Raw genomic sequence first — 286720 nt, 5'->3', positions numbered from 1 at the left:
TTTGCAGAACCTTAATGAGAAACAATCAGCTTGCTATTTTGACAGCTCAGTTTAGAGAGTAAAACACTGACTACCGTGTAGCTCAGTAATGTAGACAGCAAAAGCAATATGATGAGATCCTGCTTTTGGTGATTCAGCACAAGAGACTGAGGAAAGTGCACAGCTTGCAGAACAGCAGGGAAACCACACCCCTGTTCAGCTTTCCAAAAGTCACAGAAGCCACACATAGTAGATCCTGCTTCTCATTTCCTTCAAATGAAAAGTGGTCAAAAAAGTCAGATTATGTATACAAAAGATCACACAATGGATATTCTGCAGGGAAGGCCATTGATCTTTCATAGCAGAGAGTAAATATTTATCGTTAGACAGAAGAAAGCAATGAACTCTCAGAACTAAAATCAAATACAATCAATCGTCATTAATAACAAACAAGAAAATTCAAAGATATCAGACATTAGATTTAGATTAGATATAAGATATTAGACTTGCCTAATATTAGACAAAAGCACTGAAAAATTCTGTTACATTTGCCAGCAGGAATCTAAGTAAAAGTAGAAAAGACTGGATTTTTCAAGAAAAGGACAAGAATATTTGTCAAAAAATATTATGCAGCAAGAAAAACTGAACAGTATTTTCTACTTGGATTTCTTGTTCCTTTACCAAGAGAGCATAAAACAGAGTCACCCAAAGGACAACAGATTCTTGTTTCTTTTTAGATACTGTCAATTTAAACAACTGAATTCCAACTTCCCACTGATTTGTCTTCTGAGAAGCTTCCCACTTTTCAGGTTTGGAACGAAGACTCTCTCAATACAACAGTGCAGTGCATTGAATATCCACACCAAGTCAAATCAAACCAACTGACCTCATATCATTTTCGCAAGCATTTGTGATGTTTTCATTACACTAACCTCGATAAGATTTTTTACTGCAATATTCATAACAACTGACTGAAATCTTTGGCAGTGGAGCAGTGACTGCATGGCAATTATTCTACAGATATTATCCATAAATGCTTTATATTACAGGAAGCACTTCATGTACGCTGTGGTCGAGAAACTCAGGCAATATCAAATAATTTTCACCGCTGACAGCTATATATGCTGCTTAGTAGAAAACAGCTTTCAGTACAGAAGGAAGGAGCACTTGACTAAACTGCGGTAGAGGCAGTTCTGATCAGTATAAATCAAGCAGACCTTTGTTTTTTCTTCCAAAGCTTTTCCTCAAAGGACCTGTGGGCAAAGTGAATTATTGAGGAAGTCAGTCCAGGGATTATAACAGCAACATCATCGCTTGAATTTCTGGGATCTATGTTCAGGTGTATACTGAGTGATACAAAGGTTAGCATAATATATGAATGTTTGTAAAACCATTTGACAAGTTATACTCATCTAAGAAGTAGTGTTGCTACAGTCCCTTTTGGAGAACTGAATTCAAACCACAATGTAGATCAGCAAAAAGAATATAATCACGTTTGGTTTAGTCTGATTTAATACAGCGAGTGCTTCAGTGTGCGTAGCCAAGATCTTCAGAAGTGAGTAGTAACTTTGGAGCCTTGTTTATTTTATGTCCAGTGTCACACTCTCTTGAGACCCCATTGTCAAAGGCTGGCAGATAAAATTCACTTGCTTTTTTAAAAAAATCTCAATCTGAGTGTGAATCCTTCACATGTTTACACACACATTCTCTCTCTCTCTCTCTCTAAAATTGGCTGGCCACTTTGAAAGCCTCTGATGAAACTCTTCAGGGTAGTTATCTTGTGAAATAAATTGTAAACAGGTTTTGTACCTCTAAAACAATGACTAAAGAACTGCCTCGCTTTTATAAGCATCACAGGCTAGACCTTCAAAAGAGCCCTATTAGAAACTCTGGTAGGGACAGGATTTTCAAAGTACTGAACAGCCAATGAGCACAGAATTTTGTTTTCTTTTTCCCTTAAATTCGCATACATTTTGTAATAATTTTGTCTGGCTCTCTGTAGGCAAACTGATATATTGCTCATACAGGCTACAATCATGCATGCATAACCCGCCAGCAGAGACCCAGAGGGCTTGGCTGGCATACTGTGCAGGGGTCACAAACCTGACAAACCCTGCTGCCATCCCCGAGGCACTGCAAGCTTATTCAGACCTTTTTTTCCCCTACACTGCAGTGTAAACTTAAATTGGAGCTTTAAGAACTAGTTTTACCAGTACAAAATCCTTACCATATCAAGTATTCCTAAGAGCTCATCGTAAACTAATGCTTTTAAAGACAGTTCCTACCTCAGTTTTACTTTTACTCGCAGAGACGGATCTGAATCTTACAAAGTGAATTTGGACAAACATGAGGCACTTCCAGAGACTTCTCTGCAAAGGTTGGGAGTTTGAGATGTGTCAAACAAACCTTAGTTTGCCAGTAACCCAGCACAGATCTTACTGAGTTAATTCAATACAAAGCACAAGCACGCTCAGGTATCTACTGCAGTACCCAAAGCATTTCCCATCGATGGAAATGGCCTTCTCATCACATCCTCTGAGCCTTAAAATGCCCTGTTAACATTTTGCTTGTGTTTTTTGTTTTACTTTTTAAAGATCACAGGTGTAAGTCACACAAGCCTTCCATGTGCCTTAGATATTTGTTTGCATTAGGAAAGCTGTCAAAAGTCATAGTTTAAAAATTACGGTAATTCTATGCAAGTTGTATTAATAAAGAAACTGATCTGTTTGCCTCTTGAATCATCTTGGAAAACTGGCTGTTTTAGTGCTGCTCATTTTATTACTGCTGATGTCATCGGTGAAGAAGATTTAAGGAGCTAAATACGCACCTGTGGCTGTGCAGCACAGTACAGCAAGTTTGCGTATTAGTGTCAGCATGGCTCAGTAGCAGCCCTTCCAAAACTAACTTCATTTAATTTGAAAGAACAAAGCCGCATATGGCATTCGTTTTATGATACCAGTCTTCCTTCCCACTTGCAAAGAGTCTCCTCTGCTTACCGTCACCTTATTAGATTTTAAAAAGAGAGTCATGCAAAGAATTTTGTGATTATGTTTGGGGAGGAGGGGAACTAAACTTGCATCTTCAAATTTTAACTGTTTCTAAAATGCAAAAGAGTCACTATCTGCAACAGGAAGCCAAAGAACTCAGGAAAGCACTAAATATATGCCTGAAGTGTAATCCCTTTCAGTACTGCAATTAAGCTGTTTAAGTGATTTGTTCAATGGGGGTGGACATCCAATTAGAATACAAAAACCTGTGGAGCTGTGATTTTCAGTTAAAAACAAAACCAACAACAAGGGATTTTTCCTTCTGTACTTCACATAAAAATACAAATTTATTAGGTCTCGTTTAAAGTTATTGAAGACTATCAAAAGAACATTATTCCAGCATTGATTCAAAACCATGGGGTGCACTATCAGCATAATTAAAATGAAAGTATCTTGAGCTATTTTCCTATCTTGCTTCCATATTATTGTCTAATTGTTCAGAATGTCTGTTTGTTACAGAGGCAAAGTAATTAAGCACAGCACGTTGCAGCAATGGGGATCATAAAGCCAGAGCTGGCTACATTACCAAGGCAGATACTGCACAGGAAAGCATTAAAGAAAGGATCGTAATTGTAATTGAAAATAATTGGATGATCCAGTTGGTTTGGCTGACATCAGAGCCATTCGCACACTTCAGCGCTCTTTAGCCCTGGATGCTCCCTGTTCTCCTGTGCTTTTAAAATGGATGCTTTCAAGGGACACTCTGGAACAATGTTAAAGATCTTTTTGCATTACCTATGGCAGAAGCCCTTAGCATTAACTTCAGCGTGAATATTAAGTCCACCAATATTTAAGTTACTACCTACAAAAAAGAACAGGTCAAAGTATATTAAAAAGCTTCCTGTAAGGCCCAATCCAGCATCCTTGAAATCAATGCAGGGATTTCCTTTCCTGTTAGCAGACGTGGAGTGAGAACATTCCCTAGGAGGGTTCAGAAAGCTCATCACCTATTCTGAAGTAAGAACCTATTGTTTCATTTTTTTTTTAATGTAGTAATTATGCTGAGGCCTGTTTGGGAAGCAATTTTGAGAGCTTCAGTAGGAAGTTTATCCCTTTCTCTCAGAAACCAAAGCACCTCAGCTATCTCCAGCTCTCAGCAAGTTGCGACTTCATAACTTGGCAATTTTGTAAGTCATGACTCAGCAAAATCAAACCTCCCCACTCAGGAAAATCCACTGTTGCAAGTCAGCAATATGGAAATGGCCAAGTCATGACTTCCAGAATCGCTGAGTTGTACAGTCGCTTCAGCCTGCTAAAGAGCCTATCATTTGCTAATCTTCATTTCACAAAATCTACATCTCTACACACAGAGGGTTTTACTTGTTTACTTTAAACTCTTTGCAAGTTTGGAAAATGGGACTCTTACCACTCTCAAACTATCACCACCAGCCAGAAGCTCTGGAAACATGCAAATATAATGCAAAATTAAGTACAAGAATTGTGCATATAGGAGATTTAAAGGGCCATGCAAGCCTCTTCTGCAAGGCAACTGTTTTCATAACTGACATTTTTATTCAAAACATAACAAAAGGCCATTGAGACATGTGCAGGTGTGAAATAGCTACTCTGGGACTACATCAGAATGATATCATCAAATAAGGGTGTATGAAGAGAAAAGGTAAAAGAGGAGGGAAAAAAGGAAAGGTAAAAATTTCAGATCAAGTATTCTTTACAACGTGGACTTGTGCTTCATAGGGCCTGCACAAGAGCTGTTAGGGGGCTTTTTTTTTCTAAGATTAAAGTGACAACTTGAGGTTCACAGCTCTTATGGGCTGCTGAGTGACCGAGTTTGAAACACCCAGCCTCACGCAACTAGTTTCAACAGCAGTGGCGTGTCTGCTTCTGAAAGACACTCCTACTGCTGCTCACAGGCCCTGCTCTCTTAATGGCACTACCTGCTAGACTGCGTCTTGCCGAATGGGGTGCACATGAGAGGTCACTAGTGCGGGCCCTTGACTAATTACATCAGGGCTGCTGACCTTTCCAAAGTCAGTTTATCAATCTGCAGCACTCTTAAAATTGCAAGTACTGTTTATTGCTAAATAACTTAAATACTTTCCTAACAAATTGTCTTCACAGTTTATAAAATGAATCCCCCGCCCCTGGGATCGCTTCAAAGCAATAACCTTCTACAGTCAGGTAAAGGTTAAAAAAAGGTTAAGTCAGAACATTTACATTCAGTGAGATACTAGGCTATAGCAAATGTCCTTGCCTGAAATTATGCATTGGCCTTAGAGAGCAGCAGCTTTGTCGAAATGGTATAGACGCAGACCAGGCCTGGTGAACTCCTGACTTTAAATCTGAGCTCCATCAAACCTCTCTCAGGCCTTGCTTGCCTTGAAAGGAGCTAGCGATGTTCCTTCTAGTGCGGTAGTATGAAACTCCTTCTACTCCAGGCAGGAGAAACCTTTCCTAGTCTATCTGAATGGTCCTGAAGCCAGGACTGAACCACTGGGATGAACAGCTTCTCAGACTTGCCATCAGCTGACACAGAGAGGAATTGTAACGCTCTTAGTCAGGGATTTTAAATGTCTTCTATAAATTTTATTAGGAGACAATGAGGGCTATAGAGGGTAGAGCAGGGAGGAACTGGGGGACGCAGAAGCACAGGGGAGTTGGAGCAGGGCAGGAGAGAGGAGCCAAAGGGAGAGAGAGGCTGATGAGGCAGCTCTAGGTCACAACAGAGAGGAAGGCAGGCAGGCAGGAAGGAAAACTGCCATCCATCAGTGTTTTGAGTGCCACCGGCAGCTACCCGAGCCCAGCCATAGCAATGAGTAATATTCCAGTCCTCCATAAAGCACTGAACGGCACCTCGCCAGGACCATGCTGCAGTCACAGCAGCATGTCTGGAAGTAACACCAGTCCTGCAATAACCCCAGGGGGAAGAATCACAACTCATTGCAATAGCTTGAGTCCAGCTACTAGGTGAGCCATTTCCTTTTTGCCACTCTCCAGGCATTAAGAGATATTTGCTATTAACCTTCAGGTTCAGCAAACTCCCAGACACTCAATCAGAGTCAAAGCACAAAGAGCAGGATACAAGGTCAGGGTTTATATCCTGTCCAGGCTGTAAACTTGGTGCGACCTTGGACAAGTCGCTTGATTCTCTAATATGTCACAAGCCATACTGCCGTACAAGTTCTGTTTCAGAATGGGAGGGTGGAAAAACAAAAACTGAAGGTTGAATTTAGCAACTTCCTGAGATATAACTTATTCAGATATCCTTAAGGCTGACAGGCTGCTACACTTTGCTATTCTTTATTTCCTCAGTAGAAGTATTTTAGCTACCACAGACAATATGCATTTCTACTCCCAACTGTATACCTCTAAAGCCATGAGCTCAGGCCAGCTGTGAGAGCAAGTCATCTGCTTTGAATGAGATTAAGCTAAACACCACCTCCACATAGATAACTTGCTCAAAAACCCATGGAAGCATGAGGCATTTCTTTAGTCTATTGGCAAACTGAACATTTGCTTTACTCAAGCACCTGAGTGTTTGTCCTTAAGTTTAAGGGATGTGACATGCACTTCTGTAATTTTGTAGTTTCTCTCTAATTTATTTTTGAAGAAGTTTCATGCTTTTTGAATTTTTTAAATTTGGTGGGGAACATAGTTACTGCTTAGCACTTTTTGTCACTGTTGTTGCTACTTTATAAATGTAAATTCTATTGAGCTTTAGACAGATGATACATCCCCAGGCTCCGGCTGTATTATCCATCAGACACGATGCAGTTTGTTTTTCAATTATTTGTTATAGCTTATTCATTTTTTTTCCAGCCCTAAGAGGAAAACAGGTACTCCTTCATTTTAACTTTTTTGTTTTAATTTGAGACAGAGTTTAAAAAATATTTTAAAGCAAAATACGTGTTCTTTTTGTGTTATAAGAATATTAAGCTTACTGAAATCCTCATTTTTCCTTTCACTTAAGCCAAGACGGTCACTACAGATGGCACAGTCAAACCTTTTAACATCATATGAATACATGAAAATGCCTCTGCATGTGCTCTGCATATCTGGAGTCACTGCATGGGATTTTGAGATGAGCAGGAACCACCTAGGTCTCCCTGTTCATCTTCCTGCTACCATAGGATTGTTTCTTACTGTACTTTTTTCAGTATCTTGTCTGGTCTAGCTTTAAATGTGCCAGACGCTGAACTACTGGTATGTGCCTAGGGAGATCATTTCATGGCACAATACATCTCACTGTCAGAATTTTGGCTGATATTTAAACCAAGCTTTTCTTTAGTTTCATGACATTACTCTCCCTTATACTTTCTACCTGTAAATAATTCCTTCTCCCTGAAGCTCATATCTAATAGGTACTTGGAAGATTTTCTGCACTGACCCCTACTGCTTAATCATTGTATCACACTGCAGGTACTACATTGCAAGACTTTAGCCTTTCTGCATAAGTATTTCTATTTGGGCTCATAACTATTTTATCACTCTCCTCTAAGCTCTTTTCTAGGAATACGTTAACCAGCATGGATGGAGATGGCTGAAATTAGCCATGTTCTCCACCTAACAGTGCTTCATGGGGTGAGTACAGTAAAACGCAAGAAGTAGTGAGAATTCAAAATAAAGAAAGTTCTAAGGAATTTATTTACAATAAAAAAAGAGTTGTGGGTTTTTTTTGTTGTTGTTGTTAGAAGACTTTGATTCTAAATTTCTTGGAGATGTATCAGTTTAGACAAGCCTTTAAGTAAGAAAGTCTTACCATGTCTAGTATTGACTCTCTGGTCAAATCTGACAGATTCAACCACCCCAGAATGTCAAAGACCAAAAGCTTGCTTTCCACATTTAACGCACTGTTTCAGATCAGCACTCTGCACAAATCTGGCATGAGATTAACATTCCCTCACTGCAAATATCTCTATCTTCCAACAAGATCTGATTTTTGGCTTGGTGTAAATAAATATTCCTTGTTCCAGTGAAAGGAAGGTAATCAATCTACTCAGGCAACTGGAAATTCAGTTCTCTGTCCTGAATCAAGTAGACTCAGGACTTTTACTCAGATGTCAAACAAGCACCAAAACTATCTGCACTCCTAGCTATTCTGGAGTGAGCCTGGGTACACAGCAAGGAAGTGCAAGTTAACATAAGGAGGGCAACCAGACTGAGCATAAAACTCTAGCATCAGTACCTAAAGGACAGAGACTCTGCTGTCCATGGCTGGCTGCACTTGAAATTGTGCTAATACTAGCATGGAGAGAGACTACTTCTAAAACAAAAGTTAATATATTGCTACTCTGAAGAGCCAGTTATTTCCCCAAGAGCTGCTGGAATTAATACAAAATTCTTGCTGACAGCCTTCCTGAGGGCCTTTTTCTGATACATTCAAACACCACAGGTCATGAATGTTTCTTTAAGAGGAAGCTTGCAATTAGCAGAAATATCTCCAAATCCTATATTCGTTTATTGTTCATTTTCAGCTGGCCAAGGTACAGAAACGCTAACATATGCCATCAGTGACTAATTGCCAGAAACAGCAAGCAGAATGAATACTTAAGAACAACCTGTAAGCTGAACTCCATTTGCAGAAACCACTGGCAAATACTTTTAAATAATAATTCTTGACTATCCAGAAATTGTTTGTGATTAAGTTTTCCCCACCTGCCTGCCTCCTATACAAAATGCTAAAAAAATAGCTAATAAAACACCTACTTTGAATCCTAAGTCTTGCATACCCTTGCAAAATGAGTGCTTTTTCCCAAGAATAGGATACTTTTTGCTTTCTTTAGTCTTTTTCACCCTCGACTTCAATTCAGGTAACAGCTCATGCGATCACAGCTACTTCAGCTACATTATCTCACTCATGTTATGTCACCTCCTGTTAACACCAGGCAGTGAAAAAGCCATGACATTATGTAATACTACATGGTTTTGCTGAATGTAATGCAAGTTGTCAGAGAATTGTAGTGCTAGGCTTTAAAGGGAACCAGCTACATTTGTGAATGTAGCTAGTGAGGATCATGCCTTAAGATGCATGAGTTTATCCTTCAATAGTCCCCAGGAAACCAGATTCTTCGTTGTCTGTATGAAACTTTTATGGCTTTCACTCTTCCCATCTTCCGTATTTCTCTTTTATTCTGACCAAATCAAACACTTCTTTTCCTGTTCTCACCCAACTCCATCAGCTTCTCACAATTCCAGTCCCTATTATCGAGGTTCAGAGTATGAAAGTCTCCAGTACAAACTTCCCTGGATCATCGGGCATTTGTTTCCTCAACAACTACTCTTCACATGGAAGGTCTGAAAGACACAGCCTCCGTCAGTGGCTGCTGTTCACTTGGCAATGCCTACTACATCCTGCAGCAAGCTGCAGATCAAGAATGAAAGCAAGTTGAAGAGCAGCTCCTCTCTCTCTCTTCACAGGATTCTTTTCACTCCAGTGAGACTACATTAGGAATAAGGTACTGCTCCAAAAGGCACATGTTCAAGTCTCACTGCTTCCTTAATTTGAGGCCATATGTTGTGCAGATAACTTATAGAAAGGGTTGTTTAACCCATGGTAAGTAAATGAGGCATGGTCAAGCCACAGAAGAGAGAGGGGCAGTGGAAGAGAGAGAGGGAGAGAGGTATTTTAAAAAGCTGGAGACCACTCTAACCAACACCTGGAAAGTACGATCTGCGATGGTAATTTAAGACCACAGGCTGGGACAATAGTTCCATTGAACATTGAGCAGATGGTAATATACTGTTACTTAATTGGTAATATACTGTTACTTTTCACATCATCATCACTCTCTCTCAAAGGTAGTGAAAACACCTCACTTACTTGCCTTCATAAGACTTGGGAATCATAATAGTGAAAGAATTTGAGGTTCAAATAACATTTGGGTAACTGGCTAAGTAGATGAGGAAAGAAAAAAATCAGATCTTTGAATGGTAAGCTTAACTGTGTATTTGTAGATCTTGTTAAAATCTGATGCCAAATACATCAGCTACTATTGTAAACTTTCATATGTCACTTTTAAAAGAATGTGAGCTATCACTTAGTAGGCCTAATGTGCTCTGCTCCCCACGTGTAAACCCAGTGAAGTCTTCTGGCCATGAACAGAAACTGGTAATGGTCAGAAGCAATTAAAACACATATCTTTTTACTTTACTAGAGAGTATTGTATCCTTCAGTCTGAGCTAGTTCCAAGTTCACAGCCTACACTCAGCCTCCTGGTTTTGACATCAATCCTCTGCCCCATCTGACAAGTTGTTCACACCTTGTGTTGATCTCCAAATCTGTAAAGCAGAAATGGAAGGGAGATCAAACTGTTCAGTTCTGAAATCAGACTGAGCTGGAAGAGCATTATGGAGAACGATAAATGATTACTTTCTGTACTCTTCTCCTTTCCAAACTGTAGGAAGGGGTAAAAGGCAAATCTGTTTTTGTACTGTTGCCCCAAAAGTTTTTTCATTGCTAAAAGGAATTATATACAGGTAAGAGCTTCAGGACTTATCTTCTATTCAATAGCTTTTTAACCAGTTGAGTACTTTTGTACTGTAATCATCAATCCATAATGATGCCACCTATCTTGTATAGACAAAGCTGTAACTGAGATTAAGATAACAATCACAGGTGGAGATAATGTAACTTTATAAGACCAGCTCATAGAGTTGGAAGTAGCACACACATTCTTAGGGACAGATGCCCTTAAGTAGGAGTGGAAAAAAAACCCCAAACTTCAAAGCAAACACAGGTCAAAAGCAATTTGTCTCTCTAAAGATATTGATCAGACCAAAAGAGAAAATGAGGCTGGGTAGCAGAGGAATAGGGGCACAATGTTACTATGGGATGTCTCCCAAGGAAAGGGAACAACAGGTAATTTATCATCCATGGAACATGAAGAGATTAGCAGAGTGAAGGAGAGGAGCAGTTGTGACTGATAGATTGCCGGCTCCCTCACTTTTAACTGTTTTGGCTTCTATGTAAATGTCCCATCCTGTCACTTCACCATGTTCATTGTTCAACCCTTAGTGACAACAACTAAAAGGGTCATTCATATAAAGAAAAAAAAAGGAACAGAAAATAGAAGTAGCTGTACACTAACACTCCAGTTAATGACACCAGACTGGCTGGTATCTATTCCCAAAACATACAACTATGATTTTAAATTAAATAGCTCTCATATCAGCAATGAAGGTGATATGAACTGAAATGCTACATACTCTCATTCCATAGCCCAGTAGCTGAGATCAGACAAGATCTGGTGATAGTATCAGCTTTGGCAGAATTATGCTAAAGGTTAAGCTTTCTAATATCTCACTCCATCACCACTTTTGTTCCAAATAGAGAGTTGTTAGTGACCAGATGATAAACTGGGGATCCTTGTCCTACCTTTGCTTCCACTTCTGTGCATCTCCTATTCACTTTCAAGTATTAGTTCAGCTCACTGGCAGCCACATCAGCATCTGAGCCAGCTGCTGTCTCATGATTGTGTGAAGCAGGTGCTTGCTAGTCTTCTATACATTGAAGACTAGTCGAGGAAGCCCTCAGATTACAATAAGTTTCCTCACATAATAACAGCAATTTGAAATAATAAACATCATCTTTAATGAAAGAGTCCAAATTAAACTATCTAGTTGCACACAACCTAGTACAAATACAAAAGTATCCATCATTGTCTCATAAGGTTCATCCATAAATGACACAACATAATACACTTTCAAAGAGACCAAGAGTCATCTTATAACCTGTTTTTTTAATCACAGATTAAAATATTCTTTTTGTTTGTCTGTATCTCAGCAGTGATGTTAAGAGTGGCTAGGATTTTTGAAGCCACTGGATGCTCAATAGGAGTCCCTGAAGGAGGCAAAGGATTTTCATGTGGTGCAATTCCCTACTCTCTGCAAGTTGAGTCTGTTAAGAAAGGCACCTCGGGTCACTAATCACCTTTCAAAATCCTAGCTGTTCATTACCACAGTCTGCATTTCCATAACAGGAAAAAAAAACTATAGCATCAAAAATATGCAAATAGTGTCAATAAATTTGGTCTAGGATTTGTTTTTTGAAGTCAGAAAACTATTACTGCCAGCCTCTTTGCAGGGGCTGTAAGAGATGATAATTTTCCCTTGTAATGGTCCTGACATAAAGTGTGTATCAAAAACTGCACACTCTTCATATCCATCCAGCTGTGTTGAGCAATAAACACGATAATTATGCAGATAAGGCTTAAATAAATTCCTACACCTAAGGGCAGCTGAATGCTTTTTTAAGCAAAACAGTAATTAACCCTCCATAGGGCTGAATGAGCACAGACCTTTGCTCCTTCCCAAGGTGGGACATTCATATTGGCACCTCCCAGGCATCTATCTGTCACCGATAAAAACAGGTCAGCGTACTTCAGAGGAAATAACTTTGGGGCTCTTCCTTGTGAGATTCCAAAAAAGGTCAAGAACAACAAGATCTACTAGTTTCTATATCTTGACACTGGGATTTGAGGTTTGTTTCAAACAAATGTCAAAGGAATTAAAGGTAAAGGAAGAGAAGGGCATAAACCACCCATGGAATTGCTAGCTGAAAAGATAAAGAGAAGGTACAGGCTTGACAGTAAATGAAGAGCCTTGCAGTAAACTAAGCTGCCCAAGGGCTCAGAAGTATGATGAAGCTACTGCAGTTTAATGAGTTACCACACATTGGTTGATCTGCAGTAACTGCTCATATATGCATGCTCTTAGCTCACAACAAGATGAAGAAAATGTGTTCATCTTAACCTCCTTCATTAGGTTGAGGCTGTTGTGTTTTACTTTGGATAGGTGACGAGCCAAGCATACATATGAACTGCTACTGCTTGAAGACGCTGCTGAACCATCCTGACAGCAGCTCTGCTCTGGTAGGATAAGCAGGACCAGCTTCCACTGTTCTTATGTGGCCAGTAACCCTACTGCAATACCTTTGTGGCTCTCACCATCATTTCTGACTACTTCAGTTATAAAATCTCTTGCTACAGAATACATGTCCATACAATAGGAAAGTTTTCTCTGTTATTTTACAAATGGAACATAGAATTAAATAGTTTGCCCAAGGTCAGCTTGTCCCATAGCAGATACAGGAATAAATCCTACATGCGTTTACTGATGCTTTTTCCTCATTCTTAACTATTCTTTGGGCTGAGAGTGAACATCAAAACGAATACAAGATCATCTATATCCATATAGTTTCTGCTTTATCGACAACATAAAAAGCCCAGGAATCATCATACTAGTTTATATGGACCTTAGGTGCAACTCAGTACCTGTCAGTCATCAGATAAAAATGCGCAGGGAAAAGATTTCAAGTTTAAAGTGATCATTTCCTTGCTAGAAGCTAGGAAGAGTGCCCTTAGAAATTTCTGCATTGCCATGCTTACTAGTGAGTACATTTTCATTCCATAATGTTTCCCAAAGGCTTTCAGAAGTCACTCAAAACTTTTTATTCCCCCCCCCCCATCATGTGGCAACAAACTCCATAGGTTAGTTACGCATTGTGCAGAAAAAGTGCTTCAGTAGCATCTGATGTTCCCCAATTCCCTTACTGTGAAAATCAGTGAGTAATCACCCTTCCACCCTACCACTCATAGCATTACAGGTCTCTGCTGGAGCCATTTTGCTGTGCTGCCTCACCTCAACTTTGCCCGGACAACAGAGAGGGCAGAGTATGCCAACAACAAGTAACAGATGGTAGGAGCTCTAAGCTGGAACTGCCCTTAAATCATAAGGAACATGGAGCCATGGCTCATACTCACTGAACCTCCATCATTAGTCCTGTGGCAGGTGCAAGAATTAATCTTAGCTCTGCACAAAAAAAAAAAAAAAAAAAAAAAAAAGAGCCTGGCACAGCTACTGCAGTGAGAGTCTACAGTTTCAGCCAGGCAGCAAGAGAGCAAGCATCATGACAGAATTAACATACTCTGTATGGACAGATTTGCCCACTGCAATGCTACGTCCAAGCCAGGATTTAAGTGCAGGCTGTATTCCTTCCACTCGGTCTCCCTGTGGTACAATCATGGGCAGTGCTACTGTTATCTGCTGCCCTCATTTCAGTTTGTAATGCCACCAACAGTGCCGAGCAGAGGACAGAGAATTGAACAGAACCTCTCTCTGGAGTTGGAGGCTTACCTATAAAGTTTGAACATAGATGTAATCCTCTAAGATTCCAGAGGGACAAGTTTAAAACTGTATAGAAAACTTCCTGCTGTTCTAAGAAGGGACATTTCTGAAGCTATGCAACAGCATAAGGAACCTAAATCCCAGGAGGAGCTGGAAACCCAGCTTAGATTCCTTTGAGAAGCCAAGGCACAATCATTATGATTTCTGCAGTAGACTGGCAGTCCTGAAGAGCACCATGCTGGTGAGGACCTGACAGTTCTGTCTCAGCCTGCAGGGGTGACTCAGACATCCCAGCAGGCTCCCGGAGGCATGAAGGGAAAAGTATCTCAGGTAGTCCACGTGCAACTAGGCAGTCTATACTTTTAACCATCTGCAAAATAACCATTTAGTACTAGTGTCATCTTTATGGCTATTCTGTTTTTTCCCTTAGAAGGGTGTCCTGAGGCTTGCTACTTCTCCCTAGCCAGGTCTCTGAGATTTCACAGACTTTCTATTTTGCATATAAGCATCAAGAAGAGAACTGATAATAATAATAATAATAATAATAATAATGTTAAAAAATAATATTGGTAGTCTTTTGTCAGCTTCCCAGCGAGCACAGAAGAGTGCCTCCCCTGCATAGATTAGCATACGCCCCCTGCCCCCTGTATCTTTAACAATGATAGGATGCCTGTGGACTTCACTGGAAGTAAAGCTGAGACAACTCTATGACCTTCTTCCAGAACATGTTTTTATAGAAATAGAGAATGGGTGAAAGAATAACTTTTGATAGAAGAATTGAGACCTAGAAAATGTACTAACATTCTCTGACAAGAAAGAAGTACGTTTACTGACAAAAACCAGGTGCTCAGCTAAATGTCATAAATTCCCATTTTTCTTCTGCAGACTCACTTGTCTCCTACACCTCTCTTAGGGTATCAATCCCCCTGCTACAGATTGTACTAGCCATCCCTTCCCCTCTTGCTGCTCCATAAAATTTCTTCCCCAGCTCATCACGGCATTCAGACAACTTGCTGCCAAAGCCCTTTGCCTATCAGCAGTCCTCTGCATTGAGCTACCCTGTGCTCATCTCTCTGGATTGAGGCCATCCTTTAATGTCTCCCAGCAGCTTTGAGTCATACGCTTCCACCATCTGACCACCCCCTGGACTCATCTCCTTCACTAGAGAGGCAGGCTAAGCCTGGAGCCAAATGGAGTTGAACTTCAGCCTTTCCAATAGGCTTGACTGCCCAGCAACAGATGGTATAATGCAACTTCAGACCAGCAGGAAAATGATGTTTTCCTCTCACCAGCTAAAATATCAATAAAAATCTGCACATATTTTCCATTTCCACAATGAAAGCTGATTCCATTTTTCATTTCGGAGATCAGGCTTTGTAATGCTACTGGACCAACTGAACCCTAAATGATACCACCCAGTTTCCTTTCTGATGCCACAAAAGAAGGAATAAGTGAAGGTCAAGCTAGATCAATGCAGTTAGTTCAAGTTCCTGCTTAAGGAAGTGAGTGTTACTATTTTGTTATCTCCATCTCTTAATAATGAAACCACTGTCACAATCTGAGGAATAAAGATTTTTGATGAGTGATATGAAGGACTTTCAGTTTTCACGAAGGAAATATATTCTGTTCTGTGAGCATTTTCTTTAGGGAGTTTGATTTGGAAAGTCTTACTTTCCTACATTCCTACGTTCTCAGAGAAACAACTTCACATGGCCAATACTCTCCGAATCTTAGATGGGTACCACCCAATTTAGCTGTTACCAGTTGCTGCTTCCTATTTTTACGGCATTTTACAAAAATCAAGTAATGGGCACATATTTATAACTGTGTTGCAGTTGGTTTTCTACTAGACCAGTGTTTTGTACTGTCTGCCTCCAGAATGTATTCACAATCCCCCTGTATTACAGCCACTTGCAGAACAGCTTTGGGAGTCCCTGGAAATGAGTTCATTACACATTTAAAAATAACATCTACTCCCCAAAGTAGAAGCCAGTATCTACTGTAACTTAGCAACACAACAAAAAGCTGATAGTGGCAAAAGAAACCCCTAAGACCCACCTACTCCCTTGTTGCTCTTATTTATTTACAAGAATGTTATTTACTGATAATCACGGCAAACAGTGCATTACCATGACAGATTTCACATTTACTCACCAATTTATTTGTTGACAAAGAAGTTCATAAACAAATAAGAAATTAATAAAGCCCTGTATATACAGGTGAAAGTTAGTAAGATCAGTAGTATTATCTGTCAACTGAGTTAATATAACCAACTTCCTAATTACATGAAAAATATTGAGAAATAAAAGCAAGACATTTGCTTTAAAAAAAATTAATTCCCTATAATCAAATCTGAGTATGGCTATAGCAAGTCTAAACATTTTCTTTTATATGACCTGTTTGATCTGCAAAAACTTTAATTCAAAGATTGCTTGTTCAGTTGCATATGAGGTCTGAAGAAAGAGGGAATCAGTGACAAAAACTGAGAAGTCACAGACTTTCTTGCACACCAGTTTTCTTTTGGTCATTAATCAATCATTACGCTGCTTTAAAAAAAAAAAAAAAAAGAGAGAGAGAGAGAGAGAGAGAACTATTTCTCCTGCTATCTCTTGCACTTTAGGCTATGGGAAACCTTTTACATTCTTTTTAAAAAGAGTTGAAAAAAAGACTTCCAAAATGAGATTTCACTTTTCACTTGATTTCTAACAGAAAACTGTTACAAGTTTAGGTTAAAAAAATTAAAACAGCAGACACAAGTACAGATTTGAGTGCTGAATATCTGGATCATCCCCCCTCTTTTGGTAAACCCTTACCTTTAAAAACAACACTCTTGTACACAATTCCACCAACCAACCAAGAGACTATGCAAGGCTGAAAAAGCAATCTATGCTTTGGTAAGTGATATACTGTCTTTTATAGGAGTAATTGGGTGGGAGATAGCACTGACTTAATTCACAAAAGACCACATTAAATGACCAACGAATGCCAGAGGCTTCTAAAAAGAGTCTTCCTCAAGTTGGAAGAGCCTTCCACTTCCTGTGCTCTCTAACAAATCTACTTGGAACATGCCATAATTACACACAATGATGGTTAAAGTCCTGGCACCCACTCTTCAAAGCCTCACATTTAAAGGCTCGTGTTTCTGAGTTCTGGGCTGCCCCATTTGGATCGTATCAGCACAACAGGTCTGAAAGGCAGAGCTAACCGGACAGTTAGAGATGCCACCAGCTGACTCTAACCTAGTGCTTTTGGCTGACAGCCTGCGGCTCTTGCTTTCAATATCCCAAGGCAGGAGAGAGAAACTTACTAGAGCAGCCCTGAAACTACCCAGATTAGCGCACAGCCTAGATAGCAGACACTGTCCCTTTCCCATTTGGGTCTTGTGCTTAATAATATTAAAGGATCTGTCTTATGTTTGGAAATCAAATCAATCTTGTGCACACGTAAAGATTATGCCTTTCAGAAATACTTTATTTAACTATATAACGCACAGTAAACCTACGTGAGCTTATGCTGACATGACATGATTTTGATCAAGTTTTTCACCACGTTCAGCCTCCTCTTGGAGCAAAACATAATAGATTGTTGCATCTAACTGCTATCTGTCACAGCCCAAGATCAGAAATCTTTTAAGACTAGGTCCTACATAAACACAGTGAGGTATTGTGGGTTGCTTTATTTCCAACCTAACAACCATCTTGGTATGAGCTGTGCAGACAATGGTCTCAGGCAGACAGCAGGAAAATCTCACCATTATCCATCATTCACTCATTCTGTTTTGATGTAAGGCAAGTCCAGCTGTTTCTTAAGGACAGAAGGAAGAAGAAAATGGCAGCATCCATCAATCAGCCTTCTCAAAGGCAACCAGGAGGCCCTTTGGTGCCTTCAATTAGTTTATTCTTTCCATTTGATCTCAACCAAGTCATTCAGACTTCCTTGTTCTTGAGCTAACAACCTGTTCTACAAACAAGAAAATTGTGCGGAGATGAGCTGGAATTCTAAGACAAGCTTTGCATTTACAGCACTTTCTCGTCTTCCCTTCACCACTCTGTTTTCTGACATTCTCCAACAGTAACAAATCTTACTGATCTCTAAGCAGCAACTTCCATACTCTAACTTTCAGAGAGAAGGGCTACAGGGAGGGAATGCTACAGCAGCTAAGAAAAACATTTTGCAGCAAAACTTCTTTCCTGAGACCCACATATCACCTTATCTTCTTCCAGTCTTGAAGATACTCCTCCTGAGAAGCAAATTATATAGAGCTCATATAACCAGACTAATGGAGATTCAGAAAATATTCCTGCCTCTTAGTGTCATTGCTTACCTACTGCCTCAAAACATACCTGTTGTGCGCCATAGGAACTCTATTTTATGTTAGCTAAGAGAGAAGTTAAATGACTAGCCTGTAAATACACAGCAAATATGAGTGGCAGAGATCCATCTTGTGGATCCATCTGCCAGTTCTACTTATCTCGCATTTCCGCAGCTCTCCCACCTCCCATTATGCACGCCACCTCACTGAGCAAATCTAGACTTCTGGCTGTGCTCTGGTTGACCTGACTTCATCCACAGATTAAGTTCTTTGATCTCAAATCGATTGCCTCTATGTCAGGGGAGTGTGCACGCATGCGTGTTTCCCTGTGCAGTACTCATTTGTACTTGACATAAAAATATTATAAAATTGTCCTCTTTTCATTGAGTTTAAAACCAATACAAGTTTTAGAACCAATTTCAGCCCTGACATCAGGGAATGTCAGGTGCACAGTAGGAGCAATACCTTCTAATATCCAGAATCTCACTGACACAGAAAACTGATTTTTAATAATTAAAACTTGCAAGTATGGTTCATATATCAACTGGTACTCACTAGTAAACAGTATCAATCCACATTTCAATCATTCATTAGTTAAAATAACCCATCTTGTCCTACAAATGCAAAAATACACAGCCTGATACACAAACTATGGTGCAGTTCTTTTCTTACTCTGCTTTTTCTTCCACCCCGTATAGGATACCCAAATGCTATGCAGTAAAAAGTATCTTAAACCTTCAGCAGAGAAGATACCTCTATCTTGCCTTAATTATTTACTTCTTGTATCAGAAAGGTATTTCTAAGATTTAGACTAGGAGATATAAATGTAATCTCTCTGGAGTAGATACCTCTGGGCCTGATGTTCTTATAGTTTGCTTGAGGAAGACAAATGTTTCATCCTTATCTATGTATTTCTTCACTAATTAAAATTCATGCACTACTTTAAACAGTATTTACCCAAGAGGGCTTCAGCAGTGCTCCTTCAGCATTAAAAAAGACAAAAAAGCAGTAGAAGGTTTTAAAGATGTCACATGCAGAAGCCATTCATTAATATTCCTGAAGAGTAATATCATCAAAGCAGAACATTAACACTACAGGTCTATCTACACAAAACAACTGCCAATCTAAACACATGGCAACACGTGAAATCAGAAGGGGAGACAGATACAGAAAGCATACTTAGATCTTGTTGGTTGTTGTAGATAGCTAAGTAATTCTATGTCACAATTTGCATTTTTCCCTGGGTATTCCCAATGGCATGCAAAAACCCTTGTAGCAGTGAGACAAAATTATCCAAAGCAAACTGGGAAGGTTGCAGTGCTGCTAGTGATGATTGTGTTATATTCTAAATTCCATTAGAAAGGCAGACAGCTAAAAAAGCAGCATTTACTGATTAGGCAAATCTTTCCCAAGCTGAAGGATAAAATAGTATTTCTGAAGCCTGTTCATGCAAGAAATTTTACAAAGCCTGGCTACAACAAACTAAAGTACAACAAATTATCTTAAAATGCTTTGCTTATGAGGGCCTCAGGTTAGCCCAGAAACATTAATTGTGAGTGTGAAACAGCCATTGCAAACAGTTGGGTTAGATCTTTCTGATTTCCCATTTATCAGCCAACTTGTCTTCATAGAGTTTTAAGATAATGCATCCTAGTTTGTTATTTGCAAAACACTAAAGCTATGCATGGGGTCAGTTAATTCCGTATCGCTAACAAGTATAAAATTAGTAAGTGCAGTTAACTCATGTGCTTAGATTTTCTGTCCCAGCAAATCCGCGAAATGGTGAGTGCAAGAAAAATCAGCTTTTGCCACAGTTTGCCCTACATTATTCTTACTTTTAATATTATACTCGTTTTACTGATAGGCAGACTGAGACAACGACAGGTGATTGAATCAAGGCTACACAGTGTGGCAGCAGAGAGGTGGAGACTAGAAAGTTGCAATCCTGCCATCTGCTCCTGGACTTCTCTCTGTGAACACAAGCACTCCTACTTATTTTAGCAAATTGCATTTTAGCAGACTTGTTTTGCAATCAACCAGTTAGGAATTCTCCCATCTTAGCAGCTTTCAGAAATGGATATGCTTGAAAGCAAGACAATGACTAATTCTGAAAGGGTCAGCATTTAAGTTAGAAGAACAGAGTATGGTTCCTTCTGAAATAATTTCTGAAGATGAAGCTCCTCTAGGATAGACACTTACTCCACCAAAATGAGTGGTAAGATAGCATCCTTATATTCAAGCATCCTGAGAAAGTGCCCTTTCTCTCAGACACTGAACAAACACATTTCAAAGAGCCAAACCCTGTCTCCAGAGTTTGCAGTCCAAGAATATTCAACAGAGGGACTACATCTCTGTCTAAATGCCCCACTTCTATCTTGTGGCATGCTCTCCTGCTGAAAGGAAAGCAACCTTGAATAACCTTGGGATCCTGCAAATTAAAGCAAAGCAACCAGCAACTGAAAACTTCTGCCTGGACAGGGAGAATGTAAAGATACTAGAATTGAAAGTATGTTACATGCAAGTAACAGAAGACCTGACATCTGATAGGGTCTGACTTTCTAAAAAACAGAACCCATTTCTGCAGTCAGAATTAACTGACAGCGTACATGTAACCACTTCAGTTGTTTATCAAGTGACTAGTGCATACAAATCAATGCTGTACAATGTCTACATGCTAATGTCTTCATAGAGTATGCAAGCACAAATTTGCACCTACAAGAACTGGAAGACACTTGCTTTAAACTTTAACAAATGTGGCTGGGTAAAAGGAAAGAGAGGCAACATGAATATTTCAGGGTGTGTATCTTGAAAGCTTCAGTGCAGCTGCACAGCTCCAATTAAATTTAACAGGAGCCTCACATCTAAAACCCTGAGCAATGCTTTGAAAAGTCTACAGTTCTGATGTCAGAGTATGACTTCAGAGTCAATTGCTTTTATTTGGCAAAAGCTAACTTGGGAGAACCCAGCACAATTTTTCTCTAACAGAAACATAAGACTGAAGAGAGAGGTAAGGAAGGGGAAAAAGCTCAGTGTCTACATTTACATAAAAATCTGTCCAGCTGAGCTTCTAAGGGGCCCATATTGACATTATTTGTAATGGAAAGTCCATTTTCTCTGAAACACTGAAGCCAAAAATGATGGAGAGAACTCCTAGATAAGAGGATGGTACACTGACCCAGTTCTAATTCACATGGCGATAAATCTCTCATGCTAGATAGGATTTATCTGAATGTCTGATTAATTTTACTCATCTTTTGGGAGTGCTCAGATATCCCAGATGCCTTTGGGCATATCTGTATTAGGGCTTAAATGTGGATGAAGAGTGTGCTTTTGAAGACACTCTCCTGGTTGTCTTCACTTGCTGGGCTTTGGTTCCCATCATAGAATGCACTTGGAGCTCCTGACCTTGATTTGGGATAAAATTAGACGGGAAGATGCACTCCAGGAGCTTATTTAATGCCCTTCAACTGGGCAAGTAGATCATAGCAACAAATCACAGCTATCTGAAGTAAAATCCTCAGAAATGTGTGTAGCATAGGGGCTGGACCTTCAGCACCATTTCACTCTACAAGTATGTTCATGTGGAGATGTATGACTTGCTAATATAGACATAGCCCTCGTGGCCTCTTGAACTTGGTGGTGCACATAACCAAGTTCGTTTTGAAGGGTGCTATAGACACTAGGAAGGCATCTTTCCTTTGTATATGACACATTAGAGTCTACTGATGATTGCATTGATTAAAAAAGTCCAATTATAAAACACCAGTTACAGTAAATTGTTTCTAGCAGAAATCACAAACCGACATACTCCTCCCAACCTTAAATTTTTACATGACAACTTTTTGTCTCTGTATTTTTGCTCTGAAGATGTTCGCTTTTTCAATCATTTGCAATAAATCATGTTATTTCATGACATGCCTGTGGCACTGTCTACATATCATTATTTCAAGTTGTCATGTCACATTCCACAAGACTACTACTGCCATGTCAAACCATCACATAGCAGAGCAAAAAAGTCTCTCTTTTCTTTATCATTAAGGGCAGCTGTTACTCTGTACAAATTGAAACATCAATATACTTCAAAGGGGTTCCAGGCTACTGAAAACAGTTGCTTCTGAAATTAGTACACCAAATGCTTATCTTTCTTTCGTGTTTCAAGTTTTAACCTGTACCATTTCAACATAAACAAGAGACATTTTGTTCAAACAAAGTGAAAGGTTTTTAAATATCCAGAGTCTGCATTGTCTAAATAGTCAAAAATAGTAGGAGGAAAAGATCACATTTTTAGACACCTTTTATATGGGGAGGTTACAGAGCTACTAATTGTTGTCAGAGAGGAAGCCTTTGATATAGTTGTGAATTCAAACTTGCATCATCTGCATCTACTTCAGTGCTTAAATCAAAAGCCACCCATCCTGGCCCAACAATGAACTAGATTAAGAACAGAGAAAACAGGAAAAGAAAGAAGTTGGTAAGATTCCAACATGCCAGAGAGGTTGTTTATATATTTCCAGCTTTTTCCTTTCCAAATGCTCAAGTGTGGTTGAAGAAAGAACAATTAAGAAAATATATTTCTTCCTAGGTATCGTCAAAAGGGTCATCAGTTCACAATTCCCTTAGAAATCTTAGTCTTCAGCCTTAATTCAGAAGGAAAGATAGCCAAGACTGATGCCCAGGGAAACAGAATGGAGATTATGTGCTGAAAAGAGATGCGGTGACACATATGCAGGTAGTTTCCATATTCTTTTGAAAGTTAGAGGTGGCCAGATAAGAAGTCTTGTACTCCCTGATATGATTATGTTGTCTGTCAGAGTCTACGACCATTTGCAGGCACTGAACATTATAGACTACCCCTCTATTCCATAACACAGATATGCAAAGAATATGGGATGGGGAAAATCAAGTTTGTGATCCAGAGTCTCCTCCCAACAGCTTCTCAAAAGGATTCAAATTTAGCTTTATGTGAAGTGTATTGCAGTACTTTGATGGTAAGTTCATAAGGACATGGAAATAGTTTGCCTTAAAAAAAACAAACAGCAAAGCAAAAGAAAAGTCAAGAGAACTTTCAAAAGAAAGCAGCATGACAAATATCACAAATATCTTGACCTCTCCCTTTTTTCTTTTTCCCCCCTTCATCCATGTTCAAAAATGTGAGCCAAACACTCACTGGAGTAATAGAGGCTAAAACTTTATGATTGCAGACTTCCTGGAGGAAAAAAATGGACTCATACCTTCCTTCTCCAAAGACCTATTCAAACCCAGAACTCCAGAGCATCGTCCTCCATTATGGATGTTTGGGTATCAGCTCTCTTTTGCCCCGTGGATGGGACATCTTATCAGCACCCTGAGTAAGAGCTGGCATTCTCAAATGGGGACACTTGCCTTCCAGTCATTTTAGGACTCGAACAGGTTGGAATTTTAGAAACATCAGCAACGCTAATGGGAAATTCTCAAGAAATTCTGTTCTGGGAAAAAAAAAATCAAGAGTTACACTGGCTGAGTAGCAGGTTTTTTTTTTGATTGAATTGGAAAAATACTGATTAAAAGTCAGCCTTACACATCAGCTTAAAGTAACCTGCTTTTGCACTTTCTTTCTCAGCAGACAGCAACTCTACCTTTGAAGATAGCCATTCATGCATAAAATTACTAATAGAGATCATCTATCTGACGAATGTCTATTCCTTAATAATTTATATCACTTGATCTATTTTCAAAGGTTAGCCTTACATTAAAATTACAGTTCTGAATAGGTCAGCCTGTTACTTAAAGATAAATTACTCCACCTCTTCATGTTATAGTGCTGTGTTTTGATAACAACATGCTTTTTATTCCCATGCCCTCCTCTCCCTTCTCACAGGCAGCATAGCAAAGTATTATCAAAACCTACATTGCTCATATCTTCCTGTAGTCCTATTTTGATTCTTTTTTATTTGGGCAGTGTAAACATCTCCAACTTAGAATCTTTTACCTGCTTTTAGCAGACTTAGGAAAGACTCAGCACTCCAAGATGAGAAGAGGAATCAATGATGCATGATAAGACAATGCTAAACCCTAAGCTTTGTCGTGCTGCATGTGAACTAAAATGCAGTACAACCTATGCTATTAAATTCATTGTAATTAAAAGATAATTTCTGCTCTTCTCTGGATAGATAAAGCAATAAAATGACAATATTTAAAGAGGAAATGCCAGAGTAACACTCATGCATTTAACTACTACCTAGGAGACACACATTGTAAGTGTGTGTATAATGGAGAAGTTCCTAATATTTTATGTATGGAAGCATTCTGTGGTGGTAATTTCATATCATTGAAGTAGTCTGAGTAGTTACTGGACCACATTTTTTTGTTTGTTTGTTTGTTTTAACATCTGGTATAGGTATTTTCTTATGATTATGAAGAATTGTCAGATATCTCACATGTCCTTTTAGAAAAGGCATCTCTGAATTACTGCAGGTGAAAAGTTCTTCTCAGGCAACACAGACATCTGTGCAACAAATTAGTGCACCAGTCCATTAGCTCTACAGTGGCAGGATGAAAGCAAAAAATGACATTAGGAGTCTGTGGCTCTTCTTTATTAGTTGCATGAGTACAGGTCTTCAGAAGCGGTGTCCAGCACTGGAGGGAAAACCAAGAAAGCAATGACATTCCTCCCAGGACAAAGATGTTCTCAGGTAAGATACTGTCTGATAAAAGGAGAGTCCCATTCTGCACTGAGACCACCGTGACAGGGAAACTGAGACAAAAGCAAAATCTCTCACTTTTTGGAAACTGTAGAGTGTTATGTAGAATGTGGCAATTCTGAGGGATTTTCCAGAATTTGCGTTCCCGACACAACAGCTCAAGTGGAATAACTAGCCTTTACTTTTCAGATAAAAATGAAAATAAAAATCTTCATGATGCATTGGAAACACAGGGTCCATTGTTACTCTCACAAAACCAGGGCAGTTCATGAAACCATCTCTATTGTTCCTGACCTAGGTACTATGTTCTCCCCTGAGTTAAATCAGAACAAGTTTGGATCTGAACCCCAGTCACAGCCACTAGCTTTATTTAAATGATTACAGCCACAATAGCTCTGAAAAGGCAGCTTTAGTTATAAGTACTTACACATTTTAGAAAATTATGAACAGCTCATTTGTTGAGGAACTAAGCCAAGAGTGTTAAATACGTTCACCAGGTTGTTCTGAAAATGCCACTAACATAATGTTCATGACAATCAAACTAATATTTGCATGTGTTTAAATGAGTTTAATTAATTATTGGACTGTATTCAGGTGTTTATGAGTATACTACCATCCACAGGCACTATAAATAAATAATACATATCCTTCAAATGCAACTACCTCAGAACCTTTCTGATGTAAATGTATGCATAGAATATATGTATGAATAGTAAGAATCCAGCAACTGCAACACAGATAGTACACATACAAGCATCCCCACTATCAGGCCCCAGACTCAATTATCAGCATGTACCAAAAGACAAATTATTCACAATAATCTCTGGTAAATAAATCAGTTATAAAGAGATCAATTCCAGCTACAAAAGTTCAAAATTTCTTTCACAGATCCTAACTAGTAGAAGAAAACCCAAACCACATAAACAAGCATCTTTCAGGGTCTCAGGACAGAAGAGTTTTTGTTAGCATAGCCTATTTCACATGGCTAACAAGACATCAGATTCTTAGAAAATTTTGGCACTGTGCAGTGCAGTAACAACAGGGTGTAGGGTATGTTTTTGCAGCATTTGGCTCCTATGCAAGTGTTCATGTGCAGATCCGCATGAGACAGGACAGAAAAAGCACGTGGCAGGAACTCTGGATCTGCTCCCAATGCAGCTGTCACTAACATTGCATTACTCTGACAGCAGGTATTCCAGGAACAAGGTGCTTCACAATTCACACACATCCTACTTCACCCCAATCAGAGGTAAACAAGGATAATGGCATAACTAAAGCTGAATTATTTCTAACCCTGAGCAACAGATGATTCACAAAGAAGGTCAGCAAGTTTCAGATATCCCCAAAGGAGACTGCTGAAGGTAGACCAAGAGAAAAAACAGGGGGGGGAAAGCACACATTCCATTTTCTACCAACTCAAGGAGTTCAGAAGAATCAAGAATAGTATAGGGCATTGCAGCCCAGAGAGCAGGACTGCGGTGGTACAAGATATTCTTTTACTCCATCAGTAAATTAAATCAGTAAATAAATGTCACATTTACTCTACTCATTTCCACATAGATGGTTGTAACATCTACTGATCATGATCAAGGGTTTGCAAAGTATAGAAAACCCTGCACTGTATCATGTCTTCTCTTTTGGTCCAGCCTGGCTTGTGGTGAAGTTTTAAATTAATTGATGTGGACTACCCCACATCACCTTCCCAACAGTCAAAAAACTCAAGACTTCCTTAAGTTCAGCTGTCTTGTCAAACTATGACTTATACCTCACCCTTCCTCACTCCAACATTTAGGACCTTTGCTGCCATGGAGAGCTGAAGCAGCTACATTAGAAAACAAAACAGAACAAAAAAACCCTCATAAAACAAAACTAAAAACACCCCAAACATCTCCAGCACATGTTACAGGTCCTCCTTGCTAATATATTCTGGTAAAAAGCCAGACAAGACAAAGTCTGATGTCTTAAATACTCCCTGGTCAGGTAGAATCCCAATCCTGAGTCAGCAATCCTGCTTCCTGGAACTGGAGTTTATTCTCATTCTCTCTGCTTGGGGCCTCTTTGGCTTTCCCTTCACTATGCCTCTTGCTGTGTGATTATATGAATTTGTTCACTTGTTCTGTGATCATCCAGAGGCCACACAGTGGGATCAACGTTGCTTTAATATGCACCAAATCAAATCAGGTCTAGTGCTCTAATCAGCAGGGCAGGCTCTCATTTCTTTGTCACCTCTCTAAGTGCCAAGGCACTACGATGCCAGTATTGTCTGTCTGCACCCAGAGCCAATTACATTATCTTTCTGCCAAACTGGGTTTGCTCTCAGCTGTTAATTCTTACATTGCCACAAAACACAAAGTTCTGAGTTTCTTGTTCAATTTATTATAATTAGGCTTTCTGTGATGTCTACTTTCTTTACAAGTCTGGGGTTCTAGGAACTGCTCTGTGCAGTCCTTTGCTTCTTCAGTTGCCTTATTTTGATGCAGATGCAAATATAAACCATCCCATCCCCTCCTGAAAGGATAACACGGACTAACTGAAGCAATCACTGCAGTGATCAGTAGTTGGATAGTTTGGCATGAAAGATGAGATAAACTGGAAAGTTGACCATGCAGCTAAATTAGCTTCTTCACTTTGCAATAGCTTTCATTCGATTGAGTCACCATTACTTGGTTTGACCATCCATTTTCAGTTCATCTCAAGTATCTAAGTAGCTTAAAGCTACACTGTTCTGTTTTGCAGAACAGTTAGGGAAGGCAACCATACAACATTCCCCGCTAGAGCCTGCCAAATCACTGCCTGACTACTCTTGCATGGATAATCCTTTCTGAAACATGGACCCAGTCTGGAAGATGGCCAGCAGTTGCCACCAGACAAAGTAACTTACTGAACACTTCTATCCAGGTCTATTAGACTATAGAACTACTTCCTATGAAAAGTCATGGGAACAGTGTTAGAGAAGGTACTCAGTCCCTTTGGGAGACCTTTGGAAAGGATGAATTTACAGAGAGTTTGAAGAAGGAAGGAAAAAGGTCTCAGGAGGCTTGGTGTGAGGCTTCGTTTAGCATAGGCTGCCTCAGGACTGCAGTTTAAGGATTTGTGAGGACAAAGCTCCTTTACCTCAGAAGGCGAGCAATCCCCTTTTCTTTCTCTGCAGAAAAACAAATACAGATAACCTCTGAGGTGAACTTCAGCAGAACCTCCCTGGTAGAAAGCAAGGCCAACACAGGCCTACTGCCCCCAAAGACAATTTGGTGAAATCTACTTCCCCTGAAGTTTCACCAGAAGGATGATGTTCTACACCATACAATATCCTGCTGCTGAACGAGTTTTTACCAAGGACAGGATTCATTGCCTCTGGTACAAACATATTATTGTTCAAATGATTTAAGTTAAGATATATAGAGTACCAAAAATGCTCTGAGGAATTGCTAGGCATTAAGTTTTAATTAAACATAAGTCACAGATATGCACAATTATAGTATTTTGGCTGTACTTACTTCTCTGTCTGATCATTTTTTCAACCTCCAAATAAACCTCACAGTTACCATTTAACTCAAAAAGTTAATCAGTGAGTTCATCAATCATAACAGTTATTTCAGCTGCTGCACTTGGACTTACGGGTCTAATTCTATTAAATCTGTAGTTATCCCAAGCAGTTTTACAGAGACCCTTATGGCCCTGACAGGCAAGTGATCCTCAAAGCCCTCAGACAAGCATCAGTGTGCATCATGCCACATTACTTTTATTTGCCTGCATGCTTCATTTGATTGCTGTACATCATATACAAGATGTTGGGGAAAAGGGCCACGTTCACATTCAGAATCTGTTTGTTTCTCCAAGGCATTTTGATGCAATTGTCTCAGCCATTTCACCTTCAACTGGCCCCCTTTCCACAGATGACTGGTCATCTGAAACACTAGAGAGATTTTCAGCCTTCTTGATCTAAAGAAGGTGGATGAGAAAAGACACGATGCAGGCAAATGTCACATTTGTGTCACTGGCTGAAACACTGCTGCTAGGATACATTTTTCAGCATCTAACAGATCTACTGATATAACCCTGAGCTGAACTCTCTTCAAAAGATCAGCCATCTGTGTCTTTCCCATAGAAATTTACTCCTGCAGTCCAGGATAGGAAAAAGGAGTGGCTACTCCACATGCCCACACAACCTATGGAAATGTTATACTACAAATAACATAATGTATCTGCTTACTGCTTCAAGGAGAATTTTCCATAAGAAAAAACTAGAACAACCCTCTGCAGTGATCTAACAGTGTAAGGAAGAGAGCTCTGACTCTAAGTATTTAAACAAAGTCAGCCCATTGTATCTGAAAATCTTTGCTCTGTGCAGCCAGCAGAAAACAATAGACAAAGGGATGTCTTCTCCTACTAACACATTATCAGTAATAAAATACTTGATACTAACACAGGAGATAGCAGAAGTAACACCACCAGCTCACACCTTCAATTCTGGCATTACTATGTGTCATCAGCTGGAGCTGAAGAGAACACTGGGGCAGTTGCTGCCATGATTAGCCATCCCCTGTGCTCTGAATCTGGAAGTATACTTGCACCAGGATGCAGATGTCTCTTACTACACACAGGCTCACCTCCCATCAGATCAAGAAAAAAAGCCACTAGCAGGTTCTGCACTCCTTATTCCTCTTAACTGGCTTTGTGTTAGAATCCATTTTGAGGGTAATGGGAAGGAAAATTGAGTTAGACTTTTTAAAAATGTTTTACTAATCAATTTGTTCATGAAAGACTTCAAGGCCTGAGTTTTCCATCAAATATCAGCACAGACTTTGTTAACCAATACTCACCTGCAATCTCTACATGAGCCAAGATGCTACTTTCTTGTTACTTCAGCATCTTTTATACATGTTAGCCTCATGCTGCCTCTAAAGAGCATCAGTGGGGAACAGAGAAAGAAAGTGTCCTTTGTTTTAAGAGATGCCAGCAAAGTCCTCTCCTTTCAACATCCCCTCCCCCCCGCAAAACCCTTAAGAGTCCCAGTACTACAGGTGCGCTGAATCCATATATACTGCCTATATAGAAGCGAAGAAGAGCGCAAGGAGTATCTGCAGCAAGAAAGAGCACTTAAAGGAGAGTCCCACAAAACCTCTTCACTGCCTAATGCTAGCTTCTGAGATTTGGAAATTTAGTCTCCTGTCACCTGGAGAAGATTCAGGGAACACAGGGTGCTCTGGCAGCTGTAAATACCAGGGAAACATGAGATGCCAAATAAAATGGAAATGAGATTTTTCCTTGCATCAACCTAAAGGTTATAGAAGCAGCAGGAAGTTATGTCTGCAATTGTGATCGGCAGAGCTGTCTGTCTATTAAAACACAGGGCTAGACAACAGACCAAAGTTACCTTTCTTACTGTCCTACTTATGCACTGTCTGATTAGATCATATGACACTCGCAGATGACTAATGATAGCAGTAATTAAAAAGGTGTCCGATTTTCACATGTACAGTCCTTGCCACTCTCCTGTGGTCCTCAGCATCTCTTGCAGTCAAATAACACCTTATGATCCCTGTAGCAGTGATTTATCTTTCTTTCAGCAAACGCATTGGATGTCTCACTTCTCCTTGCTGCCTAGGGAGTGCAGCCCTTCATTCCAATCAAGGACTTACAGGGCATAGCATGCTTGGATTCAGTGCCTGAATCTCTAACTTGTCAGAAGAAAGTGTTGGGGCAGAGGGTAGGAACTTCAGGACAGGTTGAACCAAGGTGAAATTTTTCAAGCTTTTTGTTTATTTAAAAGGGATGAAGAAACTATGTTAAGTATTTAAGGTTTTTACCAATTCAAACCATCACCTTTAATCACAGTAAGTGCTTATTTGGGGGTTAACACTTTTTGCGTAACCCTTTAAATGAAAAGATGATGTTTCAAAAATACCCCAAATTTACACTAAACATGTTAGAAATAAAGCAATTTCAAAATGTTTCTGAAAACAATAGGGAAGTAATATAATGGTCCAGATATTGCAAGGGGAACTAAGGCAAGTGGCTGGAAATAGCAGGAGGCCTGTAGTTTAGTAAGTGGGATAGCACTTGCAGTCCAGGAGTCTTCCAAACTAATACCGTTCAACTGCCCCAAACTCTTCCCAGGGACTCATCCATATGATTCCCAATAGCAGAGAGGATGAACCAACCTGGGACAAGGAGCCAAGCAATGAGCTAATGACTCAAAGTTGTCCAAGCCTGAGAAAAGGCTGGATGGGATACAAGATCTCATAGCACGTAGGACACAGTCATGAAGACCTCATGTGAAAGATGCAAAAAGACAAAACTGAAAGCTTTAACAATCTCTCCTCCATCAGGCAGACAAACTGGTACTGGCACCTACATCTGCTCAGGCATATTCATAGTGAATAACGGATGCATTTCTATGCATTTTTATTCAAAAGTGACTTTGAAGTTCCAATCTCCAATATTTCCTGATATTCTTAAAGATTAGAAGTTGATAATGGTGACTTTTAATCAACAAAGAGTTCACAGTAACAGAGACTTGGAGAAAGAAAAGGAGAATGACCAGGAGAGAAAGAGAAAGAAAGAAAAACACACGCAACTCGAATAATCATTGCAGGAATTAGACAGACATTTTCCTCACACGGAGCTGTCAGCAAGTAAAAACATACTGTGGCAGGCTGTAGTTTACCTATGCTTGCATGCAGGCATTGGAGGCTCAGTGGGACTAATTATGAAAATATGATTATAATGGATTAGTAGTTCTGTCAATCAGAGACAGGCATCTGATAACAAAAAAGCAATGGGTAAAAATGCCACAGGACCAGAGAACTCAATGCTGTGGGTTAGTACCAAATGCCTGTCTTGCGGGAGAAAAGAGTGATTTGAAGTATGGTGGGGGAAGATTGCTAGGACTGTGTATTAGTAAGAAAACATGCTTTCTTGATCTGTGGCTCAGGAAAGCATTAAAAGAGAGCTGTAAACTCATTTCTACCTCTTCCCTCAACAGGAAGCTTTGACTCGCTTAGAAAGGCTAAGATTTCAAGCCATGCTAAAAGTCTGCAGGCAGTTGGCAAACATCAGCATTAGACAGGCTTGTTCAGTCAAAGGAAAAGGTGACATCTCTGGGAATTTCCAAGGAAATTTAATTTGTCTTTGAAATCATGTTCTAGAATCCAAGAATAAGAAAATCTGAGAAAGACACTGAGATTTTGGGCAAGTAACATTGTTTAAAAAAAAAAGTATTTTTGAATGCATTTCCTCGCTTAGACTCTTTCACTCTCCTCACTCATGTCTGTTTTGCTACTTCAGGCCTCTATAGGAGTGCTGGACTATGGTCAGCATGTCTCAGGAGGAAGAGTTTAGGATTTGTTTCCCCATTTGCATTCTCAGTATAAATACAACATAAAATCGTTTATTTTGCAAAACAATGTGAAGCTTGTAAATAACTGCAAGCATTTTGAACTTCATTCTCTGCTTTATGCTCTGCCAATTTGTGCCCTAATAACTTGGCCAACTCTTTGCATATTAATATATTTTATTACAATTTTTATTCCTCATTTGCTTGGAAGGTTGAGGCAGTGCATGCATTTATGGGAAGTTTGGAAGGTACACATTCCTCCAGAGGAAGGAACAATCTTATGGCTCAGCCTCTCTAAGCCGAGGGAGCAAAATGCAGCAGGGATCAGATCATTCTGCAATTTACTGGGTGGCTTGGGAGCACCATTACCTGGAAAATTAGGATGTTATAGCCTCGCTCTCTCTCTCCTTTGTAGCGAGGAGTGGGCATTGTGGGGCGACTAAGGGGGGCTAGCATGCCAGTCCAAAACACCAGGTTACTGCTGGCCTGTCAATAAAAATATCTCTTACAGTTGACGTAAAATCAACCAGTTAAAGTTTTCCTAATCCTAGATGGCTGCCCCACATACTCGCACCAAAGCACAAAGAATTTGTACAGAAAATGGACTAAAAACATTGACCATGGAGCAGAGCTGTAACAAGACATTGAAAACAGATCAAATGAAGACAAAAATATCTGCATATCCTTAGCCTTTCCTTTGACCTGTCATTGTTTCCTCCTCTTTTCAGACAGCTAAGGTTAAGTCTGGAGGCATTCCACTCCTAACCGATGGGACAGAAAAAGGAAATGCCAGCCATAAACTGAAACACAGAAACAAATTCAGAATGATTTTCTGCCCTCAGAGGGAAGTGGAAAGAGCAAATATTCAGACTTTCTCCTACTGTCATGTTGTTCTTCCTCAAGTACAAGTGCTTTTTGTTCATTGAAATCTCTCTGAATTTATTCTGGTGTAAGATCAGAATCAGGCCTTGAGTATGAGCCTGCCAGCAGCACCTCTGCTAGGGTAGAATAGGAAAGAGAGGAGAAAAAAAAAAGAATACAAGGCAAATTAATGTGAAGATTCATTGGCTAAACACAGAATAAAAAGTGCATATTCAAAGGGAAGACCAGCTTAATTTTGAGCAACATCTCTGTCCTACCACCTAGGAGATAGGGAAGCGGACCTTATACTGCAGTAGAGGCACAGTATTAAGACAGCAGAATCAAAAGTACATCCAAGTCAGAGAGAGATGTGCTCTTGCAGTTGGTCTCGGATTTCTTCCCTTCTTTAGCTAAAGGAAGGGGAACAACTTTGTCCTATTCTTTCTACATAGAGAAGCCAGTAAAATGAAGCAGAGGATTCCTTCCAACAAACTTGCTGAAAAGCTATTTGGAAAAAAAAAATGCTCTGAAGATCACAAAAAAAAGGAGAGACAGGCACAGTGGGACTGGGACAAACCCTGAGCTTATTACTCCTCTTGTCTTTGCCATGGATAAACTCTTTCACCATTTTGTGCTACAAAATCTAGTCACTTCAGCAGCAGATTCAGAGCATCAGCTCAACAGCTTACTTGTGAATTCCTTCTCAAGCAGCAATGGATTTTCAAAAGCAAACTAAACATCTACAATTTTGAGCAGGTTTTCAGGAAATTAGTTCACATTTGAGCTTGTCTTTATGTAAAAGCGAGCAGAAAAGACAACAGTGCTGTAGCTAGACTAACTTCCTTCCATAAAAAAAAATCCTTCCTGCTTAGCACTTTTGAAACAAGCTACATACTTTTTCTCCTTAAATTAGCAGCAGAGATCTCCTGCCTGACCTTTAATGTGATTACAAGGACCTTCTCCAAGCTTTGGCTTCAGATTAATTAACTCACATACCAGGATTTTTCTGCAGAAAGGGGAATGGCTTCCTATGCCTCCTAAGGAGGAAAAAAAATAATAATAATTCAGCGTCTTTTGAGTCACCACTATTTTACAGAGGAACAGCCAACAAATGGACCAGTCAAGCATAATCCAGCATAAGGTATGGCAAAACTTACTAGATGTGATTGTTTGGCAGTGTAAATTGCTATTATGCTGACAGGGGCGTTGTGGACAATCCTGCCAGCAGAACCCAGTTGGTGCATGGTGCCCTTCATCCACTGCAATTTATGTCAGACACAAACTTTCAAGAATCCTCCTTAGCTTTTTGAAGTGATGCCAAAATGTTTGCCACAGCCATGCTGTCCTACTAGCAGTTACTTGTGCATGCATTTACATTGCCACTGAGTCAGAACCTGTCAATAGCCAAGCTTTGCTCTGATTATTAGGATCACGTTTCACCACAAGCGACTCAAATAGACCTAATAGAGCCATTTTGAATTAAACAGAACATGTTGTAAGAGAATGTACCTGCAATAGCTGCTGATGAGTTATTATAATCATTGAACAAGTCATTCTTAAAGACTACAACTTTGCAGCTGATTTTGTTGAGCTGTATAGTTGGATGTCTTGGCATTTTTACATGTCACACAAACATGCCCTGGAGTTCCACTTAATACAAGCACAGAAGTGATTCAGTCCAGATAGAGGCTAACAAGGTAGGCTGAGGGAGGAACAGGATAAGGATAAGGAACTCTGTTGAATAGACCTGCCTGCTTAGACTGGTAGCAAAGAAACAGGCAGAACTTGAGAGCCTCTTTCCACAATTTTGGAATTCCTACAAGCTTTGCAGGTCAACATCCTGCACAGTCATCATGGTACCTCACTAGATAGTAAGCAGGCATGGGAGTAAGTTGCAGGGACCTCCTCAGTGAGTAACTACAGGATAAACTGTGACATTACAATCACTTCAATCAGGACGCACTGCTGCGGACTTAAGAGTCTAATTCAAGGCAGTAAAGTTTAAAACGATCAGTTTTCATGACTCATTCAGAAAAGAGGATTCTTGACACCCTTCAGCTTTCTCTCTCCATTGACAATATGCCTATGTACAATTTGCATGGGATTATTTCGTCAAATTCAGCACTCTAGAAATGATGGAACTGTAGAATGGGAATGGCACTGATCAAGTGTATCACATATTTCACTGTCCTACTGAAGAAAAATTCAGTGCATTTCCTGCACAGGCTCTCTCAGGTGTCTAACAAAACCATTTTCATGTACTAGGTGGCAGGCACAAGTGAGCTGTGATGGAAGAAGCTAATTTTGGGAAGGGCATGGGAGATTAATCAGCAGGTATCCTCAACCCATTGACATGTTCTCTGCTCAAAGGCACAAACCTACTCAGAAAGAGACCTTCAGCACCATAAAATTCCTGCAGCTACCATTCAGAAATACAATCCAGAAGGAAGTTGATTAGAAAAGTACTACAGTAGAATTGATTTGGGGTTTACATCTTACCTTTCAAGCTGCCACTATCTAGAACAATGCTTTAAAGAGAAACAAGCTAGATAACAGAAAATAGATATATGAGACAACAATTATGTAGCAGTGGACATTAGTACTGTGCAGGGCTGGGGTTGCCCTCTGCCAGCTCCTACATGGGAACTCACCAGGTGTGCTCAGAAAAATTGCAGAGTAAACACCTCAGCCATGGACCACGATCTCCATCAAATCATCATTCAAGCCTGGGAACACAACACTGCATCACTGAGATTTGACCTGGTAATACTAACACTTGCCATCCCTGCAGCATTCTCCCCTTTAAAGTCAATGAGAAATTCACTGACTTTAAAAGATTCTGAATGAGGCTCATAGCTATCATTCTCAATTTGTTGTGTCTGTTTCTGTGGTAGAAAGGGAGCTTAGCAGCATTCACCTCGAGTCAGATTTTACCAGGCACAATGAGAAAATACACCTAAGGGCAACAGAACTGATGGCCAAAGCTAAACTTCCAAGGGGCTCAGCGGCATCAGGAATACTGTTGCTCACAACTACACTAATAGTCTAACTACTTGCATGTTTTTAGGAAAAGATAATCTTAAGAACCTTTTATCGTTGAATTTCTTAAAGGAAAATGACAATATCATAAAAAGAAATATTCTAATACAGAGATGATGTAGAAAATATCACAAAGGTAAATTACTGAAAATGAAGAATGAAATCCTAACCTGTCTCCATGCTTTATTTTTATTATTTTTGCTATGTATCATATTTCTCTACTTCAGCAAACCAGAGCTTTATTGATATTTCATTACTCCTGTGAACACAGTTACTGCTATATAAACAACAATAATACTGTTTCTCAAGAACAAATAAATATATTTTGATCATATCTGAAAAGGAAGAGGGTAAAAAAGAATCACTCTTTGGCTCAGATAAAGCAAAGAACATCTCAGCCTAAAAGAAAGATGCATAAGCAGTTACTACACAGGCAAGTAAGAAAGGTGTTATTACAGAAATGGCTTTCCACTTCCATAGAAAAGTGCATGTACCCAAATCAGGTCTGTTTCTCCAGCACAACACAGTCTATTCAAACATATTCCTTTCTCTATAATCTCTTCTAGCATCCACCATACTCAGACACATTGCTAATATTTATCTCTCTACCGCATTGTTTTCAGACTGCAGCATTCCCTGTTAAAAGATAATGTTCCCAGTTGCTCATTCCTAAGATCTATTTTCATTAGATAGTATCTTTCATTTCCTGTCTCTGTCTATTTCCCATGTAACTCATTCCTCCAAAGCTTATGGAGACTATTAGGTTCAAATACTGACTCTTCCAAGCTCAGAGATCTTGTATACTCAGCAGTGCTGACACTGATTCATTTTCATCCCCTCCCATGAGAAATGAGACAGGAAAAGCTATTTTATCTTTTTTTTAAACAAATCCATTCAGCTATGCCTCTGATACCACCTTGCAAATGATGGAAACTGGTAATTGAAAATAGGGGAAGAGGTCAACAGCCTTGTTATTTACAGGACTACAGCTTCTGCTACATCCCGTCATACCATAACCATGGCAGACTTGGCCTGCAGTTTATCCAGGCAAGGGAAACAAAAGATTTTATGGGTATCATTTTATTTCCAGTTAAGTTCCATAAAATCAATCTCTAGGAAGTTCCAGTAGATGATGTCTGCATTTACAGCCTAATGCAATGAGTGGGCATAGCTTGAAATAGATAGCTGTAAAAAGAGATAGGAGCAATGCAAATTGAACTGAATAAGAAAATTATACTCTGAATCATGTGACTGTAAAAACAGCAAAGGCACAGCAAGTAAAACTGAGGGGCATCTGCTTAAAATGTGGTTTAAATCTTAAGAAACCAGGTAGACTGACAATGCATCACAAGAAAAGCAGAAGCCTTCATTCTAGGAAGTTGTTACATGCTTTTATAACTTAATTTGTATCCAGAGACAACATAAGCCCCAAGCTATACAAAAACGCATATGTATGCAAAGCTTAATAATCGCATATAAAAATTTTAAGTTTCTAATTTTTATGTAAGCCTGGTTTTTGAAGTATTGGAAAAATCAGGTCTTTTTAAGTCTCCGGGTACAATTTATTACATATTCCACAAATTCATTCATTCAGTTCAAATTGAATCTAAATTCTTTTGCTTTCTTTGCAAATGCGGCTGAGGTTCCAAACCTACTGCAAGTTTCAATGCACCATCCCTGCTGAGCAGGCATCAGTACAAAGCGTGGATAACGCAGCCTTTCCTTTTAAACACGAAACAGAGTTTTGAGTTGGGACCTGTGGGCTTTTCAATAGTTTAGATCCCATTTTAGCTACTGCCTGAAGCGTAATGCCTACAGCATAAACAAGAGGGCAAAAAACTAAGTCAGAGGAACTCTGCTAACTCTAATTATATTTGTATTTCAAGTGACTCAATTCAAAACCCAGGGAATCTGAAAATAAAAGCTGTGATTCCCGGGACGCTCCGTGACCACGAAGGAGACGTCCCCGCAAGACGGCGCCTGCAGCCTCCGCGGCCCCGGGCAGGCGCTCGGTGAGGTTGCCCGTGAGACCAGCACGTACCCGAGCCTTGAAAAATCCCCTCTCCTTGTGAAAGCTAAAAGCTGCCTTATTACTGATTAAAAGCATTTGTCCAAACAGTAACTACTGATTCCAGGGGCAGCGCCGGGAAACAGGGTGCTAACCGGGAGCTGGGGCATGCGGAGGGGCGGTGCGGCGGGCACAGAGGGCAGAGCCAGGGGCTGCCGGGGGGGCGGCCAGACCCGCCCGCGGCCGGTCGCGACCGGCTCCGGCCGGCTCCGTCAGGGCAGGGAGCAGCCGCCTCATCCCATCCAACGCTCGGTGGAGGAGCGCAGAGTGCTGCAGCTCCCATTGGGGTAAAAACAGGCAGTGGCATGTTTGAGGGCTTATTGTTTCACGATACCCACCTCAGTAATTAAAAGTTTTTGCTCACTGGCAACAAATTAAGTGAAATTCCCTGAGTTGAGACCGTTTTGCCCACAATAGGAAGGGAAAAAGGAAAAAAAAAAAACCCACACCCCCACAGAACCAGCTATTCCTGTGCTTTTTCCCCACTCCTCAAGTCCTCTCTATCCAAGAAAGCTGGGCAGTTCTGTCCCCAGCTCTACAGGTGCTTTGAGCTACGGCTCCCTCCCAGCCGCAGCCGCCATCCTGGCCCTGGCAGGATTCATTTCTGCCCAGGATTTATGTTCCTCTCCAATTCTCATCACCCTTTGCTTGCAGGCTATTGCCCACCAGGGTAGGTTTGCCAAATTTCTGTGTAAAATCCTCAGCAGTAAGGGGCAGGAGATACTGAACCTAGTCTTCACTCAGGCAAAGCTTTTAATGACCACTAGGAGACCTGGGCCATAAGGAGCTGAGAAAGCGCATCGGGAGTGGACTGTAAGCGTGCTCCAAAACGCAGCGACTTGGCTGCTTGCACGTGCTACGTTTTGCATCCTGGGAAGAAAAGAAGATCTTTGCCTCTGTTTAGCTATGCCACCTCCCAGTAGCGAGAGGGGTGAATTGTGATCACGTAATACCTAATTCATAAGAATTCCCGGTCCAGAACACTCATCTTTCCTGACCACAGTGCAAGTTTTAGGTAACAAAAAGGCAGGTACCATTCTCAGCCAAACTGAGATACCGCCTTTGAGACCTTGCATCCCTTGCCCAGATATATATATATCTCTAGGGCTCGCTTAAGTTTTTGCTTTATAGCCCCTTATCCTGTCAAGTAGTTTGAGTGACATCTTAGTTCTTCATTCATTTAAGTCACGTCCTCATTACAATGCCTCTGCTCTTAGCAGAAATAATTTAATTTTCAAACTTTTTCAAACAACTCCATTTTTTAGGCTCCTCCCATTTGTATCGATCTCCATTAGTTTTATTTATTTCTCTAATAGCTCTCCAGTACTGTAGCATGCAGCATTACAAACTTTACTTTAGCTCTTTCCATAGTACCATATCAATCTCTTTCAATACTGTTGCACCTTCCAACTTAATAATTTTAAAATGTCAGTTAAAAAATGATTTTCATTTTTTTTTAATACAGGAAACACCGTTTTATTTTCCTATACACACACACACACACATATATATAAATATATATAAATATATACACATACACAAAGGTTTTTAAAAGCATCTGACAGAGGAGGGCATAACAGCAAATGCTTCTGGCACTTCTGTACACAAAACACAGGAAGCGTTGATAATACCATCAGTTTTGTGTATACAGCTGTACTGCTAGCAGCCACAGAATATGAGATGCAGCCACAGACTATAATGAGATAAATCCTATTTGCTGCATTTGTATATGGTAATTGATAAATGTATTTTTGTCAAGACAAAAAGGTTCTCTACCTTTGATGATGCACCTGGTACAAGTCATCTAGGTGGGCTTAAAGACATGCTAGGAGATAACTGAGGTTGAATGTAAGTACTTCCCACTGTGCTGGCACAGCTGCTCTGCCATTCAAGCTAAAAAGGGAAAAGCAACCTTCTGGCTGAGTGTGCAAAAGCTGGGTCAAGATTTTTCTCAAGTTTCTAGAAAAAGCTGCTATTGCACAACAAACCATTTCTTTCAAAACCCTTCCACAAAATCCTAGATCCTTCTCCAAGTTCTGTTGCCCTTAACATGATAACTTCAAGTATTTCTATTGCTTAATTGTCCATGACAGCTTAGATTTTAAAGAAGAGATGGAAAAATATATCTCAGCTCCTCTGGTAGGCATTTTTTGTAAAGCAGGAAAAAGTTGAGTCCCTAGAGCTACTGAGAAGCTCGGAGTTTATCAGTTTATTTTCTCTTGCAACATTTAGCAGGATAAATTTTTCAACAACAGAAAACTGTCCTTACAAAATGAATCTATCCCTAATGACTCACAACTTGCAGAGGTGAGCAATCTTATACTACTAAAATTTTAACATTCCTTCAGGGGATTCACAACAAATTGTTTTCCAGGTCAATTCGGGCCCCCAATCTGTCTCATTCATGGAGTCCCATCTCATAACAGATGACTGCATTAAAATTACTTTGCTAATCAGGTCAGAGGAGGCAAGATAATCCGTTTAGAAGTGGCCACCACCAAAAGCCACAATACAAATCTGCCTGAAGGTTTCAAACAAATTCCAGGAAGAAAATGAGCAGTATCAGAGAATAAAAATATTATAAGCAATCTTGGAGTATTATAGAATAAAGACACACTTTCTTCCTCCTCATAGGCAAGAACTTGCCATAGTGTAAACTGATAATTGGATCTGCCTTATATACATAAACACAAAAGAAAGGACAGGTAATTGACCACTGGATCGCTCTAGAAGTTTGTATTAAGTAGATAGTAGCTTCCAGCAGTTTCCCTTAGGGAGCAAGGTGATGGAGAAGCAAGAATGGGTATGTCAGTTTACCTAACACATGTTCCTAACAGACATAATGCAGAACAACTTGCATCTTCACTGCTGCAGTAGCACAGCTGCAACAGGTTTGTGGGAATTTAAGAGAAACAAGCTGAGCAGCGTTCAATCATCACAAACAGGACAAAGCACGCAGCGTACAGTCTGCTTACGTCTTGTTAAAGCAAATACACATCTTGCAATAGAGCACCAAATATACATGTGTGTGTATACACATACATAGATAAAAATGTGTGTGTGTGTGTACATATGTATCTATGTATATGTATCTATATACACACACACTCTTCTCCTTAAGGTGACCTATTTACTCTTTCATACGATTCCAAAAAAAATTGCATCTGATCTCTGGACTACATCTGGGCATATAATCCACAAACAGACTAGGCTTACACAAGCAACGTGTCAAATAAATAGTTGCACACAAAAGCAGCAGCATTCTGAGGTTTTTACGTGACCGATAGCCCAAAGCTGTAAACACTGTTGAAAAATAATTAAGGCAGTTCATTTGGGTCCCAGGATCTTTTCTTAAGTCTGCAATAAAATGAAGTAGCCTCACCTTAGACTACTTCTAGCTTTCTAGCACTCTGAGAAAACAAGTTTTATTTGTTAATATTTATATTCCTGCATTGTATAGAGGCTGCATTATGGAGCTGTGTTCCATTGGGCCGGCTAGCTTCCATGCAGATACATACGAAAGAAATAGCCCATGTTTAAAGTCCTGGTAATTTTGGTTTATTAACAGTTATTTTCTCTGGCAAGGAGGGGAAACAGTCTGAGCTGGTAGCACAGTCAGCAAGAAGCAGCTCTTAGTCATATTAAGATGTTTCTACTCCTTCAGTGACATGTTACAAGAGCACAGTTAAAAGGATGCTGTGAAAGTTTCCACGATTGCTTGTAGAGCAAGAGTTGCTAAGGGTAACACCAAACTCTCAGGAAAGAGAGGCCTTGAGCTCTGCAGCTCAAGCAGACTGCTTCCAGGGGCTCGTCCTCACACAGCATGGGGTGCTGCAGAGTCCAGGATTAGTCAGGTAAGTGCTGACAGACCCTGGTCACAGCATGACTGCACACTGGATGCATCTGTATTTGTCTGCTAGTTAAGCCAAATGAACAGCCAGCTGGGAAATGCTTTTCTCCAGACTAATCAGAACATAGCCATGCAAGTTACTGTTAGATACCGCTCAATTAACAGCCTTTATTTCAGTCACTCTATGTCACAATGTATTTTTGTTCCATTAAACTCAGTGTACTCTACCCACCCCTAGGAAGTGTAGCATGAGATAATGTTTAGTAGAGGAGCAATTAATCCTCATTTCTGGAATTGCTCTGGAGAGCTGAACAGCAAAGATCATTGTCATACATACACAGTGGTTTCCTAAAGCCTACAGCACAGCCAGCTGCAATAGTTTTTGTGGGTTTTGGCTAGGTTAACTCTTATTTGCTGTGCTTACTACTCAGTTTCCTGGCTTCTAAAACTGCAGTTGCAAGCAGCAGAGGCCAAATGATAACTAGCCTTCATCTGCTACCTTCTCTCTGCAAAAGCAGTATACAGTAAAGCCTCATGCATGGGAATATAGCACTGCTAAATCAGAGACACTCCTTTGCTAGCTGTAAGCAAGGATTACCAAATCTCAGCTGAAAATATCAAACTTTACTTCTTAGCCTACCTGTCAGCAACGGACAGATGTATGAACAAATGAAGCGAACCAAGGCAGATGATGTTAGGTAGGTGACTCATCCAACCAACAGCCTTTTAGCAAGACAGAAGACCTCTCTGTAAAATGAATTCCCTTCTGGATTATTGCCTCCCAAAGCAATAACGTAAATCCACCTAACATGTAAGTAAAAGGATATTGGATTTGGCAGATCAACAGCAATCATGTTTGACTACAGAGTTATAAGGTCACAACTGAAGACCCAGCTGAGAAAAGCAGGTGTGTATGGAAAGGGGCCAGATATCACAGGGTAGCTACAGGAGATTAACCTTTGAAAAAAACAGAAGATATTAAGAAATCATCAAGGCAGAAAGTAGTCCCATAGCAACTAGCAGTTAGTTCACTTTCATTGCTAATTAGAGTTCCAGTAAAAGCCTGCATTCTTCTGCATTTTTTTAAACAAAGATCAGCTTATAGATCATGCAGTCCAAACACCATGAAGCAAACAATACAGAACAGACCTTCCTTTGAAGCAGAACTCAAGTAAATGGTCCAGCTTCAGAGACCGCCAAACCCCATTCTCCAAACCCACCAGTTACCCTGTACTTCCAGATCCACAACATTCCCATTGCAACTTCCTGGGGCACTACTAATGTCTGTCTGGAGACATGTTAGTGAAACAGACCCCAGAGAGTTAAATTTTCAGAAAAATGAATAATGATGATTCTGATCACCTTCCCTCATTAACTAATTGGACAGCTGTCAGGGCTGATCCAAGCAACTGATCTAAACTACAATAGAATTCAATTCTAAATATCAGCTGTAATGGGATATCATCTGCCCTTGGATGATATTTTGCATTGCCATGTTCATGTAATTAGAAATGCAGAATAACATAGTTCATGGTGTTTAGTGTGCTCCCATCACAAGATATTTCCTTGTTGCTTTTAATGGAAGTAAAGGAAGTTTCTTGTCTCAGAAAACAGAAAGCAGAAACTAACCTGCTAAATTATATTTTATTCAACTTACTTTCTGTTTGTACAAGTCTTCATGGGTCAAGATTAAGATACCATACATGCTGTATAAGCATTTACTGATACCACAGAATTAAAGCTAATACCCTACAGCTCTGTTATTCCCTGCTGCACAGAATACCTAACCACTTCAAGCAAAGAGCAGCTCACATTCACAGCTCACCTTTGAGAAAGTGCCAAAACAAGTCTTCCCTAACAAGGGAAGACCATCAACAGACTTCTCCTATCTCACTCAGGTCTCACTCCACACCCACTTGCTTTCCACCTTTCCCAGCTGGTGGAGTAACCAGCCAACCTGTAGAATCTCACATCCAGCTGTAAGGGAGTTTGTATGCAGATGCCTTTGCACTGAAGAGCATCTCTCAAAAAAATTTGGTTTTGCAGCACAGAAAAAGCTTTCTCCACAGAGTCAGTGGGAACCATGCTAGTTTTCGCTGGAAGATTCTATGCTACACTGCAACGTGACCTGCTAGGTATGTGTACCCTGGGCTGAGACCGGTCAGAGAAGTTGTTGGACTGGACAGCCCGCCCTTCTGGCTCTCCTAGCTCTGTTTGTTCTATGGTAAGCTGCAGGGCAGCTGGCTTAACTAAGGATGTTGCTTGGACCCTGCCCTGGGAGTCCCCCAGACAGATAAACCAGCACTGGATACAGTGTCAGGCAGAAATGATGGGCTGTAGAGTGACACTTCTGACAGAATTTACAATTTACCTCCTCTGACACCAAAACAACTTATCAGCCCATGAGACCCTTCAAAAGAGGTTTAAGCCCTCTGGATTTCAAAAATCTCCAGAAACTCTGATACACAAAACAAACGAGTTTACCTAGAATGTTTATTTTTACAGTTTTTTTACATTTACATTTAAAGTACTGATCTTATAAATAATCTATATGGATGCTCTTAACTAGTATATTTGTACAGAGTCCATTATACCACATATTGAAGATCTGCCATAAATAAAATCCTGGCTCTAGAAGATATTCAACAGCCACCAGATAGTTTATTGCTAAGTAACTGTAATATGGAGGTGCACCTGTAACAGAGTATTGCTTTTTACTTTTAAAAACACAGTAACTTGCTGAACCAAAGTTGTTAGCTTTATACTATAGCAATGTATGACACTTTATGAACAGCATCTTACAGTAATACCCACTTGAAGTCTCTTCTAAGCAGAGACAGAAATAGCACAATGCTTCTGATAAGCACCAATACTTCCAGCTCATCTGAAGCTCACCCCAAGGCTAGACCCTCCCAAGGATTGGCTCTTGCACAAGATCACCAGTGCTTTGTGTTTCCACGTAGGTGGAAAATGCCATAAGCACAGCCTTTGTCATTGAATAATTTGTCTTCTTACCTAAAACCAAATGGCACATCAGGACTGGACATGTGATTCAAAGCAGACAGGCACAGCACAGCACATTGGTATATATATATATGTATATATATGTATATATGTATACACACACATACAATTCACAGTCTGGTTTCTCATCTCACTCGCTCTATAAAACCACAAGGCAGGCCGTCCTAAGCCAGATCTATCTGGTTCATTATGCCACCTCAAAGAGAGCGTTAAGGTCCGGGCAGCTGTGGCCACCACTGCTGTGCCCTCTGGGTTTACATCAATCCTGACAGCTGGTCTTTGGAGTGTTAATGGCGCATGGCACACCAACAGTGCTGAAACAAAGGAAGGACACTGGTGGAGCAACCATGTGCAGGAGTCACCTCCAAAAGGCAATTTTGTGGTCTTATCCAGAGCAGATCATCCACTGAGCTGCAGCTCCTGTCACAGTGTGGAAATTACTGCGATCACCATGCAGCAGTAGCCTGTAGCTCTGGCACTCATGGGCTAATGCAAAACTAATATAGCCAGAATCACTCAACACTTTACAAGCCTTATGCAAACATTGCTTCACCTTCTCAGAGGCAAGTAACCTCAGGACCTCCAACTGACTCAGAAAAATTAATTATCTAGCACTGAGCAGAGCCAGGAGTAAAGCTCAGAAATTCCTGCATCACCAACTGCTGCTCAGATTCCTCTTCCTCCAGCATGGAAGGACTGAATTAAGAGTTGCAACAGCTACCAGATCTCTCCCTAAAAATGCTCTAGAAAACAACTGGGAGAAAATAAAGCAGACAAACAAGGATTAGTTACACTTATTCAGGAAGATGTTCTCAGTCTTGAGAAGAGTAAGCAGAGAAGCAGACAAAGAGACAAAAAGCAATTCTGATACATAAGTAGGAGCACCTCTTACCTACGAACAGCCTAGCCCAACACGATTTCATTAAACTGTTTTCTACCCAAATCCTGCTTTTCTCCTCTCTCTTCAGTCATGCGCCTTTTACATTGTATAGGCTGCCTTCATTTTTTATTTATTATACTTCACCCCATTATGATTTTTCTCAGTTCTTAGTCGATTGCAGCAATCTCATCTCTCTCCTGACCTGCTGCTAAGAATTGATGGACAGTGCTGCTCATTATTTTACAGTTGCCCTCCATTTGGAGAAGCTACATCATTTATAGAGAGAACATGGTGGTGGCAAAGGAATTTTTCTGTCCAAGACAGAATCCGTTACTAAACTCTTCAGTATTTAATCCACACATCCCATGTAAAATGATCAGGAATGATCTTGTATACATGCCTAGACCCATGCAAAAATATTAGGTCATGGTATCTGCTTGTATAAGTGGACACAGTTCCATCATGCCCATGATTTCTGCTCCAGAATAATCTCTGAATGTACTGGACAGATACTTTAATTGGGTTACAGCAGCAGTGAATTTAAGTCCACAGTTTTATACCTGGGATGCATCTAGCCCGTGTGGCAGCCTTTCAAAAGAGGTTTTGAGCCAGTTTCTAAAGCTCTGAGCTTTATTTCTTCATCTGTATGTTTTTGCTTATACCACCGTATTTCATGCTTTCACTCCTGCAAAACCCTGCACTTCAGAGCGCAAACTGCATCCTGTATACAAAATGGGGAGCATGACCACCAGCCTGGCTGGGCAGAAACGTCAGCATGAATTGTAACAAAGAGGACCACAGAGAAATGCGGCATTGGGATAACATTGTTCCCACAGTGCTGTAGGATTTCAGAACCAAATTTGGTGCATTTCAAAGCTGGAAGCACATTACCAATAAAAAAAAAAAAAAAAAAAAAAAGTGTCAGAAACCTGGCACTCAGTGCAGAGGACCAAAGCAAAGATACAGAAAGAAATGGAGGCAGATCCTCAGGACTTGCATGAGTGTAGGAAATGAGATACTAACTTTGGAGCCTGAAAGCTGTATGATGCAGTAGTTTGCTAAATGAGCAAACAGCAGGTAAAACATGATGTAGTATCTTATTCACATTTAGTGGGGGCTTTCAGGAAAAGTCTGCACACAAATAGTGACAAGTGAAAGGAGCACTGGGAGATAATTTTAGAACAAAAAGAATAAAGAGGAGTTCAGCTACACTGTACAAAGGAGCACAGTGAGATACCCGTTAAAGGCATAACTGTCCCCTAGACAGGAGCAAAACGTGTCATGCACCAATATTTCAGAACTAATTCTTATTAAATACATTAAATATACATTTCTGTGTCAGAGTAGAAAAGCACACAAATAAGAGCATAGTAATCCTTCAGCGTGCTGTCCCAAGCTTAAAAGTCACTTACAGTAGAATGAAACCTATTCAGTATTTATTTTCCATAGGTGTAAGTGAACAGTCCTGAGCAGATGGCTGCCTTTAGCATAAAATGAGCACCTGAGGAGGGAAGAGAAAGCAAGCAACTCCAACAGGCCATCTGTTTCTTAATTTTAAAGCAAAGGGCACAAAGAACTTTGAGGCACTACCAACTATATCCATGCTGTGCTGTATACTCACAATTACTCAATTGTCAGCATCAGTTAATTCCCCTATTGTTGTAGTATGGTACTTTCCCACACAATGCCTGGGAGCCATAAATGATTATGCCACATGCCCTTGCTAACTTCTCCAGAGAAAATGTTCCCTCAAGCCAAAATGCTTCATTTGCAAATCACACCTGAGCAGAAGTTGATATGAAAAACCGGCTCCATCAATAGCTACAATGTCCCGTTGAAGTCAAAGAGACACAAATACTTGGCCCTGGGAGCAACTTGTTTTACACTTCTTTCAAACAAATATATACATTAATTTTGCTTCAAGTGGTAAATGTTTATATATTACCAGTTATTTATGAAAGTTTGTTTTGCATCATTTAATACAGACAAAACTAAGTTGTCTTTTTACAAGCCAGAGATTTACTCTTTCTTCCAAAATATGAATGCCTTTGTTGGTAGAGAAACACACATGAAACATGGGTGCTCTATCCTCAAGTGCGCACAGCCTGTGCTGTTTGAGGACAGGAAAACAACAATTCCACAGAATTCCTGCATTAGCCCTTATATCTTGAGATATATGAAAAAACACAGCAATGCTAGTCTTCCACCCAATCTCTGCATTCCCTCTGCACATAAGCTGACTTATTTTGCTGTACGTAACAGCTATCTAATTGCAGCCAGAGGGGACTTTTGGCTACTTTAGACACACCGGCATCAAGACAGCTGCTGTTTAGACAGGATGGTAAGGGGAGAACGCTGTGGAATGGAGCACACTAGCACTGTGTGGCACCCATCCTGGAGCACTCTTCCGTGCACCCTGGGATATTAGTGATGGTGCTGCGATGGGAGATGCTAGGAGCACTCAGGCCAGGAACAGAGTTGCACTGCATTTCCGACTGGAATTTAGGTAACTACCTTTCCATTGAACATACAAACTTTCTCTCTGGAACAAACAGCAGTATACCATCGAGTTCTGCCTGCCTGAGCTGTGGCATATCAGTCCAAGCTAGGTCAGAAGGAGTTCACAGGATCATTTTCAGTATTTACTGTGGTCTGATCATTCTGTGTTGGTACCCACGCTGTTTCTCTAATTAGTGAGAAAAGCTGAGCAGTCTGCAACTCACCTCAACCTCAAGGCAAAGAGTATCATATTGACAGCCATCTAGGTACGTTTAAACTGCCTATAACCTGCCCAGAAACCTACATGTTATGCTTAACTGTTAAAATGCAGTTGTGCTAGGGCATAATTTATCCCACCAGCACAGGTTTACAAACAAAACAAAGCAACTTACACCATGAGAAAACGTAGTTTCGCTTATATAATTGCAGCTATTCCAAATATGCTAGCTTAAAAGGAGATGTTTTCACACCTCTGAGACACCTCTGCAACTTCTGCAGCTGAAGTTATATAGGGTAGCCTGGCCTTAATAGTGCCTGAAGGTTTACCTACAAAAAAAGGTTGTTCTGCTTTAACTCTTGCAGTAGAATTGCATCTGCTCTCTGATATAATTACACCAGCTCAGCAACCTAAATGTAAATGTAGTTTTACTAGCATAAAGGTGTTTTATAGTGGCATAAATATTCCTGTATAGGAATAGAAATGAATAAGACTATCAGAAAGTTCCTTCTTGCCCATGTAATTGCCTCCATACTAGAGACAGTTTCAGTATAGCTTGTTGGGTTTAGAAAACCTATTTATAAATATTGAGCCTAAAGACAGATATAGGATAAAAATATCCATTCCAGACAGTTCTACAGGGCTTTAACAGAAGCAAGAGCACTGTAAGTATATTAAAATAAGATAGGCAATCTGTTCAGTAGATGTTGGAAAAGTCAGTGAAACTCAGTAGAAAAGAAGTTAAAGCACTGTCTGAGACTAATGAAATAAGGAAAAGGAATTTTTTCAAATTCCTTGTTAAGTAAAAGACTGAGAATAAAAAAACCTTATACAAATAAAAAAGTAAAATCAAAGTAATGCAACTTCCAATTATTTAAGAGGGAGGTTATCATAGGTATCCTGAAAAATACCAGGCACTAATTTATAACAAGTGGAGACACATGTAGTGCGTGTGAAATTCATGAAAATCTGACAACAAGTATCCAACATACAACAATTTGAATGACAGAGATTCCCTTGTTCAGCTCTCCATAGTCCTGTTATCATCACCTATCTGATAAGGAGATAAGAAAGGAAGACAACAGTAACCTAAATGGGCCTTTTTTCACCTCCTGTCAAGGTACACGTGCCTCAGAGAATCTGCCAAAACATGAAATTTATCTTTAATTTCCTGGAGAGAGGGGAAAAAAAAAGATTGGCAAGAAGTAAAATAAACAAAAGTTAAAATTCAGCTAAGTCATTTCTCCTCTTCTCCGGCAAAAGACCTCCTTGCCCATGGATTATTTAAGTTAACTGAGGGATAGTTTTATCAAAGCCTTGTCTACAGGAAAAGAAAAGAATAATGCAACTTTAAATGCTGCTAACTGCAAGAAGGTCATAAAGATTTACGGTTTACCCTCTTGTAAATACCATTCTTTATAACTGATCCCCAGGAGATTTACTGAACGCTCAATAACCTTTCTCTGGTGGATGCAAGCAAAATCATCATCATCATCTCGAAACCCAGTTTATCGAGCAAGCCAAGAGCACTGTGCCTGCAGTTGACCTCAACAATATCTTTTGTTCTCTCTCATCTGCAAGTTGATGGTAATGAAGATGTTGTTGTGATGGAGAATCCTTCCAGTTGAGACTGAACTTTAAATGCACTTGGAAAGAGTTCTCTGAGCCAAATGTCACTGAACTGGCCTTGTGGGCTCAGCAAGGAAGATGAAGTGTGTACACTGGGCTCTGCGGGATTCCTGCTACGGAGACTCTTTCACCTTCAGGTAAAAAAAAAAATGAAATGTTTGCACTGAACTAGGCAATGACTTGGGAAATGGAAATGGGAGCCACATCCGCTATTAAATGTTTAGTGGTTTTCTCAACTGAAATGTTACCAAGGATCCCATTACTAGAAAGAGTCAGGGTAGGTTAAGTGAACAAGAAAATGTTTGAGGTCTGACAAGTTTCTAGATATATTACCAGAAGACTGTTTGCATAAGCCTGAAATGCTTTTCACAAATACTGCACAATGAATGCAAGAAAAATTGGGACAATATACAAAGCAAGTGGTTTTTCTCATTGATGACTATATCTTTGCATCTGTAAGTGCTCAAAGACACTACCAAAATTGCCTAGTCCCAGATCCTCTGTAATGATAAAATCTCTGTTTCAAAAGCAGCATCCTGGGATCTTTCTGAATCTACTTTAAGGACTACAAAAGGAATACTGTGCCAGAATTCCTTTAGAAAGCTCCAGTTAAAAGTACAAAACTGATTCATTAGCTGCAGGTGGCCTTTTTTAAAATTTATTAAACATAATTTTTAAAATTAAGTTAATAAATTTAAATATTTTTTTTTTAAAAAAAATGCCTAGATTGTCTGGATGGCATACAGCTTTTTATGATCTGTTACTGCAGTTCTCCATATGCGAGGTAATATTCTCAGCTGTATCCTAAGGTGCAGCTAATCTCCAGAAAATCAAGCCATGTTTTGCCATGATAGCACAACAAAAGTATTATTTGGCGTGACACCAGATGGTTCTCCAGCTCAGTGGTGTTTGAATTGCAAGAACTGATGAGCACTGTGGCTGATGCACACACTTGTGTATGCATCCAGATCACCTGAAGAGCTACTAACTGCACAACGGTCCAAATTCTGGACACTGCTGCAAGCTTTTTTGTTCTTACTTAGAAATATGCTTGGGGGAGAATGGTCTCATTAGCTGTCTGCAGTTGAAACTTTAAGGCTAACGGGCTTATTGCTGAGTACTGTTCTACCTCTCATTTAACATTTATTTATGCAAGAAAACATGGGAAAACTGCTTGTCTTTTTGTGCCATTCCACCTTTCCCAGTGAGTTAATCTCACCCTGCAGCAGCCATCCATGTACGGAGAGCACATGCCTCCTGGCAGTGGGCCACAACTTCTCTTCCCCACTCTCTCTTTTTCTTGCAAGAAAAGGAAAAACACTAGCATGGCTGACATGCATAACAAGGATATCATGCAAACCTCTAGTTCTTACAGGCACTTACAGCCAACACTGAGTCTTATCTCTTTCTGTGTAATAAGATCGACTTCCACGCAGTGCCAGGAGGAGCACGATAGTCTGCAAGCGAGCTTTAAATCTCTCACCTATCTGATCTGTACTGTGTTTTTTGGGCACCCTCCTGTTCTCCAAGGTTATTGTTTTCAGTGAGTTCCTGGAATAGGCAGAAATCATAGCTGTGTTCTACTATTCAAATAATTCAACACTTTCATGGCAGCTTTAAACAAAGTTGGAAGTAGTCCACCAGGCATAGACCTAAACTGCCTCAAGCTGTAAAGTGACTCTGATCCAGGGTTACAGCTTTTACCTGTTTAATGCAAGTCTTATGTTTCACGAAGACAGGTTTAAATAGACCGAAAGCTTTAGGGGGCTAAAATCTGGTGTACTTGTTTCTAACCCATAGATAACTTAGAGCAAAATTGAATCCTACCTGTAAGCATCCATCTGTTATTTCCAGTCATCCAGCACCAAATAGAATATTTAAGAAGTGATTTATGATTCCATTTATTTTACATGCCTCGAAATGAAGCATGCAAACAGCTAAATATTTTAAACTAACCAGCAAACAGTTCCCATGTGTAGTAAGACATCTGCATCTCCCTCACACGCACACAAGAGACTTCAAGTTTTTTAGTAAGAAAATTAGGTTTTAAATAATTCTATTTTCAGAGAAATTATGTCTTGAAGGAGATAACTTGGCCTTTGCAAAAGCCCAGCTCCCCAAGTGACTCTTGGAAAGGCTGGCAGAACAGTTCCTCTCCTTCCCATAACACACATGCACACACACACGAAAAAAAGAAAGTTGTTTGAAGTTTAGTCAAGCATAAATACCATCTATAATAAGGAGAATCCCTTTGGAGTGGGGATACCACTGACCTTTCACCACATGAGTGAATAAACAACACTCTTAAAAACTAGGGAAGACATTACAACAGTCTCTGAGCATAAGAAAAATGTGCATGTGCTAATCAGCCTGCCAATTTGCTCACACTTGTTTATTATTTTCACTGATCTCTCAACCACTGGATGAGGGGAAATCCCTTGTGTTGCTAATGATCTACTTCATGCACTGAATAAGTCAATCTAGATCAGAGTAGCAATGATTAATGGAGTCTTTGCTGTAAGAGTTTTGCCTCTGTTCATAGGAGATATTGGAAATATCCTCAGCAGTAGCTTCATGCAAAAAAATTACTCCTATCAGCCTGAACTGTGCTGACAAAAAGAAAATCATTGCCTATTTGATTCACACCCCTGACAAAGGGAGCAAGAAGCCTAGAAAACTACTTTCTTTGCCAATTATGAAAACTTACTGTGGATTTTTTTTTTTTTGAATAAGAATGTTTTCTTCTTTTGAGGCTCCTTGGGTGTTTTTTTTTTCCCCCCTTATTTCTATCTTTCCAAGGAAGAGTACACTAGAAGGTCAGTGGAGAACCAGAGGGTCTGTATTCTTTCAGCTGGCAGAAAAGGTCAGAGCAGTACATAAATGCCTACCCTGATGGACTCCAGACAGTAATAAGGAAGGCCATAAGAAGGCCTATAAATAAGAAGCCTATTTGCCCTTGCTTGGCATACTTCCTGGAATAAAGCATTGAAAAAACTCTCAAAGACTTGATGGGAAAGAATACATCAAAGCAGCAAGCAGGGCTTCTCGCTTCCCATGTCATCGCACACAGAAGAACCCTCCTGCCACCAGACTCCAGCAGTCAACATCTTCAGGCTGTGACCATGGAGAGACACTCTCTGGGTCCTCTACCTCCAGCTGACCCTGGGCTTCAGCAGGCTCCTTGGCATAACTTCATCACCCTACATCAACAGCCCGAGGATCCCTGTCTCCTTATGGCATTGGCCACACTTTACATCCTCAGAACAATTGCTGCACTGGCTGGGTCCTGAGAGTGTTATGAAACACAGCACCATGAATGAAGGCTTGTAAGGGCAACAATATTGAGCATCAGACTTTCCTGCCTCTGTCAACTGTAGTTTTGGCTGTGAGCAACGTCAGAGTAGCCTGTTATTGGAAAGGTTGTTAGGACCACTGCTTCAAAGGCTTGATTTCATCAGGAAAGTACCAAGCTGAGTCTCCCATAATCCAGCAGTACTACTTTTAAATGCTACGAATCACACATACTCAGCCCCATGCATTGTAACACAGTAGGTAAGCAACAAATTTCTTAATGCAGAGCTTATTGGGGCACTCCAGCCTTCACTCTTTTCCCCACAGCTATTGAAAGATGCTTCACACACTGCACTGGCTGAAGGAGCTTCATGTGCCAAACTCTTTCTGATTTGGGCAAGTGAAGGTCTGCTGCCCTCTGCAATATGCAGCATTGTCAGCTCCACTGAGGGAGACAGACAGCACCAGCACTGCCCAGGGTTTAAAGTCACACTCATGACGCAAAAAGCCAAAGGCCTCCAGGGCGTACAACATCACTACACGAGGAAGGAGCAGGTTGGGTTAGCAAAAAGAAAAGGAGAAAAAAAAAAGTAGCAAGAAACAAGGTCATATATAACTTGTAAATAAAAAAAGAGCAAATTAACTCTATATAAGCCTGAACAATTGCCCTGAACCAAACTCACTTAAATCTGCATGACATCTTGGCGCCACAGCACAGATATCCCCTTGCATAAGATTTGCATTATTCCGTGAGATTACTTGACCTTAAGTCAAGAACACCAATGCCAAAATGCAGTGATCTGATGTGCTTCATTATACCTAGCATTGCACTGGTAGAGGATGTGCGTTGAGAAAAGGATGCTCAGCATACCTCTGCTATGTGTCCTGAGATGATCAACAGAACTTTGGGGGTGGGGGCCACTGATTCTATGTTAAGGGTGAAAAAAGAAAAGTTACACATATTTTGCTAGGAAGCAGGCAGGGTTAGAGAAGCAAACATAAGGTGAAAGGACAGCTTGCTTTCTTCTTTCACTTCAGTTTTCCAGAGTTTGAAAGAAGTGAGAGGAGTCACTTTGCATTCTTAGAATCATAGAATCAGTAAGGTTGGAAGGGACCTCTGGAGATCATCTAGTCCAATCTCCCTGCTCAGCAGGGTCACCTAGAGCATGGTAGGCAGGGTTGTAGCCAGGCAGGCCTTGAAGATCTCCAGAGAAGGAGACTCCACAACCTCTCTGGGCAACCTTGTCCAGTGCTCCATCACTCTCACAGTGAAGAAATTCCCCTTCATGTTCAGGCAGAACTTCCTGTGCTTCAATTTCTGCCCATTGCCTCTTGTCCTGTCACATGGGACAACTGAAAAGAGTTTGTCCCTGTCCCCCTGACACCCTCCCTTCAGGTACTTACACACATTGATAAGATCCCCCCCTCAGTCTCCTCTTCCCCAGGCTAAACAGGCCCAGCTCTCGCAGCTGTTCTTCACAGGGCAGGTGCTCCAGCCCTCTGATCATCTTTGTAGCCCTGCGCTGGACTCTCTCCAGTAGCTCCATGTCTCTCTTGTACTGGGGAGCCCAGAACTGGATGCAGTACTCGAGATGAGGCCTCCCCAGGGCTAAGTAGAGGGGCAGGATCAGATCACCTCCCTCGACCTGCTGGCAAACACTCTTCCTAATGCACCACAGGAGACCACTGGCTTTCTTGGCCACTAGGGCACATTGCTGGCTCATGGCCAACTTGTCATCCACCAGCACTCCCAGGTCCATCTCTGCAGAGCAGCTCTCCAGAAGGTCAGCCCCCAGCTTGGACTGGTGCCTAGGGTTATTTTTCACTAGGTGCAGGACCCTGCACTTACCCTTGCTGAACCTCAGGAGGTTCCTCTCCACCCAGCTCTCCAGCCTGTCCAGGTCTCTCTGAATGGCAGCACAGCCTTTGAGTGTATCAGCCACTCCTCCCAGCTTGGTATCATCAGCAAACTTGCTGAGGGGGCACTCTGCCCCCTCATCCAGGTCACTGATGAAGAAATTGAACAGGATGGGACCCAGTACTGAGCCCTGGGGGACACCACTAGCTACAGGCCTCCAACTAGACTCCACGCCACTGATGACAACCCTCTGAGTTCTGCCTTTCAGCCAGTTCTCAATCCACCTCACTGTCCACTCATCTAACCCACACTTCCTGAGCTTATCTAGGAGGATGTTATGGGAGACTGTCAAAAGCCTTGCTGAAGTCAAGGTACACAACGTCCACTGCTCTCCCCTTGTCTATCCAGATGACCATTCCATCATAGAAGGCTATCAGATTGGTTAAGCAGGACTTCCCCTTGGTGAATCCATGCTGGCTGCTCCTGATCACCTTCTTTTCCTTCATATGTCTGGAGATGACATCCAGAATGAGCTGTTCCATTACCTTTCCAGGGATGGAGGTGAGACTGACCAGCCTATAGTTGCCTGGGTCCTCTTTCTTGCCGTTCTTGAAGACTGGAGTGACATTGGCTTTCTTCCAGTCCTCAGGCACCTCTCCAGTTCTCCAGGACCTTTCAAAGACGATGAAGAGTGGCCTGGCTACAACATCCGCCAGCTCCCTCAGTGCCCGTGGGTGCATCCCATCTGGGCCCATGGATTTGTGGATGTCTAGCCTGCCCAGGTCTTTAATCCTATCCTCCCCAACCAAAGGAAAGTCTTCCCTTCTCTGGACTTTCGCCCTCATGTCCAGGCTCTGGGATTCATGGGGGCTGCCCTTAGAATTACTGAATGCCTGAAGCATTCAGTAATTCTGCCTTCTCTGTATCCCTTGTTACCAGGGCCCCTGCCCCATTCAGTAGCAGGCCCACATTTTCCCTAGTCCTCTGGCTGCTGATGTATTTGAAGAAGCCCTTCCTGTTGTCCTTGACCTCCCTTGCCAGACTCAATTCCAGCTGGGCTTTAGCCTTCCTCGCCGCATCTCTACATACTCTGACTGCATTCCTGTAATTCTCCCAAGTAGCCTGTCCCCTCTTCCACATTCTGTGTATTTTCTTATTCTGTCTGAATTTGGCCAAGGGCTCCTTGCTCACCCATGCAGGTCTCCTGTCCCTTATGCTGCACTTCTTACTCATAGGGATGCACCACTCTTCAGCTTGCAGGAAGTGATGTTTGAATACTAGCCAGCTCTCCTGAACCCCCCTTCCTTCTAGGGCCTTAACCCATGAGATTCCACCAATTAGGTCTCTGAAGAGCCCAAAGTCCACTCTCCTGAAGTCCAGGGTTGCGATCCTGCTTGTTGCCTTACTTCTTTCCTGCAGGATCCTGAACTCCACCATCTCATGGTCACTGCATTCCACCATGATCAAGCCTTCACAGAGCTAAATTATATCACTCATCTACACTGGACGTTACTAAAGAAATATGATAAACAAATAATGTCCAGTGGAAGTTCAGAAATACGGAGGACAAGGCTATTTTTCATAGGGATGGAACAGAAAGCATGAAAAAGACAACAGGTAGAGAAGATATTCTGTAGAAGACTAGTGAATATTTAAAAAATAGCATTCATATTTATCAAACAGTGGCTCTTAGTGCCACATGCCAGGTTCCAGATGCTCAGTTCTGACCTTCATGAAATACAGCAGATTATAGCTATTTGTATGGATCAGGACATACTCTAAGACGAGAGGCTAATGCCCTAATTTTTAATATTATCAGTGAGACAGCAATAGACAGCTTTCTATGGACTATGCTTGGCTACAGAACACACTATGGATGCTACCAGTTAGAAAGGAGGAAAGTACAACAGAAGACTGTGTTTCAGTTTGAATCAAGCCTGTTAGTGTTAAATAGGAAATCTGGGTCTGGGGTGGATTTTCAGGATAACCATATGGAGCACACATCTGGAACAAAGTTAACCAGTGGCTGCATGCCACCATAATCATTCCTCTCTCAAGTACAGCAAATGGAGCATCAAAGCAGAAAGCAGGTGGTTCTTCCAGGTGGTAAGTGAACCACAGAGAAGGGTCAGAAAGTGTGACATACATTCGATGATGGGTTTTTTTGTGCACATAAAAATTGTCAGAACAAATTACCCATTGGATGTTATACCAGGTTATTACATGCCCAGCATCTCCACGTTTTGCTTTGCAGACAGTGGAAGTTCAGTGAAAAGATTCCTCAAATAGGCATTAGCTTAATAGCATATGAGCCAGCATTTCAAAGCCTCAGCAGAGAACAGTTTTCATCTGAGTGCAGAAGATCTACCCTACTGCTATACTGATAAACTTCATCTCATGTCATGGGCATTACCGCTAATTTGGGGAGAAGAAATTTAGGGGCTTGAGCAATCTCTCAAGGATTTCAGAAGTTTTCCCATTTTGCATCAAGGTCATCCTAGAATCTGTCATAATCTGTCATAAAAAAAGGAGGATACAAACAATGCAAGATAAGTCCCTGCTCTGGCTCTCTTCCACATACATAAGCACCAGGTTGTTGCCTGTTTTGGGGTAGACTCGTACATCTGCCCATGGCAGTGGCTTCACAATGAATAAACACTGTAATGCAGAGCAGGAACCCCAACTGCACTGTCACCAAGCAAGAGTCCTGAGAAGGAAGCAAACTGCTGCTGGTGACTAGATCTGATCAAAGCCTGCGTCAGAGAGATAAATTAGAATTGAGAAATGTTTTCCCAGGAAAACTGGAAATCTCGTCAAAGCTGAAGTTGTTTCTCTGAAAAGCTTTTGCTCTACCCCCACAGCATGCTAATTACAAAAAAAAAAATGACATACTTTCTCAAGAAATTGCGGATAGAGCTTCAGTATTTGCAGGGCACCATTCATTCATGGATCTCAAAACATTTTAACCTCACCTGTATCTGAAAGAAAACAATATCACACTTACTCATGTAGTGAAGCTGGAACAGAGGTGCAAATCCAGAGAGAGATTCCCAAAGCCTTGCCTGTGGAGCCCACAGCTCTCCCCACAAGACCAGCTATGTATGTACAAACAATGCAATGCTAGCATGGATATTTCTTTCGCCAAAGCTTCCTAGACCCCTATGGTTTAGTGTCTTGCACTTGTCCCAGGAATTCTTGGAGAAGGTGGCAACCCTGCTTAGGCAAGTATGCTAAAGGAAAAGGCTCCTTTTCTCATGTTCTGCCCCAGAAGTTGAGTCTGTAAGAGCCTCTCTCAAATCTCCATCTTAATATTAGGCCTAGATCCAAGGGAAAGGAAGATAGACCCATATTACTATTTAGGAATATGAAAAGATCAGATCAATCTAGAGTTCATCCTGCTGTGAGCAAAGGCTTGAAAAAACAGTGCCCTGAAGACTTCCATAGAATCACAGAATGGTTGAGGTTGGAAGGGACTTCTAGAGATCATCTAGTCCAACACACCTGCTCAGGCAGGGTCGTGTAATGCATATTGTCCAGGATTGTGTCCAGATAGCTGTGAATATCTCCAATAAAAGAGACTCCACAACCTTTGTGGGTAACCTGTGTCAGTGCTCGGTCACCCTCACAGCAAAGAAGTTCTTCCTCATGGTCAGTCAGAACTTTCTGTGTTTCAGTTTGTGCCCATCACCTCTTGTTCTATCGCTGAGAAGAGGTCTGGCCCTCTGGCCCCACCTTTCTACATCCTCCCTTCAGATACTTACACATATTGATAAAATCCCCCCTCAGCCTTCTCTTCTCTAGGCTGAAGAGTCCCAGCCTTTCCTCAACTGAGAGATGCTCCAGTCCCTTCATCATCTTAATAGTTCTATGCTGCACTTGCTCCAGTAGCTCCATGTCTCTCTTGTACTGGGGAGCCCAGAACAAGTACTCCAGAACACAGTACTTCAGAGGTGGCCTCAAAGAACAGGGCAGTAGTACCTGCAGGGGTCACCCAGGAGGAGAGAACAGGAACATCATTCTGGCACTCAGGATAAACCACAAGAATTTCTGGTCTAAACAAGGGTTCAGTAAATGTGGAGGTTGTAGCAAACTCTAATCTAGATACAAAACTGAGTACATCAGATTCAGATAGCTTTGACAAGTTGGTGATCTTTTAGCTTACACTGTAAGTGATTTCAGCGTGAGGATTTTGCTCCTCAGAACTACTGTCCACATTTTGTATTGAAATAAAGTGCAGCCTTAACTACTCCACTGGCCAAGGCTAGACTGAGTGCTCTAAGCAATTCAGTTGATTGGCAGTTTGGTCATTTCTGCGCCATACTACGTATCTATCGTTTGAGTGGTAGCGGTGGAAGTTGCAAAGACTACTTGTTCTTTAAAGAAATCAGAGGTTCTGGACTGCAGTCTGGCTCATTTATAAGTTTTAGCCTAGTACAAATATCTACGTATTTTTAGAGGTTCTTTCACATAGCCTGCTGTACAAAAAAAACCCCATTTTTCTTAAAGGAATACTTACTATCCAGTAAGTAAAATTAACACTAGAAGAGAAACAAGAGGAGAGGATGACATTTTAGTACTCTCTCTCACTAGCCTCAGCGCTGCTATAGACAGCCCTTTAGGTCAATCTAGGTCTCATGCCGAGTCTTTCAAATTAGCCTGGGCGTAACCCTAGCAACTTGCTTTTCAGGCCTTTAGATTTGGGTTTTCTTTTCTTCCTCTCCCACCCCATTTCTAAAAAAACTAAAAACTAAAAACTAAAATAAAATAAAGTGAAAGTTCCCTCCTTCCTGATCAAGATTATGAAACTGTTTTAAGAACTGAAATGTTAAAGGGGTGCAGAGAGACAAGACTGCTGCCTGCACCACAATTCACAGAGCCCAAGCACAAAATACTAAGCAAGGCAGGTATCGCCAAGCAGGCTAGCTGCAGTGAGGGCCTTGCCATACATTTGCAAAAACTGGTAGAAATAGGAATCAGAGTTACAGTGTCTCCGTTGTTTTGAAATGAAACTTCTTTTCATGTCTCATTTTCATGCCCCTGCCCCCTCCTCTACTCTTCCCCACTCAACAGATGAGGGCAGAGAGCCCTGCACAGTCACTGGATATAGGGCACTCAGCCTCTAAACTGCCTGCCTGCCCAGGCAGTAAGGCCACCCAGTGCTTCCAGGACCTGAGCGTATGGCTGCAACCTTCACACACCAAACAGCTTCTTCGTCTTTTTATTGCATAGCGCTCGTGAGTATTACATAGCAGCAGGGCCTTGGAGGCAAGATCAAGGCCCTGTTATGCCTGGTGCCATTCACTCACAAACCAAATGGTTTGGCTTAAATCAAAATGAGTGGTCATGAGAAATTGTTATCCTTATTTTATGAACAGAAACTGAAGCACAGCAAGATTAACTACGGTCACCTAAAGCTCACCTAAAGCTATCATGTATATGGATCTCAACAAATATGTCCATTTCTTCTACTTGAAAGTCTTTTAGCTTTGATAATACTGAAAAATTCCAATTATGCCACTGTGCAATCAATCCTGCAGTGCATACATAATAGAGTCAACATATCTTGGTCACATCAGACTAATTACATGTGTTTCATCTGCCATCTGCTCTCATATCTTCACATTTTTTTAATTCTTCCTTAACCAGACACAAGATCACTAAATTAATCTCATTTGGGTTACCTGAACTGTTTTGGAAGTTAGCTGCTTCCTGAAGTTGGATGAAAAGGAGATGAGTTTCGTAGAAACTCTGCTCTTGCAATATTCATGTGAGGTCATACAGAGAACCAAATTTAGTTCTCAGTTCTGAGCACTAAACTCAGAGTCCTTTCCTTCTAACTGCTGAACAAACCTTTCTTTTCCTGAAAATTTTCTCTTTATAAAGCCATTCCCTAAGGCATCTGCTATAACACATAAAACATTACAACAAACACCATCAATTTAATTCATATTAATGGTAATGAAAGTTAAATAATAGATGTTACCCACAGTACTTGCACATCTGTAAATTCTGTCACATTGCTAGGCAAAAAATTATGTTCCTTGTGCAGAAGAGATAGACAACAAAAAAAAAAAAAAAAAAAAAAAAAGTCCCTCTTCATTAGCTGGAGACTGAGTCATTTGTTGACAATTATCTAGCACAATTCTCTAGAGCAGAATACTGAACATCGCAGAATACAGGCTGCTCGTGCCCAGACAGGTATCTGCAAGAGCCCAGCAGAATCACAATGTGATGGTCGATATCGCAGGCGGATCTGCCAACAGCTCACAGGGGATGGACCCATGGAAAGCAGCATCCCTTCCCATACCAAGCAACACAACCAAACTTCATCGCACCTCTGTGTTTTATGACACCTCCTGCTGTGCACCATACTGACAGGGAAAAGAAAAGTGGTACAAAAATGTTCCCTGCCCTGTGCCTAGCAGATGGATGGACCAGCAGTTACGCACCCAGGCCTGGCCAGCGCTGCATCATACATCATACTGGGCATCCATGGTGCTGAGGTGCTCCATGGAAGACCAAAAGCAGAGCAACAGCACTAATGCAGACACCAAGGTGCACCAGGGACCATGGAATCCATTAACATGGCTTCGAAAACAAGTCATTGGCTGGGAGGTGGCTGCTGCCACGGCAGCAAGAAAGTTTGTCTCCTCATACAAACAGAGGTCAAGCAGTTACTTGCAGAGGGAAGAAAGAAAAATCCTAACAGGAAGAGACTTCCAGTGCTGCCGTCCTTTTCTTGGCTCCTAAGTTTCCAGCTTTTGCAGGTGACTACCTAGACAGAAACAGCCTTAGGACTGCAGAGCTGCACATTGCATTTTCTGCTTTCCAGAGAGCACCCACTGAGTGAAGCACCAAGACCAATTCATCACTAGAGTTGTTCAAATCCTCTCTTTCCACTGCCAGCTGGAGCTGAGCGTTCTGGTTAAAATGCCAGCAGTCAAAAGGTTAACAGCAATGGGACTGCAATTCAAGCTTTTCCAGATAAATGAAGGTAGAGTGCAAGGCAAAGAGGAGGAGAGGATCCTTGCTGTGATTTCATGACAGTCTTTTGCTTCCATCATCATCACCTGAAAAGCATGCTTATCAAATTTGCTCTGCAGCAGGCCCATCATATTGAGAGCAGAAGACAAAATGTCCCTGAAACTCACCCAGCATGGTAAAAAGTGGCTATATAACATCAGCAGCCCAGATACATCCTTCACTGAGCCTTGCAGCACGGAATTGGCTTCACCGGGAAACGTAACTCATTGCGTGCTAGAGTCCACACACATCGTCTCTGCTCCAGATGCTGGAAAACATGCCACTACATCCTTGATTCAGATTTAACCAGGCTTGCTCGCAGCAACGCGGAGGCATGACTCCAGAGCAGCAAGGACTTGATGTCAGGAGTCTCAAAATCCTGAAACTAGCCCTGGTGCTTCCCATACCTAACAAGAGCGCAAGTTCCTCTGAGGAATCTCAAAGTTGTAAACTAGTAAGGAAATGTTGCAAGACTTGTTTGTAACAGCTAAATAGAATATTCTAATACAAACTTGAAGAGCAGTTTAAAATCTGCAAAAAAAACCAAACTCACTCTAGTTGCTGCTGTTTAAAGGAACTATTTTTCACTTCTGTTTTCATTTAATCATTTCACAGCTGATGTTCACACTTATCTAAAACAAAATATTTTTTATTTTGATAAACTCCCATGACTGAGCTAAGCAATCAAAACTGGCAATGAAAAAGAAGAGAAATGGGAGGAAAAAAATGTAATGCCAAAAAGAATGAGGGTGATTTTTAATGTAATACTTGCAAAATTCAGAAAGCTTTTAACACATGTATTTTCAAAACATATGTGCTATTTCATATAGCACATAATAAAGAATTAAAATCAGTTTTATTTCAGTTATCTGAAATAAGTTTTTTATTGGGGATAAGGATGAAAGGGAAGGATAGAGTGCAATTTTGCAAAGAAATTATACAAGCAGCTCTGACTCTCCACATAGTTAGAATTAAGGGTCTTGTTCTCAGGTAACTCTGGAAAGCTTTTTAAAAATAAGTGTTTGAAACATTTGTTTGTTTGTTTGTAGGTAATGATAAATTACACCAAATGAAGTATTTATGCTGTCCTAGGCATAAGGAATCAACTTTGTGCTTCACTGATTTCAAAACCACTCCTGCACTCTGTATCCTGTAGACAACATTTCTTCCTACGATTTATATGGTAAGTTTCTCATTTTCCTGCAGCAAACAAATTCTGAAGTAAAATTTACTTTTAAAACATATTTCACATCTCTAACAGGAAAGTCAAGGTAACACCTGAATGGCATTTTGAAACATAAGCAGTTTTTAAACACAGAGTATATGAATACAAGGAGAGCAATGAGTCTACGAAGAGTTCTGCACAGCTCAGTCATAAATGTTATTGCACCATCACAAGCCAACAAAAAGGCTCCTTTTTCTCCTCCACTGTTCCTGTCATTTTTTCAAAGAATTTTCATACACCACCCTTCAAGCATCCATTCACAGTATTTATTATAGCAACTTGCATCCACAAATGAGAGCACATAATTCATTTTTATTTCACTTCATTAAGGAGGGTATTATAAGTGAGCAGTAAACAGGAAATATAATAGCATTTAGCTTTTTTTGCATAGTGAACTAACAGGTATTGAAACTATGTAAAACTATGTAAGAAGAGGAGAAGCTTCTTTTTTATTACGATGGATTTGAAGCATAAGGAAAACTCAAACTGCACAAAATAGAAAGAATTGGAAAAGGTTGCCTGCAGCAAGCACATCAAGTTTATTTAAATATCCCCCACAAGCTAATTCTGAAAAATTCAACAGATCTTTGTTTGTGAAATTCCAAATTTAAGAGGTGGTGGGATCCCAAGACATGCAAAAGTGCTCTCAAAGCCTTGCGTGGCTCTATGTCAGTACAGAAGAGTTTTTCTTTGTCTAGTAAAGCTGGGAAGTGAAGTGGGTCACAAAATTCCACAATGTGGTCTAGAGAAGTAGAGAAAGGGGGAAAACAGGAGACTTCTTGTCCTAGTTTTGCCAATGATTCCTCTGTGGCTCTGAGCAAACCTTACCCTGCCTCCTCTTTGTGTCTGCAAAACTGAGTGCTCGTCTGCAGAGCACTGGTACTGCAATGGGCTCTACGGTTGTTTTTGATAAGTACTATCCATGTGTACTCTGAATAAAACCAAACATCTTCAGGACTACTTATGCTGGGCTCTTGGGATGCTGCTCAACCTCCAAATCAAAGTGCTTGAACTTTGGTCTAAGCTGAGCAATAGTAAGAGCTAAATTCCTGCAAGAAATAACGAACTCTGCTTGAGGTCAAAGAGAGAGGTGGTTACTCGGGATTACTCTGGATCAAGTCCACCTCTGACAAAAGTGGATGGCTGCAAAAAAATATTTTAGAAGTGCTCCCACTCTATTTAAATGCTTTGGAGAAAATGCTGACCCTAAATCCAGCATACAGGAGTCTATTCATTTCAATGGAGCTGTTGTGCACAGTAAAATATAATGAATATTGGCCTTCTTCAAGCAGATTAACCCTTTGACAGTCCAGAAGAGAGACCTTCTGCAAGGCCTGAGCAAATCTATTCTGGTACAAAACTGTCTATTTCAATTTACTTCCAATTTCTATCAATTTTTAGGAAGGGTCAGAAATTGAACCTTTGCAGCTGAGAATCGAGAAGGAGCGTAACCCCTGGTTATTTATTACATGAAACATAAAAGGCTGAATTACCTGAAACTGGAGAATACATAATATCAGAGACCACAACAGGAAACTACAGCAACATCAGCCCAGCCCGGTAACAGTCATCGTTGAGAAGGCAAATGGGCAACCACAAGTTTAGCAGTTAGTAACTTTTTTCGAAGACCCCTGGTAAAACAGAGCAGCAGTCCATGAAAAGACAACAAAAAAAAAAAGGAAAATCCTGAAGAACCAAAATTCCATTTGACTATGGCAACTGCACCCATGTACATCTTTCTGCATAGTATGACACCAACGTGAAAAATACTGGGAGGTAACAAGACAACACCAGAATAATCAGCCTGGATCATAAGACAAGACTTCTAAAATCACCTCATCTAGGTTGGTGCAGATGCTCTTGCTAGGACTAAAAAACTGTCAAATCACAAATCAAGGTCTGCAGCAAACAGTAAGTGCAAATGGAGAAGCAGGTATTAGTAGGCTTGGAAAGCCATACCCCGGTATGAAATGCATCAAAAGCATCACCAAAGATACATTTTACAATGCTGCCAAATCCCAGCAGATCTTCCTAGGAGATGGATGCCCAAAGCCTGGCTGTCACATTGAAATGCTCAGCTAAACTTGGAAAACTTGCAGACACCAAGGACAAAAGTCGAAAGACAAAGTTGGCAGCAAACAACACAACGAGCATGTCAGGACACGTAAGAGAGACAGCAGTGAAGGAACAGTTGGGGAGGACAGAACTGCCTCTGCTCCATCAGCAATACCCCAGACCACCACTGGGACTTGAAGCCAGCAAAGTAAAGATGCAGATCTCTAGTGAAAGCCACCCTTCAGAAGCACAGCAGTCTACCCCTCAAGAAAGTATGCATAAAGAAAGTTCTTTTTAATACACAAACATGGCAGTAGGGTTGGCTCAAAGAACTGAGTCATGGCATTAGCATTGGGGGTTAACCATTTAAGATCTCTATGCCTCAGTTTACCCATTATATTGGTTACTCATTAGCACAGTAGCAGAGACAGGCAGAGTCTCCAGTCGTCCTGCTCCCAGGTCCAGTCCCATTGCAGGGCTGTTCCAATTTCAATGCAAATGGACTCCTGCCTACATGCATTCCTAAAAGCTAAGCAAACACAGTATTCACAGCAGTACCATAGATCTGAAGACCTCTGCACCAAAGAAGAAAAGCTCACTTTTTTCAGAGCCCTTTGTATGCAGATACTTTTTCTGATTTGCTTTTTGAAATGCTGATCCTTAATTCAGCATTCCTCTTGCAGGGGAAGCATAAAGCAATTGCAGAAAGAAGAAATGCAGCTGACCACAGCAATACAACAATATACTGCAGAAGAAGAAATCTGAGAAATGCATGTTAGGCTGTAAAGTTAACACAGCAATGACTCCTGAAATCCAGATCCCAGCCTTGCATCTCCTCCTGATATAAGGAAGAGTTAAAATACACTGCACTTCATATTTCTCTTTTTGCACTTAAATTCCCATATATTAAGAGGAGTGTGAGGAAGCTACCCTTCATTTAAAGCATCCTTGAGCTTTACTTCACTGTTTGTCTCATTTCTTCTAAAAGCAGTTTCTGGTTTCCTGAGGCAGTTACAGCATCTGGGAGAAAGCAGCAAAAAGCAAAGAAAGGACTAAAAGCTTTACACTGATTTTCAAGTTAGTCTCTCCTCTCCTCTACAGGAGCTGCATTTGCAATATACAATACAGTTTATCCTCCAGAGAGGTAACCCACACTTCTGTGATAGAGCTAGAAACAGCTTTCAACTCCTATAAAGCTTACAGCCTAAGCTTGTGACAGACAAAGAGGGTCTACACTCTTTTCTTTAGACAATCTGCTTTGAAAACACAAAATACTGAAAACCAGCACAGAACTGAAACCTTGTTATTACAGTTTTCCCTAAAGATCCAGATGGCCAGCTGCAAAAAAAATCAAGTATAAGCCAGAAAAATCAGGAGGTTAGTTAAAATCAGGGTATTTTGGACATATTTTTAAAACGAAAAGATACATGCAATGTTCTTTTTATTCTCTTTTGTTTGAATCTTAAGGATGACACTGCAATGATTTGCTGTTCAAATACAACAGTTATCTTTTTTTCTTTGCAAAGGAATAAATAGCCTTGCATAAACACAAGACTCCAACAAGCATTGCCAAATATGCCAAGACATTTGATAGTCGTGAGCATTAGGTGCTCTGATTACAGGTGATTTCATACTACCTCCCTGAATTCTTGCCTTTCATTCGTCATATGTTCTCTATGTTAAGTGTCACACAACAGCTGCTAAATTGATCCAGATGCCTACTTTCAAAGTGCCCGCACTAAATCTCTTTTGGGGAATGTGCTACTTCATGCAGTACTGAAGTTCCCTGCTGTCTTCACCCTGCCTCTCTGCATAGACTTGCCCATAGCATATATTTGCACAGTGTAACTCACATCAGCGGAAAGGATTGCAAAAATGGCACAGGCTCTGTGCTTTTGCACTCTTGTAATCTCATCATGGAGACTGGGACCAGTTCTTTTTGGATGACTAGTCAAGTCTAAAGGCTGCTGTATAATTTGTGCTGCAAAAGCCCAAAGCTGCAGCCAAGGATTAGCCTTGTATTAGCTGTACTGGTTATTTCCTTCCTTCCTTTCATCATATCCGTTCTTTCCCCCATTTCACCTTTTGGAGAGAAGAAGAATATTCACCTGAGCTAATATTTAATTCTGACACTGGGGAGACACTTGGGGGTGACGCACACCATCATTTGGGCCAAATTGCATCTGCAATGCAGGTAACAACAGTTGTGCCATCTGGTCTATAGTACACACAGTAGCATATAAACATTGATATAATCAAAAATAATTATAGTGGAAGTTTTCAAAGCCAGCTAGTAGTCTGGGAGTGCTCAATAAAAACAAATTCCTGGGTTCCTCTCTGCAACGCAAGTTTCCTGATATATGAATCTGAACCCTGAAAGACAGATAGTATTTGCATAAGATCAGGGCATTTGCAGGGGACGTCCACATGAAAATGTTTCAACAACGGCACATCAGATGCCCAAAAGGCTGTGAAGAGCTCCTTGTTACCTCCAAGCACAGAAGAGCTACCACAGTTCTCCTCTAGCCGCAGCTCAAGAACAGCAGCCTGAGCATACTCTTCTCCAAGGCACGAAGAGAGCACAAAAACCATACAAATCATGAAATTTGATGTCATCTCTCCAGAGCTACCACCATAGTGCAGAGCAACAGTCTCACAGCTTGAAGCAGAGCAGGGCTTTGCAAAGGAGCTGCAACGAGTGCACATGCAAAAGCTTCTTTAACCTGTGCTGGTGTTGCCTAATCGCAGTTGAAGTGTTAAGAGCTGAGCACCATATTAAAAGAGGGGAAAGGGGCCCTAATTGTTCACTCCTTTGTGTATCACAGTGCAGAAGTTTCCATTCCAGACAGCAAAGGGTGCTAGAATCACTCCCTGGACTCTTCTAAAAATTCTGCCTGCTCCTAAACTGATGCCATGCTTCGCTTTGCTATGCAAAATCCTTCTCTCAACATCCTCCATTCATTCCTCTCTGCTTTCCTTCTCCGCCCCCCACAGACCAGCAGGCTGCACTGATTCTTCCCACAACCAAGAATGAGATGGGGGTGAGCCAACACACTTATGCTGATTATAGAGAAGCTGCTTAAAACTCAGGTCTAAGTGATGCTAGCCCAGAAGCCAAACTTGCTTTCTCTGATATTCTCAGGTTCTGCCCAGCTGAGGCTTGAGGCTGGATTGTTTGGGTTGTTTTTGTTTATTCTTTAAGCAATGCAGCAAAGTACCACTGCTCTGAGATTTCTTCTCTGCCTTTTGAGGGAAGGATGTTAGAGGAACTTGCTGAATCATGGTAGTTACCTCACTCTGTCCAGTACATTTCTTTGACTTTCAGAACCGGGAAAAGCTAGACTAGCTTGGCAGAGCTCAAAGCAGGGGCAAGTCTGGTGGCTTCAGATTATTCAGAAGTATCTGGAGATGTGGTTTGCTCCACACCTTTTGCAGCAAAAGACACTGATTAGGTTTTTGGTTTTGAGGCAACTCCTGCCTTCAGCAGTAATTCCACATCCCTGTGGGCCAGAGCTGTACTAGCAATATAAGCCTGGTTTTATTCCATTCAGCAACTACCCAAAACCCAAAATGAACAGAAAGTTCTCCCCAAAACTGCTTAGCTGGAGCCTCACAGATTGCCATGTTTGCCTCCTGATTTGAGACAGGCTTTCACGCTTTGCTCACCTCTGCTTAAGACAACAACCTTGCAACTAACTCTGCTTTTTGCAGACAATGAAAGGAGTTGCCTGTGTACCATCAGTAGGCAAAAAATGGCCCCAATTTGTACTGAGACAGGAAGTATAGATCTGCCTTGCTGTCAGTTTTCCTATTTGGTGTAACTGGCAGCCAGATCGGAAGTCATAGAGAGAAGGCTGAGTTGTAAATAGTTTTTTAGTGATTTACTGGAAAATCCATGAGCCAAATTCACTGGTTGGGGGGAGTTGGGGAAGACATCTACTCACTCAACTCTATACTGGCAGAGCAATGCAAAGCACTGAGCTTTCTTTCTACCACTTTGAGACACGACTGCTAATAAACACCAACTACTGCACAAATCTCCTTCCTCCCAGCCTCCTCGCTAGTCTGGAGTTTGCTGTGCACAGTCTGGCAGCAGGAAGCAGCTGCAAATTCAAGCTACAAATGAGTTTCTAAGAGGCAGATTACTTTTTTTTTCCTCTTCAAAACTTTCTTAACATTTTCCTTTTCAGCTCTACCAGCAGGCACAGGATGAGCAAAATGAAGAAAAACTGAAATCTTGCGGAGTTGTAAAGAATATATCTAACTCCGGGTTCAGCTGTAAAAAATGATACCTAGAAGGCCAGATTTCTTACTGTCTCATACTCAGTGGAGTAACAGATGCAAATATGTGCCACAGTGCCAAGTGAATGCAAAATGCTGCCACATCAGATGAGAAGGAACATATTAAGCCTGCCTGGCAATGGTGTGAATGATAAACCGAGGTGCATAGCAGTGGAAAATCAGGCTTTAGGAGACTTCTTTAGATGCACAAAAAATTCACTAGAAGGGAAAAGGTTTAGAACTTCAGCACAGAGCTCCTGGGAATGTAGTTGTTTTGTCTATAGAAGAACAGAGCTGTCAGAAGCTAATATGTTTTCAATTTGTGAAATCCATGCTATTGGAGCAATCCTCACTGGGTACCTTTTATTTACTTCTTTCTTGGCAAAGTCCAATTACTGAGATGCTCCATGAGTGATGTTCCTGGTCATCCCAGGTGACAGCCAGCTCTGCTGGTGAAAGCAACAGCTTTTGGAGCTTTTGTGGATGGATCCATTTTATCCTTCAGTGTTTGTCCAAAGAAAAGCAAAGCACTAAATGTCCTGGGAGAAATCATACTTAAGCAAGCTTTCTGCATGGAAAAACTGCAACAGAGCTATTATTTAGAAACACTTCCTTAACAATATACCCACAAACAACACTGAGATTGTTAATCTGCCCCAGGATGGCTCATGCTCCAGTGTGGTCTCCTAGGTTTTCCAGGAGGTTCCTCCTTCTTCCCTTTCTCCTCTTGCTCACTCTCTTTAATACAACAGAAATAACTGACACTGAAAGGGATACCTGGCTTATTTAAAGTTGCACAGAGCACTAGTTATTTGGCTTTGGGAAACAGTGGCTCATTGCCCCCTGCAGTAATTGTCAGGCTACTTTGGCATTAATAGCTTTGTTTTATAATTTAAGTTGTTTAGAAAAATGACTTAAAAGAAAAGAAAAACCTCTGCCTTCCCAGACCACTGAGCTGATTCTTTCTTCCACCTCAGCACCTTGTTCTGTTCACAGCTTACCCTGCCAACAGAGACGTGTTCAGAAACAGAATCAAGTCTCTGCGAGGCACCACAGCAGCGGCGATGCACATAATTCACAGCCACCAAGCGGAAACTTTTCCTGCCACCACTCCTCTGATCTCAGCAAGGTCATGTCAGCCATGTGTCTGCAAACAGTTTAACATAAGGATTGCTAGCACAGGACATTAGTACTTGTCCCAGGAAGAATTAGGTCATGTTTGTGGATTCCCCCTGGCCTTAGGTCTCTGCTGCAGAAGGGATGCTCTCTGGTCACATTGACTGCATTAGCCAGCTCAGGGGAAACTCGCTTAATAGGCAATGGGAAGAATAGAAGGTGGCTTTGAGGCTAGCACCTTTCACTTTCATGCGTTTAAACTCAGAAGTTACGCAGATCTGTGGACGTCTTTCCCTTGGGGCACACTGAAGGCAGCTGCTTCACAGCCCATGCAAAGGAAAAATGCCCTTGAGAGCTGAGGAATTGCAGGTTCAACAGCAGCACTGGAGAGGGCAGAAATGCAGGATAGCACCATCTCTCACAGGCGAATGTAGAACACGCAGCTGTCAGAGCTTGGATTTGCTTGTCCTTTTGGGTGGGTCTGGGTAGCCCTTTCCTTCCTGTTAGACTGACAACAGTTTAGTATTGATTCCTCCAGCAGTGCAGAGGTCGTTGGGAGGACTGGAACCAGCTGTTGTGCTCAAACATCAATCTTTAGATTCCAGAGGGACCAGTCTGCACTCTGTTACAGCTCCAAGCAGTGCCCTACCTTGTAGGCAGGCTTTCCAAAAAGCAGGATTTACACAAGGAACTGTGACAGCCACTTGCTTCCCAAAACCTGAGGTACCCACACAAGTCCCAGCAATACAGCTGCTCTGGTGGGATAGGGAAGAATTGGCTGAGCATCATTTTCTCCTCCTTGTTAGGCAGGCCTAGAGATCTGCTCTCCAGTGGGAAGCTCATTGCTTCAAGCAGATGTGAAACACTCCCAACATACAGTAGAAATCAGTCCCAGGCCAGAGCAGATGTAAAAGGCATCTCCTCATTGTTTAAGAAGAAAGATTGTACTGAGAGTGTTTCAAGAAACTTCCATTTTAAAGTGTCTATTGTCAACTAGCCACAGCTGCTCTGACCTAAAGATCAATCAGCTGAAATGGTCATCTCTTCCTTGGCAAGCAGAAAGTACAAATGGAGAGGAACATTCACAACTTGTCTTCTCCTACCTGCCCTCAATCCCCTTTTTTTTAAAAAAGGCCACCTTTATCACCCCACTGCTCGTCAAAGTTACATTAAACACATGCATATATGTAACATCTGGTCTCTTTCTGAGCACTTACACTTCGTAAGGGTACTTTCCAAGAAACACAACATTGGCTTTATTCCCAGCTATCAGGCTTTTATCCCCTTTTCCACTTTAAATAGCGCTGACATATATATAGCTTTTTTGATCTTTAGATGCAAGGAGAGCTGCATGCTAACAGGGACTAACAGGAAACAAGGGTGAGGAAAAAATAAGTACTCCTGGAAGGACAAAGAGACACCAAACTCCAGTATCCCTTAGAGGTTTGAAAATGAACTGCAGTTGAATCAAAATACTTGATTTTTCCATAAACAGTGTAGTATATCGAAGACTACTCCTCAAAGCCACACTCGTCCAGGACATGAACCTATTTCAGTGACTGCAGCTCACTTAGAAAGGTCCTCCCCATCAGAAACTTCCAATTTGAATGGAAGGAATCAGGGGGAAGCTTCTAATTCAGCTTCCTGAACAGCTTCCACTTACACTCTTGCTGTCCAGAGCTCGTTGCCATTTTCTCCTCTACTGTTGTGTTCCTCAGCTATTCTACTGACGAAGATCCTTTTATTTTCCCTGGTGCAGGGAACATAGGAAACGCAACATTGTGGCCCACAGCCTACCAACTACAATGTCTGCACACATGCAGCTGTCTTCTGTTGAATTTCTCATGCATGCAGAGCACTATTCAAGAATGTCTGTTTATCTGTTTGTTGAAACACAACTAAAACACTTTCATGAAAGTGAAATTTGAATCCAGAAAGACAAACATTTACACTGAAATTCCTCTTCTGAGAGCTATTTCCTCCTCTCTAAGGACAGAGAAGACAGCGCATGACCTATAAATCTATGAAAAAATGAGTTGACACAGCTCAGATTGTGAATACAAAGTACTTCTCACAGACAATGAGACTTTATTTCAAGGAATTATTTGAGGCCAGATTTTGCTGCAGTACGCATTCAGAGTTAGAAGCTTGTTTTGGAGATCATTCCACTGACATAAAACATGTAGACCAAGGAGTGAACAGATTGTATGTTCGATTCTAAAATATATCCATGTGTTTAAACATATGTATTTTAAATGGCTTTTTTAAAAAAAAAAATCACTTCAGTGAGTCTGCTGAAGATAAGAGAGAGTGGAGTGACAGCCCTGAAATCATTTACTAGATTTTGCAACAAACTTCATCAACACAAAATACCAGTATGACACAACTGCTCAAGTAGAGTCATCCACTACATCAGGTTGGTAGAATAGAGATCACGTAGCACTGTGCAGTTCCCAGGTCTCACTCGTCCTCGCTAATGGAAGAAGCTACTGCTATTCCTGTTAGAATTGGATTTAGAAACTCTTCTGAATTGTTGGCCAGCTTATGCTAACAACTGCACAAGCGTTATTAAGCAGGTTCTTTTCCTGCAAGCCCAGCAACCTGAAGAAATAGGATAGATAAGGAGGAGAGAAGAGGAAGGAACGACAAAAGGGCAAATGACTTGCCTAAGTCGCACAGCAGGTCAACAGTAGACTGAAGACCAGCATCCATCTGCCACAGGAACTCATGTTCTACCCACTAGATCTAATGAGCCATCAAGCAAAGCCAGCTAGAAGAGTTTGGTTATTATCTGCTACCTACAACCTGTCCTGAGTTCAACAGCTCCTTTGCTATAAGGAACCAAACAGCTGGTGGGACTTTAGCTCACTGACCAAGGGACAGTGTTGGACCAGCACTGCTGAAGTTCACTCCAGCATGGGTCATAGGCCACAGTCAAAAGTTTCAATCTGCTTTGCATATTCTTGCTATACACATGCAGCAATCCATTTACTTGGGAACAATTTTGTTTGTTTTAAAATTGAACTCATGATTAGCTCATTTAATTGTGCTGCCAGTTCTGGGTACATGGAATCTTTGCAAGGGGTGAGGAAGATAGCAATTTACATCTGTAAAACTTTTAGTGTTTTAATACTAGGTGTTTTGTTATTTTTGTTGCACAGGCTGATGGGAAAACCATTAACAATTCTGCATACACCATATTAGAAAGGCTGCCCACATCTCCGCTCAGACAGAGTGTAGCCTGATAAAAAGGTTTAATACATAAATGCTTGTTTGTGTTTGGAAAGTTCCTGGAGCTTAGCCAAACATTCAGTGTGCTGAGAAAATACAGAAAGACAAGGGCCTGCTTTTAAAGCAATGCTAGTCTGCAGCTCTGTATTATCCTGAGTGACATTTTGTCCAAGTACAGTAATAACACACATCCTTGCCTGCTGCTGAAAGCAAAAGCCAGATTTTAATACCTGATGGAAACTGTCTTGCTTTTGGAAGCATTCAGACCTGGGGAAAACATTCACCTTATAAAAATTCTGGTTTCTTCACATATAAACAAGCCAGTTTCCAACAACAAAACCTCTCAGATATGGGGTGCAATCTCTCAGTTGCTATCCTGCTGGTTTCTTTTAGCAATGCCAGCAACTTACACGGGGACATTCTACAATAGATTTCAAAACACTTTTACAAAGAAGGCAGATGTTATTACATCAGTTTAGGAAACAGGGGACTTGGAAGCACAGAGGAAGAAAGCGATTTTTACCCAGCATTATCCAGCAAGTCAGGACCAGAAAGATCTTCAGCCTCCCCAGTCCCAAGGCACTGGGTCACAACCAAGCCACCTGCAAGGTTGACCGCTCTCATTTCTATCCAGGGAGAAGCCATAAGCACATGCTTTTCACGTGTTTGGCTTCTACTGAAGTCAATGGGACACACACACAGGAGGAAGGCCAAACACATTCTTGACTGATCTGTTGACCTAAGTTCACATGCACATCTAAACTACGTACCAGGCAATCTCTCAGAAAATGGTGAAATATGATATCTACTCTTATCCTTTGCTCCTCTGGTCAAAGGATGTTAAGCTGTAGGGATGGGTCAAGAGATGATCCGGTGAGAAACAAGTCTCAAGAGAAACCCAGGGCTGGAATTAGATATCATTCAGAGCTCTGCGATCAATAAACTCCCACAGAGTAATGATTTTCTCTCTAGAGTGATAGTCAAGAGTTTCTGGTGAGCTGGCAAGTGACAGAAAACTAGTTCACGGACTCGCATTGCAAGAAAGTCACCTTAAAAAACATGCTTATACCTGTATGAGCAGTTGTATGTGTATTGTAGGCATGTACACAGTTGTACGTACAAAAGGCAAGACTGTGGTAAATGCCTCTAATCATGAAGGGCCTCTTTCAATATCATAGATTAAACTACTATGTCTAGAGAGCACTCCCTCTGAGGTTCACAGCGCTGCTTGATGAATCTGACCATCAGGGGCAGCTCCGTGTTGATCAGTCCCACTTAACAGTGGATTTCCTCATTTCCTTAATAGTTCTGCAGGGATAGATCATGGTAGAAGAGTGGACTGGGGGCTGGAGGGAGGATGAGATCCATAAAGCAGGAAAGAGTAAGGTAGTAAGAGGACAATTATTCACAACTTAATAAAGGGAGGAAGGGGGAATTTGATTAAATGAACAGGTGCATTTAACACAAATTAAAGTTCTTTTTTTACACAGTTAATTTACAGAACCTTTTGACAACAGTTACTGCAGAAGACAATAGATGTCAAAAAGATTCAATAAGGAACTAGATAAAGTCATGAAGAGTAGGTACACAGGGGTGTGAGTGCCAGTCCTGGCTTGAAAAATCACTAAACTGATCGTTGCTAAAAATTGGAAGTGTTTATCTGGGGCAGGCTCACCAGCGATTTGTTTTCTGTGCCTTTTTCTATGCATCTGCCACTAGACAGACTTTGGGCTGACCAGACGATGGCTATTTCTGTGTCCTCAACAGCAGTGAGCTGGGACTGGGGACAGCGCGGAGCTGAGCCACTGCAAGGGGAGATCATTGGAACCGGCCCTCGTGCACAGGCAGGCTCCATGCGCCGGGCAGGGCCACTGACCCTATTTTTCCCCCTAGATCACCACTGAGGACCCTTCTTCCTATGTAGGTGGCTTTTGTGCTTTTAATTTTGCCTGCCCATGGAGTCATCTTCTTGTCCGCACACGCCAAGAGGCCAGGCACAGCATAGCTTACAATGTGGCCAGCAGACAGAGGTCAGAGCTGTCCTCTGCTGATTTTTATACCACTTCTTAGATTATCCTTATTAAATGAAAGAAGATATTTTAGGGCTTTTTCTCTTCTCATTAAAATCTTTGTCAGAAGAATTACTTGTCACCAGAAGTTTAATATTCTGCAGAGTCCAGCTTTCACGTGTTTGCATTCATGAGACGAGGAACAGAACACGAGGAGGAAATTGGATCAAATTAACCTGCTCCCATGACAATCCACAATAATAACAAAAGTGGAAAATGGCAGAGAATTAAACTGTTCTTGACAAAAACTGTAATGACCTCCAAGAATGCCTCTAAAGTAACTGTCCAAGTAATAGTTTCCAAGTGTAATTTCAAGGAAATGCTATGCAAAGTCCCCTTGCAAAATTTCCAGCTGCTGGTTAACAAGCCTGAAAAAAAGAATGAATGGGAGAAAGAGATAATCAATAGTATAATTAGCAAGACAGTAATCTGAAACAAGGTGAGCTGGTTGAATAAGGACAGGTAGATTGGATCTGGAAAAAACTTTAAAGTAAAATAGAAGAACATTAATCTGATTTGGTTTTAGCTCTAGGAGGAAAAACACCTTGAATAAGTTCTACAGTGGGGATGCGCTGCCACAATTCAAGCTCAAAATAATCAAAAATAAAAGAAAAGAAAGAAAAAAAACAAGCAAAACAAACTGATTTTGATAGGATAGCCTTAATTAGTCAGTCCCCAAATAGAGCGATAGCATCAGTCAAAGTCAGGACAGAATTAGAATGAAAGGCCACCTGAGGCCAGGCCAATCCCCCGAACAAAAAGGATGTCCAAAATAAACATACTTCCCCTGTGTAAAAAAGAGGCTGCATGCTACATTTTACTTTAAGCTGACTGAGGTAGCTTATGTTTTCCAGGGATTAATAAAGGAGAGAGAAAGAAAAGCCTTGTTATTGTCCTTGTAACAGCGGCTGTGCCACTATCTAAATGCTCCGGTTCAGAATCAGTATTTCTGAAAGCGGTGTCAGTTTCCATCACGTCGAAGAAGAAATTTGCGGCGCCGTCCCTGAATCATAAAAAGGGACTGAAACGACATTTTCAGAACAGTGCTGTGTTCTGAGCCACAGGACACATGCAGATAATCCAGGAGTACCCCAGCCATACGAACGCACAACTGATCACAGTTTAGGGACAGCAGGAAGGTACATTATTCCTTCAGATAAAACCAGAGCTGTTATTATACACCTCCTTAATCTAGTCAAAATCTGCAAGAACACAGAAAACAATCCATAGGGGATTTCCACTAAATACGAACAATAATATATTGTGTAAGGGCTTAATACTCCTATACTGGCAAAAACCTCTTAAATGTAGTATGACCGAGACCCCCAAATTCCAGTTCAGTGCACCAAGTCACTGCTGTCATATGGAGTGAACCAAGTTGTTCTTTTGAACATTATCCTCTCACATCATGAGAGCTGAGCCCAAGTGCATCGCCTAGAAAAAATTTGGGCTAAACTTTGGGTTTTTTCTTTCAGATACATCTTAGTTCCCTGAATGGAGAATTAATCTCTTTGTGAGGAGTCCGTGGCACAAATATAGCTTTGATTAGAAATGTGCTAAATAAAAGCAGTAGGTAGATGGTTTTCTGTTAGATCCCTCTTTTTACACTACTATTTTGATAAAATTTGGCTTTGCAGCAAAGAGAAAACTTGCTACAAAGACACACAAGCAAGCAGTTTGGAAGGGATCTGGATCTTGGTGTTAACATGCTAACATCCCAAGATGAACCCTTGCACCCAAAGCAGGTCAGATCACGGTGTAAAATAAGAGGCACAAAGTGCAGTTAAGATTTAGAACTATTTAATGTGTCAGTACACAAGTTCACTATCTGTTTCTATACTCTTCCCAATTTGTTGAAGATGATTTTGGTAAGAGTGCAAGGGAGAAAAGCCCTGTAATTTAAATAGACCTTTCTGACTGTCAGTTAGATTGATTACATTTTTCTGCAAACAATACGTTTTTAAATAGTTCTTTATAGAGTTTATTTTACTCCCCAAATTTTCCTCTATTATAAAAACCTCATCACAAATGCAATCACATTTCTATTCACTGTGCCTCTAAAGTCTTCCTCCCTTCCTTTTCTCTGGCCACCTGTTAGCTCTTCCTTCTCTAAATTTAACTCTGTTAGCTTTGTTTGGTAACATTTCCCTAATGCTCTCATTATCCGAATTCTGTTCCTGCTGTGACAAAATCAACAGGGGGAATAGGAGGGGTGAGGGGACCGGATTTGAGTTGTTACTCTGGAAAAGAGTTGTGGGATAGGTAATGAATCAGTCCATCAACAAAAATGTATTTGTGGATGTTGTTTTCTCTAACAAATCAAGATTTCTACCACTTTTTTTTTTTCGTAAAAATACTGTAGCGATAATGTTGGAATATATTAGGTTACCTCAAAATATGGCTCATTTCTAATACTTTATCTGAGTAATAAAGTGATACTCATCCATGAGTATCACTACGCTCTGAGGAGGAAGCACTATGCACAAGGACTAAACATCAGTATTGCCCTTCCTCATCCTTCCCAGGCATAACAATCATCACAGGGGGATCTGGGCCCTTCTTTGAACTAAGCATTAGCCCTAAGAAAAGCTCTTCTATCAGCACTTGTCTCCACTTCTAAGTTTTACCAAAATCAGGATTTCCTAAAAATTCTAACAAGCAAGAATTATTCCAGAAGAGCTATTTCAGTGACCTCCCGAAGATACCGAAGTCCCAAGTAGCTAGAACAGACCAAAGAGGAAGCAGGATAACAAACACTTGAGTACTGGTCACCCTCATCTATTTTATCAGTAGGAAAGCCTCAAAGAAACGCAAGCTTTGTGGTTACGGTAGCATGACTCTGACAAATAAAATAACTACAAGATTTTCTCATGTCACCTGGTGTATCCTGTTCTGCCGGCCCTGCCCAGGGCACTCTTCTGCAAACTCCCTGACTGCCCCAATAAATCTAACCTTGAGCTAGTGCAACTTCACCACCTCTGTGGAGACAGACTGACACAGAAAAGCCATACAGCTAGCACGCTGTGCACTTACTAAATGAATTCGTTTGGATGCAAGTTGGAAAATAAAAGCTATATTCATATTTCACCTACACAGAGCCTGGAAAACCCTGTTCCCACAAAGCTTATAGTGATTTTGAAAAATATAGTCAGCTTGTGTTTGGGACACAAAGGGGAGATATTTTTAAAATGCCAAAGTTGCTGGCATGACACCAGGCATTGGTTTAATTTCATTCTCATACTTGCTCAGAGCCAAAATGAGTCATCCCCCCCATGAAATACGAATCTGTACACAACACTAGCTGTTAATTACCGTTCCTGTCTCCATTAAAGAGCAAAGTGACAGTTTCAACCTCTCCCTGGGCGAGCATTGTGCTCTCGCGCCGTCTCCATCGCTCGCCAACAAATCTGCTGGTACAACTCAAGTGGCACCTGAGGTACTCAGTCTAGCATTTCAACAACAGCATAACAACAGATAATTTAACAATGAGAAGCCATATTTAGAAAACTTAAGCCACTCATAATGGCAGTGGAAACAAATACAGGTATTTCTTTACCTGGGCTGCCCACAGAGCAGCTCACGTGGCCACGTCCAGCACTGAGCACTCCAAGGCATCTCCCAAATGTTGCTGTTTTAGTACATTGGTTCCACTGAACCCGGGGCTTTCTCCTTCATTTATTTGCATGGCTACATTATCGTATACTTAATATTTTGAAAATAATAGGATGCAGAGAGCGTGATTATCTGACTGCCGGACATTTACCCCAAGGCAAATACCACCCTCCAGCTCCCAGGAGGTCACGTCAGAGACCAGGATATGCTCCTCTTGCCAACCCTATCTCCCAGCTCTGCCAACATTGTGTAATTCATCACAATTTCACAAGTTGCTCAGATGCTTTTTAACCTCTGAACAGTGCATTAACTGGAAGAGATGCAAGGGTTCTAGCAATTGTTATTAATAAACATTCAAAAGCCTGAAGCCCCCATATTCCACAACTTGCAGAGGTTTCAGAAACAACAAGCAAGAATTTAGCTCTGCTTGTTTGCTGGGTTTTATGCTTTTGGGAAACTAGTTGTGCTCTCATGAGTTCTTGTGTAACCACAAAGGGCAGAAACACAGTTTTTGTTTGATACAAAAGAATGCATTTTTGAATTGTCCATCTGGGGAGCTTTAGTTATTAACCAAAATATCATAAGGGTCACAATATAAAAGTCAGGCAACGTGGAAGTTACTACTCAAATTTAAAGCTTCAGCTGAAATTCACTCCTAGGCAAAGACAACTCAAGATCCTTACCAGGCTTCAGCCCTGTAAGCCCTTGGACTTCAAGCAGGTAGGTGTGTTAGCACTGAGCCTTTCTAGAAGGGCAAATCTCACCCTCTTCAGGTGCGTTTTGGCAAGCCATTAAACAAAGACAAATTTGCAAGAACTGACAACACTGGAGTTTGAAAGCGTGCAAGGCCATGAGGGGAGTGTGACATCCCCTTTCATTTCTGCTCGTAAAGGCAATGCTTTACTCAGCCAGAACATTCTCCACACAAAACCCAGGAGCAGATTAAAACACTAGTCCAGGGTTTCCTGGACACTTCCACATTAGCTAATACAACTGAGGCTGCTTTTGTGATTTGGATCGCTGCAATGGAAGTCCAATGTGTTCACAGCAATGCCCTTGATCATCTGCTTGTACCACATTACAGGTCATTCTCCTAGCTCAGCCAGAGGGTGTTGTTACAAGCCATTTTTACCAGCAGCACCTGATTTATTTACTTATTGTTCTAAATAAGTAAATGCAAACATCGGGGTTGATATGTTTATAGCAGCAGGTATACCCACTCATCATCAGGCATGCCCACTACTATGGTGAGCTTTTTTTTATTATTATTATTATTGTGAATTTATTACTTCATCATGGCACATTAGTTATTGTGCAGAGTAGCTCCAACTGAAATCAGTTTGTTACTCATGTACTTTGCAGTTTATATGGGAAATTTCTGAAGTTACTAAAAATAAATGGAAGAGCATAAGTTCCAAGAGGCAGGGAAATTCCACTTACCATCTAGGTCTGATCTGGGAAACAAAAGAATACAGGAAGAAAATAAAACAAAGGAAATTCTTAATAATTAGAGTAATTTTTGAGGACATCTCAAGAACAGTGCAGAAGACTGAATTTAACTTGCCTTGCAAGATCAGTCATAAAGGGGAGGGGGGAAAATCCCTCTGCATGAAATGTAGCCCAGTTTAATGCTAGTTATTCATTTCTTTGCACTTTTCACAGTTTTTTTCATCACATTTTACCATGTGGCTAGTGACTAATGACCTTGGGGATCATAATATACAATGAATAATATATACTCCAGATTAAGATAATATATACTCCAGATTAAGGAGGGAATGTTTGACATTCACTCAGTGAGGAATGCAGCCTGCTAGACAAAGAATGATTAATGTAAAAAGCAATACAAACTCATGTGATGTTTTTGAGCCATAGGCTAGGGGTAAGCAAAGGTGTCGCCTCAGCCTAACCAGTCCCTGTGGAAATATCAATACACCTGCGCTTGCTTGAGCTCACCTCTCAGATACCAATCTTATTTAACTCCTTGAATTCAGAGCTATTACAAATAGATTCTGTTGCATTTTCTTCCCACAGACTAGGGAAGAAACGAGAACAGAGTAACAGCTAAACAAGATAGATTATTATCTGCTATTTTGCTTCCTCGTGTTGCTGGTACTGAGTAGTTGCAGAGGAAGACACAAGCAGCACTCCTACAGAGCCCCTGTGGGGCAGTCTGCTTATGCACAGTTTCCCCCTAACCCTCACTATTCAGCATATTTTTCCCCCAATGCAGAATAGGTCATCTCTCAATTTCTTAAAAAACTTTTAATTTCTTTAAAAAACTTGAATGCTGCTAATCCTATCTCTCTAATTCCAGACAGCTTTATTCAGATGAATAAGAAAATTCCCTTCGCGAAACCTTTGGTTTCCATGTTGTTCTATAGTGAAGACTTCCCTTGGATACATGAGCTGCATGGAGGAGAGAAGAAAACAAAACAAAAACCAAACACCTCACCCCCAAACGAAACAGCTGAATGGCACTATTTTCATTCTCTCGAGCGACCTCTCAGTTATGCCTTAACGCAGCGTAAGCACTGCCCAGTCTGATTCTTCACACAGCCCCAGCAGATGACAACATGCCAGAGAACCTGAAGATACCACATGCAACCAAAAGCACCTGAGCAGGCTTCACCCCAGAGAGAAGCTGATCAGGAGAGCCCCATGGCTGGGACCGGGCAGACGGAACCCACAGAATATTCAGGGATGCTTCTTCTCACCTTGTTTCTAAACTGAAAGCTCATAACTCCCATATAGGAGTAGGAAATAATTTTGGTTTTGATTTTGGAAGATTTCATAGGTAGATTAAAGTTTATCCCAAATATTCTCTCTCCATTTGATCTGTATTATTTCTGTTACAATTAATAGACTTAGAAACAATGCACATGATCTATTTTAATGGGCTTGATTTTTCCATTAGCTTTTACTTTGCACAAGAGCAATCAATTAAACAAACGTGGAAGGTAACACTACTGTTCTCCTTTGGTAACACTTTAGCAGTCCTAGAAGTTAACAACTCACAAGCCAGCCAAGACCGAGGCTTTCTACTTTTTGGTGGCAATACCAAAACTGCCAGATCTAAAAGGTGTTATTGCAGGTAAAACTGATTTGATGGATGCAGATTTAACTGTTACACCCTGAAATGTCTTTGGAAACATAAGATTCAATGCCAAGAGGTTGGCCACATATAGATTGTTGAGCTGGAAAATTATTTTGGACCTAAAGTATCTGTACTTCAATTTTATGGGTGATTAAACCTAATGTGTTGCCATTCAAAAGCAATTAAGTCCAATATCCAGAATGCAGCGTCCCTATCCAGTGAATAATGGGGAGGAAGCAATAGGATTCACTGTACTGATGGATCGCCTCTGGGAACCCCCTTGGCAACCTCAAGTTGCTTCATAAAACGTGAGTCAAGCAAAATATAATAGTGGAGAGAGGTGTCCCTTAGGTTACAGCTTGCATGTGGAGCCACCTGCATGTCCAGGGTAGCTGCATGAGCTGACCAGAGGAGATCTTGGAAAGGGGATTCTCTTGGCAGCTAGACAGCTTTGTCTGGATATCATTTTATTAAGCAGAAAGGAACGGCCAAAGAGAAGATAGACTGGGCAGTGGGACTGCAGCAATAGTTTTCTGTTCTTTCTGGGCTTAGTAGCAAACAAACTGGGTACGCTGGAGGCCTTTATATTTCTTGTGTTGTCAGAAGTCACCTACTCAAACTGGCTACTCCTGAGCAACGAATCTTCTGTGAAATGATGCAGAGCAGCTCCTAGGCCAGGCCAGCAGCCCATGTTGGGGAGAAGTGAGCCAGATGGGGCTGCTGAGCTCCCCATGGGGCACACACCTGACACTCCCCATACATCCTGCATAGCCCCATTTACAACAAAGCATTGGGAACCAGAATGTCCAGTTGAACCGGAATCAGTACTCTGGGCTCCCTGAGCACAATGTTTGTGCCCTACAGTCCTTGGCCACATGAGAACTTGTGCATGACTCAGGCAATCAAGTGACAAAGAGAAGATGTGACCCAATGGCTCAAAACACAAGACAAGTCAAGTGCTACTAAGGACAACGAAAGCTCTGCTGAGTCAAGGGCTTCTGGAAAGAAACCAGGCTTACGTTATGATTAATATCATAATATTTGTTTTTAAATATTTTACTAAATATGTAATATGTTATGGAATGGAATGGAATTGGGATCATAAGGTTCACTCGAGGTTAGAAAGAAGGTCAGTTGCAAAGTCACAAAATCAAACTAAATCTCTTGGAATGCACTCCCATACTTCAGAAGAAAGATAATTATGTTAAAGCTCACCAGTGGACAATCACTACGAATAAAAACAGGCATTACATATAAACTCTCATTTAGTACTTTTTCCAGGATAGATTTGGAACAAGGAAGGAGTTCGGTAGAGGAAAAAGTAAAATAAATTTCCTCATCAGACAATAACCCTGCAAATATCACATTGAATTACATCTCAAAAATGCTACTTCAATCATCCTGACCTATTCAATGCATTGGTCTTTTTGACAAGAAAAGTTAGCACCTAGCAGACATTTCTTAAAACTTTTTCCTATATTCTGTTAACCTTCTTATTTTTATACTGTTATCTGAATGCATTAGCCTGCTGCTTATTTCATAACTGGACAACTTAGTGATAGGCCAGAGTATTACAAATGTTTTCTACATCTTTGAGAGCAATATGTAATATTGTTTTTAATCTCCATAGTTTGCACTGGTAGTAATATGTTCAATATACAAGCTGGTCTCCTGCATTGTGCAGGTGGGACTGGCTCTGAATAAGCATGATAGAAGAGGAACGTTAGTGAAAAACTATTATCTCTGTCCAGCTTTCCCAAAGAGTAACCAAAGTTTCTTCTGCAATGGAGAATAAATGAAAATATTTATTGTCTGATAAGAATTAGCAAGCTGCCCTAACACTGCGTGCCTATCCTGGCACATTTTCTTGCTAATCATAGTGCAATTGGTGGTCTTCAGATGATGAGCAGCTCACAGAGAACGGCAGTGATGGTCTCAGTAACCATCATGCTTCTCCAGATGCATCTATTTCACCTCCTTCATTAAGGGAAGGGAAAAAAAAAAAAAAAAAAAAAAAAAAAGCTATCTGGTGTCCAGATCCAAGGCCTGTGCCACAGGAGGTTTGTGTATGTGCCCCATGTCTTCAGAGTTGCACACCCAAATTGCTGAGAAAGATGGTAAAGCCACCGTGAGAGCAGCAGAGGTGGATGGGATCCCCCACTTCCTCAGTCAGGTGGTCCCTCGCTTTCAGCAGGGCTGTGCCGTTTGCACCAGGCAAGGGCCTGGCTTGGAGAACACGGGTGAACCAAAAAGCCCTGGCACTGACACCAAAGGGATTGATCTAACGAACGTAGAGCTCACATCCCTGCAAGCAGAAACTAGCAGCCTCTTCTTTGCCCCTGCCTGCATGCTCTCCTCCTCAGTTTGAGCTGAGGATTACAAAGTTAATGTTGCCCAATCACAAGCTGCTTTAGGGCAGCCTGTTGCTGCATCCTAATGGCAGCACATTCACGAGAACATCACTGCTTACTGGGGACTTCTGAAAGACAAATTTTCTTGAGGTGTTGTGTCTCAGACCTGTTGTACTGCCTGGCTAGTTTTACGCTCTGGCCCATCCATGAGAATACCAACAACATATGAGGCCTGCTGATGGGTTGTATTTGCGCATCAAATCCTCCAAAGCTCCTAAACACACTGGCAGTGACGTGTGACACATTACGGATTTCCTAATATATTGACTGTCACAGATTTGCTTTCACCTTTGTGGAAAACCAGTCCCAGGAGACTAAAGCCAGATTTTCGCTCTCGACTTCAGCGCCCAAGTTCAGCACGTGCCAGTTCACGACAGCGCGTAATAATCAATAAACAGCTCCTGGCTTTCAGCTGATGGTGCATTACTGCCAGATCGGAAGGGAAAGGAGAACCATGCAATTTCTACTTACTGAAGAAGGCTCTTCTGGTGCATATACAGTCCTGCCGATACCATTACCGCTCTCTTAACTCTTTGCTGTCAACACACTGCTATATTCTGCAGCCAAAAGAGTGACAGCCACAATGTCCCGGCATGCAAACAAACAGGCAATGTTCCAGTGTTTTGCAAGAAAACTGCATGCCAGCATAAAAGCTGCAGCAAGGGCACGAGTGGTGGGTTATTCCAGAAAGCTTTACCTATACAAAACACAGGACCCACGTGAATTAAATCAGCACAGAGCCAAGCTGGAGTCCATGGCAGGAGAACACTGCTTTACGCTACGCCTTCTCACAAGCGATCAGTTGCAATCCCTTACTCCAAGGAACAGACCAACAGCAAATTTTAGGAACTTTGAGATCAGGAGCCTCACAGAAGTGCGCTGAGCTCATGCAGTGAGCAAGTGCCAGAGTTTATCAGTTGCTTTCTCCTTGTATCCTGCCACCCTTATTTGACCTGCTAACCCAGAAGATTAAGAATGAAAGAGATTTTTTTTTTCCTTATTGAAAAAAAAAGGAAACAAAATAAAGCATCCTGCCAGATCCATAAGACAAAGAAGGAAAATGTCCAAGACTTCATCACACTCTTCTTTCTTATTGTCCTGCTTCAAAAACCCACCTGGTACTGAGACATCTGTCCAAACTGTTAAATTTTCAGATACCCAGAGAGATAGAAGTTACCCATCGTACACTGACGACCTGAAGCACCTTAAGGTTACATGGACAAATGCAGAAGAGCAGTGAGGTGTTTCTTCCATCAGAACAGCCAAGCACCTAAATCACTTTGTCTTGTAACTTCCAAGCAACTCAATTACCTCAGGAAAGACAACAGGAACATGTTGGATACCTAATTAGAAAGTCTGAAAGGTTTTTGTGAGCCCTCCCCCCACCCTTAAGATTGTCACTCACTATTTACAGAATCCATTTGATCAATTTTGATTCTGGACATAGCAAAAAATAAGCCTAGTGGTGCTCTGGAGGTGGTACGAGAGCCCTGCAGAGAGCACGTCTGAAACAGGTTCCCAACGCCAAGGACAGACGGCCAGAGCCTGTGCCTCGCTTGCACTATTTGAGAGAGCGCTGCCCAGATGTGGCCTGGTCAGACAATGCTCTAGGGGTTAAATTTAAGCTCTGAGGCAGGTAGGATCCCACAATCACCTCTTGCAAAGTCAATCTGGTACTAGTCCCCTTCCAGTCAGTAAGTAGCATTTGGCTCCCTGCAAGCTCCCCAGTTTAGGGCAGGCTGAACAGCAGATTACTGAATTCAGTCGAACTGGCATGGAGCGATTTGTGCAGTGCTTGTACGCAGATTAATCAATCATTCATAACCTAATTTGTGCTGAGAAGTTCTCAGGGGCTCTTCTGCATATTGTCAGCCTTACGACGCATTGCAACTGGCACGTTTGGTCCTGATGGCACCAGCTGGGTGATGCGCCCTATTGTAACTGTCACATCTGTTTTAAGCATCTGCCACCTGTGACATAGTTTGATTTTAGATGGATTAAGCGAGACATTTGCTGTCAGAAATCACACACTTCTTGCCTCTGTGGGGAAACAACCTAAATGGATGGGGGTAGAAAAGAAAAGTAAAGGAACAGAGCTGGGGTGGAGAGGGAGATGCTGACGCCTTTGTGTCATGCTGATCGCTATGGGGAAACTAGTGTTGTTTTACACCCATGGCTACCAAAAGCAGCTCCAGTCACACTGCTAAGACAGACCAACTGACAGCAGGTCGAGGAGCAGTCAGGTCTGTAAATTCATATGGAGGTCAGAGCTGCTGCCTGGATGAAACAGTGGGAGGTCCTCGTGCAGGGTGCAGCTCTGAGTGGAGCAAAGGAAACACCCAGTCTAAGGATGCTACTTGCTTGCTTTGGGCTGCTCCCTTAAACTTTTACTATTCAGCATGTCAAAAAAAAAGGGGGGGGGGGGAGAGAGAGAGAGAGAGAGAGAGAGAGAGAGAGAGAGAGAGAGAGAGAGAGAGAGAGAGAGAGAGAGAGAGAGAGCTCACTCTGAAGTCCCTTTACAGGGTTGCAGCATCTGAAAAGCTTTGTGGCAGGCCTAAAGGGGAGCAGATTATGTGATGCGATGCAACTGGAAAAGGTAAGACAGACAGGGCTCCCTTGTTGTTTACTGGCACGCAAGAACGGGCAACCACAGCAACTCTAAAGCCTCAGTTCAACACAGAGTAGATGGTAGTTCCCAGCTCCCTCATGCCAGTGAAGTGAGCCTAGGACAAAGATGCTTGGCTGAGATAAAGAGAAGTTTTGTTTTAGCTCTTCCAGCCCATATGGTGGAAAAATTAGCAGTAGTAGTCTGGGAATGCTGCAGAATTAGGCCCACACTTTCTGCATTTATTTTCCCAGCTGGGCAGGGGTGGGAACACTGTAAACATGTGTCTCAACACTTCATTTTCTACTGTAGCTTCTTCTCCAAGCTAGAGCCAGTATATGGCATCAGGCCATTTCAGAGCAGCTAAGTGCAGTGTAAACCATGAACCTGAAGGCAAGAAATGCCATACCCCATTCCAATGGGCTGTTAGGTCCCCCGTGCTGAACGCTTCCACAGCAATTAAAGCATTATTAAACAATGCATTGTTTAAACATTACTTTTCCTATAATTCTGTTTTCAGAGTTAAGCCATGTCATATTTCTTTAAAATACAGAAGAAAGCCATGCCCTGAACAGGCAGTCTGTAGCCATAACAGGTGCAACAGGTGACTCCTGGAGAGAACCAAAGCAAGCAATGAACCATCTTTCTCAGCACTATCTCTTCACTAGATTTCTGTCTCTAATCTGCAGACAAAGTTTCCCATTCTTTAGCCCTCCACAAACATTTGGTTTTGCTGAAATGCAATTTGCAGGATTTTTTTTTAAAAAAAAAACAATTAAAAAAACTGCATAGCAAACATTGAACATCTGCTCCCAATCAGGATGGTATTTAGAGAGATCAGCCCCTTCTTGTATCCACCTGTTTAGGAGGAGGAGGCTGGGCATTCAGGAGCTAGGCTGGTTCATGCTGAAGTGCAGCCCCAGCCCTCACTGCAGCTAAAGGTGCCCTGGACACAGGATTGTACCTTTCCAGGACTCAGGATTCCAGGTTGGGCTTGCAAGACCCACCACAGTGTCTGTGCAGTTGAGCCATGACCAACTGATGGCGTGACTCTCTGTAGAGCTTGTAGCCTCTCAATTTTCTTCCCTTACTGGAAGTCTCTGCCAGGCAAAACTTCTATCTTAGAAAAATTTTTTAAAAAAAGAGGGGGATTGGGGGAGCGTAGTCATCTTCTCTCCCAAACACAGGCCTTTCCTACCCTAGATAACCACTTAAAAGCATTAGGTGACAAATGCTTTGTTGCCAAGCACAGAGAAGGCCCAGGGGACTTGTCTTCTGACACCTCTGCTGGTTAACGAAAGGATGACATAACAACATGACAAGCGGTTTAAAAAAATTAAGTCTTCCCAGACACTCCCCTGGGGGTGCTTCTAGAGACTGGCAGTGCTGCTGCTCCCGAGATGCCACATCCCCACATTTCCTTGTTTTACAAGAACTGGATTTCACTGGTTAGTGAATCTTTAATGTGACAAAGGGAAGGGACGTGGCAGCAGTGCGGTTCTTTGACACCACTGCTCGAGAGACGCGGCGCAGAGAGCAAGTTGGGAGGAGCCTTTCACGTTGCTCTCAGTCCTGCCTCCGCATAACCAATCACCCAGATGAAGGAATGGCTTTCAAAAGGAATAAACGGAGAGCGAAAGCTGTGGCCAGTGGACTTCTTATGCTGGGAAGCAGTAGGAAGGGAAGCAGAATTGGAGGGGGTGGACAAAACGGGTCACCTGGTCAGGATGGGACAAACAGGTCCCCCTCTCCATCTCTCCTGGTTGCATTAAACATAGCCACACTTTCCCCCAGAAGATGTAGGAGTCCTTCAGCGACAGCCCACGAGCCATTTCAGCCTCGGCTGAGGCTGCGATATCAGTGGCCATCTCCTCATTTCCAGTACCTGCCATTGTAAATCACACCCCAGAGCAATGCTTAGAAGAAGGCATCTAAATCACAAAATAAAACAGGTCAGAGCCGCAATTATGATCAGTGAAGCAGGCATCACTATGTTGTGCATAATTAAAATGACTGTAGGACTTCTCTATAAATATCAGCCAGAAAAGTGTCTCTTTGTGTGTGGGCATTAAAAAAAAAAAAAAAAAAAAAAAAACGCAGAAAGCCGCCTGCTCTGATGTGACAACATGACCTTGGAACAACTTTGTTGCCTCCACACCAGAGTAATTACACAGCTGAAACATTTGATTGTCCCCCTCTTGCCATCAGCAGCAACCAAGCCTTTGCAGCAATAAATGTGTAACCACTAACAGTTCAATAAAGATCCCGAGATAGGCTCATTTTGCAATGGCTGCTCCTCCTTGAAGTTCTCTAAAACTGCAGCTCCAAGAGCAAAAGCCTGTTTTCTCCTTTAAAAGTCCGAACTCTGCTCAGAGATGAAATCCACTCAAGATGATGAATGAGTACCATGCTAAGCTTGTCTTACACACGTCTTTAAATATTTTACTTACTGCTCATCAATCTTCCCCACCGATGTAGCATTCTCAATTACTTCACAGCAACAGTCAATTCCTTCAGAGCATTTCTGGAGTAAGACATGTTCCCACTTTTCTCAACACTTATCACAGTGAACATAGAAATGTTAACTAGAGGGTGATTTGTTTTGATTTCAAATTTCACTTAATGTTATTTTTAAAGCAGCAGAACTTATTCTTTCACAAAGGTCTTAAGCTAAAGCAGAGAGCCGCTCCAGATCGCTGTTATTACCAGACAGCACGACCCCGCGGGGCTGTGCGGCAAGGCCAGCGCCTGCTGGTGCCGCAGTTCACGGGTCCACCCACACCACACATTCCGCATCTCACGAATTCCCATATTTGCCCAGTTTTGTTGGAAGAAACTCAGAGCTGACCAACAATTCAAGTGTGAAATGCGATGGGCAGGCAAAACTTAATAGATGAATAATGTCAACGTTAATAGGCAGCATAATAAAAGGAGCGTTTCTATCAGCACAGAGATGCTGCGATTTGCCAGACTTTGCATCATATGTAGCATGTCTTTATTCCAAGACATTTCAGAAACAAAAACAATTCAGCGGATAATCACTCACCTCCTATTCAATAGCATAGTAATCTCCTTTTGTCCAGCATAACGTTTGGACACATTTTTATTGATCTGGTAGTAAAGTTGTAGGACTTGCCGTTATTTGACCACTAATGATTGGTATATTTCTCCCTGTAGTCAAGTAGTTAGCAGGCAGGAGGGAAATGCGTGATTCATCGACTTATAATGCGTTACAGATAAATAATAATGAAAGACCTATGCATCATTCCTGTCAATGTGCTAAAAAAGATTTGCTGAATGCACAGAGGTCAGGGAAAAAAAGTCAAAAGTGTCAGTGCATGGGAAAGACAAGAACAGGGATGGAAGCGCAGGGTACTGGGGGGCTAGTGGGGCTCAGCCAGTAAGACCATACTGTTAGCGCTAGGCAATAAATGGCTTATTCTGGTGCCCTGAAATGTGGTGTCATGTTATTCCAGATGAAATACTCCAGACGATCCCACAGACAAGAGTGTAGTTGCAAATAATGTCACTTAAGACAAATAATGGAATTTAAGGGAAAAAAATTGGTGAATCTTTCACAAGCCGAAAGAGGGAAAATGTACTGAATAGATGAATCTGTATAAATGATCTGTCCGTAAAATAATTAGTATGCTGGACAAATTTCAACAGTCACAAATTAAACAAAATAAAAACTTACAATGAACTGAACTGGAAATTCAGAGAAATAAAAAAAAATCCTCAAAGCAGAAAACAATTATTTTCAGTTGCTCAAGTATAGATCTTCCTTTTAAAGAATAATGGTGCATCAAAATGGTCATCTCTCTAAAATAAAGTATATAAAGCACTAAAAAGAGAAGCACATAATACATGACTTATTGTTGCGGAGTTGTCAGGTCACTTTTTTTAAAAAAAAAAAAAGTGTTATACTGCTTGAGCTTCTGTTGGGAATTCTCTCTAATAAATATCTGTTTTATGTTCTTTTTCAGCTCTGTCTTTCAGAGGATGCTATGAAAAGCTTCAGCGCGCTTCCAGAACAGCCGAACGGAGCCGGTAACGTAACCCTCAGCAGAGGGGAGCGCGACGGCCCCTTGGCAGACGCCCTGCTTGAACGGCAGCCAGCGCCGGTGGAAGAGCGGAGGCGGGAAGTCTAATGATCTGTCCAGATGCTAACAAACCCCAGGTACAGCTCCCCGGGTGCTCTGGGAAACCCAGAGAGACTCTCCTAGAACGCAGGACCTGGGAAAACTGAGGAGCGAGAAGGGCTCCAGCTCGCTGCAGCAGGAACCGTGCTGAGGGGGAACGGCGGTCGTCAGCGTTCCTCCTCCGCAGAGGAAAGCTTCCCCTCTCACGTCATTCCCACAGCCTTGGGTTTAGGCCTAAAGAAAACCTTTCATTCTACAGCAGCGTGGAAAGGGCACATCTGTTAGCTTAAGGAATTAATGCTACAGTGTTTGAATTGCTTCTTCTCACGTACACATACGCGCGCGTGTGTATATATATCTTGCATAGTTTTACTCCACTTTGCGCAGTTTTGGTTGAATACCTGTTCTTGACCTTCACTCAGATACAGCACAGGATCTTCTCACTTGCACACACATTTCAAAGCAGCAGGCCAACTAGCAAACACATGCGCAGCATTTAAACCCTACTCGTGGTGGGAGCAGAGATGCAACATCGCGGGGAATAAATCAATGCAAGCTTGCAGAGTATTAGGCCAATGCTATCATAACCTAGTGCTGTGCTAAATAAAGCAGAAGAAATGCTCTTAAATCTCCGTCTCCACAAGGTACGATTTTGGAGAGCCCACGGGTATAGATCGCGCAGCAGGCTGGCCGAGACTGGCTGTCTCGCCGTGCTTTCGGCGTTTTACCAGGTCACCTGTCTCCCATTGCCCAAACTCAGAGAAAAATGAGCTCTGTTTGCTAATACATTCCTCTCTCAAAGCCTGCTAACTCCTCATCTGCCATCCTCCATATCTCTCATCCTTGCTAGGGTGAGACAAACTCCATTCAAGGCAAGCAACAGAAAGAAGTAAGTTCAAAGGAAATGAGCTTTACAAGTTTTACCATTAAACTTGCCCACATTATGCAAGCAGCTTGCAATCTCCCTTAATTCTCTGACTTTAATTATATAATTGAACCACCCAAAAACTCATTTTTTCCAGGAAACATTAAACATTAGCATCTTAATGAAATTCTTAATGAAATGGTCCCCTCTGCATGCAAATGACTGGCAGTGGATTTGCTTATCACCCAGCTAGACAAAGAGGACAAATGCCCTTCCTCCCGTCAATCATCGGGAGCGACAGCCCTTGCTGCTGCCGCTCCTCCTAGACGGATGGATAACGTGGAAAGAATCACAGACCAGAGGAGGACATACCTGGGGACAACGAGGAAACAGCCAGGAAAGGTCAGTAAGTGCAACTAAAGAAAGAAAAGGATCCCCAGTCCAGCTTTTTCTGAAGCTCACTTTAGTTCAGAGAGGCTCAGTTTTGACTGAGTTTTAATGCATGGAAGTGAAGAGCCACAGCTGGGGCTGGATGGGGTGCAACAGCTAGCAGCTCCTGTCTGCCATGTGCTGTGAAAGCAGAGTTGCTGCCAGGCTAGAGAATAATATTGGGTATGCTAGATCACTGGTTTCTATAAATTATTTCAAAACATGTGGCACTCTCATTCCCCCCCTTCTCCCAAACACCCTCCATGTGATGTGTTTCTCTCAGGGATGGGCTGTGCAGGGGGTCTCTTTGCTCCAGGGCTTTGCAGCCCCAGGCAAGCAAGAAGCCAGAGCAGGACTGACACATCCCCAGTGACAGCCCCGTGCTGTGCTCCCTCCTCCTCTCTTGTATGGATGGTCACATGCCCATCACACATCGCAGCACACAGGGATGTTGGCATTTCAAGTGGCTGCGCTGCAGAGAATGATGTGTCTGCAAGGGTAAAAACCCCAGGACAAGCGCTGCACGAGACCATGGGGACAAGGGAAGCTAGCTCTAAACTTCTCCCATACCTCCCATCACCTCTCCATTACATCTGCTGGGTGTGAAAGCAGCAGCCTCCCCTTGCCCATGGCACACCAATGACCTATCTGGTAACGTGTCATCTTCTGGTGTCCTTCAGCACCTGCACAGCAGACCTTTGAGGTGTTTGCCCAACCACTATTCCAAATGCAATGCTGGATTTGGATTTACATACTGGAATGCTGCTTTCCAAATACAAACCCATTCTGCTGTCTTTTACTCTTTTCTTGGGGGATGTTTTATTAGCTAGCCAATTTCCTCCCTGGTACCAAACTCCCTTCAGCTGAAGAAATTTTTGTCACGAATCTTTCGGGTGCAGTCATTCCTCACTATACTTTGTTGCTTCTCGTTCTTGCTTTTGATACCAGTTCAAAGACACCAGGAGCATCTTTCATTTTTATTCCTATCAAAAACATCTATAGTTCAAAGGCATGACCTTGGAGTCTCTGCTTCTGCAAACAAGACAGGCCTTGCTTCTGCACCGAAACTCATGTCACTGAATCAGCTTGCTTGAGACTCTTCTAAACCTAATTCTTACAAGTGTAATTCTCACAGACCAAGAACAGAAGTGTTTTAGTGAATATGCATTAATTAGTTTTGTACCTCCACTCTCCTGTTTCACTGCACCTGTAGCATCTACCCAATTAGCCCATAAATATTCCCCACCTCACTGCAGCTTCCAGATTCTTTTGATTATTTATGGGACAATAAAATTTGAGCCCCAGGTTCCTCTCCCAATTTACACTCTGATCTGCAATTATATGGTGTGTGGTCACAATAAACTTTAAAACAATCAGAGATGGTTGTGGTTAGTAATTTAGAGGGAAAGAAGGAAGGAAAACTCAAGAAGATGCAAGCAGTGATGCTGACATGCAGTACTGTGGTCTAATCATTCAGTGTCCTGGCACTGCCTAATCAGGTATGAAGAGACCCTGCAGGACAGAGAGCTGGGGCACTCCAGAGATGGTAATCTAAATGTGACCCCTACATGGTGTCTGCTAATGGCATTCTGCTGCTGCATCAGGGGCATGCTACTGTCAGCTGAAAGCCAGGCTTTTTTCAGGAGTTGGGGACAAAATTGTCTCCTCAGTTTCAAGCTTAAAAACAAAAAACAACTCATGAATCAACTGAACAAACTAATTGCTTGGTTTCATTAGCAGATAAAAGAATTAGATGCGTGATCTAAGTGATTTCTTAGGCTGCTCTGAAGCAAGATGTTGGGGAGCCTTGCTTTGAGAAGATGGTCTTTTTTCTCCTCCAAAGCCTTGATTTCTCAGCTGAAAACATCTGCCGAGTTCTCCCCAGGTTTGCCAATAGGTTCTGTTCTCTCTGCACTCCATCTTTCCATAAAGTACAATTCCCCAGGCTATAATCGTACCCTGCATTGCGCTGGGAAGTTATCTGTGTTGCTAATGACTTCCTAAAACTTCGGTAAGCAAAGAGGATCTTTATCTTGTGGCAGCTTATGAGCCTAAAAAACAATAGGAATATCCTAACTCACAGTTAACAGCCTTCGTGCTCCAACAGTCCAACTGAAATCAACGGCTATACTGGCCCAACGGAGTAAGGAAACAGCCACAAAGCACAAGGGATCAGAACGTGGCTCTTATGGCCCAAATCAATTCACTAAAAGGATAAATGGAAGCAATTCCACGGGGCTCCGTGGGAACACAGTCCAGCCTACGGCACACAAACCGCTTTCACTAAGTGCCTTTCACTCCAGACGCTCTCCAGGAGAGGCGTATCGTCATCCGCCGAGCCCCAGAACCTCCCCTGCTCCGATCTGGGGTGTGCTGCGTGATTCAGCCCACCTCCGAGCGCGTTCCCTGGCTGCGCGTTTTTGTCCTTGGCACCGTTTGCCGTCCTTTGCCTCGGCTGTGTTGTATTCCTTTGTAATTATTTATAGACAGCGCTCATCCACCTTGCGGCTCGTCTCCGCCAGGTCCCCCCCAGCTGCTCTTCTCCCAGGAACGTGATCGCTCTGCTGCTCTTGCTGTAGGAGCCGTGCAGCATCCTCCTACAAGGGAGATTTTCACCAGGTCTCCACAGCTGCCGCTTCCACGCAGAGGGGTGAATTCTGATTTGGTAAAGCTGGGGCCCCAAGAACCTATTTTGCAGGTTATTAAACCTAGTGTGACATTGAAATCCCACCTGCTTCCAACTAAAATCTGCCTTTTTCACTCCTCTCAACAGGAAACCCACTTAGAGTTAAGTGATACCATTTATGATCACAAAAAGAGAAGCCCAAAGCGCCCAAAATCATGCCTGCAAGCATAACCCAAACCACAGGCTCAGGCCCACTCCCCACACAGACTGTGGTTTGGTTTTCTGCCCCATTTGATTTTTCTCTATTAGCTTTCCCTTTCCACTCCATCCCTCTGCATCGGAAGCACAAGGGATGGAACAGTTTTTTCCTTCCATCTAGCCTGCTCTCCACTGCTCCTTTGTGTTTTTCCTTCCACTAGAGTTTTCGCCTTCCTCCCTCGCGCAGCTGCTGCTCGCGCACCACCATAGTGCTATCGTCCAATTGATTTTTTTTTTTTTGAATGTGGCACTTTCCCATGCACCAGAAATTGATACAAATGCTCAAATCGGACCTTCGCTCCACCCAGCTCGCTCCTGCTATTAGAGGAAAAGCTGCCTGCAGCGAGCGAGCACTCAGGCACACGCTGAAATACTCGGCTCCAAGAGGTTTCAGCCAGCTGCTGGTCACCGCTCCGGGCGCGCTGACGCACGAGGACAGAGCTCCGTCCCATCACCCTGCATCGCCACCGACGTGGCGTAGTTACTGCGCCCGCGCACACAGCGGAAAGGCCCCTCTGCAACACGGCAAAACTCGGGAGCACCTGCCCCTTGCGCCGTGGGACGGGGCCCTTGAGCAGCGGGAGGAGCAGCACACGTAGGCAGGAGCCTCTAGGATGCTGCCAGGCGCCTCGCCGCAGCCCCGGCCGCGGGGACGGCGCGTTAGGGCCGCCCAGCCGGCCCATCACCGTCACTGGGAGCTCCCTCCCTCTGCGTGCATGGCCATCGTGCTCGTTCGGTGGGGAGACCGCACGAGAGCAGCTGCGTTATTTCAGCTAACGAGAACGTGATGTTTCGTTGCTGACTTCCACAGTCACTTAAGTCTATCCTTATCTAATTAATTTTGCAAAACAGAAAGCGACTAGCCAAATAAAGCTCCACCACAGCCTGGCAGCCAGTAAAATTATACAAGTTAACGTTTGTTCAGAAAACAGACTAAGGAAGCGTCCGGGGGGGGGAAGGGAAGAAAAGATGAATGAAACATTCGGTGCACGACCGACTTCTAAGGCAGTGCCGGGGTGGGGAGGGGAGCCGCTGCCTGCGCCCGCGCTGCTTCTCGTTTAGCGAGGGAGACGCCCGCGCGCACAATTCACGCAGCGGCTTGAACCCAAGATTCAGGCGCGAGCGCCCAGACCTCGGCCGCTTCCGGGACAGGGCGGACCCCACCGCGGCACCACGGGCAGGCTCCGGCGGCGGCGCGCGCGGGCGCAGCCTCTGGCACCCGCTCCGTTTTTGTACGCCTCGCTGGCTCCCCACGCGCTCTCGCGCGGGCGCACACGTGCACGCAGGGGTGGCAGAGCCTTGCTGGGGCTGGATTTTCGGCAATTTGCTTGCAAAGCCTTGAGCGGGAGGCCGAGGCGGGGAGGGGAACAGGGGAGCTCCTTGCTGCGCATCCTTTCCGTTGCGGAGGAAAGGCTTGGCGTGCCTCATCCACGCAAAGCCTCGAACGCCGCGGAGCCGCGTGGACCGCGGGCAGCCACAGCCCCTCTCGGGGAAACCCGCGTCGAGCGCTGGCGACGACCCGCTTCCTCGCTCGGCAGGCGACGGCGAGGCTCACCCGGCGCCGAGCAGCAGCGCGCCGCCGCATCGCCCGCTGCTGACGCGCACAACGCTTCCGCTAATCCACCTCCAGCCAGAGCTGTTGACCGTTTCTGTTTGAAGAAATAAGTGGGGATTAAGAGGAGGGAGCCTGAAATCCAGCAGAGTTTAATTTCAACTGGCAGCTCCCGCGGGGAAGGACCCGGAGCCGCGGCGGGCCGGGAGGGAGCCGTCCTCGCGCAGCGCGGCACCCGGGGCGCTGGCTCTCTCCCCCCTCCGCCCCCGTTTAAGAGCGCACATATAAACGGGAAACAGAACTCCTTCCCCGCTCGCCTCCTAGGGGACAGGCTGAAATGCAGCCTTAGCTACACAGTCAGGTTTCGCTTCTACTGTGGGTAAATGTTTTCACTTAAATAATCTAAATTACAGCGACAGCTCCTTCAAATATTTGCTGAAACTCTCTCTGCCTCGCTCCCCCTGCCAAGCTTGTACTTGCCTTGCCTGACTCCACAGCCCGTCGTGTCCTTTTGGGCCTGCAGCCACGCTGGCCGGCGCTTTCCTTCGGGAGCCGGGAGGCAGCTCCCCAGCTGCTGCAGACGGGCAGAGATCGCTGGCTTTCCTCGGAGTGGGGCCCGTCTGCCCCAGCCGCGGGTCTGACCCCGGGACTTCCCGCGCTCGAGCTGCGACGGCAGCGGCATCAGACCGGGTCATTACATGTTTGGGAGACCTCCAAGGCACTTTCAGGTGCTGCAGAAAGCAGTGCCAGCAGTTCTGCAGTTCATGAAGCTTCTTCCCCTCTGAATCAAGAGGGGGGAAAAAAGAATTCCGTTGAAACAGGTTTAATACACAGGGGATCTTGTCCAGCAAGCTTACTCTTTTTAACACACAGGCCCAGATCTGCCACAAAGTTTAGTTGCAGGGTTACAACTCCAAGGATATATACTTGGTTCATTTTAGAAATAAAGGCTTTCCTCAACCTTCACGTTTGGATTTTTTGTTTTCATCCAAAACAGCAGTACCCTCCCATAAGTCAGCCAGTCCAGCGCAGCACTCCCGCGCAGGCACGGAGCTCCCGGAGGGCAAGACCTTCTACACGTGCCATCTTCGGCGAGCAGAGCAATCTCCAGTTGCAAGTTTGAAAAATCAGTGTTAAACTTGAAAGGATTTAAAAAAAAAAAAAAAAAAAAAAAAAAAAAAAAAAAACTGCCCATTTTCTCACACCTACCCAAGAGGAAAGAAAACCTCTGAAACAAGAAAGGGGAGACCATGACCCCAAGCATTCAAAGAAGGGTGGGTTTCATCCTCCCTTTCTTCCTTCAGATTGCACAATCTCATCATGAATATTTTTCCTGTTTCTAAGTGGGAAAGAGCATCTAAGACAAGATAAAGAAAGGAGGCCCAACCACTACGAGGTCATTTCTTGATAAGAGAACTTCTGACAAGAGCATACAACCACTACCTTCAAGATCCTGCAAAGCTTCCTCCCCCAATACACATGGTCCAATCTAAGCACAGCAGATTATTCTGAAATTTCTTTGTTCTTTGCCCAAGGTAGTATTTTTTGGAGGTAAAGACAATCTGCCCTAAACACAGTAACATCCAACTATGGGATACTGCATATTGTGTCTAACCCCATATACCCAAAACGCAGAAAACATGGGGTGCTCCATAGAGGGAAAACCCTCCCGGGACTATTAAAACACTTTAAACTGCCACTTTGTCTCTGCTCACCTAGTCTCACTAGAACAGGACATACTTCTTGCTTAATAAGGTGTTTTGCAACACCTTAGTAACACAGAACCTGGCCTCAAACCAAAGCACTGTGTCCGTATGTCGCTTCAGGTAATGCTGCAAAGACCCTGAGCCTGCAGACGCCGATAGACGGCTCCCCGCAGGAGGGGAGGTCAGCCTAAACTCGACAAATACAGGAAGGAGCACAGGTCCAGGAACCCATTTATTTCTATACTTATTTTTCCATTAAGATGGTATATTCCAGGATAACTTGCCATACCCAGCATTTCTGCCCCTTTAACACCTCAGAAGTCTCCTGCTGGACTAGGAATAAGAACAGAGTGCTTTTCCTAAGAAATCTCATTTCCTTCTTAGTTTGCCTATCGCTATTAATGTCTTGGGTTAACTAACTGAATTTAAGTTGCTTAATTAAAATATGTTAAGTGCAGTGTTTCTTATGCAGCAAGTGGGGGGAAAAAAAAACAAAACAAAACAAGGAGCTTCAAAGTTGTCTGCATTTGTTGGCAATATTTTTTTACCTTGATTTAGAATGTGATGTTTGGAGCAACATTAGGTAGAAGTTCAAATAGTCTCCATAAGAATGGGAGATGTACAACAACATTTCTGTAAATTTTGTTTAGCTTGTGCGGGATACAGTTAATTACAGTAATTTATCAAACTGGCACAAGGTAGTATTCGCACACAAAGTTTTTCCTGCAGTCAGAATCCTTAGTTTTGTATGAGACTAGGTTGTGCTAATTGAATTTTCACTTGGGTAGATAAAATCTTTAACAACTCTGGAATAACTAAGTGTTCTTTGTTCAATGATGTGAATCAGAATGATTTACAGCACCTTTCACATAATCATGCTAATTTTGCTTTCATATGATTAATTAAAACAATATGTTCTTTCTTCGTAAAATAGAATTAGTGCACCCAAGGAGACAGGTTTTATTGCAAACTTCTCCTTCTGGTAATAAAAGCAATTTCCATGCACCATCTTTTTGGCAAAGGTAAGTAAACATGCTTAAGTGGGCAAGAAAACTGAAGTCAGGATGAGATCCCTTCTTGGTGTATCACCAGTGAGTTTGATAGATTACACCAAAGCGACTTAGCCCGGATGCTGTGAAGCAATGTATAGTTGGCACAAATCTGGCCTAGGCATCCTAGAAAGCAGAGATCCATTTCCACTGTCACCACTTCTCATAGCCAGACCGTTCCTCATCACATCTAGAGCCCGACCAAGAGACCTCTGTAACGAAGCAGTAACTCGGTGCCTTCACTGAATCATGCCTGTGGTTCAAGCTCTGGATTCAGCCCAATTTGTAATCTGTCAGCAATGTTCAAGTATACCTAGAAGCGTCACGTTATCCGACTGATGACCACCGTGCTGGGTCTGAATGACAAGTTAAAACGAATAAGGCTGACTTAGACAGCCCTTCACAAATCCTCCAGCTCAGCTTATGTGCCGGCTCCTGGGTCCCCCGCTGAGCTGTGGGAATGTGGGGTGTCTCCCAGCCGAAGGGACTGGTTGCAACGGGTCCGTGGATGGGTCCTCAGCACTTATCCTACACCTGGTAACTTTCAATGCTGTACTGATATTTCCCAGTGAGACCAACTACAAAATGAAAAACTGATGTGAAACTGTGGAATATGTTTTCTATGATCTATCTCACTGCTGCTCCATGACTCTATTCCTTTGATCAGAGACCATGCAGATACCACTATAATAAAATTCACTGAAGAAGAAAGCAAGTGACTCTCAGATCTGACCAGCAACACAAGGAAGCAGAAGAAAATTATCTTCCATCATCCATATTCAATTTGGCAACTTACTTCCTCTGCACAAGGCTTACCTACTCTTGGTTAAGCGATTACTGAGAGCTGCCGGCTAATCTTACATGGATGCAGTGACTAATAGTATAAATAAACTACACATTGTAACATAGAGATACTGAGAATGACCTGAAACCATTTAGTTGCAGATGACTAAGTTCAACATAGATTAACTCGCCTGGAAGAGAAACCACACTCAGCTGAAGTGTGGGACAAGAGCAGCACGTTTTTTTTTTTTTTTTTAACTCCTTTTTAAGTACACAAATATTTCCAAGACTACAGCACAGCAGAAACTCCCAGTAGCTAACCTACTAGGTAGACTCCTAGACTCCTTACAGACTCCCAGCAGGCACAAAAAACAGAATCTTGAGTCTATGACAAGATCCATGGAATTTAGGTAATAATTTTGATTTAAGTAGGAAATCCAAGCTCCAAAAGTTGTGTAACTAGGTATCAGGGCACTGCCCCTGTGCACGCCATCATCAGCATCTTGGGAGGTCCAGGAACTCCCCAGATGATCTCTGCTGCAGCAACAGACTCACCAGACTCCCAGTTGCTTCACAGCAGAGTCACTGGTTATTAGAAGAGCTCTATAAGAGGAGGTTTTAAGACTGTGCTGGAGAATCCCCCCTGCAACTCCTGCTGTGCATAACTCTGCTGCGGGATCCTACTCATCACTTCAGATGCACGAATCAGCCCTTGGCTGGAGAACTTGGCAGTCCCCAGAAGTTGCTGCTGACCAAACTGTACACAGGTAGTTTGAAGTAGCTGGTAGAAACTGTTCCTGCAGATACAGAAAGAGGGTGTGGTGGCAATGACCATCCATGCAGAAGGTTTATCTGGCCTGTGAAGTCAGGCTGCTCCAAGGAGACTAGAGAGAGATGAGCATGCCTGTGATCATCACCCTCACGCGCTCTCACCCAGCTCTCCTGAACACAGAGGTAGTGAGCGATCTCTGGCAGGGCCTCACTCCACGTATCAGGTACCAGGAAAGCAAAAACTGCTTTATAGCCACTGTTTATTGTCCTGTCCAATTTTTATTATGCCTTGGCAGGATTATTTAGATCCTCTCCTTTAGGTAAACACTGATGAAACACCCTGGATAACGAGACGTGTTACAGGAGAGCGATGAAGTGGATCCCATAGGGGACTCTGGAAGAGAGGCAGGTGCTCTGGCTGATAGCACCAACTGAAGAGGGAATCTCAAGAGACTCTCTAGTAGCACCAGAAGGATAATTTTGCAACCTGATGCATGAGAATTTAGCTTCACAACCATCATTAACATTAATGGCAATCATGTGGATGGCTAAACTTCCCATACACAGCACTGAATATTTACCTCTTAAGTGCTCCCATATGTCTAATTTCACTTCAAGTCTCAGTTGAGATAATAGACAGCAAAGGTTACCCAACAGTTTCAAAACCACTAAGTGTCCTGATATCACACCTCTGACTGAGGGTCTGGATCTAAGACTTGCTCTAGTGCATGAAACAATGCAAGAAAGTCTTATTTTTAGTTGAAGTAAAAATTATCAAACCAGAATAAGTTTACTGTTGTGCATCACTAGAGTTGCAAGTTATTTTGACTGAATCATTCACATGTACCAGCAAAACAGAAACGCCTCAAGTGGCAAATGTCAGTGAAAAAAATAGATTCAGGTGACTGTTTCTTGAAAGGAGTTATTTTCATTATAAATATAAAAACAGGCACAATTCATCCCAGGCAGAAAACCAGCATGAACGCTAAACCTCAGTTACATCCATCTTTGAGGACTTGCACCGGATTTGTATTAGCTCTCCACAATAAAGAGGAATTTCAGCTCTTTATTTTCTAAATAATTCTCTTGCAATGGTCAGTTTATTGCACAGAACCTCCCATAATGTTAACATGAAAAGCCTGAGGGTTCCCACCCCGCTGGTGAGCGTATCCAAGTGCTCAGATGCAAAGCAGCCTGCAACAGTGAACAGCCAGGCACAATTTTTCTGCTTGGACGTATGCCGCTCATCGGCACCATCGGAGACGGGAGAAAGACCAGGAACCCGGAGAGGCAGAGCAGACTCCTGCAGCGCCCTGGGGACACCAGGAAGCCCAAGAGCTTGCCCATGACATGGGGTTACTGAGCACATCTTCCTCTATGGGCAAGAGGAACAGCCTGGCGAAAACAGCGGGTCAGGCCAGGTGATAAATATGTATATCTAATCCTTGCAGGCCAGATACGAAGAAATAACATTCGGGTAAAAAGCCAGCATTTCAAGAAGGTAGCACAGCTATTACACCAACCCAGAGAAACCTGCCAAGAGACAGAAGTACGAGGAAAGTGAAAAATCGTTCACAGCAGTCACCTGGACAGGGGTGGAGGGAAAAAGGTCAACATCAAAGTGACACCGAGCGCTAGCACTGAACGTCATGGCAATGCTGAAGAGGATTTGCAGGTGCTAGGCAAAAACCCACCAAAATATCTTCCAAAAAGCAGCCTCCCTTTACTGCTGTGATTACTGCATGGAAAACAAGAAGAGTTTATACTGATTAAAGAATTACAGGTTTTCTTTTGCGAGTACTTTTTGCACCTGTCAAACAGTCACTGTTTGGAAGAAAGGTGGATGTGGATACCTTCCCAGGCATCCATGAAGTATTCGTATTTTAAAATCATATTTGAGCTCTGGAACCACTGAAAAAAAAAAGTGTCAAAATGTTCTTTCTTTCATACAGATTTTCTCTGAGGAAGAAAGTGTTATGAAAATTATTTTTTTTTTTTATTAGAGTTATAGCACTATAGGGCTTTTCAGGAGTTCTGGCACACAAGCAGCTGAAGAGCAAGGCACGCGCAAGCCCGCGCTGCCTCACACTGCGTTACTAGCAACGTTGGCTGTGGGTAGGAAAGGCAACAAGCTTGAAGGAAAGCACATTTCTGTCCTTGGGTTTGGCGTAGGAGACCGCCTTGTTGGGAACCAAACGGAGAGGCAACGAAGGCAACAGCTCCCATACGATGGACGGACCATCGCGGTCCTCCCTGCTCTCCGCTCCACCTATCCACACTCATTTGCTTCCTCCAGCAGACACAGGCGCGCGGTGGCTTCAGAAATTCCTTCCACTGCAAAAACCCCTCACTGCGCCCGCAGCGGTCTCCAGGGAAGAGGACGGGCAAAACAGCAAACCGCGTGGGGCAAGTCACCAAAATGCCTTTCCTGGCAGAGCTTAGGGCTGCAGTCAAACTACCTACGATCAGACCAGTTTAGGTGTCAGGACTGCTTCTCGTCACCTGCCCGTTAGCGAGTTGTCGTCCGGGGGCCCTGGACGCCCCGGGTAGGTCCTCTCCGTGCTCCCTCGAGCTCTGCTGAGCGAGCGGCCGCTGCAGCTCAGCAGGCTCTTGCAGCTGGTGCAATTATAGCTCCCAGATGCCGTCATACCAAATGCAAATAAAAACCCTATTGGGAAGAAGTAGGAAGGAATGAACTGACAGGCTACTTTCAGCCAAGGGTGGCTTGGACACTGCCCGCGGCCAGCGTGTGGACGGGCCCGTCAGTCCCCCGCCACCGGCCCCGCGAGTCCCACGCACACGGCTGCCGTAGGCAGTTCTACTCCTGCAGAATTATTTGGATGACTGAATTAAACTAGTAATTGCCTCATTTCTAAATATGGTCTCCTGATGCACTCGACTTAGATAGGGCTTCTCCTGGGAGGTACTAGGGAGATCTAGCCGAGCTAGTTTAATCAGGTTTTGATGGAAAGCGCTCAGTTTCGCGGACAGCGGCTGGCTGTTCCTTCTGCAGCCAGGGCTGCGCAGCGGCTGGTATCTTAATCACAAGGGAAAGCAGAGAGAGAAGACAGTGGGCCCCAATTAGTAAAACCACCTTTAAAAGGAGCCCTTTTATTAACGGGAGGACCAGAAGTGGTTTGGGAGAACTTTGGTTTTCTTATTCCTGCCACATCAAACACCCCCCGTTTACGAATCGCCCCTTGAAGACGACCGAGGGCTCGGAGGGTTCCTGCTCCGGCCGCGCCGGCAAAGCGAAGCGGCGGTCGCGAGCGCAGCTGACACCCTGCGGTCGCGCCGTTCCCGTCCTCCCCGGACGTCGCCCGCGGGCCCGCGCGCCGAGAGCGCAGCTCGAGCCGCCAGCTCTCCCGCCGCAAAGCCGCGGGAACTCGGCTGCTGCAGCGGTACCAGAGCGAACGAGAGTAAGTGCTTGTCTCAAAATTAGCCCGGGCCGTTCAGACTATTAAATTGAGCCTCTCCCCAGCCTCATCCGCACTGCCCGCTCCTGCCCTCCATCTGCCTCAACCCCCCACAGAAAAGGGCGCACGTTATTTTTGTCCCTTGCCCCCGCCTCGGCTGTCCGGCAGGCCGCAGCACTGCTCGAGGCAGGCGTACGCAGGCCCTAGTGCTGCACCGGGCACCGAGGCTCTGATACCCCACGGGATCAGACGCCGGCACGACACGAGCAAAACGAGACGGAGCCAGGCATCGTCTAACGGTTTGCGCCTCGCCGCCGTCCCAAAGCGAGACGGAGAACATCATCTCATCCCTACGGCTCGCAAGCGATCCCGGCGGGCGCTTCCGCCCGCAGAGCGTGAAACGGCACAACGCGGATCGCCTCGGAGCTTGGGATGCTCTCCCGAGGCCGGAGCAGCCGAGCTCTGCCCAACCGCGGAGAACAAGCGGAGGCAGCTCCACTGCCGGGAGCCGCTGCTCTCCCCAGGAAAGACGCGCCAGGGCCGGGGCATCTCCTCTCGCCGGCAGCGGAAGTCTACCCAGAGAGTTAGCCGGAGGAGGAGTTCGGACGTGAAGATAGAAGAGCTCTGCCAAATATGAAGGGGAGAAGGAAAATGGAAAAAAGGGGGGAAAAAAAGAAAAATTCACTCTCTAAAGCTTTGATTCATCCTCCAGAGCAACGAGCAGACGGATCCTGGTGCTACCATAGAGACAGGCTGGTTTTAAGCCCCTGCAGAGTATAGGTCTTTTTCTCTTAGAATTGCTAAGCCCATCGCTCCCATTTAAACCTATTCTACAAGCACCAAACCAGGATTTGTAAGGTTTTATCCCTCTAAAACTCTCCCAAAGCGCCCAAGTGGGAAGGGGTATGGTTCTCTGTGCTGTTCCCTTTGCTACCCAGCCCTTTCCCGAGGCGCTGGGTGAAGCGGGATTGCTGGGGCCGGGCGCGCATCAGCGGAGTTCAGGGTATCGCCGGGAGACCCGGCACCTCCGCAGCGGAGCATCCCAGCACCAAACCCTGGCAGTCACCGACGGCTTCTGCCTGCGGAGCTTTCCAGCCCGCTACAAATTCTTGATTAAGAATTTGAAGAATCTTGTTCGTTCTGGACATTCATTGTTATTAATGAGGCCCAGGACTGGAAAATGGGAAACAGAAGCAGCATGAATCCGCACACCCAGTAAAATCCACAGCAATTAAAAGCAACCAGTGCAGTACTTCACCGAGATCCATGGGCAATTCCCTTTGGGATACAAAGGAGGGCTCAAAAAGGAGAATTTGACTCGGCAGCACTGACATTGCAAGGCCTCTAGTGAGATATTAAGTTAGAGCCTGCGTACTCCCTCTAGGACCACATACTGTTACTTGCAATACAGTTGAGCTGCACTTAAAATGAGGACTTGTGAAAGGAATAGACTACCATAAAAAGAATTAATTTTCTGTACTCCCGATCAGAATTGCAGTACTCAACGAGTCCTTTGGAGATGAATAACTGAAAAGCAATAAACCTATTAAAAGAATAAACTTTTACTGCACCAAAAGGGTGAAATAGTGACCTGTCACATGAATGGCTCAGTTAAATTAATACATTTTCTGTTTTGCAAATCAAAGCACATTTCCTAGGAAAATGGATCTTTTTCTGAACAAATGCCTCTTTTAGGATTAGGCATGTTGGAACTGTAGTTTCACTTTGTAACATGGCTCTGCATTAAGCAGATTTTTACTAGAGCAAAGAAGTTATGGATGTAGTTAGTCAGCAAAAAATTAAAAGAGGATGATCAGAATAGTTAGGCATTAAAGACTTGAGTGAAACTATTCTGCAGACAAAATGCTCTGGAGCCAGGGCTTTCAGGCAGCGGCGTATTGATCACCGCTGGTGCCCAGGACATCGTGCTCAGCAGGGGAGCGCAGACCCCATTTAAAGTCAAGTGTCCCATTTAGGCAATAGGAGCATGCAGTGATGAATTCCTCTTTCAGTGCAGAAAGTTTCCAGTGACCCATTGCTCAGTTACAGAGTTTGCATCTACAGCAAGTTGCAGCAATTGCCCGTCCAGCTCACCTAAGCCCCGACCCCCTACTCTCCAATTTTAATAGCAGTGATAGACTACTCAGCTTCTGCTAGGGGGTTTCCACCTCGTTATACAGATCCTTGGCATCAGCCGTTTGTTCACTTTCATGTCCCCCTATTCACATTCATATTCCCAGCCCTAGTGCTCCAAAACTGCACATACTTCAATTAAAATCCTGATGTCATGACATATCCAAACAGAAATGAACGCTACGTTTTAGGAGCTGCAGCCTTCAGAAAGACATGAGTCAAAGCCTTAAGATTCAAATGACAGAACCAGCAGTGCTCGCTTGTGCTCACCCGTGCGATGCGGAGAGGGAAGCTGGCCCTGCACACAGTCCACAAAAAATTCATCCATCCCCCTTCATTCTTCCATAAGGGGGATGTTTTATTTACATAGAATAGATACATCCAGACTCTGAGGAGCTCTTGCTGTTTTTTCTCCTTCACTCAGCGAGTTTCTCTGGTGGGGAATATTTGACACCGAGTGAGGGGAGGCAGCACTAGCTGGCAAAATCCAACTTGCCTATTTTTATAGAGGTTGCATTCGAGCATCCATCAGGTGCACTGCTGACACAGCCAAGCCACACGCTGCTCTCTGGCAACCCTGGCAGACATCTCAGTACTGTCTCTTCCTCAGAAAGAGGCGGTTTTCTTCCATCACCACCCAGGTGAAGGAGAAAACAGGAGACAGTCCTTCCTCCTGGCACTGTGCGCTTGGTGGCAGCGGCATTGCCCAGCTCTATCAGGCCTCTACCTTTTCCTCGCTCTTAAGGTGGTAATATTTTTATTATATATATCCATTTTTTATTCCACCTTTAATTACATGGAAACTGGCATTTAATTTTTCATGTTAGCCTCAGATCCAGGTGGTTGGCAGGCTTTACACCTCAGCAAAATCAATCTCCTTTTGGGTCATTTAGAGAGTTCAGGAGTCCAACACCACTGCCTGCAACTAATTCATTCCTCCCCCTCTTCCCGCTGCTCTCAACCACCCTTTCAATTCTGCTCGGCTAAAGCTGGGGGTAAGGTCACAAAACCCGCAGGGCTCCTGGGATACTGCAGGGGCCATAAACCAACAGGAATTAAAGGGGGATATATATGCCAGCCTATCAAGTCCATTTCCTGGCCAGCACTGTTTAGTGGCCCATGACACATTCCCTCCTGCTTTATCTACAGCCCTTGAATAGGGTTTGCCACTATTCATTTCTGGTCACTAAGACTTTGCAGCTCTTGGGATGACCTGCAGGCTGTTTTGATCCTACGCCTGCAAAGGCTCTTGTCAAAGAAACATTTTCAGTGTAGAAGGGAATAGATAAGAACACACTCCGGCAGAGATGAGTCCCCGAGGTTTTAGGGTTTCATGCACTACCAGCAAGTTCATTGTACCTGCGAGATCTGCCCCTACCACCAGTGTTTTAAAACTTGCATTAGAGATCAGTCTGCTTTTCCTTAGCTTTGCATTTTCAAAAGGAAAAGATCAGGAGACTGGAACGGAGGGAGAAGGGGGGGGGAGGAGGGAAGACACAAGTAGGACCAGTTCCAACAATATCAGCTACTTGTCAGCTCTATAAAATAGCTGTTAATTTATAGAGGAGAAGCACATAGGTTCTTTCAGAGCCATACGTCTAAGCTTTCTCACTATGATACCTGGCTTTATTTGGCCTTCATGTTACGGACCAAATTGGATTTCTCTGGTTCTGGATAACCTGTGCAAGGGTGATGTATGCTGTGATTTATTGCTGCAAGTGCTTGAAACACCTCCCACTGAATTTGTGGTGACCTTATCACACTATTAAAACCTGAAGTAAATAAGTGCACCGAGTAAAGGTTAACAATACACCAAATAAAACAAACGGCAAACAGAGGGGATGGGACCTACTTGCTTGCATCGCTGGCACAACCCCAGGGCCCAGAGGAGAGTGAGCACTGCTGAGACAGTGGAGATGAGCACCGAGCTCCAACTCCGCAGCCACGTAACCCACCAGGCACGGCAGCCGTGCTCTGCAGGGACACGCTTTCACCTCCGTGAGCCCCTGCACGCGGGTCTGCAAAGCAAGCCAGCACCGCAGGCGCGCAGCAAGAGGGCAGTGGCACCGAGGCCACGACGCTCCCTCCCCGCTCTGCCCGGGAGCTGGTGCCCGAGACAGTGCTGCAGCAGTGAGGAAGAGGAGCCCCGGCAGAAGTGTGGAGGATCACCTGCATCGCAAGGAGGCAAACAGCTAGCAGCTTTCGGGACAGGTCTGAAAGGGAGGGCATGAGGTATTTGCTGGTGTTGGCCAATCCCCCTTCCTAAGCAGCGAGACGCGTTGCCATTTCCCCATCCACCCCACGATGCTCGAGCCAACGAGCCCCGCCAGGGTGGTGAAAACCTATGTATCACCGAGATCTCTTCCCTGCTCCCCAGATAGGATCCCTGGGCAGCACGTTCCCAGCACCCAGGGCTGCAGGGGATCAGAGCCCCCCAGCTAGGAAAAGCCAAGGAGCTGGATCGCTTGCCCACCAGCAGCAAGGGGCAGAGCTTTCTTCTTCTCGAGCAGACTTAAGCCACCGAGTAACAAGGCAGGCATAGGAAAGTTTTCAGCGCTTCAGTCAGTATTCTTTCTGGAAACGGGAACTAAGATTAACTTCTTAAGGAATAGCTCCACTTCCTCAAGAAGATCCCTTAGAGAAACAAGCCTTACACCGTGGTCCAATGGCTCAGTTGGCAGGGACAAAACCGGCTCGGAGTTTTAAATGAGGGATGAGGCTTCCATCTCCGTTTTCCCTCTAATAACATTTTGTGCTATTTATCCGGGAAGCCACACCTAGATCAGGCCTCCTGCTAGTGTTTCTTGCTGAGATTTATGAATTACCAAATACCAGAATAAAATCTTAGTTACAAGAAGTAAAGAAGCCCTTGGAGAAACATGAATAACATGCAGACAAACCCTGATAGCAACTCAGAGAAAGCAAAAGGATCATTTAAACTACCGTTTAAAACGGATTCCTTGCCATTATGTTCAGAAAGAGATTCTCCTCTCCAGGATCTCAACATCACAACCACAGATAAACGCTAAGCTTTGGGCAACTCAGAGGAGCAAAATTTCCCCAAAAGTCTGAACCTGCTCAAACAGAGAGGCAGAGAACAGTAAAAAGGGAGAAAGGGGGCAGAAATACCCCGGTTGCAAATAATAGCCCAGCACATCTGCCTGTACTCATGGGATGACTTGTTACTGCATCCAGGACTCCACAAAGAAAAGGCAGCCAGATCAGGTCTTGCTTTCACAACTCATCTTAGAATAAAGAAGTGAGACAACTGGATAATAACATTGTCCCTTTCAAAGGGGATGCTGAAGTGACAGAAAATGTCTTTTCTCAGTCACTAGCCAATGTAAAAGTCTCCTTCCTTTCCTTGATAGCACAGGGGGGAAGAGCAAATACACTGTTCTTGATTTTTCATTATATAGCCTCCAGAAAGTGTTCAAAGTCTATAGACAAAACAAAACAAAAAAAAAAAAAAACAAAAAAAAACTGAACACATATTGAAGTACTGTTTATTAGTTTGGCCTCTGTATTCAGCCTGATCAGTAAAGGTCTTCTGCTCCAAAACAAATATTCACATTTCAGGTAAGTATTAAGTTCTGAAAGTTTTTCCCAACTAAAAAACTGTTTGAAGTTTCCTACTCCATACAGCGTTTTCCTCCAACGTATCAGTGAAGGCAATGGAGAATCAGGTCATTAGAATCTATTTCAGTACTCATTCTAACAGCAGTTGTGATAATAAATTCATTATTTTCATAATTGTCCTATTATAATTTAGTAATAGGTTCACATTAATTCCAAAAGTCTTAATGCAACACATTATCTAAACAAAATAAGAAACAATTAAAATTAAATCAATCTAAAATTCTACTTATGAGGCATTACCCAAACAAAATAAAGAACACATAGCATAAAATTTATCTAAAATCCTATTAAAAATGATAACTTTGAGGCCAAGAAACTTACTTTACTCAGATGCATGTAATTTTTTTTATTCATGTGGTTTTTTTTGAAGGAAGACCAGAGAGCCAGGTGTCAAACCAGGCTTTGTCTGTGCCACCATCCACAAGACCAGGCGGCCACGGAAGCACTGGAACGAGCCCCAGGCCCCGACATCTCCCAAAGGCTGGTCCCAGACCACAGCACCCAGCCACCCTCCCCTCATCCAGCCTGTCTCAGCCTCCCAAATATCGTCCTCTGCTATTACCCCCACACCAGTCACTCACTTTTGCCAGGGCAGCCAGGACAATTCACAGGGCTCCTTTGCAGACTCCCAGTGCTCCACAGCTCCCAGTTCAGAAGCTCCCTCTCCTCCAGTTAGAAAGAGGCAGTGGCACCTTACCCTGGGAGCCCTCCCATCACCTCCTGTGTAATCATGACTCTCACCTGCACCACTTCCCACCGCAGGTGCCCACAATCTCCTCGCTGCCTCGGGCACCGCTTGGCTAACCTGGCCCTGCTGCAGCCCCTGCTCACAAATAACCTTCGCAGGTTTGGCACAAGTACCAACTATGCAGGACCAAAGCATTTCAGTGAAAAAAAGGCTTTTAAGCAAGGCACAGGATGTGCCTATCTGCTTTGTCAAGTACTTGTGCATCTTCCTTGCAGAAATCACAGTAGGTCTAAGATTACTGCTTGTTCCCTAAGGCTCCTGAAATCTTTGTAGAACAATCTACTATCTTGACTCATAAACCAGTTTATTCTTTGCTGCTTCAGGAAGCATACAGCTAAGTCCTACCCTTGACTGATTTTTTGAATTTCCCGCCAGTAGGCCGCAGTTACTTTTAAATTAAAACCACGTTGAGGTTTTTTGCTTGCTTGCTTGTTTGGTTGCTTTAAGCATGCGTTGAGCTGTCCTTGCTGGGGAGGTGTATTTTCTTTGGCAATAGAACTCATTGTATTAAGGCAAAACAGCTGTGCAACAAACAGAGCGGTAACCCCAGTATGTTTTTATAGCATGTCTCAATAACCAGGTCATATACAGTATTTAGAAAAATGCTACAGAAAGATATCTTATCAGTTGTGCTGTTCATTCAGGATGGGAACTAGGTCCTAACAGTATAATTGAATGTGAATAACTTGATCTCAGTATCCAGTTTTACATTTGAGGGTATATGTCCCTGTTCAGAAACAAATTAAAGCAAACACTTAACTCTACCCTTGTCAGTTATCCCCTGTCTCTGCCTTCCTGAAATGAGTCATTAACTGCATTTCATCAGTTCCAAAATCCTCAAATTCAGTTACAAAAATGGAACCCCTTTGATCTCAGATTGCCACTAATTCATAATTGATAACCCAGACTGGAAGGAAGGGAAAAGCTTCGTCTCCATTAGTCTTTCCATTTAATATGTTCTGGTGCTTCAATTATGCAAAACCCAGCTCTCAGGGTCTGACTGAAATCCAAAATGTGAGTCAACGGGGGAAAAGAGAAAAACCCAGATCAAATTATTCCAGCTGTAAATCTTTGTAATAGCATAGACATCACGAGAGTGATATCCAACACTGAACAATTCTGTTTGTTTTCTGAGCTGTTGCTTTGCAGAATTCCCAAGGCATCCATTAATGACTTCAGAGAGCTCAGCAGAGAAGGACTCATTCTCCCCCACTTATATTTTTTTGGTCAGGTCATTACACTGCTTGCTGTAATGACCGTTTTTGGCCCAAGGCACTAAAAGCCTTAGAGTAATATATGACCTGGTAGGCAAGTGAGTGAAAAGGAATAATTAACACAAGTCATTTTGTCCTTTACTTTGGAGAAGACAAACTGTCACTTCTTCTTGAAGAGGTTTTATACAAATGTTATAAATGTTAACAATGTGAGTGAAGCAATGAAAACAGTAAAGCTCAAACACCATGAGGCCAAAACATGCTTTTCTGATCTCTGACAAAAGCAGGACTACATGGCCTATGTCACCTCAGATGAATTCGCAGCACTCAAAAACACATATATGACAGTACCTGTGTTCTGTCACCCATCAGGCAGCTGTGTTTAAAGAAGTCATTTGACTTCCATTTCACTTGCACAAAACTACACAATCACACAACAAACTCCCCCAAAGCAGAGGGAGATTAAAGAATACAATTGCAGAGGTGACATTCAAAGAGGGGAACTGATTTTATGCACCAGACATCCCACTTTAGTCAGCTGGATGACCTGTTCAGGTTTGATCCTTCTCCAGAATTCACTCACATTAGCACAAATAGAAAAAAAATATATATTTCCTACTGATGTATGTAGAGGTACTGGTGGACTTCAGGGTCGAGGAAAATGTGAACTCCAACTGAAAGTTTTCCTTAAATAGGACAATGATAAGATCTCTTTTCCGGAGGTCATCAAAACTAGGTCCAGGGCTAGCTCTTCCCTTACATTTTGCTTCTCCTGCACTGCTGCATGTTCTCCTGTTGTTTTTATTTTTCAGACAGCTGGCAAAGGAAAACAACACTGTACTTCACAGACATTTTAATAATTCATATTCAACTTCAGTTATTGAAAGTTTAATAAACAAGTACTTATTAGAATACAATCATTTCCTCTTAGAACGGACAGTTTTTAGGAACGAAATCACAATACTTACCTCTAAGAACATGTATGAATAACAAACATTCAGCTCTTTCGTTTTATTTGGTTCATTTTCATGAAAGCCTTCCCCACCACTCCCCCTTGCCTTTGTTTTAGCTGCTTTTATTTGGACTGAATATTCAGTTGGGTTCAGATCAGAATTTGTATGTAGAAAGCTATACATAGCAACCAGCTCATCCTGGAGTCCATTAAAAACAACAAGAGGGACTGAAATGAGATTATTTCAAGAGCTCTCTTGCGTTCATAGGAAAATAGATTTATTGCACTTCCAGAGCAGCTCTCTCAGGTAAGGCAGAACTCGCAGGAGACGGAGGCAACAGCATTGAGTCCTCCTGGCTTTACCTGTTGTCTACAGAGCGGAACCATGTGAATTTCCGAGCCAATTTCAGACCAGAGAAGTGGCCTGCTGTGCACAGATAGCCTGCTGTCCGCTTACACTCTAAGAGAGATTTCACTTACAGCACAGTGACACCACAGCATTGTCCACTTCCTCAGCCTCCTTCCTTGAGCCCTCTCTTGGGATGCTTTACAATCCCACATGAACTCAATTTTGCACTAAGTGGAGAATGCAGTAGCCTGTACAAAACTAAAACTAAACTAATGAACTGGACATCTGAAAGTGGCAGCTACAGTAAACTCATCTGCAAGAGCTAGGAAAGCAGGTTGAAAAGCTGACTTAAATCTCCAGAGCAGGTCCGCGCAGTGGGCCTGGAGTCGCACCCCAGTGGGAGTCTGACTGCATCCCCACCACCCTTCCCAGCAAGCACAGTCACCTTCACGTAGGGCAACACTGACGCTGCGCAGGGCTCCTTGCACAAAGGGCAGCACGTTGCCTGCCCACCGCCAAAGCACCCGAGAAGGCACAGCGCGCTGCCAAACTGCTGAGGACCTACTTCACAGAAGCGTCATTTCTTCTTAGATATTTCACATTTCAAATTATTCTGAGAGAGAATCAAAGTCAACTGAACAGGTTGAATGTGGTCCAAGTTTGTAGCAGATCCTTATAAATTAACAAACTCTTAATTTACACCTTTTGCCAAGCCAGGAACGGAGTTTTGGTGGGGAAACATAACCAAGACACCTACAGTTAACTGTAGGAGCCTTGACTTCAGGCAGTTAAGGAGTCATTGATCTCCCTAGATTTTGAAGGTCCTTGTTCCAGTTCTAGAAGAGGAAAGAAACTTCTATTTCAGTATCCTAGAGTTTGCCCACCCTTCAAATGAGCCTGAAAGCATTTTGTATGAGCCCTGTAAATTATCTTCCAATTCATTTTTCTCAGGGTATTGACACAGAAGTGCATTGGACAACAAGGAAAAAAAAAAAGAAGAAGAAGAAAAGACAGCCCACATTTGGATCTAATGTATTCTGGGAATCCCTAGGATGCAGAAGAATTTGGACACAGTTCTGGCTGGGAAAAAAAAAAAAAAAAAAAAAAAAAAAAAAAAAAAAAACTTCTTTTTAAGCTTATTTATGTACAGATCAAACAGACAGACTTCCAAGTGCTTTCATTTAACTTTGATGCCAAACTTTGATGTCTTCACCATTTACAGTCATCATTTTTATGTGCATTTAATATCATTTTTTAGTCCAAAATGCTACACATAAAAAGACCAAGTTCATTTGAAATATACAGCATTTTTGCTATTTGAAAACTCTGCATTTTTAATTTGTTTCTTATCAGTAGAGTATTTCTGGGGCAGAGAGAACATCAAGTTTTTAATGCCTTTCAGTTGATTTAAATTAATATTTCATGTTTGTATTCAAAAGAGCTGGCTAATAGAAGGGCTCTGACATTTTTCCAACCTCTCTTTTTCTCTAGCATGTGTTATATGAAAATCAATGGTTACTTCTCAAATGTTTGGGGCTTCATTTCATGATGAATACCTAAAAGGTGACATTTCTACAGCGTTTAATCTACTCAGATCATTTCTCAAAAGCCTAATGTCCAAGCTGAGCAGAGAGAGGTACCCCAATCTCTCAAGATTTAGCTGATAATGTATCAGCCCTTTGCTCTAGATGCAAATGTCTGCTTTTGTGTGCTTGAAAGCAGATAAACAAACAAACAAAGGTCTAGGGTAGCATTTCTCTCCCTGGTCCTCTATTTCTGCCCAACTCTGTTCCAAGGAATATTGAAAGCCAGAGATAAGAGGGACGCTTTTAACGTAAAGGGGCCTGAATGATTTCTAATGCATTTAATAACCACTTCATCACTGTCACTACATGAAAGTGCTGCATTGGATTCCATAGCTGACAAGAGTGGTGAGGTGGAGGACAGTTTACAGTTAGGAAGCTCTACCCCTCTCCTTTTCAAGCTGGCAGAGGATGACAGTGTCTAAAGTCAGCTTTTCACTGCTGCATATTCCAGCTGGCTGAAATCTGACTAGGTTAAAAACTGGTAGCAGTCTAGCCCAGCAGGACAGAGCACAGTTTGAATTTATAATCGCAGAATTATGGTCAGAGTGATGTCATGGTCATATTGCTCAGAGATCATCCAAGATTCTATTCAAGAAAAAAAATATTAAAGGACTGCTAAAGAAGCTGAGAATCATTTCCAGGAGGCATCTGCTACCCAGAAATAGGCTGCTTTGCTGCTGTACTGCTTAAACATTCAGATTTAACCTGCAGGAGGCACTAAACAGAGCTATCTCAGGCTTCAGTACACAAAAACAGCTTTTCTAGTTGAGATTCCTGCCATGCTCCTCCTGTTTAGAGCATCACAACCAACCTTCAACTCAGTCAGTCAAGAACATACCTTCCAGCAGGAAGAATTATCACTCTGTTCCTGGCATACCCACAAACTGTATCCAACATTTTCTTTCCCTCTGTTTGTGTTTATGCTGTTATAGCCTTAAGCTCTCTGATAGGCCCGACTGTTCTCAAAATTTAATGGACACAGAAACCTTTTATGTTCCTCAGTCAAAACTATCAGGGTCAACCACTGATCCTGGCACATGCACTGGCTGTGCACATGAGTCAGCAGAAGGCCACCACCTTTTTATGCAAAGTCCTAAGAACCGAGAGCACTTCAGCAAGACAATTTTGGAAATGCTCTAGAAACTTTAATTCTTCTGTTACTTCAGTAAAAAGGCAGTGGCTGAACAGCACAGATAGTCTGAGAGCTAGCATCTCCAGTGAATCCTATCCCTGCTACACTTACGTGATCACAGACAGGATATACAAATAAAGTCTGGAAAAAGAGGGAACTTTGAGGGGGTATGCAATTACATAGCTGAGGCCCACCCAGCACAGAGAACTGCAGTATTATCACTGAGTCTTTTCAGCAAGGATCCATTAGCCAAGACAACAGAATACAGGAGAGAAAGTTTTCCTCTCTAGGACAGATGAAGGGGGAGGAGAGCACTGAGAAGTAATCATTAGTAAAATAATTGGCTGCCTGCTTCGCACAGTTGCCACAAAATGTTTACGCTGTCAGTGCCATGAATGTGCTGGCCTGCCAAACTCACAGTTCTGCCAAGGAACTGTCTACTGCTGGGGTTGCTGTTGCATTTCACCTTGCAGGTATACAAAGCCCTCCTGGGTCATCAGCCCTACTTCCCTGCTATTCTATGCACAACATTGTGAGAACTTATCAGCCTACTTCTGAAACCTGGCATTCCTACACGATTTCTACTGGGAATAGATAAAACATCTCAAACCCAATTTTAAGAAAGGAAGATATTACACTGTCTCATAAAATAGCTGAAGTACTAAAAAACTAGTAATAAGCCAGAAGACTTGTGTGTCACAGCACAAGAAAAAAATGTTTTTTCCTGGCATAGATGGAAAGAAATGTCAATGTCTTATGTCCAGGGACAAAGATACTGAGTTTTTGCACTGTGTGAGAGCAGGTCAGAAGTATCTCTCGATGAAAGCATTTTTATTTGGTTTTGCCTCCCATTTTCCAACTAACTTTCTAACAACTAATCAGAAGAGACTCAAAAAGGGTTAACAGAGCACAAGCAGTGATTGCAAAAATTTGATCAAGTCTCACTTATCAGAGAGAAATCATATGAAAAAAAGGATGTAGTCTAGCAAGGATATAGTCTAACAAGGAAAGACATGCACTGCACAGTAACTTATTCATATGCTTCATGTGTAAAGAATGCTTCTTAGAGCACAGTCCTGAAGAACGCTGCAGGCTCCCTGCGAGCTTGATGCTCTCGGTTCCAGTGGTGTTGAGCATACTCAGCACATAGCCATTAGAGGTAAATCCTGCAATCTGATCCAAAAGCCAAACTGTTAAATGAATAAAATCCCTGCATGCTAGATCAGGGCACGAGAAGATTGCCTGTACTGCTGTGAGATTAAGACTATCAGATGGAATAAATCTAGCATGTGACAGATAAAACAAATATCCATTAAAATTAAAAATCTCTCAACACTAGGAAGAGAAATGTATTCCCAGCACAGACTCTGAAAGCCTCCAAAAAGACAGACATATCCAGTATCAGAACAGATGGAAGAAAATAAACAATAATTGCTTTCCAAGCATCCATCCCCACAAAGTAGCAAGCATAGCCCCCCCTCCCCCTCCAAAAAAAGAGGGATGATAAAAGCAAAATAAAAATAAAAAGCACCTTGGAAGCATCTAGAACTTGAGAAGAACAGGTGGAAATCTCCGCTTTGAAAAGTAGCATATCAGAGACAATCCTAGAGCTACTTAGCCAACAGCTTGTTGTATTGTATTGAGCTCTGACAGAAACGTGCATGGACTTTTGTAGTTCAGAGGCATAACTGTGCCAGACTTTTGCCCCCAATCTTGACTCCACTCTGCTCTAGGTAAAACTGAACTCCATATTATTTTGTTCCCACCTTTTGCTGACTTCAGAAATCACCCTCCTCCCCTGAAAACACTGTGATTCTAGTTGCTTCCACACTCATTTTGTTAGGTAGATCTTAGTCAAGAAGGTGCTACTTGTCTTCTCTCATTCAAATGTCTGCAGTCAAGTTTCTACATTTACCTAGGCCCTCGGGCACACTCAGGACGAAACTTAGCAAGAGTGTTGTATAAAACAGATTGCTACCAATGGAGATCTCGGGGGGGGGGGGGGGGGGGGTTCCCTGATCCAGGAAAACATGGCAGATGAATCAAACATACCTGTGCTCTAGCTATTATAATGCAGCTTTTATACTCCTATAATACAGCTCCATGTGGAAATCGTCTCTGGTGACTGAACCTTTCCAACTCAAGGTGCGCAATCGCCAATTCAAGTCTTTTTCTCGTAAGAACAATGCTATAGGTTTCAGCTCAAGGCACTACCGTCATGACTAGCTGCTTCTGCCTGTGCTCTGAGCTGAGAGGATAGAAACCCATTCAGAAGGCCATTAACCAGTCCTGCTTGGAGGGCACCAGCTGGCATTACCTACCTCAATAGATCTACTAAGTCAGGACCGCCTTCTCCTGCCTGTGCAGGCAGGTCCTTGTTGTTTAAAGGCAGACCAACATTCAGACTTACTGAACTAGTGACAGATTTCAGGCCTGAAAGAAAAACACAAAAGGACTTTTTAAGCCAGTAGAGAGAACCAGAACCACAGCTAACACCTGAATGTTAAACCCAGGTGTGTCATACTAAAGCTATCCTTAAACAGAAAGTATTTAGTTGTTGGAGGGGGGAGGAAAAACAAAACAAAACAATAAAAGAAACCCACCACTACCAAGTAGGTTTCCAGTCCTCCACTCTGTACCACAATTAGGTTCAATTGCACCCTCTTTTTGGTGAAAGCTCTTCAGTCTTTTTCCCATTTGTAGCCCTCAATTTTCCAGTACACCTTACTCATATTTGAATGAACCAGGGGAAACTCGCTACTCCAGCATCCAGCAGGATCAGGCTTGTTACTAATGATTTAGGCAGGCATTTGTGGGGTTTTCTGGGTTTGTGCCAGCTCCACCTTCAGAGTTTTAGGATATACACCATGTGATGGGAAGTAAGGACCTCTGTGCACTCTCTCAAGCTGTTCCATTACACCTAATTTATGGCATGACACTACTTGTTCTAGCCCATAACCCTGAGCTTGTAAAATACACAGGGGAAAATTTACTAACTACTGTGTTCATCTTAATGCACTATTGGGAATTTTAAGTGTGGAAAAAAGGCAAGGAATTGGGGACATCTGAAAAAGCTGATGTTGAACTGCAATCCTTTAATGGCAGCATGTCTCACAGTCCATTCTGTTTTTATTTACATGTACAGTATACAGCAAGAACCAGTTTGTCTTCCTCCAAAGGAGATAACCAGTAGGGGAGATGTAGGCACATTTCAGTGCTTATTAGATACATACATTGACAGTTTACCACATTAGCATGTACAAATGCCTTTATTCCACTCTTAGCTAGTCCAGGAGTTTGATAAATAACAGAAGCTACAAAACCATTTTGCAGCCTTTCTATTAGGAAGGAAGATTATCACCCACACAACAGAACAATTTCAGTGCATACAGAAAAGGAACCAGGGCTGGAACACAGGTGCCAAAGGTACTTACTGCATTTCTGACGAGCAGTCTGAAAAGACCTGGGAGTTATGTCAACAGCAGGCCGAACATGAGCCACAACAAGCTCTCATCACAAAGTCAACTGCATACTTGGCTCCATTAGAAGTGTGGCCAGTAGATCAATGGTATTTATCTCTACACAGTGCTGGTGAGGCTGCATCTGGAGCACTGAGCCTGTTTTGGGGCCCCACTCTGAAAAAAGGGATATGAAGAGGGAGGGTACAGCAGCAGGCCTAGAGCCCGATATTTATGAAGGGGAAGCTGGGCTTGCTCATCCTGGCAAAGAGGAAGTTAGGGTGATCTGGTAACAACAGGAGAGTTACAAATGAGAGTCAACCACTTCTCCCCAGTGCCAGGCAAAAGAACAAGGGGCAACTAAGTGCTGCTTTGGAGGTTCAGCCCAGCTTTAGAAAAATCTTTTTACTGGGAGGTTAGTGCAGCACTAGAACAGGCTACTAAAGAGGCAGGTGAATTTCCATCTCTGGAGGTTTCCAAAATTGTTAAAGACAGACAGAGGTGACCTCATGTAACATTGGCAGCAATTCCACTCCAAGCTAATTTAAAATAAAATTATTACACAAACATAGTTTAAGCCTCTTTGTTTTGGAGGGGAAAATGAACTTAGATTCTCCAATCACAATTAATTCTACCACTCTACCAAATAAAACTTGGTAACTGTAGTACTTCATAATATGCAAAAGCAGTGCCCACAGATATGGCAATTACTCAGATGCTTTGCCTCACATTGAGAATGCTCTGTTATTGAAGTTATTACATGGATTTTCAGATTTGTCTCCTCATCTAATTCTGAGGTGGATACATAGTTTGCCCAATGTAAAGTTACATTCCCATAGGCTTGTTCTCTTCAATGGCAGCCTGTCCTCTGTATCAGCATACAACTTCCTTGAAACAGGAGAGTGTTGATGTTACAGAGCAATATAAAATTAGCTCTGTATTTGCTGACTACTCCCAAGAGGTATCTTGTTCCTTACTTGAGCCTAAGAACTCAAGAATTCAGTCCCTGGCAGCAGTTCCTGAAACTCCCCCCCTCTTTCCTTCCTTTTAAATTATTTTCCCTAGGTAATGCTCCAGCAAACTGTAAGTTGTGTAATGGCTACTGCCAAGTTGATTATTGCTATTACAGTCTCTTATTTTGTTTAATTAGTAATTATTTTAAATTATATAGCTGAAGTGCAGCTGCATGGATGTCATTCACCAATAAAGGTTTGTTTAAAAAGCTAGAAATAGTATTTTCAGCAGGCCTATAGATCATATGGCAAAGAATGTCACACTATTTACATGGTTCATTGAGGATATTAAAAAGAAATAAAGTTACTCCTAAAGGAGAAGTCTGTTTGCAAATGACTTTCCAGCATCTCAGTGGGTTTTCATGGGAGCTGGCAGAAAACAAGCAGCAATTTCCATTGGTCTTTCACTCCAGTGACTGAAGGATTTCCCAAGCAACTGTGCAATGCTGAGGTGGCAGCACCATTATACAGCTCTTTGTGCAGCGGTATTCAGAAGATTCATGCTGCATGACTTTGGTCTAGTCAAGTTCATGCTAAGCTGCTAGCACCTGCTAGTTCATGCATAGTTTAAGCACATATTGCAGAATAGGCCTGTGAGTGCTCATCCCAGACCTCCAAGAGGCATCCTAACACAGTCAAGCTTGCAACAGTGAAGTCCAGGACAAAAGTGGCCAAGATCAGTCTCTACCTGTCCATTCCTTGCTTGTCATTCTCAGATTTACCTTTCATGTTTTTAAAAAGGCTAGTCATCACTTTATTTATTGATGAATCTTTCCTAAATCTTTGATAAACCCTCTCCTCAGTATTTGCCCAGGAGTATAAAGAGGAAAACATACCCCAAAAGATTTCAGGTTGTCCAACAGAAATACTTCACTTTCTCACTGCATACTTTAAAATGATAACGAACAAGTCCAAGTGCATGTTTTTCAAGTTTCCTTCAATTAAATCTCACATTGCTGAATAGAGCTCACAGTTCTGCTCTCTTCAGATTTCCTTGAAGCCTTACTACCTTCGTGCATACTTGCTCCTTCTTCAATTCCTGTAACATCAGCACATACACACACAAGTAATGAGTTTACAGTGCCCCAAAATGTTAGTAATAAAATTAGCATCAATAGCAACCCAGTTGCCTCATCCCCCCTCTCTCTCTGGTGATGGCTCACTAAAAATGTTCCTTTATTGGAAGTCACACTAATAACTGATCCTCTTCTACTAAAGACTTCTTATAGTTAATACAGTTTTCTGTCTGGAACCATATCAAGCATTTAACTGAATTACAGATGTATCCTAATTACCCCCAAAATATAGTACAGTCAAAAAAGTTTTATCTATATATAGAACTCGACAGTATAAAGCTTTATCACTAGATTTACTGAACTTTATTTAGGCAATTCCAGTACCAGTGCTCAGATGCACCTATCCACAAACCACTTCAGACACTTCTCCTCAAACCCATCAAGGGCAAGGAGCAAAACAGTTCTCACCAAATCACCACAGTATTGTTTCAGCCAAGGCTGTGGAGCTTCCTTAGCCAGTACAAAGAGGATCCACTACAGATAATCCATCTTTAAGAAGGGGGAAGAAAAAGTACTAAGGAATAAGAGAGGGACTGGAAAGGATTTCAAAGACATGCCTCAGAAGGGCATGCGAACCCTTAAAAGGGTTCACCCATCTTTTGAGAAAGAAAACAAGAATGACAAGTCACAACCAATGCCAACAGCCAGCCAGCTAACTGAAAGTTTTAAAAAGCCCATGACTGACTGTTTTAAAAAAGCGTCAAGATTGACTGCATCATAAAGAAGCTACAAAAGACAGGCACATTCCCATTTCTCTCCCAGTTCACAGATTCATGAGAGCAAAGATATCTAAATAAGGACACAACCTTATCTGGAGGTATGGACCTGAAAGGACGTCTGTAGCAGCCAGGTCAGACAGGGACTGGGAAACAAAGCATCTGGAAGCCAGGTTTTATATCCTCAGATGACAAGTGCTGTTGAGCTTGGATTATTTTGCAATTCTTCGGTCTTTTCCCAGATCACCGACCTCCACAAAAGATTAAGTCATCTAAGTTTGCTACAACTTAGAAGAAGCTCAATCCAAGACAGTTTAAGGGCAGCCAGAACAAAGCACAGCTGTTAATCATAACACACCAGAAAGAAATAGTTCTTCAAACAAGCATCAGGGACCAGAGATTAAGTAGAGACTTATTAGGAACATACTTTTCAGAGAAAAGTTACAGAAACATTACTTGCATTAATGCCATGATTCAGTAAGTGCACTGGAAAAAACAGAGTGCAAATACAAATAAGCATCTACTGATACTACTGAGCTACAAAAGTATTTCTCATGTAACTTGATCAGCCCTTAATAATGCACAAGATCATGAAAACCTTCCTTTGGTAGCCAAAAAAAAAAAAAAAAAAAAAAAAAAAAAAAAAAAAGCTTTACCATCACTGAAGTACTGGCCAAAGTAAGCCCATGTAAGAGAAGCTAACATTAATAGATAGGTGTGATAAAAAACCTAAGTGAAGGAAGCAATCCCCCATTCTAAAGCTTGTAGAAGTAAAAAGAAAGTCTAAATACCAGGTATTTGCATTAAAAAAGTCAACTAACCACTCTTTTCATGCTGCGGTTCAGAGTCTCTAGAGTCTGGCCTGAAAACCTGACTGGGTGAAAAAGGATTTCCCCTATTGACCTTAGTCTTTTTCTCTTTAGAGAAGTAATGATAAAAATGGATCATTTCTAAAGAAGTGTAAGCCCATAGTCTGCATATGCAACAAGACATTACCTATTAAACCTATGGAGCATTTTAGTTGCCTCAACATTACAAAAGCAATTTGTTCCAAAACAGTACAAAATAATTACTGCACTCTTCACCAAGATAAGCTTTTCTCCATATTATACCTGTTATCCATACTGAACATCCAGAGATCAGTCTGAACTCCATGCATGTAGCAGACTAGTAATGCCATAACAAAGATCAAAAAGGAGGCTTCAAAGCGCTGTAAGTTTTTGCTGCCAGTTTCCTCTGACAAACTAAACAATGCCATCTACTGACTCTGTCAAAACCTGACCTTCAGAGTTCTTTGTTCGCCGCCCGCAGACATAATGTCTAAGCAGCACAATAGAGGAAAGAAAAAATGTTATAGCCCAGAAACTGTAAACTGATAACCTGCTAATCTCTACTAAGACTGTTGCTTATTTTGTTGCACCACTGTAACTTGGTTAAGATGTCAGGTTTTAGAAGTTTTACTTATCAGTCTCTATCCTGATGCAACTGTCAAGAACACAAGTTTTCTTGACCCAACCATACCTAATTGCATGAATTTGAGAGCAATTCAAAACAAAGTATTCAATAAGCCTTGTAACTACACTGTATGTTCTAGAATAGATAGTCCAGGGCAGAGAACTTAATACCATTTAATGCAGTGGTAACTCAGAAAAAGCAACATCTGTTGCTGCTTTTCCAAGATTTTTTTCTCCGCACTTATGGCTGAACAAGTAAGAAAAAAAGGGTTACAATTATTCTTGCATCATCCAGTCCCAGCAGCATGAAAAACGTAAAACATGACTTTATTTTTATATAACCACGTTGTCAAAGGAGAAATATCTGTTACAAGAGTCTGTCAAAGTGTATTAGTAATGGTTCTGTTTCGCAGCTGCTGCACATATTCCTTTGCTTGGTCAAAACCAGTCTTTAGTGGCTCTGGAGGAGGAGGAGGACCTTCAACCAACTTCACAAAGTAATGGCATCTGACGAGTTTCATGATGCCAAACATGCCTTTGCCATGGTAACGGATCTGCTTCGTATAGTGGCCTTTGCCTGTCAATGACTCAGCTGAAGGAAAAAGCGTGAAAAGACTGTTCAGTCTCGGTGTTTAATAGCAGGTATGTAGAAGCTTATTTTGTCAGTGGATTTTTCATGACTGCATATGAAAAGTTAAGTCCCTTCAGAAATCTTTCCCCCACCTTCCTGCTATTGCTTTTAGTAGATTACCAGTACAGAGGAACTCATGAGTTGAATAAGCATTCACCAGGAGCACCAAAAAGGTGGATTTAGAATAAGCACACAGGAAAACAATTGTATGGTGAAAGATAAATCCAAAGGAAGCTACATTGAGAACTTACTAGATTATATAGCTCTTTTAAAGGTAGTATTAATTCCATTGCTTTTCAGTAGCTTGTCTCATGAATTCCCACAGAAGTGTTGCAGAACTTTCCTTCCTTTCTCCCTCAATTGTATTCATCATAGGTATTTTCATTATCTACACATCCATCCCTGCACTAACGAACAAATCTTCCTTATGACAAGGCTGGAAGGCCCCAAAGAATTCTAATTCTGCTCTACAATTCAGGTTACTTTAAGTTTATGAAGCGGTTTTGCTAACATTTACATCGTATTTGGCAAAATGACAATCTTTTTCTTTGGCCCTGAAAACACCTACAAGTAAACATTTCTCTAACATTTTTCTAGGCAAGAAAGTGGTAGTTATTACAAGCTTATTCTGTGATCTGCAACAAAACCTTTTTTTTATATTAAGTGGTCCACTGCCAATACTAACTTGTTTGTATACAGATGTTTCTAACAGAAGTTAAAATTTCCAATCCCCCTTTTCACCCACGGAAGTAATATTAGCAACAGACTGTTTCCAGCATCCACATTCACCAGTAGTATTAAAAGTAATGCGAGTTTGCTTCTTATTTGCTGATCTTTTATACTCATGTCAGTCTTCCTCTTTGAGACTAATCATTTTCAGAGGGCAGAAAATCCATTCGTATGAATGCATCTTATTAGAAATCATGCATCTAGCAGATGCCAGAAGAATACCAGTCAGACATCAACTACAACAGACTGATGGCTGAAAGCTCAGCAGCCACATTAGATTCAGTTACGCAGCAAGTAGGAAGAACATGTCTTTACTATTTTGCTAAAAATTAGTTATTAAATACAAACTGTTCTGTAAACATTTGTGCTGATTTAAAGTAACAGGACCTAATTAAGGATAAAACCTTTTTGACAGAGTAAGATGATATTTCTCTGCACTAAGATAAGAAACTATTTACCTATATATAAATTTGATTTGAATTCCACATTGTGATTTCTTACTGCCATTTCCTGAGCTTCTAACAGAACCTGTAACATAAGGAAAAGAAACAGAAATACTGATGAGGAATTTAAGCAATGCTGTTTCTTATCTTTCTGGATAAATGTGCAATTTCTTTCATTTTAAGTCAATTAAAAAAAATTATTCTAAGAGGATCAAAATAAGCCAGCAAACTTTTCCAGGGAGAGTGCTAGAAACAGACTTATTTTTCATGTAAGTATGTTCTCTGCACCCACAGACTGAAGAGGTGCAGGACAATTTTATCACATTTTATGGGGCAGAGGGAGAGCTGCGGAAAGGAAGATGGTTCTCATCAGCATTTGTCAGCCTTCTATTCATGGATCATCAAATTGGACAGACTAGAAACAAATTCTGAGGTGGCAAAATCAACTTATGCCACTCAGTATTTTGAGCTAACATGATACCTCTTTGCCAGTATATTCATGCCAGAAGTCAGTGTTTCAGCCAAGCAGATGAGTAACCTCTGAGACTAACAACTTCAGTGTATGAAAACCTTCCATGTCTTTACAGCACTTTCCCTGATGACATCCTACAACTCGTGCGAATGTAAGAGCCAAAACACATTGTTGATGTACCAACCATTACAGGATGATTCTGCATTATCATGACTGTAACGCCAAGTGACTGTTTGTTAAAGATTACCATATATACTCAATTACCATTATGAGTTAGAACACAGATATTCAGAGGTCACTCATGCTGGATAAGTTACAAGAGTAAGTGATTGCTACAAGAATGAAGACTTAGTTTAAGTGTTCCTTAGGGGCTTAGTAGAAGCAACTCTGAACTACTGGTGATAGACACTAATTTAAATTTAAGAAAACTGAAGCATTAGGAAATACTGCTGCATACCTCTTTGATCACCTTTGCTCCCTTTTTATCATTAAATTCCAACTGAGCAAGAGCCTGGTCAATGGACATTCCTTTAATCTGAAATTACAAAGGGTTAACTTTGTGATTACAAATATTTCCCTTCTCCAATTCAGAAAGCAGTATTTTAATTAATTAGCCACTACAAAATGAAAGGAGTTTCCCTGATTACTAATTTCTTCAGTGCAATCTCTTATACAGCGATACAAACTGACTAATCATTAGTGTTTATCTTCTTAAAGAGAAAAACAACCCGCTACTAATCTTCAGAGCTCCCCTTGCCATCTACTGCTAGGCAGAAATAAACATGAACGTTCTTTCAAGGTGTATGATCTGAATATGATCCTGTGTACAAGGTTGAGAATGTATTAGGATAAAGCAGTTAAACCAAATTGTGCACAACTATTGGCTTACATAAGCACATGCTATTCCCCAGGATCCTGTTATGAAGATGCCAATTAGACTGCGATTGAACTACTAGGCCGTTAAAGCAAGTACACCAAACAGGTTTTACACTCTAGCAGTAAGTACCACAAGAATAATTTTTGCTTACCAGTTTTGCCAAATACCACATCTTATCCTTGCTGTATTTTATTTCCCGCCGACAGTGATATATTTCCTAAGCATAAAAAACAAACAAAAAAAAACAATAATTTTGCTGTGAATATCAGCATTCATTTTTGCTAAGCAACATGTTTTTTTTCAGTAATAAAATAAGCATAACTTTCCCTATTATACTGTGAACATACAAAGTCAGACATGCCTTTGATATTTTAAAGTGAAAGCATTAAAGCAGTAGTGCTCACATAGTAAATTTTTTTAATACAACTTTAGGAGAACTCTTTGTAGTTCAGACTTCTACAACCAGAGGATGATACCTTTGCAATATGCATCACATATTTCGTAGGTGATCAGCTGAAGAGCAACTTGAACTTCCAACAAAATTTAGGGGTGGGAAACATCCAAAGTGAAGATAACTTCTCTTGCTTTTACAACAAAAATGCACCAGACTAAAATCTTAAACAACAAATAAGCTATTAAATTAGCACCCTGTAGAGTGATATTGAGACAGTGGCATTGTATTCTGAAATTGCCTACAGAAAGGTAACAAAATTTATAAGTGCATTCTTACAGCTGGTCTACGAGGTTCTCCAGGCAGCTGTGGAGGGTAAACAATCCTGTTCTTTTTCTCCCACTTCCCAAATTTCTCCAGAGATGTGCTTGTGTGGATGCATGATAGAGGGAAAACACTACCAGATGCTAACAACCTGCAAAACAAGATCACAGTCTTTGGTGCTGAACATAAAAATTCTTTTTCATAATTTTTCATAAAAATCCCTGTCCAATTTATCTGAATAGTTGTGAACTTACCTGTCTTGATAAGGAGAGTGTCTGACATACTTGACAACACAAAATGAAACCATCTGAGCCTTTATACTTTATATTGAAAGGACTTCTGCCATTGGACAGGAAGCTTTAGGCTTCCTAAAGCAAGCCAGAAACTGTGACATTTGTGTAGCAAGAGATGCCACATCAAACACCCCATGACCTTGACACAAAGATGTAATCATCTCTGTTCCTGTGGGGGGTTCATTATCCACATAAAGTATTGACTGATCTTAGAAAACTGTAAGCAGTGGATTGTTTAAGTTTTACCTACAAAAATTTTGTAGTAATAATTTTTAGCTTTAAGGGACTGACTACCAAATATTGGAAGTATTTATACATTCATCCTGTCTGAAATACAAAGTGAAAGTTACTTGAAAATCACTACTTCAAAATACAGTGAAATAAGATAGCTGATAGTGAAGAACTATTTCTATGGTTTTCAGTCAGTTCCCTTACCTCAGAAATTCATAAAGACTAGGATACATTTTGCCCCCTGGAGGCTAGATAAAGCGCTGCTGAGCGGTTGGTCATAGCTGTAAGCTACAATAAATAGGAGTCAAGAAGAGGAAAATATGAAGCTCGAAAGAAAGAGGTAACAAACCAAAGTGTCTTCTCCATTTTGGCTTGTCAAAGACTAGTATGTTCTATTAGAATGCAACACCAAATGCTTTAGAAGCAGAAAATCAATTATAGAAATTGGGACACTTAATTATTGCAATCAAAACATAACTTGAGTCCTCTAAATCTCTATTCCAGACTTAATTGAAACAACATATACTCTGCTAATTACTCGTTTTTTGCCTCCCTTTCAAATTGAGAAAGAAATAGAATGAGCAACTCCTTCACTTTGAGACCAGAATGTTTTCATGTTGAAAAACTGCTAATATGGGAAAAAGTTGTCAGAGTTGAATTTCCCCCTGCCCGTACCTTATTGCAGCAAGACATTTAGCCCCAAACATTTCAGTATGACATGAGCTATTTCAGAAACACTATTTCAGTGTCAGTCTCCTTTTCTCAGACACAAGTTTCAGAGCAAGTGAGTGAGACACGACCTCAGAATTCTCTTTAGAAAGTCATATTTTCACACTTTTCTTGGCATACAAGATCTTTGCAATTGAAGTTACTAAAGCAAGCAACTATTCAATGCCATTCTTCTTCTGAATCAGTAGATGTTGGGGGGCAGAGATTAACTTTTTTTTTTTTTTTTTTTTTTAAGTATTTAGAGCACCTTACTGAAGCCATCCCTATATTAGGTACTTTCACAAACTATTTGAACAACTAAAAGTGAGAAATACAACATGCAAACTAAACAGAAGAAAGCCTTTTCTCTAGAGTGCAGATTCTGCTAGCAGCCTTCCTAACTACAATAAACGAACTTCAAAAATATTATAGTATTTGTCTGAATAAAACAAGAATAAAACTACCAACCAAGGAGTATATGAATAGGCCCATACATCCAAATACATCTCAGAAACATACCAATTCATCTTTATCCCTTTATTAATCTCTGATCAAAAAGAATCTAGGTAAGTTCAAGACCACACACTGAGTTTCACCAAGTCTAAGGTTTGAAGAGCTTCATGTTGGTTGCCAAATTGTGCAAAATAATTTATAAAGTTTATGGCAAATAGCATACAATGTCTTAGTTACAAGAGAGCACTGTACAGATGAAAAATTTTCACACGCTATCAACAGGTAAATTAAAACATTGGGGTTATTATAGCAAGTATTCAAAGCTTGCTTCATTGCTTGATATTTATAAGTTTCACTCAACAGCAAGTCAACAATCTGGCGTCGCTCAGTGCCGAAGGCGGCAGGAACGAGAAAAGCTGCGCGGGCAGGACCAGGGCAGAGACGCCTCCGCCGTGCCGCGACGCCCGGGCGCGTAGAAAGGTGCTACCGAACCACGGAGCGAGGCGGCGCGGCGCGGCGCGGCGCGGCCCAGCCCAGCCCTCCCCTCTGCGCCGCGCCAGGCCCCCGGGCAAGGCGGCCGGAGCCCTGCAGGCCGCAGCGCCGGAGGGGCGGCCGCACTCACCTCTCCGGGCGCGCCCAGCCGAGGAGGCTCCGCGCCCAGGCACAACCTGCAAAGGAGAAGCGAGGTGAGCCGGGGAGCAGGGGGCCGGGCCCGGCCCAGCCCGGCCGCCGCTCCCAGCCCCTCACACTCACCGGTCCCGACCGCCCGCCGCGCCGCCATCTTCGCCGCCGCGCTTTACGGCTGTCGCTCTCAGCGCACGCGCCGCCTCGTGCGCGCCGCGGGCTTTGCGACGGCGTGCGCGGCGCTGGGCGGCAGCGCTCGGCAGCGGCCGAGGCGGCTGGCGGCGCGGCGGGGCCATGGCGGCGGCGGCGGCGGCGCGGGTGCTGCCCGCCTCGCCCAACTGGTACAGCAGCCGCTGCAGCGACGCCAGCGCGGACGGCCGCCTCTTCGGCTTCGGGGCGAGGCACAGCATCTGCCTCCTGGACGTCGGTGGCGGCGGCACCGCCGCGCCCACCGTCTACGGTACCGGCGCGCGGCCCGGTGGGGGGGGGGCCGGGCCCCCTCACGGCGCCCGGGGGCCCCCTCACGGCGCCCGGGGGCCGGCCCGGGGCTGGCTTCTCCGCGCCGTCCTCAGGGGAGCGCCGCGGGGCCCGGCCTCCTGCGGCCCTGGGGCCCGCGCACGTGGGGGGCCGGGGCGGGGGCCGGGGCCGGGCCCGCGGGCGAGGTTTCCATCCCGCTTTCCCGCTGCCGCGCAGGAGAGCTCGTCGGCCACACGGAGAGGGTCTCCGGGTTCGCCTTTTGCCACTACCCCGGGCAGAGCAGGCTCTGCGCTAGCAGCTCCGACGACGGGACGGTGAAAGTGTGGGACACGCAGGCTCTGTCGCCGCTGGCGGAGCATACTTTGCACCAGGTAGGGATGCGGGTGCCCATCTCCGTGGAGGCACGGCAAACGCCGAGAGAAAAACTCACCGATTTGCCTTCTGGGCCTTGCACACGAAACAGGGGGTATCGCTTCAGCCAGAGCTGGGTTTCTGAACTGGTGGAGTCAAAACTATTGAATTCTTAAGGATTTTTTCTTCCAGGCCTAGATCTACAGTGATGTTAATAGCATCTTAATAAGCGGTGGGGTATGGTTAGAGTTTCAGTGAGTATGCACTTAGCACGTGCTCATTGCTACTTAACGCAGCCCACTTAAAATCACTCCACCAAGTTGTTCTTCTTCAGAGAGCATGTATGTGGTTCATGCGGACAGTTACTGTGACTCAGCTGCAGAGAGATCCTGTGGCTCAAAGGGCAGCATATTGGCAAACTGAACATGTCAAAGCTCAGAGTAACTGAAGCAGTTTAAAACTAACTCAGCTGACATTGGGAAGTACTCACAGATAGATGTTAATCTCTAGCTAGAGAGTGAAGGTAAACTGTTAGAGTAAGGTAAATGCTTTCTATCCAAAAAGAGACTGCTTTTTATGTGCTTTTTTATGCACTTAATTTTGTTCTGTGTTTTAATTCTTTAAAATCTACAAAATATACCTAGTGAAACAACATCCTAGACTCTTTTAAATGTCTTTGATTCTGTTTTTTAGAATACAATCTCTGCATTGCACTGGTCATCTCTTGTGAAAGATTTGATTGTATCCGGTGATGAAAAAGGTATAATTGTTTGTTACTGGCATAACAGAAGTGACAGCCAACAATTCTTCCCAGAGCCTCGGACAATTTTTTGCCTCACTTGTTCTCCTCATGATGAAAACCTGGTGGCTATTGGGTAAGTATTGTTTTGTTGCTTTCCATTCTTCTTTTGAAAGGTCCTTGGATTTTTGCTTGGTACACGCTTGTAAGATTGCTTTCTAAGAGGTCTTAGTGGCTGCTTTTTTTTCCCTGGTACACAGCAATACAGAAATAATGTTCAGATTTGATAGATCTGCAACACACAGAATTCCATAAAAATTTAAGGGTATGGGTTCAGTGTGACTCTCTGAAGTTACTTAAAACTGGGTTTTTTTGAATTGGATTTCATCATTTTTTGTCATTTTACAAGTAATTTCATTTGAACAGAGTTTCATAGTTTTGCTAGGCCTTTCTCAGCCATTGCAATTCCAGTCCTTTAGATGCCCAAGACTATATTGAACGAACCAGGAATGACATGGAAGTCCTTTAAACTTGAGGATGTAGTTTTGTTGAAGGAGAACAAACAGAAGGGAGAAAATGAAAATGATTTGCAGTGGTGTGTCTAAAAAGAAAAGTTCTCCATGTGTAAAAGCCACTGTTGCTTGTGAACTCTGTGAAAACTGTATTAATAATGACAATCGATGTCATTCATGAAGCTGAAAGCACTGTGTGATTGCACTTGGAAAGGTACTTGCATGTACTCCAGTGCTGTACTGGAGTTCCAGCTCGTCGTTAGTCTGCCATTGCTGCTTATGCTTTGGCTTCCCTATCTGTCATAACGATAACAACCTCAGTGACGAGCTTTGAAATCAAATCAGATATTATTCCACAAAGATCCAAGAGTCTCTTCATTAACTTAAATCTTTGTTTTTAGCTACAAGGATGGTATGGTGGTTATAATTGATATCAGCAGGAAAAGAGAAGTTCTTCATCGGCTAAGAGGCCATGACGATGAAATACACTGTCTGGCCTGGTGCCCTGTGCCAGGTGAAGAAAGGTTACCTGCTTGGCAAGATGAACTCCAGGGTATGTAGAAGCGATTAATAGTTTGTAAAGCGATTTTTAGTTCATAAAGAAATCCTCCTTCCAGACAACTTAATTCTTTATTCATAGAAAGGTAGTAGCTAATCAAAAGCATCTAATGAGTTAAACTACAGTGTTTTCTGATGCAGGTCAATATAGTTTCAGTTGATTTTTACAGACCTTTTTAAAGCATAACATGGCTCTCACACTATTCAATATTTCCCGTAGAAGAAAGTGAAGTTCCAAATGGTGAGCTGACACAAGATACAGCAATGAAGAAAGGTTGTTACCTGGCATCAGGAAGCAAAGATCAGACCATGCGAATATGGAGCTGTACTAAAGGCAGAAGTAAGATTAATAATATATGTGAAGTAAAAAATAACAATATGGTGGAAGAGTTCTTCTCTAACTACACCTTTAATTTGCTAACCTGGTGGTTTAATGCTCTGATTATTGACAGTGCTTGATTTTCTACGTGCTAATGGGAAACTATAAATCAGAACTACGATCAAAGCTCTGTTTTGCTATTATACTGTCCATAATGTACCCAATTCCTTGTTTGGTTGTTAGCAATGATTTTCGTTCATCCAAAGTCAGAATTGGAGAGTTAGGACGTTCTTGATGTCCACCAAGAGCAGGACAGGAAATAAGCAGATAAAATTCATGTTAGACATTACAAAAATCATTTGTCTATGAAAGTAATAAATCATTTGAAAGCATCTCTTCAGGAAGTTGGATAATTCCCTTTGTACAAGGAGAAGAGGGAGGAGGAAGAAAAGGAGATGGTAAAGAGCCGATTAGATAGATTTCAGTCTGGGATAGATAGTCAGATCTATGTATTTCTCAGTGAGTACAAGCAGGCTCAATATACTGTGATTTAGAAAGTAGGAACTAGTGACGTATCAGAGATACTTCTAAAGCACAGAAGAGTCTGCTTAAAGCTTTGGATTCACAGGATTTCTTTTTCTGTCAGAGAACCTTGATGTGCTAGATCTAGGTGATCCCTCTTGGTTCCATAGGTGTAATGACTTTGAAGTTGCCACCCGTGAAGAGAAGAGGTGGAGCCATTGATCCTGCTGTTAAAGAGCGCATTTGGCTGACTGTTCACTGGCCTTGTGGTCGTTCTAAAGAAATTGTATCCAGCTGTTTTGGGTAAGTATGGCACACAGTGGTCTGGCCCACTCAATAGCTTCAGATGTATTTATTGATAGTTAAGGAAGAACTGTGGAGAAAACCTTGAATACACTCACCTCCTGCCTCTGTCAGCATAACTGGAGAGAAGGCAGGAAGGCAGGCCAAGAGTTGAACTGAGAGTTCATACTTCTATAAAATAATTATTTATCCCATAATTTGATCCGATAATCAAACAGAATGTTGACTGCTAATTATACTAATAGTATTATTGTTCATTTAACATCTAATGGGAGAAAGTGGCATGACAGCTTTGAATGTGGTTAAACATGGATATTGCCCGTGGGGGGGGGGCGTATGTGTGTAGGCCCATGTCATGGATGTGCATATAGCTGTATTGCTATTACACTTGCAGTGTGTATGTATGTAATATAGGCTGTATATATGTGATTGTTCACTTTTTAAAAGAACTATGAAGTGCACACTTTTAATTTGCAGGGGAGAATTGCTACTCTGGGATTTGACCCAATCTGGGAAACGCAAGTGGACACTTTTAGGATCTTCAGAAGGACAGAATCACTCGCGAATTGTATTCAATCTGTGTTCCCTGAAGGTTCAAGACAAAGAGCTTCTTTTTTCCATTTCAATGGACAGAGATGTAAGAACCATTTATAAAATAGCATAAAAATAGCAGTCCCTTTACAGTTCAGTTGACTGAGATGAGCTCTTTTATAGCCACAGTCTTCCTCTTAAGTGGGTCTATTGCAGAATTTTATTACAGCATTGGTTGTGTACACTTTTGTTAGTTCATTAGCTCAGGTTTTTACTATGAAGAAGTGAATGGATATACCCTTCTGGATTGAATGGTAAGCGTTTAATAATAGGAGTTTACCACTTCTTTATGTTTCATTTTAGTAAGAGCTAAGTTTCCTTTTTTAAATGATAAGTAGTACTGAATTGTGTATCTCTTTTCATGAACTATAGCATCTATTTGTTTTTTCTTGTTTTTTCCCTTTTTAAGGCAGCAGAGAGTCTATTGTTCAGAAGTGAGAAGAGGAGCTGTAGTATTGAAATATGCTTGTTTTGCCTGTTCTGTTACAGTCTTCTAACTAGTACAGCCCTGTGTCAGAGACATATGCTGCTGTGGATGAAGAATACATAATATATACTCTTCAGTTTGACACTTTGATTCCTTGTCTTACTTGTGCTTTCTTTTTTCTTGTCATACCAGTCACTCATACCTTTAACCATTTCCCTTGTTGCCAAATTTCTTCAGGTGAAGTGTTGGGACCTATCAACTCTTGATTGTAGCTGGACAATGCCCTCGCTTGGGGGATTTGTCTATAGTCTTGCCTTCTCCCCTGTGGACACAGGCTGTCTTGCCATCGGTGTTGGGGACAGCATGATACGGGTGTGGAATACTTTGTCCATGAGCAACACCTATGATGTTAAAACCTTCTGGCAAAGCATAAAGTCCAAGGTTACAGCAGTAAGTGTGCTTTTGATTCCCTTTTCTTGTGTTTTCCTTCCCTTCTTGCTCATTTTTCTCTTCTGAAGAATATTTTCACAACTAATAAAGAACAGCTTGGCTTTATATATATATGTGCTCAATTCTCATGGTATATCATATTTTATAAAAGCTGGCAACAAAATTTTAGATCTCTTTACAGCCCTAGACGTAACAACCAGCTGGTTGTTACTTTGCTTCCTCACTTCTGTCTTCCTTTGCAATCCTTTTTTGCTCTATCCATGGTTTCTGTTGATCTGCTAGGAAGCTTACAACACACACAAAAACAGACATGGATGTCTTCCGGTTGGATTTGGCCAGAAGTTGGCCAGATGCTAATACTTGGTAAAATAGGGGCAGCATTAAAACGTGGTTCTTATTCTTGTCTGCACTGTAAGTTTTCTCATCATCCTACATTATTTATTATCCCACATTTTTGTTTTGTAATGTAGATGTGAAATGGCATTTTAATTATGCTAATTGCTTCGAACTTATCCCATAATAATTGGTATGGAGAGAGTCTTTGATACTTCTAGCAGAGTGATCAAATAAAGTGGATTTGTTTTCAATGATAGATATAAGGGATTGTGCTTGCTCATCAGTTTCAAGGTCTTCTTCTTGTTTCTTATTTGGAAATAAAGCATCCATGACTTGTGCTATTTTGAGGCTCTTTCTCTTCTTTTGCTTGCAGTTATCGTGGCATCCAACCAAGGAAGGTTGTTTAGCTTTTGGAACAGATGATGGAAAAGTTGGCATATTTGATACTGTCTCCAGCAGGTAAGAAAGTAGTTTTCAAATTTACTAGTGTCCTAATGAGCAAATTGTAGATTTGGTGATGGAGTGAACAGAAGTTTGTTAAATGAATGAAGTAATGTTCAGTTTTTGTATTTGAAATGGTTGAAATGGTTTTCTGTTCCATGTATTCAGGATCATGAGACAAAATTAGGCATGGTGACATACCAGCAGGATCTGACAGGCAGTGATAGCAAAATAATTAATGACATGATCTGTCGTGAGGTATATCTTTCCTGTTAGACAAGAGCAAGATTAAATTAACAGTAGTCAACCAGCTGGATTTTCAGTGCCTCTTTTCATTTCTTAGTTATGTCTCGTAGCTCCTAACTTTGTCCAAATTGCATGACCAGACATCGTCTGTAAGAGGGCCTCAGTCAAAGGAAGCTTTAGCCAGAAAGATTTTCAGAGAATGGAGAGCAACATGCAGGTGCAGCTCATCAGGATAGTTTTATGTTTTTAGTAGTATCCTAGAGATGTTAAGGAAGGTTTTGCTGGGGGATTGCTTGTTGCATGTTAAAACACCTGTTGTTTGTTTTCATCACTAGACACATATTGCTTGAATCTTTGTATTTGGTATCTCCCCTGAGAAGTTCAGTACCCTTTCCTTAAATCTGACTGCACCTACTTCCTTATCTTCCTACCCAGCATTAAGAATAAGCCACCTCAGATCTCCAGTACTTACCACAAGAAGACTGTATACACATTAGCCTGGGGCCCTCCAACTCCTCCTCTATCTTTTGGTGAGTCTTGCAACCCCCTGTGACAGAGTAGGACATCCATGCAGAGCGCACAGATGCCGTGAAGTTGGTATGCTCTCCCTCCTTAGGCAAAGGAGCCCAGTTTATTGGTACTGTCCTTCTTCCCCATTGAGGATGCATTTCCACTTGAAGAGTTATTATCTTGCAAGGGGGCAAAACAATCTGTTATACTTCTATTTTATGAATTCTAGGTAGTTTCAGGAGGTAGGTGGGAGTGGAGTATAACACCTCTGTACTTGTTTCAGGCTATTATAAACCAGTAACTGTCTGCATGCGACCTCTGCAGTCACTGTGTAGGATCAAATGTGGGTTCCTTAGCCCCAGAATATCTCTCTACCATTTAAACTCAAGAAAACAGCTCCATTATCTCTTCTTAAACAACTCTGATTTTTTTTTATGGAGTAAACTTTAAACTTACACAGTCATTGTGTTATGCAGAGATGTGGTACAAGATATGAGAGATCCGTTTAGTGCACTGTATTGCAAGAGTTTCTTGCTGCCAGATCACAGGCAATCAAAGCATGTATATAACCTTTTAAAACAATGTTTTGATTTTTAGTGGGAGTAATTACTTCCATTAAAACTGATGAAGAACATTAGTATATTTAGCATTTTTCTTTGTTGGATAGGAGGAGAAGGTGAACAGCCCTCTGTAACCTTATACAGCTGTGCTGGTGAAGGTATTGTTTTCCAACACAACCCTTGGAAGCTTAATGGAGAAGCAAATGACATCAACAAAGTCATCAGAGACACTAATTCAATCAAAGTGAGTATTTTTTTTTTGTTTTTATGGGACAGTGGTAGCAGTATCATAGCTTCTACAGCCCTGTAGTTGACCCAGTAGATTTTCAGTTTTGTCTCTGTGATAAATCTAGAAGAAATAAAGAATTTTAAACCCTCAGTCTCCACAGGTGAACTTCAGAGACATCTAAGTAACTCAAGACTATATCAATACTCTATGTATTTGGCTCTGAAGGAGAGTTTTAGTTTGTTGTTGTTTTCTCCCTGAAATTAACACTGCTGATCTATTCCTGGCATCAGTTACTTTTCTGATTTGTAACTAACTTCATCAGAAAAGAGTAATTGAAATGAAGTATCTGTTTTTTAAAGCTGTACCTGGCTATTCACAATGATTATTTTATACAGGCTTTTTCAATTTAAAAGCATTTGAGAAGTAATGCTCTGAATAATGTCATGGATTATATCACAAGGCAGGCAAGCATTGGAAATGTAAAGCTTCAATCCTAAATTATTCAACTTCTCTGGTTTTGTTGTTAACTCCTTTTTAAAATAAAAATAAGCAAACACTGCTGTGAAGACATAAGTTTGTGGAGACTGTTGGCAATAGTTGTGTCTTCTTTCTACAGCACAAATTGCCTGCACATACTGAGATCAGCTGGAAACCAGATGGCAAACTCTTGGCTCTTGGTAATGAAGATGGGTATGTTTAACTTGTAGGTTAAAGTTGTTTATGTGTTGATCTTGACTAGAGTCATTGTAGGGAAACAAAAGTATTTTTTTGTTACCCTGGTTTATCTCTATTCTTTCACCTATCAAAACATAGTTTCCTGTCAGTAAAACATTTGGGAATACTGGAAAAGGGGATTTTGAATGTGGTGCTGCCAATGTATCTCACTTGTGATGATACAACATACTTTGCTGTGACTTGGTTTAGTTGCTTTTGGCACGGAGGAGCCATCACATCATGTTAAATCATTTTTCAGTGGTCAGCTGATGGTTGAAACTCATTTTTGCTGATGAATGCTTGAGTTGAATTTAGAAATGAAAAACTCATTCAGTTACTCCCTTTCATGTTCTGTCGTTCTCATAGAGGATAACAAAAAAAAATCACTGACTGCTGGATTTCTTACAATGCTGTTTTTACATTTCAGCTCAATTGAAATATTTCAAGCTCCAAACTTGAAATTACTCTGCACTATCCAGCAACATCATAAACTAATAAACGCTATTCGTTGGCATCATGAGCATGGGAGCCAGCCAGAGCTGAGTTACTTGATAGCTTCGGGCTCAATTAATGCTACTATTTATGTGCATAATCTGAAGAGCATTGTAGGTAATGGTTTGCAAATTATACTTCTGAGTCTTGGCATCTTGTTTTACCTTGCTCGTGGTTTATCTTGCTAGGCATATTTCTAGTCATGTTTGATTCTTTTTTTTATTATTCTTTCAGAGAGCCCTTCAGAAACTCCTCTGACAATAACAGAGCCTTTTCGAACTCTGGCGGGTCACACAGCTAAAATCACAAGTCTTTCTTGGAGCCCCCACCATGAGGCAAGATTAGTATCTGCTTGCTATGATGGCACTGCACAGGTATTACTCTAAAGCCATTCAGAAGTGTTTTTCTCTTAGTTTCAAGTTATCCATTCTCTACAGTGTTTTAGAACCAAACTGAACAACAGAGCTTCTTTTGTGAGTTGAACTGCTGAATTATTGCAGATTTACACTTGATAACCATCTGCTTGTCCTGGATACCTGAAGCATAGAGCAAAATTTTGCCTCCTGCTTTATTCCTGTTTCTGCTTCCTACTGGCCACATGAGAATAATTCTAAGACTTTTAGTCCAGACCTAGGGAAGTACCTGTAAAGAAGCTGGGCAGTTGGTGTGTTTTAGTGACTAATGAGTTCATTCCTAAGTTCAGTTATTTGTGTTTTCATACCATGTTATTCATGTCATTCATATATTATTTTCACTTTTGGATACTCAGAAAAAGTGTATGTTACACAAATGTATCAGTGCAAATAAAGTTCTGAGTTTTCTCCATTTGCATGTTGACATTTGAAATACTTGTGTTGTGGTTCAGACACCTGAAAAGAGAAGCTCCTACATGAGCAAATCACTGAAGAGGAAATGCAGAGTATTAGGGAAGGAGGAGACTTTATGAGTAATTAGGTTTCTTCCATGTTTATAAGGTATGGGATGTTATGAAAGAAGAGCCACTCTGCAACTACCGAGGGCACCGGGGCCGGCTACTGTGTGTCCAGTGGTCACCAGTGGATTCAGATTCTGTTTATACAGGAGCAGATGATTTTTCTGTTCACAAGTGGCTCATCTCAAAGCAGGAGTATACACGGCCTCCTCAGGGTAAGTACATTCAAACGGAAGATCCTTTCCTGGAGATAAAGTAAGAGATGGGAAATAAAAGGTTGCCATGATTAAGTTGTATGATAAAGTTTTTACACTGACTTCGAATCTGCCTGCTAGCTCTTTAGGGATAAACTGTATCCTTTGGTTTGGAATTTGGTTTGGAAACCAAATACTGATTTTGAGAGGCAGGCAATTAATATACTAAAAAACTCTACAGATTATATCAGAGTAACTTCTGCAATACTTTTACAGGCAAGAAGAGCATCGAATTAGAGAAGAAAAGGAGTATGCAACCCAAAGCCAAAACAAAGAAGAAAAAAAAGCCTATAGGAAAGAGTCCAGCCAAGCAGGATTTAAGTGACTCCATGAATGGAGATGAAAGTATGAAGGAAATTTTGCTAGAAGAAAATGGAGTGTCAGACCATGAAGGAGATAAAGAAGCTCAGGAGGCCGAGTTGCCTGATAAAGTCTCCACGATAGGTAGTAATCAGATTGTCTTAGTTCAGTGTTTCCCAGATTGTTTAGCTCTCAGACCATCACAAAGTTTAACATTTTCATGCAAATTTTCTTATGTTTTTAATCAAAATATTCCACTTGAAGAAAATATGGTTCCTAAGACACTTTTCATAACCTTATAGACTAGTTTGGGACTCAGTATCTTTAAATAAGAAGATTCTGGCACAAAGAACAAAATTACTGAGGTGTTACTCTTGAAACTGTAATTTTTGATCAGTGTTGCCTTCCAGTGATGAATCTTATAATGCTTATGGACCTTTGTTAGTGTCTGTTGACATCATATTTAGCTTTTTGACAGTTCTGAAGTATTTTGTTCTTATTTCCTTTCTCTAGAAAAGCTCTCAAGTTTTATGGCAAAGTGAAGCTTATTTTTTCAATACATAATATGAATATTTGAAGTATTCTGCTTTAGGCTTTTCCATGTATTATTTTTTTTTATTATTGTTTAACTGCACAGTGTCCAAGGATACCTCTTCATATGCGTCTGATTATTTTTCATTTGGCCAGCCAAAGCCTTTAGTGATACAGAAGGCCACCCCTGTGAAAAAGGATCAGCCTAAAGAGAAAACAGGTTAGTATGTTTCAGTGATTTCTTAACAGCACTGAATCCAAGCAGAGCTGCTGATTCTAGGCTTATTTCTGGCTGCAGCTTCCCCTCTTGATTGACATCAAGTAAGTGGTACAGAAAAACAGAAAAGTATTTGCTTTTAAAATCTCCTAAACATTTTAGTTCTCTTATTTGCCCTGCTTGACAAGTCAACTGAATAGTTGTTCAGTGTGGGCTTAGATACTGCCTTTTGGTTGCTAGTTTCAGTCTAGGCTTGATGTGTAAAGAAATGTGCAAAGTGATCAGTATTCAAAAATCAGAATTGTCATAATAGAGATGAATGTGAGACTTGAGTATTTGCTTTTTGTCTTACTGTGTGAGGAACAGGGTTTTTTTGGAACTATAAAGAGTTCTGTTGTAGGAGACTCTTGTAACTGTGCAGCAGTGACTAAAATGTGACTGACTTTTTCAGGTCCTGATTCTTCTCTGAAGAAGAGGAAGCCTCGTTCAATTTTGCCCTTCACCACATCCATGGATCACAGATCAAAAGACGAATTGCATCAGGACTGCTTAAGGCTTGCTACATGTCTGAAATCCAAAGGTATCAGTCTTAAACTTGGAGTGTACAAAGGAACTTGCTATGTTTGGTTTAGAATAAATGGTCTGCGCACACACAGTCCTTTTAATGAGATTCAGATGGAGTGCAAATGCAAGAAATTGTTAGATCTGCTGTTTACAGGGGAAAAAAATGTGGAAGGCTTTTTTCGTATTTCCAATGGTTGACTGTACTGGAGCAGTACACTGATTTGGCAGATTCTAGTGCCTTGTGTTGCGCCAACTCAAACGTTCCTTCTCTTTGCTTTACTTGTGATAGATCATAATGAGGATTTGTCCTCTGACCTCGGGGATCATGTCCACTTGGGGCTGTTCACAGATAGGGCTTCTCTGCACATGATGATGGATGTGGAAGGTAAGTTGCATAATGAATCCAATTTGACAATATGTCCATTGTCACAGTGACATTCAAGAAGAAAACAATTTGGAAAAGATGCTCAGCTTTTCTTTATTGTAGATTAAAGTGCACGATTAGGAATGCACATTTGAAGGAAAGACTTATTTTTCCCAAACAGCTGTTAGGACTTTCAGATGCAAACTTGCAATACCTTAAGCCTGATTTAACTAATTTTTGCCAGAGTATTTTACCATGGATAATAGTGTTATTGGACTCATGGTGATAGGCAACTAGAAAGTGTGTTTGCTTCAAACAGGAAAACATCACTTGGAGAATGGGCATCCAGAGCTCTTTCAGCAGCTCATGTTATGGAAAGGAGATCTGAAGGGCATCCTCCAGGCAGCTGCTGAGAGGGGAGAGCTGACAGACCAGCTAGTAGCAATTTCGCCCATGGGTACGTTTGTATTTCTGACAAGTAAGCAAATGAAATTAGCTGCCAAGGATCACCTCATTCTGATTGTTCTGGATTGGAAATATGTTTTCTTTAACTGCCTGATGACAAAAATCAAACATAAAACAAATGTAACTTATTAAGACCTGGATGTTCCCACAAGCATTCTTAGGTTGGAGTAGAAGGGAATAAAGACTAATTTCCTTTGGAATTCTTAGAGGAACAGGCCCATACTTCAAGCACAAAATTGGTACTCTGTAATATGCTGCAGTCCTTCTGGCTTGCTGTTGGTTTAATATGCTTCTAAGTTGTTACTTTACTGATTGTGAAGTCTTACAGTTATGTTGAAGCCCAAGCTTTGTGGTGTTTTATTGCCTTGATGACTTGCATTAAAATGGTTAAGAAACAAAAAAATCAGTCTGGAGTTGATACATGTTTAAGAAACTAGTATTGATGTCAGTCTCACAGAAATCCTTCCAGTTTTAAAACTTTGTCCCCGAAACTATTGCCTTCTCTTTTCCAGTTGGATATCAGGCTTGGGTTTGGACAGTAGAAGCCTTTGCAAAGCAGCTGTGTTTTCAGGAGCAGTATGTGAAGGCTGCCTCCCACCTCCTGACCATCCATAAAGTGTATGAGGCTGTCGAGCTCCTGAAAGTGAACCACTTCTACAGGTTGCTGTATATTTTGTTTAGATTGTTGTTGTTTTAGTCTACTAACCTACACTAGTGAGTAGCTTTGATTTCACATTTTAGTTGTGCACTACTGACATTGTGCTTTAATATCTGCACTATGGAAGCTGCAGGAGAGCATTTACTGACAACTATTCAACTCTACACATGCGTATGACTTAAAAAAAAAAAAAAAAAACATTACTTACTGTTGCTAAATATTAACACTTAAGGTCATGGTAACTAGAAAAGATTGGGAAGAAACATGCAATTCTTATTTGCTCTATACGAGATTAATAGATTTTCTTTAGAATATTCCCTACAGTGTATTGGGTAGCCAAATAGAGGTATTAGCATTTTTGCTTCCTCAAGTGTAGAGTACTTCCACAGTCGAGGTGGGTTCTCAGATATAACGACATTAGTTGTCCAATCTAATGAGATCGTCTTCTTTGTTTTGGGGCCTAAGGTACTTGAGGCAGTTTCTTCTTATATGTGAGAGAAATGTCACCTGTGAAAGCAGAAGGTATATGTTTTTGTATACAGTCAGTTAACTTTTCTGATTTCTCTTTGTGCCTTAGGGAAGCTATTGTAATTGCTAAGGCTAGGTTGCGTCCAGAAGATCCAGTCCTGAGGGAACTGTACACCAGCTGGGCAGCTCTTCTAGAGAAAGATGGTCATTATTCCATGGCTGCCAAATGGTAAGGAAAGGATACTGCAGAAAGGATAGTATTGATTCCATGAAACAAAGTTAGTTCTTGGTTTTGTAGCAGTTGAAATCTAGCAGCTTTCAAAAAGTGTTAATTATTTGTCTAAGGTGCTTCCTGAGCCTGATCTCACTAGATCTCTCTAATGTTGGTGGGAAAAGAAGCTCCAGAGAGCAGTTCAGAGCAGAAGGACAACTTACCTTGGAACTTACCTGGAATAGGTTGCCCAGAGAGGTTGTGGAGTCTCCTTCTCTGGAGATGCCCAAAACCCTCAATATGATCCTGTCCAGCATGCTCCAGGTGACCCTGTTTGAGCAGGGGGCTTGGACTAGATGATCTCCAGAGGTCCCTTCCAACCTCAACCATTCTGTGATTCTGTGATTGCCAACTATGGTAGAGCCACTTCTTTCTGAAGACATTGCTGGAAGTCTTGGAAAGTTAGGATAGCAAGACTAAGATTAGGATGTGTTCAAAAAGGCTCTCTGATGTTTCCAACTTTCTACTGGAAATGTAGTAGAGTAACATTTTCTCGTGAGCCTTAGCCAGTCCTAATGACAGGGTCATTCTTTCCAGGTTAGTGTTTCATATTTGTGGCTACCAAAATTACTAGTAACTCTTGAAATACCTTGGCCTGAAAAAGTCTACTATGTTTGCTTGAGGCCGATTTCAGTTCTTTTATTTATTTATTTCACACTTCTGGTTCAGCTGAAATCCAGAGAAATGCAGTAGTTGATAGCCCAGTATATTTTTTTTCCTCTTGAACCTATTTATTTAAATTTCGTATCTAAGCCATGCATGGTTTACATGCCACCTGAGGTTTCAGTCCAGACTACTAGGCTGAGTGACTGCAGGCTTTCTTTTTGAAGCTTTGCACTAGATCAGGCACCATCTGTCTGATGCACCCTTTATTAAGGCAAAGTGACAAGAGCTCTGAGAACTTGTGGAAACTACAGATTTATCTTCATTTATATGTTTGTACTAGAACTGCTGCAATACAATTTAAAAATGGTATCTTAGTACTAACCTAAAGCCAATTTGCTTTTATCTCTTTCTAGTTATTTAGGGGCTTCCTCATTCTATGATGCAGTCAAAGTACTGGCAAAAAAGGGTGATGTGGCATCCCTTAAAACTGCTGCTGAGCTGGCTATGATATCTGGAGAGGAGGAGTTGTCAACAACTTTGTCTTTCAGATGTGCCCAAGAGCTGCTATTATCCAGGAACTGGGTAGGAGCTCAGGAAGTCCTTCAGCAGCAGAAAACTTTATTTGTGAGTCTGTTTCTTTTCTTCTCCTTTTCTTTAGCATTATCTCTCTATCTGTCACTCCTTCCCTATGTTAATATTCCACAGGTAGTTTATCTGAGCTGGTTTTGCCTCAGAATACTCTGCTGGAAATTTATTGCAGTGATGCTATAAGCAAGCGTGTCTCTTAGCAGAGGCCAAGGACCTGTAGTGGGGAAGCATGTAGGCCCCATGCTTGTTAGGTAATAACTGGAGATGTAATAGCACAAAAAAGTGAGGCGTCACAGGGCAGAATACAGGAAATAGATACCTCTCCTCTATCTGAGAGGGTTTTTTTGTTTTAAAAATGTAACTGACATGCAGTTTTCTTGCTCTGATTTAAGTGTATAATGCTGATGTTAAGAAGGAAGAGGTGGAAGCATTCAGTGTTTACACTGAATGAATGAACAAGCTATCTGTAACTCTCTTAAAACTTACAGACTTAACCTGAAAACTTGCTTTTTTATGGACTGTGAAGCAGAAGGTCAGATTAGCTTGTTCTGAGGTTACCTTCTGGCCTTAGATTCCCTGACTTGATTGGTATTGTCCTTGGTAGCTGTAATTGTGAAACAAGCTGTCACCAACAAGCTGCTACTAGCCATGATGTTTTTAAATTTACCTGCTGTGACCAATAAGGGACTTTTTCTTTTGGCAGTAGCTTAATGCTCTTTTTTCTCTTATTAAAGGGACAAAGACTAGTTTTCTGCCTTAATGAATTGCTTTGCAAGTGCCTTAGTGAAAGAAATCCATTTGAACGGAAGAGCCCTTCATTTCCCTGTTACCACAACTGGGAGCTCAACAAAGAGGCCTCATTTCTTGACATGGTGATAGAAGTCTGGCAGAGTGCACTGGGCATGAACACCACTGAACAAGCCTCTTGTGCACAGGAGCAGCTGCACAATATTGAATACCCTCCTTCAACCAACAACACACACCCCAAGCAGGTAATTGGGCTTAGATCTGTTTATACAGTAAATCTTACTGTGGTGTGTGTAGTGAACAACCACTTTGTGGTGTTGTGCCAGCCGTTTCTAGGGGACTCTTTTCTGCACCCTGCTGCAGGATGAGGTTATTTCCTAGGAGAGGTGGAGAATAAGCAGCTGAGACAGCTTGCCTAGTTGCCAGTTTGTTTCTGCACAGGGTAAGATGTATTGCTGTTCAGTGATGAGCACTGAGATCAATGAGATGTGCTTGGCTGAGTGGGAGTGATTGCATAGCTCAGTGGCAGTCAAATTTTCACATAGAATTGTTAGTAAAGGCAACTTGTTTTTAAAATATGCTGGAGTTCAGAAGGTCTGTTCGTACAGCAGTGCTGCTACAGCTATCCCTTCTGACCCTGGTGAGTCACCAGCCTTTGATGTACTCTCACTTCTCATCCACTTCCTGGACACATACGAGCACAGCTGCTGCTTTTACAATGACAGCGCTAAAGAACTTTTATCTCCTGCACAAAAGAGAGTATGTAAACTGCATCATTATTAAAATTGCTTTTGGTGAAGTCATGTGCTTCTGGGCTTTTCCACAATAGTAGTAACCTGTGAGTCATTCATACTTCGCAGTGAAGTTACTAATCAGGTTCTTGCTGCTTCCTGTAGTTGCTTTTCCATATCTCCCATGACCTGACCCTTGCAACGCTGAGCTATCAGACTGCTGCATGGGATGAGGCAGTGAAAAGTATTCTTGGAGCTGTGACCCGCAGTTATAATGCTGGTAACTTCACTCTGATGCAGGAGATCTGCAGTGTCCTCCTTCCTGAAGGTAAGGCTCTTCTTGTGCATCTCCTGGTACAGACAAATGGGAGGATCTTCCTTGTGAGCAGTTATGTGTCCATTCACTCTAAATTTACTAGGCATAACCTTTGAAAGGAATAAGTCATTCCCATGGATATGGGAACCTATGGCTCTTAGCAGGTACAGCTTCCATGACAAGTCTATGTCACTTAACTGTCTGGAATTTGGCTATTGCAAGGATTGTTGAGTGATCAAAATTTCTGTCTGTGGAAGGAAGCTTACCAGTGTCATTCGCCTTCAGAGTATGAAGTGCAGATGTCTTGTGGCTCTCTTGATTATGTGAATGTCCTGATGTGCAGTTCAGGATCCAGGAAGCTTCCTGAGAACGATGCGAACATGTAGTCTCATGCTACCTAGAGCAGTGTTGCATTTAGAAAGATGCCTATCTTTCCTTTTCTGCTACCTGCACTCCTCTGCCATTGTCTGAGTAAATCTCTATTCTGGGACTCCAAGACAGCCAATTCACTTACTAGATCAGGTCTTTTTCTTTGGAAATCCTTATAATCTATTTTGAATCCTTTTTGCATTATTAGGCTGTGATAACCTGAGACAGAAACTGGACAGCACAAATTCACAGAGCATGGATGCTTGCAGAAGTTTAGAGGGCTTTGTGGCTTATGGACTGTTGTATGACCTGTGGTGGAATCCACCCAAAGATTGTCTTGCAAAAGACTTGCAAAAGGCTGCCTTGGATCCTGTGCTTCATCCAAGTGAGAAGACAGCTCTTGAACAGAGTTACATTTTAAGTTGCTCTTCCCCTGAAGAAGCTGCTGATCAATGTGCAGTTGAGATGGATGAAAACCTTTACGTTACAACCGAACTTCATAGGTGCGAGACAGAAAGTCACTCAAAAGCTAGCTCAGTGGATTTGCAAGACAGACAGACAAAACTGAGTGGCTGCAAAGTGCTTCTTTCAGAAGTGATTGCTGCCTTGCAGAGTACCCAGAGAGATATAGCAGAGGTCCAGCAGATTTTAGCAGAGATGATCCGCCAGCATCAGAGGAACAATCTCCAGGGAAGCACAAATGGAAATACAGAGGAAAGCAAGTTGCAGCAGAGTTCTGAGACTGAATTAGACAGCAGCCCTATGAAGTGGTAAGTTTTGGAACGTGAAGGAATAGATTGAAGTGTTGCTTTACTGTTTTGTGCTTGTGAAGCAAATTTGTTATTTAGCTCAGATTCACTCTACTCTCAAGTTTATCACCCAGAGACAAAACTTCAACATATAGCTCAGAACTCTTATGTTTCCCTGGAACTGAACCATATGCTTTAACTTACTATAGCTGAATAACTTTTCTGATGCACAGGGTATGTTGATACTGTGAAGAAACAAAGCAATTTGAAAAGGGGGAGGTAATGAAAAGGACAAATACAATATAAAGAGTTCTGTTTCTTTGTTGATCAGTTCTTTGGATCATTGGCAAGAAAGAGTTAGAGGATATAACATTTGTCTAACATTTTATTCATAGTAGAGGAGGCAGTCTTTCCAGTCATTTAAACGGAATAGTTACTCATGACACCTACTCTTTTTTTGACAGTAAAGCTGAAGAAAAGGAACCAATTACCCTCCCTGAACTAACAAAGCAGCTTCTAAAAGCAAACCTGAAGCTAGCAGAATTTCCAGATAGTTTAAAGGTAAGTTTTCAGATGACGTGTTGTGGTTCTGAAAGAAAACAGTTATCTTTTGAGCTTGAATGGATGATAAGCGCAGCAGCAGCATCTAATCCATTTTATACAGAAAGCAAGGAGTAGTGACTTCTTGTGTCACAGTTGAACTCTCAGTTTATAAGATAAAGGTGCCTTACTGCTATCTTGGTGCTGGCACTGTAGATGCAGGCTGGCTGATACAGGTAAGCAGAGGTATCTTCCTTTGCCTGAACTGATCCTACGGTGATGTTGAAAGACAATTAACATAGAGTGTTGGGGTCCCACTGGTGCAACTTTTGCTTCACGCATGACTTACTGCAGTAGGAAAGTGTAGGTCCCACATGGGAGAACTTAGTGGAATATTCCAGCGTAAATCTCTCCTATGCATTTTTAAAAGTAGTCCCTTGCTCTTTGTGATAATTATGTACACAGAAGCAGTTTTGATAGCAAAGTAGGGAACTTGAGGTGTAACATGGTCCATATGGATTAGGAACTGTAGAAACTACTGAAAAGAGTCAAGTGCTTGAAAACCGTGACTCTCAGGCTGTTTCATTCCCTCCTTTCTCTAGTCTATAATAAAACTAGAAGTAGTCATACTGTTAGAGCAAGAAGGAGCAAACTTACTTGGTTAAAATGAACTAATTCACTGGAAGGAAGAGCAAATGCATCTGACTCTTGGTTCAGATGCATTTTAATACTTTAAAGTATTAAGTATTTTTAATACTTTGAAGTTATTTTAAAGCAGTGTTTTTAGAGTTAGCTATTTCAATATGCTGCAGATGAACATTCTGATTGAAATAACAAGTATTACCTTACATTTCTTCTTGTAGGCCTTCCCTTTCCCTGACGTGCTGGAATGCTGTCTTGTACTCCTTCACATTGGATCTGAGTGTCCTCCTGAACTACACGAACAGGCGTTGGATCTTCTTAGGAAACACGGTTGTGCTAACATTTATGAAAAGGCTGGCAGGAAGTTCTTGATCTGATGATTTGAGATCAGGCTGTCTCCCTTGTGGCTGTCCACAGCTACTTAAAACCACGGCTGTTCTTTCTTCAAGTGACAGCTTGTGTTAACGGACATGGTAATTGCTGAAGACTGGTTCTGGATAAGATTACCCAAAAAATCAGGTTTATATACAGACTTTCATGGTCATCCACTGCTACTACTAAGCAAGATTGTGATTGAAAATAGAAAAGCAGTAGATTGTGGCCTTGAACAGTATACAGGTTTTTGTATAGTCTTTTTTTTTTTTTTTGTGAGAAGTTATGCCAAGGGGCACGCTTGGAATTTACATGCAACAGAAAGAGGTTTGAGCAGTTTCAGCAGAAGAGAAGCTGTAGCTGCCTTCTGGAAAAATAATGGTTTCTTTAAGCAGTCTTATGTTTAAGCCAGTATTGTTCTTGCAAACATTGTGAATTTTTGTTCTTTAAATAAACGTCTTCTACAGCTAGGCATTAGCATTTAATATGAAGTTGGACGGAAATTAGTATCTGTCATTCATTCAAATCGTCCTTTTTTTTTTTTTTGTCAAGAAGTACAATGTAAATTTAACTCAGTTGATAAAAAAAATGGGAATGTGCTTAGCTTTGTGTGGTAATGCCAAGCATACAACATAAAAGGGAAGGCAAGAATTGCTACATTTATCAAGTACTACTAGCAAGAGTAAGAGATTTAAGTAAGTGAAGACAGAAAGTCCCTGCTTCTAGGGATGGCCACAGCCAAATAAAATGCTTTTTGCTATAGTAATGGTAAATTTTAGCTTGTTCTATGCAACAGGTAATAGCAAGTTCTGTAGGACTGCTGCTCTTCTAGAAGTGTCAAAATTGATACCAGCTTCTGGATTCTTGAAAAAATGCAACTGTATGACTAGTCTTGCAGCTTACTGAAGGCTTTGCCTGGCTTAATAGAAAAACTAACTCTTCTTGGAAAAGCAAAAGCAAGGCTGCAAACACCTTAGTGAATGTAGCACCCATCTCAGTAATTTCTAGCAGCAACTTTTTAAATACAGGAGAAACATTCACATTAGGAGATGGCCTTGAGCTCAGTAAGGCTGAATTTAGAAAACTGACAGGTACAAAAGCGACCGTTTTAAAAAAGGGGGGGGGGAGGAGTAGGAGAGATGGATTTAGATCAAGAACTGTTTGAGGTCACTTAACCAAAGCACAGACTTGATAGCAATACCTGATACAGATGATGCCACAGACTGAGCAAAACTTCAAAGCAACCTGAATAGCAACAGGTAAAAGCTGGTGGTTATACCCAAAGATGATCCTTCTGTCAAGGTGTTAAGAATCTGGTGAGCCTTTGCCACTAACTTCGAAGTTTGCTAAATTCTGTACAAAGTACCTGAAAACCAAGAGGGGGAGCTATGGCTTAACTAACGAGCTCTCACATCACATTTGGGAAGAACACTAATGTTCAGATGAAGCAGAAAAACTTGACATGGGACAGATGAGCAAAATGGATTTGTCACCTTACAGGACAAAGCTGCTCTGAAAGTACACTGCCTTGACACTGCTAGCCGTGCTGAGAAGAGCAAGAAGAGAATACAAGATTAGTCACCCAAAGAGATTTAAACACAACTTTAGTCAGCTGCTGTACAATAAGCTTAAGAACAGATTTTACTAAGAACTGCCCTAGTAGCACATCTTAAACAGTAAGAAGAGAATGACGTTTAAATGTGTTCTCCTCTTTTTTTAGATTCAGGCACATCTCTAATTCAGATTCCAGGTCCTGAACTTTGGGGGGGTTTAGTGCTATATGGAAAATCCAAAACAAGGCCTGGTTTAAAAAAAATTTATTTTACAAAAATTAAAAACAAGTAGTATTTACAAGCATTTTAAATAACTTAACGCCTAATAATGAATTGTTTAAGCTTGTTTAAAATGCAAGACAAAGTCAAAATTTTAAATTTGCCATGTCCAAAAGGGTGTTTTTCTCTTTTCCTTTTTTCTTTTTTTTTTTAAAGAAATGTTACAGATCTGTTAAAAATAATGTAATAGAATAGCTTGTTTTTTCTTTTTTTCTTTTTTCTTTAAGTCAGAATCCCAAGTTGTTCTTTCATTTCTGGCTACTTTTCAGATGTTTATAACAAAGAGAAAAGGATTTTTTGTTAGTTGTAAAATACGTAGCAAAAATTAGGGGTCGGAGAAGGGGCAGGGGAAAGAGGGAGAAATACTTATCTGTCTGCTGAGTTACTTGTGTTGCAATGAGAAGAACAAAATTTGTATGCTAAGTTGAAGACGACGGAAGTCAGAATATTTGTCCAGTCCCCTGTGAAAAGGTCCTCTAGCAAAAGTGAACTTCTAGGCTCTCATAATCTATTCCAGAACAGTTTATTAATACCCGTAAGACCTAAGCTGAGGCTCAGTATGGGTCAAACCTGTACCATACAGAATTAGAAGCTATGGAGCTGATCAAATCAGCTACAGTATATCCGTTCTCACTGTTGTTAAAGCAAATCTCTGAATATTTTTAGCTGCAAGGATTATTTTAATGTCATCCTTTCCCAAACCTCCGCAGTGATCAAAGGGAGCAATATCCACAGACTACACAAAGATAAAAGTAAGCAAAACATGAGGTGAAGCTGTCACCCTCACAACATGCAGAGTTTTAAAAGAAGCTTCCTAAAGCACAATTTGCAAATTTGCGTGCGTGTCTGTGTCTGACTTCACTGGATTTCCAGACCCTTAGCTTTACCGTTAAGTCTTCCTTGCAGGTTCTGTACAGTATAAAGAGAAAAAAAAAAAAAGGTATACACAATAGGTTCTGTCTCTTGCCCTTGGTATTAAAAAGATGGCAAGCCACCAATGCTGGCATTAGGAATTCAGTCAACTGCCTTCTCGGTTTCAAATGAAGACGCAGCTTTTCTCTTCAGCAAAACTGTAGGCCTTCTGCAGACTGTATACTGTAGATGCCTTTTGTTTGAGACACTGTTAGGGAAAATGGTTGAGGACAGCAGCTGCCAGTATGGTACCCATGTTCTGCCAAGAGGTACCACTTATCATGGCTGCATGTTGTTGATAATAGCCAAAATGCTCATCTTCTCTTGGGCTGAGTCCACATCTTCATTTTGTTTCTGAGCCACTCCTGTGCCAAGGCCATACAGCCGCCCACAATACTTTGCATCATCAATCGTATCCTCAAAAAACAACTGCAGAGAAAGAAAAAAGGAAAAAGTGGGCATTTAATTGTGCCTCTTCATCAGAAAGTACCTAACATTTTTATTAAACAGGTCATTTGAGGTCAGCCACCTCTTAAGATGCATCATGGGAATTTAAATAAGCACAAGAAAGAGGAGTAAATGAAGACAGTCTGTGCCAGTATCAACAATTCCTGTGACTGACACTTGGCAGTTGAGCTGTCATAAGGCTCAAAAAACAAACAAACAAAAAAATACCCAATATTGTGTGTGTTGCCATGTGTGGACAGACTGTGGAGAAAGAAGAGTCAAAACAGGAACTATGACCCTCTTTGGTCTTGCTGCTGCAAGAAGAGGAATACAGCACTACCTCTTTCATTCTGAAGAATGCCATTCCTGTGAGCAGAGAGTCTGATCCTGCCTGGTGTTGTCGCCCAATTCGCTGCAAATCTAGCTGATCTGCCACTTCTTGAAGGCCGCCCTGAAATCAGAACAAAACAGACTTTATTTCCTAAAATCCAACTCTTACCAAAACTGTCAGGTGTCATGCTTCTCCAGAACACCGAGTGTGAATACTGACTCTCTTAAGATGAATCGATGCAGATTCCAGCAGTACTGGCACACCAGCTCTGAGTGATACACTGCTGTAAATATTGTTCAAGAACATATACAAACACTTGTGAAATTCTGGTACCTTGATTTCCTACTGCAAATACCTGAGATGACTGTAGATATAGGTTATGGATGCTGGACCTTTCCCTCCCTTTCCTCAAAGGAGTCTGATTCAGTAGATAAATTACTTTCAACCTTTTTGGTATTCTACCAATTAATCAAGCCATGTAATAGTTCATTTCAAAAGAAAATGCTCCTCCTTGCATAAGGGAGACAAGCACACAGAATTCAAATGGCCTCCAAAATTACTGATAGGCAAACCAGAAGGTTATGGGAATATCCCTGGACAACAAGCGTACTGATGTCTACTGGAGTCTAGAATAGAGGAGGCAGTATAGATATAAACGTATAGGTGCCTACATGTGACTGTTAGGTTTTATACATATTCTAGCTTTAATAGACTTGATACATGCAGCAGTTCTGTCACCTGGCTTACTGCTCATTTACAGTGTTGACACCCATTCATTACTATGGGCCTGCTGGGGAGATGCAAGTACCTTGAGGTTTTTGCAGCTCTTCATTAGGTACTTTACATCATAGATAGATGGGAAAAAAAGGTTCAAGATATGGAAAAACTCATGTTCCTCTTCTGGTAACCTGGAATCTGTCAGCAGCTTCACCATGTAGCCAAAGTCATAACCACTGAAAACAAAACATACAGAAGCCAGATAAATAGGCAACAGCTATATTAAGTGGCCTTATCACGTTTTTCACAAGAATTTTATATGCTATAGCTTTCAAACCTTAACATTTTCAGCTGTTTATAAAACTTCTAGATCAGAGTCAGGATTTATCTTGACCATCTATCTCAATGTAGGAGTTTTGACTGCTTCCCTGTGTGCCTCCACTAATCTCTTACAGAACATCTATGCTGTTGGGAAGAATATACTTTTCTTCTCAACACTGCAATTTTCTGTAGCTATGAGCAGCATGGGAAGCAGGAAATCCTAGGAGTATTTGTTGCCACCTCCTCCTCCTCCCTCCAGTCCTTTCACTTGCAATCACATCAAAGACGTAAGAGGCTCTGGAATCAAATTGCTTGAAACACAAGAAAGACACCTCCACTACACAGATTTCTCCCCCTATACATAAACATAAGACAAAAACTGAAAAGAACAATGTTGTAATTAAAAAACAAAATCCCTACTTTACAATATACAGAAGGAGCTGTAGAAATCATGCTTCAACTTGTAACAATTGTTTCCATAGAGGAAGATTGTAAGAGTCAGAGAAAGGATTTGTAAGCTATGCAATACACAAAAGTCAGGTCACAGGAGGTGCTAATACAACACAAAGTGCCAGCTGTCCTTACGTCAGAAACTTGGCCTTTGTATCTTTAAAGAACTGCAGAGCTGCTAATTCCTCTCCTTAAAACCTGTGTCAGTGTCCACAGACAAAAGAGGGAGTATTTCAATCAACAGGAGACTTCTCACTTTGTTGCACAGTGATCCTCTTGGACCTACCTGTGAAATGACAGCCATTTCACACTGTCACTAAGGACAACTCCAGAAGTCATAAGCAACTCAGCAAAATGCAGAGTATCGATCCCTTCTTCTTCATGCTTCTGGAACTGCAGCCCAGAGCTCGCAAGCAGGTCTATGGAATCCTGAGAGTACATATCCTCCCTGAAGGAGAAAGGCAGTTTTGCACTCAAGATACTAACAAGGCAAGCTCATTCCAGAAAAATTACCCATGTGCTTCATCTCAAACCATCAGAGTGACCAGTAAGACCACCTCTGGGTTCCACACTTGTCTCTAGAAAATTCAGATCAAATCAGTTTTCTTAACACGATTACTGAAACCACATCTATTCTTTGCAATCCATTCTGCAGTTGTAACCAGTTCATAATCCTATTGCTAGTGCAAATTCCAAAAAATCCACCTCCACAGAACTGAAGGACATTTTGAACAATATTGCTGGCACAAAGCTAGCAGACATACCACATGACAGCACAGAAAAAAGGGTAGCTGTCCCAAACAGGAAGAGGTGTAACTCTAAAGCAGTAAGCATCATTACTGTCCACATTTTTCTTTTTCACATCTCAGCCTTATCTTCATCTACAATTTCACCTTTGTGAGTGGAAAAAATTGTATACTACTTTGCTTTTCAAACATGACCAGAATGAGTGAGCAGAATGAGTGACTGCTGGAGGGCCGAGGAAGAACTTGACTTCTGTACTAGATTGTTTTGTCTGGCATGGTGGGAAAGAACAAAATGCATGACAAAGGTAATCATCTGAGGTCAAATGAGGCATTCACGCTGTCAAAAATCTCATTTCAATACTTTTAAGGGACCAACAAATTCGTGAAACTAAATATTGCAACTTTTGGTGTCAATAATGCATAAACAGAATACATGAACTGAAAGTATGGTAAAGTTTAAGGCACATGCAATTATTGGGTATAAGCCATTTAGCAAGGAAAAGGGTATTAGGGATCACATTTTAGCAGGGCTTTGGCTTGCAGAAATACTGCAAACTACTGTCATGACAAAATAGATTCCCACATAATCTTTCCGTAATAGATTCTGAACTTTTATTGCTCACAATCATTCACCAGTGGTTAACATAGTGACACCTGCATTTGCCAAAGGAAAGCATCAGTGCATCAGCAGAGAATAGGCGATCATTCCCTAGCTCAGAAGACTCACGTAAGGTTGAATTTGAAGTTAAACTGCCAGGTATTGATTCCAGAAGGATACTCTCCCTTCTCATTTGTGAAAGTCAGGCCCAGCTGGATAATTTTCAGTAGGTCAACATTACACCGAAGGAGCTGGTATTGATAGTCTATGGAACTGCGGAATTCACCAATTGGCCTTACAACTACTCCAGGAAATTCTGTGTCCTAGTAAAGGAGGGGAGAGAAGAAAAACTTATTGCATCATTTCCTTTATCAATAGTCTTACATTCAATTCCACACTTTTATGTCTCAGCATTCATTTCTGTACATTTTTCTATTAAATTACTAACACAATAGAATGCAAAGAGAAAAAAATATTTTAAGCTGCTACAAGTCAAATACTGAAAAAAAACCTAAACAATTGGTTAATTACTGTATTCATTTATTTTAGGTATTCTCTTTCAGCATTTCAGAATTGTTTCTTTCCAGATTGTGGGGGGGAAAAAGTTATAAAATTATTCAATATACACTGCTGTGTAATCTGAACATCTCTCTCCAGAAGGACTTATCCTTGCATTTTCCCTAAATCTACTAAAACGGGCATTTTATATTTATTCACTGTTATGTTCTAAATACAAGTTAAATTTAGCACTCACAGTCTTAATGTGATAGTCCAGATAGTGATAATCTTCACTGTTTTTGAAGAACAACCAACACCTAAATTAATGAAAGCTACTGCCAATCAAAACAGACCTTTACAACAGAGAAACTGTGTACTATATGAAAAACATTTTACTTAGTAAAGATAGCACACAATCACTGGCTAAAACCTCAAATTTCTAGACTACTTTTCAAATTCATTTTCATAACTTCTAACTAACTTAATAAAGAATAAATCCAAAAACTTTCATAAAGAATACATCTTTGTGCATCTGACATTTCTTCCTAGCCCAACATCTTTGTGTGTCCAGTCTACTGCAGTTATTTATATATGATATCAGTCCAGCCATTAGCATAGATCTATCTAAACACACTTTCACTAAGATCAAGTAGAGCACAAGAAGCAAGAAAGCTTGTTTCCCACCAACTGATGACAACTGAATCAAATTTACAGAATTCTAGATGTTTCATTTTTTGAATATTACATACTGTGCAGGGACATGTATTTTTATGCCACACTTTAATAAGGATTTTGCACGTCTTGAATCTTAGAGTCCCTAAGTAGAGTTGGCACAGTACGATAACTAGAAACAGTTATTAGCAGTCATTAACTGGCCTCTGCCAAGCAGATACATACTCTTAAGGGCAGGAAAGAAACCATTCCTCCCATCTCTCCCTTTATCTTGAAACTAGAGTTCTCATTAAGATTCTTGGTCTTCTTAAATAAAACTCTTTGAACTCATTGTCATACCTACAGCCAGCAGAGTCCATTCCATAAGACTCAGCATCTGACTGCAGTAAAAAGGAGGCACACTCATACAGCTAACAAATTGTCACTTGCAGGCCTTCTGTCCTACCACATCATCGCATTTTCCATACCCAAAAGAGAGAGAGTCATTCAAAGGACAAATATGCTAAGCTAATGAAATCTAGCAGATTTAAACCCAGTTGTACATCTGATCCATTTGAGACTGTATTAGTTTATGCAATAGAAATAGTTAAATATAAATGATTTCAGATGTTGAAGGTGGTTTCTCACTTCCCCACCTATCATTTGATCTGTACTGAATACCACATTCACTAAAACCTGTGAACTGCTTACCACTGAACACTGAATTTCTAAGTTTTCACCACTTAGAGACTGAACTGACTCAGTTTGGTAAGGGAAAAACATCATTTCTGGCTCAAGAATCAATTTATTCCCCTACCTCCTAAAAAACAAACAAAACCCCCAAACTTTGACTGTGGCAATAAAGGTGAAGTATAACATACTTACCATTGCAATGTAGCTGTAACTTAGAACAATCTCTCGAATTTTCCTCATCTCTTCTTCCAGATTGTTTGCCCATACTTCACAGATAACCTGGCTGTTCTCTGCAAGGGCTGCTGGCATCTTGCAGCGACTGGAGTAAAAGCAGCTGATGTTGAATTCAGATGACAGCGTAATATTGCAAGCTCTGCGATCTAACCAGTGTGCTGCATGAGAGAGAGAAACGTACAGTACTTTACATGAAGAAAGATCGACACATCAGATTGAAAGCACCAGTAGAGTAAGTCATATTTCTATTCTCATCCTCAAATGGCACTGCTGAAGCTTTACACTAGGTCTTTTCTTGCTTTTATCACTTTCTTTAAACATGCTGAAAGAGAAGAAAAACTAAAGCAACTGTATCTCATGATACAAGAGCAGGCATACAATTAACAGAGTCCAGTTACGCAAGTCAGTAGTCCCTCTCCCTTTCTTCCTCTCCAGGCATAAACTCTGAAACTTTAGGCATAAGATGCACATCAAAGTACTACTGGGATAGTTTTGAAGAACCGTAATAGATTGCTTCACAAATGACACTTATAAAGGCACATGCTTCTCTTGAGGTAATTCAGGAAACACTGAAAAAATAAGTCTTCCAGTTTATGCTAATGCTGTTTCAGCAGTATAGCACCTAGGACACATCACACTTCACGTGACCGGTTGCCTGTCATTTTCTAAAACGACACGGGCAAAATTATTAAGGAAACAGGCAGATAAGGCTCGGGTACTCCAGCAAACTCCCGCCACGCTCGTACGAAGTTAGCTGAGGGCAACTACAGCGGGGAGAGGGGCTCAAGGCAACAGCCAGAGCCTTTCTGCTAATGGCCCCCGGCCCCAGAGCCGAGGGGGAGGGCCGGGGGCCACCAGCCGCCGCCGGGCCGAGCCCCCTCCCGGCAGCGGGCGGGCTCTGCCGCGAAGGCCGCGCCGCTGGCCCGGGCCCGCCGCGGCCTCTCACGCCGCTGCCGGCCCCGCCGCCAAGGGGGGCCGCAGAGAGGGGGAAAGCCCTAGCGCCCTGCGCCCAGCCGGCGCTGGGGGCCTCCCACGGCACCCGGGCCGGGCCGGGCCGGGCCGGGCCGCCCGCACCTGCTGGCACCGCCAGGCCCCGCCGCTCGCGGCTCCGGCTCCCGGGAGCTAGGCCCCGCCGCTCCTCTTCCTGCGGGCCGCGCGGCCGCTCTAGCCCGCGCTCACCCCTGCGACTCGTCTGCTCCGGCACTCCCCATCGCCTCCCCTCCCCCACGCTACCTGCCCGGAAGCTCTGACTGGGCCGCTCGCCTCCGCGCAGGCGCGGTGCGGCCGCCGAGCAGGGCGGGACTTCCGGGCAGCCGTCCGCCCTCTCTCGCGAGAGAGAGATGGGAAAGCCGCCGGGGCGCGCGGCGGGGGCCGTCACCGCGCGCGCGTGTGGCGCGCGCTCCCGCGGAGGAGACGGGGGGGGGGGGGGGGAGTGCCACGCGGGGCTCCGCCGGCGTTGCGCTTGCGCGGAGCCGCTGCCCTTGTGACGAGTCGCCTCGCTTCCCTCCCTTCCCCCGGGGCAGCTAATGGACTCGCCCGGGCCCGGCGCGCCGGGCGAGTCCAAAGCCTGCGCGGGGGGTGCGGGTGGGGGAATGAGGCGTCAGGCGCTCTCTCCCTGAGGGAGCGGCCCCGCCGCGCCGTTACCTCGGCCCCGGCCCCGCGGGCCCCGCCGGCGGGCAGAGCCCCGAGGGAAACGGCTGCCCCGGGGCCGGCGCGGCGCGGGCGGCTGCGGCGCTGCGCGGCTGGAGGGCGGCTCCTCGCCGCGGCCGCTCTGCCCCCGCTGCGGGAGCGGCCGCGCAGGCCGCTGCTCCGCCTGCGGGCGGTTGCGCTGGGCTCTCCTGCCACAGAAACGCTGTTTAAGTTACGTTAGCGGCAGAAGGTTATGTCAGGTAAAGCAGCCTCCTGCAGCGCATCTTGTGCAACGTAGCCGCCAGCCCTGCGGCCTTGCTGGCTGATGGCGCCAGCGGATAGGCAGTTTACCTGGGCGCTGGTCTAGGTGCGGCGGAGCTGGGGTAGTGTCTCATCTCTTCCAGACGTCCAGCCTTCTTGGACGGGTCTGCAGCCTGAAACTCCGCAGTTGTGGTACTGCTTCAGAGCTGTTGCCTGCCCGTCACTGGGGCTCCCCAGTGCCTCTCCTTCCCTGGAACCTCGGCTGCCTGCTCGCTGTTTTGATACAAGTATCTAGAAAAGAAGGGGGGGGGAAATCACTATCTTTCATATCAGCTATATTTTGGTGTCCCAGGTTCAACAGTCATACCTCAGCAGAAATGTGAGACTTAGGAAAGTTTTATTTGAATACTGCTGCTCTCTATCAAGTGACCTTGCTGGTGTCAGCATCTACTGACATCAAGCAGTATTTACTGAACTTCATTTTAATTCAAAGTCTATCTTTTAAGGTGATAGTTACTGTTTTGTCTTCTCACCTTAGACCTCCAGTCTTTAGGTCATGTAATTTATGTATTATACAACATGTTAGACTGGCAGAAAGCAATCACCTTTCTTTCTGTGGTCACTTGAATTTGGGATCTTGGGCAAGGAAACATGTTGTTACAGGTAAATACATCAGGGTAGATTACAGCACTCCATAAACATAGGATTAGTTTCATCCTTATTTCACCAAAAGTGTTCAGAGTAAGATATGTACTTTTCTCGCTCATAAATCCCGCTCTTGAAGATATATTGAATCCAGCCAAAAAGGGAGGAAGAATATTCTCAGGACACAGAAATGTGCACGCTTTGTTACTCTAATTGAGATGTGTTGCAGGAAAAAATCAGTTGTGATAAATTGTGCCTGTATGTTTAACAGTTTGCATCTAGGTTAGAGGGGAAAAAAAAAAGCTAGGATGTTTCCAAGTACAGCAGTAGGAGTTGGAAACAGACCTTTTGCTCAAAGAGAACAGAATTTGTGTTTTTGATTATGGCTAATTTCAGCTACATACAAAGGAAAAATAACTGCAAAAAGAAGACTGCTCTTAGAATAAGTCAATCCCATAGTTCTTGTATTTGGAAGTTACCAAACATGCTTCCAGATTCAGCACTCCAGAACAGGTTCCTGAAGTGTCCTCCCACCCTCTGTACAGGTCTGCTAAGACCACACTTACAAAACCAGACCATGTGTAGACGTCGTACATCACAAGGAGGATTAAAAAGCTTTAGCTCAACATTTTCATATTAGTCAGCACGAACTGCATATTCTGGATAATGCCCTTTTCACCAGTAGAAATAATAGCTTATTTATGGGACTCCTAAAATCTGCAGATTCAGAGTTAGAAGATGTAACTATTACTGAAACATGTTTTAACTGTAATGGCAAAGCCATCATTTCCATTTTCCTAACACTTCCGTTGTTCCAAAGGTGTTTCAAAAACATACCACTGAAGTATTAGATGGCACAAGTGTACCCTCACAGATGGTTAGAAATGTAGCTCAGTATGCAGGGAATCAATGATTAGCTGCAGTGCACTAACTTCAGGATTCATTTTTGTCGTTAGAGGAATTATTAGTATGGTTTTATACTATCCTTTGTGCTAATTCACAGTGTTTCTCCTTCAAATGTTTTTTTACAAACAGTGAAACAGACAGTGATCACTACAAAAACTGTGAAGAGTGAACGAAGATAAGTTATTTTATGGAGTATCTGACCAAAAAATCCTTTCTACTGAGAGAAAATCAGTCTTCTTGCATGTCTCAAAGCTAAGCCTCAGAAAAGGTGGCAGTAACACTGGAGAGTTTTGTGATGATACTAATGCAGGGCACAGGCTAATCAACAAACAGAAGCAGCTTTTAGACCTAGACTAGATCCAGACTTGGGAGGGGATTTCTGAGGATCTTCTCCTTCCAGAAAAAGTTAATTGATAACAGCATAATTACAGTGCTAGGTATAAGAAACCAGGCACAGGCAGCAAGGCACTGTCGTTATTCATGCTTGCAGATCTCTCTGCAGTTCTAACCACTGCTAGCCGTGACGTTGCTAACAAAATAGAAGTATATATTGCTTCATGTGTGAATGTACCAGACAAAGTTAACTGAGAGGGAGAGGAGATATTCCTTGTTTTTTCTTATGCGGAAAAATAACTCTGAAAAGTAATGGTGAATAACACCCTAACTTCTCAGAGCTTAGTTCACAATAGGGCCCTGTATATTAGGTAGCATTAGGTAACATATTGGGGGCACATCTGCATAATAAAGACAAATGCTACGGCAAATTACATCTTGCTACCTGCAAAGCCATAATTACAGACTTTGTGGTCTGTAAACATCGTATTTAAGCACAACTAAGCACATTCTAACCTATTTGCATCTCCTTATAGATAGTACCAATACATGTAACTTGTCTGAGACAGTGTAGCAACAGAGTTGGTGCAATCTACAGGGTCAGTGCAACACTTGCAATGAAAACTGGACTGCTGTTTTTTGCCAGATTCCCCAATAACCCTTATAGTTTTTAACGAATATGCCTTTGACTTACTGAATTGCACTGACGCTATCTATTTTGTGCTCAAAACACGAGTTAGTGAATTATAAAAAATACTCATTTTCAAGATGTAGCTGGCTTTTTTATTCTCAGATAAAACTATTAACTCTTGATGAAAAACTCTCATCTGCAGAGATATATTCCAAATATTTAAAAATGAGCAACAGCCTGTGCATATACAAAGGGAATACTGCTGGTATTAGCAGTGAAATAGCACTGGCTTTGCATGACTTATCTGGGAGGGGACAGCTGGCTCTTGCATGAAAACACGCCTCTGTCACCTTTGCCTAAGCTCTCATAAAGTTTCCGCAGAGGTAGTGAAAAGTGAGGAGTTAAACTCTGGGCTCTGAACAGACACAAAGGAACTCTCCTGGGCTACAACCAGCAGGAGGTGAGCAAAGAATGGGCAGAGTTCAGAGGCATAGTAGCTTGAAAATATATGATAGAAACTTCAAGGAAATAATTTAAAGACAATGTCAAATATCTATTTAAAATATGATTATAAGCTTTTCTAGGACCTCTGGCTGCTTTCAGATCCATGCAGTGCTTGGCACAGAGGAGACCCACCAAACACAAAGTATAATCCCGTGTCTGTCCATACAGTGTGGCTAATATGCAGCTTTTGGAGTAACCAGGTAAGTGGGCCTTAAGTTTTCATTTCTGTGAGTTCTATATTTTTGCAAATAGTTGTGACTTTTTTTTTCCTTCTGGCAAGGTTGTTTTCCACTGCCTGTGCACTGTAAGGGTTGATTCCAGTGAAGTAAGTAAGTTCTAAAATAGAAGACTTAAGTAGGAGGGAAAAAGGCATACCAAGCAACTGCTAGGCAGTCAGTCCATCACCACAGACATATCCTGTTGTTCAGCTTCTGCACCTGCCAATAGCATGACTATTTGGTTGGTGTCAGAACAAAACATGTATCCTGTGTTAGTATAAGGAGAAGTGGGCAGCTGTGCAGCCAGAGCTTGGGCCTGTCTTGGCAAGAGGAAATATAGGGGGGCAACAGATGTGGGATAGAAACAATAATACAAAGTTAAAAATAAATGTAAAAAATATGGCAGTTCCTTTAAAAAAAAAAAGAAAAGAAAAAAGCTTTCTAAAAGTTTATTTTTCAGATTATGTCAAGCATTTTAAAACCTGACATAGACAGACTAACTGTTTCTAATAACTGAAATGATAAATTCAGTGAAAACAGATTTCTTACTTAATGATCAGTTGTTGGAGAAGTGAAGTAGTACTTGGGAATAAGAATTATATTTTGTATTACTATTCTTTACTGACTAGTATATGTTTTCCCTTTCACATTGAGAGTGTGATTGGCAAAATAATTATTTTTACTTTATGATTGAGAATTTGGTTCAAATCAAATTTTATATTAACTAGTTTGAAATAACCTAAAGGGAACTCTTTTAAACAGCGTCAGTTCTATGTAACATTTTGAAATGGCTGCATCCAACTAAGGTCTTCGCTGGTTGATTCTGGGCTGTCTGACATGCTAGCATGAGTTCAGTGCCAAGGAGCTGGATGGATTCTTGGTTTTGCCAAAATGGCTATGGTTACATGAATACTTCTGCTAATATATTTGGTACATTCTGAGTCAGAAGAGACAATGTTATCCAACAAAAAGAGTAGGTAATGTGATGATGGGGAAAAACATGATCCAGCAAAATTTATCTAGCTTTAATGCAAGTAATGTTAGATCTTATTTTGTACATATGACTTAATAAATGTAGCATACTGAGATTTTGGGGGGAGAGAGGAAAAGCAGACATGGCAGCACTATTTCAAACTGGAAGAACTTGAAGCAGAGCCACATGCTTCACTCTGCTTTGCTATCTAGCCTTTTGCATGCTTAAGATTTAGCAGAATTTGACTCAGCACTGCTGTATAGAGTCTTTTTGGAGCATCACCTTTCAACAAGCTACAAATAGTAATCAAGTAACCCTTTTATATCATTTCTCTAAGATCCAGTGTTGTCTGTTACAAGATCATCTGAAGACAGAAGAATCAATCTCTTTACAGAAAACTATAGACAATGCTTTTTAATCTATTGTTGCATTAGACTAATTTCATATTGCTGTCTTCAACTATATATAGTCGGTGGTTGTAGAAAAGACAGGGAGGTGCACAGAAAAAGAGCAAAGGGTGCAAGTTATAACAAGGAAAGTTCTGACTAGATACTAGGAAAAAAAATTGACAGTGAAGGTGGTCAAACACTGGAACAGGTTTCCCAGAGAAGCTGTGCAATCTCCCTCTGTGGAGCTGCTCAAAACTTGGCTGTTCAAAACTCTGAGCAACCTGATCTAACATTAAATATGGCCCTATCCTGAGGAGGGGGGTGGACTTCTGGAAGGCCCTCCCAGCTGTGGTTATGTTGTGTTTTTGTGTAATGAAGTAGAGCATTTTTCAAAGGATCTGACTTGTACAAGGAAACTTAGAATAGAGGCTGGAATGGAGCAAAGCCTAAAAAAGGACAGATTATTTCAACTATTAGCAGTGATTTCTTAGAGGCAGTAGGCACACCTGCACTGAGGGGACCTGTGTGGCATGTTGTGAATATACTGTATGTTGCACAACGTAAAATACACCATCATGATCAGGTCTTTTGTAAAAGAAGATAATATCAGTTTATCCTATGGCAAGTTATTTACACTGTTCTATTCAGACTAGCAGGTTATTTCTGTTTGTTACTCATGGGTATTCTTCATCAGATATGTTAGAGTCCAATTATGTTTTTTTCAATAAGGTTATGATTGGCAAACTTGATATATTAGGAAAAAAAACATATGGACAATCTTGTAGATTAGCTGTAGTAGCTCATCAAGTCTAATAGCAAGGAGCTCTAGATGTAGGGAAAGAAGTCCTGGAAGACTGTGACTTCCTTAAAGCATCCTACTTTAAGCAATAGCACCTTAGAGCAGTTCTCACACTACTCATTTTGGCACAAAGTTAACTTGTTTATTTTTTTAAGGCTGCTACAAAAAGCTAGCATTTCCCATAGAAGCATATACAACCCTAGCGTCGAAATAGGAATTTGTGAGTTAGGGCTCACGGTTACTAGTGTCAAGTCACTTTCTGCTTAATTCCTTTTTTTCTTCCCAGAATCATTCACTATCAATTTTCCATTGAAATGACTAGTTCAGTGAACTTGCCTCATCCCTTTCATTCTACAAGTAAGCAGAAACTCAAGTAAGAAAGAAGTGCCTGATTTTTTTTGTCATGCGCTTTGACCTGCATACTAACATACTGTAGGAAAATAGAGCTGGAAACACTTGCAAATAAAGGGCACTGCATTTGTAAGAATGTATCCAGAAGGTTATAAGTTCAAAAGTAAGATGTCATCTCCTGTCTAATACAATGACTCTTTTGGCAGTGTATTCCTCCTTTCTGAAATGCTGTAAAAGCAGTATTCCCAAGAGGCTTGCTAGAATCATAAAGGTAATACAACATCATCTTCCTGAAGAGTTTCAGTTATTGCTAACCATAGCTGGATTTGAAAAAAAGATAATTATCTCCCTTATCATATTCTCAAGCTCTAACACACAATTCTTTGGCCATGCGAATGAAGGGCGTGCGGCGCTCTACTGTGTTAATTCTTCATGGCACAGATTCATGTTGTTACAGTAGGATTTTTTTTTCATTAGTGTTAATTTAATAGCATATCTTCATTATGGAATAGTGCATATCCTGTATCATCATTTGCTGGGCACAACAGATCAAGGGAGGAAGCTGTGTTACAACACACCGGAGCAACAGTCAGAAACTTTGTTTTTTGCTGTTCTCCCATTCTTTTTGTTACCCTTGCATCTCTGTTTGCCTTCTGGGACACTTCTAACACACTTCAGGAATATGGGAACAAAACAAAGGGAGCAGAACAGGACAGAGAGAGCGAAGATTTTAGAGTTTTGCAACTGAACTGAAGCTGCGAGGATTTGCTGTTGTCAGCAGTGTGTTTTTTCATCCTCCAGCCATTCGGTGTTGACTTAGATCACTTTCGTTTCAGATGAAGAGAGTCTCTGGATATTCCTCTGTGGCTGAGCAGCGGAAGCAGGTAAAGACTCAAAGATCAAGTTTTAAAGGAAGTGTTATGCAGATGCTTTGAAGACCAAATGTATTGAATCAGCTTCTAAGAGAAGTGGTAAACATTTCTCTACTCTTAGCACAACTAGCAGCTCATCACTACAGCAACATTTGCCCAGCATTTATTTCCCCTTTTAGTGGATTGCAGCTACAGCATCAAGTTGTGAAGAGCCTGTTATCTTTGCCGGCATAGCAAAAGACCACAGCACTCCAGTGTAGCCAGAAGCTGGGCCGTCTATCTTAGTTTATTGTGGCCCAGTCCTCAAAGTAGTCACACTAAACAATTTGTTTCTTAGCTGGTATGCCCTAGCCTCTTTATTTGCTGGCAGCAATGCTATTCTGTACTTCAGGAGTTTGCCAGCTCATACAGGCTCTCTAAAGATAAGATCTCAGATGATCTGTGGATCAGAATTTGGGAACCACTCTGCTGGAGCTGTAGCATAAAGAGAACCAGGATTTTAGTGGGGAATTGGACTTGATTAACAGGATTTTTTTTATGTAAAATCTGCTTCTCATGTAACTATATTGAGTGGAGTTCATTCACATAATCACTTCCTCACATGCACTAAAAACAGAGTCTGAATCAAGACAGTTTCTAGCCAAAGGGCTAGAATTTTTAAATAGCTTAAGCAATAAGCTTTAGCAGCTCTTCCCTATCTCAAAGCAAGACATACATAGTCTCAGATGTGCATTAGGAGTTATGAGTTTTTGAAACTCTTTGAGATCTTCAGCTGGAAGATGCTAAAGCATCTGAAATATTGCTTGGTTTAGCTAAAAATTCTGACTCTGGAAGACATTAGAGCTTTTCTTTGATATGTTCTTTCTTCATCTCAAGAAAAAGATTTACAGGACACTGTTTTGTTAAAGTGCTCTAAGCCTCGCATAGCTTTCGTAACTTTTTTACTAAAGCATACCTAGATAATACAACACGGTCTAAAGATTAAAGAATTCTTACATTATGTCAGCATGCATGAGCTGTCACATGGATGCAACTGGCAGTATGAAAATGCTAAGAGAGCAAATCTCCAGCCCAAAATCCAGCAGCGCTATCTGAAGCTGGAATAGATAGCTCTCCCACCAGCCTGGCATTTCTAGTTCAGTACGCTCAGTGATAATGGTGACAGCTGATTATATTGCTTTTAACATAAGCCTATAGGGTTCATAAACCTAAGGTTGTAGGGCAAGAGTCCTTTAAATTACTTCCTCCTCAGTTCCTAATTTGATAAAAACCCAGATGACAGTGAGAAATGTTTGTTTTAATGATGAAAGTTTCTGTGATTATCAGCAAAGTTTTATGCCAGGACAGATAAATATTGCATAAAGGTTCTGGGCAGTGATGGTAAATATTCTGTAGCTGTTTTACAGAATTTTAAAGAATTCTTAACACTGAAAGCTGTATAGAGAGGGTTTCTCTGTATTGTATTACTATAAACACACCTACACTCAATATTTATTAGTGAGCTGTCTCTCATTTGGCCTCTCTGACAGGAGACAAACAGGACGGCAACTATGAATCATGTTATTTTTACTCTAGTCTGTTTTTGCAGCACAACAACACAGTTAAACAGGAAGGACAGAGTTGCAAACAAAACACTAGCTGCTTATTGCACTATATTATTTTAGAATTGCATTGATTTCTTTTTTCATCCTTTACTCTGAGGATAAACATTATGGATATTCACTCAAGAAAACCCAACGTAAGGTTTCTGGATTCTGGAACCAATTCCAACTTGAGCTACTTTAAAAGACAGATAGTTAATTACACATTTGCCATGTCTTTGCTGAATAGCTTATTTTGAGTTTTTGAATACTCAAAATATAATGAATGAAGCTTTTTGAATATTTTTGATTGCTCTGTATAGTTAAAATCCTTACTGTGATAAGAGAGTCATGCAAACATTGCAGATGCCTTTGTGCTGTATACAGGAGTATTTAGTAGATAACATTTCCACAACTGAATCCAGGAATGCAACGTACTTCTTACTTTTCAAAAGTCAGTATTTTAGCTCCTTGTGAATGTGTAGCTGCTCTGTACAGATGGCACATGATACCTACTAGCCAAGCTGTGCTCTTAATACAAGAATTGTGTTGTACCTGTGATGGGTTAAAAGCACAGCAAAGTAAATTATATAGGGAGAGGTAATTTCTCATATTAGACCTTTGTTATTGTTGAGAACAAAAGGCACGCTTCTGGGTACATGAGTCTGTGTTCAGAATCAATCTTCAAAGCTAAGAATGATGTTTAAAGAAGCAATTCTGAATTAACTGGAGCTGTTAATCAGCTCATTCAGGCAAAAAAAGTTGTTCGTTACTGCAAGGAGAAAAAATATTACACAGTGGGAGGGAAAATATAGTGGCAGAGAGAGAGGTGATAGAGGTATCATTCCTTACTCTCAGATCTTCTATTCCTACTGTTCTGAGTTATCCAGAAGCCCCAGATAGTCCTCTAGATACTGAGAAATATGCCCAATAAAAACAGGGAGGGAAAGAGTCAGTGGTCCTTTCTCTCCTTCTGGTTATCGCAAAGAAAATTTCCTGTCAGTAACACTTCAGGTCTGTGTAAGCATGGCAGATGGATGTGGGCATGCATTCTGCTACCAACACGCAATGTCCTACAACAACTTTGTTGCTGTGTTCTTTAGAGCAGTTTTGAAACAAAGGTCATCCTACAATGGTCCGCTTTATCTCCTCTTTTTCAAATAAAAAAGAAAGGTTATGTCAGACAGCAGCACATGCTTACTGTTGTTGCTTGCTCACAGGAGGGGAAGGTCTGGGATGCGATGAAGATCAGTGCCTTTGTCCTGGTTATGGGCCTGCTCATATTCACTGCCTTAATGAACTCTGTTTCTTGGTAAGATTGTTCAAACAAAAGGCTTTGAGGAGAAACATTTTTTTGGACAGAGATGGGAGAATTGGTTGATTAAAAGATGGGTGACTAAGAACACTTATTCTCACAGGTATATACAAAAGATCTGGGAGACTTCAGGCTATTTCTGGCAAGCAAAATGGCTAAAGCTCTACTACTTTTTTGAGGGAAGGGAGTGGGCAATCTTCCTCTTTGGTGAGTTCTCAGATTAACAGCCTTCCACTGTATCCAGCAGTTGCTTCTAGAAGAGGGACATGGACATACCTTCCCATACTCACTAATCCCCCACTGAAAAAGCACAGATAGGTCTCAAAGCTGTTTGGACTAGCTCATCATTAGATACCTTATACAGATTTAAAAAATGATTTTTTTTGCTGCTGTTGAAAGCACAGAAATGTCTTTTCTGTGAAGGCACATTCTTTGCTGCTGTGAGAACTAAACAACTCAGTAAAACTAATTACTGAAAACTAAAGCCAATCAGTGAATTTTATTCCTGCTGTAGCATCTATTTAACTCTTTTGTCTGTAACAGTTGGTAAACAGACCTGGCAGGGATGTAGCAAGGTGCAAGGATCAACTCAACCATGTCCAACTTGTATTTAAAAAACACCCCTGACAAAGAACCCCACAACCTCCCAGAAGAGCCTTTTCTTACCCTCAATTGTTGCAAGTTTCAGCCTAGGGGACACCTGCATGCTCTAACTTCCTTACTATCTCCTGGGTCTTACCATAGTGTCAGAACCTACCTGTAATCCATTTTAAAGCACCTCAGGGCAGAGAATGCTTACCTCACACAGCCAGGCCCTTGCCAGGGCCTTCTGGATATTAGTCCGCTGTATTTTGTTTCTAAATTACCTATGTCTCTTATTTATTCATATGTCTCTACCTTTTCCTCCTGTTACAGGGGCTGCACTGATTCCCAGCCTTGTTTTCTGGAGCTTCAATGGAATCCTTATAGTGGCTGATGTAACAGGAAAACCAACTTTCATTACTCGATATCGCATTCAGCTAGGCAAGAATGATCCTGTAAGTTTTTCTCACTGTGCTTCTTCTGCTAGCTAAACCCTTTGGGCAGTCTCAGGCTTGGAGAAGAGAGGAGAACCAGTTAAGCTGTTCTCTTGTAAGGCAATAGGATACAGGAAGAATCAAGCTGAGCCTTGTACATCAGTTGCAGAGAGGAAGGTAGATCTCGTAGTTATGCTACTGACCAGATCTGGATTATCTGACAGCTTATTAAAAAGTTGATGCATGAACTAACATGAAAAAAAAAATACTTCTTAAAGCTCTTTATCTTCCCAATTCAAAGCCATGTTGCATCTGATGTAGGCTGAAGTCCTGAATTCTCTTTTGTAGGTGGATACAAAGAAATTGAAACAAGTGATATACACAGTGCTGTTTAATCAGTTCTTTGTCACCCTCCCAATGCTTTTACCCATGTTCTACATCATGAAATGGAGGGGCAACACCTTCAGCAAGGAACTACCCACCTTCCACTGGTTCTTTGTAGAGTTGAGCATCTTCACATTAATAGAGGAAATTCTCTTCTATTATTCACACAGGTGAGCTGAATATAGGAACGGGACACTCTGTCCCCATGCCTTAAGAACTATACCTCTCTTTTATGACAGCAATAGACCTGTCCTCACTCTACCCTCAATCTTATATTCAGTGGGAAGACTTACAGGTACTGCTAGCCACCTTTACTATATGAGTTTTTGGTGCTGGAATACCACATGTAACTATAACAAATAGAAGTGTTTTAGGTGCAGTTACAGATATGGAACAGCTTGGAGGCTAAGGAAAAAACAAAACAGCTGGCTTTATACAAAAGCTGTATCCTGACTCCTTAAATAAGAGAAGAACAAGACTAACTACTCTGAAAGAAAAAATGCTCAAGAGATTAGTGACTGATCTCCCACTCTTTTGTACAGCACCTACCAAACAGGGCTTAGATGTTGACCCCATAGGCCTTCTGAGCACTAGCACCAATATTAGAGGAAAAATTAAAGCAGGAAACTAAAAAACCTTCAAGACTGTGTGGCAGCAAACATAGCATTCCTAGAAATACATAGATTTCCCTTTTGGACAGATGCATGTGGAGCACCTAAAAAGGCCATTTCTTACTAAGGGCTCATGTAACCTAAAATCCTGTCTCTAACAGTTCTCAGTAGGAAAAAATCTAACATGGTGGAAAAGTGAGTCTTCTGAAAGGTACTCCCAGGTTCAAGTAAATCAGTGCTTCAGGGACTTTTAAGTTATGGGATGTGTCTGAACTTCCTGTACTTAACAGTAGCCAGTAGACCCATCCATTGGGTGAGGGCTCAGTGCCAGAGACAGGAAGGCCAGGAGTCCTACACTCTTATTCCCAGCTGCTCTGAAATCTCTAAATTAAAAAAAAGGTGTGAGCAAATCCCTAGCAGAAATTCAGTGTTATGTTACTCTGTTCCTTTCTTATGGGGCTCAAAACCAACATTTCTGTTTTCTTTACTTAGGCTTGTTCATCTCCCATTCCTCTATAAGCACATTCACAAGAAGCACCATGAATGGACAGCCCCCATTGGTGTAGTCTCTATGTATGCTCACCTGGTAGAACACATAGTAAGTAGATTCTCCTATGATCGCTCTTGAATTCCTGCATGGAGTGCAATTTCCAGGGGATGAGAAAGAGTGGTAAAAGAAGCAAAGCAAGTGTGCATTCAGAAGCTTGCTTCTTCGGGAGAGAAAGCTAAAGGCTTCTTGGAAATGCAGCTTAGAAGTGTTACAGTGTTTATAGTGGACTCCACTAGCTTTAGGAGCGCAGATCCAAAGGCCTCCAAATACGGAAAATAAGAGGGAAATAATTGAATGGTGCTTCCTTGAGCACAGCAAGACATGGGAGCACAGATTTTCTTTAGAATGAGATACAGCATTTACACAGTCTGGGTTCCTGCATGGACTCAGCCTTCTGTCATTGGTGGCTTGGATCTGTGTTTGTAAGACTTTGCTATTTCCCACTTCTGCATCAGCCAAAATTTTGTGTGAAAACACATCCTACCGTTAGAAGTCCTGGGTTGCAGCACCAGCTCCACAAACCGTAGCTACTACAGTCTGCAGAATTGTCAGTCTTTGGGCAGAAAACTTACTTTTTAGATTCAGGAGTGCAGCTGAGCCAAGCCGGTGCAGTAAGCTTGGTCTGGGCGATGGCGGCCATTTGTACTACTGGTAGTACACAATGAAGTGGTGCAGTTGGAATCATCACTTCAGCATTCTTCTAAAGCAAAGGTGAAATTCAGACCTCTGACTGCAGGGGCAGTTATTAAAACTGTACTGTCCTTACACCTTCTTTGAGATCACAACTAAATTTTACTACAAGCGTAAGGAGGTTGGACTGTTGGTATGTTTTGTAGCAAGTATAATACAGTTGCCTCAGAGCAAGTTATTTTTTTGATGATATTGGAATTTTAGTATGGCATTTCCAAAGGGATCTTGGCTTTGCATTACTTGCACAGAACTAATGCAATGTGTCATTCAGGGGAAGCACCTCGGCTCCCAGGACAGGAGTTTGTGTTTTGTACCATTAATGAGGTAGTTTGCTTCTCATTTCTAGTTTTCCAACACATTACCTGTCATGACTGGCCCGATGATCATGGGGTCTCATATTGCTTCAGTCACAGTGTGGTTCTCCTTGGCTCTTTTAACAACAAGCATTTCGCACTGTGGCTACCACCTGCCCCTCCTACCGTCGCCGGAATTCCACAACTTCCACCACCTCAAGTACGTGTGGGCACTGCTCAGTTTCCCCTTCCCCTTCTGCCTGTGCACTCTCACTGCTGACAGGCAAAGCTCCTTTTGAAGGTCAAATATTCTTGCATAACTCATGTGCAAACAGTGAAACACCTCCAGTTCACCTAATATGACAGCTAAAGTCTGGATTTCAGAGGATTCTAATTGATCTCCTGTGCAACTGTCAGCCATCTCCCTGAGATCTACATTTCTCCATTGGCTGACTTGGAAGCTTCAACAAAGCATAAACACAGCAGTTAAGGCTGAGTTTTTTGGGTTTCCTAAGATTACATGAAATGAAAGCACATACCATCTAAAGTAGCAGGTATCACCTGGCCTTCCCCCAGGACAAACTCAGAGTGAAAAATAGTTCTTTGCAAGGTTCCTTCTAGGAGTTTAGAAGATAACTGCACAGGATCTAGAATAAAGAGCGTGCAAGAGCAAATTGCATAGCTGATAAAAGTTTGCAGAAAGGGTCTGCCCATCTCTCCCCAAATACTGGGATTAGCAGCATTCTGATCAGGTATCTTGCCCAAGCACTCATAGTCAACGCCTCCTGGCAAAAATTCTCAGCCACCTTTTATACTGGAGAGAGCATAATTTCAGTAGGTTGCTCAGAGATACATACCAAAGCAGTGGAGGAATTGTTCCCAACTTCCAGGTGCACATTAAGTTCATACAAATATTCCCTTTAACATGATTTGCCTCTCCTGTAGGAACAGGAAATACGGCAGTTCTGCTGTGGCCTAAGCGCAGGTCAACACCCAGATCATGGAGCCAGCTCTTGTTATCAATCATTTCCTCAGCTCAGCTTACATCAGGACATCGATCACTGCAGACCTCAGGCTCTGTGGGCGGAATGGCTGTGCCAGCTGCTCACTTCCACAGTGCTGGAAGTGCAGCAGCTGTCTTTAGGCAGCCTGGCCTCAGAGTACACAGACGTGGGCAATGCAGCCTTCTAGCTTACTGCCCTGCTGCTCCTGCAGCACTGAACAACCCCAGACACACCTTGTTCAGCAGGAGCATTTCTGGGTAAAGATGAGCGAGCAGGAAAGTTCCAGGAGAAGTTTCACCCAGGCTTCAGCAAGTGTGAAAGATAAGGCTTTGAGGGAGACTGGTACAGTATCAGAAATGACTCATCCAAGGAGGCTCATCTAAGGAGATAGAAATAGGAAGGGTGTGGTAAGTTCAGTAACATCCAGCGATAACTACCCTGTTTTGTTGGCAGGTTCAACCAGTGCTACGGAGTCCTGGGACTGCTGGATTATTTGCATGGAACAGACACCCTGTTTAGACAAACAAAAGCCTTCAAGAGACACAAAGTCCTCCTCAGCCTTACACCGCTCTCAGAAAGCATCCCTGATTCTCCCAAGAAAGCAGAATGAGACCTACCAGCTTGCAGTTCTTGCACAGCCCGGGGACCAGAAGACCAGAGACAATTATTTATGCCAAATAGTATTTTAATTGGGAAACAGGTTATTATTCTTAAGTAATAAAACCCAAAGCTGAGTTCAAACATGCTACTTGAAATTCCTGCACTTGCTGACTATGAATTCCCGACTAGGGCAAAAAAACCTTCCCTAGAAAGGTATTTTCAAAACAAGTTTAGCTGCTTGTTTGTTTGTTTTGTAATTACCTTCATTGATCCTTGGTTCGGGCTGCCTGCACCCAAGCCAGATGTGTTCTACGCCACATGGTTGTTTTGGGGGTTCCTGTACTCTGATGGTCGTAACACTTTTTCCACAGGCCATACTTTCGGCCATAGTACTAGTCTTTCAGCTGCTTGCTACAGAAATATCAGTAAAATTACTGAAACTACACACTGTAGGGACTCAAAAGTACTATTTCTCTGAGACTCAGCTTTACCCTATCTCAGAATGCCTTGGATGTGGGATGATTTGGCCTGGAACCCCATGGAAAGGCAATGGAGCCACAGCTTTAGAAACTCTCCTCTATACACACCTCAGAGGCTCTAGCTTCCCATGAGCAGAGCCTCAGCATGCAAGACATTAGTACAGAACTGAATTAAGGGTCATCACATCCTCAACTCTACAAACTAATTTCTGCAAATGTAAAGCAAGTTTCTCTCGCATGGGATATGGCAAAGTGCAAGTGGAAGCACTTGTGCTTTTTCTGTTAAAACAATTAATACAGAAGAATGAAGGGTTTAAGAAGCCTCCAAGTCACTTGGTCCCACAGAAAGGTCCCTTCAGCCTATGTGACCCAAGCCCTGGTAAATTACCTCCTACTGCTGAGCCTCATCTCACTTCCCACACACCAGAAGGGGGCACAAATCAAAGCAACAAAACTATGGAAAGGGACTTCCATAGCAAAAAGAAAAAGTCACTGCTTTCCCGAGCTGTCTACATAGAGATTGGTGAAACCCTGTAGGGAAGGATCGCACTGTGCCACAGAAAACACTCATACTTTTATGTGCATCCACGAGTACCTATGCAACAGATCAAGACAGGCTGGGAACTATTTTCCCCAGGATCTTTTTAACATCTGGGGGTCTCATTCCCCCCCCTCCCCCCCCCCCCCAAAAAAAATTCTCATCATTGCTGGTCCACATCCCTCTTAAGGAAGTTCTTTTGAGAACACGCACAGAGCTGACCCACGCTGCACTTACCTGATGTCAGCCTAACTCTGCCCACAGAAGCCAGCTCTTTCCCCACCTTCCCCCAATTCCTGCAGCCATACACACAGGAACTCAACCCGTTCATACAACCTACAGCGCTCTAAAATGGGCAAGCAGAATCCTGGAACAGAAAACCCAAACTGCATTGTCTTTTGAAGTTTTTATTTTTATACATTTTTTTGTATTAAAAAGGAAAAAGCATAATTACCACAAATTACAAAGGACTAAAGCATTACTAGAATAATGAATCACATCAGCCTAGAAAGCAGATACTCTGAATAATATTAATGTTATAATACAAGCTCTCATTCAAGTATTTTACATTTTTCTCTTTTCCTTTTATATGTGATGATGATCCTAGCACATGGGTCAAAGATTATGTACTATCGACAGAAGATGGATCAGGTACAGCGGGCCGTATCAACAAGATTTTCCTCCCAAGTGATAAATGGTCTGTGATGAGTCATTTTAAGTTTGTCTCTACAGTAAATGCAGCTGAAGAAGGTTGCACACACTTTCTAGTTCTGGGAAACAGAAGGCTGAGGTTGGGACACACACACAGTTTGAGAAGGGTCAGCACATCAAAGCATCACCCCTTTTGTTCCAGGTGAGCTACTGAAAGGCCAAGGTCTAATCCACCCAATCTGAGCAGGTTAGGGCAAACCCTTGGGGCCAGGGGCTTCCCACTTCAGCCTCACCTAGGTAAGGCTCTGTGCCCGTTTCTGAGTAACAGCTCCAAGATTCCCAACCCCGAGGGGACTAGGGAAGGCTGGGGGCAGCAGAGGGGGCGCGGGCTGGCTGCCGTGCCCTGCCGGCACACCATCAGCCAGGCTCGAAGGACAGAGCGCTGCCGAGCACGCTGCTGGCACGGGCCAACCTACGGGCGAGACTTGCACTGTGGACATAGCGAAGCGGGAATGAGCCACAGAGGGACAGAGAGGGGAATCTCGAGTTAACCCAAAGCACGCTTCGACACACTGACGTTACACAAACTGAAAACAGGTCAGTTGACGCCCAGGCCGTTTCAAACTTTTCTGGAGCTTCCTACCAACGCGATGTGCTTGTCACAGATACACGGTCCTATGTTCAAGTGTCTGCAGAAAGTGAAACTGTAAACTACTTGTTGAAACACTGCCCTCCATCCACCTATTTCACGCCACTGAGATGAGTATTTTCTTTTTAAACAGTCAGTCATCTTTTACATGTATTGGAAACTTCAAAAAGTCAGTGAGGCATTTAACATCAAGCGTAGCCACCCTCTCAAGAGCCTCGCATCCACTTCAAAACAGTGACAAAGTGACATAACCAGTCTCAGAGAAGAGACACAGGAGAAAACAAACATTCCAAACAGCCTGCTACATTTACAGGGTTTTTTGTTTTGTTTTGTTTTGTTTTTGATAAAATAACTGGAAAGGCATTAACAGCTAAAAGGCCCCCTCCTCTGCACTGCCATGCTCAATATGTAAGGAAACGTGGCAGGATACCGAGGTTAACGCATCATTTTGTTACAGTACAGTTGACCAGTCAGAATCAAACCCAGCAGTTGCAGAACCTCAAGGGAACCCAAGGGTTACGGTGAAAGGTCACTAACGGGGAGCTTGAAGGGAAGCAGCACGAAGAGGAACAGATGGGCAGATGGAGCAGCAGGGGGTTTTTTGTTTGTTTGTTTTGTTTTAAGGTTTTATTGTTTCTTTTCAATGAACATGGCAAAGCAATACTGCCTCCTCCGAAATGTGTGCACACACACCTTCCACCTCCGCTACTGAGCCCACACCACAGAGCGCTGCACTTGTCACAGCCACCCGCACCTTCAAGGGACCCTAGAAAGGGGAGGCTGCCTGTGGCAGGCCCTCCCAGGGCAGGGGGATGAGATGGAGAAACCTCCCCCAGCTCTGCCCAGAGGCTGTGTGTTACCAGCTGCCCAAGAGCCTCAGCATCCCTCTGAAAGCAGCTGCTGGCCAACGGCCTGATGCCAACCAGGCGCAGTGACCGTGAGCTGCAGAACACATCAGTGAGTGGCACTGCAGCAACAGAAATGCATGTGCCAGACCACTCAGACCAAAAAGCACGAAATACGATCACAACGAAGCATCCAAGCTGAAAGTCAGGCCAAACTCCTTCCTCAGCAGGAGGGCAAGAGGGATCCAAGCTTCCTCAGAAGCAAAACCCCTCTCTGGACAGCTGTCTTCTTCCCTCAGAGGTGGAGTAAACTGTGTGCGATGCCTTCTGTACAAAGTCTACACAGCAGTAGCAGGCTTCTTGCAGCCAAAAGGAAAGCGCATTTAAAGATCTGTCCCCTGTGCACACCGTAAGACACAGGAAAACCTTGTTTAGGGTCAACCTCAGAGCAGCTGGCCCCTCCTCAGCTTGGCACACCAAGCACTCTGCATCCCCAGCCTTGCAAAATGCTGCCACACAACACGGGTGCAGGAGACTTGCTTCTAATCAGAAGTCTACAGAGTGCTCTCCCCCTGAACAGCCTCTACACTTGGGGCTGCGAACAGCAAGCTTTTGATTCCCCCACTCTAGTGACAGCAAACAGAGACGTATTCCCCTGTGTTGGTTCAGTCTACAGGAAGACACACAGGAGCAAGTAACAGCTGCTTATTTCCATTTTTCCTGCATTCCCTGGACACACTGCTGTCTAACACAGAAATTAAAACAAGGAACACAGTTAACACAATCTACTGTCATCTCTAACAAAGACCAGCAGCATGCAAACCCAGACTGCAGTATGACAGCCAGGACTGCCCTTCTGACCAAACCTCTCTTGTAAAACTGACGTTGTTTCAAACGGGGCCTCAGCCACACCGATGCGACAAACCACTGACTCAGCAGAGGGGGGAAACTGTTCTGGGCCAAGACTAGGATCTCAGCCTGGGAAATTAAAATAATTTAAGATCAATTCAGATTTTGAAGAATTCTGTGGGATGTTTCTTAACCTTTTCCACTACCAGAGCAATTCTGTAGTCTGCTCCACGAGCAACAACGCCACAGCAAAAGCTTATTTTTCCTAATTTCCTATTTTGTTGTGAAAATGAAATGCAGACAATTGCCTTCAAAAGAGAACATGCACCAATGAGAAGAATACAGAGAACACAGCAGCAAGGACCACCTGGGGCATCAAGTAAAACCCACCTGCACTTGACAACAGTAAGTTGCTAGTGTCCTTGCTCAATCCTCAGTCTATAGCCTCAGGACTCCCTCCCTCCCAAATTAGGGTCAAACCCTGCCACATTCATAACATTAGATGTCTGACTCCAGCCCACAAGAGAAGGGAAATTCAGAGGTAATGAACAGTCAAGGCCACACCGCTGTACAAACTTTGCCTGACAATCTAGCCTGGGTACCACTTCGGGATCCCAGACCACTGCTGCTGTATCAGAGTAAGCCACGGATTTAGACATGTTTGTGCGCTGAAATCGTGCCTCCAAGCGGTACCAAGCTGCAGGATTGACGTGGTAATCATAGACAGACCAGACCAGGATCACAATATGAGGAAATGGTAAAGTAGCGACCCAGCCTCACTCAAACCCTAGCTGTGCTTTCAATTACTAGCAGCAGTTCACGAAGCTGCTCCACACGGACCAGCCCACCTTCTTTCCCTCCCTCTACCCACCTATCGAAGCAGCATGTTCGATGCAGCATCAGTTAGGGAAGATGGTAACTTTAGCCAGGCAGGGTCCAGTAGCATCCACAGCCACTTCTAATCTCCAATTCCCTGCTGGCCACTCTGGCTAACTTGCCCAAGCTCACTATCCTTTTTTCTGCTCTCAACTCCTAGTTGCTCTTGCCAACAAGCCTCACAGCTGTTTGGAGACAGGCCCAGAGAGATGACTCCTTTTTCCAGCTACAAGATACAGCTCTGTATCAGTCAGGTACTTTGGAAAAATGCAGCTCATTACCAACTTTTGATCTTGCCACAAGGATAATAGTTACCTGCATCTTTGAGTAGCCCATCATAGTGCCCCCCACTCAACACACTGCAGCTCATAAGCATAAGGTACCAAGAGCCACAATCAAGCCAGCTACAAAGCACATATCCTGACCCAGGAGACAGAGCATAGCAGCAGCAAGGCAAGCAGCTCTTGCTGAAAAAAGCTTCTACCTTTAAAGCAGGAGCACAATATTCCAGTGCTACATCTGGGCTCCAGGAGCAGATTTCAGCCCCTCTGACATATCCCCACCTGCTTCAAGGCAATGTAGCTCACAAACTTGGGGAGGATTTGCCTGCCAAAGCTCACCTGGTGCTGCTCAGAAGAGCCGAGTAAATGCCACAGCAGCTTTGCAATCATTCCCCTTCCCTCAGCCAAGCAAGGGGCAGCAGAGCACAGTCTCAGCCCTTGGAGAAGCACAGGGCTGCTGCCCAAAGCAGGAGACTCCATGCAGTCACCTGCTGAGACATGTAGAAGGAAACCCACACAAAAGCCCCCCTTTGACAGACAGGTCTCCCACTCGTACCCCTAGTAAGTCCCACTAACAGGCCTGCACCTGCAGTGAAGGGGGGTTCCTCAGCACTGCATCACTCACAGGTCAGGCTACAGCATTGAGTTATGCAAAGGACACGCTTGCCCTCTCCCTTGCTCACAGCAAGAAATAGTTCCTCCAGCTGCTGTGACGGATCTCCCTGCTCACCTCCTGATGACACTGGAGGTGCAGACTGAGCTCCTGCCCTGGCCCTGGGCTGCTCTAGGACTGGCAGGAGACAGCAGAATGTGCAGCGTGTGGGGAAGTCCGAGTGAGGCCACAAGCACATACAGTCGCTATCGTGGGGAGGATGCTACAACAGCATATACACAAAGCAGCAGCTTCAACTACTTCATGAGCCTTGGGTTTGACTGTTCTCAGCACCTTCCCCTGCTGCAGTTGGGGCCGGCAGGGAGTCCACATGGCAGGGGGAAGTGTCTGAGTGAGCTCCAGGGTCTGAGGAAAGGCCGTGGGGAAGATAGCTCGGCAGCAGTGCCGTGAGGAGTCTCTGGGCAGATGAGCTAAGAGCCCAGCATGCTCCAAGGTCCAGGAAGCCGAGTAAGCCTCCCAGTTTCAGCTCCACCATAAGGCAACTTTTTTTTTTCTCCTTTTTCTTTTTTTTCTTCAATTAATATTTCCAAGGAAGAAAGCAAAGGGAGATGTGTCTTTTTAAAGGTTTTTTTGTTGTTGTTGTTGTTTTTAGGAGTTTTGTGTGTTTTTTTTTGTTGTTTCATTTTTCCAAGGGAAAAGGAAGAGAAAATCTCCTTCGACAAAGTCCTGTCTTTGTATGCAACGGGTGTTCCTGGGGAGGCAGGCACACTGTCCGCACAGGCTCAATTCCAGGCGCCTGCCTGCCTCTCACCAGCCCCATGCGCAGGAAGGAGTCAGAACAAGCCTATCCTCAGCAGAGGTCCTTTGGTTGACTTCCAAATTGTCCGTGATGAAAGGGAGAGGTGGGCAGAAGGAGAACCAGACCCAAGGGAAGGCTGGAGGTGAAGACGCTGGGGAGGAGGGACAGGGAAGACGAACAGGGTGATGTTCCTTTTGCAGCAGTCAGTGACAAAGACGCACTGTCGTAAGTGGAATGGGAGAAACCAGCCAGGTCATGGAGATCAGAGGCTCCACAGGGTCACGAGACGCTGCGGCTTCGATCCCCCATCGGGGAACCTCACTCCTCCGAGCTTCCTGATCAGGCTGCCCAGCGATGCAAAGGGTGAACACAGAGGGGAGCTTTTGGGGCCACGCAGAGCAGACTTGTTTTGGTAAATCCAGACAAACTTCTAGCAATAATTTAAAACTTGATATATATATAATAATAATAAAAAAATCTCCCCTTTCCAACCCAGCCAGAACATTTTTAAAGAGACACTAAGACATGAATGTGTGCACAGAAGGGGAACAGTGGGAAGGAAAAGCAAAGGATGGGTCCAGTGATGGTGGGTCTGGCTCTGGTCAGGGTTGTAATAGCAAAATGGTGTTTTAGATGCAGATCATCTTTGCTTTCCAGCCACAAGAGAAAAAAAAATAATAATAATAATCATGTGCGTTGAAGTTTCTCCCTAGCAGCCTGTTCATAGGCACCCATATTCCAATTCCTTTCCTGTCCCTCCTCCTCACGTCTCCCCTTCTCCGAGCCAGTCCCCCACCAACCCACTCTCTCAGCAGGAAGCAGAAGCTGCAGCCCCTCTACTTCCCCGCTGTCTGTGATTCTGCGGCTGCCGGGGTAGGGACTAGCTGGCTCAGGTTTTTGGCATCCTCATGCGCAGGCTGGCTGGGCGAGCTGTGAGCTTGGCTGGATGGGCACTGGCTGACCGTTTTGCTGGAAGACTGGGATGGATAGCGCTTCCTGCCATCTCCCCCTGATGTCGCTGGGTATCTCTTGTGTCCACCTTCCTCTCCCATGGGTGGCTGCAATAGGAACACCCCAGTATCAGCACAGACTTCTCAAAAAGCATATCCTTTCTCCCTGGATCAGGAAACAGCCTTGCCTCCAAGCCTGCTTCTCTGAGCTACAGGGAACACTACAACCTTCTCACACACAAGGGCAGCTGCTCTCCTCTCCAAATCTACCATCACCGATTTGTTTACAGAAAGACAGACATACTTCCAGTAAGAGCAAGTTGTCACCCTTGCGCTTTAGGTACCACCTTTCTCCACATGTGGCCATAGTCCAGAAGTCTGGGAGCCAGAGCTTTGCACAATACTGGCTCCACTCAAGCCTTTAAAGCTCTTTTCTTCTGCCTTGTTAGCTGACTAGGGGATGATGCACACGCATTGCCCCAGAGAGCTGTTCTGAAGCAGATTTGCAATATGCAAACCCTTGCAGCAACTACTCTGGCTTTAGACACCAAACTCATTTCTGCTCATGCCCATGTTGTAAGGATGCTGCATGAGCTTTGTCTGGTGCTAGCTCCTCTGCTCCTGAGCAGCACCTAACCTGCTGGCAGTGATGTCAGTACGATCCTGCCGTATTTCACCTCACTCATAGCCTAGCCACAGCAGAAAGGCCTGAGCTCCCTGGGGATGGAACAGCACAGCACTGCTTAAATAAATAAATAAAATAGACAGTAAACATCATGCTCTCAACGATGCAGCTGCTGAAGGACAGACTTGGAGGTGCTCAAGTTGCTCATCCCTAGCCCAGTTGCACTGACAAGGTACAACACTAGGTGTCACTGATTTCCCCTGCCTGGCACCACTCAGGGACTAGGGCCCCCAAACCCTCAGAGGGCAGAGGAGTGTCTGAGGGGGTGATTAGCATAGTGCAGGCACTGCTCCTACTCACGTCCACTCGGAAGTCCTCGAGGCGCTTGAACTTGCTGAGGTATTCTTGCAATTTGCTGTTGATGTCCAGGTTTTTGGCTTTGGAATATTTTAAGAAGGCCCAGAACTTTTCTAGCCCATAAAGCTGTCCTGAAATAGGGGGAAGAAAATTGAACCAAAAGTCAGAACTCTTTCCCCAAGGCTTCCCTCACTGCTAGTCCCACAGACTGGCAAACCCAGGGAACCTTCTGGCCCACCGGCAAGCAAAACGGAGGCAATACGGAGGACCCAGAAGACAGTAACCTACACCAGATCAGTACTGGGCAGCCTTCCTGACAGGGGATGCCCCTAGGCTCTGTGCCTAGCCTGACAGTGACAAATAGGTGACAGATTGCAGCACTGCAGGGCCTTGAGAAAACCCAGAATAATGTGTTCTGGGAGAGCTACAGTCTTCCACTATGTTATTTCACCCTCCTCCTGTCCCCAAACAGGCTCTAGGCCAGCAAACATCCACTCAGTTCTCCCCTGCAAAGCGAGTGTCTCTGCTTTGTGCAGAAGCATCTCTCATCACCAGTGGATGAGGAGAGCAGGTCTCAAGCATCTCAGGCTGTGTAGGTGACATCAGATGGGCTACAAGCCCAGCTCCCTCCCTGCCTTGTGCCAAACACCCCTCAGGCTGGCTACACTGGCACATGGAAGAAAAGCTAGGTCAAGACTGCTAGACTCAGTGGAACAAAGGGGCACCCTAGCAAGTCTCAGCTGAGCACTTACATACGTTTTTCCGTTTCCCTGAGGTCATGAACAGAGGCCTGGGGCAGCCACACAGCTGGGCTACATCACTGCCAACCCAAGCGGAGGCCAAAGGAGGCACCTACCAGCTTCGTAATCCTTGATGGTCTCTTCTTGAAAGTCTTTAAATATGTCTGGCCGGAATTTCTTCTCCAGCCCATAGCTGTAGTATCTGAAAAGGCACTCCAGACCGTACCTGGGAACGAAATAACACGTCCTGCTCACTGTGGTGCACACAGCACATGTGCGGAGACTCTCTTGGAGCAGAGCACCCTACTGCACATCAGAAAACGAGGCAAGTGAGGGTGGCCCCAGTTCTGCTTCCAAGCAAGGCAGGGAGATGCTGCTTTCACTTTGCTGTCAGCCCTGCAAAGACCAGACCCTCTCCCCTCACCCCCCTCCCAGGAATGGCCACCCTGACCCTCCTCTCCTACCTGTATCCCTCCTTCCCGTCCTCCACAGCCAGCTGCTTGAACTCCTCGTACATTTTCTTATTAAAGTGATCTCGGAGGAAGAAGGACCAGAACCGGAAAAGCGTGTTCATCTCCTGGGACTGTCCAATGCCCAGTCGTTTCCGCTCTGTTTGGGGAAGAGGGGCTGATTACAAGATGGACCTTGTTCCAGGGAGCCAGCCCCATGTAGGGGCTCACATACAGGAGGGGTTCACAGCACTCTGACTAGATCCATCCCCTGTTGTTCGATACCCTGAGTTCCCTAAGCCACAGCTCAACTCACTCTGCATGGACTGTGGGGAAACATCAGCTACCAGCAAGGTTGTCCTACAGTACCCAATTTATCTCCCAGTGAGTGCTCTGCTACCATACTGTGCCCACCCAACGTAGCCAGAACATGGGCACCTTGCCCCAAATCCAGTGATGCAGTTGTCCCTCTCCACATGCCTACCATTAAGGCAGCGCCGACGGTACTTGTGGTAGACGTGTTGCGTGAAGCCGTTCTCCTTGAGCAGCTCATGTGAAGGATGCTGAAACTTGGGCAGGGACTGCGGGGTGCAGCCATAGCTTCCGACGGCTGGCGTTCCCTCTGAGGGGCTGGAGCTGAGCACAAGAGACTCCTGTCAACCCCCTTCCTTGGCATCACCCAGCCAACAGCAGCACAAGGTTGCACTCCACCCTGTGACACTTTCCTGGGAAGAGCTGCCAGACCAGACAACACTGCCCTATCCCCTTCCCACACCCACTCCTTTCCCCATTTCTGATTTCTTTGTCATCCTGCACTGATATGTCCAGTACCTGATAGAGGCAGTACGAGGCCTGTGCTCCCGAGAGTCCATCACCCAGCCCACGTGGCACTCCATCGGGGGGTTTGAACTGTGCCTCGTCTTCCTCTTTCGTGGAGTCTGCAAGACACAGTGCAGAGATGCATCCTCTTCCTCTATGGGCCCCAGCTGGGGAACTTCAGCCTCTCTCCTGCACCCCAGCCCAGGGCCTACCTTGGCATCTATCGTCCTGCCTTCTTTCACCACTGGGTAAAACCGAGGCGTCTGTGTCGGATCTTTCAGCTGAGGTGTGCGAGGGGTCCGGGGGGTCCTGGCATTGCGGTAGTTGGGCGATTCTGGGACAGTCGTAGGCAAAGACCGGGCAATCGTCGAAGGCTCAGGGACTCCAAACAACTTGTTAGCCAAAGCATCTGTAGGTACTGCAGAAAGAAAACCCTATCCTGGGTCAAACTGAACTCTGAGTCTGAGAGTATCACTAGAGCCAAGGGACTCCCATCCAGGAGACAGGAAGCAGCAGGAGCAGTAGCTCATGAATATGTCTCAGTCTTCCTGAGATGACCAGCTTCAAATCTAGCTTGTGACAAGTGTGTCCAGACAACCCAAGGCCTTGCAGCAGATCCAAGGCTGAGTTTTCACGCATCCTATGAGTTATTTGCTTCCCAGTGGCTAACAGCAATGACAAATCCCTGCATCCCAAGTTAGACAGGCCAGCACTCTGCCTGAGCAGCAGGCCCCATTCACAGGCAGCCAGGCCTGGCAGGGAGTTGCCTTCCAGGTACGGATGCTGTGATGAGCAGGTCCAAGAGGGAAGTTGCATCCTCACTGTTACATGAAAGACTGACAAGATTTCCTCCATCAGCTGGGACATCCCTGCTTTGAGGCCTCTTCTCTCTTGCTCAAAAACATTCAGCTGAGAGAACAACACTGCTCTGGGAAATATGACGCCACATGGCTGTGGTCTCTACTCTCCTCTCCCCAGCTGCTACAGAACCCCCCCAGGACCACTCACAGATCTTAGATCTGCAGCTCTAGTTCCTGCCATTGCCAGCCCTCCACAGAGACTGCACTAGCACATTTGCTTCAGCCTCCCTACCCAAACCCTGCCCTACTACCAAGGATGAGAACAAATTCAGTCCTACCCATTCATGCTCTTACTTACCTTGCTGGAACCTGGGAGGGCCAGGAGGGACTTCTTGGTTTGGATCCACAGGGGGCTCTGGGGTCAGGGTATCAAACTGCTCCCTGCTTATCATATTCACCTTCTTGAAGTTCTCCACCTCTTGCTGCATTTGAAGAGGAAGATGATGAAGCAACCAATTGCTTACTTCTCCCCCAATCTCAACAGCTCATCTTGACCACTGCTTTGCTTGTGCAACAGTCGCAACACTGGGCACAAAATACAGCAACTGGGCCTCAGAGCCCTGAAGGGTGATGTGTTGCTCATATGTTAAAAAGGGAAATACAGACAGACAGAAAACAGGGCACTGCAGTGACCAGACCTGAACCCATCAGACCCAAGCTTTCAAGGATCCTACAAAGCAGTTTCACTTGTAATCATTTACTTCTTTCATGATCTTCTACTTGTCTTGTCAGCTTTGGTGCAGCAGGGTTCAAGGTAAGTCTGACAATCTCTGCTTGACCAGCACCCCACAATCCCTGCTGCCTTCTTGCATCTTTAGAACCTCCTTCCCCCATCCTCAAAGCCACATTGTGTGCAAGGCACAATACTCCTATTTATTTGAAGTATCCAGAACAGTCTTCCCTTTGATCCTGTTACTCACTTTCCCCACATCCTTAGCTTTAGTTGCCAAAGAGCTTCAGCCATGTGTCTAAGACCCAACCTGCAGAGACAGAGCCCAGCTAGTAGCTCTGACAGCCCATCTGCCTCTAAAACACATGAGTCCGAACTTGGTGATTCTCACAGTCGGAGGTTTTACTAGGCTTGTTTAGGGACTGAAGTTACTTTGCCTGTGAGGTTAGATGGCCTTTCTCTAAAAAGCCCAAGTCTGGGGCAATAAAATAGAGAAGAGCAGAAGCCAGGTGTGGCCTAGCTATCAATGAACCTGCCCCCAGTAACTGCAGTCTCCAGGGGACCACGCCTCTAAGCACTGGGCACTATGAACCATGCAGAGACACTCACTCCTTTCAGAGGTCTGACACTGCCTGCCCACCACCACAGCCAGGAACAGCCAAGACTCTGGTCAACAATAGAAAGGATGCATCCTGTTTTCCAGGTCATATTGTTACCGGCACGTTATTTAACTTACTACAGTCTTGTGCTACATTACAGGGCTGTGTTTATCCCAGACACAACAGAGAACATAATGCTAGGAACTAGGAATCCTGAGCACTGCCTACAGCCCTATGCTGTAGGAGGGTAAATCCCAGCTTAGTTCTACCCTGCACATAGTACAGAACCCTGGGTACTGCCGTTTTCATCCCAAAGGCCCAGAGCGGCCAACCTGCCTGACACCAGGCTCCCTGTAAGGAAGCATCTCCCTCACACATAAACTCCCTTCCTTGGATCAGCTAGAGTGCCCAGCTCTCACCTTGATCTGAGAGTACTCCGGCTCAAACTGCTCTGTCCACAGGTCCTGCTCATAGTAGTACAGCCCATCATTGATCACCTTGGCCAGCTCTGAGCTCATTTTAGCCCTGGACGTGTGGTTGCCAGTCCGGTCCCCCCCAGGGTGCCGGCGCAGGTAAGGAGGTGTTTGTGTCACAATGAGAATCTTGTTCACATCCCGATCATCAATCTCATAATCCGAATCCTCATCTGACCAGTCAGTGAATGTGTTCTTGCGGCCATCCATCTGCTCCATCTCCTCATCAAAAAGGAAGTCCAGTTCCTCTGGTTCATCTTGGTCCTTTTGCTTCTGCTGCTGTGGCGTCTTTGACTCCTCTGGTTTCTACAAGCACAGGGACAAAAGTGATGTGGGGTAACGACCAGATAACGGAACAGGCCTAGCACCTGGGAGACCCTGCTACCACATGTTTCTTTATCTCAACCAGAAATTGCCCATTTGAGGGGAACACTTTATTTGCATATCAGCCTCTGGAAAGGGGCTATAAAGGGAGTTCAGATGGGGACAGGAGAGACTAGGAAGTCACTCCCATGACTGACAGACTTTGGTGCGAAACCTGTTGCTCAGTTATGCTTAAAGTCACACAGATAATTGGCAGAACCCCATCCCAACAGCTCCTATATCACTTCATACCTTGGGCTTCGCTGGGGAGGGCCGAGGTCTCTTCTTCACCTCAATCCATGTCTCTGAATCCAGGTCAGGCAGGCTGGCGGACAGGCCCTTGGGCATTGTCTTCAGGTTACTCACCTCCTCTGTTTTGGTGGGGACTGGGCTGGCAGGACGTGGGGAGCCAGGAGCAGATTCTAGAGCCAGTGAGAACCACAAAGTGCTTTACAAGCCTCAGAGCTGGTGCTTAGCCTTGCATATGGCCTGGGCTTGGAGAGAGGGAGCAAGGCCTGGGGACTGTGTGCGTAGAACACCCAAGCAAGAGGAAAGCATCTACCTCTGCTAGCAAGTTATTTTGGCAGCGCAGCGTAACTCATGGGACACAGTGGCATCCAGCACCCTAGGTGGGCAGCATCCCTGCTAACAGCAGGCTGCCTCAGAGTGCCAAAATATATATATGTTTAAGGCTGTGATGCTGTAGTTTTGACCACAGAGCTCTGCAGGTGCCCATTTCCCAGATGCGTAAAGAGCCCTGAAGCAGGTGGTTAATCTGCTGCTCTTAGAAAACCTCTTCACGACAGCTTTGAGGCAGTAGGGACAGATCTCTCCTGCCAACACTAACTCTTGCAATGGCTCCAGGCAGCTCCTCTATATGGCCTCTCAGGCACAGCCCTGGGATCCTTCCTATCCCAATGGAATGAGGAGGTAAGGACAGGGGCAAACCTTAAAGGACAGCAGAACCTTCCCCAGCACATGATTGACTGCTCCATACCTTCTGCCTCATTTATGCCCCACATCTCCTCACCCATTTGGGCAAGATTGGATCATAAGGGTCCTCTGTTTTGCCTTAAGGTGGGAGGGTGTTTCCAGAAACAGCCAAGAGACTTCCAAGCAGGACTGACCCTCCCTGAATCCTTCCAGCCCCCAACTGAGTACCACTCTACCTCCTCCTATAAGGGCAAAGCCATACACTTGATTCTTTCATGTTTCCCCCCACACACAGGGCCAGTACTCCGAGGGTCTGAAGCCTCTTCCCACATACTGGATGGACTCATGCCATCTCCCACCACATCGCAGAAACCAAATGTCAGAGCCTTGCCTTAAGGACACGCTTGCCTCTCAGAAGTCTCAGTCCTTTTGCAGTTCCAACACCATATTCCACACTTCCCAGGACACTCACCCGTCTCCTTCTGGAAGCTCTGCCTGGGCACAAACTCAGGGCAGTTAATGAACTGGGAGAAGTCTGTCTGTGTGTAGTCTGCCATAGGAGGGCCAGGCAGAGCCCATTTTTCTGGCTGCTCTTTTCTTCTGATCTTCTGGTCCACAATTTCCACTACCTTGCTGTCCTTCAGAGCCTGGAACCAAGTGACACTAGGTTAGTTTAGGACTCTGCTTTAGCATGCTGGGTGGCTCAGCCCCAAGCAGTCCAAAGGCAGGATGGAATAGGGCAAAGGGAGGCATCACTTGCATGTCACCCACAATCAAGTTAGAAAACAGGCTAAGATAGTGAGAAACAGAACACGAAGAAAAGTTGAGCTTCCCTTGCCCTCACCTTGATGATGAGACTGATGTCAGTAGTCAGTGCTTGCACCCGGTGAAAGCTGGCAATCAAGGTGATGGGAAGGAAGCCGTCTGAGTCCATCTTGCGACGCAGGAAGAAGTCTCGCTCCAGGTTGTCCACACTGAAGTAATATTCTCTGCACAAACAATATGTCAGTGAGAAGTGACTGCTGTCACCTTCCTCAGGGAACTCTGAGGAAATAATCCCTGCCCTCTCCTGCACTGAACTGTTCCCCTGCTGCAAGGTTGGATGCAGAAAGCTAGGGAACCTGGGCATGAGGAAGCAGCGAGTCAGTGCTGCAAGCAGCGTGGCACCAAGTAAACATGCCTCATCTCTAGCCCTACCTGAGGAATTAGCTACGCAGCCTCCAGGGAGGGTGTCATGCCACCAAAAAACATCTCCAAACAATGTTCAGGCAAGGAAGAGAGGCAGTGCTTACATTTGGCGCTTGATGTAGTCCTTGAGCAGTTCCTGGTCCACACTGTACAGCTCAGTGCTGCTGATGTTGTCGAAGTAGTAAGTGATGTTGCTAGCATACTTCTGGGTGCGGGAGCCATCTGAACCCTCAAATTTCCGGTACCCATACTGATAGTCAAAGTGCGCTGCAAGATACCAACAAGGGAACCTTTCAATCAGCACAGAGCCCTGGGAATCTGCTAGATGGTCTGAGCTACCAGATGGGGCCAGACTACCGCACAAATAGCTCCCCACTGTCCCAGGAACCTCCTGACCACACAGAGTGGGACATTCCTGCTCCATCCTTCACTCCACTGCTCTCAGCCTTCCCTAGAGAATGGATCCCAACACCCTGGCAAAGAGACGCCCTCTTATTCAGGAGAAATCTAGGTAGCCTAGATAACGCACCAAGGCTCTGCACTGAAGCCATGTCCGATTTAGCACAAACACAGCCCTGACAAATGCGGATGCTCTTCCCCATCCAAGCAAAGGCTTCTACCTGGCTCTCAATGTTACATTAAGTTCAAGCAGAGTATCAGCACGTTTTAACTTCTGCACACGGGGGTGCTGAAAGCAACAGAAAACAGGCAGAAGAGCTCAGCCTGGAAAGGGAAAGAACATTTACTTTTATTCAAATACTAGTAAGAATAATTTGTTTTTATTAAAATCAGCTCAGCTAGATGCCACCTCCAGAGCAGCACACAGGTCCTCACAAGAAAATCCAAATCAAGAGTTCTCCTCAGGCAGGGAATGGCAGCTTCTTAGCTGGGATAACTTTTCACAATCATTTCTGTGTATCCCTACTGCTCTCTGCCCTCCCTGTGCAGCTTTTCAGGGCCCCAGGTCTCACTCTCTCTCTCACACACACACACACTCCCTAAGCCTTGCACACTTCAGCATGTGTCCTGTTCCCTCTCTCTACTGTCACAAGGCCACACATACGGTGAGCACCTCCTCTGCCACGGCCCCGGCCCCTGCCTCGGCCCCGGCCTCTGCCCCGGAAGGCCCCTCGCACAGCTCCTCCCTCGCTCTTCACACTGGAGGTTTCATCATGGTCTTGCCAGCTGCGTTCGTGCTTATTATCTGGGTGCCAGCCTGTGGAAGATGGGGAGAAGAGGTAGGAGCGGTGTTAAGAGTTGAAGACACCTCCCTAGGGCAAGCCCTGCTGCCCTCAGGGCTCTTCAAATGGATGAGGCATCCACATTGCTCCATGCTGTGCCTGGCAGAGGCAGCCAGTCGCAGAGCAACGGGGTTTGGCCTCCTCCAAGGCCAGGGAGCCATGGCCTCAGCAGTGCTGCCTCATGGCAAGTGGAGGCAAAGCAGGGAGTCACAACCCCAGCACCCACCTTTCAGCTCACTGCGGTTATTGGAAGGGTGTCTGTGTTGCTCGTTTTGCCGGTTGTTCCGAGAGGCCGTTTTGTCCCTGGGCACCTCTGACTTCATGTCTATCTGCAAAGGGACCCACTTGTGTTTGTTGCCTGTAAAAGGAGAGAATTTGGGTGTGACACAGGTTTAGAGAGTATCTACTTCCTTGTCCCTCAGCCATTTCTCTCCATACACCCCACAACAGTGGAGAAAGCACCAGAGCCTTCTAGAGCCTTCTGCACTGTCTTTTTCCTTGGATGTCCCTCAGGGCCCCACTGCCTCCCAAACTATTTGTGAGGTACCATGAGGATGCAGAAAGCATCTGGTGGGGGCTGTCAGGCAGAAAGTAACAGCATGCAAACCCCACTGTTGCTTCATGGCACTTGTTCCTCCTCTCCTTTCTGCCCACAACACTAAGGCCAGACCAAGCCCATGTGTCAACCGTGGCTGATGCAACCTGCAGTCAGAGAGCTTTCTGTACCACCAGGGAGCACATATGAGAAGCCAGACCACTCCTGCCACAGCTCCTCAGACGAGGACATAAAGGACAACCCTACTTGGATCCTGCTCTACCTGCTCCCCTGCCTCTGCTTATTGCAGGGCACAATTGAACAGGACAATCTCTACCACAGCTGCCCTAGAGCAAAAACCCTCACATCTCCCTCACAAAACCCACAGTGTCTGCCTGAACTGTCTGAACAATTCCAGTCACCAAAGCAATACCTTGCTCTGTTGCAGCCTGCAAACACCTTTCCACCATGACTGCTCCAGGGCTGGGAGCATGTCCTGCAGCAAGGTCTGTGGGGATAGTGGCCAGTGCTTCCACTCAACCTTGGGTCACAGAGGAGGAGACAGGCATCCGACTACTGCTGAGTTGAGGGGACTGTCCCTGCAGGGAGTCTGCCACAGTCTGCCTTACCTTTCTTCTTTTGGGCTGACTTCTGGTTGTCATCATCACCATTCTTCTCCTCCCCAGACTCATCTGATTTAGTTTTAAGACTCTCCTTGCCATCGCTCCCATCTCCTTTCTCCTGTTCCTTCATGTCTTTCTTGACAGGCAGTTTACGGATGGATGGTGCTTTGTGTGGCTGCTGGGGACACACAAGCATAAGAAACATGAGAGTTCTGTGGAACTGAAAAGCTAGAGGCAGAGTCTAGCAATCCTAATGGGAGTAGGAACAGGAGAGCTTTGCCCTAGGCTGGGAACATCCGTGCTCTTTGCCCCCCAAAGCTGTACTGTTCCTAGAGAAGGCTTTAAATCTGACCAGGGCAAGGTGTTCTACAGGAACACCTGGTGCTACCTCCAGGAAATGCTGGGAAGCACTCGAGTTGAGACACAAATTCTGGGCACAGAAGTTACAGAGAGGGACTGCCAAGCAGGACTAGTGTTCCTGAATGGGGGCTTCAGGGGACCAAAATGTCAACACGGTAAGAGTGTGAGTGACCCTCATGCCCTGACAGAGGGCAGTGAGCCAGTGAAGCAGAGTCCAAATACAGAAAGATTTCAACAATGCCCATGTCTCTATCAGGAATGAAAGGCTGTGGCCCACGGGCACGCAAACCCTTTCTCATACGTACTTTCAGTTTCCTTAGTGGAAGTCTCAGCATGTACCCTGATCCCTTCCTGCAATGACCAATCCCAAGCAGAGTCAGTCTAGGAGCTGCCATACCTGCTTCACCAGGGTTTAAAGCAGGCTCCGTGCTCCCAAAATAGCACCACTGAGTGAGGGAGCCTGATATGCAAGGCAGCCCTAAAAGGAAGTCCCCTGCACCCAGCATGCTATTCCTGGCTGCCTCTATACTGACACTCAGCACCCCAAACGGTCTGGCTCAGCCAGAGCTACCAGGGCTGCAACAGGACAGGGAAGCCTGCAAGGGCTTTGTCCCATTGAGCAGAGTGGGAACCCCTTCGAAAGGCCCACGTTTTCCTACCTCATAGCAAAAGAGCACGCAGAAGTGCCTACCAAAAACATGGCTTCCCTAAGCACGCTACAAGGGGGAAAATACTGCAGTTCAGCCAGAAACAGATGTTGAGGATCTTATACTCTCACCTGGACACTTTTGTGGGCTATTTCTCCAGGTGTTGGCCAGTTTGTAGCATCACCAAAGTCACCAACCTTGTGTCCAAAGAGAAAGGTCACATTAGTGCACAGATTTTGGGTGCTGTTCCCCGGGCTGGAAGCCAAAAGCCCTCTCAGGCATGCTGTCACTGCCACCACCCACTTATGTCCCACAGCTGGCTATTCCCAGGATGTCTGGAGACAACATGCAAACTACTGGGATGAGTATATGCAAAGCTCCCCCTCCCCAGCCAAACAGGGCCTCCAATTTAATCCCAAATATCTGCAGATCAGTTTGTATCTGTCTGGGATTGCAATGAGGTTGCCACCAGCCTCCTAACTAGCTCTCTGCCTTAGCAGAAACATGTGGCATCAAGCTCAGGATAATTCACCTTTGGCTGAAGGAAAACCACTCCTAAGTTTTTTTTAAAAATGATGGCCTTTAGCGTTAAGAGACAGTATGCAAAAAGCTCTGGTCTTGAGCCATCACATGCAAGGCTCTGCCCTTCTCTCAGGGTGGCCAGCAGGCACAAGCCCACTGCAGTCCAGGTTGCCTTTCTGCTTGTGCACTCAGCTCAGCTCCCATATTCAGTCCTCACTGCTGCTCACAACAAAACTACAGCTAAGAAAAAGCAAATACGATTCTTGGCTTCTTTACCTCCCTGGCACTTACAGGGACCAGTTGCACACCTCCCACATGACCAATCTTTACACTACATCAACAAGGTACCTGGAATGAATTCCTGCACCATTCCTGTAGCTTACAACTGGCGAGTTTGTTAATTCAAGCTATGCATAGGCAAAGCACAGTAGAACTTCTAGCACCCTTAACCAAACTGAAGCAATCACATCCCATTAAAGAAGCTGCCTCCACCTAGTGGCTAGTTACAGTCAGGTTTACTTTCACTTAAGGGCCTAACTGCAACCAAGTATTGATGACCAGAGAGCAGAGGGATCATGTAGTAGAATTGGTTGGGAAAAGAAAGAATGAAAGGGGAAAGGGAAAGGGAAAGGACCAAAAAAAAAAAAAAAAAAAAGTATCTGATGGTCATTAGAGTGCCTTGTTCCAAATAACCTATCGCTACATGAGGGACCACCAGGCATTTCTGCTGAAGAAGTGACCTGGCCACTACTACCATTCTACTTCCTCTGGTTTTCAGGGGAGACATTTGCTACTGGAAACAGTAGAGAGAGCAGCACAAGGAAAGTACCCAAACAGCTGCCCAGATATGCAATTAATCATGTCTGGGCATTGAGTTTAAGATGGTCTATGCAGAGAAATTCCCTTGTCCTTCAGGAGCTCTCATTTCTAAGTTAGTTTAGAGTCACTTAGTCCCTCATGAGAGCATGTCCACATCCAAGTGTCACACTCCTCTCTCTGGAAGGCAGGCTTCCTGCAAAAACCATCTCCAGTGCAGAGCCATGCTTGTCCCACAGACAGGAGTGTCTTCTGTCTCCAGGGGCATTTTCTCAAAATGGAATGGGTAAAGAAATCACGTAAAGTTTCAGAGATGTCTTTGCTGGCTGCTAGAAGCCAACATTAACAGCCAATGCTCTCAATTATTCCTGGGGCAACTGCGCCCCAACTGCACACAACATCCTCAGAAACTACTGTTCTTCCATCAGACACTGACCCATGGGAATAGACTGCATTGGTGGTTCTGCAGAAGCAGTGGCTTGGTTTGAAACTGATTACCATGGCTGCTGGTGTCCCAGTAAGGAACATAAGCAGACTAGACTGGATAGAATAGGGACCTACAGATACATTCCTCCATCACACCACAGCTCTGTCTACATTGCAAAGCAGAGCAACAGTAAAATCCGCAACCAAGGCGTATGATGTCTTTGGGAGAAGCTTTCCGTGTCCAGCACTGCACTCTATCTCCCTGCAAGAAGAAAGGTGAACATGCCCCCCATAGCACAAGCAGGCAGAGAACAAGTCCACGTAGCACACAAGAATACTAGAAAGCTGAAGTGGGGATGGAGAATCAGGATATTCTTCTCCATGCTCTTGCAAACAGCCAGGCCAGCACGTGAGCACCTCTGCAACCAGGCTGGCAAAGGAAGTGGTCTGCTCACCAGACTCTCAAGATGCTCACTCTGTGCTGACAGCTAGCTGCACCAGAAGCTGGAGGTCATCAAGGGGGAAGGCAGGCAGGCCCAGACTTACCTTGCTTCCTTTCCGCTGTCTCGGGTTGGCAGCCCTTACCACTTTAGCAGGAGTTGTATGTTCTGGAAGAAGAGGAAAACAAAACCATTAAAAAACAGAGCTGAGGGCTGTGGAAGTGCTGGCTCTGGTGGGAGGTGGATGGAAAGCAATCCACACGCAGCATTTCCCCCGCTTCAGCAAAGGGGGGCTAAGAAGAAGGGAACAGAAAACAGAGCCAGCTTTTGACATAGGTTGCAGAATGGCCCATCAAGATCAAGTGGAGGTGTGCAGAAAATATAGCCCCCTCCACAGAGCTGACTGCTGCAGAAGTGGGGTTAAGCTGTATGCCTAAGCCTACTGCATGCCCCATCATACCCCTGTCACTGACAGAAGCTGTCTGCACCAGACTCTCAGCATTTACTGCATTCAGAGGACTCCTGATTAACCCAGGCAGCTGGTTTCCTCCAGGAAGGCAGGCCCTTAACCCTGACCCTCCACGCGAAGACACTCCCTTGCTTTGCTCAGCCCTCTCCACTTGGCCTTGCCTGCCAACGAGGAGGGGTGGCAAAGAGTTCGGCTTGCTCTGTAAAGCTCCACAGAACTTGATCTGCTGTACACGCAGCAAAACAAACATGCCCTTGAACAGCCAAGCGTATCATGATATTAATGGGCCTGGCCTTCCCCACAGGGCAGAGGGCTCTGAAGGAGGCACACGTACCCACACTGTCAAGCTTGCAAGGCACAGATGCTGCTTGTCTCGTGCCTTGCTTTGATCTCCAGTGCATCCCAGCACAGGGCAGCAAGTTCATGAGAGGGAACATACAGAGAGAGGGAGCCAAATATAGGAAGTGCACAAATGCCTCTGCCGCCAGTAGTATTTAGGTACTTAAGTGCCTCTGGGATATTCTTAGGTATCAGAGCCCAGGTACTCATACTCTACGTTCTGTCTGGGAAAAGGGCTGTCAAAACTGACCCTTGCCAAAACAGCAGGAATTCAGCGTCTCAGCAAAGCGACATCAGGTTGCAGCACTGAACTCAAGAGGGCTGGAAGGAGGTTTAGAGTAGCCCCAAACACAAGAGTTTTGTTCCAGGGCTGCAATAACTCCAGCCTCTCTTTCACCAGGCACATTGGTTCCTATGGGGTACTGTAATACAGGAAGGGCCTTGAGACAGAGGTATCCACCTGAGACCTCAGAGATGGCCTTAGATCCTGGACCTCCACACCATCTGGAACAGTAAGAGCTCTCAGCTACACCATGACTTGTCTTTGCTCCTGTTCATACAGCACCTAGCACAATGAGGTCTTAAGGCAAGAAAAAAAAATTAAAATTGTTTTCTCCCTCCCAGTTTTGGCTGCAAGGTCCCTGGAGCAGGAGCAGGCTCATGCTGGCCACATGTAACATGCAACAGAGTGGCACACTGCTGCCTAACACAAAACAGCTATGCAGGGACAATGAAGGGAGAAGAAAGATTTTTAGCCTCAAATTGGAATTAAATCCTTGCTCCCAGCTACTCATGGGCTTTCCCACACACCAACCTGAGGGGGAAAAAAAAAAAAAAAAAAAAAAAAAAAAAAAAAAAAAAAAGAAAAAAAGACTTCCCTCATCTCCATACTCTTCTAGAGCACATCCTGCATGTGGAAAGACTCTGCACCCTGCCACTAGTCAGGAGCATCAGAAATGCACAGGGAGAGGGGCCCAGAGCAGGCAAAGATGGTCTGAGGCCATCTCCCTCCCTCCTGCAATGGAGTTACTGTGCCTGAGCTCAGCCTTGTCTTCAGTTTTGCATCCTTCTCTTAGGGGACACTAGCTTTAACCTGTGAATTCCTCGTCGACTCTGCACACAACCAGTTTTGTCCACACCTGCATGACCTCTCTCACCCACAAAAGGCCTTTTGGAGGTGAGAGCAAGTACCACAAGCCTGAGGCAAGGAGAGGGACTTCAGCCATTCTAAGATCCAGCTGGGATGGGGTGTTTGAAATTGCATCAGATCTTTCAAGAACAAACCGGTTTAGCTCTTACAGGGGCTTTTCAAAACCAGGTTAGGTCACAGAGAGGACTGCAGACAAATCCTCCTGGGATCACATAACATCATTAAAGAACACTACCGAATTACTCGTATCAATGCTGTTTCCTTCCAATTTCAAAGGCTCCAAAACGTTTGGAATAGGCTTCCCCATATGCAGATGGGGTTTGCTGGTATGTTTTTAAGTAGCATGTACCAAAATTATTTTGAAACTAATTGAGTGTGACGGGAAACCATGTGTTCATACATGTCCTGGGCACACACAACTCGGAACTGAGCAAGTCTAAGATAATCCTGCTGTAGTAGCACTGAACAGCAAGGACCCTACATTAGGGTCACCTCTCTAACAGCAAAGCCAAGTACAAAGCAGCCATCACTAACAGCAATTCTGCACCGGGAGGACCAGCCACAGGCCTGAGAGAGGGTCCATGCTAAGTGCCATGCACATGGAACCAGTTGTGCCAGAGTCCTGCCTGGAGTCAGCTTGCTAGAGGCCTGGCAGAAGCAAGTATTGCTGTGTAACACCAGGAGCCCCTGCAGCACAGACTGTATCAGCTTTGTTTAAAACGAAACCACTCTAGACATGAGTGGAGGGGTCAGGAAGGGCCCCAAGCAACTGCAGAGGCTGTCTGGGGACACCCAGGGAACTACCCTGAATAGCCTACCTAGCTCTATTCAAAGCTGGCTTTGATCTCCTGCATGAGACAGTTTGACTTTGCCTAGATGATCAAAACCGGTCCCTTTCCTAGCCTTGAAACTTATGATTCATCCTGCTGGCCCAGCCTTGCTCAGAGCTGGAAACTTTGAAATGTCAATAAGGCAGAGTCAGACTTGGCAGAATGGAGCCATGTGCCTTCCCTCTCTCCAGATCCCTTTCATAAGGCTTCCAGGTGGGGATTTCATCCCAGGGACAGCCTAAGCTCTTAGCTGGGTCCCCAAGTCCTCCCCATTTTCCCCAATAGCTCCCTAGCCTGCTTGCACTGCATCCCCCCATCAAACAGTGACAATCCGAGTTATTCCACGTGCACCTCATTGAGAATTCTGGCTCCATGGCAGAAAGCTTGCCACAAGGCTTTTAAACTTCCCTACTGGTGTAGGGACGACAAACGCTTTGAAAACAGCCCCTAAAATCCTCCAGTCATCGCCCACAGATGTCACCAACTAAATATAGCTTCAAAAGGCACCAACTGCTACAGCACAAACCCACAGCCAGCCTCTTTTCCACAGGTACAGGGGCACCTGCCTGCTTTGACAGCAACGACCAGCATACTTGGCACAGCTGAAAAAAATAACTGAACTCACTCCGCAGCACGAGTAAGCAATGCAGCACAGATTCTCCAGCTGGAGGAGAGCAGGGCTCCCTTTCCCACTGCAAACACCCCCACCTGGATACCTGCCCAGGGTTCACGGAAACAGCATCCTGCCCTCTCCTCTCGGGCACCTTCAGTTCTGGAGCCTCACAGCCAAATTGTCAGTTAATAATATGTTTTTGTGCATCTTCGGAGACAAATCAAAAAGAGGCCCCCTACACCCTCTAACAAAAGAGGATGCCAATGCAGAGGCACAAGTAGAAGGTAGGTGCCAGGACTCCATCATCTTTGCGGGGGAGGGAGATTATTTAAAACAAGTTCTGCTAGTTTTCTTATCTGCAAGATAGGAACTGGGATCCCTTATCTAGCTGAGGTGCTGAGAGGACTAATTAGCATTTGCAGAGCACTGTGGAAGACAAAACATGCTAAGCAAAGCACTGCAGCAGGCCTGACGAGGAGTTTGATTCAGGGAGCATAGCCAGGCTAGCGACGACGCAAAGACGCAAAGACGGCTGGAGGCTGCTCTTGCCAGCACAGATACAGTCCGGATCCAAAAGTCACGGTCAAGACTGCTCAAACTCGGGCAGGAGACTGAGGGGATGTGATCGTCCTTGCAGCCACACAAACACACACTGACATCTAGAGCATCTACAGAGCCACCGTGCGCAGCACTTTCCTCCGTGCCTTCCAGAGCAAGCAAGCCCTAACCAATGGCCTCAGCTGCAAGCAAGCCCTAACCAATGGCCTCAGCTGCAAGCAAGCCCTAACCAATGGCCTCAGCTCCAACCAAAGAACTATTCCATGCTCAAGCTCCTTTATATCAAACTAAAAATGGTTCTTTATGCCCCCTTACACGCAAAGGGCTCTAGCACACAAGAAAAAAAAAAAAAAAAAGAAAAAGAAAAAAGTAGGCTCACTCAGGTACCCAGCCTTCAGAACGAAACTTTCTTACAAGGCCTGCACACAGAAAAGCAACACACCTCTCAGCACACAACTAAAAAGACCTCCTGCCAAACTGCACTGAAAGAAAACCCTTTCTCACCGTATTCTTGATAAATGGGGAGTTACACACCCAGGCATGGGAGTTCAGGACAAGCAGTGGTAGTGGGGTACTACATATTTCCCTGGTTGATAGCTGAGCACTTAAAAACTGCTGACATATCTCAGAAGTCACAACACCCTGTGTGTTTTCAAAGTGAAGAGAAGAAAAAAAAAAAAAAGCATGGAGAAAACTAAGGAAAACCAGCTAAAAAAGCCAGGCAAAAGACACCTCCTTTTCAGTGCTTGGAATTACATGAAAGATTGAAGAAACCCCTGCAACTCCCTGGGGCCACGGTCTATCCCCATCAAGCGCAGCCGCACTGTCAGGAAGGAAGAGAAAGCCAGTGCAGCAAGGATGCGGAGAAGCTGGACCCCACCCAAGCCAGCCCCCGCAGGGCCGTATCCAGCCAGCACTCTGCAGGCATCGATAAGCAGCCTTTGACGCCAGGCTGGGATGAGGCGCACCGTATTCCCAGAGGGGGTCATCTCAGATAGATACCTCAACACACCAGGCTCCTTACTGAGCAAGCGACACACAACTGGGCAGAGGGGGAACCAGGTACAATCAACAGCTCTGCTGAGTATTTGACAAAAGCAGACAGAGAAATCTCGGAAACAAGACAACTGCTCTCCCTCTACTTCCCAGGGCTTGCTGCGGCTGCTGACTTCTGCTTTTTGATGCAAATATTAGCAGGAGGCTGATAAAGGAGGCTTGTGCCCTGACATTTCAAAAAAAATCTCCATTTGTACTAAGTTGCACTAGCACTGCCTGGAAACCTAAACAAAGACCAGGGGCTCTCTCGTGCAAGGGAACGTACAAAGCAGGTACAGAGGGATCCCACGTTTTAGCTGTCTAAGACTGGCAAGTGGAGAGAACCAAGAGGAAGAAGAAGCGCTTTGCCCGAGGTCACAGAGCAGACGCTAGGGGAGCCAGGAATAGAAAGCAGGTCTCAAGTTTTGATCCAGAATGCTATCTGCAGTCTTCTGCCTATCCTCAGCTCAGCCTACAGCCTCAGCAGCAATTCCACCAGAACAAATTCCCTCCTCTGCCTCTTCAGCTGTACCAGCAACCACCTATGGAACCATGCTGGGGAATCAGATCATTTCCTTGTGGACTTTCCAAGCCAAGATAAGGTTATTTCTTAACAGCTGAGGGGGTTGGTGCATCGGTGAGAGCACTGGAGTCCTGATGCTGTACTGCTGTCAACCCCCTCCTATCACCAAGTCACAGCTAAAGTGTTCTCTGGCTTTTGGCACTTGCTCCCTGAAGCACCTGGCGAGCACCAGAAAGGACAAAGCTATTAAAACACCCTGCATTTTCCTTCCAGATGGTAACAGGCTGCAATAAAGCAGCTTTCCTCACAGGCTTCAGAGCAGGAAGTTCACAGATGCACCTAGGTAAGCAAACCCCTTGTAACTGGAAGCAGAATAGTCATTGCACAAGGAGCAGACAGCTAGGGCAACAGCTCTGCAACTAAACATGCACTGACAATGCACTCTGAGAGGGACAGGAGCTGCAGATCCAGAGAGCATTGCATTCAGCCTAGGAGACATATTTACTACCTAACCTGGGCAAATCAGAAACAACATTGGTCAACTTGGTTCTCTCATTTCTACTGAAACTTGTAATGGATTTTTAAAGATGGTAGATGAAGAAGTGGAATAAACCTGCAAGGCTGGGGAGAGACCTGGTATTGCAGCAGGAGTATCTGTGTCTCCAGTAAGCAAACTGTAGTGCCTGCTTCTGGCATACTACTCAGGTGCGATAGGCGCAATATAGACAAAGGTTTACACTACAAGCACCAATTGAAACAGCCTCTCAAAGGCAGCCAGCGCTTACAATACAAAGCCCAACAGGAATGCAGTCTTCCAGGGCTCTCGCAATCCCAGACCTCAGCATGTGCTCCATCCCTGACACTGCACACCCTTCCTTCCCCTAGGAACCAAGTTAACAGAAAGGAACATGCCTGCCCCTAAGCTGCTAAGTTTGCAGCACGGCATGTGGGCAAAACTGCTGATGAAGGTGGTTTTGAAGCCAGGAGCCTGGACTTTGCACTGGAGAGGCTGAGACAGGGGCACCTGCTCTGTGCTGCAGATCCTGCTAGGGAGTGGAAGGGAAGAACTGAAATCCCCAGATTCCCCAGAGCTCTCAAAAGAAGCCCAAGGGCGCAGAGTGGCAGAGCCAGTCCACATGCCTAGTGGTCTAACAGGATCTACTTAACCACACTTCTACAGGGACAAGAGTTTCTGAACTACCCTATCTATTTGTGGAACATTCCTTGAGAGTGCTAGTCAAGTACCGCATCCTGGTATTACAAGATACCTGCCTTGGAAAAGCTTCTTCCAAAGTCTCCAGGTTGATGGAGAACCAGTACAGCTTTGGCAAGGTTGAGCCAAGGTCTAAAGGGGCTGAGGGTATGCACAACTTGCAAGTGAGAGAGGAACTGTGTCCCAACAAAAACTAACATGGCAAGGAAAAGGTACCTGCACTGACCTCCTGAAAAATACAAGGAACACGGAGGTGTAACAACTTCTGAAAAGACAGAAACCACTAGACAACTTAGATGTAAGACGACTCCTACCATCTCCTGCAGTATTTATGCACATGCTCATTCTCCAGGCAAAGAAAAATAAGCCCAGGGATTAGCTGTTTTCCCTGGAAGTAGAAGACTTTGAGAGTCCCTCCTGGGGTATCACACACAGGACACACTAGGTGGAAAAGCAGTGATCCAGCACAGGAATTCCCATAAGAACCAGGGAGCCAGAGCCAAGCCCACTGACCACCTGCTGCAGCCATGATTACAAGCACATCCCACTGCTGGCCCCAAAGGGGACCTAGGGAGCCAAACTAGAATAGCTAAACATGGGTTAACTAACACATGTTCTCAGCTTGCCAATTTGGGAAACCCAGTGCATGAAACTGAGTCCCTGTCCTTCCTCTCTGAGTCCCTATCCTTCTTCCACATCTCAAACTCTCTCCTATGGTGGCCTGATTTCCTCAGCAGCAGGGACAAGACACTGTTTTGAAGGCTCTCCCATGGCATCCATCTCAGCCTATGCAGATGCACCAGAGCCTAGCCCATCCCAGGTGTGGGAGGACACAGTTGATGAGCTCTGTGAGCCACATCAATACCATGGCTTCTCCAGAGACACTGGTAGGATCAGTCCTGCAGGGTTAATCAGTCAGAGACCAAGTACCAGCTTCCATCTCCTCTTGCCTCCCAATGACCTGCTCCCAGCACAGGTGTTGGCCGCATGTCAGAGCTCATGCCTCACTGAGGCGAGAAACGCTTGCCTCCAGAGCTCTTCACAACTACGTGCTCAAGTGAAAAAGTTTTATAAAGATATAAAAAAAATTATCATTAATTGGCTTTTCATGCTCACATTTTGCTGAAGGTGTCATATGGTACATAAAACCTGCAAGGTTCAGGGCAAGCTGGGCACACAGACTGCATCTCATCTAGATGTCAGTCCAACGTTTTCCTGCTTTACCTCCCACCAAATCGCTGCTGTGGGTAGAGGAGTGGTGGTCATATAGAAGGTGCGGGAATTGAGGGAGCACCAGAATGGGGTTCTCCAACAGTTTTAAGAAGAATGCTACTACAAGGAAATCTGTCGTGCCCCAAGTGCATCTCCCCTGCAGGCACTCCCACCCACTCCTGGAACTGCACACAACACTTGCAGTTAGCAGCCTGTGCCACCACTTGCAGTATGTGATCTTATGACTCCCAGCTGATACCACAGCATGTGGACCTGTATACAGAGGAAATATGGATATTTTCAGCACCTCTGTAATTTTAGCAGCTTTTTAACTGTGCAAGAGGAGCTGAAGAATGGGCAAGGTCAGGACCAAGTAAGGGGCCTGATCCTTAAGCTGCAGAGCTGAGCAGGATCTGGGCTTACAAAGCACATGGGAAGCCTGTTCAGCAGGAGCAAGACAAGCTGCAGGCACCATGGCTCAAAGCTTTCCAAGCAATTTTCTGAAACTCTTCAGCAGACAGCTCCACCTTACAAGCCCTACTGCAACAGCAAAGGAAGCAAGGAGCTGCCTACACTGCTCTGCAATGTAAGCTCCGCAACTGCTGCAAAGATCACTAGCTAAAAATAACTTCAAAAAGGGCATTTGACAGCTCCGCAGAGAGCATGAGAACACTCCTACCTAGGTGTCCTAAAGCAAGCTCTGAGAGCTCAGGAGTCCATGTGCCCCAGGAAAATGAGAGGAGAGGAGAGAACTGAGGGTATAGTAAGGTTCAAAGCAGTATGATGGATCAGGGTCACAGGCTGACAGTGTGGGCACCCAGGTTTTATTCCCAGCTCTGCAAACCCTCAAAATCCCTCAGTACACTGCACTTCCATGCAGGGTCCTAGAAGGATTCCACAATTTGCAAGAAGGGAAAGAAAAAGCAGCTCAGTGCATTTGCAGAGCTTCTCTCTGCCAACAGCATCCTAAAGGCAGTAAAGATCTGCAGATACCTTCAGAACAAGCAGGGGCCCCTGATGTAAAGAAGCCCTTGTCACAGGGAGCCTACAAAAAGTATTACTTTTTAAATGCAAGCAACCGCAGTCCTGTTATAGAGAACAGTACAGCCAGGATGCACATATGCTTTGTAATAAAAAACCTGGCCTTACATTCTGGCCTTGACAGCCAAACACCCTCCCAGCTGTACACCCTGGTCACCTGCAGGATCCAATTCCAGTTTGTTTCTGGGGCAGATGAAAAGAGGAATAGTCCAGATTTCCTAAAGATGCATAAACCTCCCCTGGCAGCCTTACAATTTAAGACAAAAATCCTTTAACTTGTGGACGAACTATGATCTGGAAGTACTGGGTTAAGAAACGCTAATGAGCATTTCTAACATTAACAGCATCAGCTAAGATACTGCAGATTCCTTATGGCACAGATTACTACTTAAAAAGCAGCAAAAGGCAGCAAATTAACCATATTATGGGCAAGTGATATCTTTCCACCACCTTCCCAACTGATGTTCTTCTCCAACCAGGATTTCTAGGGCACTTGCATCACAGAAGATGCATGCTCATGCCTGGCACCAATCCTCTGGACACCAGTGTGATACGGAACGAAACAATACAGGAACTACCCTGTACACACACCCCGTAAGGAAAACTCACTTCTCTCACTTATTCTCTCTCAAACTAAAGGGTCTTTCCTAGGAAAGCTAGAGGATCCCAGACTCCAAGAGGCATCCCACTGGGGATGCAGTCAAGATCATCCAGCTGATCGGAGATTCCAAAAAAGCTGTGCCAAAACCAGGGAGCTGTGCTGTGTCTCAGGCCCCTATGGTTAGCAAGCCACCTTTTTCTCTCTAGGAATGGAGAAAGGAACCTATCCTGCTGCACTGCTTCAGCCCCTGAGGGAGAGACACCTCCCGCACCAGCGTCTGACCCAGCTCTTCTGGTGCAGACAACTCCCTGGCCAGCAGACCATTTAGGCAGCAATTCCTCTGTCATCACAGGAGAGAAATGCAAGAGCACTCTGATGCCTCCGAGGACACTGGCATATTCTCTGGCAGATTAAATGGTTAATGGAGAAGGCTGGAAAAGCCAACAGCACTTGCAGCTCCTGAAAAGCCACACTCCCAGGCGAATGCCATGTTAGTCCCACAACCTGTGGACGTCTGTCATGAGCCAGACCAGGGTTCATGCACCAGGCCCTGAGAAAAGGGAAAAGTTGATTCAGCTGCCGTTCAGGACAAGGCATAGCAAGGACACCTCGGTACTGGGGGAAAAAAAGGACGCCACAGGAAAACACTCCCGTCTGGAGCTCAGAAAACACCAGCTCACTCCCCTCACATATTCTGCTCTCAGCACTGAGACAAGACCGCAGGATCCCAGAATTAGGCCATGCAGACAAGTCAAGCCATGGAGGAGTCTGAGGGTCAGGCTCTCCTCCAAGCGGATGACTTGGAGACCATAGTTCATGATAGTTCATGACCTAAAATTTAGTGGCAGAGGAGAGGGAGGGAAGGACATTAGCAGGAACTACTGGGCAACAAGGACATACACACAGCACATGGAAGGATACGTAAAACACAAAAAAAAAACCCCAACCCACTCACCTTTGGGGGCTACTGATTTGCAAATTAAAAGGGGGTTGTCCTAACAGGACTGGCCTCCAGGACAGACCCAGAGAGCAGTTTCCTCCACTCCTGCTTACCTCTGCAGCACTGCTCTGGCTATTCTGCCAGGCTCTAATGAAAAGCTAGTTAACAGTTAATTATTACCCATTCAGACACACGATCCCCTACTCTGACTGACTGCTGGCCAGGAGGGATAAGACAGTCACGTGACACAAAAATCCCAGCCTTATGAAAGCACAGGCAACTATATTTAGTTTGAAAAATGACGACCTAGTGAGACCACCCCCTCCCAGCTAGGGCAGCATCTCTGGAGAGCTTACCTCCATGCCACATGTGAAGTCCATCACTCAGAGCCCAGTTACAACACTAAGATCCAGAGACCTGGCACACAACTGGCAAGCCTGGGTGCACATGCACGCGTGTGTATGCGTCTGCATGCAGGTGATCTGACAGGGGCCAAGCCAGAATACAGTCCAGGGTGGGGAGATCTTCCCTCCCAATCTCTGATGTTGTGCAGCAGCAGCAAAAGCTGATAAGCGCCAAGAGCAACAAAACAGTGCCTAGCCCAAGGCCCTGGACCTTATTCTTCAAAGTGGGAGGCAAGCTGGGAGCCTGACCACTGGGATCAGCAGAGCATGGCATTCAGCAGAAATGCTCTGGTTGCATCTCTGCACACCCAGCACTGGCAGCAAAGAGGTGCCAGACTCTGCTGCTGAAACCAGCCAAGTCAGAGACACGCACTGCAGGAGGATAGTGTTGCTCTGTGCTCCATGACAGGAGTTTGCTTCACCTGGATCAACCCATTCCCCTCTCTGCGACATAGCTGGGTGAACAGGACAGTGGAGAGGGAGCAAAGGCAAAGGTTATGCATGTATTGTCACTGGGGAGAGAAGACCAAGAAAGGTGTGCAGTGATAAAAGCCCAGTTCTGCAAAAGAATCATTTGCTCCCTGCTCCCACCGTAGTGGAAGAGTAGCAAAGAAAAATCCTCAGAACCAGACATCATTAATCTCTTGTCATCAGTAGAGGGGGCATTCTTTGCCTGTGTCTCACTACGGCTGATGAGACAGCACGATGAGACAGCACAGCCAGCGGTGCCCACAGCACGAGTGAGAAGAGGTCATTGTGCCGCTGCGGAGCCAACGGCTCTCTGCACAGACGCAATCCCTTTAATGGCTGTCAGCCTCTTCTGCAGCTGCAGCGGGGGACTTGGAAGCTGACAAAACTCTTCCTCAGAAGCATCTGGTACGTCTCACTGTAAATATTTAACAATGAACAGAAAGAAATTGAGAGCGCCAGCCACACAGCCAAGTGCCTGCTACGAGAACTTTCAATTCTGCACTTTCACACTTTCTAGAACAGGACTGTACAGGTCAGGTGCCTGCAACAGGCACCAGCAGAAGAGCTGAGGGGGTCCTACAAGAAACAAGGTGCAAACTCTACACAAAATATGTCCCTGGAAAAATACATCATTAAAAAAAAAAAAAAAAAAGAGAGAGAGAGAGAGAGAGAGAGATCTAGAGACTAGCTTTCTAAAAAGGAGATTGTGGGGTATTTCAAATCTCTCAATTCCTTCTCTACCTCACTTTGTCTACTACTTCAGAGCAATTTCTGCAAATCCAGCTGATTCCCTTGTGCAGTGGCCACTTGCAAAGCAACCACCAGACCTCACGCTCAAGCCCGCACCAGTTCAGCTGCAAATATTTCCCTGATCCCATTTAACAAAAGGGGATTGAACAGCAGCTCAGCTTGTGAAATCAAGGAAGACAAAACCATCACAAGCCAGAAATCCAATTCCATCTCTCAGGGCTGGGGAAAACACAAAGGAGATTTGGTGCTAGGATCTGCTCCAGCAAACACTCCCATAAGTTTAGCAAGGCCAGACCTAGGTCACCCACTAGGGAGTGTTTCTCCAGAAATGAGCTAAAGAAATCCTACAGTCCAGTAACCACATAGATTAAACGGACAACAGGTATCAAGGCTTATTCTTGCTGGTGAATTCAAAGTATTAACACTGTAATAACAACAAGACAACCAAATATTCTTGCAGTCTTTTAGAGAAGGCAAAAAAAGGCTTCTATTTTGCTACTTAAAAATTACCATACCTCACGGAAGCAGATTTCAGGGTGTGCTCTCCAAGCAGAAGATAAAATATCCTTACATAAACCCCTATCCTCAGCCAATGGCAGTGAGATTCCAAGATTTTTCTAAAGCACTTTGATACAACAAATGCTACTAACTTCCTACTAGGGTACACAGTCCCATGGATCTCTCTACATAGAGCATATTCCCAACTCACTTAATTCCAGTGCCACCGGTGGCTATGCTCCTCTTTCACAAGACATACAGCAGAAGAGAAAGACGACTCTTATCAGAGTGAGCCTTCCCAAAGGACTCGAGAACAGCCAGTTACAGAAGACAGTGTAATATAGTACTCTCCCTCCCCCCTTCTTTTCTTCATAAAGCATTAAAAATTACTTCCTTGCAGCAAGAGCATCACCCATATCCCTTTCTAAAAGGATTCCAGTGCTGAACACAAACTGGCACTTATAATTTGAGAAAGATATACCAGAGCCATTGGTGACAGTTCTCTGAAATAATTAGCTCAAGGTGCAGTAGATACAAAACAAAACAAAAACAAACAATAGAAGGAGATCAGAAGAAGTGAGAACCAACAAGAGAGCATCACTTGCTGCTGTATTACACACCAGTGCACCCATAACAGATCTGCAGTCAGCTCTGGTCTCTCTAACTCTTCAAGGACACAGTAGTGTTACAGATATACAGAGAAAAGCAACTAAACTGATGAATAACAGCACCTTAGAAGGAATGATCAGAGAGGTTGCAATCCTCTTCTGTTGAGGAGAAAACAAGTGAATGCAGTATGCAGTATCAGGAAGGCACTTCCTGCAAAACTAGAACCAGGTGCACCTTATGAAACTAGTAGGTTAAAAACAAACAAACAAGGAAAAAAAAGCTCCCTTAGATAGAGGGCTGTAAACTTCTCATTCTCCTGTGGCAACAAGTCCTGTGAGGTAGACAGCATCAGCAGGCTTGCAGAGAAATTAGGTGTTTATTGCCAACACATCCATAGAACTCTACCTAGAGATGGGACCCTCGCATCCTTCATGCAACAGCATTAGTGGGTAGTACAAGGGGAAGAAAGAGTCACTCCTGCTCTTCCTGCACATCACACAGTCCAGCATTGCATCTTTAAAGGGTGTTGAGATCTCTCAGCTTTTCACCTGACCTCCAGGTCACTAGGTCTGAAATAGCTCCCCATGAATCCTAATCCTGAATCCTAGTATATGAATGTGGGAGAGACCAGGAGGCTGCTGTACAAGACAAAAGGAAAGCTAGTACCCTCTCTTAGAGGGCATCTTTATTTCCAAATGCTGTTACATAAACAGGATGCAAACATCGCTACCCCTCCACCTCCACTGTGCTTGCTTGTGACACCAGGGTGAGGGCAGAACGCCTCCAGCATCCACATACTAACAAGCAGGTACATGCTTTGGGGCCTGCTACGACTGCTCTGCCTACAAAATGGCTGACGTTTTGGCTCAGGCTCCTCACCTGTGCAAGTCCCAAGTCTGTTACCACAACCCAGCATCCTCTCTCAGTCAGTGTGTTAAACTCTTCTTTGGGCAAAAGAAGAACAGACTTCTCACGACAGGAACCTGGCTATGCAGACCTGCCCGCCCCAATAAGATTAACCTTACAAAACGGTCACTGACACAGATTATAAGAGTACTGGTGACTCGCAGCAATAAACTTTTAGCAAATTAAATCCCTAGGCACACCTCAGCGAAGAAAGTGAGACGAAGGTGCAAAGAAAATGACACTCAGAAGCACACAATCACTCTGATGCATGCTCCAGGCAAGCCTGTCACCCCCCAGCCAGTGGTTCTACCCTGTCTTTGCCTGCCATATTTACACTTGTGTGCTTTGAGATATCAGGGCTTTCAGATAAGCTTAGCACACAGGAAGAGAAAGCATGGCACCACCTTTAAGGCTCTTCTGGTGAAACCATGAGTCAGGACTGCACACTGTCAAAGATGGCTAATAGTAAAAGGAATTCTGTTTTTAAACTTTCCCTTATCTGCTTAAAGAAAAAAAAAAAGACAGAATTGTGAAACACCCCAGCTCTGTGGGTAACATTTTCTGCAGTACTATTGACAGGTAACTTGCATTTACTGAAAAGCACACACTATCGTCTGCTGCAGAAACACACTTGTGCCCCACCCTGGAGCCATCTGTGAAGGTCTGCAAACAGCTGGAGCACAGAGGATGGAGTTGTGCCAATCAAAGGACATCTCCAACACAGCAACACAGGCATAGAGAACAGAGAAAACCCAACATCTGATGAAGGCAGATCTTCAATAGGCTGCAGGAAGCCTCTTTCTAGGGGAAGGAAGAAGAAAAAAAATCTCTAAGTAGCAGAAACTTCTCTATGCAGTCATTGCTCTGCCCTGATTTCAGACCCATTGTACTCCACGCATGGGAAGACACAAGCCACTTTCAATATTTTACTTTCCGGCACATTCTGAAAGTGATACAAAAATGAAAGCCTTACAAATGCTGAGGTTACTTTTCAGGCACCTAGGAGAAGCAACTTCTGCAATGCTCTGAGCCCCCTGTTAACCGGCTACAGCTCTGGAAACAAATACACATGCATGTTTTGCTGCCATCTGCTCAGTTCATAAAGCCAAACTACATTGTCCCAAACATTACACTAGACCTCTCATAAAGCAGTGAGTTATTTTTCTGAAATCAGCTTTAATTTTAAGACAATGGTGCCAATTTTCACATTTCCAAGTTTTTATCATTCAGTACTTCACAAACAGCAATCGAATTTATCTGCACAATGTTGCTGTGAGTTAGGGAAGCAGAATCCCATTGCAAAAATGAAGATGCAGGCAGAAGGTAGACAGTGATGCGTCCAAGGTTGCACAAGGCAGTCAGGAACTGATCCTCACTCCTCACACTTTTGCTGTGGAACATCCAAAAGGTACCAGAGCTCCCGAGACAACAGCTTCTTACCGTCTGTTCATGGTATCACCAGGGCAAACACACACCTCTACCTCAGTTCTAGCAATTCAACAACAACAACAAGAAGGAAGAGTCCCCAGCAGTTTTGGAGCACAAGAATTAAGACTATTGACATATGCTTTTAAAAACTGCATCACCTTTCTGATTTGGGCATCCCATCTGGAACAGTCTCCCCCCCTCTCTCACTCCCTCCCAAGACTAGGAGCCCAAGCCTTTTCTGCAGCGCTCATCCTACAAAGACTGCATTGACTGTTGGGGCCAGGAAAGACATTGGTCTTGCACCAGTGGCAGTACAGGTATATCACAGATGTCATTAATAGGGACACACAGCAGCAACACACACTTTAAACAAGCTAAGGGGAAAACTCTTCATCTTTTAAACTTATAGCAAACTTAAATATACATTTTCAGATTCATGGACAAATCAAACCATATATAACTAACATATAGACTAACAGCTGCAGTTCTGAGTTACACTTGCATATTCAGACTTCAGTGTTTTGAGTTACATATGATCAAGATCTACAAGCCCCCAAACCTGGGAGACCTCTTTCAACCTGGACCCCCAAATTTGCCAAGCTACAATGTTTTGGAGGAAGGCAGTTTTCCACAGACTACAATCATTACTACACGAAAGTATGAAACATGTCAGTGCCATACAGGAATGACCAAATATTAGTAGTATTATTTTTTATTTTAAAGTCTGTTGCATATCCTTCTATCAGTCTTCTAAATACAGTCAGAGCTGACTTTGCATAAAAGAAGTGCAGAGGTGGTGGATGGGGAGAAGTTTAAAGAGTTCCATTTTTCATTAATACATACCAGAATGGCCATCAGCTGGAAATATATCTGCAAAAGAAAAAAAGAAAACATTTGTATTTGTTGCAGCTGAAATGTGGATCATACTAAAAAGGTTCCTATTCTTTCCATTTGTTTGTTTTAACTAAACAGAGGAAGTATTTTCTTACTTTCCCCGAGTTAAATATCAATCTAGCTTGGAACTCGGTTCAACCACTTGTCTCAAGGAAGATTTTTAAGAAGTTAAGAGAGCATTCACCTGAATTGTTGTTTTCATAAACAATCTTCTATATTAGCTTCTAACAGACAGTGGTAAGGAATAAAAACTGCGTGGAGCACTGTCCATCTTGCAAAGAGCTAGTCTGTGAGACCCACCCACCCTAACCAGTGCTTCTGAATGGATACCTCCAGAAAGAGCATGTAACTAACAGTGACCAGGCCAAGGCACCACAGACAGCAGTTGAAATAAAATCAAGACAGGCATTTTCCTGATAGTTCTTGGTTTTCATAGCCACCTGGTAAGTCAACAGCTATGCCTGGCTTCCCACACAGCATACACACCAACAAACAGGCAGATAGAGGCATGCACCCACCATCCAAACACAGCATCCACATGCAAATGATGCTTTGGCACATCACGCATCACCTAAGAGGGAATGCCTTCCCTTCCCACTTTAGATGGCTCTGCAAGCAAGCAGCCCTTTGCAGAGCTACTGGAGTCTGCAGGTGCTCTACTCCTGAGACAACAGATCACTCAAGCCTCCCACTCCCCTCAAGCTCTTTCCTGCTTGAGGTACAAGTCATTTTACTGCAAAATCTTGTTTATTTTGAAGGCAACAATGAAACTGGGAAGAAGTAGTTTTTTAAAGTAGTTCAGAAAGATCAGACAAAAGATTCATTCCTTTGAGAAGCATGCAGGAGAGCATGTTTGGAGAAACCTTGTTAGTAAAGGCTCCACAAGAAGCTATGAAAAAGCATTTCTGAGAGCACAACACATCACATTTTCATTAAGGAACTTAGAAGAATAGGGGGAAGGGAGGCTGACAGTGAGCCAAGGTTCTCCTAGGACAGAGGGCAGGCCCCTGGCTCCAGCTTATCAGCTGCCCAAAACACACATTCAGCTGGAAAGTCACAAGAGAGTTGCAGCAAGGACTATCCCTTCAACAGGGCAACACTCTCTGTCCTGGGCTCAACCAGCACAGACACAGCAAAAGCACACCTCCTCCCAAAACTGCTCCTCTTTCTCTACCTTTGACAGTGCACCATATCCAAGGTATCACCAGGCTGGAACCCTTTTACCCACCTATGAGCAGAAGCAGCAACTGAACAATCAAAACTCCCTCCACCATTATACAGGCTTATGACCTGTGGGCCACATTGAAGGCACGATCTCAGAGAAAAGCCAACTCAACCAGAAAAGCCAGGCTCCCCATGACATAGATTCTTTGTAGACTGCATGTTTCCTACTGCAACCTTCCACCAATACATCATCACCTAAGCACATCTAACATCTTATATTCTTGTAATGGTTACCGATGAGGTCAGGCTCCTACAGCAGTGAGCAGAAACACCCTGCACTTGATTTAACAGGTCCCAGAACAAGAGAGTTCCTGTATTTCCCTACTTAGACAATTCCCAGTCAACTTCTTTACCAAAGAACAAGGTGGAAGTGCTGGTTAATGCATATCCCATCTGTTTGGATCAGCTAACTGTACTGAAGATCAAAAACAAACAAAAAAATCCACAAAACAAAAAACAAAACCACACACAAGCAGCTGAGAGAAGGAATTCCTTCGTGCCAGGCAGCCAAAAACTGCAGGCCTTGGCAACCATTCCCTTTGCTATACCACTGCCAGATGCAATGCTCCGGTCTGCACTCCTGCTAGGCTGTTCAACCAATCCTTCATCAAATGCACTGAGGCCTGGCTAGGCATCTGCACAGCCAGCCAACCAGTTTCTAAGAGGTACAGGCCACTCCCCTGCTTTTCCTCCCCACTTCTTGAAACCATGACTGCTGCCAAATCAGGTAGTAACCACAGGTGATCCCTAAAGGATGTTCTCCTATCAGGCATGCCATCACTGCAACTCATTGCTTGTGTTCCCTCAAGGTCCCTGCTTAGCTTGCAGTTGCATCCCCACTGCCCCATCCAGCTGCCTGGTGATGAGGGGCAAGGCTCACCTGGCTTCTCTTGAGTTTGGCCACCAAAACAGATTTTCCACCACATTTGCTAGAAGAGTAGTGGAAACTCTTCAGTGGCTTGTGCCACTGGAAAGCAAGGGCCACACACGATAGACAGGGGCAGCTATCGCTCACATTCACCCTGACAGTTCTGTCAGCATGACCCCAGTGGAGGAATGGCACTTCCCTGTTCTCCAGTCCTCAGCCCTCCTCTTGTTGGTGGGAGGCTGAGCTTCCCCAGATCGTCAGACCTATGATTAACGCAGATTTGAAATTAAGCTTTCAGGAGTGGAGATGCAGAGTTTGGTACCTGCATGCAGCTTTTCCCACAGCAGAGAACAAGCACAGAGCAATCAGTCAGCAGGGCTTACTCTTCTGAGAAAGAGAGGTGCTCGGAGGACAGGTGTGAGGCAGGGCGAGCCAGAGGCTGCCAGGCACCAAGTCCCTTTGGGATGCCTGTTTTCCTGTTCTTCCTTGCAAGCACAAGTGACTAGATTAGAAATTAGCCTGCCAATTAAGGGCAGCACCTGATGTGCCCAAGTCTAAATTAGGTAACACTTTCATTTCTCCAGGAAGCCATGGCAAGGCAGAAGAAAGCAGAAACATGCATGGCCAGCAGGCCAAAGATAAATCACTAGGACTGTTCTCCAAGCAGCCTATTTAACACACTTCAGGACTGTCATTGCCAGCACAGTTCGGTTCATTTCCCAGTGCTCTCAAGGTTAGCATAAAGACAATGCTGAAATTTTACTTTATCCAATACCAAAAGGGGTGAATCCAGTAAGCTGGACCCACTGATTTCTCCTGTCATACACAACATTTTCCTACCTGCATTCCCTTCAGGAAATCCCAATGCCAGGCATCCTAACACAGGCTGGACACTGCCGAAGAGCACATGGGCAAGGGTGATGCTCCACACCAACTCTCCACTTAACCAGCTGCCTGCCAAGTACTGGGCAGTGTCAGACTACAGCAATCTTATCCCACCCGCACTGCAACTCCCAGCTAAATCCAGCCCTACAATGCTAGGTCAATACAAAGTAATTCCCAGGCAACCAAACAGGAAGGAGTACAAAGTAGCCAATGCTGCAATGTGAGAGAGGAAGCCCTACGAAATCTGGACTCTGTAGTCACACATTTCCTCCCCCTTCCTATATGTAGACATTTCATATCTCAGCATAGGTCCAAAACCAGGAAGTCTTAAGAGGTGGAATCCTTCCTTAAACAGAAGGATTATAATTACTACAGGCATTGGTAACTCTTCATCATAGCATCAATCTCTGCCAAGCCAGGTATTTCCCAAACACTCCAGCATCCGACTCTGCTCTGTATGCTATCCGTACAGCCTACATCTCAGCAGAAACAAAGTTTCATGAATCTCCCTGCTATCATTTAAAAGTGAGGGCAGCAGCATAGAAAAGGAAAGAGCAGGAAGAGGTCAAGGACCCATGTTGTAGCTAGCAGGATGTTTGGGAGGGCACTAAGCATCCCTTACCAGACTGTCATTCAAGGGCGCAGACATTTTACAGAAGAGTTTGCTCTGAGCACCAATACCAAGAGCAGCAGTGCTAAAAGCCCAGGGGACATGACTAAATTAAGGGCAGCCATTCCTACTTTAGGGGAGTATGTATGCGTGTTTGGGGGGGGGGGGAAGGAGGTCACAGAATCCCAGTATTTGCCTGCTGATATTTTTAAACACAGGAGGAGATTGTATGTTAAACTGGGGCATTTAAAGAGAAAAGCTGATGCAGCTACATATATTCCCCCTCTTCGGGGACGATCTGGCCACTGCTACTATTCAGGTATCTGGGACAGGTCCAGAAAGGCTATCCCATTTGCAAGCCCAAGCCTCCTCTCTGCTGCTCCCTCTGCTCACTGCAGAAGCGCCCTGCCAGTCAGGTTCCTCCATCAGTCCCCATCCTCAATCTACGCTTCAATGCCAAATTCAGACAGCCTCCCTGAAAGCTTGTCTTCTCTCTGCTCAAGCTCTACAAGGTTCAAGTCCCAGTCCCCAGCCTTCCTGCTATGGATGCTGCCTCCAGCCAAGGCCAGGGAGGCAGTGGCTGAAGACACGTTCATTAGCCCTGACACAAGAGAAACACACTGACTCATTATTACAGCAACTCACGGTTGTAACTGCCAAGAGGGGCAACACAGCCACAAGCTGACTATAGGGAGAACCAGCCAAGCTCCATGCACTCTACAGGTCCACTTTCCAAACTGAGGGAAAAAAAAAAAAAAAAAAAAAAAGAAAAAAGAAAAAGCTCAGTGCATTTAATGTCACCTGCTTTTCACAAAAGCATGTCAGCTGGTTCTACTGTACTGGGGTGGTGCTGAGTGTGCACTGCTCTCCTGTAAGTGGAGAGGCAGAAGCAGATGTGACCGTAAAGCCCTCAATCATACCCACTAGGACACAGGGCCACTAAACACTGACACTATCTCACCCAAAACCATCTGCACAGTTTGCATTTCTTCATCTATAAGGCACTGGACAGACATCAGCTGATTTATCCTGACCAGATACATGTGAAGTTGTATCTAAGCCATCTTCCATGCTTTGCAGACAAGACTTAGACATACGCAAAAAGTGACCTCTCCAAAGTCATGCAGGGACTCAGCAGAAGAGATATGACCAAAACTCAGCAGTATAGCCTCAAAAGCTGCTGGACTGCAATTGTTTCCCGGAAGAGGGAAGGAAAATCCTGATGGATGGCAGGAATGCTGAGGATCAGGATCACTCCACTCCTAACACAATCTTCTACCAGGACAGAAGTTTCCCTTCTGCTCTTTTGGCTACAAAGGCAATCTTCCCAATATAAACAACACAGGTAGAGAAAAAAAACAAGTCACATAGTCCAATGTCTGCTGCGAAGAGACCAGTGTTGCTAGGATCTCTTTTCCATCCCCAGGCAACATTTCAGCTCAAATCTACACCGTCTGGTTTCCCCTCAGAGGCCTAGATAGTGCCTGCACAAGTTCCTGAGACAGCTACAGCCCTCTTCAAAGCAATGCTCTATGGAGAAGGGGGTGAGGTCTGCTAAGAAAAAGCAGCAAAGCAAGACATTCAAAACCCAAAGATTACCATTCCCAATTACATCCTGATCTCCTGCTCACTTCCTGCTCCCCTCCTTCCTTACCTGCAGAGCAAGCTCAGGGGGGGCCTGGCTCTCAGCAACCCAAATCTTCCCAGCCCTCTTCAACTGCCAGGTCAGGACACACACGCTTCTTAAAAATGTTTCACTATCATAACAAGAAGTATGTTTACCCTCTCAAATGGAAGCTGAAGTTTGAGATGGGAAAAAGACTCTACACTGATAACATGTTTCTCTCTCTAATTTTGATTACCCTAAAACACGAACAGGTTCTGCTCATGCAAGGGCTAAAATAAAATAACTACAGAAGCACTCATCAGCTTCCAAATCTCTTTCTCTGCAAAGGTGTTCAGACCGCTGGACCCTTGCTGGGTTTTCCTTTTTCTGACCTTTCTATATGGAGGATATCTGTCTTAAACAGTCAACTATTAGTTAAAGACATCCCAGTCACCTTCGCCAGAAGGCTGAAGAGACACAAAGAGCATGAGCTCCTACATTGATTTCCCACAAATCATGTGGAATCAAATCCTTCAAATGGATTTTTAATGCAGAAATAACCATGTCTTCAGTGCAGTTCAGCCTGGGTGCCCCAGATGACTACACATACTTGAAAAGGGATGAAGATCTCTGGCCTCAAAAGAGCAGCAACCCCAGAAAAATTACTTACTTCAAAATGAAACCATCTACATGTCTTAGACAGCTCCCTACCTTTGAATTTACACCACGCACTAAACTTAATTAGTATCTTAATGCCAATATTAGGTCTCCTCATGACAATAGCAAGATGAAGGAGACAGGAGCGGACTTAACATGGTTGTGATTTTGGCAACTAATCGAACACACAAATGCCAGTAGAATGGGCACCATGTTTGGCAAAAAGCACCTTTCTGAAGCCTACTTAGAAGAGGGGTTCACCTCTTCTCCAAGCAACAGAGATGTCAGTGGGCTTCTGGATCATGCATCTGGTCAGACTGACCAGAAAATGCGATAGCCCTCCAAACAAACAGCCCTGTAAATCCAATGCTCACATGTGCACAGACACACAAAAAATAACTAAGGTCACGGCTGTTTTTTCTCCCAGTCACTTATCAATGCTTGTGTTAGAGAGAACAAACACTGGACATTTTCTCACATTAACCCTTTCAACCCCCCTCCCCAAAATTGAATGAGAAAAAATATTGCTGCTCAAACCACAAGCTGAAACACTCCTATTAATGCATCAGGTGAAAACCTGCAGAAAAATTACAGAAAGTTAAAAAAGGGAAGAGCAAGAGTAAGTTCAATTACTGTTCGCATGTAGCAACTGGTGACCTAACTCTCTTCCTCACATCCTTTAACTACCAAAAAGCCTAGAGTGATATCACTGAGAGTCTCCAGCTGATTCAAACAGGCAACTTATATATAAATCAAGGTCTAGCATACGGCTGGCAGGGAAGAGGCCAGAGGTACCAGAACCACCCACCTCAAACTGTTAAGTTACAAGATATTGGACAGGCAATAAAATTCCAGGTATGATAACATTAAGATGTCTCAGAGACACTCAATAAAATAAAGGAAATATTTAGGTGCAGCACAAAAGCTAATAGGATCCCACTGTGTGGAAACCGACACTGGATAAGGTTTCCCTATGACATGCTTGTCACATACTGCTCCGCAACACCCTTTCCTGCATACATACACAGGGCAGGCAGTCCAAGAGCAAAATCTTACTTAAGAAGGAAAGCTCAGTCAATGATAAGCAAAACAGACACATTCTCCCCACAGAGGAAAAAGCTCTCCCCCTCCCAAAGGGGACATCACATCATTGCAGCTAGAAATCCAATCTCTGACTGAAAGAGGAGATTTCCTCACCCAGCCCCCAACTCCCCCAGTATTACAGGCATGCTCCTTCATCACACAAGGATGCCATAAATCCTGGTGACATCCCCAGGAACTGCAAACCACAAGGCTGCCTCCACCTTAGTGCTATGGGCAGAGCAGGGGCTCTGTAGGATACACGAGGCAGCAAAGTGAAGAGAACATAATTACATCCCTTAACTGAATCAGAAATCCCCAAACTCAATCTGTTTGGGATGATTTTCCCCTCCTCTGGCCTAGCTGCTTTTCCAATCACACCCCAAACTTTTTCTTTGCTTAGTTCAACATTTCTACTGTTAATTAAATCAAGTCAGACTTCAACTCCAAATGAAATAAGATGGTTATCTGCCCAAGATCTGCCATGTCTCTTCCAAACCTTCTTCGAAGTTGTACTTACAGGTTTAATTCTACATTTTAAAAACATGGGTCACTTTTACATGACATTCCTCCCTGCACACAGTAAAAACATCATATTAATCATTCTCTGATTATAAAAGGGGAGCTAAAACAGTTCACCCGAGAATGCTACATAGGCTGTCAGGAAGCCAAAGAAAATCAGTCCCTTTTTTGCTTGGCTCAGTGTAAGACCCTCTGCAGCAAAGAGTGAATTTCTGAGCAGTCAGAGGATGCGTTAGATCGTATCAGGCAATCCCTCAAGCTCCCAAGGTTTAGCAGGGAGTTGGGAACTGAAATTAATGTGATTACAGTCATGAAAGCGGCATGCTTTGTCATCTGAGCACATGGTACAAAGACACCTCCAAGATGCTTTTTTTTTTTTTTTTTTTTTTTTTTGTCTTCTTGGATGGAATCTCATGCACAAATATTCTATCACTTCTTTTTCAGTCAGATTAAAACCCTCAGCATCATCATTGGGACGCATTTCTCCATCTCTTAATACTTGCTGTCATAATCAAGCAATTTCTCAGCATCAATATGTACCAGAGAGATTCTTTACAATTACTACTTTGCTTGTTTTTTCCTTCACTTCCTCCCTTGCGTGGCCTTGCAGCTAACTTGCCAAGCTGAACCTGTCTGGAGGTACGCAGGTAGGGCAAAGCCATTCAGTCACTCCTTTACATACCTCTTCTTGTGCTGTATGAGGACAAGAGCACTGCTATCTACAAAGATGCAAGACTTTGATATTATGGTGAAGACCATCTTCAGTAGGCTTGTTCAGGTTTTGGGGGGAGAAAGGAATTTTGTTTGTTTTTGTCATGAATAGATACTGTTCCAAAGCTGACGTTATAACTATCTGGGAAGGACTACAGTAAAGATATAATTACTGCAATGAAAATCTTAAATGTCTTTCAGGGAAAAAAATTATTGTTCCCTTTGTAACATTTAACACACAAAAATGGAAGATGTGACCTTGAAGTATCTGAAAAAAAAATATAACTTGTACTTTGAATTGAAGTGAATGTTGTCTTACCAATGTTTGATTCTTATTCATTAATTACAAGTTCTCACTATTCTATTCTCACTAACTTCTTTAATCTGTAAACGTGCAAATCAGATAATCTTAACGCTAACATTTGGTAAATTAACGATCACTTATTTGCAGCACTAACCAAAAGCTTTCAAAAACATAGTTAACAATGAAAAAAATTCAGAATGAGTTTAGTGTGAAGGCTGAAAGCATGTCACAAATAACTTGGTGAGGGATAGTGCGATGTATTAAACAACCCACCCATCCCGTGACAGTATCTTCAAGCTACCAAACAGGCATGTATGACACCACCACCTGAACTTCTCCTGTCAGTCTCCCCACTCTTACTTTCCCATCAACAAATTCAACTCTTTCTTCATTTTTGTGGCTTTTACAATTTGATACTTGATCCCCCACATATTTAGTCATTAAAAACTCACCTCTTAGTTCTGTGTTTCAGACTTCTTAAAACCTACCGTACCTAGCCCTGAAAATCCTCTGTTCTCTTCACACACGTACCCCACAGGCAAGTCAAAAAAGTCAAATGACTATTGGGAAATGAGGAGAAAAAGATAAGCAATCCCCTGAGCCCTGTCGCCCGCCAGCAGATTGGCTGATCCCTTCCAGCACACAGCCGTGCCCTGCAGACTGCAGAGTCACTCTGCAGGAGCAAGGCACACACAGCCGCTCAGCTGGAAAAACATGTTCAGCAGTACACTTGGGACAGACTGCTTCCTCCCACCACCCCCTGGACTTTGGGGGCTGCATCCCCCATACCGTATCAGGAAAATACAGCAGAGCATCATCGGGCACCACCAAGCCCGCACAGACCATGTGCATGCTGCTATCCTGGGCTTACGCAGATCCCTTACTGTGCCAGCGCCCAGAGCGCAGGGGAAAGGACATCAGCATATTTCCACCCCTCCTACCCAGTTTTCCAATCATAGTTTAACTTTGGCTTGTGTGTCAAGGACATACGATGTTCACAAATCCCATTCAAGCCCCCACTTCTTCCAAGTGTCCCAAGAACCTCCCTAGTTATTGCTATTATCAGGGGCTCTCTGAAGAGCTTGCTAACAACCAAGAAATAGTATCGTGGAGCTCCAGAAATGCTTCTCCTCTGCAACCTTCCTCCTGGATCAGAAATGCCAAATCAAGCTTCTCCACATACAAAGTTTCCTCTCCTGGACTAGGAGGCCAGGGCTACTTCGGGGAACAAGCTATGAGTGCAGAAAGATACCAGTGGGCACATAATCAGCTATCAAGCCAGCTGTCTCACAAGCAGCATGTTACAGACTTATTTCAGCCACCTCAAGGGGAGCCAAGCAGGAAGTTAATATGTTCCCCAGGAACACAGGTTAGGGCAAGCTGTACTGACACGTGTGTGTGTACACATGCATGCACTTGAGAGGGAACCAGATTGTCATCTTGAAGATCAAACGAGCAACGGTGTCTGTGTCACCTATTAGTATCACTAAAACCAGACTGAGATGCACTAATAATCCTCAGTCACAGAAACAACCACCACAATTAGATTTTAGCCATTTATAAAATAAATGAAGGTTTCCATTTTATCAGCCATGCCACAGCATTTAACCCAGCTAGAACTCCTGAAGCTCAGCATGGTCACCACCCACACACCTTCAGCCATGAACTATCTCTATCATGCCTTCTGACTTGTGACCATGTAAAGGAACAGGATGACTCAAAACATAAAACACACAAACAAACAAGAAAAACCACACACACAAATTACAACCACCCTGAAGTACCATACCCTGCTGAAGCCAACTGCCTGCCACGTGTTACTGTACTACAAGACAGGAAAGGGTTGAGGCAAGCTGCTGCTTTTCATAGAATCAGTAAGGTTGGAAGGGACCTCTGGAGATCATCTAGTCCAACCTCCCTGCCCAGCAGGGTCACCTAGAGCATGGTAGGCAGGGTTGCAGCCAGGCGGGCCTTGAAGATCTCCAGAGAAGGAGACTCCACAACCTCTCTGGGCAACCTTGTCCAGTGCTCCATCACTCTCACAGTGAAGAAATTCCCCTTCATGTTCAGGCAGAACTTCCTGTGCTTCAATTTCTGCCCATTGCCTCTTGTCCTGTCACATGGGACAACTGAAAAGAGTTTGTCCCTGTCCCCTTGACACCCTCCCTTCAGACACTTACACACATTGATAAGATCCCCCCTCAGTCTCCTCTTCCCCAGGCTAAACAGGCCCAGCTCTCGCAGCCGTTCCTCACAGGGCAGGTGCTCCAGCCCTCTGATCATCTTTGTAGCCCTGCGCTGGACTCTCTCCAGTAGCTCCATGTCTCTCTTGTACTGGGGAGCCCAGAACTAGATGCAGTACTTGAGATGAGGCCTCAGCAGGGCTGAGTAGAGGAGCAGGATCACCCTCCTCGACCTGCTGGCAACACTCTTCCTGATGCACCCCAGGAGACCGTTGGCTTTCTTGGCCACTAGGGCACATTGCTGGCTCATGGCCAACTTGTCATCCACCAGCACTCCCAGCACACCTTCTGCAGAGCTGCTCTCCAGAAGGTCAGCCCCCAGCTTGGACTGGTGCCTAGGGTTATTTTTCACTAGATGCAGGACCCTGCACTTACCCTTGCTGAACCTCAGGAGGTTCCTCTCCACCCAGCTCTCCAGCCTGTCCAGGTCTCTCTGAATGGCAGCACAGCCCTCTGGTGTGTCAGCCACTCCTCCCAGCTTGGTATCACCTGCAAACTTGCTGAGGAGGCACTCTGCCCCCTCATCCAGGTCACTGATGAAGAAATTGAACAGGATGGGACCCAGTACTGAGCCCTGGGGGACACCACTAGCTACAGGCCTCCAACTAGACTCCACACCACTGATGACAACCCTCTGAGTTCTGCCTTTCAGCCAGTTCTCAATCCACCTCACTGTCCACTCACCTAAACCCACACTTCCTGAGCTTATCTAGGAGGATGTTATGGGAGACAGTGTCAAAAGCTTTGCTGAAGTCAAGGTACACAACGTCCACTGCTCTCCCCTCGTCTATCCAGATGACCATTCCATCATAGAAGGCTATCAGATTGGTTAAGCAGGACTTCCCCTTGGTGAATCCATGCTGGCTACTCCTGATGACCTTCTTTTCCTCTGTATGTCTGGAGATGACATCCAGACAGCTTTGCTCCAGAAGGACACTGAAGATAAACTACAGATAATGCAGGTATTAGATCAGTCGATTCACAGCCGCTCCTCTCTCTCCTTGCACGTCACAGCAGAATATCCCCAAGCACATGTAGCTTTAACACTGCATAAAGAGCTCTTGACCATATCAAAATCTACAGTAAATTTCAAAACTAAGCTGGGCCTGATGGCTCATTAAGGAATGGCTTCTGCAGTTCTACCAACATCTGCAGCCCCATATGATCATGAAGTCAGCAGAGCTAAAATATGCCATGCACTGATTTGCTCAGAAAAGGCAGTACAACCCAAGCCTGCCTACACAAGCCCCCCAACTGTAGTACAAATGATGTGCTCTCATGGAGAAAAGTTCAGCTTGGAGCACTTTCTGAGAACCTACAATTAGAGGATGAGCCTATGTTTAGAAACATGCTGACACTCTACTTGACCACAATTTCCACAACCTTTCCCCAAAAGCCATACATCTCGTGCAGTATTAGAACTGCCATCAGCAAACTTTTTTTCCCCAACTGTCTCATGCCAATTTTTACTCCACTGCCTCAGCGCTCTCATATGCGTACCCACTTCTCCTTTCAGCTAAGCAATCCAGATTGACCCTGACCTGAGACTCTTCCTAAAGAACTCCAGTAATTGGTTTATTCATTATTAAATTCAGTTCCCATTTGTTCTGATCACCAGTTATTGTTGCCTAAATACACAAACAGAAGCTAAGTTCTTGTAACTCTGCATTAGCTTCTTAGAGCCCCTTCCTTATCTCTCCTCTTACCTGCTAAAATCATGCAGTTCTGCCACTTGTTACTAGATTTTCAGATTAGCTGGTTATTTCAAATGCAAGGAGAAAAGTATTCTAACTCCATTAAGAGACCACTAAAAATGGCCCACATCTACAGAATGAGTTCAGAACGAGTTCAGAACAGAAACACAGTTGTAAGTGGGGGAAAAAAAAAGCAACAAATGCAGATCTGGCCACACTGCAGACCACATATCCAAGGTACCCAGACCTCTATTCTTCCTCACAACGTAACTTCTTGCCCATGCAAAAGTTCCAGCTGGATGGTATTACCACTATTTAAGATCCCACAGCTCTCTATACATAGAAGGAAACCAAGAATTTGATGAAGACAGGGAAGTCATAACAAATGTCAGCAAACTTGAACCCTTGATGGCAAGTCAGCACAGGTTCCAATGCCAGAATGACAAGAGAATAATATTTAAAAGGCCATGATGCAAATGTGTATCATGGCTAGGAATGAACAGAACCCACCACTCCCAGGTGGACCTGTAGTAAGAGCAGAGCAATGATCCTTCCCAGTTCTCCTACAGACTGCGTGAGATGTTCAGCATGGCAGCTGTACCTCACTTCATCTTGGTCACTGAGACGGGAGTAGAGCTTCTCCGAGAGATGAATGATCATGAAGGACATCAGAATCCTTTGGTAGTATGCAAGTATATTTAAGTTCTTATTAAGATGATGATTTATTTCTTAAATCCTCACTATTTGCAGGGGTAGTAACCAAAAAGATTTTAAAAAAATTAAAAAAATCCAAGCTGGTCTAGATAATACAGCTTTCCACTAAGATACCTGCTCCTTATTTAGCCTAACAAGTGCCATCACAGAGTGGCTTGACATTCTTTACAAAGTAGTTTCAAGCATGCAAAGAGCAACCTAACCCTATCCAAGTGGACATTGGGTGTTTCCTTGAGAATAATTTCACACTAATTGAGAATAGTGAAAGGCTCAGGTATCATAACTTGGAAACAAGAGTAGATCATTGCAGCTCCAATACCCTGATTCCTAGCCCTGCTTTCTGCACTTGATTTGACCTCACATCTGATCCAATCCCAGTACAAACATCCAGGGTACCACAGACAGCAAAAAGCTTAAGGACAGAGAGGAAATAAATAAATAAAAGAAGTTGTGGGATTTAAAGAGAAGATTGAAGAGAATCATCTAGTGGTACATCAGACCTGACAGTCTAGAACTTCAGCTCACAGCAGAAGAAAGCATCGAGTCCCAGTACCTGAGGACAATGAGTCAGCTCTCCAGGAGCTGCACTGCATTCTCCAGCCTTCCTGAAGCAAACAGCGCAGAACAGGGCAAAGGTCCAGCATGAAGCTGAAGGGCAAAGGTATGCGGGGGAGGGAAAACACCAATCCGCACTTTTTTTGAGCAATGTGTTTCAGTTATCTGCGTCCCCTGCTTCGCCAGGGAACGGGAAAACTTACTCAAACTTCAGTTGTGGGATTAGAACAAAACAGTATTTCAGAGAGGAAACCTGGGGGTAGGAAGGGGAGGAGGGAAGGACTCCTGCTGCGATAGCAGAGCTCTGTTGCAACAAACAGCTAGAAGAGCTCCACAGTTACATGCCACGACAGAGCAAGAATTGCCCAACACTTTGGAAATAGGCGTGTACTGCTCTACCAAGCTGGATACCCAAGGAAGCGCATGTGCGCCTCTACTCTAAATGCAAAGACATGCCAAAGGAAAATAAGTTTCCCATACATCTTATCTCCAGTACTGGAGACTGGTTTCAGGGAAAGTCCTCTGGGGAGTTAGTCAGCAAGAGGTGAGAAGCTAACGAATCTTTCCCCGCATTTTTCTCAGTACTAGTTGCCAACCCAGCCTGTGCTCTGGCATAAAACAAAATACGCTGTCCCTGAACAATAGTCAGCTAAGCTCTGATGCTTGCTACTAGAAACTAAGGTGTGCCTTCTGGAAAGTACTACTTATCCTTCAAGTGTATTTGCCAGATGGCAAGTAAGAAACTCTATTCAAGAAACTAAAATACCTTCTGCATCTCCACTAGGAAACAGTGAGCGCTGTTTTCTAGTGACAGCACGCTTGCAGCCAGAATGAAACCATGATAAAAGTCAGTGCAGACAAAGCTCAGCAACTGCAGTGCTAGGTCATTAAAATCTGCATGCTCTTACTTCCGAGCCATAAAAAGCTTTAAAAATTAAGAAGTGCCAAGTGCCTTGATGCAACATTTCTTGAAATAAACCCAGCAGGTTTTCAAAACAGAGTGCTGTTAACACCTGTCTGCACTAATGCTTGCATCATCACGAGCACTAGTGCAGGACACAATAGATGAGTACAAAATGTTCCGGAAGATTTAGCAGAGGCTTAACTTCAAGTTGCACTTCTCCTCTATAAAAGAATTTGGAGAAAGTATTTTAAATTTGGTTTATGGCCAAAACTGCAAAGCTGTTTTTATCAGAAAACATTTCCTTTGCTACCATTGTGCCTTCTCAAGTTCGGCTGCTGAGTGAACTTATTTAAATGATAAGAAGAGAACGTATAGCAACTTTTGTGTAACTAGAGGGGAGTTGCACAGATCTCACTACTAGACCACTGAAGAGTGAGAACGAGATGGATCCCCTTTTTCCTCACTTGTACCCTTGACTGTCCAATGCATATGGACAGAAACAATGACATCCATCTTGCCAAAAATACCAGGGGAAGATCTTCCGGTGTACCATTCCACTGGAGCTCGAGCCTTCACTTGCAGCATCTGCAGCATCACCGGCATCGAGCTCAATCTAGCCGTTTCTCTGCTGAATGCGGCATTGCTCTTTTCTTGGCAGAAGGAGTTAAGCTAGGAGAGACTTCATTTTAACAGTCCATCTCCCTGAAAAAGCAGAGCTATGTACTCAATCATTGCATTACAAACCTCATTCCCAGCCATAAGCACACCACAAAACTGCTACAGCAGGTGCGCTAGACATCTACCTATGAAGGAAGATCATAACCCTCCAAAAAGGAGGCTCTTCAGTTCCCGTTCCAGTCTCCCAATGAATTCAACTTTCACAGACAGCATTCAACTGCAGGAGGCTGAACAGTTCAAAACAGGCAGAGAGCAGACCTAGATTTGCTGAGCTCTTCCACATCTATATTCAGACACTGACTGCAGAAACTCGCAAAGAGAACATGGCTCTGTTTTCTCTGGGCCACGGCTCAAGTCTGTCACTTTTAAAAGCACCAATTCCAACGTGGATCATTACAGAATGGGCAAATGCCTAAGGAGCATATCTTGTCCATTAAATCTGCTCTACAGGCCTAAAATTACTATAAATCATTATTTAAAAAAATAAGGCTTTCAAAGCCTGTAAAAGAAGCCATAGAGGGACCTCTGTATATTTGCAAAGCTGTCCTGATATTCACTAAGCTTTTCAAGAATAACAAGGGTCTCCTCCTTACCTCTGGCAGGATCAGGGCTGGGAACATTCAACATCTCCAGAACACAAACACTGTTCTGGCAACACAGTTCTACCATGAACTATGCATTCTCTAAGCTATGTTGAAAAAAATAAAAAATTTCAATAGTGAATTTCCAGGGTTTAAAAACAGTTTTAAATATATAAAGAAGTCATTTTTTCTTAGATGATCTTCTGGAGGTCACTGCAACACGAAAAGTCACCTTGCCAACACGTCTTTCTCAAAGTCATGCTCCAAATCTTTTTGTGAACTTCTGCAAAAGAAACCCTCTACTCAAAGCAGTGAAGACATGACAGGAGCCTAGCAAGTTTAGAAGGACGTATTCAGGCGAAAGCCCACTACACAAGGTCAGCTGTGAGCCTGCCTCTCGTGGGAGCTCGCCAGCCATGTTTATTTTACACCTTTTCTTTTCTGCTAAGGGAACAGGCAGCAAAAGAAACAATGTCCCCAGTGCAAGAGAGCCAAGTAGCAGTGTCGAGAGCAGCACCGTATGAACCAGATATTGCTGCCAAGCATCACAAATGCACCACTAATCAATTCCATTATTTAAACACCTTTGGGAATACTGAGACACCTCTGTCGAGCACAACAGAATGCTGGGTGTTGCAAGATTAATTCCTTACCTCGCTGTAAGGTGCGCATGCTCCTCTTAAATATCATTTCACAAGTCAAAAAGACCCCCTCCTCTCCAAACAGGTCTGACAGATCTCCTTTCTACTGCATTTCCCCAGCTTTGCAAGGGGCCTGGTAACGGAACATTGTCCTTTAAGAGCTTTAAACATGAGTGTTAAAGCATCAATAGGAACATACAAGGGAGAAAGATAGAATGAACACTGTGAGACGTCTGTATTTACCTCATTTTAAATAAAAACATATAATTTTAACAGAGAGAAACAAGAAAGATACTGTAACTCATTAGAGATGCAGATGATAAAAGTCACGACGACATATGGAATAAACAGAACCAGAAAGACATTGGCGCTGAACTACTCATCATGCTGTATGGTACAGCATTTTTGAATGCTGTAGAATACAGCACAACACCCAGGAAGGCAGTGTGACGTAGCCTCACTTTTGGATAAAGGAGTACTACGACCAGCTTTATGTCATACAGCAAGAGGCAAACGTAAACAGCAAACTGCTCTAGATTTTATTAAAGTTATGCTTATATCATTGCATTGGATGACAGACCACAAACCTATCTGAACAGACTTTTACCTGGCACAATTAATTTATCCTCTATTTTCCCCATTAAGATGACAGCTTTCCAGGTGGAAATAGCAGAGCTGTCCATCTTCCAAAGATCGATACCTCCAATGAATCATCGCGTTACAGCACCAGTTCTTGCAAAATGCTAGCACGTACGGTAACGAGAAAACTGAGGTCATATCTGGCAGCGTTATTTCGTGTTTACAGAGGCTGACTGGAAAAACTAAGAGTCTTTCCCAAACAAGATGTTCACCGGGACATTCCCCTTGCACCCCTTTGAAGGGAATCGGCGCTACGCGATCCCTCTTGGGAAAAGCGACACCGACTCAAAGGGAATTCTGCGACTTCAGTCTCTGCTTAAAACAGCGGCCGGCTACAACCGCGCTGCCCGCACCGCCTCGCGCTGCCCCTGCGCTTCCCGCGGCGGCCGGGCTGGCGACGAGGGCCCAGGAGCCGCGGCAGAGCCGCCGCCATGAGTCGGCAGAGAAAGGCGCCGCCGCGGCCTAGGCGCCGCCGCGGGGAGACGCGCACGTGGGCGCAGCGCGGCCGCCGCGCACATGGGCGCCGCCGCCGCCTCCCGGGGCGGGAGCGCAGGAGGCCGCGCCGCGCTCCCGGGGGGGGTCACATGCTCGCAGCGGGCCGGGGAAGCCACCACGTTGCCTGCGCTGCGGCGGAATGCTGGGAAGGGGAGGCCGCCGCGGCGCGCGCGCGCCCGCGCGCACTCACACTCGCGCACTCACACTCGCACACACTCGCGCCCCGCGGCGGGCGCCGCGCGCCCAACGCCGCCGCGCGCTGGGGCCGCTCGCGCCGGCCGTTCGGACCGTTGGGGCCGCTCGCGCCGCGGCCCGTAACGTTCGCCGCGCCCTCGGCTCCCCCCCCCGCCCGCCCGCGAGCCGCATGGCCACTGCCCGGGCTGCGCCGCGCTCCCCCTCCCCCTCGCTCCCCGCCTCATGGCTACGGGAGGCTCCAGCGCTTCCTACTCCCACGGACCAGCGCCTCCCCCCCGCCACCGCCGCCGCCGTTACCGGGCTGACACGCGGGGCGCCCCCGCCCCCCCCCGCCCGGCGCAGCGCGGCGCGGCGCGGCCCGGCGGCGCGGGGCAGGCCGCAGGCGCGGCGGGGGCCGCGCCGTCCCCACGCCGTGCCGCATGGCGCGGGCGGCCGGGGTGGGGTCGGCGGCGCAGCCCTTCCCCCCCGCCTCCCCCGGCGGGGCCGGCACCCACCTGGCGGCGACTGCCCGTTCACCGTCAGCACGGCCGCGGCGGCGTTCTTCGTCCACGGGTTCACCTTGGGCGGCGGGGCCTCGATGAACTCCCGGCGCCCCGCGCCGCCCGCCTCGCCGCCGTCCTCCGCCTCGCCGCCCGCCCGCAGCAGGCTCTCCTTCTCCTGGTTGTTGCTCTCCTCCTTCTGCTGCTTGGCGCTGGGCGGCCGCGGCGCCGCGGGGCCGCCGTCGGGGCCCATGGGCGGCTCGCCCTTCTCCCGGCCGCCGTCCTGCGGCGGCTTCAGCACCAGGGCGCGCTCCTCGGCGGGCAGCAGCGGGGCGCCGGGCAGCAGCGCCTCCACCTGCGTCGCCATCTGCGCGCCCCCGCCCCGCCGGGGAACTCCCCTCGCAGCCGGCGCCCCCGAGCTCCGCCGCGCCGCGCCTCCCCCCCCCGCGCCGCCGAGGCAGCCGCAGCAATATGGAGACGCGCGGGGACCACGCGACTGCCGCGGGGGCGCGCGCCGCCCCGGCCCGCCCCGGCCCGCGCGCGCCGCCGCCGCCGCCGCCGAGGGGAGGGGCGGGGCGGGGCGGGGCGCGCCCCCGCCGGCCGCGCGCGCGCGCGCACCCGCCTGATGCAACGCGCCCGGCGGCGCGGGGGGCGCTTAAAGGAGCCGCGCCCCGGCGGCCCGGCTCGGCTCGGCTCGGCGCGGCCCGGCGCCTCCTTCGCCCCGCGGGCGCCTGAGGGGAGCCGCTGCGGGAAACCGGCGCCTGGGCAGGAGGACGGAGGGACGCGAATAGCGGCGCCTCGGGGGCTCTGCGTGCAGGGCCCGTGGGTCGGGTGGGAGCCAGCGCGGCCGGTTCCCGTCGGGAAGCCGTGCCGGTGCGGCGGGCAGCCCGGGGCGGGTAGGGCGGTCTGGGACCGCTCGGATCGAAATAACGATTTCCCCGCGCGGCGGCGAAGAGGTTGCGCCAGAGCTGCGTTACGAGTTTGCTCTGGGCAAGCGGCAGCAGCTTCGGCAGCGAGGAGCCGCCCGCGCGCACCGGCGAGCGGCGCCGTCCTGGGCCCGGGCGCGGCCGTGCGGTGTCGCGCTGGGCTTTGCCCATCCTCTGCAGTCGCGGGGAGTAACGTTGGGTCAGGCGGCTGCGGGCGGCCTCACCTTCGGTGGAAGCCTGAGGAAAGGGAGTTTGTAGCTGCGGCTGCCGTTTCAGAAGGGCAAATGTGGATTAAGTAAAAAAATGGTTGGTAAAGTTAACTGGGAGGGGATGGGTCGGAGGCTGACTCCATCGCGTGGTCAAAAAACGTGAAAAAGACGAGGGTGAGCCTCGAATGCATCAGGGAAGCCCCGTCCCGTTAGGTGAAAGCGCTGATGAACCTTCCTGGGGAGCAGCGTGTAATTGGGGCTCTCCACGCTCGGGGACGATGAAGTGGAGCAAGCGCAGAGGAGGACTACAAAGATGATTGGGGAATGCAACCTATTTCACGGAAAGAGATGAAAGCAGCAGCTTTTTCAACCCTGCAAAGCCTACGCGCTTTTATTTGAGGGTGTTAAATAATTGATGAATCTCTAACTGATGGAATCTCACTCATAGCTGTTGCCAGTATCCTTAGTATTTGTCTCTTAATACTTCTGGGAGGTGAGAAAGATAGAGTCCAAATCCCATGCATATGTATACACAAATGATACAGGTGTGAATGGTAAAGCATAACGCTGAGCTAGTGTTGCTGTCATCATTTAGCAGTGTCTCTCAGTGCCTTTTCTTATTTATAACAAACCTCACACCAGCCTTCTCTCTTTAGCAGAGAGGACACTCTCCCACTTCTACCCAGAAGTGTTCATCTAGAGGCCCTGGAGTTTAATGTAGCTGCAGTGAGACATCTGTGCAAACCCTGCAGGCTTTTTAACAGCATGACAAGGCACTGACAATGTCGCTTCCAGCTGACGGTGCATGGAAAAGAGAGAGAAAAGCTGGTTTTACGGCTTGGCTATTAGGAAGGAAGAAAGAAGAGGGAGAGAGATGAGTTTAGTCTCTCATTCTGAAGGGCAATAGCATCAAAGGTCTGATGGATCCCTCGAGGCAGTTGCAAGCCATCAGGGATGCTCCAGTGAGACTGTTGTGGCACCCTGTGTCCCCTGGTACCCAGCCCACAGTATGTGCAAGTCATTACTCTTAGCTTATTGCCTAGTTCTTTCTTCAACCAGTGGAGTTCATGTTTCCAGTCCTGAAATGTTGCAGGGCGGCAGAACGTGGCACATGGACTCTCATTCCAGCCTTTAAAAATGTTTTTTCCCCTCAGGATCCTCTTCACTACTCCCATGTCACCGAGCACACTCATGTTACTGGACATCACCACATGCCGCAGCATCAGGGATCACCAGTATCTGCCGTATTCCCAAATATATTTAAGAATCTGGGCAGTAAAACGCATTTAAGAAATATAAGTAAGTTGATTATAACTCTAGAAGATATGGCCACTGGACTTGCCCCCTGTCTGAATGTCCAGAGGGGAGGTTCTGACACCTGAGCTCAGCTTTGCACCACTTAGAGTTAAAATAACACACGCCACGTCCTGTACCCCCTAGAGCTCAATTCCTCATTTGCCAGGAGGTCGTTAGGCTCCTCATAAGCACAGCCCAGGAACTACGTGGTGCAACTCCCATCGATTTAGGCCAGCTTCCCTGCTAATCAGGCTCATGTATTTGCCCTCGCTAAGGTCTAGGTCCCTGGTGGGGAGCACAACCAACTGCTGGCTGGGAAGGAGTCGTGGCTGCCTGCAGCGAGGGGGTGTGCAGCCCAGTGAGGTTGCCTTGCCTTCCCCCGGCCGCGGCACAGCGTTAGTGCCGCTCCGTCCCTTTGGGACACCCCACGCCAGCCTCAGCCCGGTGGCAGATGACAGCCTAGACTGACCAGCTCTGCCTGCTGCGTGAGCAGGAAGGAGCCTGCGATGGGTGAGAGCCAGAGTGGCTCAAGGGCTGCAAGGCAGGAGCGGGTTAGGTGAGTCTTATGCTCCACGCTCCCTCTGTGGCAAGCCAGACCAAACCCTGTCATGCCTGTAAATGTTACAAAAATAAATTAATGGGCAGGGGGGAAGAAAGGGAAATGTCCAAGCAAGCATCAAGCTTACGTGCAACCCTTATGCAACAGCCAAGAGGACAAATTGCCTTGCTGCCGTTGGCTAGTTGCCTTGCAAGCCCTGATCCTTTACGTGAGCTCCAGTCCCAGCCTGGAAGCGGGCTGTGCTCCATGCACACGAACCCAAGCTGGTGTAAACAGACTGGCAGTGCCTAGCAACCTCCACGCGTCCCGCTCCTCCTGTCGTGTCCTCGCCTCTGCCGGACGGGCTTCCCCCTCTCTGCCCAGCAGGCCACATCTATTGCACTGGTAGCTGGAATATTCTGCTCCTTGGCTCCAGGGATGAGCCGGAGCTTGGGGCTTGCTGAGAAGCAGCCAAGGAGTCGCTGCCCTTCTGCGGCACGGTTCACGGGGAACAAATCCAGCGAAAGCACCTGCCCGTCATTCTCAAGTCCGCCTCTCCAGCTAATCTTTCTCCCCAGAAGCGTCCCTGCGCCTGCCCAGGCCACACGGAGCTGTTTCGCGTGCTGCCTCCCAGCTCCGTGCTTTCTGCCCTGGCACCCGACTGCAGCCTCCGAGGGAGCAGTCTCCAGGGAAACTCCTCCGCCGGCGTCAGCAGCCGAGGAGCGGTGATTTGGGCAGGAGCTCCCACCTCCCTTGCTCTCTCCCGCTGGACACCAGCATACTTATTCCCTCCCTGAACTGAGTCTGGCTTGCATGTTTATCACAGATGCCTGGCTGCTTTGACACTGGCTTGCAGGTGTAAAGACACATTTGATGGCAGTCATTAAGCTCTCTGAGCACCTCTAAGTCTCACCTGGCCCTGAATATCCCCAGATTTGTTTCTGCTGAGTGTTGACCCTCGCTTTGGGAACAGCTTTAATTCAGCGCTTAGGCCCAGCCTGGTTCAAGGGGGCAGGGGAAGCTTTTCTCAGCACAGAGCAGCCAGCGTGACTGAATTACCCCTTAGCTTGATCATCGTGTTTTAGCTAGCTTGTATGGCAGCCCAGGCTCCTTCCTCAGGCTCCCGTTGCCCGGTTTTGGCTGTATTCATGCAGCAACCAAGTACTGTGTGTGGTTTCAACCCCAGTTAATAGCTATTCCCTTTCAGCCCAGTGCTTTTTTCCCCCTAGTCCTCATAAAACCCAGAGCAGGATGTTAACAAGCCAACAAGTGACTGATGTTTTAGACTGAGCTACTGATGCATTTTGCCATTTAGCTAATGTTCTTTAAACAAGCATGTTTATGATAACAGTTTCTGAACTGACCTGTATTTAAGAAGATATCAATACCCCTGAGGTGTTTGCAGCCAAACCTGTAGCACTTTCTCCTATATTAGAGGTGTTTGTAAATAGCTAATATATATAAAAAAAATCTTTTCCACCCTCATTCTCTCCAGCAGTAACGTGAAACCCAAACCCAAGCCCAGCTAGATAACGTAGGTCTTTAAATGACAGCAGCTATGTTAGCAAATAGCAAAGCCCGATAGGAGCCGAAGACGCAAGACCGATGTTACGCGTTTTCCATAGAGTTTCGCTTTAGCTCTGACGCGGTGCTGAGGACCGGCTGCCGTCAGCGGCTGCAGTGCCTGGGGTGTCCTCCTCATCACCTCTTCTTCCCCACGGCCCAGAGGCTGCGCCTGCGTTAGTGCTGGTTTGGGTCGGGAGCGTGCTTTTGAAGTGAATCGCCTCGTTGTTCCCAAGCACCTTCAGACCGGTTTATTCGCTACCAAAGAGGGCTGACTGCTCTGCTCCCCAAGGTGAAGAGATGCAAACCCAAGCTTTAAACATGGACAGCAAATTATCAAGGATCAGGCACGCTTTGAAAAAGGGAAAGGGGATTTTATCGAGAAAAACCCAAACTTCCTATCCTGAGTCACATGCTTTGAATCATTTATGCGGTTGTTATGGGTCTCTGAACTCCGTCAGGCAGGAATGCTGTTTGGGACAACGCATTCAAGGTTAGGCAGGTTTCTCTACAGCAGCTCTTTGGGCTACCACGCTCAGACTAAGTCAACCTGCCCTCGAGATTTGTCACATCTGCTCTTCTTCCAAGTGACTCGCAAATTCAGCGTGAGTGACCGCATAGCAGGATCACCTTTGACATCCACAGAGAAAAAACTTTCCAAAGGATACCAAAAAGCTTTCCTCATTTGTATTAGAGAAGTCTGGTAGAGCAGCACGTTAGCGTATCCAAACAGTGACCTGTAATATGGGACAGTTCCAGACAAAATTGCTCATACCCTGGTTGTTGTATTCCTCCTTTCCATCCCAAACTGACCAAGGTGATATTAAAAATAAATGACTCAATACATTCAGTGGCACTAGATTGGTGTAAAGGGTCAGTTTTCACCTGGCTGCGTGCAAGGATCTGGAAAGTACAGAACCGTTCCCAGGTCTCTCTGCTACCTGTTACAACACTAAGATCTAGTTGGGAATTCACAGTTTCAGAAAAAGTGACATTTTCAAACATCAGGCATTTCCCATTGAAAAAGAACCCTCTTACTCTATGAATTTTCATCATGAAACTCTAAACCAACAGTTTCAGTTTGGATCAGGCTCTGGCCCTGCATGGGGAGGAAAGTCCGAAGTTGCGTCCCGGTCTGCAGCCCCAGCTGTGGCTGGGTTGAGGTCAGGCTGCTGGCAAGTCCACGTCACTCCGTGATGGCAGTACCTCCCAACCCAGCAGGCACACGTGCTGGCACACTGTGGCCACCACGAACAGCTTGAGTAATTCTGAAGCGAAACACCCCAAACCTTTTATCCGACTCCCTCAAACACTGGCATTTCCACCTGCGTTAGTGCAGAACCAAAACAAAACGCTTGCTCCTGCAGGTTTCTTCTAGAGAGACGTCCTCCAGCATTTCCTTTAAGCCAGCTTTTAACCTCTCCTTGCTCAGGGGTTTTAACTCCGGAGCTTGCACCACTGCTGTGGGGAGAGGGGTGAGGCTGCCCGGGTGGCTGCCCCGTGCGACGGCTGGGAGAGGTGGGAGCAGAGCAAGCGAGGGGCGCGAGGCAGCGCGGGACGGACCGCAGCAGCCTGCTCCGCTCGCGCAGGCCCACTGGGCAGTTTACCGGGAGTTCAGCGCTCTCGTGCAGACACAAAAGAGCACAGAGCAGCAAACTCTCGGCTTGCCGAAGCAAGGGAATCAGAATATACCGAGTACCCACATCAGGTCTGGTTTTGTTTTGTTTTGCTTTTTTTTTTTTTTTTTTTTTTTTTTTTTTATCTGCGGCCATGCAATTTAGAGAGCTACAAGACACTCCTTGGCTTGGAGATAAATGTACTTGTACTCTTCTAGCAAAACATATGAATGATCAGCATGATGAGTGAACGCATCCGTGCTAGTAAGTAATTTTCAACCTGCAGAATAAAATGGCAGGCGCTAACGAGTTCCATTCGGTTCCCATTAAAAAGTGCTTTCATTTAGCAGGACTCCACTGCCCAGAGTCTCAGGCTCAGCGGTTTGATCTTCTAGCCCAGGCTGAGGGGACTGTGCTGTTCAAGCTGCTCATGCTGGATGTGGGCTGGAAACCAGCTCTCATCAGCTCCGCGGAGCCACTGTTCAAGCGTCGCCTATGCACGTCTTCTGCGTCCACTGGAAAGAAGTGCTACAAACATTATACTGAGAACGCAGGCACTGCATGTATTTTCCTGGTGTGAAAAAGTGAGATTTAAATGAGGGTGAATAGCCCATAATTAAAAATATGAAACCTGCTATGCAGACTTTGCACTTTTTTTTTATGAATGGATCAAGGGAAAAAAATAAATCATAACTACTTCTATCACAAGAACTTTTTCCTCCAAAAGCCACAGTTCTACAAGAACTGCAGCACACACTACAAGAACTCTCCCAAAGCCAATAAATAACCTTGTCTGCTCAAGGAAAATTTCAAAAACATCCCCATTTCCTAGTTTATGATGACATTGGCTGCAGAAAGCAGTATCTCCCTCTGCTCTGCCTCTGGACCAGAATTTCCCACCCCATATATTTTGCTGCATTTATCAGCCCAAGGTTGTTTAACATGTCCCCTAAGTAATTTCTATTTCCAGGTGTTTGTAAAAACATGACAAAATCTGGCCATCGAGGCTGACGTTTTCCATGATGGATATTTATCTCACATGGACACTGTTCCCTCTTCCCCTCTGTGCCGCCCCTCTGCCTTCAGAAATTGCAGTAAAAATATTTCAGACACTTCTACAAACACAGATTAGTCCCAAATGCTCTAGCAACATTTTTCAAAATGCTTTAAGGTCTCTGGGTTTTAGATGAGACTTGAACCTAGCCAGCTGCTAGGAATGCTGCACTTTTTATCCGGTTCCTGTGGAAAAGACACACGTGCGGATCTTCAAAGGGGGAAAACAAAACTGGATTTACATATTGTCAGGAGCGACTCATCAGCAAGAAGTGATTCTCAGAGAAGTTTGTCTCCACCTGGCATCCTGCACCCCCTGCCAGGTCCCAGGCTGGCCAAAGCAGCCCCGGAGGCCTGGGGAGGTCGGCTGGCTCAGCCCGGCGCGGACCGTGCCGTTCCCACGGAGAAACGGAGCGGGCGAGCAGCGGGCTGCGAGTCCCAAGGGCCCGCGTTTCTCCGCCATCAGCACGTTGTGCTAGAGCTTGCCAGGGACATCCATCTTCTTACTGCCCCACGCCTGATGCGCAGGGAGATACCAGCCAGCAGCCGGTCCGTGGAGCGACATTAATTCATGCGGTGGCAGCTTGTGCAGGTGACCTAAAAGCTCCTGAAGACTCAAGGTGAGAATCAATAAGATTTACGATCAGATTTTCTGGGATATTTTCCTCTAAGCACCTGAGGATAATTAACAGCCAAAAGGCTCAAAGTCAACCACCTAAGTTATGAAATACTAAATCAGAGGCGGCTGCCATCAGCTTCTTTTGCTCCCCGTGTGGGTTGTATGTACGTGATAAAACCATCGTCAACGCATGTCCACAAATTCTCTCATTTTCCCTTGGGAGTCCTGCTGCTTTCAGTGGCTGGTAGTTATTTAAATATTGTTTTACCCCTCTGCAGTCACGGCAAAGCCCTGGGCCTTGCTATTCAAACCTTACCCTGAACCACAGCGTAATTACACTGCTGCCGACGTTTCTCCGGCGGACAGCGTGCCGGGAGCCGTGCGCTGCACCAAGTCACACGAGTCCGACAGTGCTGTTCTTCTCCTTCGACGCCTCGGGGCTTCAGAGAAAAATGAGATTAAAAGTCAAAAGCCTCCACTTGGTCTGGGCGCTAGAATTCAGCCTCCTGGCCCCTGCTTTTCGCCAGGACCAGGCGCCGTGCTGCGACCCCTGAGCGCCGTCCACCGCTCCGATCGTGTCCCTCTGCGCGTGAACGAAGGGGCCGAACCGCGGGCAGCTCCCGGGCCTGCCGGTTCCGACTCACGGGCACAGCGAAACCCTCCCCTAGGCTCCGAGCGCCGCGGCTCCTGCCCGCCCGCGGCATCCCCTCCTCGCTGCTCTGTGCCCCGCGGAGGAGTCCTGCGCCAGCCAGGCTCCCGGGCCGTAACACCAGCAACGAACTGGCTTCCCCAGGTATTTAATTTTCTGGGAGAGAGGAAACACCAGCCGGCTGGATCACGAGCTGATCCGCCTCTACCACCGGCTTGAAGGCCCATGAAGTGAGAGTTGTTGGCTGGACGCAAACCACAGCCAAAGCAACGGGCAGCACATGCGAGTGCTTCGTCCCCCTGCCCGCTTCCTCCTGCCGCCTCCGGGTTGAGCTGGGGACAGTCCCCTTCGCCAGGACGCTGGCACAGTGGCTGGGCCTGCCGCAGCCTCCCGATAACACCCCGTCAGCAGCTGACCAGTGAGTCAGAGGTAAAAGGGTTTCAGCAAAGTGCAGTGCCAGCACCCAGCTCGGGTACGACTGTACAAGCACAGCCCATGGGACACAGGGGGGGATTAAGAGATCTGGGACAACAGCAGGCCTGTGTATACAAACACGACGGCCAAAAGGGCTCACGTTCATGCTTTGTCCCCAGGGAGGTCATCAGTGATGGGAACCGAGTTCTGGCCGGGTGGACGTGCAGCATCCAGCTCCCTCTTAGCCCTCCTGCCTGCCGCTGGGGCTGCCGAGCTGGGAAGGCACAACGAGACTGGCCCGGGCAATGGGAATCTGCTGCCCCGCTCCCCTCCTTGCTAGACCTGGACTGCGGATGTGAAATAAAGCCGTAGTTCCTGGAAAATTATAGGGAACTTTCTGACTATCACATGGCACTGAGTTGAAGAACCCGACCTGGCCCTGAGGATGGGAGCCGGGGAAGGGACTGTTCACTCAGTGCTTCAAAAGCTGCTGCCGCCCTCGGCCTCTCTCTGTCCCTGTGCGAAAGGGCCAGCAGCAACAGCTGCTGCAAAGGCATGAACTGGAGTATTTCTCCAGCTCTGACTATAGAGAGTCTGCTTCTATGTCTCCAAGGGCAAACAAGACTACCGTACACTCATGGACATGCAGCTGCAAAGTGTCCATAAGGATCCCAGCTCCACTGCCCAGTGACAGCTAGTATAGACATGGGCAAGGGACCATAAATCCAAGCATAGAGAGGCAATGTTTTATGACTTTATTCTTGCTCTTGACTCTTCTACCTCTGTACTTCCCAGCAGGAGCTGATTCTTGACAACCAAGTGAGCTACAAGGCTAAAGAAACTCCCTCCCAAGGACTAGAGACACCCTCTGCTTCCAAAGCTGTCTGCAAATTAACGTGGGTTGGAAAGTTTGGTTACAAGGCTAGAGGCTGTGTTCTGGATTGATGCTTTCATTTTTATCAAACAGATCAAGTAATTGAAGAAGTCTCGATCACTCTAGTTGATGGAGGTTGTTGCAGGGGCGATAACTACTCTCTACCTCCAGCCCAGTTGGGTAAAAGGGACTTCATGGCCACAGCTGGTCAGAGGATATTTAATGCAGAGAAGCACAGTCCTGGAGCCTCTCAGCTGCCTCCTGTGTGGCCAAGGTAGTGAGCAGAACAGGAGCAGCATGGTACAGGATGGGACACTGCAAAGGGCACTGCAGCTCCTCCCGGCACAGGATAACAAGGGACCACGAGGAGATGACTTTGGGGACTAAGTGTAGGCTGCTGGGAATCAGATCCCTCAACCCGAGAGCGGAGTCCCCCACCCCTCCGGATGTGCTGGTACTGTGGCATGGCCAGGAGAGAGCACCTGAATGGGACACTGTGGAGCTAGTCCTGGGCCCGTGATGCTCTCAGCCTCAGTGTCCTGGTCTCTAAAATGTGCTAAACAAACTCACCTTCTCTCTGCAACTCTTGAAGCTCAACCACTGAAAATGCTGAAGCAGCTGCATGAAGGAGCTCTCCTTTAGAAGCCAAATACCTGCTGGAGGAATATGCATATTCTCTGGATTAGGTGCTGTTCATTTAAATAGGAGATGAAATTAAGATATATTAGCATATATATTTAAAAACACACACACATGTATACACAGAGGAATCAGTGACTTGCACTGGGTTTGTGTCCACTGAAGGACACAAAATACTATGCACTTCCTCATCTTAATTTGCCCAACTCCCATAACAAAAACTAGGTGAAATCCCTCAAGTATAAAAAAGTCTACTGAAAAAACTTTTCCACTGTTCTCTTTGGCAGTGAGTAGTAGCTGCCTCTTCTTACTCCAGGACTTCCCGAGGAAGTATTTCCCTAGTATGCCTAGGTGACAAATGAGGAGACAGCACAGCTACATACCAATACTTCTCTCTAGAGTCAGCGTTAGCTTTCAGTCCCTGCCAGGGATGGAGAAGATGCAAAGAGAGCAGCTCCTCAGCTGTCTCTGCACCCGCCTTCCAAAGACACAGTGAAAGAAACTCAAAGGCAACCACATCTCGTGCCAGGTTTAAACAGGCCCTCTCGTGCATGCCAGCCTCTGCAGATGCCTTCTCCCCCAGCAGCTGGGTTCTCCCAGAGGGCGTTTTTGGAGGGTTCCTTTGCTACCTTCAGTTTTATGTCAAGGACTGTAAAATGAAAGACAAGCAGAAAGGTACCTGCTGGCTAGGTGAGGCCCTGCCTTGCATCTTCCCTCGAGCCAGTGAACACATTTGTGTCACTCGGTGGCACCGTCTCCTCTCCGGCAGGTGAAAGCCCTGTGGGTGGGAGAGCAGCCACCGGACACTTGCATACGCTGCCTCACGCCATGTGGATTGGCATTGCTCTCACCGCAGGACCAGTCAATTTTCCAGCTTGTGTTTTAGGCTTGGAAGGAGCAAAATGTGAAGGTGGGTTTCGCTATGGTTTGGCTGCCCAAGTTCGTAGCAGTGGGAGAGCTTTGCATCGTCCAGAGAGTGATGGTGCTGACTTCTGAGAGAGGGCTCCTCCTGCCAGGGCATTTGTTAGACTTTGAAGTTAAATCGTGAGCAAAAATAACGTAACGTGAAGGTGCAGGCAGTCTGCACCAAAATCTCTTGCCTGTCTTTCAGTCTGGTAGATCTTCATGTTTCTCATCTAACCCCATTTGTTCCTAAACACATTTTCATCCGACAGCAAGCCGGGCCAGCACTTCAGAGCGGAGACAAATGGAGTCAGACGGTGCCACGCTCCACTCCTCTTTGGAGAGAGCCACCTTTCAGGTCCACTCCTGCAGGAAACAGGGGGAAAAGCACATATTCCCCCTTGCTACCCCTGCAAGTTACTTCTAAGCTTCTGCTCCCGTAAAGAAATCTTTTCTCTGGTTTAGTACAGCCAGCCCAAATTAGACACACCAGCACCAGAAGGCAATGCTAAGGGTTTTCCAGATTTTCAGAACCCCTCTGTGGGGATTTATGGCCTAGAACAAGATTACTCCAGAAGTCTGCAGAGCAAGAGAAACATCTTTTACACTTGAGACAGGTTTTCTTCAGCTTGTTTCCAGTCTACAGGCTTATCTTATTATTTTGTAATTCTTCTCCTAAAGATGCAAAACTAAAGCCTTTGCCAAACCAAAACATCTCTGTAGTTTATCTGAGTGTAGTGAAGCACATGAAGGTGGCCCAGAGCACGGCATGGGGCGGCAGCCAGAGCTCTGCAGAGCAGCAGGGAAGGTTAATGCTGCTGGGGCCTGAGGCCTTCTCCGGGCAACAGGCAAGTCGGAAGCGGCATCAGGCCCCGCAGCTGGTGTTGCGTCCAGGGAGCAAGCATTGGCGCTGCTGTTCCAGTTAATAGCAAAGGGCAGAGAGAAGCAACATGCCACGTACCTGGCAGACGAGTGTTCACGCAAGCCAGCCCCCGATGCGCAAGCCCAGCCGGCTCTTCGCTGGCATGAGCGAAGGAGCCGGGCACAGGCCGGGCTGGAGGAGCTGGGGCTCCTCTCGCAGCGCAGCTGCACAGCGTGAGCACGGGGCTCCTGGCTGCACCCGTGCCCCGAGGGCCTTTCTCGCAGCCTGGGAAGCTGGCCCAGCCACGTGGGGCCGCCAAAGAAGGGAAAACCCACTGCAGCATCGGTCCCGCATGTGCATCCGTCTCCTCTGGAGCCTACCAGATCACCAGGTCTCCGGTTTCTCCTCCCAGCGGGTCCCGCGGCTGTTTTGTCCGACACGCTCCCGCTGGGCTGCTCCACACGGTGCTGCGGTTACTGCGCCAGCACCGGCCCTTTCCACAGCTTTACTGCCTTAGCTGTTAATTTAATAATTAACTTTACTGAGCCTCATTAAGGTGCCCTCCTGCCTTTCCGTGTGCAAGGCAACATGTTACGATTGCCGATGATGTTGCAGAGGCCGAGGGGTCGAGCTGCCGGTGCGTACGCTAACTGTGGGGCACGTGGGCACATCTTTGGTTTGGTCTTCAGTCAAATGCAGGCACCTCTTCCCCCGGGTCTGCCAGCAGTGATCCCACATCCCCCTGCTCACACTCCAGGGCAGGATGGGGGGACTAAATGCTTCAATATCGTCCCTTTCCCAAACAGGGGATCTGGAGTGATACAGGGAGCAACACAGGGACCGCAACGGCTCTGCAGGGACTATCTGGGATGTTACCACCCCTCCACAATGCAGCGGAAGATGTTTTGTTGCCAAGGGTCACTGCTGCGAATGCTTTGCCTTGGGAAGCTTGGAGCTGGTTCCCAGGCCAGACCAAGCCCAGGAGCACCGGCTGGCCTTCAGGGGCCACAGCACGAGCAGTAAGGATCAGCCCTGCCCTCCTCCCAGGGACGAGCGAGTCCCCAGGCAGAGGCCAGGGACCCTGGCCGGCTCGGTGTTGCTTGTCAGATAGGCACGCTGTAAATAGCACGGCTCACGTGGAGCGTGGAGATAGTGCAGCCGGGGTCCCAGCTCAGGGCGCTCAGGAAAGCGGTGGGGGAGAAGGCCAAGGGCAATGAACGAGCCAGCAGCGCTCTGCCCACGATAAAAGCAGCCTCGCGTCCCCCGGCACCAGCGCGTGTAATCAGGAAAGGGCAGCCTCAGCTCTTAACCGCATCTTCGGCGGGCCAGGCTGGGCGGGGTGACACAGACACCTGGCACCCAAGCACCAGAGATAACTCAGCAGCCCGGGAGGCAGAGCTGGCAAGGAGGAGAGGGGGACAGCATCTATGAAGGGAGAACGTCCCACCAAGGCAGATGCTGGTGCAGCCAAGGAAGTCGCGCGAGGAGTCCTCCACAAGGAGGCTCCCTGCACAGCCCTGTCCTCTGGGAACTAGCAATGCTCGTGCTGGTGCTCCCATCCCTGCCCCAGGCTTTGCAGTCAGAGAAAGCCCCCCTTCCAAGGGGAGAAGGGCCAGGGAGTAAAGAAGAGAAGCTTTGGGGAAGATCAGGGCAATTGGAGAATGAAGACAAGGGCAATGCTCCCCCGTAACATCCCCGGCACAGACCTGGAAGCTGGGGCCACCTGCAATGAGGTCCCCAGGTCTGAGGACTTTACCAGCTGCCACCTACCTCCTTGCCCCGACTCCCAGCAGGAGCTGCCCCACCAGCAAGTGCTCTGTGCTTACAGCACCGACATTTCCTCTGCCTCAGCACTTTTGTTTAAGCCAGGCAGGGGGGTACTGGAGCCAGGTGGGCTGGAGAGAAATGCTCCTGGTGGGGCTTTGGCTTTTGCCTAGCGCTTCTTTCAGAGTAGCACAGCCCCAAGCCTGCATCCAGCTGGTTGTGAAGCACTGGACATTTGCCAGCCCCAAGCCATGACTCGACAAAACTGTCTGTCCCTGTAAACAGGCGTCTCCAAAGGCCCCAGCGAGGGAGTTTCCTTGACCCTCTCCCCACATCGTCCCTCCTGGCACCGCTCTCAGTGCGGAGGAACAGCTCTGGCTGCTGCGGTTGCCCTGGACCAGGATCCGTGGGCCTGGGGCTGCGGTTGGAGAGCTGAGCTCTGAGTCGTTGAGGCAGGAACCTCAGAAAAAAGCCCCCCAAACCTTGCTCCTGGCTGTCACAGCCTGGTGCTTTGCCCTCCTCTGGGCTTTTTGCAGAGGGGTTTTCCAGGGCCCTGCTTCCCTCTCTCAGGTCTCCTGGGCTTCTTGCTCATCCTGCACAAGATGGGAGAGCACCAACCTTACAAGGCCAGGGTCTCCACAGGGTGGGCTCGTGCCATCCCCCCAGAGCCCTGGCAGGGCCAAGCAGGCTGCCTCGGGGCTGCTCGGGGGCATCGGACGGGGAGCAGCCCCGAGCGGGCTCGGCTCTGCCTGCGCTGCCCAAGAGCCGGTGGCGGCTGCGGGACCCGGGGCACGGCCGGAGCGGGTGCCTCCCCAGCCCGCAAGGAAAACCTGCTTTGGGAGGGAACGCGGCTGCCCAGGATTTCCAGGCTGAGGCCCGGGAGCTGGAAAGCCCTGGCCGGCGGCGAGCCCAGCTCTGCTGCCATCTGCCGCTCAGAGCGCTCGGGGCCCGCTGGGGACCAAACACCGCCCATCTCGGAGACGCACAGAAAATACTTTTCATCAGCTGGGGGATGTCTCTTTAACCTGAAGAGGTTAAAACAAGCCCTTTCCCTAGCTCTGAAGGAAGTTGTGTTACCTGCAGGGACAACGAGTTTGCTCGGAGAGCGGCCAGCCCGGCGCAGGGAGAGCCGTCTGCTCGCGGACGGCCACGTGCGGGAAGTTTCCCACCTGGCTTAAACCCAGAAAAAACACTCTCAGGAACACATCAGGACATTTGCAAAGCGTCCTCAGCGCAGTACAGGTTGAAACGCCCCGGCTCTGTCCAGGGCTGGCAGCGAGTCCTCGAGATAGCATCTCGACTCACCGAGCAGGCATCACGCAGCACAGGGGCCAGGCAGAACGGCAGCGCTTCGGCGAGAGCTCTCTTGCATACATACCTATGCAAGCACATAAGTGCTACGTACACATACAGGTGTATATATCACGTATATAAAATCTAATTTTCAGAGGATTGCCCCCAAAAGACATTTTTTTTGTTTCTATGTCCTCTGCTCCTTGTGCAGGTGAGAGCCGGTTCCTTCCCCCCATTCCCCCCACATCTCAGCTCCTCAAACACCCAGCTGGCACTAAACCAAGATGGACCGTGGAGCAGGTAGGTTGGAGAAAAACTGACAGTGAAAAAGCCCTGAGGTTTGGTGCTCTTTGCAAATCTGGAAAGTTTAATGGATCTGTACCTAAGCCCCTGCTGCTCCCTGAAGTGCCCCAGAAGCTCCTGGACTCGAGGGCTGAAATCCTCTGAGAGCACTGCCTTCAACCTGGCAGAGCCACAGGCATTTAGCTTAAACAACACCTGCCCAGAGCCCTTCTAGCTGAAATAAAGTACATAAAACTGCCCAACTATGGTGGATCAAATGTTGGGGAAGGATACTGGGCTGGTTGGACAGCAGCCAGAAGAAATGCCTAAGGAAAGGTATAAGAAATTGGACGTGCACAGCGGGAGCCCGGCCACAAGGACATACTCAGGGATGGCTGTGCTGCCCTGGGCTCCAGGGTGGTTAAGTCACCCCTCTTCCACGGGTCTGTGTCTGAGCCAAAGCCCCTTTGGATGCCACTGCCCAGAGGGGAGAGTCCCAGTGGTGCAGAACATCTGGCTTCTCCACGGAGCTCAGCCAGCCTCTCCCTTGCCACCGCTGCCCCCACTGCCTGGGCACCAGAGCATTTCCCAGCCTCAAGCTCTGTCCTGACACAGCTTGCAGCAGCCTTGGCACCATGAGAGCATCCCAGGAGGAGGTGGGAGCCAGCAGCATCTTGCATCCAGGGTGCAAAGCTTGAGGGTGCTGATAAGCAGCAGCTCCCGGCGATGAGCTGGCCAAGTGCCTCCTGCAGCAGGCTCAGCTCCCGTGCATCCAGGCTCATCCCACACTGCAGGATGCTCCTGTGGCCCCTTTTCCCCAGAGATCTCCTATGAAATGGGGAGCAGAGCCGGGCTGACACAGCCCCAGCGGGGAGCCCTGTTTCACCTGAGATCTCCCTGGTGACACGTGGGTCCCCGTGTGGTGTTGGCAGTGGACCCAGTTTCTCTGGCACACCACACTCATGGCACATACACCGGGCAATGTCCTGGGCTGGAGAGAGCTCACAGCTCTGCAAAACCCCAGGGTGGCTGGACAGCATCTAGGGAGGGAAAAGAAACTAGAGCCCCCACTTGGGGTGGGAGGGAAGAAGCTCATGTTCGCTGGGCCACAAGTGTCCCAAACGCCAGCCCGCCAGCCTCCCCGGGCCGGTGCTGACATGGGAGCCAGCGCAGTCGCCATGCTGCCAGGTCTCCACTGCAGGATGCCGGTGGCTTGGTGTTGCTTACGCGGAGTGTCCATGGGGTGGCACATGTGGACCGTGGCTCCACATGGTCCAAACCAGTCCTCCTGGTTGGACTTGGCAGAAGAACAGTCACCTGCCCAACAAGTAGCAGGGCGCTGCTGGCCGAAACACTGGGAGGTGACGGAGGCTGACGTCCCACAGCCCTGGGGACGGTTACCCCCACCACAGGGCGGAGAAATTGCTGCAGCATGGGCGGCGCGTGCATCCCTCTCTGCACCTTTGCGTTTCCTCCACGGCAGATGAGCAGAAAGACAAAAAACACAGAAACACCGCAGGGGCATCGCTTCGCCTCTAAACTGGGTGGCTGAGGGCTACGACAAGCTCAGCCTGGGACACCGATACCCAGCTGCCTCCGGTGGGACGGCTCGCGGACAGGCAGGGGAGCCGTCCCCTCTGGTGGGCCCTTCCTTCTGCTCCAGAGGTGCTGACCCGTGCTTCCACGTCTGCTCCCTGCCCTGCTCACCACCCTCGCTGCAGCCTCCGCACTGCACCACCCACGCAGGCCTGGCACGTGGCTGCCAGTCTGCACGTGGAGCTGGGAGCCACAGCAGCCCCTGCGAGAGCCGGATTAGGTGTCCTCAACCTGGCACTGCTAAGGAGCCTGCGTTGGGGGTTGCCCAGCCCAGGAAGCGTGCCTGACCGGCTCTGCCTTTGAATACAGCAAATTTGGTTTGGCACGGATTTGCTTGGCCCTCCCGGAAGCCCGGGAGTGCCAGGGCTTCAGAGATCGGCACCTGCCCCTGAGGAACCATCCTGAGATGGGCTCCTTGCTGCCAGAGCGCGTCTCCAGCAGGGCTGAGCCGAGCCACACAGCACCTATGTGACACGAGCAACCACCTCGTGGCAACCAGAGCCCTGCACGGGCAGCTCTCCAGGCTGCTAGCGATGGGTAAATGGTCAGGGGCACATCATTATTACTGACCACAGGTCCCTGCACTCATCAGCCGTACTGGAGGGAAAAGTCTCCTCCAAAAATGTCCCAAATCTGGGGTGCACATGTCCCAGGGGTCTCAGAACTCCACTGGGATAGTAGGACTGCCACAGGGGAAGCTGGGAGAAGACAAGGGGGGCTCACTTTGCTCCACTGCTGAAAAATGGCTTGGGCCAAGACCTGTACCAGCCCCTAGGGCTACATGCCAGGGAGGGTGACACTCGGGCTGCTGCCTGGGGAGGCCAGAGCTGGACCCCTTCCCCCAGCCAACATCTTTGCAGAAGTTCTCAGCATTCAGCTTCTTGCTGCCTCCCTGCTGCTCTCTACTTTGCCCCGTTTCAGGAACACTATAGCAAAGACTCAAGCTCCTGCACACTGTGCAGCACAGATTTATTATAAAGGGCTAGATGAATTACTGCTCTGCTCCCATTCCAAGAAAATCCTCAAGTCCAAAGACAGAATCCTTCCCCTGAAAAATTCCCTCAGTCTTCCCTCCAAATACACAGCTGGTTCACCTGTTTGGGGACCACTCACCTCCGTGCATTGGTGTCACAGCCACTCTGCGTTGCTACGTTCAGCAAGGCACCAGGACATAGCTGCATGCACTGTCACCAACACCTTCATCCAAACCCGGACTGTTGTCACCCTTCTCTGAAGTCCTAGTGAGGATAACTCTTCCTGGACGATCCGTGTGGCACAGTGCCCTTTGTGGATGGTAACATTGCAGGACACATCCTGGGAATGGCAGTCTCCAGCAATGTAACATTGCTCTCAGCCTGCAGCAAGTTTGAGCCACAGCTCAGCCTTGTGTCCAAGTGGGAGGTCTCCAAGGTGTGGGACTCATCCACCTGCAGCATGGTCAGAATGCTGCACCAGGCAATTACCAGCAATAACTGTGGCCACATTGCAGCCCACCTGCCAGAGACCCTCTCCCCGCTTGCCACCTGTGGTGAGGGGACTTGCATGGGGTATAAATCAAAGCTCAAGAGCTATTGCCCCTAGGATGGATCACTTCTTCCTGCCCTGCTGCTCTTTGCCACGGTTTGGGTTGGGCTCACTGGCTTCTTGCTGCAGAAGGGCAGCAAATGCTCCACCACAGAGCATGGAGGAGTTAAATGGCTTGCAGCTCAGGCACCAAGCAGCTCCTCATGCTGCCATGCCACAGAGGGGAGTAGGGTGCACACAGGGTCCTGCTCTCCAGCTGCCCTTTGAATCACCCCAGTGAGCACATGCATATCCACAAAACCCACCCAAGCCAGGTCCAACAGGAAGGGATGGGAATGCTGGTGCCAGAGGGAAAGCGGGCTGGGGTACGAGGCTTACTAGCTGGTCCGGAGTACAGGAAGGAACTCTGCTGCAACAAGTTCATAAGCACAAGGGACCACAGGGTTTACCACTGCTGGCTGCTACCTTTATGGGCCTTGCTTGGGCTCTGGTAATTGGGAAAGAGTTCAAAATAAACATCAGTGCTAAGCATTTGCTCACAGGATGGAAACCATATTGGGGCCAGGGAGTGGGGAGCCACACTGCAAGGTAGAGGAGCCCAAAGCATGGTCCCAGGACAGCCTCATGAGCAGACCTCCAACCCAGCACAGGGTAAGGGGTGAAGGCAGCCTTCCTCTCTCTCCTTCCCAGCCCCACACTGTGGCCAGGGTGCCAGCAGTCCATGCCAGGGCTGGCCCACCACCCCCCTCAACCTCCACAGGAACCCTGCTGCCTCCTGCGGAAAGCTGGATCGCTCTCTCCTCATCGCCGCCACCAGCTCTTCTGCTCCAATTTGCTGCTGAAAAGTGCAGCAACCCCAGGGAAGCGCTCCAGCCCCAGGCAAAACTTCAGTCGAGCACTGCCGCACCTGAGACACGGGTCCAGGTCCAGGTCCAGGAGACAAGCCCTTGCACCCCATGCCCCCCCCCCCCCCAGCAGAGGGGAGTGGAGGGGAGAGGGGTGCTTAACGCTGGCTGCTTTATTCGCTTGTCAACAGATGGTGCTAACGACCCACCTGAGTCCCTGCTCCGCTGCACCTGAGCCCCAAAGCCCCTGCGAGAGGGGCCAGCGGGCAGCAGAGGGGCCGCGGGGAGCTCCTGGCCCACGCCACGCCACACTGGTGGGGGCCCGCGCCATCGCCCCGGCCGCGGTGCGAAGGTCAGAAGTGGGAGCAGCTGGCTCTGCCATCCGTCCCGTCCCGTCCCGTCCCGCGTGCTTCCGCAGCTGCCGGAGCAGACAGCCCGCCAGGCTCTGTCTGCGTGCAGAGAGATGCCGAACGGGGACCCAGTGCTAACTGCCGGAGTTTGGGGAGGAGTGGCTGGAGCAGCCCAGAGCGGGGTGATGGGCCCGGGCGGTGGGGAGGGCAAGCCAGGAGAAATAGCAGCGGGGGCCCCGGGGACCGAGGGAGATGTCCCAGGAGCCAGCAGCCCGGCCGGGCCGGAGGGATGCGTGGAGGGTCCTGGCGCGGTGGGGGGAGGACGAGCCAGGCTCCCAGGGCTTCTCCGTCTCAAAGGGCCGGGCTCCCCCATGATTAACTGCTCGGCTGGGCTGCAGATTAGCCGCAGGAGCTCTGCTTTTGATGTATCGGGCAGGAGGCTGGAGAGGGATTTTCCTTCCCTTCTGGGGTTAATCCTACCGTGCCTATCGCAGCCCTTTGATTGCGAGCCCTGCCACTCGGCCAGATAAACCTCCTTATTCATGAGGAGACAGCAGGCACCGGCCGAAAGGAGCGGAGCAGGACCGCGGGCTTGGGGAGATAAAGGGCTCGGGAGGGGGGGGGGGTCCCAAGAGGGACCGAGGCCCGGGCAGATAGGTGACGGGAAGTTGTCCAGAGCATCCTGGGCAGCCTGTGGATCGCAGGAGAGCCCAGGAGAGTGAGCTCGCCTGCCTCGATGCTGTGCGGAGCGCTCGGTGGCCGCAGGACATCGCTGCCCCAGAGCCCTTCGGGCCAGGAGGGCCAGCGCCTGCACTCACGTGTAGGAGCAGAGGGGGCCCTGCAGAGACCTGGTGCGCGGGGATGTCCCCCTGTCCCGAACCGGGCTGCCCCGGGCTCCTGCAGACCGAGCAGGGGCAGGACGAGCGTCGCAAAGCCGCAGGGTGATCGCAGGGCGTAAGCCTCACCGGGTCCTCCTGGGCACCCGCGTCTTGTCCCTGCAAGGCAGGAGAGCGGCAGCGGCAGCGGCAGCAGCCTGGCCCTGCTGCAGCCCCGGCCGCGGCTCCCTGCAGCGCTGGGGCCGGGCGCACGGGTGCCCGGAGCGAGTGCGCCGCCGGCACCGCACACCTGGGGTTAGAGCTGGATTTTGTTGTGTGCAGCAACCAGTGGCTGTGAAACGGGCGTATTTCTCGGCACCCTCAGAGCCTGTCGTTTGATTGTGGAAGCTCTAAAAAGGGAGGGAGGTATAATACATAAATTTCTGTTTAAGCGCATGCACGAGCTTGATTAATTCTGCTTGTTAACCAAAGATCTAGTTTTACATGGAAAGAGCTATCAAAAATATCAGACAAGCACCACTCCCCGCCCTCCCATTTGAATGAAATGTTTCCAAACTCTGAGTTCTTCAGCAAATCAGCAACACACCCGTGAACATGCGGTTTGGAACGAGGCAGGGGCCAGGCAGCACTAATGCTAGCCCAAGCAAGTTTTTATCACATACGTATAACAGCCATAAAACCCAGGCTGGAACAAGTAGGGTTGGTTTTGCAGGAGTGGTCGAATTTCTGATTTTAGTAAGCCTCAACCTCCTAGTATTTTTTCCCTTTAAAATGCCAAAAAGCACCAGCCCCGCAAAAAAGTTTCAGAAAATTCATGTAAAATAGCTTGTAAGCATCTAAAAGCCTCTGAGCTTGCCTCTCTTGGGCTCAGAAGTGCCACCTCCGGCGATCCCTGTGCGCCGGGATGCCCGGCTGAGCAGCCTTGCAGCGGTCCAGCTCACGCTGTATGCTGGGTGCCCAACCAGAGGGACAGATGGTCTGGGTCAAAGCTGGCTGGCAAATTTGGAGACCGAGCGAGGCAGCACACCTACCACTGCACGTCTGCCCGCCCGGCCCAGGAGCTTGGCAGGGCGGGCGCCGGGGCAGCTTGCGAGGTGCAAGTCGAAATGCAGGACGTGGCAAAAGCGAATGAGAAGTCTTGCAGACACGCTCTAGAAGGGTCCTGGAGACCTCAGCCAGCCTTGCTCATCCCCTGAGGCAAGGCTGGGTATATTTGGCCTGCTCAGATTGCTCCAGCACAGCCCCGGCCGGGTTTTGCCAAGCAGGAACATGCACTGTGGTGGCCGGTGTTGGTGGGCAAGGCAGAGGGAATTCAAGTCCTTCCAAGCCCCACATCTGCACCTGACTGTTCCCCACATATGTTTGTCCAGCTTGTTTTTAAAATAACCCTTATGTAACCTGGGCTGGCCTTGACTGTCCTGCTACTGTGCTTCAAACATTTGTCTTAATATCTAACCTTCGAGCTTTCTTGTTGCAAATTAAGTTGATTACATCTTGGCCTAGCTCCAGCAGACCTGGAGACCCATTGATCACTGTCGTCTCAGAGGTCTTGGGAGGCTCTTATCATGTCCTCTCCACCTCTGCTTTTCTAGAGAAAACAACACCCTCCTTTTGGCCAGGTTGGGCCATCCACTTTGTCGTTCCTGCCACTGTCCTCCAACTCCTCCGATGTGCCTGCACCCCTCTCAAAGCGAGAAAACCCTGAACACTGCGGTGTCTTGCAGGATGGGTTGGTGGCCTCACAAGGAAGAGGAACCTCAGCTCCCCAAAGCCTCTTATGGGTCACTTGTTTTTATGACACACTTACTTAATGCGCACTGAGCTTTATATCAGGCAGACTTCTCACAGCTTCAAGTTAACCTTGGGCATCTGGGCTTCTCCCTTTGGCGCACGATGGAGTGTGTGTCTCTCACTGATGCTGTGTGCAGCAAAGCACTTTCGCCATCTGTTTAGCTCAGAAATACAGCCCTGATTGCCAATAAACAAGGGTCATCCTTTACTGGGCCCATGTACCATGGGGCACAGCCTGCGCAGCCCTTCAGGTTTTTAAGCTGAAGCAGGACACTTCTGTGCAAGCATCACTTTGCATCACGGCTGGAGCTGGTGGGAGTCGAGGGAAGCGCTCATGGCCTCTTGTGCTTGGGCTCAGCAGAGAGGACTACAGCAACCCATTTCACCAAACTGTCCATGGGCCCCAAGTCGGGGGGTGGGGGTGGGGGGACTGGGACTGGGGCACACCAGAAATAAGGCATATACCTAAGGGGATGTTCTGTATTGGCATCTCAGCAGGTTTTAAAGACCCTTTAGGCTAAGCAGGTAGCTAAAGCTGAGCCTTGCCCAGCTGCCTCCTGACTTCACCTATCCAGGTAGCCAATATTGCAAACACCTCCGAGTCTGAGGTCAGCAGAGTGCTGGCTGCAGCAGCCACGGCTTCAACGCCAGGGACATCACGTTTTTCATCCAGCCCCCTGCCAATCATCTCCCCTTCCCCCTTCTCTATGATTTAAAAAAGAGAGATCCACCAGGCAAACAGCTTGAAGCCGGCACCCGAGCAATTACAGAAGTGCTTTCTGCCGGCCGCTAGACTCCTTGTCACCAAGCCGATCAGTAGACTAAACAGCGAGGACCCAGCCTGATCTCTCCCGGCCGCGCTCCCCGGGGAGGCGAGCCGTGCGCCGGCGGGCGGCTGCAGCGCGCGCCGAGGACGCCGCCGCGCCGCTCCGGCCGTCTGCTGCCGACCGCGCCGGGGGGCGGAGGCGAGCGCAATGCTTAGGATCAAAACTGGCAGCAAAGTCCTCACGGAGAAGGCCGAGGGGACCCCGAGCCTGCTTAATTGGGGCTGGGGGGAGGAGGCGGAGGAAGGGCCCGAGGGACGGATGGAGCCGGCGCTGTGGGCAGGGGCGACCCGGGGCCGGGGCTGGCGCGAGCCGTGTGCTCCTTCCAGCCGGGGCAGGCAGCCCCCGGGCAGCCCCCGACCGCAGCAAACTGGCGGGTCCCAAGTCCTGAGCGCAACCAAGGAGATTTTTCCCCTGTAGTTGCCCGAACCCTCTTCTTCCTCCCCCTTCCCTTCCCGCGTGGTGCTGGTAGGTGCTGTTTGTCCCCAGGGCTCATAAGGAACAGCTGGCTGCTGTTATCCGGGAGCCACGCTCTTATCTGGCTGCCGATTTCAGCTCCGGGGAGCCAGCACCTCGCAGGTGAGGATGGCTTGTCTACCATCTGCTTGGCACGGGCGACCCATGGGGGTCTTATCTGCCTGGGCACCTTGTCGTCTAGAAAAGCCCTGTCAGATAGCAGGACGGGAGGTCCCCCATGGGCCTGGGCTCTGGGGGCAGCCGGCAGGCAGTGGGGAGGTGAAGGGGGTTGAGGTGGACACAGGACATTGCAACCCTGGAGAAATTGCTGCTTTGCTGGAAGGCTTTAGGCAAGCCGCTTCCAGCGCCTGTGGCTCAGTCGCCCCATCCGGGTGGTTGGGAGAGCTCTGCCCACCTCCTTCTCTCCATTCACCTCTTTTACTTAAACCTGTACACACACACATGCCTCCTGCTTCAGCTCCCCTTCCTCAAAACAAGAGTCATCCCTTCTTTACTTATGGGGGTTGATTGCCCATTCAGTGGTTCCTGTTCTCTGCCCTCATTCTTATGGGCAACCAGGCTCCCATGCAGTTTGCTGTCGAGGGCATAAGGACTCGGGTAAGAGGAGCGGATCACCCTTCCAGGACAAATGAAAAGATCAGGCATGTGTCCCTCTTTCCGTCAGCTAGTAGCAATGCTTGACCATGCCAAAAAATTAAGCAGTAGTGGTGCTGGAGAGAGAGCTCCAGCTTTTATTGCTCTTATCTTCTTGCTTCTGGAGGAGTGAGATGTCTGTGTGGGGGCTCTGCACAGGGGACATGGTGCACACGCCATAAGGAGACAAGCTGCTCTCTAAATCACGGCTGCCCATGATTTATGCAGAGGCTCACAGGTTAGGTAACTGCAGTAAACAGAATAAACAGACCTCAGCCTGGATTTATGGACCGACAAAAGGACCTTTAACCACAGAAGAAATGTGCTTTCCAGCCCTCTTCTACCACCAGATCCCAACCAAAGGCTTAAATACTTATGTCAGGCCCACAGAGATCAGGAGCTGGGCTGAATTCAAACTACTACTCTAGTCTCCCTGTTATCTGAGTAAGTCATCTCACAGTTCATCTCATGTTCACCTCTCAGCTATCACACACACGTGTGCATGCACACTCACACACACACACACTCACAGTGCCAGAGGAGCCAGAGCGGAGCAGGCAGATAATTTTTCTGCTGGAGTTCCTCCATTGCTGGTGGTGGATTTATACCAGTAGAGAATTTGGCGCTGTATTTCTGCTGTGAAAACTCATCATTCACATCTTTTTCTAGAGCTCCTTTGACCCCCAACCTGCAGACGCAACAGGCGGGTTGGACGTGTCAAGGCCATCTGGGCTGATGTCCAGGATCTGCAAACGGGCCAGCTCTCACTGGCTTCCAGGGGCACCGGGAACACATAGGTACATCCCTACGCAGGACGTGTGCTGGAGTGAGCTGCACCAGCCATTGCCAACTCACCCATGTACAGCAGGCTCTGGGAAAGGAAAGGGTGGGACTTGAGCTTAAAATCATAGTGACTAACAAATATCCAACCAGGCATAGGTCTCCAAGTGCTCTGGAAGGAGGTTTCTCTCTCCTGACATCCTTTCGGGGTGCAGCTGGATGCTCGGACCTTTCTGCCTAGCAGATCGCTACATTCAAGTGAGGAGTCCTGGCTGCTATTGCTGAGATAAACTTTCTCAACACGAGAGTGGCTGTCTGCAGAGCAGTTAAGACGGTTTTTCTCTTTGAGTAAAAGAGGTGTTAGTTTTCCATGTGGTTCTCAAGTGTTTGATGTGCTTCTCCCTGTAGATGTGGAAATTCATGTAATGATGATATTACAACTGTTGCATGCCAAACAGGAGGGTGTGCGTAAGGGTGTAGTGGCTGGCAATTCCTTTCTTACAAACCTTTAGGCTATTATTTTTAAAGTGATATCAGTGCACAAAAGCCATCTGGAGAAAAGGAGTCTGTCCATCCTCAGGCATTCGTCTGTTTGGGCTCTGGGAGTGTTCTGGCATCCGCGACGCCAGTTCCTAAAGGGAAGATGCAAGTGATAGGGAGCGCAGGAGGGTAAGTGTAAAACCAGAAGCCAGGCTGAAAACTTTGGAAAATTTGGTACTAATATGACTATTTGTTTTCATATATTCATCAACAGTCAGCCACAGCATCAGCCACACAGACAAGCACAGAAAATACAGTGCTACAAACCAAGCTGTTGGACCTGGTGTTACCCCCTCTCTTGATATCCAGAGGGGGAAAAAGCATCCAGGGAAGTGCTGCCTTCTCCCCATCTTGCACATCTTTATTTAATTCCATTGCAAGCAAGCTCACATGTTTGAGATGGAACTATTTAAATCCATGAATTGTTCTAAATCCAGGAGAACTGCCAACCCCCCTGTTTTAATACATTTTCAACTCGCCTTTTCCTCCTGTCTCTGGGAGCTAAGACATGGCTATTTAATTGCAAGCACAACCTTCACTTAAGCAGCCTTCCTAACGAGGCTGCAGTGGAAAGGCATCCAGTTTTTCCCGTCTGAACGAAGCGCAGCAATTAGCGTGTTTTACCCCATGTTTGGATTTGGCACGAATCAGTTAGCGATGCTTTGGGGAAACCAACTAGCAGTAACCTCTGAGCTCTGGGCTTCTCAGCGAGCTCTTGGTACCGCACTAACTGACCTGCCCGTTCGAGGAGACCGAATCCGGCCTCCTGCCAGGACAGTGAGATTTGGGCTGGCTGCTTTTCACGGCTCAAATCTGGGAGCGGAGGCATTTAGCCCACTGTAGGGTAGATTGGAGGAAAGGGGAGAAAGGAAAAAAAATGCAAAAGGGAGAGTTGGGTCAAACTGAGGCAAGGTAAAATCCTATTAAGAGCGAGGCAAGAACGGCCTTGCAGGGGATCTCCGTGGTCCTTGTAGCTACTGGAAAGCGTTTCGCTTGGCTTGCTTTGAGCCAGCATTTCCAAATCCAAGCAAACCCTACGTGCTGGTGAGGCACCGCTCCTACGCCCACGGTCCAGCTCCTGCGGCCCCTCAGCCCAGCCCCGGCCTCTCCCGAGCAGCTCTCTGCGGCGGGGGGGGGGGGGGTGTCACAGGCTCTCTGACGCCGGGCTGGGGACAACGCATCAGCCGGACGGCACGAGAGGGCCAACGCGCGGACGGGGCTTCTCCAGGGCGGCAGCAGCCGCTCAGCTCGGAAAATCCCGTGGCCCACAGCCCCCCGCGGGGAGCTGCCCCCCGCAGGGAGCTGCCCCCCGCCGGGGAGGACGGGAGGGGGCTGGAGGCGGCAGCCGCGCGCCGCCCCCGGCACGCTCCGGCGGCGCATTCCTCCGGCCTGGGCAGAGCTGAGCCCTCCCGAGCTCCCCGGAAGCGGCCGGGCCGCGGTGGAGCCAGCCTTCGCCCCATCCATCATCCTTATCAGCCGGCCGCGGCAGCCCGGCGGTCGCTGGCGGAGCGGCGGCACGGCCGGCGGGCCGGGGCCGCGCGGAGCCCGGCGGGAGGCACCGCGGCGATAAGCCGCGCCGCAAACAGATCCGAGGGTCTGCGGCGGGCGCCCCGAAAGCCCCGGCGGAGGCTGCTGCGTGGCGGAGGCCGTCGAGAGCCACGTCTGCCTAGATGTCACCAAAACCGGGGGCGGCTGCGCCAACGAAAAAGCGTGAAATCTGGCGCTCGGCCGCCGCAGCGGCGCCTCTCCGCGAAAACCGGTGCCGGGGGATTTGTCCGGAGTGATAAGGGCCATTTGCCTTTCACACGCGACCGTCCCGACGGGCAAAAAGCAGCTGCGGAGCCTGGCTGCTCGAGGGCTGCTCCCGCGGCGAGAGCGGGAGGGGACGGCGGGAGCGGGACCGGTCCGGACGCTGCTCCCGAGAACCAGGAGTTTGTTCCTGGGACGGTCCCGGGGAAATCGGTGAGACCTCTTGTGGCACCAGCCGAAACTCCACGTTCCCCGTCCAGCAGCTGACGAGCGGGAGTAACGGGGCGCGTGTGCGCCAGCGTACAGACGCCTTGCCGGCAGTTGCCTCTTTTTCTCTTTGCAGGATTCAGCTTCACTGAGCTTTTTTTCGCATTCCAGGTCCTCTCGAAATTTTTCATTAACAGTTTTAAAAACAGTCTTTTAAAATTAGATGAACATTATTCATCGAGGACTCCTGCATTCAGTTCTTTTCAACAAAGCTACTCAAAATTAATTTTGTTAGCTTAAATTTGATTGAAAGGAAAATAAATGAAATTAAAAGTCTGTTCTTCCTCTTTTCTCTCTTTCCTCTCCATTTTTAGCAAATGAGAGGAGAATTAAGGTGTAAAGTGGGTAATTTATTTAATTTAAATTGAATTAAATTTAACTCAAAGCAGAAGGATTTTTTTCTACCTAGTTCATCACAACATCAGAAATATTCCAGGTGAAGGGAGAAGTGTTGGTTTCACTCAATACTTTTTGAGGAGAAAAGGCCCTTTCCCTCAGTTGCCCCAGGGAGAGGTGTAGCAGAAAGGTCCCATCAGCAGCGCCCCGATGCAAGGCTTTCTGATGTTGTAAGACCCAGACGCTCTATTTCACCTTTTGTGTTGGGGCAGGCATTCTTCTGCTTTTGTGCTGCCATTATGGCCCAGACCTCCCTGCCACAACGGGGCCCTTCCAGCGTCCCATCCCTCACCTCCAGCAATAGCGGTGCACCGCGCACCAGCACCACCTACACGCGCCAACTACCACGCACGTGCCCCACGAACGTGCACCAGCCACCTCGCAGAAGCATCAACCGTGATGCACCAGGACCATCTAGGTGGACCAGCTAGGTGGACCACCTCGGTGCACACCAGCACCCCGCCGGTGCACCACGCACCCGGCAGCTGTGCAGCGGCGCGGCCCCTTCACTTTTATACCAGAGGGCGTGACGTCAGCCGGCTTGCCGCGCCCTGATTGGCTGCCTGGGCCTGGGGGCGTGGCCCCTCCGCTCTAGCCCTTTAAAGCGGCAGGCGCCCCCGGGGCTGCCGCGTCCGCGGGCGCGCAGCGTCCGCGCGCCTCCCCCGCGCCGGCCAGGGGAGAGCGTGCCTGCACATATACATACCTACATACATTACGATATCTTGTTTTAATTACATTAGAGCAAATGACTCCTTCCCCTATGGTTTATATCAGCGCTTTGGGTTTGTAATTTATCTTGGCACAGTCTAGACTGGAGCCACTTTGAAGCTGTTTCAAACAGGATGAGAACAAACAATTTTTCCAAAGTGGCTGGATTAAGAAAACTGGCAGCCATTCATCTTTTGGGGAAGGCTTGTGTCAGGGCTGTGTCCTCGCTGGAGTCCTGCCAGCTTTCTGCTCCCTACCGTGCTGGGACAAAGAGGTCCTCACCCTGGCAGAGGGCGGAAAATCCCACCGGTAGCTACCGAGCACGGGGGTTCGGCGGCGGGTGCAGCCGGGGGGGTCGGTGCTACAGCAGACCTGATTTATGGCTCATTATTTTCGCTCAATTTATTCTCAAGCGCTAGCGAGGAGAAGGTTGTGCTGCGCCCTGTGCGGTCGCCCGGCCATGCAAGGAGAGGACCGGCCAGCGGTGGCCAGCACCGGCTGGGCACCGAGCGGCAGCGGCACCGAGGCCCGGCCGGGCATCTCTGCAGCTCGAACATCCAGGCTGAGGGTCCGCAGGCACCAGAGTCACCACGTCTTGCGTCCAGAAGCAGAGCACGGGTCCTTCTCCCTGAATTCCTGTTAGCATCAATTCAACAACCTGTACTAGCTATTTTTTTTTCCTTTAGACCTCATTGACATCTTTAACACAGGAAATCTCTTCTTATTTTCTTCAGATAAAAGTAATCCTGAAAACATCTTTACTAAATTAAATGATTTTCCCCGTTACTTTTTATAGTCTCTCCCATTATATTTGTTACGTAAAAAAAAAGAAAGAAAGAAAAAAAAAAGCCAAACTTTTTCATTGACTGAGAAAGGTGTTTTTCTCCTAAATCATGCACCTAGAACCCCAAAAGTCTGAGGACTGGTTTGGGGACAAGCACAATCCAGGGCATGGGTATCCTCGAACCCCATGAAACACATGTCAAATACAAATGTCCTTCCGCAAATCATTCCCTCCACTTCCCCAACATCTGTCGGGTAAAACCCTAAAATCCCCAGGAGCAGCGCTGCTAACCTGAACGGTTGCAGGCCTTCACCCACCATCTTTCCTTAGGCACCAGCTGTCCTCTTCTCTCCTTCCTTTTTTCCTCTCTCTGGGTGGAGCAGGCTGTGAAACAGGAATACTTCACTCTAATCAGAAACGAGGTTAGTGTGGCTCCGCAGGTAGGAGGTGCTTTCCCAGCATTTGCAGTTCAGATACATGGGGTGCCCAGGGCCGGCGCTGGCGTCCAGCTCCCCGTCTGGTAGGGATACCGCAGCCCAGAGGTGCCCTGGCTGGGATGGGGAGTGTGGCCGCCCAGGGAGGACAGGGAACCCCTCGTCCTATCAAGCGAGTGTTGCGGCAGGAGATGCTTGTCTGCCTCTGACCCTGGAGAGTCATTCCCAGAAAGGAGTCCTCCCTCGTAGGCACATTAAGGAAAATCTTGCCCCTCAAATGTGCCCCGTTGGGGGGCACAGTCCTGCAGGGGCTGGCTATGGTGGGCAGAGCCATGTGCTGGATGTAGGGTCCTTCAACAGCCCCAGAAATGGCAAGCAATGCCCCAGCGCCAGCCAGGAGCAACAGGAGCCAGGGCCAGAATCAGGGCTGGAAACGAGGCTACAATACAGGTCCAAGCCCATCCTGGAGACAACCCACAAGAGAGGTCCAAGATCCATCCAGGAGATGGGGCCAGAGCCAGGGCTGGAAACCAGACCACAGCATGGGTCCAAGCCTGCCTAGGAGACAACCTGCAGCAGAGGTCCAAGGGTCTGTTCAGGAGGCTGGGCTAGAGACGAGATTGGAGATAAGCTACAACATGGGTCTAAGAGGTCCATCCAGGAGACAACCTACCTGCAGCATAAGGCCAAGGTCCATCCAGGAAACGGAGCCAGGATTTCAGATAACTGCAACCTCGCGGAGGGACTGAGGCCTGAGCTCAGCTAGAGCCCCGGCACATGGGCAGGCTGTGGTGGGGTCTCCGGGGAGGCTGCTCCACCCCGTGCCCGGCGAGGTCCTGCTGTGCCAGCACCGTCCCTTTGCTGGGCTGCGTGTCCAAGCATCCCTTCAGCTGCCGTCAAGTGACCGCACTGGCTGCATTGCCACAAATCAAGCCCTGAGCACCAGCAGAGCTTGCATGGAAACACATGTGTTTTCTATATTTTCCACCCAAACGCTGGGTTTTAAATATTCTAGCAGCACTGTTTGCTCAGCGAAAGCTGCCACAGTTTATGACAGATCCCTCCTCCTTAAGGCTTTGAAATAAGGCTGTAAACATGCTCTCCAGGCTAAAGTGTTGCCTGTAAAGGGGGTTGCTCCCCTCATGATGTGCCTATTGGCTCCAATTAGCACTGGCAGGAGTCAACCGCAAAGAGAAGGGAGAGCTTATCCCTGGGAGTGAATTGATTTATTTACAGCATTTTCAAAGCAAGATGAATATGGCCATTTTTTTTTTCTGAAGCTACCCATTTGTGAAAGGAAAAAACCCAACCCAGTCCCTAAATAGCTAGAAGCTGGAGGACGATGTCTGCTTTCCGCAAGATGGAAATTCTGCTTTGTTTAATATGGGTGGGATAAGAGCGGCTGGCATTTTACTGGGAGCGTTGCCTTGGCCATTGCCAGAATGGGGCAATTTGGCTCGCGAGCAGAGGCCTGCCGGGCTGTGCTCCATGCAGTGGCTCGGCTCCACCACTGCCTCCAGGCCCCCCGCTGAAACCCCCCGCGGTCCTGGGGCTTCGCTTCACCTTCCAGCCAGCAGCCCGCCCAGCAGCCCCTCGCCGTGGGCGCCAGGGCCCGGTGAAGCCCCTTTAGCCCTGGTCGCAGGAGCCTGCTGCTCCTTGCTATGGGGTTTGTGATCAGTCAGTGGGAGTAAAACACACCCTTAGGCTTGGCCGAGCAGGCTGTGGGGATGAAATCCCTAAATTCTGCTGCTCGCAGCCACGTGCTCTCCCAGCCCTTCGTGCAGTGACAACCCACTGCTGACGCTTTGGTAAACTGAAGGGCTCTACAAACGCTGGAAGGAGGCGCTCACTGAAGAGTTAACCCTCAAAATCAAGGAGAGAGAAAAGTCAGACAGGAGAAGATGCTTCTATAGCGATGCAGCTTGGCTCTGGCGGTGGCAATGGACCAAGGCCACCGCTCTGCTCTCAGTTCGACCCCAGTTCTTGGCTCAACAAGCAGCTCCAGGAGCAGCAAAGCCGATGGCACCGAGTTTCCCATGGCCTCGAGCCTTGCAGCTACATTTCCCAGCATCTCAAAAGGTGCAAACGTCAACTGAAGCTTTTCTTCTGGTCGGGATATTTCCAGCATTGCTCACCGATGCGGATTCCCTGGTGTCTAACGTGAGCTGCACGCGTTCTGCGGCTGTTCCTTTGGGGGACGCTAACAGAGTCTTCCTTGCTCCCCCGCTCTCATGCCAGTTGCTTATTTTTGTGCAACCTTAGGAAAGCAGTAGCTCTCAGACTGCTACCTTTCCGTGGGGGATCCCGATGGTCACATACAGAGTCCCGGCAGGAGCAGGAGACCCCGCGACTCGGCACCGCGGGGCCAGGAGCCGGGCGGTGCTCTCGGCTGCGGAGGCCTCGTTTTGGCTCGCTCGCCAGAGCTGCAGGAGCGCCGCGCGCGCATCGCTGCAGCTGACCTGCCGCGAGCCGAAGGAACTCAGCCCGGCTGGGTTTGGGACCGACCTTCCTCGAGCGCCCCGCTGCAGACCTGGGTACCAGCAAGACGCCTGCGTGGGAAACCAGCAGCCGCCGTCTCTGGCTCCTGGGATCGCGGCGGGGAGTACGCTCGCCCTGGGGACCGCGTGCCCACGCAGGAGCAGGGCCGCCGCGCGCTCGGCAGCCGCCTTCGCTCCTCGGGCTCTTCCCACCTCTCCCGGCCCGCAGGCGGAAGGTCCCTTCCTGGCGAAGCAGCTGCTTTCTGTCTCGGCGCCGTCAGGAAGGAGCCGGGAGACGGGTGGCCCGGGGTGTCTGTACGGCCAGGAGCTGCGTCCGTTGCTTGCTACCAGCGGGGCACTCCGCTTCGCGGGCCGGCCGCGACCCAGCCGTAACTCAAAGCCGGAGCTGCCGGGACGAGGTAGTAGCCGACAACAGGGGCTTTATGGACTTCGGAGTGGACTTGTTAGCCGTAGCCTCAGGGGACCTCGCTTGCGCCGACGGCAAACGCGAGCAGAGCAGCTCGTTGTGCTCCTTACGGGCGGGAGAGCGGTGCGCCGCGAGGGTGCAGCGCGCGGTGCTGCCGGGGACCCCGCGCCCCCGGCAGAGCCGGCGAGACGCGCGGCCGGGTCCCAGCGGTGCCCGGCGCTGCGCCCTCACCACTGGCTGCTGGGCTGCCCCCGATCCCGGCGCCTGCCTGGCTGGGGACGACGGGCGAGGATAGCGCGGGCTCGCCCCGGCAGGGTCTGTGCCTCAGTTTCCCCGACCCCTCGTCACAACGGGAGCTGCCCACCTCGGCCAGGCCGGATTTGGGGGAGAAACCGCACGAGGCCGCGAGCAGGACCCCGAGCATCTCCCACCGCCCGCAGCGGGCGAGGGCCGAAGCCCCGGCACGGGGCTCCGCTCCGCAGCTGAATCAGCAAATAATTAGCCGCGGCCAGAGCCGGGGGATTAGCCTGGCGCTCCTTCCCAGCCGCGCGTTAACCCTTTCGCCTGCCCGCGCCGCCCCGGCCCCCGGCCCGGGGCTCTCCGGGGCGGCGGGGCCGAGCGGCGGGAGCGGGGCGCGGGGGCGCGCGGGGCGCCAGCCCTCGGTCCCCAGCCTCGCGGCTCGTTCGTTCACCTCCGGGCGGCCCGATGACAGCGCTTCCCTTTACTACCAGCTGCAAAAACCTGGCAGCTGATTTAGGAGAGCTCCCGGGGCCCAAAATGTAAACCGTTTTTCACCAGGAATGTATAAGCAAGCCATAAAATAAGGGATTTGGGTCTGGTCACATGGGACAGGCCTCCCATAAAATTGAAGCATTGATCTGTATTTTAGTGAGCGGCTTCGAAGCTGCCCGGATGATTGAAGACCTGAGCTTTAACAAACTCTGTAATCTCCCGCCATACATCTGAAGTGGCATGTTTGAAGTCCGAGGACGAGTTATTTATATTATTTATATAATACACGGTGAAAGGACATTAGCCGAAGCTCGAGGCTCCAATGGCTCGTGTTGTTCCTGGGCACACGAAAACGCACGCGGGCCGCGTGGCGCGTCGGAGCGGCCCCCGCGCGCGCCCGCCCGCCGCCCGGGGCGCGGGAAAGCGCGGAAAAGGGGCGGCAGCAAAGCCGGGCTGCGACCGCCACCCCGTCCCGCGAGCGGCGCCCCCTTTCCCGCGGCATGCCCCCCTTTCCCGCGAGCGTCACCCCCTTTCCTGCAATTGTCACCCGTTCCCGGTGTGTCACCCCCTTCCCGGCACGTGTCAGTCAGTGCCGTGTCGGCTCCCTGCAGTGCGTGTCCCCGCGCCGGGAGGGCCCTGGCGGTACCGCATCTCTGGGACCCGGCAGAGCGGGTCGTTTGCTGGGGTTTGCCACGAAACGGCCCCGGTCCTTTCTAACCTGCTCAAGAGAAAAGAGATCGCAGCCCCTGTTTCATTTCCGCAACCCAAACCGGCCCCAGAAATGTCATTTTGGGGGGGGGTATAAACAAAATTATTGATAAATCAAACTCTGGGAACGGCAGAAGCCCAGCACCTCATTTCAGCTGTTTAACAGCACAGCTTGATTTGTGGGTTTTTTTTGGGGGGGGGGATGTTCCCTCTCTACACTGAATTCGCTTCCTAGAACTTAAAAGTGTTAAGCCAGAAAAGGTTAAAAAGTGGAAAGCATCTCCTCCAAAAGCAAAACCAAACAGAAAAACCAGCTGGGTCACCTAAAACACTTCTCAACCTTTAAATGAAGCTTCTTGGTCATTTTCCTGCCACCAGAATCTCCAGTTTTCACCAGGTATTTTTTTGGTGATAGCCATGCAACCAAGGACTTTGTAAAAAGCCATCTCCGGGGGCGGCAGACGGCGGGGAGACGGCCGCCGGCGACTGCGGCGCGTCCCAGAGCGTCTTTCCCCCGCCACCGTCTTGTTTCGCAAAACAACTCGATTTTCCCATTTCTTCCTTCCCCCTCTTGGAATAATAATTTTGGAAACCCCCTGGAAACAGCTTTGCGCGGCCGCGGCGCCGCGGACGGCGGGGAGCCAGGCAGCGGCCGGCCGCAGAGGGCAGCGCGGCCTCTGCGCCAGCTGCGGGTGTTCTCAGCCGGCCACTTTGGAAACGAGGCCTCCCACCGGTTTGGGTTAATTGTAGAGAAGGTTTCGAGGCAACTGGCCGGTCTCCTGCAGGAGTCTGCGCAGAGACTGCGCCCGGCTCCAGTGGAGACGTGTCCCACAGGTGGGAGCGGCAGCAAATCCCACGGCTTAAATCCGAAGTCCCAGCAACTGCAAGGGGAAAGGACACGGACATTGGCCGAGGCGCGGAGCTAGGCGCCGGAGCAGGCTGCCGGGGCTCCCCGCTAGCCTGGGCACTGCTTTTTCCGAGAGCCGCATCCCCAGCTGAGCAGGCGCCCGAGCTGTGCTGAGCTCCCCGGCGGCAGCCGCAGGTGCCTGGGGGTTAAAATCCAACTAACACGCAACCGCATCGGTGCCCCGCCGTGCCCTGGAAGCCTTGGCAGCCCTGCACTGGCGCCCACGGCAAAGATGCATTTAAACCCCGATAACTCGGTGCCACTGGAAAAGGGGGATTAAGTGGTTGTCGGCAGGGGCCGGAGCGCCGCGTTAGCAGCGGCAGCTCTATCGAGAGCCAGGGCGCGCGAGCGCACTTGCAAGACGCCCGCGAAGCTCCCTTACCCCAGGGAAATCGTCGCAATGACCTCTTGGCTCTCGCAGACGGAGGGAGGCGAAGGCTGGGCAGCCCCGAGCAGCACCGTCGCTTCGGCTGGCCCGGTTATCCAAAACCACAGGATTTCCCCGAACCACCTAACGCTTCGTGCCCGATGGCTGTGGGCAAGTTGCGATCTCTATCTTTGGGGGAAATGAGGCAAATCAAATCTCAACTTCAGCATTTCCCATGTGGGTTCAAAGCTGAAACTGCTGGAGTCCTGTGACTGTGGAAAAACCAAGCTTTTGTTAAGAAAACGTAGTTTAAAAAATCTTTTAATGCAATCACTTAAAAAGGTGTGTATGTGCATGTGTGTAAATAATTTTTAAGTTGGTCTCAGGAGCTTTGATTTCCTGACTCATGGTTTAGGTTTTTGGGGGTCTTATTTTATACATCACAACAGAAAATACAGTAAAACATACTTTCAGAGGCTCAGAGAGCCCTGGCCTCCGCAGAGGATTCAAAAGCACCAATTACATAAGCATTACAGGCAGGAGAGTTTGTGCGAGCGCCGTTAGAAAGTCAACCCGCGGGTTCTGCCTCGCAATCCCCTCGCTGCACTCGTGGCTGGAACTGATTTCTGCCCAGGCTGCAGCACTATGAGATGTTTTAACTTTGAAAAACATTAAAACCAGGCCGTATGCACTTCTTATTGGGGAAATCCCACACAGATGGACTGCATTGAACCGCAAGCAATTATTTTCCGCTGTTCTCGTGAGCTAATGAGATCATCAGAAGTCCCTGGTGACGCTCCTTTCCCTGCAAACCTGTGCATCCCATCTCCTCCTCTGCAGCCTCCGGCTGCGCGGCGCTAACCTAAAACCCTCGGCGAGCCCCGGAGCGGGGGGAGATGACGGCGGGGTTCGCTGCCAGGTGAATAAGAAGCAACCGAAGGCAGGCAGTTGTTTTCACAGGTGGGGACGCGGAGTTTTCCCGGTCATCCTCCTGCCTGTGCCCATGCCCATGCCCGCGCCTGGCTGCCCCGCAGGGCTGCTCCCAGCAGGCAGGAGCTGCTGGCCTGGTGCTGGCCCGTTCCAGCCTCAAAGGGGACTTCTTCCTCCGAGGCTTCCTGAGAGCAAGAAACGTTTCTGAGTGTCCAGCTCCAGCTATGGCCACAGCCTTTCTTTTTCGCCCAGATATTCACGGGGCCGTTTGCTCCCGCTGGCGGCACACAGCGGGTGCGGGCACGGCGACGCGTGCCGGCCGGTTTATCAGACACGTTTGCCCTGCGGCGGGCTCCGTCCCGCGGCTCCGGGGCTGCAAAGGGGCTCCAGCACCCGCCGGCCGCCCGGGATGCGCGCGGGGACCCGGCGGGACGGGGCGGGACGGGACGGGAGCTGCAGCCTGCTCTTCGCAGGACGCAGAGCCAAAGTCGGGCCAGCCTCGAGCGCGGGCTGCGCAGATGCCGGCCTGGGGATCTGCTTGCCAGCCCATGCCTGCAAGCGGTACTTATTGAAAAAAAAAAAAAAAAAAACCCAGCAAGATTCACCGGATCATTTCTTTGCACCGGTTGCTTAACCAGGGCGACAGCAGGGCTCCTGCTCCAGCCTGGAGAGGCCAAGAAAAGCAAGCGAAAGGAAATCGTTACTTTTTGCACTGCGACGCAATCGGGTCACACTTATTAGCAGCGCGCAGAGCGAGAGCCTGGCGCTCGCCGAGGCGGGAGCGAAGCGCCCGTTGCCCACTCCGAGAGCGTGAGCGGCCTCTAATATGTTAGTGTAATCAGTGATTTAAAGAAGTAATCTGATCAGATGTAGCTAGTTATTATAACGGAATCAGCGACCCTAACAAGCTCCTGCGCAGACTGGATTACTGCGTTCACTCATCCATGGTTCATTAGGGCTTCAGACAGGGAATCCACGCGAAGTCATGAAATACGATCCCCTAATCTCTCCTAAGCAGGAGAAGCCCGGCTATAAAGAAAATACCTTTTAAAAATGCCTGTGAAGTGAATAAATCTCCCTTGCGCTAAAAGGCAACGAAAGCTGACCTGCGAGGGACGGCGAGCTGCTCGCCGGGCGCCGTCCCCGGGCCCGCGGTGAGAGAGGCGTCGCCAAAGGGCCGTGCGGCCGGCAACGTCGCCGGCCCGCGGCTGTCAGCGTCCCTTGGAGGGACGAGGGATGAGCAGCCCCGGCGGGATTCACGGTCCCGGAGAAACCCCGCTGGCCCTCAGCACGCGGTTAACTGGAGCCTTGGTGAATACTGGTGCAGCTGGGACTGCTCAGGGGCTTAACCTGAAGCACGTGCTCTTCTGGCTGCGGGTCTTAATGCACTCTGTGAACATCTGGATAGTGACCGTCCGCTCCAGACCTTTCTTCTCCGCACAGGCAATCGGGTTATCTAAAGGGGAAGGAAGCCTGAAAGCCGACTCCGTCCCGCAGGGCCGCTTTCGTTCTCGGGGGACGGTTTGCCTGTACGGAGTGTCCTGGAAAAAAGACGTCCCGTGACGGACGGGTCTTAACGGGACGCCTCGGCCCTGCCGGCGGGGCGGCGGGAGCCGCGGGAGCCGTGCCGGGGCCACGCGCGCGCCAGCAGGGCAGAGCCGTTCGCTTGGGCTCCCCTTCCCCGCGCAAGGGCCGAGCGGGAAGGGTCCGCGCTCGCGCGGGTCCGGCGCGCCCGGGGAGGGGGCGCGCGGGGCGAGGACGCCGCTGCGCGGCCGCGGGAGCGAGCGCCGGCTCCGCAGGCACCTCCGCGCGGGCACTGGTACCTCTGGCAGCGCCGGCTCCGCAGACTCCAAACGCGCAGAAATGTTTGACAGGGGAGCGTACGTATTCCAAACACTGCTTGATTCATGTTTTAAAGCCTCGCTTGCAAACATACTTCCCCAGCCCGGACATCAATCACGGCAAATATGCTCTTATAAACAAAGCAATACAGACTGGCTGTCTCTCCCCCCGGCCGCGCGCAGGTCGCCGGGCAGCACCCCGAGGAGAGGCGCTTCCCTGCCGCCCCCGCGAGCAAGCAGCGCAGGTAGCTCGGCGCAAAGCAGCCGCAAGCCCCTCCGCCGCGAGGCATCCTCAGCTGCTTCCCCTTCCTTCGCTAACCCTCAACGTCTGGTTATTACCCCGAGGTCTATGAAAGACCCCCCCGTCCCGTAGCTGCTCCGGCCTCGCGGGTTTGGGAGCCTCTTTAACGCAAACCTCCTCGCGCCGGGCGCTGCTGCGGAGCGTCGAGAAGCAAATAGGGAGGAATTCCAGCAGCGGCGCTTTCCCGCGGCCGCGCGAGACGGATCGGCGCTCGGCGCTGCAGGAAAATGTCCCGCCGTGATCCGGCGCAGCGCTTCGTCCTGAACCGCTCCGCTGCGCATAAATCCACGACTGCTCGGGAGCGGGGTGACACACTGCAGCCCCGGACGGCGACGCTGACGGATGGAGTCAGGCTGGAGGCTCCAATGGGAACACGGCGCTGGCGAGCCGGCAAAGGGAAATTTATGAGGGGTTCGATGGAGGAAGAGGAAAAACAGGAGCGTTTGCCAGGCCGTGGGGTGGAGGAAGGCTCCGGCGGGGCAGCCGACGCCACCGGGCACCCGAGCCAAGAAAACGCAGCTCGTGCAGAACCAGTTTTTCCGAGCGGCTCTGTAACGTCGCTTCTGCATCTGGGCAGCCTGGTCGAAACTCCCGCTTCAAACCCAGCCGCCGCCAGCCGAGCGCCAACGGGAAATCGGCGCTGCGCCTCTCCGCTTCGGCCAGAGCGCAAGGGGAGGGAGATGGGGGGCACGGCCGGCCCCCTCTCCTCCGGCATCCCCGCGGGCCGCTCCTGCGCGCAGCCGCGTGCAGGCTGCATCTCGCCCGGGCCGAGCCGCGACGGCCGAGGCAGCAGCGAGCGACCCGGCCGGAGAGGAGCGCGGCCGGAAGGCAGGCAGCTCAGCCGTGAACAGGAGACTCTTCGCCTGTTGCAGGATTTTTTTTTTCCTGCCGTGCCGCGGCTCGCTCGCCGGCAGGCTTCGTGCAAGGCTCCCGCCAGCCTCTCCCTCCCGCCTCCCTGTTGTCGTATCCTGGGGCTTATTTCCATGGGATTTCAAGGCAGCAACCAAAGCGTTTTTCTCCCCGCGAGAGGGGCCGCTGCTCTTCTCCCACGTTTTTATGCTTATTTGAACCTCCTGCAAATATGTCGGGGGAGCGCTGGTGCACGGGGCAGCTGGTGCTTTATAGGAGCCTCATCCCTCTGATACGGATGTGCGCGCGTGCGTGAGGGGGGGACATGACTTCCTTGTCCCATGTGCTAAATAATAACATCCATATGAAGAAAAACACGACCCGAGTGAGGGAAACGGACCAACAAAGACCTTTATCTGGCATAATCAGAGCAAGATCAGCTGCGATGCGTGAAGAAAATGCGCTTTACACAGGAGACCCAGCCCATCTAAGGTTTCGGCTCTGGTTAATGACACTGTAAATTAAGCCTGTCATCTTTAGAAATGATTCTTCTTTTCAGTTTCAGCTTAAGAAAACAACAACAACCTTCCAAAAACGGAGATTTCACAGCAGCATGCCCTCTCCCCGCCGGCGCCTCGCTGCAGCACGGACGGCGGCGAGGCGGCCGCAGCGCCCGGTCGTGCTGCGGCGCCGAGGAGGACCCGGCCGGGCAGCGGCAGCCGAAATCTCCGTGCAGAGACCCTCTGCCCTGGGATTCCCTTCCCACGTGGAGCGGATGAGGCTGAGACAGCTTCTTCCGAACGGCCAGGGCGAGGAAGAGCACCTGTCCAGAAGGATCCCAATTCCCATCACTAACTCACGGGCTCGCACATACCCGTCACTAATAACTACTGCTCAACTGCACGGGTGCAGGGTGCAGAGCCTCGGCAGAGAGCAGGGTCCCACTGCGCTGCTTGGCGCAGGCCGCGGTCAGAAGTGCCAGAAGGTTTGCAGCAGGGTAGGAACATTTATGGCTAAATTGCAGCCTAACACTACTGCACAATCAGCACTGGAGAGTGTCAGGTGAGCCTGGCCTTTTGCAAAGCAGGAAAACACACACACACACACTCACTCACTCACTCACTCACTCACTCACTCACTTTCAATTACATATATATTAAAAATATCATATAGGGATTGCTGGTGTAGATTGCTGAATTAGAAATCACCCGGATTTTTTTTAGTGCTTTAGGGGTAAGGCGGAGGCAGCAAAAAAAAAGGGCTTTTACGAAGGGATCCTGATGCCATTTCCCTGGGAAAGGCTTTTCCGGCTCCCTCGGAGCAGGGAGCAGCTGCTGGCTCCGGCGCGAGACGGGCCCTTCGCGGGGGCAGCCGGAGCGACACTGGGAGCGGGGCCGAGCGGCGGCCGAGCCTCTCCGCGCCCCGCGGAGCCTCTGCGGAGCTGCTTTGCCAGCAGCGATGGGCCCACAGCGTTCGAGGCAGCAGCTCTGTTTCCGCGGGAGCTTTTGGATTTACGGTGTAACGCAAAGCGCATGCTCTCGTCCAAACTGCCAAGCTGGATGCTTCCTGCAGAAATGGCTGGGTTTGAGTTTGGGGGATTTTATTTTCATTTTTTAATGGCTTCTCAGATGAAGAATTGGTTTGCACGAAGCTGCTCCAAATGTTTCCAAGCAAAATTTAACAGAAAACTGGAGTTTCGATTAAGTGCATTTTAACAGGAAAAGCTTGTTTTCCTTCATGTTCGCTGCTCTTTGTGGGAAACAAGAGCCAAAAGCAGAAATGTCTTCACTAAAGCATTTTGTTTCATTTTTGAGAACTGGGGTGGAGGAAAAGCTCACAATTTTACAGGAGACTTTCCTTCCTCCCAATAAGCTTTACTTTAAACATTTTATTTCTCACGAGCGGCTTCGGCGGCGTCAGATACTGATGTGCAATACCTGGAGTCGTTCCCCTCGGGCGGTCTGGGCCCCCTTCCCGTCAGCACATCCCCTGTAGGAGAAAGAGCCCCTCTGCTCCCCTGCCCGCGCCACGACAACTCCGGCCTCCGGGGAGAGAGGAGGAGTGCGTGAGGCAGCAGCGAGACCACACCGTGAAGCGCCGGTGGTCTGGTAGCGCTGGAGCCCTGGGAACGCCAAGGCCAGGCCCTGGCGCAAGGTGCCGTATAAAGAGCCCCAGAAAGGCAAACGAGATGAGGACTCACCACGGGGAAACACAGGCAGGATGCTCCTCCGTGTTTCTGGAAGCTCCTCGGTGCACACAGTGGGACATGCAGCACTCCACTAGACCCTCCCGCCCCAACGCGGTGGCCTGTGTCACCGTCACCGTCCGCCCGTCGCTACAGAACCGAGCACAGAGCCCTGGTCTTCTCTGCAACATCACCCAAATGCTGCAGTACCAGAGAAGACCTCAGCCCCCGACCAGCCACCTGCACCAGCGCAGTGTCAGCACAGTGTCAACGCGGCGCATGGGAGCTCCATCCCTGCGGGAGCAGGGCCCAGGGAAAGCCCCCGTGCTCCCGGAGCGCGGCAGCGGCCCGGGCAGGAGGAGGCCACGGGCTCATCCAGCACCTCCTCCTGCCAAGGAGTCACAGAGAAAAAGCTGATGGACCAAATGGCGCTAAGGAGAGAGTCGCAGCACGCACAGTGCCACCAAGGCCACAGAGGCCCCAAGGCCACCGGTGCTGGGCACCACCTCAGCCATCAGTGCCCTGCGGTGGGCAGCGAGGGAGAACGATGCAACCTGCACCACAGCCCCCGCCTTTCTCCCTGACAGCGTACTGCCAAACCTGCCGTCGTGTCAGAGGAAGGGAAAGCTGGAGCTACCAGCCCAGGTCTGACCCATCCAGCTCCAGCAGTTCGTCTCCAGCCGTGGCCAGAACCAGACGCCGTAGGTGAAGACGCCAGGAGCTGCCTTAATAGGCGATTATGCAATCGGGCTCTCACGGAGGAAATGTCTTTCCCAATCCCCAGCCATTAGCAGTTGGCTTATGCCCTGGAGCATGACATTTTAGAGCCCTTGTAAATTTGCTCGGGGAGTGGAAAGCGCACGGAGGAGGGGCAGGGCGCTGGTTTTCGTCAGGGAGCTGCACCGGCTGGTAGTGCTTCGCCGCTTATCGCTGGAATTGCAGAGATGCCCCTCCGGGCCGGCACCCAAACCCTGCCCCGAGACGGGGCTGCGGCTGGGCACCCCCGCGCGGCGCCTCCTGCACGTCTGTCTCAACGGGGAACTCGAACGGAGCAAAGAAGGGAATTTGGGGCAGAAGCCCTGGTCCCGCTCCGCCGCCGCAGCTCGCTCGGGCCAGGCAGGCAGCGAAGCAGCCCGAGTCGCCCCGCGGCCGGGCAAACGGCGCGAGCCGGGGCGCGAGCCCCGACGGCGTGTCCGCGACGGGCACGCCGTAACGAGGTCCCGCTCCGGCGGTTAGGGGATCCCTCCACCAGCTTCGGCGGCATCCGACGAGGGAGCAGCGCGGCTCCAGGCGCGGCTCAGGGCGCGCGCGGCAGCGGGGCTCGGCGACCCTGGGCTGCGCCGCCGCCGGCCAAGTCCCCCTCCCGGTCGCTTGCAGCCAAACGCGATCGCGAACCGCCGAGGGGCGTCTGCGGGGACCGGAGCCGCGCCGCGCCGCCAGCACAATGAGCCGTTGTGGACGCGGCCGCGGCAATTTTCCGGGGTAATTTACGGCCGCCACACCCCATTAGCGGCAATAAACGTGGAGCCCGGTTTTGCCGAAATTGTGAGTTATGATTTTTCAAATAAATACGTTTTCCTATAAACCGGCGCTCTGTTTAGTTTGAGTGTTCCTCACAGACACATCCATCTACATAAAATACACAGGAGAGGAAGCTGAGCTGTGACTTTGCTCTGATGACATAAAAACTTTTGTAAACACAATGTCATTTACAGTACGAGCGAGGAGAAAGGAAAAAAATAAACAGCAAGTGCCTGGCGCATCCCTTCAGGAGCACATGGAAAATTTAATAATCTTTTTTCCATAAAGCTTTGTTTTCGTTTTGATTTATCCAGGCAGGGCAGTGGCTGCTTGGCCATAAATAGATTGTATTTCTTGAGAGGCGATGGTTGCAGTCAGCCCCTATGCAGCCGGGAGGGGAGGCGGAGGAGCCGTGTATACAGAGAGGATGCCACGGATAGCTGCGGGGAGGAGGGAAGGTCGCTCTCGGCACGCCACAGCCACCAGGAGGAGATTCGCCCGGCGGCGCGGAGCCGCCGCGGGCAGGCGCTGGCCGAGCCGCGGGCAGGCGCCGCACCTGCAGCGGGGTTCGCCCCCAGCCCCGTCCTCCGGCGCGGCTTGCACCCGCGTTTCGCGCGCCGCGAAGGGGCCGAGGGCAAGGAGAGACGCGGCGAGGCACGAGCGCTCGGCGCGGCAGCTTTGCGAAAGCCCCCGGGGCAGGCGGCTTCGGTGCGACCGGCGCAGCTCGCCGCGACGCCCGCGGCACGGCTCGCCCTCCGCGGCGGCGGCGAGCGCTGCGCCTCGACGGACGCAGCCGCCCGCTCCGCGCGCGCCGGCAGGCTGCCTGTCTCGTCACGCCACCGGGAGGAAAGCAGCCCCCCGAGAGCGGTGACCCCCGGGCAGCCCGTCCCGCTTGGCACCGTGCACCTGCCTTTGAAGCAGCGCCTGCTCGTGCCTCAGTTTCCCAGGGCCTTTTGCAACCGTCCCCCCAAGGCCTGGAGAAGCAGAAACGCGAGGAAGGTGCTGAGTGATTATTATTGCATTATTTCAGGCGAGTGCTATAAATACCCAGGGGCACCTTTAGACACAACCCAGCTGCCCGGGGGGAGCTGGCTCAGCCCCGGCTCCCCGCTCGCAGCGGCGGCCGGCGGGGGGTCGGCGGGAGCCGCTCGGGGCGGAGGTGGCGGGGGGCTCGAGCGGCCGGGGAGCACATGGGGGCCGCGGTGGGGCCCCGCCACCCCCCATTCCCGCAGTGGGGTTGGGGGGGGGAAGGATGGCGGAGCACCAGGGTGCCGGGACGCTGCAGGGAAACGTTAGCAGGGAAGACAAGGGGAATATTTTACGGGGCTGCAATGTAAACAGAGCAGGAGCAGAGCCCCTTTTTATGGAGTCCCTGTCCTGCCAGGGCATCTGCCAAGGCCCTGATTTACGGTCCTATTTAGATAAGGCAGCAGGGGAGGGGGAGCAGAGCTGGCGTCAAAGTCACAGGACACCCTGGGCTGCCGGTTCGCCGGGGGCTGATAAGGAGGTGGCCGCGGGCCTGGGGCCAAAACCGCGGCCCCGGGGGCCGGGCAGGTGAGGGGTGCCGAGCCGGCGGCTCCCGCCGGGTGCTGGGGGCCGCCGAGAGCCGCGACGACCTCGCGCCTCGAGCCCCGCGCGCGGCACCGGCTCCCCCCACCCCGGCACCCGGCCGGCCGGCCGCGAGGGCAGCCCCTCGCTCCCTGGGACGGATTTGAAGGAAAACAGGTGGAGAGAAACGTGGTTCCTCCCGCGACGCGAGTCATAAATCGCCTAATCCGAAACGCTCGGCGTTTCCCCCGGTGCGAGCGGGGAAGACATGAAATTACAGAAACTCACCAAAAGTTTGAGAAGTGCTAAATTTGGACGCCATGACAAAGGCAGTCTGGTTTGATTTAGAAGGTGTCGGAGTGAAAAGGGCTCCGGTTTTATTATTTTATTAAAACACGAAAGATTAGAACGATTTTCCAAAGGAAAATCAACGCACTGTTCCCACTATTTGCTCAGCTGAGCGCTTGCGAAGCGCGCGGGGTCCAGGCCCCGCCGCGGCGCGGGGGGGAACTAAAGCCCGACGAGGGCCCGGCCGGGCCGCGCTCGCTCGGCTCGCGGCCGGGACGCTGGAGGCGGCGGCACGGCGCTCGGCTCCCGCCCGGAGGCGGCTGCGAGCGGCACCGACCCCGTCCAGGCAGTTTGACGGGGCTAGGGGGGAGGCCGGGTGGTTTCTCAGCGGGACCTCGGGACGGAAAGCGGGTGCCGTGCCGGCGCGGCAGGACGGGGGGCACGAAGCAGGACCCCTTGCACCTCCCCCAGGCGGGGGGCCTGGCGCCCGACGGCTCCGCGCAGGGGCACCCCGTTTTGGAGGAAACCCCAGGAGGGGGGAACCTACCCAAGGCCCGATTCCAACAGGAAAGTAATCACTAGCAAATGTTTGCAGGGCGCTTGCTTAAGGGGGGGTGGGGAAGGGTGGGGGGGGGTCTTTGCATCTCTAAGAACAAAGCGGAGAGAAGTGAAGTGGGGCAGATCCGGTTCGGCCTTCCCCCACCGGCCTCCGGGAGCCGGAGGAACTGGAGACCCACTTCCACCATGCCCTGGCTGACCGGGGGGGCCCCGGCCCCCACCGCCTCCTGCCTTTGCAACTCGCCTTGTAACAGCTAACGATGGAAAATCCGAGGCATTTAAGTGGCTCCCGAATCCGCCCGGGAACCGTGATTGAGAGAAGTCAAATAAAATTTGTCATCTTTAAAATGCAGGAGGACGTTAATGGTGTGTTAGCCCGGATGATTAATACAAGCGCCTGCAAACAACCCTCCAACGTTTCCACCCTCCGCTGCAAGATGAATCGCTGGAAAGTGCCGTTAATCGCTAACATACCTTGGGCCCAAAGCCCCTTCCTGCCCCGCCACGCTGCGAACGCCACTGCACAGTGCCCAGCCTGCCCGCGCCGGGACGACCTGCAGCAGGAGCGGGGCGGCCCTCAGTCACCTGGCCAGGCTGGGGCAGGAGCGCAGGGACGGGGAGCTGCCGCCCCGGGAAGCTGTCACCCAGGGCGCGGAGGAGAGCAGGACACCCCGTCCCCACCACGGGCCCCATGCTGCGCTTAGCTTGGAGGGGCTGCAGGGAAATACATGCTCACAGCCCCAGCCAGACCCCCCCAGCCCTTTCCTGACCAGGCTGCGACAAGGAGATGTGGGGCACGTCCCCCCCAAACCCACTGCCCTAGTGCAGACGTGGTTGTGTGTGTGTGTATATGGTATAAGTAATTTTACTCTATTTACATATATATGCATGTGTATGTGCACAGTGCCTGTGCATGTATACACAGCATATATTATATATATGTGTGTGTGCATGTAGGCAACACGCACATTCTAGGTCTATATGCACAGTACATATAACATGTACATATATGAGTGCTGTGCGTGTACATAATATATGTGTTGGCAAGTGTATGCAACATGCATGTGCAGCTGAGTGTGTGTGTGTAAGATATTTGTGGCATGTTCATCTGCAACATAGATCTGTGTTCAGTGTATGCAGTGTGTGCAGGGTGTATTTTTGCAACACAGGTGAGTGCCACACATACGCGTGCAGCATGCTGAAAGTGAGTAGTGCAGCATCTGTTTGTGCAATGCGCGTGTGCGTGCTGAGCACACATATGCAGCGTGCCCCGTGTCCACCACGTCCCTCTGTGCCAGCCTGGCCCAGGGGGACAGTGGCGCTGGCACCACTGCCCTGCTGTGCCCAGCCCTGGGGAGGCAGAGGGACCCCAGTGTGCCCAGCCTGGCCTCTGTCCACCACTGCCAGCCTTCGGCAGTTCCTCTCCCCTGTTACCACCGGCTTCAGCCCCTTCAAAGGCAGCGGAGGGTGGTCAGGGCCCAGCCCTGGGTGCAGCCCTGGGTGCAGCCCCGGGCGCCCAGCCTGCCCTCTGCATCGGTCACCTGGGCTCCAGAGTGGGGCCTCGGGATCGGGGGGGACTGGAGGTGCCTGTCCCCATGGGGCCGAGCCTTCCCAGGGTGGGGATGGGACCGAGGTGGTGGCTCCAGGACTCTGGCACTGGGGAACGAGAAAGCCCCTGGGTCACCATGCCCCCCAAGCACCTGCACAGCCCAGCCTGCCTGTCAGGGGTCCGGGGTGCCCATGACTACCCTGTAACCACTGCCACCTCCTGCTACCCACTGTGGGGCGGCCACAGAGGGGGCACCGCTCCGGCGGGACGGGTGCCCGCGGCGGGATGGGGGCAGCGGGGCAGGGCGTGGAGGGGACCGAAGCGCGACAGAGCAGGGGGTTGCGGTCCCCCCTCGGGTTGCTCCTCACCCGCTTCTCGCCGCAGCAGGGAGCAAGCGGGCGGCGAGGGCGAGCAGCGGCGGAGGTGCGAGCCCGCATAAACGGAGCGAGGAGCGCGGCGCACGCCCCCTCCGCCGGCCCGCTCCCCCCGGGCCCCCGCGCATCCTCCCCTGCCCATTGGCTCCGCGGCGGGGGGGGGCCCGGCCCTATATAAAGGCAGGGCTGGGAGGCTCCAGAAGGGTTAAAAAAAAACACACACACACACACACGCAGGAGCGCACACCCAAGCCCAAAGGCAGCCGGCACCACCGCAGCCCCACGCCGGAGCGGCGCCCGCCCGCCCGCCCGCGGGGCGCGCTGCCCGCCGCGGCCATGGTGCGCTCCTGAGAGCGGCCCCCGGGGCCAGCGCGGCGGACCATGAACCTGGTGGGGGGCTACCAGCACCACCACCACCACCACCACCACCACATGCTGCACGACCCCTTCCTCTTGGGGCCGGCGGCGCGGTGCCACCCGGAGCGCGCCTACTTCCCCGGCTGGGTGCTCAGCCCGGCCGAGGCGGCCCCCGAGCTCGCCGGGCAGAGCCCCAGCTACGGCCCCAGCGAGTTCGGCCCGGCGGGCCCGGCGCGGCTGGAGGCGCTCAGCGGCCGCCTGGGCAGGCGGAAAGGGGTCGGCGGGCCCAAGAAGGAGCGCCGCAGGACGGAGAGCATCAACAGCGCCTTCGCCGAGCTCCGCGAGTGCATCCCCAACGTGCCCGCCGACACCAAGCTCTCCAAGATCAAGACCCTGCGCCTGGCCACTAGCTACATCGCCTACCTGATGGAGGTGCTGGCCAAGGACAGCCAGCCCGGGGACACCGAGGGCTTCAAAGCCGAGCTCAAGAAGGCCGACGGCAGGGAGAACAAGAGGAAACGGGAGACGGTAAGAAGCGCCCCGGGACGGCGGTCAGGACCCGCCGCGCCGCTCCCCCGGGGAGAAGGGTCGGGGCCGGCACCGGCACGGGCACCTTCGCGCTGCGCCCCCCGGGCCGCGCTGCCGAGGGCACGCTGCGCTCCGGGCCGGGTGGAAAACTGCCTTTCCAGCCCTGCTGGAGCCTTTTCTGCCGCGAGAAACACTGGGGCGAGGGGGTGGGGGGGTCGGCGGCGAACCCCCCGCGGCGGCCCTGCGCGGCGCAGGCTCCCGGGCGCTCTCCCGGGGCGGCAGCGTCGGGAGCCGTCGCGGGAAGGACGGCGGCTTTTCCCGGGGCTGCAACGCGGGGAAAAAAAACTTTTTCCTCGGGCCGCGGCGATACACGCAACGGGAGAGAAACCGCCTGGAGCCGCGGGCTCGGCCGGGCTCGGCGCTTCCCCGCCGCGGGCGGAGGCCCCGCGGAGGCAGAAGCGGGCCCCGCCGCCCCCGGGGGAAGGGTCGGGGCTGGCGCCGGGGTCGCAGGCTCTGCTCCTCACCGCTCTTTCCCCCCTCCGTCTCCTCTCCCGCAGCAGCCCGAAGCCTACTCGCAGCCTTTAGGCGCCGGCGAGAAGAAGCTGAAGGGCCGGACGGGTTGGCCCCAGCAGGTCTGGGCTCTGGAACTGAACCCCTGAGGGCGGCCCGACGGCTCCGCGGCGCCCGCCCCTCCCTGTGCAATGTCGCGGAGAGCCCGGCCCGGCCCAGCCCGGCCCGGCTCGCCGCGGCCCCGGGAGCCGCGGGGGCGGCCACGCGCGACGCGGGCCCCGCGGCCGCCCCGCCGCCCCCACGGCGGCCGCCGCGTCCTGCCCGTCCCGGCGGGGCCCGGCCGCTTCCCCCCGCTCGCCCTCCACGGTTTGAAGTAATCTTTGCTCCTGCCCCTTGCAAGCAGTATTCGGTGGCTCCTGCCCTCCCTCCTGCCGGGCCGGGCCGGGCCGAAACGGTTTTAGTTTTTTGCCGTTGTAAATACGAGGAACCCCTGTCCCCGTCCCGTCCCGTCCCCCTCCGCTGCCCGACCGCGGCCGAGAGACGCGTGGCTGCGTTGAAACTACCTAGAGGTGCATTTGGGAACGCTCCTGTGCCGGGTTTTCTACCTCAGATCTGCATGACCACTTCCCAAGGGACCGGGCGCGCCACACCACGTATTTAAAAGCGAATAATAAAAAAAAAGAATAAAATTAAAACTTTATGCAAACAGCCTTGGGTCCCCCCCGTGTCCTTCCCCGCCGCACCCTGGGCCCTTCTCCTGCAGTCACGGTCAGACTCAGCCTGTTCGCGCTCAGGGAGCCGCTGCAGAGCGACCGCCATCTCCCGGGGCAGGGGTGCGCGGGCACGGAGGAGAAGGCAGCAGGGCTGGTGGGAACAGTCCCTGGAGAGGACCGGGGCTCCCTGGCCAGGCTTCCCTCCCTCCTGCCTGCAAGGGGTGAAGGGCACTAGGCTCTGCAGGTTTAAGGATTCCCCCTAAGTCCGTGCCCGACTCAGGTTGATGCACGCTAGGGAATTCCCTTCCTGGGCTCCTTCACACAGCTCCTCAGGGCCTTTTCTATGCCAGGCTTGTAGATGCACATTTTACATCAAAGATGCAAGTGCCCAGAGAGCGAGTGCAGAGAAGCAGCTGGAGCTAGAGCCCCTCCTGCCCCAAAACCCTGGGAGGCACCTGGCTCTTTAGGGGATCCTCCCAAGGTGTGTGTGTGCGGGGGGTGGGGGGGTGGGGGGGGAGGGCAGAGATTGCAGCTCTCCCCTTCTCCCTTCTGCTTCCCTAGGAGCTGGCTCTGTCCCGCAAGCGCACACTTGCGGTCCACCCTAGAGCCCGAACCCTGCCCCTTCCCAACAATATACATGTGAGAGGCTGGATCCTGACCCAGGAGACCCCAGACAAACTTCAGGAAAGACGGCAGGATTAGGCCTTTACAGCGGCTGCACACCCTGGTGAAACGCAGGCCCCGCTTCATTACGGCACAGACATTTACCCGCAACCCTGCATTAGCGCGCTCCCAGGTCCCACACGGAGACACGGGGCTCAGCTCCACATCTTCAGCCCAAGCAGCTCTGGATCCCGCAGCTCTTTCGCGGAGGGATCCCCTCTTAGGAGCTGCCTGTGCTTCATTTTGGAAGGAGCAACGTCCTCCCACCCCCCCCCCCCTTGCAGTACGAATGCAACAGGCGCCTCCGACTGCAGATACACCAATGGCCGTGCAGTCTAAAATCTCCTCTGTGCAGCTTTTCTCAGGCACAAATCCTTAATAATTCTTAATAATTAAAGCTGAATCCTCGCTCTGTATTTTGCGTGCACCCAGCTTTGTTCCTGCAGCATTGCTCCCAGGGCCCAGGCACGCGCGCTGGTGCAGGGCCCGATCCTGCATTCCTTGCCTGGCCCCGTTGCCGTTCCCAGAGATGTCAGGATAAACTCAAATTCTTGTCAGGCAAAGAAAACCAGGACAGGAGGAGCTGTATGTTATTATAGGGTTAATCAGAAGGTTCATCTGGGAGCGTTTTCTATTTAAAATCAAGCTTTTGCTTGTAGCTAAACGTATTGTACTAACGATGCAACATCTATAAATCACCCTCATGTCTATCAATTTGTGCGTGTGCAACTGCATACACCAAAAATACACCAGCTCACCCCAGAGCATCTGCGGAGGAGCAACTTAGGTTTCCTAACCACTTTGTGCGTGTGTGTATAAATACAAGCGCACACATATACAAGCAGGGAGCAGCTACGAGAATCGGGGACGGCCTGGGCTCTGCAAGCGCGGCGCCGCTCCTGGAGCCTGCAAACCCCAGACGCACAAACACGTTGGGGAACGGCCCGGGTCATTAAACCTCATTGTACGTCCAGGCCGTGTGAATCAGCCTGCCAGCGCGGTAGACAGGCTCGCGTTGGAGCTGCTGTACAGCTGTCTTCCCAACCCCAAATCAAGCCTGTTTTCTGATTTCTTTGAACGAGGCTGAGATGAAAATTGACTGCTAGAGCAGAGCAATCAGCGCACGGTAGTATTTTTTTGTTTTTGCTCATGCTATAAAAAGTTTAGCATGGCACCAACTCCGTGAGTGAAGCTAGAACAGGGTCTTTCTAAAAACAAACACATTCACTACAAAAAGAAACAAGAAAGAAAAATTACAGAAAATCTGCCCCAAATACCCTATTTTATGGCTGAATTTCACAATCCCTTACAGGGCTGGGTTTTTACGGGAAAGCTCCCAAGCCATCACCATAACACTGTAATCCAGCGCACCGTAAACGCGTCCGGCCCCAGATCCTGTTTACGTGTGCTAGCTCGTACCCCGTGTACATGTGGCGCTAGCCAGGGCTGCCTCGTGGCGCAGGACGGGAGAACGCGCTGAACCGCCATCTCCGGCTTGCTCTCCCGGCTGACGCGGGAGCACTTTGCGCACAGGACGGTCCTCAGCAAGGGGCAGGCGGGGGGGGCCCTCAGCCCCTCTCCGCACCGGTCCCCTCCCTCCCCGCGCGGCAGGCTTTATCTGGAGCGTCGTTTTGGAGTCTGGGGACCCTCCACTACCCTGCTGAAAACCTCCGGCCTTATTCGTCTTACAAGTTTCCAGCTTTGCATCTGGGAAGAAGGAGACCCCGCGCAGCCGGGCCGGTGCCCTGCTCTCACTGCGAGAATCGTTGCCTTTCTTACCACCAGCTCCTGCTGCGGGGTGCCTCTTGGCTGCAAACTTCTGCAAAACTTCTCTCCCAGGGCAGCCTCCCGCGCTCTTTCGTGAGCTTCCAAGGGCAAGCGCTCTCCGTTTCCATGCCTGCGGAGGGTTTCCCTGCCCAGCAAGGCCAGCTCCCTGCCAGGGTGTAGGGTGATTAGACCAGCGTTTTGGGGTGGGTGAAAACAAGCACTAAACCCTTCCCATTCCCCGGCGCTGCACTGCTCCTCAAAACAAGAGCTTCAGACTTTATTTGCAAGCAGTTCGGTGCCAGGGGGAGCTCCGAGCTGGAGAAGAGCAGATCGGGGGCCTGTTCGTGCAGCGAGTGTGAAGGACAGGTCCGTTGCGGGATCCTATCCCCATGGCAGTTTGTCCTGCCGGTGCCAGGCGCTGCACGGCACCGTCCCCACCTGGGCACCGCACACGCAGCGTGCCGCGTTTCCTCAGGCTCACCCTCTTGCCCTGCACGGAAATTTTGCATGGGCGGAAGAAGAACGGTTGACCGCCAGCTCTAAATTTCCATCTAGCCTAGCTCAGCGGCCAGGGCGCGCACCTACGGCTCGACCCTGCCATGAACTTGATGCCGCCGGGAAGCGGGAGACTCCCGGCACGCAGGCCTGCGTCTGCGGTCGCCCGGGCAGAAGCACACGAGCGCACGGATCGCTTGGCCCCGGGCAACATCATACGTGCCGCATCCCCCGCTGGAATCCGGCCCCCGGGACGACGGCGGGGAACCGGCGGCCCCCTCGTCCCCTCTGCCCGCCCTTCGCCCCCCCGCCTGGCCAACGGCGCAGGAGCTGGGGGAGAGACGCTGATGGGTCTGCCCCACTCTGTGCCCCGCTGCGGTCTGGTGTGCGCAGCAATAGCTCCCATCTCTTTTGCATGCTTCTCCCTCGCTGCCAAACCGAGACCCTGCTTGTTGTTGTTCTAGGTATTTATGGGCCTGTTTATCTGATCCTGGGGGAGCCTATCCTTATCGCAGAGGCAGCAAGGGAAGGGTTACACTGGACAGCCCGGTAGACAGTATGGAGCCAAATAAAATACCAATCTGACAAAAAAAAAAAAAAAAAAAAAGAAAAAAGAAAAAAAAAAAAGAAAAAAGAAAAGAAAAAAGCAGAAAGACCCTCCCCCCCCAGCCCAAGCCACCCGCTCACCAGGGAGTGAGACGGTACCTGGAGCTAAACCTGCAGTGCCAGAGGAGCGGGGCAATGTCACACACTTCTGCACAGCTTCGCTTCTCCGCTCCCTGGGCTGGCTCCTGGAGGGGAACCGGCTCCACGTGCGTCTCGTGTTGGGACTTTCCTGGCCTCCCCTGCAAAGGGCAGAGCCTGCCCCGGCAGCGAGGGAGCCTCAGAGGCCTCCAGAAAAGAGCGCTGCAGGCTGCGACCCCGCGCAGCACGCCTGGGCACCCAGAATGACTGCCAGCATGCGGGGGACATCACTGGGGGACGCGGCACTGGAAGAGGAAGAGAAAAAGGACTTTTCAGTTTCAGGCGGGACGTTAGAGCAGCCGCTCACAGCCACCGCCGCGCAGGACCCGGTGCTGACCCGCGCGGCGTCGTGTCCGAGAGCCCCTCGCGTCCCAGCCGGGACTCCGTGCTGGCTGCTCCCTGGGGCTAGCGCAGGGCCGCCCAGCGGTGCGGGGGCCCCCGAGGAGCGCCGCGAGCGAGAGGCAAGGCCGGTCCCCAGGGACCCGCTCAAGGTCGCCCCGGAGGTCACGGGCAGGAGGCCTCTCCGGCCGGTGCACAGCGCCATCCGCACCCAGCGCACAGCGCCGTCCGCACCCAGCGCCAGCGGGCGCTGTCCTGCTGGCGGGACCCGGCCCAGTGCCGGGAGCTCCCACCCCTGCAGCACGCACCCACGGGCGCAGCCTGGCCGGCCGACCCGCCGGAGGGTGAAGGCACCTCCTGCCATGCCAGGAGGGCAGCCCCATGCCCAGGGGGCCAAGGGGGTCCCCCGGCTCTGCCCCCTCCCCGCTCTAATTACCTGCTCTTAAGGACGCGCCTGGCGGTTCTGGCCATTTAAGGTGGCTCCAGCCTCCCTCGAGAAGGGTAATTGGGCCATAATTTGTTTTCGGTGTCAAGATGGCGTCAAAGATAAGACAAAAATCTCCAGGTTTGGGGGCTAAAGAGACAGGAGAAATCCTGACCCAGGGCCGACCTCGGAGGAATGGCCACAAGTCCCAGTAAGTAACATGGCAGGTGAAAGATTTACTGCCAGGGCAGCTTTTTGATCCTCACCCAACACTCGGAGCCTCTCAGCCCAGTTGCTGGCTCCCAAGCCAGACTGTCTCCTCCTGCACTCACTTTGGAGGCAGTATCGCTCTATCCCTGTGTCCTGCCTACACGCCCGGGAAACGCTCCCCCCTTTGGAGCACCAGCTCCCCGCCACCCCTCAAGTTACCCGTACGAGGCAGAAACCCAGGGACAGGTTTTGGCAGCAGCAGACGTGCCAGAAAAACATCAACTAGAGTAAGGCTTGCAGTAGCAGGAGTTTTCTCTTCTGGGAG

The 286720-nt window shown here is 46.3% G+C and overlaps 6 protein-coding genes and 1 long non-coding RNA gene across 18 annotated transcripts; 3 read left to right on the top strand and 4 right to left on the bottom strand.

The window, feature by feature from the left end:
* Positions 1–120802: 120802 nt before the first annotated feature.
* On the bottom strand, positions 120803–124533 carry LOC134146776 (uncharacterized). Its single transcript, XR_009959885.1, has 2 exons — positions 124081–124533; positions 120803–123237 (listed from the first exon to the last, which is right to left on the bottom strand). It is a non-coding gene; the product is annotated as an uncharacterized LOC134146776 (long non-coding RNA).
* A 1219-nt stretch (positions 124534–125752) lies between these two features.
* On the bottom strand, positions 125753–131802 carry MRPL22 (mitochondrial ribosomal protein L22). Of its 2 annotated transcripts, XM_062587348.1 has the most exons (7): positions 131750–131802; positions 131619–131664; positions 129327–129462; positions 128748–128813; positions 128177–128254; positions 127263–127332; positions 125753–126036 (listed from the first exon to the last, which is right to left on the bottom strand). In XM_062587348.1, exons 1-7 carry the CDS (start codon positions 131775–131777, stop codon positions 125825–125827), a joined length of 636 nt encoding a protein of 211 aa, XP_062443332.1. In that variant the 5' UTR covers positions 131778–131802; the 3' UTR covers positions 125753–125824. The 2 variants fall into 2 exon arrangements, with proteins under 2 accessions (XP_062443332.1, XP_062443333.1); XM_062587349.1 differs by lacking the exon at positions 131619–131664 and having other exon boundaries at positions 131750–131784.
* Positions 131803–131914: 112 nt separating this feature from the next.
* On the top strand, positions 131915–151801 carry GEMIN5 (gem nuclear organelle associated protein 5). The gene is made up of 28 exons (XM_062587704.1): positions 131915–132080; positions 132314–132468; positions 133142–133323; positions 134101–134252; positions 134478–134597; positions 135269–135401; positions 135879–136038; positions 136657–136869; positions 137579–137664; positions 138328–138422; positions 139070–139206; positions 139808–139881; positions 140333–140514; positions 140632–140771; positions 141372–141543; positions 141799–142026; positions 142520–142633; positions 143082–143210; positions 143484–143579; positions 143878–144015; positions 144536–144683; positions 145259–145378; positions 146440–146650; positions 147349–147606; positions 148258–148420; positions 148986–149547; positions 149991–150087; positions 150930–151801. Exons 1-28 carry the CDS (start codon positions 131915–131917, stop codon positions 151083–151085), a joined length of 4587 nt encoding a protein of 1528 aa, XP_062443688.1. The 3' UTR covers positions 151086–151801.
* A 912-nt stretch (positions 151802–152713) lies between these two features.
* Positions 152714–160702, bottom strand: CNOT8 (CCR4-NOT transcription complex subunit 8). 3 transcript variants are annotated; one of them, XM_062587175.1, is made up of 7 exons: positions 160585–160702; positions 159469–159668; positions 157564–157757; positions 156377–156538; positions 155411–155555; positions 154612–154722; positions 152714–154253 (listed from the first exon to the last, which is right to left on the bottom strand). In XM_062587175.1, exons 2-7 carry the CDS (start codon positions 159583–159585, stop codon positions 154104–154106), a joined length of 879 nt encoding a protein of 292 aa, XP_062443159.1. In that variant the 5' UTR covers positions 159586–159668; positions 160585–160702; the 3' UTR covers positions 152714–154103. The 3 variants fall into 3 exon arrangements, with proteins under 3 accessions (XP_062443159.1, XP_062443160.1, XP_062443161.1); XM_062587176.1 differs by lacking the exon at positions 160585–160702 and adding an exon at positions 159889–159997; XM_062587177.1 differs by lacking the exons at positions 159469–159668; positions 160585–160702 and adding an exon at positions 158189–158249.
* Positions 160703–161263: 561 nt separating this feature from the next.
* FAXDC2 (fatty acid hydroxylase domain containing 2) lies at positions 161264–176212 on the top strand. Of its 6 annotated transcripts, none has more exons than XM_062587263.1 (12): positions 161264–161399; positions 164491–164619; positions 167085–167155; positions 167356–167420; positions 167986–168033; positions 170822–170913; positions 171020–171123; positions 171832–171953; positions 172281–172486; positions 173420–173525; positions 174514–174680; positions 175918–176212. In XM_062587263.1, exons 3-12 carry the CDS (start codon positions 167113–167115, stop codon positions 176072–176074), a joined length of 1110 nt encoding a protein of 369 aa, XP_062443247.1. In that variant the 5' UTR covers positions 161264–161399; positions 164491–164619; positions 167085–167112; the 3' UTR covers positions 176075–176212. The 6 variants fall into 6 exon arrangements, with proteins under 6 accessions (XP_062443247.1, XP_062443251.1, XP_062443250.1 ...); XM_062587264.1 differs by lacking the exon at positions 161264–161399 and adding an exon at positions 163006–164375; XM_062587267.1 differs by lacking the exon at positions 167085–167155.
* Positions 176213–177472: 1260 nt separating this feature from the next.
* LARP1 (La ribonucleoprotein 1, translational regulator) lies at positions 177473–232433 on the bottom strand. 3 transcript variants are annotated; one of them, XM_062587016.1, is made up of 20 exons: positions 232065–232433; positions 213714–213740; positions 197387–197448; positions 195208–195273; positions 194076–194247; positions 193138–193269; positions 192734–192886; positions 191775–191937; positions 191327–191471; positions 190955–191129; positions 189802–189971; positions 189133–189492; positions 187743–187866; positions 186797–187002; positions 186597–186703; positions 186250–186401; positions 185781–185925; positions 185433–185542; positions 184580–184707; positions 177473–183702 (listed from the first exon to the last, which is right to left on the bottom strand). In XM_062587016.1, the coding sequence occupies exons 1-20, from the start codon at positions 232414–232416 to the stop codon at positions 183481–183483; spliced, it is 3171 nt and encodes a 1056-aa protein (XP_062443000.1). In that variant the 5' UTR covers positions 232417–232433; the 3' UTR covers positions 177473–183480. The 3 variants fall into 3 exon arrangements, with proteins under 3 accessions (XP_062443000.1, XP_062443002.1, XP_062443001.1); XM_062587018.1 differs by having other exon boundaries at positions 192743–192886; XM_062587017.1 differs by having other exon boundaries at positions 194076–194244.
* Positions 232434–279868: 47435 nt separating this feature from the next.
* Positions 279869–281313, top strand: HAND1 (heart and neural crest derivatives expressed 1). 2 transcript variants are annotated; one of them, XM_062587232.1, is made up of 2 exons: positions 279869–280530; positions 281091–281313. In XM_062587232.1, the coding sequence occupies exons 1-2, from the start codon at positions 280027–280029 to the stop codon at positions 281187–281189; spliced, it is 603 nt and encodes a 200-aa protein (XP_062443216.1). In that variant the 5' UTR covers positions 279869–280026; the 3' UTR covers positions 281190–281313. The 2 variants fall into 2 exon arrangements, with proteins under 2 accessions (XP_062443216.1, XP_062443215.1); XM_062587231.1 differs by having other exon boundaries at positions 279876–280530; positions 281088–281313.
* Positions 281314–286720: the final 5407 nt, after the last annotated feature.

Source organism: Rhea pennata, chromosome 14, assembly GCF_028389875.1.
Source record: "Rhea pennata isolate bPtePen1 chromosome 14, bPtePen1.pri, whole genome shotgun sequence".
NCBI lineage: Eukaryota > Metazoa > Chordata > Aves > Rheiformes > Rheidae > Rhea > Rhea pennata.
Note: the sequence above shows the minus strand (reverse complement) of the source record. Positions and strands in the feature narration are given on the sequence as shown.

Bases quoted from the DNA above. Each gene is read 5' to 3' on its own strand.
- FAXDC2 (XM_062587266.1), top strand. The intron at 168,034-170,821 runs GTAAAGACTCAA...GCTTGCTCACAG, and splicing joins TGGCTGAGCAGCGGAAGCAG to GAGGGGAAGGTCTGGGATGC. The intron at 173,526-174,513 runs GTAAGTAGATTC...TCTCATTTCTAG, and splicing joins CTCACCTGGTAGAACACATA to TTTTCCAACACATTACCTGT.
- LARP1 (XM_062587016.1), bottom strand. From the start codon at position 232,416: ATGGCGACGCAGGTGGAGGCGCTGCTGCCCGGCGCCCCGCTGCTGCCC. The intron at 195,274-197,386 runs GTAAGTCTGGGC...TTTGGACACAAG, and splicing joins GACAGCGGAAAGGAAGCAAG to GTTGGTGACTTTGGTGATGC. The intron at 191,938-192,733 runs GTATGTGTGGCC...GGTATCTTGCAG, and splicing joins TGGCAGAGGAGGTGCTCACC to CGCACTTTGACTATCAGTAT.
- GEMIN5 (XM_062587704.1), top strand. From the start codon at position 131,915: ATGGCGGCGGCGGCGGCGGCGCGGGTGCTGCCCGCCTCGCCCAACTGG. The intron at 139,882-140,332 runs GTATGTTTAACT...TTTACATTTCAG, and splicing joins GCTCTTGGTAATGAAGATGG to CTCAATTGAAATATTTCAAG. The intron at 141,544-141,798 runs GTAAGTACATTC...ATACTTTTACAG, and splicing joins GTATACACGGCCTCCTCAGG to GCAAGAAGAGCATCGAATTA.
- MRPL22 (XM_062587348.1), bottom strand. From the start codon at position 131,777: ATGGCGGCGCGGCGGGCGGTCGGGACCG. The intron at 128,255-128,747 runs GTAAGCAAAAAT...TTGTAATTTCAG, and splicing joins TGTGGTATTTGGCAAAACTG to ATTAAAGGAATGTCCATTGA. The intron at 127,333-128,176 runs GTATGCAGCAGT...CTTATGTTACAG, and splicing joins GAGCAAAGGTGATCAAAGAG to GTTCTGTTAGAAGCTCAGGA.
- CNOT8 (XM_062587175.1), bottom strand. From the start codon at position 159,585: ATGCCAGCAGCCCTTGCAGAGAACAGCCAGGTTATCTGTGAAGTATGG. The intron at 156,539-157,563 runs GTGAGTCTTCTG...TTTCTCCTTCAG, and splicing joins AACTTCAAATTCAACCTTAC to GGAGGATATGTACTCTCAGG. The intron at 154,723-155,410 runs GTACTTGCATCT...TTCTGATTTCAG, and splicing joins AGAGCTGCAAAAACCTCAAG to GGCGGCCTTCAAGAAGTGGC.
- HAND1 (XM_062587231.1), top strand. From the start codon at position 280,027: ATGAACCTGGTGGGGGGCTACCAGCACCACCACCACCACCACCACCAC. The intron at 280,531-281,087 runs GTAAGAAGCGCC...CCTCTCCCGCAG, and splicing joins ACAAGAGGAAACGGGAGACG to CAGCCCGAAGCCTACTCGCA.